Genomic DNA, 288,358 nt, shown 5'->3' on the forward strand with positions numbered 1-288,358 from the left:
TATTTTTTTGTTTGTTTTGTTTTTATCTATCAGGCTGAAGCTACAGCCAGGAGTTAGCTTAGACCAGCTTCAAAAGAGTAAAAGGATAGGTTCCTTTATCAGTAATTATTACACGGCTTTATTTAATGCTGCACTCTGATTGGTCAGTCAATTCTATGGTCTGTTATTCTGTATACAGACCATTGCCAAGTATAACACACCATTGCTAAGGATGCGTTCTGATCAGAGGAGAATAACTATGCAGGATATTTACCTTTTGTTTCATTTTTACCTTCATTAAACAGCTTCGGACTAATTGTGATGTTACATAAATGACTTGTAACTTCTCACAGGGAAAGTGGAGGCTCCTTGCACATTGTGGCTGAAAACCAAACCTGCATGATCAGAGCCTCTGACCAGTGTTACAGCTCTCGTCTCGGTGGCCCTGCGAGTCCGCGACACAAACGTGCCCCGCAAATCGTAATCTGTTGTTTATGACAGATAAGACTACACAAATACACACATGTAGCTAACATGTATGATAATCCATTCATCCACTGATTGATTATCAAAGGCTTTGTTGAAAGTGCACATGACCAGGAGGAGGGTTAGCAAAACAGCGGAGAAGTGACCGACCGGACTTGCAGATGCGCTAAATGATTTACAATTTATAAACGATAAAAGTCATATTTTGATCAACATTATGTTTTAAATTAATTATTTAACTCGCAGGCCATGTAATAAGCGGGATAATGTAGAGTTAGTTGGTTGTTATGGAGAAATGAACCCCTTCAGGATGTATGAATCCATACATCCTGTTCTCCGCACTCTACATTATCCCTTAGCACTGCTACTGTGTAATTGTTTATTGTGCACAAAAACTGAAGCGCATCAGTGACATTTTTTTGTTTGTTTGTTTATTTTTCCCGGTTTGGCTCACAACTGACTGCAACTTTTATGTTTGCCTAGGCTAAACCAGGCTGAAACTTGTGCACACCGGCACGGACGGACAGGTGCGTAGGAGAAGACCAGGTGGTCGAGTAACATGAGAAAAAGCTCCCGCACACTGTCATCACTTGCAGAGGTTTTATTGAACAACGTTTCGGTCCTGAGACCTTCGTCAGGTTCTAAAGGTGTGTGTGAGGGAGGAGGCGGTATAAATAACCTCGGCACCAATCAGCGTCCTCACGTGACAACACCCCAGAGAAAAAAAGTTACACACAGTGTCAACAAAATATACACATTATATCAAAATACACATTACATTACAGAATCTCATACATAGGGAAAAAATCGAATAATTAAGAATTTTTTTTAAGGTTTTTTAAGATTTTTTAAGACCCTGAGGGGCACTCGGGGAGACACAGAATATAGAAAAAATCTCTAGAAAAACATCTTTGATAACGATTTAAGTAGCCTACAAATCTGAAATAGGCCTGCATGTGAGGAGACCGAACAAGACATCACCCACATCGAAAATCACATCATATCATATCGAAAGTATCGAAAATACAAACATAATTAATTTACTATAAACATTAGACATTTCTACAAATTTCTTCACATTTCTTAACAATTTTTAAGCCAAAGAGGGGAGTTAGGAAGAAACATGTCAAAATTATTACAAACACACATGAAGAGGCAACTCATCATTCAGACCTCTAGGTGACAGAGTCTGTAAGTTGTAAATCCAGAATGCTTCACGACGTTTTAGCAGCAAGTCATGATCCCCCCCCCGCGTGGTGGGACTACTTTTTCGATACCACAGAAGCGCAGGGAGGAGATGTCATGTCTGGCGTCATTGAAATGGACTGCTACCGGGTATTCCCTATCATTCCGGCGTATAGAGCTTTTGTGCTCACTAATGCGCTGTTTTAATTTTCTTATGGTTTTACCCACATACACTAGACCACACGGACAAGAAAGAATATACACAACATGCGTGGCATCGCATGTGATAATGCTGTTGATGGGGAACTGCTTGTTTGTGTGAGGATGGCTGAAGTGGTGGGTTTTGTATGTGTTGTTACATTGGGCACAGTGGCCACAGCGATAGTTGCCAGTGGGAAGGGGGTGTATGAGACGCTGTTGTAGCTGCGTGGGTTGCTGGTTAGTGACGTCGGCGTGAACCAGTAAATCTCTCAAGTTTTTACCCCTCTTGTACACAAATAACGGCAGATCTTTAAACGAAGAAGACAGTTCTGGGTCTGACTGTAGAATGTGCCAATGTTTTTTAAAAACAGGTTTTATGACATGTGACAGGGGAGAAAACGAGGTAATACAGGTGACAGAAAAACTTTTCTTTTTTCTGACTTTTTTTCAATAAGTCAGAGCAAGTTTTTTTCAGGACGGTTTCATAAGCTTTCTGAATCCATTCCTCAGGATACCCACGCTGGACAAATCTAGCTCTCATGTCCATCGCTTTCTCTGTAAAATCTTCGGTGGTCTGACAGATCCTCCTAAGTCTACAAAACTGACTTTTAGGGAGACCCCTCTTCAATGGGGTAGGATGAAAGCTGTTTGCCAGAAGGAGTGTGTTTCTGTCAGTATCCTTACGATATAAGGTAGTTGTGAGAGTACCATTTGTCTTGCTGACCCACATGTCCAAAAAATGTACTCTCTCCTGGCTATGGTCCACAGTGAATTGAAGATTACTATTAAAACAGTTCAATAATGCAACAAAGTCGCGTAATTCATTCAGATTGCCTTGATATAAACAAAATACATCGTCAATATACCTGTACCATTTGAGAATTCTGGGCAAATGTGTGTTTTGTTCAGGATTCAAAACAAAGTCTCTCTCAAAAAAGCCCACATAAAGGTTTGCATAGTTGGGCGCACAAATAGAACCCATACTAGTGCCGGACACTTGTAAATAAAAATCACCATTAAAGCAAAAATAGTTCTTTTTCATAACTAGACTGGCCAGGTCAACAATAAACTGATTAGGCGGGACCGATGTATTGTCCCGGTCTTGAAGATAAAATCTTAAAGCATCCAGACCACCGTCATGTGGTATATTAGTATACCACATGACGGTGGCCTAGGCTAACATCTCCTGTTTTACCTGGGGCAGACAGATACTATAGGCGATTCTGAGCAAAATGACCAAGTGTAGTTTCCCAACATGTCAAGGTTTTATAAGAAGCAATGATCGCTTTTCAAATTCATTTCACATTTACTTTGAGAGAGTGTGATATAGATTTCATCCCAACTGTGCAAGGTTCTTTCTTCCTGAGCTTTCCACCAGCCTGTCTGGGCAAAGCCCTTTGAAATAATGAGCTTCAGAAGCAGTGGTGTTTTGATTCTTTTCAGTTATTTATTCATTCATTCGCTGTTGGACAGAGCTGTTTGTCTACACAAACAAACTCTAAGAAAGCTAACAATTTCCTGGTTTTAGTTTTATATCTAGCAGACAGACATGATGGTGCTATCCTCTCATTTAACTTTTAGAGGACAGAAATAAGAAATAAGCAAACACATCAATGTATTTCTGTGGAAGACACAATATGCCTTGAAGCTACAGTAGATATTGTATTATCTTTAGTATACAGTGATTGAGTCTAGTAATGTTGATTATTAACAATTTATGGGATGATGCCACACAACTTCTTAAATAATTTGTCTCACGCAGATCAGTCAACACAGACTGTTGTGCTTTTAGAACCTTTAAGAATATTTATACAAAAAAGAAGAGAGAGAGAAAAAAAAACACAGCTCTCCTTTTAGGTTATGACTCTGCAGCGTGCACTCCAGTCTTTATTCTCTTCTGCTCTGTGGAGATATTCTTGGAAGGGAGGATGTTACTGAATCACAAGCCAAGCTTGAGCATTTTGACAGCTTCTTAAAGCTTTTCTTAGATTTTAAGCCTCTTTTTCATTGCAAGTGCCGATGTCAATGCAGCATAGCATGACACAAGTTCAGATGAACACATGATTAGCTGAAAAAGGAGTGTTCTGAATTTTCGGCTTTCAAACAGGAGGGCACAAGTCAAGCTGAGACAGAAACAAAAACATGCAGTGGGAGGATCAGAGAAATGATGCAAAATACAGACTTGGAGAGAAGTGGAAATTCAATAGTCAGTCATCTCACACTGCATTTCAAGTCCACCAGACTCTGTCCACGAGCTGTCTTCATCATGTTTCAAGGCCTGCTCTTTTCTCTTCAAATGGAAAGGGAATTTGCCTTAGAATAATGCATGAGCGCATCGTGGGCGACGGACAGGAGGCTCCTGCCTCAGAAGTCTGCCTGCCTTATAGACGGCAAGGCGATTGATAGGAACCACCCAAGAGGGAACCTCAGGTGGCGAGGTGTTTGGCGAGCCTTTAAAGCCTTCGCCTGTAATAATGAGTCCATCTCCCACAGTCACATTAGCTTAGGCCAAGACACAAGCGCAGAGAAAATTCATTCTTTTTAGATGTGAGATATGAAAAGAAGGCTTAAATTGTCACTGGTTTGCTCTGGTAGATATCAATAATGCACCGCTATATTCGATGACATATAACACATGCCTACTTTTCTATAGAGCCACGGTGAAGCCTGGAGTGCGACTAATGTGGAGGCACCCGTACGCCCACATGACTCACAGTCGTCTTCGGCTTTGAACCGTTCTGACTGATTCAAATTCAGTCTCCTGAGGGGAGGAAAGGCTGATCGGTTTCTCTGACAATCACCCCTGAATTTCCTTTAAGACAACAATGCCCTTTCGCTTTTCTTGTCAATAGGAAAATTAAATCGTGAGGTGACGTTAGAAAAGACAGCGGGGGGAACGGCTGTGATGTGTTTCACGGGAAAAAAAGCTGTCATGCCTCCAACTCATTTCCCCTAACCTACGTTTTTCAGCACGAGTCGACGCACAGAATCCGTCCCTCCCTGTCATTTCTCTTTCGACTCAATAATTTCACTGTCTTCTCTGCTGTCAGTGTTTATCAGCCACTTACAGCCAGTAGATGTACCCTGCCTGGACACCTCTGGACGCGGGACACAAAAACATGTGGAGGGGCTGACAGATAGAAAACTGATTCTTTACAAGTGAGGTCAGAGGACTGTATCCAAACCGTCTGGCAGAGTACACTAATATCCCCATGCTGAGCAGCGTGGTGCTATTGAGCGCGACCATGCGCATCCGTCTCGCTCCAGTGCACTCAATGAGCCAAACCCATGGAATTGATGGGCAATGGGAGGGAAAGGAGGGGAGAGAGGGAGACAGAGAGAAGGAGGAGAGCGAATGATTGCACCGCTCTCGCTAATGCACATTATTCCATCACATAAACATCAAGATTCTTTGAAATAGAAGGGGCTGAGAGATTCAGCTTTGTCGGACAATTCGCAATCCGTGATGGGAAATGTGAAAAGTGTTGCTGTCGGGGCGAAAAGAAAACTCCTCTTCCTTCTGTCAGCTGGAGCTCTGTCTACCTGCTAGAACTTGTTCATTATAACAACAGCCCGACCACTGCATTACAACACACTCCTCTCTCCCTGGCCATATAAGCCATCCCCCTTTTTTTTTTTAAATGTTATTGTCTGCTCCCTCTTCTCGCTTTGAAATCTGTAAAAGTCTGGCGTGTTGTATCATCAGCCTCCAGTGACATTTGATGGACTGTTGGATGAAAGCGGCTGCAAGAGTCTGGAGGGAGGAAACAGCAACAGCAGGAGTAGGAAGAAGTCAGTGTACCCAGTCCTGATGCGATGTTCTCTTTCCTGCCACATTATCCAGTCTAGCCTGACTGCCATGCAAGTGAAAATGCAGCGCTGCAGCTTTCATTAGTGCACGAAGCAAAGATTATGGCTCAATGCAGAGTTATGAATTATGCATGGCCTACGCACCGTGCGGACCCCCTCCCCACACCCCAATATCCCCTGTTCATCCTAACATGAGGAACACACCCACAGCGTATTGCTCAAACACATGCACATTGAATGCATAAACATTCAAATTAGCAAAAAAACACGTTGGCCCACACATGGAGGCACATTTAAGGTCGGAAAAGTGCAATCAAAGCAGCCGCAGGTTCACTCTTCATGTTGGTGTGAGAACAGCTCAGTCACACTGTGAGTTCTCTCACTTACTTTACCTCCTGCACCTTTTTTTTGATGACGTAAGCCCTCATTCTTCCTGGAGTCATCTTTGTACTTTACTTTTCTCAGGTAGAAGAATCCACAGAGGTGCTGTCACTTGGACTGTAAACTGCACATCCTCAGTTGAGCTCACTTGCTGCACAGTTTCATCACCGATACTGCACTGATTAGCTGATAAATGTATAAGTTATATAATGCGAGTCAATGGGGGAACACACTGTAAGGGGAAACCAAGATTTGTTTCCCTATTCAGGAGGCAACACAGATAATTATATTTAGCCCTTTAGCTCATGTAAATAAGGGAATAAGAGCTGCTTAAGAATCTCACCACCCATCACAAAATATTTTAAAATAAAGTTTGTTAAAACATATTTTCAACACTGCAAGGATTATGTGTGGAGGAGGTAGGATTAAAAGGAGAAGGATCACGGATGATTTGCTTTGAACGTTTGCTTTCCATTTGATTCCCATCTTAAGTTTTACGTCTCGCACATTTTAATATTGTGTTTAACCGTGACTGACGAAAGCCTTTCCCTGAACTTCAAGGTTGCTGCTGTGCAAAGTTCCTCTTTTGGCATCACAAGAATCTCAAAGGCAGTCCGACTGAAAACAGCACTGTGAGCATGTAGCAGGATATTTACTGTGGCTGGAGGTCTGTTCATGTTAATGACATTTAAATCTCCACAGCAGATGGTGGACATGACAGAAGCAGCAATAAATACTGTTAGTAAAGTCCAAAATAAAGACCCTAACATCAATAACCGTGATGAAGTTGCAAAACCCAGAAATAAATGAGGGAGAAAATGGTTCAGAACTGGCTCTGGACAACAATAAACTACAACAACAACAATAATAATGATAATAAAAAGAGCACAATTGATAGAATGTCTGTCCCTTAAACCAAGGAGATTGGATTGACCTTTGTATTTAACATTCCCAATACACCATAATCCACCGTTTAGAGACAAATTTTAATCAAGCCATAATCCTTAAAAAGGTGCATAAACACTTGCATTAATGTGTGAACCTATCATGTTATTAGGAGCAAGGATTCATCAGCAGTATGTTTGGAAACTCTGGTGACTAAACCTAAATCCTGACCAGGTATTGCACATCCTAAACCAATCAGAGATGACCCATTGCAGAGAAATATTATGTCAAGTCAAGCATAGAGAAAACTGCAGTTATAGCGCATTGACAGATTGTTAGTTCCTGCACCAAAGCTGCTGCTTCTTTAATAGCAAAAACTAATGGCCCTCTTGTTTTACTGTGGTAGTAACTCCATGATAAAAAGTGAAAGCAACAATGACTGATTTCTCCTAACCCCCATCCCCTCCTGGTGTATGGCATCTGTAGAAGGAGGTGGTGCAGCAGTGATACAGAAGGTGGGTGTGCTTGACCCGCATAATGCACTGCTGCTGGAGTGGTCGATGAAGATCAGGGAAGCCAAGATGTGCAGGGGAGGATGAAGAGGAGACGGTTGGAGCATAGCTCGGAGCCATGTGTGGTGGCCATGGTGATGTTCTGGCATCTACATAAAAACACACGGCCTGTAGTGGTTACAGGTGAAGCTGAGCTACACATGAAAACTTTCCACTCTGAAATCCACATGAAATAAAAAACAAAAACAAGAAATAGAAGAACACAGAAAGTCATGTGTTAAAAGTCATGAAACTCAAACACTTTATTCTTTAAAATGGAAAAAATCTATATTTATTTAAGTGTTCATGTCTAGTGATAAAGTTACAGAGGATTGTTGTATCACTGGACTTTCAGACCCTTTCAGCTCTTTCGTTTTTGTTCTCAAGCTGACAACTTTGTATTGAGTCAGTCTCAATACTTTCATACCATCCTTTTTAGCAAAATCACCACCACAAAACAGCAAACATTGTTACTAGCTTGTGAATAGGGTTGCCAGATATCCTTTATCACTTTCTATTTTAAAATAAAACATAGCTTCCTGTATTGAATCAATAGGGGATGCAATTGTTGGTATTTTGTTTCACATAATGTAGGTGTGAATAACATAATATCAAGTAAACCCAAATCAATAAGCAATAGACTGACAGTAGTACAGTGCCCTGAAGATCACTTAGTAGAGCACATGCCATAAAGGCTTGATTCACATTCCCAAATTTTTACTATATTCTGTTATGTTCACATTATGTCCTATTACGTATTGAAGAGAGGACCCTTCACAAAGACGTTGGAAACCTTATATACAGTACTAACATATTCAACCATGTGTTTCTGCATAGTGGAGACCAAAAATAGCTAAAAGAAGAATTAATGTCTACATTTGTCCATTGGACATGAACTTGTAGCTTTTTTACACTTCACCCAAGAGGCCACAAAGGTTGTCCTCACAAGATACCAAAGCCAGTGTGTCCTCCATTATGTGACCAGCACAAATTCATGGTCTTCATTTTGATGGATACAGTTTGACCAAGGTGGTAGAGATGTGCATATAAAGCTCAGGATTTATTTAAAAAAAAGCACCCATAAAGATCCAAGGTCCACCACTGCATTGCTGTACAGCTGTAAGAGAGTTGTAATGAAAAGAGGAGAGAAAATGTGGAAATCACTGCAAATTCACATAAAATTGTGGCTTTAAAGAAAGCTATCATTTTAGAATTGCACCCTCTATTACCTCGCTCTTGATTCTTCCTGTGCAAACATTGTTTATGTAAGCAGGCATGGTTTTGAATGATAAGTGCTTCCTTTAATCAGTCTCTCCGTAAACCATCAGCGAGTTGTTTACCCTGCCTGTTAAGCCCTTGATACTAAATCAAAAGCTGGTTGTATTTTTTTTCCTTGTGACTCTTGCAAGCGCTTGCTCTTTGTCCATCAGTCTTTCCTTGCACCTTCCTCTCTAGCTGTAACACACATGTAAACACACACACACACAACCCGCAAGAGTCTGCTAAGATAACTTCAGGCTGCTCGAAATATTGCTGCCACCATTGCTTTCCCATCACATATCAACCTGATCTCCAGAAAGCCCTGACAGCCTCCTGCAAATTTATTACTCAGTCTGTTTACATTGCAGTTTTCTCATTTTCAGCAAATTTCACTGTGTTTTATGCCCGCAGTTATGATGTGGCGATAAAGAATAAAGTGAAGGGAAAGTGCGGTAGAGGAGAGTGAAGAAGCAACATTTACTTCAAGTTGTACCCCCACCCCCCACCAACCCATTTCCTCTGTAGTGTCCCGTTGACCCCTAGGCTTTTGGCAGACTGGCAGTGTTGATTTTAGCTCACAATCAATTCATTTTAATCACAATGGGCGGCGGAGGGAGCTGGGGTAGCAGCGTGCTAATTGATTGGCAGGTATTTGCATATACAGTATGCAACAAAATGTCACGACCGGCCTTGGTGGTGACCTGTGTGGGCTCTTGGCAAAACAAACTGATGAGGGTAATTTATCATGCGGCTCGTGCTCTGCTGAGCAGGGCGCCGGCCGCACCCACTATTGTTAGCGTCGTCAGTCACCTGTCACGCTGCGGTGGGCACGAGGAGAGGGAAGACGGGAGGAGACAACGGGATGGGGGAGAGAGGAGGAGGAGGAGCTAAATATGAAGATATAAAGAGAGAGGAGGGAAGGATGATGGTACTTTTGGATGAAATGTCAGATGTTTACTACTGATACAGAGGGCCCCCCCCAAAAAAATTGCACTATGATGATGATTCCATCTTGGGTTTTTTGAAATTCAGTATCCTCTATGGGCGACAAGCCAAGGAATTCCAGTGGGTTGCTGAGGTAGGAATGTAAGTCACCTGTCGAGGAGCATTGGTGAAGCGCCAACTTGCATGTGAACTACCTGGCTGTGTGAATTAATAGCCTAGTTAGGAAAGTGGGTAACTCGCCAAGAAGAGTGATAAGGAGGAGATCCTGCCAGTCCCTCATTTACCACCGCTGTTCCTTCACTGACTAAATTGATTGCAGCCTTCAACGTACACAGACTCCTCCAGCTTCTCAGTGGTCACATAAAACACATCATATATCATATTTAACATGGTTGTCGCATAAAACATTCTATACATGTGATCCTTGTAATTCCTATTGGCTGTGGAGCTCTTTATTCTCTAGAAATGTACCTGCGTATCGGGCACTCTAGCTCATTATGTACTTACGAGGCTTTGTGTTCTGTACCAGCATGTCCAGCCTATACTAAACACTAGTTACCCCACTGACCAATGGAATGGAGTAAGGGAATTCACCCCCTTGATTCTTTTTATATCTCCATAGGTACGGGTGAGTGTGGATCAATAAAAGTGTTAGATTTTCTGCTGTGAAATATCCAAGCAGCTGAGGCTGTGTGGCTGCATCATTACTCTCACTGTTATTACAACTGTATGGAGTCTGCAGAAATCCTCCTGTGTACAGACTCTGCTTATAAGGTAAACATTTGGTCATCATCACCATAATTATGCCCAAGTACAAGTCCCCATGCACAGCCTGTGCAGAAATATAGTTAGGGGGGCTAAAGGGGGCCAATGCAACTCATTAATAGTGTGCCAGACTCACCGTGATAACATTGGATCCAATTCCTGAGAGAGGTTTTATTTTTTGACCAATTAGCTGCCTGAACAACCTATTGGCCATGAAGTGATCTCTGCAGGGACTTTATCAGACCATGCTCTATTAAATCAGCTCTCTGGCTGAGCAGTTATGTACCATCACAGTCCTTAGAATGGCTGCCTCTGATTGATGTCACTGCCAAATACCAAGTAATAACGGCTGTTATTGTACATCTCAATGCTGCCGTTTCCTTGCGGACGCATTCATCGCTTTAAATGTGCGTGTGTGCGTGTGTGCATATATGTGCACTTTGGATCCAGACATATAATGGGTGTTTCTTTTTCTTTTCTTTTTTTTTCTTTTTTTGTGTGTGCGTGTGATAGACCATTTTCAGCGATATGGCTGGTTGGAGAGATTATCATAATGCTCAAGGCTGGAAGCTGTTCTGAATCTGAAATACAGTGTTAGCGTATTCACAGTATGTCTTCAGGTGGGTCAAAAGGCCTGGCAATAGGTGCTGTATAATTTAGGCTTGTGGGAAGTAATAGTAATGACTTTGTAAACTCTCATCCACCGGCATGTGTGAGTAACTCGGGGTTTAGGGAATTACTTTAAGGAGCATGATGATCGTTGAGAACATGTAAATGCTTCACATTAGGGTTTAATAATGTGATTTATTTTTCCAAGTTTGCATAGCTCTTATAGTGGCAGGCCAGCGGCATCACTGGTGGGAGTTCAGAACAACCAACCTACAGTACAGCTCTGTGATGAGACTGATGATACGAACCTAATACACTAGGACAGTTAAAGGGACAATGAGGAGTTTTGGAAAGCAAAGTGTTTTCATACTACATTTACCATGAGCCTCCGCGCACGGTGAAATTCTTGGACACGCCGGGCAGCATCCACAAAACCGAAAGTAAGGAAACGGCTCGCCCAGCATTTCCACCATTAATTAAAATTACAAAATAACTATAGAGACAAAACGATATATCGAAAATGGAGCTATTAACAAGTGTGGGTAGCGTAGATTCATCCAGATTAATGTGATACTTTTTTATAACCAAATAAAAACTACTCGTTGTCCCTTTAAACTCTTGAATGCACCTTTTTATGCCTCAGTGCCATCATGCAACACCCAAAGCAACTTCTTGAATTGGTCTCAAGGATGCACTTCTTAGAGTTTGTTTGTCAAGAGTCAAAGGTCACTGTAATCTCACGAAACACGTTTTTGGCAACAAATCATATCACAGTTAACACAGTTAAGTCAATTATCTAATTGCATGAAATTAAGTCATGGCATTTTACATCCAAAAATTGTCAAAGGTCAACAATGATGAGAAATATCCAAAGTGCTTATTTTAACTCAAACTATGAACTTCGTTTCGTAGGAAATGCTGCTATGGGTCATGTCAGATAAGGACAAACCACCTGTGATTTTTCAGGCTGGATCTGATTTGTGATGTTTTGGTGTAGCTCCGGTAGTTTCAGGCTGCAATGCTTTCAGCCTCAAACATAACTAGTATGGAGGACTAGATCCTGCCACTTCAAGCACCTTAATTGGGCCTATGCACCTCACAACTCTGACCAGCGTTATTGTCGGTCAGAGCCTTAATGCAGCATTCCTTTTACTCCGTGTACCTTTGGCTATATTCTGGTCATCCACTTCCTGTGTTGCATTTCTGGTTTTCTCCTTCTGTCTGAATCGCCAGTGCTCCTTTGTCATAATCCAAAAGCAAAGACCAAAGCGAGCCCTCCTGGCTGTATAGACAACAAGCCAGCCTTGATCCTTTCACATGAAACATGATGCAAGGTAGCTGGCAATACTGAGGTTGGATAGGGTGAAGATTTTAACCCTCAAACACAAATAACACTGTGGAAAAGGCAATATCCCTGTAGCACACCTCATTACCTGCACCCTTTCTGTGGCAGCTGGATTTGGCACTTATAAGGGCAGGCAGTTCGAAAGTGCTATCATTGTTGTGTTGGCAGTGTGAAGGCACACTGATCCCTCTGAGCTGGATGATAAAAATCTGTCACAGTCCCCTGCATGGAGGAGCCCATTGTTTTGGGGATTAAGGAGGATTAAGGGCGGATGCCGGTGACCAAAGGCCTTGAGCAGTGTGACCCTTTCACTAATCATTATGAGACAGATACACAGCACTCAAACTCTAAAAGCCCGAGATCGCTTTGGATTATCAATTATTCATGGCTGACAGGAGAAGAGTCAGTATGAAAACGAGGGAGAGCGGATGGCAATGTGGCGACAATTGGAAAAGGTCCCTGAACGAAGTGCAGCGAGCATCCAGAAATGTCTTGCATAAAATTTATGAATGACTCATAAATAGGGCTCTGAGTTGCCTCATATTAGTATCCAGTGTGCGTGTCATCACTTTAAGCTTTTAATCTCATCAACATGCTGAGTTTGAAATAAAAACACTCATTGCAACAACCCTCCTGAAGGGTCAGCAGGCTTTCAGCTGTGAGCTGTGAGCTGTGCAGTCCAATAGTCTCTTTGTGTGAGTTGAGGAAGGAACCTAACCAAGCCTTAAAGCTTCCATAATCAATATTTTTAGATTAACAATAGAGTGCAACCACTCATACTCCCAGGCACCAGTCCTAGCTTGCACTGAGCTTCGGGGCCACTGTACAATGGAGCATTTTAGCATCTTTTAGCTCATTGTTTTGGTTTTACAGCACACACCTTTACCACAAATGTCAACCTCACCGTGGGGATATACTGTCTGTAGAAAACATCAATGGATCACCAAACACTGACAGACAGATCATTCCTCCTACCCATAAAACAACACCTGTATGTTACACTTAAGTGACAAACTGGTACACACTCATTTCCTTCCTTCAGGGAGCCTTAGTTATATGTGACTTCCATATATATTATATATTTCTTAACCTCAAATGATTGGATGGAATAAACACATCTCTCATGTAATAAAGGAGAGTCAACAGCACATAACATGTCCCTGTAGCACTACGATATGTTATCATAACTGAGACAAATGCTGTTTTCCGTATCTATAAGCGACATGGGGCTGACAATGGGTCTAGATCACAATCAGAACACATCTATCTATTTTTTGCAGTTATAGCTTTTTTTGTATCATAAATGAGGAACCATGACTTTGATGGCTGGAAGACTTTTGAATATCTCGCTACCATCTCCTCCCTTGTCAATATTGTTTTTTGTTCCATCCCTAAAGGCAGAGCAGGCAAAGGAAGACAAGGCATGACTGCTGGATAGTGTGGCATATTAAGAGCTAGCTAACAGTGTCAGGGGAGAACCATCTCAGAGGTTAGCCGCCTTTGAGCTCCAGCGTGGTGTTTTCTGTCAGCAGGGCCTCAGTGGATCATAGACACACGGCTAATCAAAAGATACACCCAGCTGTTCCAGTCAAAGAATGAAGTTAGTAACGACTAGCTTTAGTGCACCTCTCAACGCTCACCCAAAGTCTCTGTTCAGTTTAACATTTTTCTTATGCTCCTGAGAGGACCCTTTTACCACCAGTTTCACTGTTTTATTCTACCTCGGTAACAGGGTTATATAACTAGGGCTGAATACACAGAGGAGATCGAGCATTTCCATGAGGAGACGCTTCACATTAAAAGTTTTATTTAATCTTGGAGGTCATCGGGAGCACAACCAGAAGTGTAGTGTAGTTAAACATCTGCGCTGAAAAGTTTCTTCTCACAAAAGTGACTGGTCACAGCTCTTATCCACTCTCATCTCGTTGTTTTTTAAATACTATATCAACATCAAAAATATGAAAGTATACCTTTCTGTCGTCCACCTCTTGCCTGTTGGATGTATGAAGGCCTTTCGTGATGGCTGATTAAAGGTGGATCCTCAGGAAAAAAGAAAACATCCTTTAAACACATGCACAATCGTACATTTTTATTCATAATATATCAAGCTGTTTCTCCTCAGCCCCACCCAACCCACATCTGTATTCCCTTCTGTGTATCCACCTGTGAATACTTTGTCACGGGGCTAAACTGCACCATATCCATCTTGGAGATGTGATGTTATGTGATGTATTAGCAAAAGCGAGATAGTGGGTTCACTGGGTTAGCTCACTGAATGCAAAATGAATAATCAAATTTAAGCAAAACAAATGAAAGACAACAAACAAACCAACGTGACTTCCAACTTTCATTGTTCTCATTTTTATTAATCTACAGCAATAACAATGGCAAAACAAAACCCCCCACATTATTAGAAGTGGAAAACATGACTGGAATTGAAAAGTCACATTAACCTGAATTTATGGTGCCATAAATATATGTGTCATTTACACCTCCTGGTTAGCGTTGTTATTTTCTCTTCATTTGCAGAACCATTTTCATCATGCGTCACTGGATATGAGGTATCAGATGAGTAATGCGATCGACTAAAGGAGATAATGCGAACCCATGTCTTTTTATTTCATTTTTCTAACCAGTGCGTTGGACGTACGTCACAGATAATAGCCTCCTGGATGCAGCGGGTGCTCTCATTGTAGCGATTAAAATAGCTCCCGCTGCTCTCACACACAAAAAAAAGTTCAGACTCTTTAGATTCGCCGTCACCTCCAGTTCGAGGGCACTGAGTCCTTCAAGAGGTGTCAGAGTGCCGTGGCACCCACCGGCAGCCGTGCTGTGAATTGTGCTGGTGGGGGCGGGGTGTGTTGGGGGAGGTGGGGTGGGGGTCACGTCCTCCGCCTTTCAGTCTTACGGTTTGTCTGTCTCCCGTCGTCCTCCCTAAGAGAACCCCCCCTCACCCCTGCTTGCGTGAAGCTGTTAGTGTGCTAATCGCTTCAGCCCCACTCCATTAACAAGGTGCGGTGTGCCTGGAGTGAGTGCACCTCCTCACTTCTCACCTGGCCTTCTGGGGACAGTTTGAATAAGTTGATGGAGGCTGAATCATCCATGCTGTGCATATAAACAACAGTCATTTTAACAAGAATAATCATTTTTGCTCGGTCTCAGCGGAAGAAAGATAGTGTCACAGCAGTTTGTTAAAGTATGGCTTCACATTTTTTCCAGCCTGGCCAGGTGCCCATATGCACACAGCAACGGTTTTTGCTCGCTGTAATCATTCCTGCTGTTCATACCGGCCCCGAAGGCATCCCTGTCTAACATGTTTCCAATTTAAGTGAAGGAGGACAAAGTCCCACAGTCCTTATGCTGAGTGAAAATCCATCCCAAAGTTCAGCAGTCTGAGTTTGACAAATCTAGTGAGTATCTTCCAAACTTCCAAAATGACTGTCCCTTGAGCCAGGCTGGCAGCAGGTTATCTCTAGTTTTGAGTGAAATAACTTGACAGCTATTGGACGGATTGTCTTGACATTCATGTCCCCCTCAGGATGAACTGTTTCTGATCTATTAATGTTTCAGGTAGCACCATCATCAGGTTCAAAATACTAAAAGACTTCTTTCTTTGACTATACACCTGCAAAAATAATGACAATCTTGAACATTTCATGTGCATACTGTTTTATAATCAGTTTTGAGTAAACTCCCCTTTTTCTTCTATTTGTACCATATTGCATGTCAGGAAAGATTAATTTAAAAAGCAAGGAGGGGGCTGTTAAATGTAGACTCTAATTCAGCATCAAGATGAAAAAGCCCTGCTGACCTGCACACTGGTCCTTCCTCTGACTGCGTTATATGAAAATACCATTAATGACATTTAAAGAACACGCAGGCCCAGATCCACTCTGCTTTATGATTTTGCTCAAATGGAATTACAGTCATATAACCATTAAATCAAGGAGCAATCAGAAGTCAAAGTGATTGAAAAGTACTGTACACTTTGGGATAGGAAGGAAAATTGTTTTACATAGCCCATGTTTCCCTACATGGCTGCCACTCCCCAGGTGGGAGTTAGATGATTATAATATTAATATTGATCTCTGTGATTTGTTATTTTGACTAATGGATACTCAGAATTCTCCATCATATGAGGCTGTACAACATATATCTCTTTGGAAGCCGTTAACTCCGTAACATCCAGACAGCAAAGAGCCTGTGGCTCTGCACAAACCATCATAACGACTGAGTGCATTAAACTCAGATATGAAATTTACAAGGAAACATAAGATGGAGGAACATGTATGCCATTACTAAGATCACAGAGGCACCAGAAGAGCACAGACTGTCTGTCAGACAGGAAACAGCCATTTACCGTCAATCGGACTGAGAGGCGGTTCGTTTTCCGTAAACCCTGACAAAGACAAAATGCAGAGATTCTCTTCAGCGACATGAGACTTCTGTGACGCCTTGGAAATGACGAGATGATGCGAGGATGTGCTTTTGAAGTAATTATAGTGGTTTGACAATGCTGAAATAGAGTTGTCAAGGCCCTGACCCCATTATGGCTTCACATTTCTTAACAAACTTTAATCCCCCTGAATGACAATGTGAATTAAAATGCCTTGCCCTTGCTCGTGGGGACTTGCAGACTTCAACTGCAGTGAAGCGCTCGCACTGTAGCTCCAGGTCCGCTTTCATTGAGCTACTCCTTCCATTTTCACATTCATGCCGCTCTCTTGTGTAAAGATACATCAGGTCATAACATTTTGTGCAGGCCTGCAAATGTGTGTGTGATGCGCAACCAAAGACTTGTGCAGCCATGTGTGTGATCCTCAGAGTGCCTGTACTTGTAAATATCTAAATATGTCATCTCTACACCGTGCACACTCCCACCTTAAAGAGAAACCAGTTTGACAAAAAGAAAAATACATGTAATAGTGTTGCAGTTTTTCTTTTTTACTGAAGAAACAGCAGTCAGTCACAGAAGTTGTGCATCAGGGAGGAATTGCAGTTTCTAATGAGATGCAGTAAGAACAATGGCTAATCAGGTCACCTATTAAAATAACTGTCTGTTATTAGATGGGTGTGAGATGCTTGAATTGTGACTTGATTGAGGGTGTCAGAAGATGTTAGCTTTCCTTAGCATATATCTTTTATGACCCTAAAAATCACCATGTTTTAAAGGAAATAATAGTTCAATGTGGTTTCTCTTCAGAAGCAGGTGCTATGTCTTCAGGGGCCGTATTCACAAAGAATCTAAAGGTTAAAAGTAGCTCCTAGTAATTCAAAAATTCAATTCATTCAAGTATTTTATCCCTAAAAGTAGCTCCTAAGTCTGAGAGAGCTTAAAAGTCCTCGTGAGGACTCCTAACTCAGTAAGACCTATTCACAAAGAATCGGAAATGGCTGCAGCCAGGCAAATGTATGGAGGACTGCGAATAGCTGCAGAGGGGGGAGCTGGAGCACCTGCCCCTTTGCCCATTGATGCCCAAAGTGCCTATTTGTCAGCGTTTTTTTTTTTTTTGTTGTTGTTATCTACAACATTTTCGCTATAAAACGGGAGTAGTGACGGTGACGGACTGTCCAATATAGGCGTCACAACGGTCGGACCGAGGTAACTGCAACCGCTGCGATGCAGTCATGCTGATGTGAGCCAAAAATATTTTTTTTAAGTTGGTGGGTGCGCTAGACGCATACATCTATTAGTAGTAATAGTTCACGTGATAGGGCAGCTCCTCCAGTAAACTAAACTTGTTGTCAGTCTGGGTTCGAATCCTGCTATAGGCCACAAATATGGGTAATGCATTTTCTTTTCTCATCATTATTATGATCACCATATGGGCTGTCAACGAATGTGAAAATTAATATTCAAATGTGGAAAGAAAAAAAAACCTGCGGCTGCTTTGCGAGTGGACGCACTGACCCTCATTGCATTTGCACAGCGTCACTCACTGCTGAAAGTGAAAGTGAGACGCAACAAAAACTGTAGCAGAAAGATGCAGATGGCAGAGAGAAAGACAGAAAGTTCAGAGCCCAACTTGGCAGCAGAGAGAGTGGTTTGGACTCGAAGCAATCTAAAAAGCCCCATCACACCTGACGGCAAAAAAAAAAAAAAAAAAAGTGGAGCGGAGCAGCGGCGGCGAGGGGGGGGGTTTTAAGAAAAAACTCCTACGTAAAAACTTTTAGCGCGAGTTAGGAGCACTCCTAGCGGTAAGATAAAATGCTTTGTGAATACGGCCCCAGGGCAGATAGTAGGCTACAGTGACTCGCTATCGGAAAATGGTGTGACTGACTAACTCTTTACTGAGTGTGTTAAACTCAGATATGAAATCATACCGTAGAAAGATGTCATAGAAAAAACATGAACATTACATCATAACGCGTAAAGAAAATGATAAACACAGACAAAAGTACTAACAGCAATAATAACAATGAAATGAATAAGAGTGGCAACAGCACAAGTGGAACTGAACCTCTATATGTAGGGGGCGAGGGGTGCAGCTGAATTGTCCTCCATCTGTAGTTCCTCCAGGCTCCATGGTGGAATAGTTGATGGCCAGGCAGGGCAGCAGTTATTCTCACTTCTGTTGGCCAATTCCATTTCACATCAAGAAAAGTGAGTTTTAGCTGTAATTCTCATGAAAGATGTGTTTGGAGGGAAAATGATGCAAGAGCAAGATGTGAGAGCTTACTTGTGTATTACTCCACCCTTTCTGAGCTTTTGCCCCTTTTGCTTCTCTGACTCTAGTGAGATGCTGGGCCCAGGCCTCTCTTCACTGACAGTCTCTAATGCCGGCTTTCTTTTTTTCCATGCCTTTTTGTTTTTCCTAAAGTTCAAATGTTAAATCCTCTGAGTCTTAAAAGCTAACAATTAAAGGTCAATTAACGGAAGTGATTGAACACATATTCTACCTCATGTCTGTGTATGAGGAAACATCGTCCCATGGTCTTTTTTGTTGTTTTTCCGAAGCACAAGTGAACATCTCACTGACACCATCGGGGAGCTGGGGCAGGGTGGCTTTCATGGTGTTTTGGGGATCCATCCTTCGAACTGCATGTACAGGACTCTTTCTCTCTATGGACAGTCTGGCCATGGCAGTTGAAAATTCTTCAATAGGATCCTGGTTGCAGTCCTAAAAGAAGAGAAAGTTTGGATGTCTGTTTGTCATTTTACCTTATATAAGATAAAGTGTGAATATTAAAAAGAAAAAATAAATAAATAAATAAGAAATAAAACAAACAAAAGCAAATATTAACCAAACTCAACTAATAACCTTTTTCAAATAAATAAATTGAATGAAACAGCTCACCTCAGATGAATCAGGTAAATTCATGTTTGTGAGGTTTGTATTGATCCAGCATTGAGAAGCGATGAACAAACAATCTCAGGGTCAAACAAACACACTCAGACACAACAGTTGAATTCTAGAACTGTTTTGATGTCATTAGAACATCGGAGTCACTGCAGAGGTCACGTGAAAACTATGATAAATGAATTAACAGATGACTCATACAGCTGTTTGTAATATGACTTCCTATCTCCCTGACATAAGAATACGTTCACACTTGTTACTTTTTTTCTGTAGGAATAGTCTCAGCTTGTGAGCTTGTTATAACATAGGACACCTTTATACAACTTGTTCATTTTTTTTCTGATGTTACAGCTATACTCCAGTCGATTGGCCCCTGTGCTGGAGAGCAACACGGCTCAGCATGCAACCACACTGCTCACTCACAGATAGACTCACAGTATTGTGTCATTTCAGACTACTGCAGCGAGGTGGAAACCAGCTTTTCCTGTTCAAACTCTGACTCTGAAATAAATGTTCTTTTCTGTTTTTATGAGGTGAGGAGCTTTTACATTTACCATTAGCCAAAGACTCAGTGGATATGAGGTTTCAATGATGAAAGAATGTGGAGGAATCTCTGTCCGCCCTTCGATTTTCTCTACAACCGCTCATCAGATTGACTTCATATTTTGCCGTCTGTTTCTGCACCCATTGGATGTGCAGTGTTTTGGATGAGCAGTTCTTGAGAGAGCATCAAACATTGCTGTTTTGACGTGAAGAAAATGGTGTAACTACACTATAAGGGCAGTGCAGCACCTAGAGACCACTGGGCACATGGGGAAAACGATGATTTCTTATCTTGCGAAAATTCTGCCGACAGAGAGGAGGTGCAGCTAACATCATATCAATAACACTGATGTTATGTCCTTGATATCTGATATTGTGGCTGATATTTTGACCTAATATGCCCTATACTGCTTTCCAACCCTAAGAGCTTAATGTTTAGTAGCTCAGCACAGCAGAGTGATCACCTTGGCTAAGAACATCTCAGGGCCTGATTTAGAGTATTTACCAGTAATAGCAGCACATGCAGATGTACATTGTGGAACAAATGAAGCAAATTTCCACATTTGGCAAGTAAGGGAAATTGTGTATAATGTATAACATTGGCCACAATCACACCAGGGACCATTTAAACAGCCTGATGGTAGGTTTGTTTCTCACACTAGACCTTATCTCAGCTGAAAGCATTTGCAATGAGGGAGGTGATGAGCTGCACTAATAGAAAGCTCAAATAAAAAGCAGCCAGCAGCTTCAGTGAAGATAGTATCTACACTAACAGTGTGCATCAGTGAGTGAAGTCAGCAGTGCTGCTTTGGGTTAAATTAAATGCTCAGTGCCTCCTTTTCAGCTCTATTTTAGCTCAGCAGTGCTGCTCAGTTACACTGAAATGCACATTAGATGATCGGCTGCTTTGTCCTGACTTCAAGTTTGGGCTGTAAGTTATCCATATTTTTTTTATTGTTTTGATTCTCCCATATTCTCTTGGATTGTTTTATCTATTGGATAAAATTTAAATGTCATTACAGCGGTAGGTTTTCAGCTACCTTTGTCCATTCATGAGCGCTGCATCTCTTTTTTAGATCAATATATATTGCAGCAGCAATTGATTACAACTGAAAGACCAAATGCAGAAGCAGCACTCACCCTGAAATTTAATATTGTACATATTGAAAAACTATAGGTGGTTTTACTGAGTTTAGAGCGGTGATAAATCCTGAGCTGGTGCCACTGACAAATGTTGTCTGGAGCCTACAAAATAATACAAATTTGATTATATCAATGGCGTTGAGTAATATGGTTTATACTGTTGCAGTTCTGCAGTAATCAGTAACACAACCCAAGTATTAGAAGTTTTAGAACAAATGTGTTCTAGGGGAGCAGACACCATGACATAATTTACAGAGACACACTGCACCGGGCCATGCTAGATGTTTTAAATAACCGGACAACTGAATGACTCTAATAACCAAATAAAAAGCAGATTGTTATCTTGAGTTATGTTAAAGGATGGGGCTCGTGCACCTCCACTATTATGCCTGAGCGCCATGTCATCAATCCTGCCTATAGCACTAAATCCTGGCCAGGATCTATGAACCCCTATTGGTATTGGATTTCAGGACAGCCATGAAACCCTCAGTCAAAGCTTTAAAACATCATCTTTGTCTTAATCCACTGATCGATAGGGCTGACAGGTTGAAATAACACAATAAAGTAGATTTAGTGGTCTAGCTATGTGGGGACATTTCATACTTCAGATTAAAGGCTGGTGCTTTGTGCTCCTGAAAGAAGGAGTAAAACACTTTCTGTGCTCGCTAGAACATCCTGTGTAAGTCCACGTTTTACACAACTACTCAGACCAAATACAATGTGTTACAAGTCATTAATATTGGTATATGTTAAAATAAGTGTATACAAAAATGTACAAAAATGTTGCTTTTCATCACAAAGCAATTAACCACGTTGTTAGTCCTGCAAAACCATTATGTGACACAGTGAAGATGGGATAATGGGATCCCACACTATCTCTTTTTTTTCAATAATGTTTCCCCATTCGTCGTGAGCAGTTGACTGTAAATACATTTGCAAAATAGGTATTCCATCACGTCTTGCTACATGGTACATTTACATTACAAATGAGTTTCGGTGGGTCATTATTAAAGGGAACAATGCTAATGAATAAATCCATGTAAGGCTTCTTTTATGTAATTTATAATTTAGTACTTATGCTGATTAATGTCAGAATATTTCTATTTAGTAGAAGATGCATTTGGGATACTTTGGTGCAGGAATCGGTCAAATGACAAGCATGTTAAAAATATTGCACAACAAATTATAAACAGAAGATATGATCATGCAAAAGGGCTGCCTCTTTTAGTTGGAAGGCTAAAGTGAATGTGTATTTCAAGGGTCAGGGTTGCACAAAACTCGCACTTGGGCTTATGAGACTGAAAATTGGAACAACTGCAAGGGTATCTGGGTCGCCACCGTGCCCATCTGGTGTGACATTCCCAAAAAAGAAAAAAAAAATGCTACTTTGGCACTCACAGTGGCAAGCAGTGGTGTGCTCTTCTTGTACAAATCACTGCTGTAAATGCAAGCGATCAGTGTTGTTGAAAATGGACTGATTTGTCCTGTTTTTTGTCCAGTTGGCGCTGATGAAGTTAATGTCACCCTGCAGTCACAAAGGTCCACCAAAGCCAAGCAGTCCTGGACTAGCAACAAAACATGAAAAAATAATTGAAAACAGCTCCATTATATTAAAAACATGTCACCATTGCTAATTACTACATGACATCGAAATCACTGTTGACCATGTATTTATTTAACTTTGTATCTGCAATAGAGTGCCCTCAAAAATGACACAATGGAACAAAATAAGTAGCGCAATAAGCATCTTAGTTACTAGCATGCTGAGAGTTGCTCATTAGTGCATTTACATTATATTTACTCATTTACGAGTGAGGAACTACACTGAAGCTTCAGTGCAGAGGAGACCTTGAACTGAATATAACATCAATTCAGTAAGTGCGACACAAAACACAAAAAGCTGAGATGCCATTGGTCTAAGTAGTATAAACTAGATTAAATTATTTAAGTTTGATCTAATGATGGTGGAGTATTAGTGAGAGAAGAAAAATGGATATCTGCGTCAAATTCAACAAATTGTGGTAACGCTTATATATCAATCACTACAAAATGTCTATAGAAGCCAATAATGGCTATACAAGCCATAGGCTATGGTTATAATGCAGATATGTGAAGATCTCAAGTTAATTATTTAATAATCTTGAGATTACAAAACTGGTTTTCTTGAGATAATGAGTTAATCTATCTGCTATCGCACAAGAAAACAAAAGTTTTCTTCCTCTTGCTACTTATGCTAATCACCGTGCAGAGATGGCATCTGAGCAGCTGTAACTTTATTTAAGATGACAATATCAGATGAAGACTCCCTCATCAAGGGTAAACTCCACGTTTATGTCTTGACTTGCTGTTCTGTTATGAAAACTCCCATGACAGTGATCTTGAAGGCTGAGATCAAATGTTCTCTTGAGAGAGAAAAAAAAAAACCTTTTGTTTTCTGGAGATAACAAGATAAATGAACCTATTATCATTGGGAAACAAGCCTTGCAATCTCCAGATAATGAAATAATTAACTCATTATCTCAAGATAACGGCCATTCTTGGCTTCCATGAGTGTCGACCTACTGGTGGTGCTTGAGGGAAAGTCAGGGATTCCCTAAAGTCTTTAACAGTCTTTGTATGGGAATCATGGCAGTCTATAAAATTTAATCAGATATTTTAAAGTTTGGACCAAAATGGTGGATTCATTGACAAACCAACTAACATGCCACTTCGCTACATTGTTAGTGTGGCAAAAAAGGGTTTTAGCTCAAAATATAAAGCCTACAGTATATGCTGTTTATGTTACAAATAATAAAATGAAGGGAAAAAAGGGAAAACTACAGGTTCTTGTGATATTGTTGCACATTTAAGAAGTTGAGCAGCAACAGTAGATGGGGGTAAAAAGATTTTGAGACATAAACTGATATTCTGGTTTAATCCACACAATCCCACAAACAATATTCTGTCAAGTGTCACACTCAAAAGAGGCTTTACTGTGTGACAGAGAACCAAAGAGATTATCTGAAGAGGTAGTCAGCTGTGATTGGTAACACGATGTCTGTCATCTCTGTCTACTTGATCAATTCAACATACAGTATACATTCAGGGTGACATTAGTTGACACATAATCTCACATAGATGTAAGCGACGGCAGATTGAAGCTGGAACCACGAGACATTTTTTTCATATGAATCAAGCTGCATGACAAGCTGCCACCACTGATAAAGGCCCATTTAAATGTATAGACGTGCCTCATGTTGGAATCTGTCGCCGGGTGGTTGGGGAACTTACTCTATCAGGAGGGTTCCCCCGGGGGCAATAAGAAGCTAAACCGCTGAGGGCTCGCCCCATGAAGCCTATTGTTAGTCTAATGAACAGACAGGATTTGATTAAAACATTTCAAACATCATTTGGCCCACGATGCGGTGCCGAGAGGATCCCCCGCTGAGCACACATAACACCCCGATGATCTGAGGCAGGAGGCCTCTCACTCCCCGCTCAAAGGTGAGCCCACAAATCACTGTAATGCATTCAGCGGGGGTCTCCCTCGCCCGCCTCTGTTTCCCCCCGCTCTCCTTCTCTTCGCCACTTGCGACGCTCGTCGTTAAAAATTCATTAGCCGCTGTTTGTATCGTCTCCTCAAGGATGTCACCCTTGACGGCCGACTGTGTAGGGAAAGGCAGCTTCCGCCAAGCTGGAGGGGATTGATGGAGCTCCTAGTGTGTGCTGAGATGCTCTCCGCCGCTTTGATGTATGCGTCACATCGCAGCGTTACAGACATGTTCGGAGTTTGAATGGGACACGCAAGTGGCTTAGTGCACGACCGCGGACTAACTGCTGTTAATGCTCTTACACTCGAAGTGCCCTTGTTCAATGTTTGAATTGCTGCATTTTTCTTTCTTTTCTTTTTTTTTTTTTGAATTACTGACTTGCTATTGTTGCGTCGTGCTGTGTCTGTATTGTTAATATCTGCACATGGCAAATAAATGTCACATCTGCAGGGACAGTGGTGAATGTGGGGTATGAGCAGTGATAGGAAAAGTAAATACATGTTTTTTTTTTTATAAGAACAGCACTAAATGCAACAGTTTGGGAATTTGAATGAATGAATAAGTTCATATCGAGGTCCACTTACTGGCTTTCAGCTGCATCTCATGTGCTTCCTTGATATCCCATACACCACTTATTAATGACTTCCTTACTAACCTATGTTTTAAATGAATAGACTTTTACAATAAAACATGCAGTATATATTCTCCTTATATATTATTAATATAATTTCATACCAGGGAATTAGTATATACAGTATTAGTGTATTAGTTTGGCAAATATGAATTAATATGATATAAACATCTGTTAACGAAAATTACAGATTTTTTGATACAGATATTGAAAAAAGTAAAAGAAAACATCTCTACACAAATTCAACTACTTCCTCTGGAGCTTTCTATCAAGTTATACACAGTCTTCCTTGGCAGGTGGGGTGAACTATGGATGTACAAACTGTTTTACTAAACATTTTAGGGATTATTCATCCATTGTGCTTTAAAAACTGAGATTAATCTAAATCTAACATTGGGTTTGAGTGTGAATATCAGTCTGTGAGACCACTGAGAGCTTCCAGAGCAGCAATTAAGTGGAGTGTGGTTTCAAAGGTCAAGACTGAACTTCAGTCTCAATATCTATTGATTTAAAACCAAAAAGGTTAATAACAATAGATTTGAATGTTGAAGTTTCATTCAAAATCTACAGAAATTTCACAGACTGTATTTTAAGCCTTCTGGACATGCTGTATATGCTGTGATGTTAACTTTAGGGTCCTCACAATCTGAAGCACATATTCCACTATATGTTTCTTAGCACCATACACAGTATAATTATAATGATGGTTTTAAAATACACAAACAATTCAGAAGAGTGCGGAGGTGAAAACATGGCCGTGCTAATCGACAAACTAATTGGCGTCAATTGAAGTGTAATTTTAATGTACAATATTTTTTATTTTGTGAAGCTCAATCCACTTGCTTCTCACTTTCCCTGCTTCATCCTGCTTTCTTGTAATGCCACCCCCCCCACCCCACCCCCCACCCTGTGTATAATTTATTCAAGGCTCAGCATTTAGCAGGCTTAATCCTCTCTGCTGATGCTTTTAGGTGCACATACTGTACAGTAATTGTGTAAAAGAATAAAAGTGGGGTTTCAGGCACTCTGATAATCACCTACTCTTTGCCAAGAGCACAGCAAAGCTAGTGTGGGGAAATGGACGGGGGAGAAAAAAGGAGGAGAGAAGCCAAAAAACCTTGACACAGGAGAATCAGCTGTCTACTGGACCGGTGAGCCAGGTCAGGCTGATAGGAGCTTGGACGGCACGGTCAGTGCACCCAGGCTCAGTCCTGTCCTGCAGCTCTGGTGCAGGTCCCCGACCATAATGGAATCTGACAGGATGTAAATGAGCTTTTAAAAGAGCTGGTGAAAGCTGGTCGTTTTTCTCATTTAGTGGTCCAGCGTGTTGGCCGGGTCCCCAGCTGTCACCCTGCATCCCTGCACCTTCCACGGACACGGAGGGGGCACTCGGCGGCGTACAGTAGCAAACCTTGATTACTAATACCATGGAGCTTTGGAGGATGCATTTCACAATCTTTATGTCTTTTTCCTTTCAGCCATTCATGATTTATTTACTGTCTCTTTCTTCTTTATTGAGCAGAGAGGAACATAGCAGTGGTTCCAACAACACTCAAATAATTGTTTTCTTTGAATGGATTATGACTGATGCTTTAATGATTCAAAGTATCCGCCCCTTTTGTTGACTAACATTAGCTTTTTCACACCTCTAATTGAAATCTATCTGGACGCCTGTCTTCCCTTGGCCTCTAAGAGGCCATAGGAGTGTGTGGGGACTGACTGGCTTTTGTGGGCCAGCCTCAAGTGGTCATTTGAATAACTGCAGTTTTTCATTCTTTGTGTTGGCAGTCAGTGGATCCACCCAACCCCAACCTTATTGCTCTTTTACTGCACTTTCCCCTTTGTCACTATGTCCACTATGTTGCCTAACAACAACCTTTAACTATCGGGAACTTGTTGGCTCATTTTTCAAAGCAAAGTCTCATTTTACTTCTTAGTACAAATGTTTTTTTAATGAAATAACATTTTATACTTTTAACTGGGTTTGTTGATTTTAGTTAACTAGTTGAACTTTCCATGCACATGCTGGAAATTACAGGAGAAGCCCCTGGGGAGCAAATACCCCTGGTGCAGAGAACTTTGTTGTGAGGCTTCAAAGATTGGTTCCTGTTCCATTTAGAGAAAAATAAAAATGAGCTCTTAAGATAATTACAGGTGTTTGCGTTTTAATGAAGGTTTATGTCAATAAATAACCTCAATGTAGCACACTATTAGGATTATGTTTATGCTATTAACTGTTACAATGAAAGTATCTAAAGCTAATACACTCTCTGTGTGGTCTGAAGTGTTGTAGACAGTGCAGTCACCTCACCGAGACACTCTCTGGGCTGCTCAGCAGCACCAGTGCAGCATTAATGAGCAGCAGTAATGACTAAAGGCAGTTAGTTAGAGTTAAATGGAGCTTGAACACCCAGCTGACAATGAACCATCCACCACAGAGAGGTTGATCAGGAGGAGTAAAGACGAAGCTCAGGCCTGGAGCTCTGGAGTTTAACCTCAGACTTCACGTGTCAAACTCCACACAGCGGCAAGGTGCTCAATGGAGCACAAGGTGAGGACAGCACTACTGCTGGATATATACACTAATTAGGGTTGTGAAGCCAAGTGTGTCAGGCCTGGGTTTAAGTGTTAGTAAACTATCTAATTACATTGTATTCTTTTCATGTTTGGTGACAGGTTTTAAGCTACATGTAGTGTTCAGGATTTCCAGGATTCACACTGTTCTTGCTGTGTCTCAACCTTAGAATAAAGTTTGATGTAACTTTTTATTCCTTTTTTTTCTTACTAAATAAAAAAACAATGTCCATTTATATGCAGCGTGCAATTCTAAATGAGTACAACTAATTAAAATGTAATTAAGAACTATATAATATATGTAAAGAGCTTGTTATTTTCTCCAATTAAAGACACCCTCACTGCCTGTAAACTCTGCTGTTTTTGATGTGAAAACTTTAACCTCATGAGCTGGTCACATTTGAAGGATTACTTTATAGTCGTTATCTTGCATACATTAAAAAACAACCTCTTGATAATTGCAAAAATTGATATTTTTGGCCACTTGGGGGCAGAGATGTCAGGCATTTGGCTGATATGGTGAAAGAGGACTTGTAAATCTGGCCATCACCAGATTCATCTAATTACACATTAGAACTATTTGTATTTTTGACCATTGCACCATTGTGTTCTTGTTTGGATTTTACATAAACTGTTTTAGTGTTTGATCTCCTATTCTAATAAATATAGGAACAATATTCAGTCTTCTTTTAACTCAGTTTTGGTCTCCACCAGTTAATGAGAGCAATATCTGTTAAAATATCTGTTTAAAAATTATTATTATTGTTGTATTTATTCATTTTTTACTTAAACTTACCTACTGTGGCCAAAATTACCACAAATAAGCACAGACACAGACCAAAACCATGAGCTACCTGATGGGAACTGTAGTGGACTGTCACAATTCATATCACAAGTTTGGTCCATTGCTATTATGAAAGAAAAATAAAACAGCTGTGAAGCATAAAATGTTTCTTTAATTGGCATCCATTCTCAAATCATAGGACAAAAATAAAAAGCGAAAAAGCAGACATAAACTGTGAAACCTCTATTAACCGCTATTAAAAGGAAAAGAGATGATTGATAAACTCGGTTGTAAAATGACATGACTCTGGTTTAGCCAGTGTGTCACCCGCTGAGGTAATGTTTTGTTTCTCGTTGCCCTAACCTTGACAGATTATTGGCCCCGCTGAGAAAACCCAAACCGTTTTATGGGTTGAAAATATTGGCAGGAGAAGGCATCCTTGTGAGGTAAGCAGCTGAGCTGGCCATATTGTGTATCGATCCACCTTGTGCTGTGATGGCTGCACTTAATTAGATTTATATTGTAAACAAAGACTCGCAGTATGAAATTTGAATTAGCAGGTAAGTGTTATCCATCAAAGCAAATAATAATATTTTGTGCAGTGTGATGCAGTATTGGTATTTCTGAGATTTATCTGGAGGGAGAATCTTCTACCCTCAGGGTTTACTACGGGCTGTGGAGCAGCGTGACACCTGCGCACTCCTCTGCTTGTTTATGCAGCCGTCGCTCTGACTGACCGACGTGCAGGAAACACAAACGCAATACGCGTGCTCCCATCTTTCCCTAGAAAACACACAAATACACATAAATGAAGCGTTTGGGGCTTACTCACCTAAGGCACCAGACTACTCACTCTGTAATAGTTGACTTAATCTGACACCCAAGCTGCATCATCATATTCTGCAGACTCCTCTCCGACTCCTCCTTATATCTTTTCTTCAGGAAACCCACGCTGTCTGCTCCTAATCAAATTAAAAACCTGTTGACTCCAAATGCTGTCAAAAAAATGTCAAGGATATGAAGCAGATTATTGGAATTTGATCTGATGCAATTAACCCCCACATCCACCCGACAATCAATCTCCCATGGAGAGAGGGAGAGAGGGGTGATTAGAAAAAATCCCTCACTGCTTCGAGGTCTCATTTCCAGCTCTGTGCTCTGAGTCACAGAGGGTGGTGCACAGGATGATCCAGCCAGATCGCTGTGTTAGCGCTCAGACTAAAAGTCAAGTATGGGTGAGCATAATGGTTCAAACCAGGATTTAGTGAGAGGAGCTGGGGTTAAAACCTTTTGGCTCTCTGTGTTTATCTTGGAATCAAAAGACTTTGTTTCCTGCATGAAGTCAGAAGGGATTCAGGTGGATTTCTGCTGCTTGTTCCAGAAGGTTCATACATATTCCCTTTGGTGTGATGCAGGATATAACAAATACCTGGAAGAAATACTTGTATATACCTTGGAAGCACCTATAGTTTTTCTTTCAGTGTGCAGTGTATACTGAACCACAGATATACATAGTAGATTCAGCATCAAATCAGAATAGAGATACAAACTAGTGTTGATGAGGTCATGCATAGAAAATACTGTAACTGAGACATCGCCTGCTACAGTTTGATTGACTCAATTTAAACCATATGTTGTTATATGTTTCCATTGTTTCAAGAGACACCACAATTTGCAGAATTTGTGTGTTTATATGTACTGTATGTTTTTTTTAGCATATTTTGTGGTTGATATAGTGTTTTGAGACAACACAATTTCTTCATGTTACGAAAGCTCACTGAACATAAAGCCACATCTTGAACTCAGATTCAAGGTGATTACAGCCTTGTAGTGTAAAAATCTTGACATTCATTATTATGTACATTACTAATGCTGTATATGATATATTAAGTGTTTAATAGCTGTTTTAAGCCAGACTGAAAACAGAGCTCTAATGAACCCTACTCACCATGGCGCCCATAGTGATACAGTCATTATTATCTTGTGTCATTCAGTGAAGTCAACTCAATAACCCTCGGAAAATGTATCGGGAAACCACATGACAGCATTAATCATTGTACAAAAGATTTCTGTGGAATGTATAATTGCATGGTTACATGCATTTATGCCTCCAACTGCCATTTCCTTTGATTACCATGACATATATATCACTATTATGTTGCTGCATAGAAACTCCTCTCACCCCATGAGAGATGATATTCTTTGCATTGTTTAATCCCTGATTAGAACCAATGGAAACTGTATATTAGATAACTGTTACAGACCCATGTCTTTTTGAATTTCTTCTCCAGTGTTTCCTTTGTGCTGCGAGTGTTTTCCAATAATTTCTTCAGCTTCTTCAGAATCCACTGCTGATGCAGGAGTATAAAGTACAGTGACTCATTTTATGTGGCATTGGACTTAACTTACCTTCTCTCTTGTATTTTCTTGGTCTCCTGTTTGTCATATTTTGTAAACATTCATTTTATACTCATATTTCACATTTCGTCTGCATCTTTGAGTAGCCTGACTTTCACAAAGTCTTTGCAGGGACTGAATTAAGGCCAGCACCCACAAGAAGACACAGTGAGAGGCTTCACCCTACGATCTTCTTCTCTGACAGAGAATTTTAAAACTCTGTTTTCTGTACCCTTGGCTGTGTTTAACCGAACTGAGCCAGCTCTACCATGTAGCTGAAGCATGTTATACTGCACCACAGTTTTCAGGAACAGACTTTATGAAGTGACTGATGACATTTTACCTGTTTATGATGTTGTTGGTGTGGTTTAATTACTGTAGGTGCACAGAAACCCCTCAAATATTTTCAAATTGTTTGAGATGTCGATTCATGTAAAAGGGAACATTACCACAAATTTGCCTTTTTTTGACCACAAACTGTTGTCAGTGCCTTGAATAGCTACACAGAAATTAAGGTGCTGGACAACATCGGTATCGGATATCGGCAAATTTCCGATATTGGACAGTAGTAGTATGTACTAGTACAAATATAAAAGTTCAGGGAATTCATTTTTGAAAAAATGGATAAGTGGATGGATTACACACTTAGGCACTAGGCTCCAAACTGACTTATATAAACGTATAAGGGGGAAAAACGACTCAGCTTCGATTTTATTCTGAAAGACACGCGGATCCGCGCCCCCGAAGCCTGTATCGCATTCATGTGATCGCTTTTCGAGGGTGAGCGCTGGTATTTAAAAAATCTGATGGAGGGAGAATAGCGCTGTTTGGTCGACCCATCTGCAGCTTCTTACTGGGTGCTTCGGGTGGAGGGCTGCAACTGTTTTGGACTACAGTAGTCAGACCAACAGGTCCGCTCAGACCGTGATTGGCTCCTAGATTTCCTATTTTTCAAGGGGGGCGAACAGAACGGTAGCGGAAACACTGAGTCAAATATATTCATGAGGTTGAATAAAACCTTTTTGCTTTAAATCTTAAATCTCAAATATTTGATTTAAAATTTAAAAAATCTGCATGATAACCAATAAGTTTTGCTGTTGATGTCTGAAAGAACTAAAGAATTAAAAAGCCAAAGTCCGGTTTCTCTTTCCTGGGTCAGGGAGGTAGTAAGGTGTTTTTTAAAAAATTGCTTGATGTATTATTCTGTTCAAGCCACCTCCAGCTTCAAGGTTATGCACTTAGTAACACCTGGCGTCTGCCTGGTACAACCACCTGTTCATCACTGGTGCAGCTAAAGAATGACCTTGACGAGATGGATCTCAGTACTGGTTGATTGCAGGGGCCTTGTCGCCCCACCCTCCCTCCACACACACACACACACACACACGTCCCCACTGAGCTTTATAGGACTTGAGGCCAGAAAGTATCTGGTCATAAACCGGGCCGATCACCTGAGAAAGAAAAGGAAACTTTCACTTTATAGTCATTTTTCTCCCGACAGAGCACATACACACAGTACAATCATCAAAAGAGAGACTTAGTGTAAGATTAATTTCCCTTTGATGACCTTGAACACCAAGACCATCTAAATTTGCAGAGGACGTTTCTTTTCATGTATTTAATTTATTCTTAAAATATTTCATGATAAAAAAAATGTATGTAAATGACTCTATTATTTCTGCAATGCTTTCTCTTTCTCTCTCTCTCTCCTCGTTGTGTTCCTCGCTGTCGGAGAGAGGCCGCATTTGTGCGAACAAACACAAGCACAAAAATAAATTAAGAGATCAAAAGCCAAAGAGAGGAAATGAGTCAGTATTCCACACTGTGTACAATACAATATCATAGCAAATTAGCAGATTTCAATGGCTTCCACTGACTACCATAGATTTACAATGTTCAGTTGGCTGCAGATCAGTCCTCAATAAATTGTGTCACTTTCCTTTTTTTTCCATGAATGGTTGTGATAGACAGTGACTTGTTGATGACCATGAAAAGAAAGCGGCTACTGAGGTGTGAACGGAAAACCTGGGACTACGAGCCAGCAGTTATGAGAACAACAGCATTTGTTCACATCCTACTAAACTGCCATTGTGACCACATTTTTAAGTCCAATAAGCTTCTCTACAAAGGTACAACATATAAAACTGTTAAATATATAACTTTTTAGGGCCTTTCAAAATACATTTAATGACGTTTCTTTACCCCTTCTTTTCATACTCGACAGCATTTATACTCTCTGTAGATATTATCATCTCTTTGATATGATTTGCACTCGTCCTCCTTGACCAACCTGACAATTCTTCCTGCAAACTGTCCCGACCGTAGCTACTGAAAAATGCAAATCAGATTTTTTTTTTCTTTTTCTTTTTTTGATACACAGTTATACGTATGTAGTACCTATATCTCCAGTTCCAAAATACAGTGGTGGGCTTAGTCTGAGAAAAAAATGTCTTGGAAGGTTTTAAAAGTACTCCTTTGATTGTGCACGGTACACCTGCAACTGGATTGCAGGGTCTGTCCTGTGGTGCACCATGTCTCTGTGGGGGGCAGTCATTGGTCGGTGACGACGCAAAGCCGCCAGTTCATAAAGTCTCTGTGTCTTTGCCAGATGGTCCACTCTGTAACAATGATCATATTTGTTGTTTTGCTCTTTGGTCTATAAAAATATGGGCGGTTTACTCCAGCAGAAGGCCTATTCACAGCAGAGAGCGCTCAGTTTGGTTTTTAAGCCTCGTGAGGTGGTCCGAGAAGCAACGAGGGGGGGTCTGGTCTGTAATGATCCCGTCTATGCCCTGGAAACGAAATGTGGGAAATCCTTTTTTTTAAATTCAAAGCAAGTTAGAAGCTCCAAACAGAGGACTTCCAATGAGGCAAAAAAACCATTCATGAGATTTTAAGGTGTCCGATCCTCCGTGGCACGAGTCGGTGCTGCTGATGTCACAGAGCAGGCAGATAGAGAGGAGAGGAGGTGGATGCAACATGTTGACCCAACGACAGATAGCGAGAGGGAGCAGTCACAAACCCGGAGGAGCCGGTCACAGGAAATAGGAAGTGTTTTACAGTGAGTAGTTTGTCCAGTGTCCAGGGGGAGAGCTCACTCCCTCAGACGGTCGCTCCCTGGTTTTCCCGCCTCCGGCTGTGTTATGAGACCTGTGAATCAACGAGAACAGAGCAAACATGAGATGATTGTTTTAGCACACAGTCACCATCTCTGCCAGAAGCTCCAGAGAGAAGATACTGATACAAAGCTACATTTTCTCTGCCTGGATTTTGAGAACATGATATTGTAGTTTTACATTCACCACACACTTTGACATTTAAGCCTTATGAATCCAAGTTTGTCTTTCTAGCATGTTGCTGTGTCCATAGCTTATAGCATTTTTTTTTTTTTTTAACAACTGTTCCCAATGAGGAAAGAGCAGAGAGCATTTTTCATTTGACCACTCGGAGCACTTCTGAACTTTTCATAAAGGCTGTGCCATTTTCACTGCAGCTCCTTTTCAGGCAACCAATCAGACAGGGCAGGACTTGTCACCCTGGTAACCAAGAAAATGTAATCCATCTTAGAAAAACAATTGCAAACGAGGGGAAACAGCTACCATCATCAGCTAACATATTAACACATTATACACAGTTTTTTTTATGCTAACAAAACATTTTGTAAATCCATAAGTGTTATATAAAACATTGGTTATCTTAGGTCAAGTGGAAACTTAGCTTAGTTCTAGCTCTAACGTAATGAAAACTACATACAAATAAGTCTATCAAACTCACCATAGTAATTTCTATAGAAAAAACAAAGTGTAGCCTCTATTTCAATGTGTTTCTAGCTTTATAGCTTCATGGAGCAAACATCTTGTCTAAACTCAGCAAAAAAAGAAACAAAGTAGTCTATTTTCCAAAAATGTCAAACTTAATTTTAAAGAAAGAAAAAAAAAACTTTTAAGAGATTTATTACAGTAGTTTTGCAGTGCTGAAACAGCTGTGTTTCACCATAGCCTGTGTAGCAAATTGAGGTGCTAATTGAAGCGCTCTGCTAGCACTGGAAGAGAGAGAAAAAAAGGAAAAAGTAATTTCAACAGCTTCCTCTCTGTCAAATCAAGTGTTTTGCGAGTCAAATATTTAGAATTCTTCAGCGGGTGCAACCCAATAACAAAGTGAGTCTCATAGTGCAGAGACTGAGAAACAATTAATCTAGCACAGAAAGACAAATCTGGAAGCCTCTTCACCATCTGGTCCCCGCCAGTCACACAGCCAACTTGATAGAGACGCCGATGCCTTCCAAGACTGCTACGCTGCTGCTGAAGCTTAATTCATAGTAATGAACTCTTGATGATTTCACAGGGTGCAAATTGCCATGAAAGGGGCAGGTGTTGGATGGAGTACTATCATGTTTCACAGATGATGTCAGATGCTGTGGGAATAATAAACATCTCTATGAACTCGGGGTTTAATAGAGATAATGTCATGGTTTTGTTGGTGTTGAGCATGAAATGACCCAGAGGTATAACTGCTTAAAACAGAAGCATGACTGTGCAAACAGCTTGACTGTGACCGCTGCCCAAACAGGTGTTTTAATCCCACTGTGAGCACAGCTTTTTCCTCTCCCGGTGCCTCCTAGCGGGCACGCTCAGACTGAACGTTGATAAAATGGAAGCAGGGGCAGAATCACTGCAGAGAAACATCGTTGACAAAACCTCAAGAGAAATAGGATGCAAATGGATTTAAATAGATGCCAGGCAGGCGTAGAGACGGGTCTTGTTTTATGTAAGCTGCCACACAGTCTGGGTCTACCATGGCAATTTTCTTATACCCTCACTATGTTCCTCTCGGTTTTTCTCACGCCCACACTGTGGCAAAAATGCTTCCCCATAAATCGCACACACAGATCTCATCTCAGGCAAGCTTCTATTAAAGAGAGGAACGAATGTCAGATGAATGTGAAATGAATTTGGCCCGTGAATAAAATTCACAGCCCCTAGGTGATTATTACGTTGGGTTTATCAGGAAACGACCATATTACTCTATTTTACATCTTATAACAGTGAGGGAATATTTTTACATTCTTGGGCTGGAGGAATGCAGAGTCAAGGGAAATGTGACGCAGTGGCTATGAACACACTTGACAAACTTATAGTCCACTGGCTCTGGTTGTCTAAACAGAACTGGAACGAGAATTAGACTTTGGACTGAGACTGATGGTGATAAGAGCTGGAGGTGTCATAGTAACAGAAGGCAACGCCATGGACAGAATCCATCTGTGTTAATGTCTCATTTTTGCAGGCTTCTCTTGTTATGAAGCAAGCAGGAAATCCACTCGATATATCAATATGCGCCCAGCAGCATTCGATGGAGGACAAGGAAAACATTTGATTTCAGGGGTGTTACACAGAGCTTCCTGTCTCTGGGCACTTTCATGTATAAATGAGAAAAGCGCATGGATTCGCGCTGGCTGTCACATGCATTTTGTATGTGCATTCGACTGGAGGTGCATGCAGCCACATACTGGAGCAAGAGAGAAAAAAAAACAAAACAACAATATTCACAGTGCATATGGAGTCTCTCTCCAGCTGGGAGTTGGGAGGATCGAAAGCAAATGCACCCCCGAACATATGGGCCAGGCTTGACATTTCCTCTCTGTGTGAACTTGAGCTGACTCCCTTCAAAATGTCAGAGCGTGGTAACCCATGGCGAACGTGTGAATGGGCACGCATGACAGAAAATTGATTTACTTTGCTTTCCCAAACTCTTCTCCGAGACACTGATAGATGTGAGTAACGAAAAAAAAAGAATTCTCAAGGGTATACGCAGTCGACTAATTGATGTAGGATTGAATCATTCCTTATATCTGGATTGTCCTGATGCTTTTTTACAGTTACGCACCGAGGAAGATAAAGCGCTGCCAAAACATCAGCTAATGGATGAAAGCCTTTTCTGCTAATCTGTCATTCTAAGTGCTCCTGCTATAAAAAAAAGAAAGAAATTGCATCAAAATACTAAACTCGTCTCTAGCGCTCGTGCCTGCCTTCGCTTGTTTAAGTCTTTTGCAGGCAAGCACACTTCCTCTTTGGATCGCAGTGCGTGAGCTACACAATACCCTGCTGCATGAATATTCATAAGTGAACTTGTGGGTTAGGAATGATCCACAGGTTAATAAGGGAAGGGAAATCGCTCATTACATGCTGTGAAGTTGAATAATGCCTGAAGCGGATGCTGAGATCAAAATACATGAACATGTATGCGCGGGCCTCCAGACACTAGGTCCCATTCCACATTAAGAGAAAGTTCAAAGCCATACGGAGTTATGTCATTATCAGCCCTTTCATACTATATTTCCTCAGAACATCAAAGCAAACACTGTTCACAATCTGGATTCTACAATATGATCAGAACTTTAAAGCTCAAGAGGAAACATTAGAACAGATTTAACCACAGCAGGATGAGGGAGGAATATGAAAAAAAAGGAGTTTATTTGTTTTAGATCCAAACAGCTTCCCCGAAATGTTTCCCTTAATACACTGTAATGTACAGATTATATCCGATCATGCAGTGTAAATTACTATGCTTGCCACTGTTTGAGATCAAATGATTGGAGGTGAAATGCTTCTGTCATCCTTCATACTATATACGAAGGGATCAAATGTTTAAATCCAATCTTAAATAGCTTCCTCTGTGAGTAAATAGACAATAATCCTCTATATGATTCACTGAGAGGATGTGAGTTCACCACATGCAATCACCCCCCCACCCCACCCCCATATTGGTTTATAATATCATATCTACTGAAGACTTGCTGTCTGGGCTGAAAAGCATAGGATCAGATTTATTCTGGAAAGTGAATGATAACATGGGCCATGAATGCTAACAATATTGACCGGCAGAAGAGCCTGGTTTTCAGAAACTCTATGAGACTGGGCATTTTTATGACTTTGGCCTCATCTCTTTTATTGCACTGTACGTTAAATTTACTGCATGGCCACTCTCCATTTCCCAATCACATGCATTAATATCAGCCTGTCTGGCGCCTTGTTTTATTCTAGCGCGCAGACTCCATCTGACACAGTAGTTTAAAGACAATATACAAGGCATGCCAATACAGCGCGGCGAAAACAAGCTGAGAATAAACCTGATGGGTTTTTACTGGTATTGCTGCACACATGGATTTTCTGTGGTTAAACACACACTTGGGAACCAGTGAGCTCATGGAAAAATGAGTAAGCCAAATAAAGAAATCAAACAGGCAGGCAGTGGTTTAAATTGTATCTGGATTTATGGTATGTGTGTGCCCCTGCATTTTTATTTCCATTTGTCTACATTCTAATGAAACCATCCTGTGGCGATTAAGATGACCATGGACATTTTTCTTATAGACATTTAATTATCAGTATATGCAAAAAAGACAACTTCAGTATCAAAGAATTTGCTGAGGGAAAAGAAATCTACATTCGGGGGCTTTGTGCTGTACCTTGCTGCCTCCAAGAGGCCCCTGGTGCTCTTGTGTTGCTTCCTGCCTTTGCGGGACCAGGGTTTGGGTGGAGTTGTTGTGATGTCGATGGTGGTGGTTGTGTTGGTGGTAGATGGTGTTTTGCTGTCTGTCAAGGGGTCATCAATGCTCTCCATAGTGCAAGAGTGTCGAGGGGGACTCTTGTCGCGTCATAGAGCCTGAGGGGAGAGAGGGAGTGGGAGGAGGAAGCGGGAGAGGGAGGGACGGAGGGGAGGAGAGGAGAGGAAGGGGGGAGGCGGTATGGTTATCAAGCTCAAAATGAGGATGCAGTGTTTCATTTTTATTTTTTTTGTTCTCCAAGCTTTAGACACAGTCACAGCATCCCCACCACCACCATCATCGATTTGTCTGCCTGAGGTGTCTTGAAAATGTGCCTGTTTGGCTTTGTATGAACCTGGAGAACTGTTGAGTATTAAATGTGTTAAATATGGAAGAGTGGGAGTAAAACAGGGTCTGATTCAGCTTTACAGCAGCACAGATGGAGACAGAATACACAGAGGCCTTGTGCTTTTCCAGTGATCTTTTTTTTTTTACTATCACCGAGTTGTTAAGTAATAAAATGAGATAAAATGGCAATAAAATAAATCATTAATTCATCCATAATTCATTATTTTGAAGTCACTCATTTTATTATGCTACTAATAGATGACCATGGAACCGTGTATAAGTGTGCTTTAATCAAGTGGAAGTGCTCCCCTACCATCTTTTTAATGGTTTGTGGCATGCTAGTGGCCTGGTGCTGAGACTGGTAATATCTGGTGCCGACTGAGATATCTCCACATCTACTGGATGGATCGCCACATGATTGGATTAACTTGCTGTCGCGTGACATCATCAATCATTTTCACAGTTTTCCACTTAAAATTACTGACACTGTAGATTTCCTTAAAGGAGAGCAGCGGTGCAATACAACAAACAAAACACAGTAGAGCTGTAATGAGCTGGATTTTCGAAAGGATTAAGAGAATAAAAGACTTTTATAAACAATATAAAAAAAAAACACTGGATTGTATGAAAAATTCAGCTCTGACCTGTTGTTTTATGTGGTTTCTAAACAGATGGCCATTTGAAGATACATGTTTTTCACAGGACGGCATCAATACACACTTGTTACCGAGCACACGTTTTGTCCTTCAGCGTGTGCATATGTTACCTGCTTGGTGGAATAAACCTGCTGCTCATTCTAACTGGCAGGACACACAGAGCAGCCAGTGACAACTGCTGCTTTATGAAATCAATTACCGGCCACATGGAAACAACGGAAACTCTGAAACTGTGCAGTGCTGACATTTGGGATTTAATAAAGGTAAGGGATGCGTTCATCGGCTACCGGAGGCCTTGGGTTTGAGCAACGCTGCTAAATTAGCAGATCAATCCCCCAAGCTCTTGTAGGCTGTGGATAAGACCCTCAAAAGGACCGGCTCTTTTAATTCTCGTCCTCTCAATTGTCCCAAACTCTCTCCACGCTCCCCAAAATGGAGGACTTGTTTTTTTTTTCCCTACGCTGAGGTGATGTGCTGACTTGGCTCCCTCAAGAAGAAAGCTGGCAGACAGAGCTAATGGTTAGCAGCAACAGGGTCTCTTTCCCTCGGCCTGTCTAGGGGTGGCCAAGCAGCTGTCTTCTTAGTGGTGATTCTGTTCAACCCACTGTTGGATATGCCTAGAGGGCCCAGAGGGATCAATTACCAAGGCCGGTACCGACCCACAACCACAGGGGGAAGGGGGGGAGGTGCTTGGTGAGGGTTGTTGGTGGTGGTGAGGGGGGGGATCCCATCAGGCCCAGACTGAGCTGGTTCCACAGAGAGATGGAGAGGAAGAAATGGAGAGAATGTGATGGAAGAGGGGGAGCGGGCTGAGGGATGGAGGAGGAGGGGGAGGGCCCTTAGCACTTGCTTACAAACCCCAATCGAAAGAGCTTTTTCATACTCGGCCGAACACATGCTGTCACTGGCAGATGTATAAATGCGTAAATACTCCAGAAGCTTACAGGGAGACACAAACTGGCCTGGGGATTGTCTTGTGTAAACTGTACCCTTTGTAGAAAAAGGGCTGTTTGTGTGTGGATGAAAACAGCCTTTATCCCCATGCATACATACATATGAAGACGCACAGCAGTATGTGGAATGGCACAATATCACACATGCAGATACCTAACACATGCGTATGAACAATGTTATCAAAGATTATAGATGATCAAACATGTCTTTTTTTCCTCTCCCCCTCTCCTCTCCACTCCTTCTCTCTCCTCTCCTCTCTGAAAAAGTCTTGATTACAGTAATCATAGTCTTTCTCTCAGTAGGTGCCACTTGTGCTCATGGCACTCTGCTCACAGTCTAAATACCAACCTAATGGAACATATGATTAAGACCTAGTTATAATTTTCGGTCGTTTCAGCTGTTTCGCTATAGCGTACCGCCGCTGTTTCCTGCGATCTCTGAAAATAATAGTCTGCAAGACAAGTAGATACGTGTGGCTGGATTTAAGGATCACTCTGACTTTCTGTGTAATAATCACTTGAAAACACTGGCGAAAGCGTGTGTACTCTATTGGGTGCTATGTAAACAGCATGGCAGCTGTCAAAAAAATTCACACAATTTCAACAGTTCCTGTCGTTGGATCTTGTGCTGTTATAACTTGGCGGGAGAAAAAAAACAAAAAAACTTCCTATTTCTGTCCTTCTCTATGAACTTAACAGACACTAAAAGACTTAACAAGAGCCACTGCCTGATGGGCACCAACTGAAAATGACTTAATGTTTTACGATGCTGTACGTCTGACTGGCTCAAATCTCTCTCTCTGTCTTTCACTCACAGCGCTCCTTTCATCTCTCTCGCTGCTTCTCTGTCTCTGTTTTGAATTGTTCGTCTTATCGGGCTGTCACAAAAGCCGTCAGATAACCCGAGGTGATTTTGCTTTTCTCCTCTAATGGCGCACGCACTCTGCCTCTTTCTCGGCGAGCTCCCCGCGTCGGCACATGCAGGGAAAGATAGCTCCTTGCGACGTTTCATCTGCCAGTCTAAAATGGTGGAGGGCACAACGCGGAGCATCCCCCTCTCTGGAGAGAGACAGCAGTAAGCCTTTCACTGAGAGAAGGAGGTATAGGAGATGACTGCTGAGACTACATATCGCTTTGCCAAAAAGAGTGCTTTGGAAAGGCAGCAAAGACAGCGTTTGACTGTGGCAACTGTGAGATAAAATGTATATTCAAATTATTTAGCATCACGGAGTGTGGAAAGTATTTTAAGAGTGGGAACTGAACTAAGTGCACCACATGAAAAGAGTTTCTCGATTCAGTGATATTTTTCCATATAATCTGTCCAGAAACCAAATTTTTGTTGTCAATACCTAAGCACTAACACATTTGAGTTGTTTTTTTCAATAATATTTTTTTAGACACAAATTATTTTGCTTTTCTGGCACAATAGGAAACTGGAAGTCTTCAAGTTTTGGGAGCAATTTACACAATACTGTCAGGCTAGCATTACATAACCAAAATATGGCGAAGTATTTAGCTGACTTCTTTTATTGTTTCCAGCTGACTTCTTTTAAAACTAGACTTTTGTAAAGGTTATTCACTTCACACCTAAACTGGTATATTACAGTACATTGTAGCTGCTCTACTGTTATTCTGAATAATAAAAAAAAGAACGAAGAAAAAGCCATTAATCTAACTTGTAACCCCACCAAACAATGTAGCCTAGGTATAATGACAAACTACTCTGCCTTTGGAAGTAATGCTGTAGTACGCAAGGCACGCATGCTAACATTTGCTTCTTACATTAGACCAGATACAATGCAACCTGCACCTTAGACTTTTGATAATAATATAAGCTCAAAGCACGGCCCTGAACCACTTACTGAATACAACTTCAAGATGAACAGAAACCCAGCTCTTGATCATTGTGTCTGCTCTACTTATGTAACCTATATGACAATTGTTATTCAGAGATTCAGAGATGGGGTTTTTCCACAGTACCGTTGCCAGAACAACTTGGACATTTGGTAACATCAGACACATTTAGGCACTTCTCTCCAGCCAATATTTCTGTGGTGATTATCATTTTTATGTCCATATGAGTTGCCACAAGTCACACACTTTGGCAGGTTTTATATACTCAGGTAAAACAGACAAGAAAATAAAGTAGTGACTGATGGGCGTGCAACTGAGTGTCCATGTGCATTTTATTGATGCAGTTAAGTGAACCCAAGGAACTCATTTGCAGTCTTATGGCTTGATATGGTTCTTCAGAGGAATTCCATTTTCTCTTAGGTCAGTCCTTTAGAGGAGAAACTTGTCACTGTATCAGCGAGACTCCTGATACTGAGAGAAATATGTGCTGGAGCTTCGCAAGTGCACCTCTACTTGATATGTGTCCTTTTCAGCTGAGGTTGTTTTGCGCCGCTAATAAAAGTAACCTCGCTCAAAACGTCACTGTCAGCCATAAGCAATGCACATATCAATCTTCATATGTTTCTCCTGGAGTCGGCCTTAGAAAAAAAATCCATATCGTGTTTTTATTGACAGGAACGGCATGTACTCTTCAAAGCGGGGTCAGACGATGATAAATGCGTGGAGACGGGGATGGAGAAGACGTGAAAGACAGACATGGAGGGAAAGTGAAAAGAGAAAAATAAAGTTGGAGGAAGAGGTCAAGCAGAAAGAGGAAAAAAAGTATATGAGGAAGTTATTTTTAAGCATAAAACTGAGCTGAGTGACAGCCTGTAGGTTGAATGAGGACATGTACCATCTCATCCACCTTGCAACTCATAGTGAGCCGTGTTGCTGACTAAAGGTAGAGAGGAGGTCAGGGGTGTTATCCTGAACAACAATCTCCGTCTGTTTGACAGAGAAAACACAAACTCTCAAACATTTGACCAATACACGCAAACCACCTCTTGACATTTGTCCAAAATAGCCCTTTATTGGGCTATGGGGGCTGAGTCAGATTGACTTGGCTTAGTCAAATGCCCCCGAGGGACATGTCTGTTTGTCCGCATTGATGTTTTCGCACAAACACCTGACAGACAGGTCGGACATGCTCACTGGACTGTGCACTGCCAACAGTCATCCCTAGGCAACACCAGGGTGGCTGCAGTTTGGGTTTAACCTTGATAGGCCTCGGGGAAGGGGCCATTTGCTCAAAGTTAACCGGAGGGAAGCTGAGGAGTAAATTGTTTGTTTTGTTTTTTTTACCCAAGATTCTCCCTTGGGTTCGCAGATAACAAGAGGTTTACGTAATTTTTGTTTTGGAGAATCAGCGTTAACCTTTAATGCATTTTAGGCAATTTCAGGTTGGATGCATGGTTGTGGAGTGATGTCCTAAATCTTTCTGACTTCCTGCAACTTGAGATTAAAGGGAGCGGTCGCGTTAGGTCAGTCCATCCATCACATAGGTGAATATTTTTAGAAAGATTTTAAACAATGACCCTGAGTCTGCTTGTTGCCAGTGATTAGACTCCTTGACAGTGAAAGCTGCTTACAACACATACACACAGACACACATACACACACATGGACTGGCACAGATGAGTGCACATAGCTGTCCAGCCATTTGACTAGCTGTCACCAAGCCTAAAGTAGCCAATGAAGCAAGCAAGAAATACCTGTCACATCCTGCATATTGTCAGCGTAAGCCGATGAGAGGCAAGTTGACTGACATCCTAAGAAGGATATGGAGTGTGTATGTAGGCCAAGCAGGGACATATTCAAAATTATGAATATGCAAACAGCTGAAAACACACACCACTAGACGTCAGTGAGAGCATGTTAACATGCAGTTAAAAACCCACCCACACTGGATCTATTGGCCTCCGAACACACAGTGGCCACCGTATTTGCATACTCGAGCTCTTCCAACAGACGCACACTGGCTCTTAAATCTGTCAAACATAATAAATGAATCCAGCTACATGTTACCTATGAGCGAGTGTGTGTCTGCGTGTGTGGGCTATCTGCCTGCCCAGATAACAAATTACATTGTAGGTGGGACATGTAACAGCTGTCATCTCAGTCTCCACGTCGACCAGGTATATTCGGGGCGGTGTCGGGGCGCTGACAGACGTGTACAACTCGCGGCACAGAAAGAGCACAGGGGTTAGCAGCTGAGTGATAACAAAACATATCATCTGGGTTGAGCATGTGTGTATATGTGTGTTGTTGTCTTTCAGCAGGAAGGCATAAACAAGTTAGTCAGCTGATGACTAAATCATGACAGATGCATTAATGATGCCCCACCGGTCCTCAGTGTTCACCCATTGACATTCAGAGATAGGGCAGCTGTGTTGAGTGTGTGTGTTGCGTAACATGTTTCCCATCTGAGACCTCTAATTGCTACAGTATAGACTTGGCAGGACAGCAACAGTGTTTGTGTCTCTCGTAGAGCAGGCGGAGGGGTGGAAGGAGTGGGAGGTTGTAAGGAGGTAGGCAAGTGTGTGCCTTTATGTGCATGTTTGTGTGTTTTGGAGTTGGGGCTGAAGTGGAGAGGAGGAGGCTTGAAGAGCTGGAGACAGGGTGTGGAGGACGAGCGGGTGAATGAATGGGCGGCATCTTAGCGAATACAAGCGGCGGCTCCCCATCTGCTGCCATCATTAACATTAAGAGCGTCCCTAATGCAAGCTAATTGCTGGTGATGAGGAAGTAAACAAACCGCATGCAGTTTGTAGAGATGAGCCGAAGACAAGGAGGGCGGGAGAGAAACATTTTCAGGGGATTGTGAAGTGAATGCTTAACTGAGTTTTCTGCAGTTCTCTGTGTTCTTGTTGATGACAATGTTGTACAAGCAACATACAGTAATATACGGAGTAGGAAATGATGTTTACAAGTGCAATCATTAACATACATTGGTAGAATAGCATTAGATTTCTTGCTCTACCCAAGATTTACCTGATAAGGCGTTCAAAACTGCACCAAATTCATATTTTTTTGTTATAATTTTGTCTATGATGAAGTGTAAAATGAAAGAGTGTTAATTATCAACCACCTGTCAGTTCCCAGCTCTTCGTTGCATTTTACTGTCTTTGAGATCAGTGTTTTGGTTTAGTGTGAGCGCTCTCATCAGCGTCGTTTTCAGCCGCAGCAGTGAAAAAACGATCAACTGTTGTATGCAGACAGACAAAGTTAGCATCTAGCTGGTGAACATAATGGAGCATTAAGCAGCTAAAGAGGCCCATTGAGTCAATATTGGACTGGATTCATTCGGGCGTCTAGAAACAAGACTCCAAATGAATGCTAATGTTGCTTTGTGTTCGCTCTGCTGTGGGGAAAGAGGCAACTGTTTGCTTACATAGTCACTACGTTAGCTTTACAGTGTGGCAGCTTGGGAGCTTTGTGTTTACATTATTATATAGATGAACTGACTGGGAGTGGGTGGAATAGGGCTCCAAATGGGATACAACAAATGTCTCATGGTAAGGTGGGAGGAGAGGATGTTTCCCTGCCAGGGAAGTTGAGAGGAGTCATAAAGTCACTACAGCAATATCTATTTTGAGTTTGCAAGCATTAGCTAACAATTAGCCACCATGAGCTGGTGGTCATTCCAGCTTTTGTAAGGTTGTGATAACCCGTGATTATATTGATTTTTAACAAAGGTGCACTTTATTACTTTAAGTAACAACATACTTTTGAAAGGCACGTTGTGTTTCTTCCATGTTTCAAAAGCATCAAGGTCTCACTTAATAGTTTTGACAAAATATTGGACTATTTGTGACTTGATAAACAATTCATCTGTATTTGTGTGTACACAATATTTCAATTAGAAATCTTTCATTTTACAAGGTTGACAAGGACACTCTGTCAAATTTAAGACACTATTGAAACAAATACTTCAGAAGCTGGAAACAGCGCTTTAAATTTGGCTTCCATGCTGTGTATGCCCACAGATCATAGGTTTTAATAGGAGGCAATACAAAACAATGTCTTGTTATACTGTGCAATAACTCAGTTTATTGAAATGGGCACTTAAAAGTCATGTTTGGCAAGAAAAGCAGTTAAATCATTTATATCTATACAAAAAATTCATAAAATGTGCCATTAGTCTGGATTTACACCACAATTGATTTTCTGTGCGAATGCTTCACTTCCAGCTCTCTCAGTCATGTTGCTTTCAGTGGCACTGTTGCAGTTAGTTATGCGTATTTTTCCACACACATACTAGCTTGTGAGTGGTTTATGTTACTTAGGGGGCTAAAAGAGAACCTGAACTCACCGTGGTGGTTTTGACTCGGCCTCCGGGCTGTGTACAAGTCCAGCCAGATTTATTGACTAACAGGTCACAGCCTTCGTCCTCCAAACATGGCACCATCTCACACCACTGCTTTTTCCGAACAATACCAGCTGCAGAGGACAAAGAGAAAGAGAGAAAGACAGAAACGTCAGAAAGGCACGGGGGAAAAAAATGGGAGAAATAAACGGATGAGGAGAAACGATAGAGGGAGGTGGATGCAGAGATGTAACGATTAAAATAGAGAGAGTGGGTTGGGGGATGACAGATGGAGGCAAATAGATGTAGGCAAAGATATACGGTAAAGCAATGGGAAAATGATGGAAAAGGTGAAAAATGGGAGAAAAGTAAGAATTTTTATAAATGGAATGAAAAAAGATGAAGGGAAAAGATGGAGAAATGCAGAGGGGGCTGGATTGGAAGAGAGATGAACAAATAGATGGAGAGCAATGAAGTAAAGAGACAAGTGAGAGATATGCAAGCAGGGGATGACAGTAAGAGATGAGGGAAAGATGGAGAGAATCAGACAGATGGAGTCAGATGGAGGGAGCTGTGATCAGTCAGGTAAACAAAATAAAACAACACAAATGATATTTAACAGGTTTACAGTTGGTCTGGCAACATTTCAAACAGAAATACTTTGTAAGTCCTGTGTATGTGCTAACACCAGTGACAAAAAAAAGAAAAGAAAAAAAATCATTTACAGGTTTAACAATCTGTGACAGTTAATGCATTGCAAAGATTTTGTCATGACAGAATGACGAATTTGAATTTTTTTGAGCTCCAACTGCGTCTCAACCTGTTATGTTTTATTTAAGTTTTAGACTACAGTCGGAGAGATTCATTTCCCAGAAAAGCCTGAGGCATGAGCCTATTACATTCACTTTTACAGTAGAATTCACTTAAACACTAAGCATGATATATGTTGTGACAATTAAATATGATATTGGAGAGAAAGACACTGAGCTGCAATGCAGTCTCTCTGCACTTGTATTTCATATTTTTGTGCATTTCTCTCACACAGCTTGGCCAAAGAAGTGCCATTACTATTACTGCATGTTTCTGTTCTTGTTGCCTCCCCTAGCAGTTGGTGCACACTATCATGTCATTTGTGTATTGAGCTGAGGAAGTATTCAAACCAATTATAAGGACGAAGCCATTGCCTCTCGCTGCCACTTATGAATCCTACAGTCGTGTTTGTTGGACCATGTTAGATAACTGGCTTTTATACATTTCTTCTTAATGTGCAAAATGGTATCTCCAGAAAAGAAGCCTCTATTCTTGGTTTCATACATGTCATGAAGAAAATCTGACTCTTTTAATCCTAAGAACTGTTTTTGAAATCCGCAAATTATGTGGATGACATGGAAATGTTAATGTGATCTTCATAATTGCAGTGTCAAAGTTTGGCCAACAATTCCCAAGCATCAGAGAGAGAGGTTGGACTATCAAATAAAATGGGTCAAGGCTTGTCGGTCTCATCGTGTGTTTTTTTTAGAAACTTAAATGGTTTCATGCATTTTTCATATAATAAAAACACGAGATAAAAGCTAGTTTTCATTCTTTTTTATCTGCTCAGATTTTACCATCTTGTCTCAGTCACTCACTGCCCTCTACACCGGTCATCCAAGACCAGGCATACTAATAACCCAGGTCATCTGCAGCTGCCACATGGGCTTTGTAGAGAGGTTGCACAGCTAATTCTAAGTGACAGGAATTGTGATTTGGTAAAAATATTGTACACACATATCCCTATCTTTGTGTTTAAGACTCTAACAACACTAATAGGATTTAACATATGAATGTGATGTTGAGTATAGTATTTCTTTTGTGTTTGCTATATTGGGACACAGCTCCCACCAGTCTGACTCAGCTGTAACACCTTAACGCAAGGCGGTTAAGAATGCATGGAAATGTTTTAGCACATAAGCAGGGAATGCTAAATGTCATTGTGTGTAAAAATTAATTTAAATGAACACATTTGGATTACGACAGGTGGCAGTGACGGGGGTGAGGTGTGGGGGTATTGAGATCATCTGGCAGGGTTGTGTCACTTTTGAAATAGTGTTGCTATAATTACATATCACCGGCAGAAGATAAAATAACCACTAGAAAGAGGATGCAAGTCAAAAAGTTGCAGCTTAGGCCTTAAAAGACAAGATACTCTGAGAGAATATCACCGTTAGTAAACATTACGTTTCCAAACAAATATTTTATTTATCAAAATGATGGCTGTTGGTTGAAAAACTACGGACAAAGAAGATTTAAGGGTCATTTTGTAATAGGTGCAATAAGGTGCTTTTTGTGTTTGATAAGACACCTGTCTAAAGATAAAGTGTCTAATCACAGCCCTTTGTGTCTCAGCTTTGCTCACAATCTTCATAAATCTAACACTACATGAAAGAGGGATTCAACAATAAAAACTAAGGGACCACATGACTATGTAAATCTGTGACAGAAAAGACTAAGAGATGAACTGAAATAGAAAGAGAGAGGATGGAGACAAAGTAAAGGATAAGGATATCTAGATAAAACTCTTGACCGGTACAGGATGGGCAAGATAAAGGGGGAATTTATGCTCATATTGGTATGCATTTATGGATGGAAGATAGCATTCTTTAATGGATAACAATGAAACCTAGAATGAATTATAAGGCAAGCATACATCATATTCTTCCACTATGGCATCCATTGCACACTGGCTCTCTTATAAAACATGTGGGAATTGTGCTCTCTTCCATATCCATAAATTTGCTCTAAGGGCACCTTCAGTAGCTGTCATAACCTCATATGTTGATCATCAGCGAGTGCTGTACACAATGCTAATATCTGTTCAACACAAACAAGACCTATATATCAATCAATCCATGAAATATGTGTACCTTCTCGAGCACTACATGGCCAAATAATAAAAGTACTATGAACTCTGTCAGCACAGTAAACAATGAGATGGAAATTGACACCAATGGAAAGAATTATTATTGTTGCGTGCATTTTGCTGACATGCTACTTGAAGTTGAATTACTTGGCGCTACAGTGGGTTGCCCCAAGGCTAGCTGCACCATACAATCTAAAATATGTGTGACTTGTATATTTTATAAGTTATATATGGGCAACGATGCACTTTCAAATATCTCAAACATCTAAAAACAATTCAGTGTTGTTAGGAATGGCTTCTGCAAGAGCAGCCTTGCCCCACGAGGCACAGTGCTATGCTAAGCATAAATAACTCAATTCCCCAGCCAGTTCCTGACAGATACATTTCAAAAGTTTCTGCTGTAGGCTGTTAATGCTATTCATTTCTGGATATCACAAATGTTAAGCACTTGTCTGTCCTGAATGTTTGGCCCCCATAAGGTCCTTTTGGATCTGATAAGAAGTTCAGTATACACAGTGCTTGAATCCCTGCCTGCCTCACCGGTTTAACATCTAAATGAGACAATGTTTGTAATTTCCAAAACCAACAACCTTTCAAGCGGTCTTTTCTCATTCTTTACAGAACGTGGTCAGACGTGGATAGAAGAAATGGCCTTAACACCTTCTGTCTCTACAGGTGTTCCTCAGGGATGTGTTCTAGTTCCCCTTCTGTTCTAAAAATACGTACATTATGTCCATTGTACTGACAGTGGTCTCTCTCCCTCATTACATATGCTGATGATATTATTCTGATTTTAATGTAGCACAAAAACCCTGTTCACTGACAGTCTTACCATCTGGCTGCTTCCTGGGCCCCAAACCAGACTCTCTTATTCGTGAGTTAAATTAAATGGTTGTTCTTAGAGGCTTCATATGAACAGTGCTGTTCCTTTACCTCTTTAATACACTCCTTGATCATGGCATATGGATAATTTACTAAGCAGTGTTTCCCTGCCATTGCCTTGGGGAGATGGGGTTTTTTCCAACAAATGTTACAAAAAAAATCCCCTCTAAAACCAAAAATTCACAGAAACAGGCCAAAATATCACTACTTTGTTTAAAATGCACAAAATCTGTTGAGAGGCACACAAAAGACCTGGTTAACCGATGCAAGCTAACCACACCAACAGCTCCAACTTCAGTATCAATTCACAATCCAGTTTATCAGTGTTCCCATCCATCCTCTGAATTACCATAACAGATGCTGCCTTCAGCCATACACCTTAAATCTTACTTCAAGAATTCCAAAGACATGATTTAATTCACTCACAATTCTCACGTGTCATTTAAGGATTCCCCCATCACACAATGAGACATAGTCCTTGTAATTTTCTTTTTAAAGGACTTATTTTAGATTTGTAACATTTCACAAGATGTTTCATTATTATTTGTATTAGAAAGTTTGCAAGTGCCAAGGATAAATTATTATTTTATGTAAATCGAAAGGACAATCTGCACCATCTAAAACCAACACTACCTCTCTAGAGGTAGGAGAGAGAGGCTTTGTAAGTGGAAATCTCTACCCAGCCAAGGCCTGGCAGTGTTTTCAAGACTTTTTTCTCTTTCTTTTGTTATTTAATCCATTACTGTGGATTTATCTAATTAAAACTGTCACCAAGGTCACTTACATAACTCACTAACAGGCTTTGTTTCGCTTGTGAATTACCATCCACTGGGGTGACCCTCAGCTGATGAAGATATATAACACCATCTGGCAAATAATAGTAATGAGTGACTGAATGCTGTACGCGTGTGCAGAAGTGGCCTTCTCTGCACGTGTTTTTCAGATGTCATCTTTTTGACAGTGAGAAATATAAAACAGCTCTATCAGTGATGACAGTTAAGGCTTAAGTTATCAGTTGTGTCAGATGAATGACATATAATTTAATAAAGGATTCACACAGATGTCTCAGTTTGACATAACAGATTTCCAGTTGATTCAAGGGATTATTAATGGTCTTTTGCATTACCGACTTTAAGTCATGACAGTTGCCAACCACAACTTAAGGCTACTCTGATCAACATTTTAACATTTAACCATGGCTCAACCTGCTTGTGGAAAAAACGTTGGTGTCTTTCAGCTAATTGTTTTCATTTTGCAACTTCTGTTTACTCTCACTGCTCTTCACTGTGTTGTTTCCAGCTACAGCAGGCAGCTGTTATCAGCAACAAAGCCTGGATAAAGCCACTATACAGAGTCAGCACCAAAGTTTGCGACTAGTGGAGCATTTAGAAGCTAAATATTTTTCCCTCAGGGAATACAGAGCTGGAAACGAAAGTGAATGCTGGACTTTCACACATCCAGTGGACAGAAACACAACTCAAAATGAATACTAATGCTGCTTTTTACGAAAATCAGAAAATGTCAGTGCTTTATTTAATGTTACTTCTTCCAAGTGGCAAAAAAAAATAAATGAATGCAGGTTTAAATAATGTGGTCCATTGTTATAATAAATAATTAAAGCTGCTATCAGCATTCAAGCTTGATTTGGTCATTGTGAAGCAGAACACTTGATTACAATGATTTTAATAGGAATTGTTCTTTAAAACATTGGTATTTTGCTTCTTTGTGGAGCTGTCATGTAGTTAGTTTGGATTCACAATAGTTACAGAGCTTTCCAGCAGTGACCCAGTTTCACATCCATAACATAAAAAAAACACACAATCCAAAGAAACTTCTGAAACTAGTCCTGCAGTATAATGCACATCTTTCAGTCCACCTGTACTCAAACTCGTTTTCTCCAAATTGCGGCTATTGAAATTATGAAGTTAATCCTAGTTAAAGCAACCATACCACATGTCGAACAGTTTCTTTAACTATTTTTTGTGGCCTTAACATTCAGCCATGACGGATTTTGAATCAAATCAAAACCCAGTTTTGCACAAGATAGTTGAAAAAAGTCTGAATTGGGACAATCTCAGCCACAGTGTGAAAATTGCTTATTAGACTTGATTCACCATATAATAAAGCCACAGTTTGTTTAATTTCTACACAGTTTCTGCCAACCAAATAAGTCACACCACTTGAATCCCATCATTTTTTATTTTTTTTGGCATTTGTTCATATTACATTGATGTTGTAGCCAGATACCGTGAATGAAAATGCAGCAGTCTATATGCTGAATCTCATAGAGGCAGGAAACAAAAAATGTGGACTTAATCCGACTAGTCCAATCACTGTGACCAATCACAAACCGTAAAGTCACAAAGTTACGACACAGTCACATTTGGATTCGCGTCACTAACTAAACTCATCTCCTAGCTGCATCTTGGTTGATAGTGACAGTATCTGTTACCATTCGACCATATCATGGCCGTGCTGGTTTGAGGGCAATGGCTTATGTTGAAACGTATAAGACTCAGGGGTGATATGAAAAATAATAATAAAGAAACATGTCCACACACCCACATATCCAGACATCCAGGCACAAACACACCAGTGGGCACATGCAGGCAGGCAGGCAAGGACAGAAATACACACAGACACACACAGGTTTGATGATATGTAAGGGAAGGTATCAGCAATGGTTTCATCAGCAGGAGATAAGGTGTAGAGAAGGAGAGAACATTATTACACCCTCCAAGGGACACTTATCTTCCCACCAAATGGTAGATCACACTCATGTCAACAGCCAGCATCTTGGCCTAATAAATTCTGTCTAATGCCACGCCAAGCCTGACATGGCAGGAGAAAGATGGGCTTGTGTGTGTGTGTACGTGAGTGTTCGCGCGTGTGTGTTTGAGAGAGACAGTGCACAGGGGAGAGAGACAGCAAGACAGATAGTAAGAAAACAGACAAGAAAGAAAGAAAGTAGACCAACAGACAGATCAGATCTGGTGTAATAAATGCAGCGCAGCATTTGCCAAGAGATGCTGCTAAGATAAGACGATGTGCTAAGATAATTACACACTGTACAGATCAGATATGACCCGGGCATGTAGCAGAATCAGCAGTGTGTCACAGGCTGCTGATGTTGGACACTAGATATGGATGGACTGCACATTTACCTGAAAAAAATGCAGCACTTTCAGAACATTGCAACACATGGATAAAAATATGCATCAACTTACAGTTATCTTACCCCACGGCATAGCACAAACAATCTGGACTCAGTGGGCCAACACCCCCTCTAATACATCCCACAGACACTTCACTCCACAAATAAACACAAGCATCTGAAGTTATTAATATAATTACTGTAGCGGAAATCTGCCGTAACATGAAGCATAGCCCCGGATTTCCACTGGATCAGATCTGTGATGCGCACTGTTGCAGCTCTGCCGGACAGCGGGAATCGTGAGGACTCACGAGATCTTGCGAATTCACGCATAATCTCGCGATATATCTGGTAGCTCCAGAGGAGCAGAAGGATATCGACTCGGTCCTGACCTGTTGATCTGCCTATTTTCTCGTCCAACGGGGTGAAATGACGTCTGAAAAGCTTTGACCTATTGACTTCAGATCTGCCCCCATCAGTATTTTATTTTGAAAATAAACCGGATGTTTAATTTTGTGTCTGTGCACAACTTCCTGTCCCGCACAATCTGCTCTGTGTTGAATCAATGCGGCATATCCAAACAAACTCAGTATAAGTATTTAACAATAGTAAAACTGAGCATAATGATAGAGTAAAGAAATTAGTTATTGACAGAGAAATGTTGCACATTTCATTTATATTCATCTAAAAATGGCTGATAATGAAACTGAGCAAGATAAATATGATAAGATTGCTTGCTAAATAGGCACATTAAATGTCAAGTGTAAATTTAAGATAAAAATAAACTTTTAATTTGTAGCTTTTTGGTTCCCTGGGCACCTAGTTCTAGCCTCGTAAACCAGCCTCTCGCGGAAGTACATTTCATTTCATTCCGAGGGAGAGTCTGGCCTCATCCCCATTTTAAGCGTTTGGACTGAAACCCTCAGAAGGCCGAGCCAATCAGCGTCGCCCGCTGTGATTGACACAGCACGTTGGCCAATCAGGGACCGACTGGTGCAAAGCCCCGTCACTACACCAACTTGCTGATTGGCTGAATGGGGTTGTCTGTCAACGCTACTACCAAAGATTTTAAACCGTCTTTGCTACTACTCCCGCCCAGCTCCCGCCCACCCCAAACGCTTGCAGGGGGGATGAGGCCAGACTCTCCCGAGAAATGAAATGAAATGCATTTCCACGAGAGGCTGGTTTACGAGGCTAACCTAGTTCCTGTATTTGCTACATTACAAAGCACCTGAATGTACCGAAATACAACAAATACTATTTGTGTATTCTAACTACACACACAATCATTGCAGAGTTGTGTCTTTTGTCACATTTTCACATTAGTCAGGTGTAATTCTGCAGCTTTCACACGCACGTACAAAACCCACATGTTGACACCGGTATTCATGTGCTGTTCATCTCTGGTCTCTCTCAGTGTGCTGCCATTTTTGCCGACACTCGCCTCTGTAAAGCATCACTGTGCTGCTCAGACCCAGTAACGACGAGTCAAATAACCATTTGTACAAATTCACTGTGTCTCCATTTCACACAGGAGTGCTCTGAGTCTGTCCGAATTTTCTCCCAGCACATGAAAGTACTGCATGCAGATGTACGGACACGCTGAAAGCATGCTTTTACTGTTGGTGATCTGGCAATTTAAGTGCAATCACTCTGCACTGCAGTTCCATTGGTACGAACAAGAGAGCCAGTTACATGATGTCAGAGGTACAACACACACAAGAGCAGCACTGTAAAGCCAGCATTTGCACTGTACATACTCCTCAGAGGGAGACACACACACACGTACACATAGAGTAATCTCTTTACTGACATGTAAGGCAACAAATTCAAACAGAAGGCAGCTTGAAAAGCCCAGATGAGCACCATTAAGACGCCAAGACTTGCTTTCATCGTGGAAATCCCCTCCTATGTCTCCCCCTTTAACGGTGGATCTACAATGCGGATAATTAACTGTACTATCTGACCTGCCGTGGTCAGCAGACGTTGCTTAAACCTGAATGGAGTCTAGCAGGAATTAAGAGGAAGGGCAGCGGAATGTGAGAGGAAAACCCAACGCAAAGAAATAAATCCCCTCGCTTTGTAATTAGCCACCAGCTCTATCCCCTCTCGTCCGCTCGCAGCCTGTCTCCTCTCGGTTAATTTTCTCTTGTCTTGTTTTCCTCTCATCTCTTCCCTTCCTTACACATACTATATTTCTCTTTCTGTGCTTTTATGTCTGCCCTCTATTTCTACTCTCTCTTCATCTCATCTGTTTTTTTCCCACTCTCTGTCTCTGCCTCTTTTTTTCCTTCATGCTTGTTCCTTTCCAGTCTATTGCCTTGCCTGATTTTCATAAGATTATTCCACCCGTTTGGCGGCCTTGATGAGTATCTGCGCACTAAAAGCTGTCGAGCCCTTTTTAAAAAGCCTGAGGTTTTTTGGTGAAGTGAATTTGTGTCCCAAATAGCTCCTCTGCACTCATGAAACTTCAAGAGGCAGAAATAATGAGATAGCATGCTGACTGACATTTCCAGACCTCAGCCCCTGTGTCTGTGTGCATGCATGTATGCCTGTGTGGGTGTATTGACTTTTGTGAGTATGTATATGCCTGAGAGAGAGTCACCTATGCATGTAACACCTACTGTAAGCTCTTGAATATGAGCTATGTAGCATTATAGAAGCCTTAAATCCTGAAACTACAAACCTAACACAGTGTTTAAAGAATAACAACAAGGAAAAGAACGAACAACCTCACTACTTTACATCCGGGTTCACTTTAATAAACAGGACTGCTCTGAAATGTAAGATGCCTGTTTTCAAATTAAACTTTTCTGCAACTGATTGCTGCTTTCTATTTATCTCTCTTTGTTTCATCTTGGCTTAAAATAAATTAATATCAACAAGATAATGCTTCTGTATAGGACTTCTGTATAATGACAAATGGAAATGAGCTCATGATCTAGCTGTGATGAGCTTAGTTTTGCATGAATACTAGACACAAGGGGAAACAGCTAGCTTGGCTCTGTGCAAACACAAAAACATCTTTAGAGATTGCTTGGCAACCAGAGGAGAGTCAAGGAGGTCACTGCACCCAGCCAGGAAATAGTTGCCTACATCCTCAATATAAAACCTAGGCTACGTGCTCTTGTTGTTTTTGTGTTCATAAAACAAAGAAACAAACAAAACAGACTTGAGGCCCCCACATACTCGGGCGTACTGGACTCCGCGGATGTCCGCGCGTACTTGAGGCAGACTCAATGCGGACCCAAAGCGGCCGTCCGCCGGACCCATCCGCACAAAGCTCAATTTTTACGACCGCGCAGATTCCGCATATGCGTACTTGGTGTCACATAACAGACTGCTCGGCGGGAAATCTTCTCATCGACCTGTTTCAAATGTGACACCGTACGCTCAAATATGAAACCTCAAACGTCCGTGGACACTAGTGCGCGCGGCTCACAGTACGCCTGACTCTGTGGGGCCTTTACTTTCAGACAAAACAAAGCAACTCTTTCCCAAATTTCCCTTTGTCAATGCTAAGCTAGGCTAACTGGCTAGCGGTTCTATCTTGAGATCAGTGTAGACATGAGTGGTACCAATCATCTTTCTTTTAGTAAAAAGGTCAATTCAATTTGTGATTTTTCTTTTTTAAAGCGACTTGTGCAACATGTTTGGAGCAATATTCATCAAAATGGTGTCTGTGACTGTAAATGTAGCTAGAACTGAATTCTACAATCATCAGAAATTTAAATCATGATGTTTTTGAATTTAGTAGTCTTTGTTTTATATTTGTATGCCCATTGTTCTCTATTGTATTTCACATTATAAAATTGATAAAGAACCAAGAAAATCACAGTATAGTCTTTCCCTCATGGTTAAATTTCTCCACTGACGTCCAGTTGCCACATTGCTGCTTCCAGCTACATCCTCCTTTCTCCGCACACTATTTATGCTTGTTCCCATTGTGGTGCATAACTGGTAGGTTCAGGTTGTATGGCATGCCATTGCTCTGGGCTTGTTTTTTTTTTTTGGGTGCGTATGTATGTGTGTTTGTGAGTGTGTGTGTGTGTACGCTGGCCACCAGGTACTGCTGATATCGTTCATTCACAGATGTGCTCTGACATTTCCTCACAGCTCAGCGCCAACAGCAATCCCACGTTTGTGGATGTACACACAAGGCATGCATGTGCATCCACCAGATACACATGCACAAAAACAGGAGAGCCCAAAGGTACTGTGAGCCAGAAGAGGAAATGTCAGTGTGGGCAGGAGTGTATGGGAAAGAGATCATTTAACACTAGTGTCTGCAGAGACACGGGTGAATGGTACAACCTGACACACATACACCTGGAGGCAGCTGCTGAACACAAACACCCAGATTCACAGAATAAAAAGCATTTTAGTTCATATTTAACCAAACTACTGATTAAATGAATGTGCAGTCAAAGTTATGTCTGCTGAAGCTTTGCTAAGCTAAGCTAGGAGTTGCTGATTTGTGGTTTAAAAACACAGGCGTGGGTGTCAATGAAGGTGGAGACTGAAGTCACTGTTATGTAACTACGGTTCTATGAATTCTGCATGACTGTCAGAAAAATAGCTGAAATGTGTCTCAGTTTGAACACATTGTTTGAATTAGTGTGGGAGGTATAGGCCTATGTTCATGCTAAAATGCTTTTTTTATTGCTTTTTAATACTTGAGATAAACTTGAGCTATTTTAACATGATGAAGGAAATTAACAAAATGAACTGCTTAACTCCAGAAAACACTTAAGCCGACTTATAAATCTTTACCATCATTACTTTAATGTTTCCTCTTTGTCATTCCTCTTGATGTTTGATTTGGAGAGGTGGTGATGTGTGATGTGCTGAGACTGAAGCGCTGTCTGACACAGGCAAATAATAATAAGTAAAGAAGAAGGGAGAAGAAAAAAAAAGGTTGTTTGCTTACACTGCCATTATCAGCAGCTGAGTGAACAAGTCGTAAACAATGCAAAAGGGCAAGGGAATGTGACAAATGGACACGCACGGCAGCAGGGTAGTATAGTGCTGGAATGATGGGTTATGATGACAGTTGCGATCGCGATGTGGCCGACGGTAATGAAGGTGACTACGTTGAAGTTGATGATGAATGACATAGTGACATACTTAGACTAAAGTAGAACAATGCCTCTAGGCTGCAAACAGAAATAAACACACTGATATAATTAGCTTTGCACACGTATATTCCTTCCGTTAGCTGCTCATGTGTGTGCTGATGTATGAGCATTTGAGCAAGGTGGTGTGTGTGTGTGTGAGTGTGTTAATGCGAGCTGATGCATGTGAGCACGCTTCAGTGTATGTTCATACAAAATAAAATAAAAAAGTATGTAGAGCTGGTACAGGCCCAGATCCTCAAGACACCCCTTCTCCTTCCTGTATGTTGATGATTCTTGTCTATTTAGCCTTATTGACCTCTACATCCAAACTAATCCGCCTTAAATTATGCATAACCTTTTACTTGGCAGAGCTCCCCATAAATCTGTTTATTCCCTGTTTGCTCCCTTACAAAGCCCGCTAAACAAATTCCAATTAAGCAAAACAGCAATACAGCATGAATGATAATTCAACTCAGTACAGTCCCCAAAGCAGATAAGAGCATAATCATTGCTGTTATGTGTAAGGCAGCTTATAAAAGACTGTTCGGTTTCCCTTGAATCTGGTTAGTGCTTATTATTTTCAGGTCATTTGGTCTTTACGAGTACTTAGCAGAGAGTGTGTGTGTTCTCCCTGTTTATGCTTCCATGTGCATGTATGAGTGTTTTTTTTTGTGCTCATGGTCACATGGGTACAAGAGTCCATGTTTCTATTTTGTCTGCTGGTTTCCACTACTACTGCTATTACATTATTAATACCCCTGCTATGGTTATTTTGAGATTTTACACACAAAGCACATGAGCTGTTTATAGAGTATTATATATTTCACAGTTTAAATATAATATAAACAATTGTTTAATATAATTCAACACAAAAGATAAATTAACTAAAAGTAAAATCCACTCTTTCTGTCACTGGTTGAATAATTTCACTGGGAAACAGCTCTGATTCAGTGTTAGGAAACTAAACAGGTAATAGTCAGGTGAGACCAAATTCAGAGTAATAACACTAGATTACATGTATGCATCCCTCGTGGCAAGGTAGACAATCTAAATTCAGCCCAGGACTGTGTGCCAGTCACAGTGAAGACTATTACACAGAGAGGATAAAGATGTTGCCAGATATTTTATTTTTTATTTTTTTTTATGTATGATCAATATTCCATTTGAATCCTCCTCTCCAGAGAGACAAAAAGCACCACACTCTAATAATAATAATAAACAAAACTCTAATATCCCCAAATAAGGCACAGAGTTGGTACGATTTGTTTTACCATCAACAACTAAAAGAAGCAATGCACTATGAATTGTTATGTTAATAGAAAATTAATTTTCATAATAGTCATGAAAGCACACACTGGAAACACAATCTGCAGTTTTGCAAAAACAGATTTGTGGCAAACAAAGTGATGAGTAATCCCACAATGCATCTTGTCTTTAATTCTGTTATGACAAATACTGTAATTAAGTGAGGAAGGGGGCAACTTTTGGTGTAGAGCTAATATGCATAATGATTCTGTAGCTGACTATGAGTGGAAAAATGACTTCCTGAGTCACAACTGTTGTTTTGTTCATGTGGCAAAGCAGAACTTAATGAATAACTGTGCACACACAATCTGCAACTGTTTTATCCGTTTATTAATTAATGACGCATTGGGAGGCTGAAATAGTCATTTGGAAAGAAGCTCTAACTACTCTCCCTTCAGGAAAAAGAAAAAATACACAACCATCCACTTTTACTCATCTCCCTCCCCTCTGTAATTTAGCCACAGTCCCTTAAGGGCTTCAACTTGAGAGACTTCTGATCACCGCTTAGTCTGCAGAAAATCTGTCTTCGACCACACGCTTCACTGACTGCAAATAACTCTCATTAAAACGTCTCAGCTTAATGTCTGAAATGACATGTAAAGAACGAGACAATAACAGAACATTATAATCCAAGACACAAATTCAAAGATCTGCCTGAAGTCTGGTGTCATTTCCACCCCGGCTAGAGCAGCTCTGTAAAGTTCTCTGCCTTCAGGTTTCTGTCTTATTTTTCTTTTTTCTTTTCTTTTTTTTGCCACCAGCTATGAACTCATTGACTATTCAGTTGCTACAGTGTATGATAATTTAATAATTAGAGCAAGGCAACAAAATGAAACAGTAATGGAATATGTGATGTTTCAAGCCAAAACTCTTGCTTCAGATAATTACCAAAAAAAAAGCAGCAGCTGACAATGTTCCAGGCACATAATGATATTTAGCATTGATTTGGGGAAATAACAGCAACAGCAATTAATATAAATTGTATCAGGAAAATATGAGGATGGGTGAACAGAAGCTCATCATGCAACAGGTAATACAGCGGGTAATATAAAAAGTTACTCTGTTGCTGTATCAATATTAGTTTGTTCATTTCTCAAACTTTTGTTTTCAGTTTAAATCATCTTCAAAGCACATACCCAGCGTTTGGGAATTGAGATGAGAAATCTACGCTCATCCTATCGCAGGTCGAAGTCAGAGATTGCAGTTTATATTCTCTTTTCTATTTTCAAAAGGATAAATTACCTCTCATTTCCCCAAACTCACTGTATTTAAGAAAAGCACTTTTCCTCTGCATTTCCCAGGACTCTTGCTGTTGTTATTGTTATTCAATGTACTTAATGCTTGTCTCCAAGTGTACTTTACCATATTGTCTGTTTCTGATGATTCATTACATTTTTTAAAGATATCTTTTCCTCCTCGTAATAACAAAGAATAATCAGGCTTCGTTATCCCTGTCACCTTTCTGCTCCTTCTCTTTGTTTAGAAGAGGTTTTCACTCGATATAACTCTATCATTAATTTCCTTTGACAGATGTTACCATGGTAAAGAAAAAAGAAAAGAAATAGAGAAAAAAGCAACATTTCATTGCCATACAACAAACACAAACTGCTTTTTCATAAAATGTCGCTTTTGAATATAAAATGAACCAAAGCAGCCGTTGTAACAGTTCCCATCATGCAATACAGTCTCCCAAATGGAGGCTACTGACTCCAGCACATCCAGCGTGCACCAGGTGTCCTTCACTCGGCCACATGTGTGCATTTCAAAGGATAAACGCTCCAAATATATCTGTCCTGCTACTCTGAATTTCCAGGACCTCTCTCCATTAAGTGTGAGTGATAACAGGGCCCCAGCTGTGCTTTCTGCCACCACCACTGCTCTAAAGACAGAGAGGGTGAGGGAAAGTGGGAGAGAGGTTGAACTGATCCCCCCCCACCCCCGCTCTACCCACTCTACCCCCTCTACCCCCACCCCAGCGGTCTTGACCCAGTTAAGACGGTTCTGTGACTGATAACCGATGCAGAGGCCGTCAGACAAGCTTTATTGAGACAATAAATGAGCCGGGACTCTAGTTGCACCGCAAGGAACATTAGTTATGTATTTAGAGTACTGCTTGGCTGGGCTCTGTATCCATCCTCCACCTCTCTCCTCCCTCGGCCTGTTTGCTCCTCTCCTCTTTCTCTTCTTCCCTCCTCTCTCTCTCGCTCTCTCTCTGATGTCTGATGTCATTTCCTCCCAACCTGGTATGGCAGCTGCATGAGGAAGCAATCTAGTTCTCACTCCCACACAATCCCTCCACTCCCGCACCCTCACCCTCACTCCTTGCCAGAAAAGTGCTGAGTTACAGATCAAAATCTGGCCAATCTGCCTCTGCTCTTGATTCTATCTTTTTTCTTTCTATATCAAACTGCCAAGGTTAGATTAATGCCAGAACTTTTCCCCAGTCCAATTTTGATACATTTTTACCTCACACACCCCCCCGTCATTGTCTTTGTGCTGCAGGTATAGGCCGAGGAAGTGAGGTGAGGTGATAAGTGGACTGGTGCTGGAGGTCTCAGTTGAAAGAGACAGGACATCATTGCAACGGTGGTGGGCTTTTTTTATGTATATGCTACTTCTTTTACATTTAAGAAAGATACTTTTTTTTTCTCGAGCAATTGTATGTTCAAATTTTTTGTAACTTTTCAGATTAAGAGTTTTAATTAAAAGGAGAGAAATCAAGTAAAACGAGTATTTCCCAAAGTTTTGGGGTTATGACCCTTTACAAAAAAAAGCTCCCCTTGTTTTCATACACACTTTTAATTGACATTTATGCAAATGATGCAGTCAAAATACTTAAAAACATTTTTCACACTTGACTGAGGTGGAAAATTTGTTTAATCAATGACAGCAAAAAGTGACAAAGTGCATTCTTGATGATAAACATGAGGCATGTAACTGAAGCATCTGCTCATCCGATGAGACTAAAAATAGAAACAGATGAAAAAAAAGACATTAATATGGAGGCAAATGGAGCCTTCTTCAAATTAATGTATGAAAAACATATTTCCATAGTGTTTACTCATCTTTTTCCTTTATTTGAGATTTGACACTTTTTATCTAACTGCGACACCCCCTCCCTGCAAAGCTTTCATGTCACCATACAAGAGAATTAGTGACTATCATAAGAATACTAATAATTCCTAATATTAACTTAACAGTTAAACAGTTGAATATTTACTTTTTCTTTGCTTTGCAGATCTGGCATACATTCTTGTAATATATTTTGATGTAAAGTCTCCACTGATAACACTGTGCCTCTGAGCAAGGCACAAAACACCACTCCGTGCAGTGCCCTGTTTAGAACAGCATATGCAAATGAGGCAGTGTTGTATGTGTATGTGTATGTGTATGTGTATGTGTATGTGTATGTGTGTGTGTAGGAGGAAATAACAAGACTGTTTTACTATTCTTGTGTAAAACGGCCAGTAACGTAATCTCCTTTGCAAAAGCCCATTGATGGTAATGAACAGTGTTACGAAGACACAGAAGAATAGACTGATGATTACGAGGCTTGTGCATTATTTCACACCCGCAGACATCATGCACAACACCAATAACTATCATAATTAGACGTACTTGGCACACAATAATGTCTTATAATTACATTTCACAATGAAATTAGGTTGGAGAAAATAACCCTCTTGTTCCAGCTGTGTGTGCTTGTGTGTGAGTGTGTGCTTGTATGTGTGTGTGTGGGGGGGTACTGTATTTAGTAAGTGTGGCTGAGGCTTGAGGAGTTTTTAACTTGACATTTCCAAGGATCTGCGAGGATCAATAGCAAAGGTCAGGGAAACAATAACCTCCAGCTTGTTGTGACGCTCCGCACTAGAAGTCTGTCCGTGCCGCGGCCGCGCTGTCGATCGCCCCGACCCCCTTCGCAGTATATTCTCCGTCCGTGCTGTCGATCAAGGACCGGGCTGTGTTTGTTTGGTGGCGGTGGCAGGAAGACGTGCGTCAGGCTCGTTTTGAACCTGACAACTTCCTTGCGCTCAAAAACATTTTGCAGAATCGAAGCCGAGTCTGTTTGTGCCGCTTCCTTCCACTTTGTACGCCTGTTCTTTTCTTAGCCCGGGTAGAGAGCTCCTGTCAGAACGGCCTTTGTTTTGTCATTTTTACGTGGAGCAGAGCAGAGCGGAGCGTCTGCAGCTCTTGACATAACATCGGGGGTTGAACATGCGGTGGTACCTGCGGTGGGCGTCCCGCGGCCCGGAGCGCTGTCAGTTAACGGTGAGCTACGATGCTAAACCTCAGAGACCCGGCCATTATGAGGTCCATCATGCACGCTGAGGGGGGCATTGTGCACTCGGGATTGTAAACAACAAATCGATAGCTCATTTGTCATTTGGTTTGGAAGGAAACAAGTTTTTTTGGGGGGGAGAGATCCACTTTTCCAATCCAAATGAACCGATCAATCTCGGCTCTCTCCTGGGGCCTTCCTCGCCAGCGAGCAGGGTGGGGAAGGAGCGGAAACAACGTTCCGTCTCCCTTTACTCACTCATTTCTTTTTCCCTGTGTCTTATCTCCTTTCGTTGCTCATCTCTTTCCCACTCTGGCTAATACCCGCTCTGCCTCTAAAGCATCCGTCTGTCTGTTTGTCTGTCTCTTTCTCCCGACTTTCTACAACGCCACCCACATCACTTTCCTGTGGTGCATGTGTAATCCAGAGAAGAGGAGGAGGAGGAGGAGAAAGACTGGAGAGGAGAATGGGTTCTACTGTTCCGCACTGATGGTATTTTGTGTTTAAGTGGGGGGCAGAATGTTCCTGCCAGAGTGCCGCTGATGCTGAACGGGACTGGCAGGTGGATTATACCTTGTGCCGCTTTGTCCCTGGACAAATTTAAAGGCAGCCCAACAACTAGTCACCATGGGAGAATGTAGGTACAAGAGAGGCTTGGTCTCTCTTTCACTTCACTCCGTCTTCTCTTTCCCCTCTTTCCGTAACACCCTGCAACTTTTATCACAGGTTCTGTGGCGGATATCTTCTCTTTGTCGTTCTCCTCCTCCTCCTCTTCTCTGCTGCGACTTGCGCTCGCCTGCCCACGCACAGACACACAGACGGCAAAATAACCTTTTTGGGTTTCACTTCCTCTCATTCCAGGTACAAAACATTAACCTGTGCTTAGTTTGTAGAACTAAACGAGACTCCTCTCTCTGCTCCGTGCTGAGCATCTGCTTGGCTATCCACACAAGTGCGTGTGGGGGCTGAGATCAAGTAGCAATGCATGAACATGATAGTGACGAGCAAAGATAAGCTGAAACACTTTTAGTGCTCTTCAGACACAACAAGTGCTATGCATCGAGTGTGAACCATCATCGGCAGCCAAAGACACTCAGAAACTCAGGCCATGTGGAGAGACCAAACAATTCAAGCCATTTAAGTGATTTCTGTGATTCATTCTGTGATATTTCAACAAAGAGGCTGTTCGATTGAAGTTATAATCGTCATTTTTCTTTTTTATTAAACCCTCACACCCCATTTTTCATACTCTTTATTGTGTTTATTTTCCTGCATTATCTTCTCAATGTATTTATATTCTGTAATTGCTTTTCTATATGGTGTTTTTTTCAATTTGTCTGTGGCGTCACCTCCCATTCCCAGCACCATTTGCCAAGATCAGCCTCACTATTTACTTTTTCCATCATAATTGGCTGATTTCTTTATTAAAGCCATGTGAGTTTGTTTGGCTGCACTGTTAACAAGCTGCGCCTCTGTTGAAGCAGTCATTCCAGGATCGTTGGCTGTAGTCTGAAACCACACTTGCTGTTACCACAGTAACAACAGATGTCTCAATATCAACCAGGACTGAAATATCTTATGTATTACAACCTTAATCATCCTGTACTGTTAGAATACATACATTACACCACTTATTTGGCTCTGTTAAAATGCCATACTAATGTCTGTAATATATTTGAGCTATTTAAAACATAACTTTTGTTATATTTTGTAATATTGTGTTATAATATGGAATTGTTTTGGGGGGGGTTGAAATAGGCTTGAAATCAAAACAAAGGGATTCTGTGATGCAGTCAGGTTGTAATACAGACATATTCCCAGTCTGCCTATTTTAACCAATCAGAGAAAGCCAAAGTCAGGGCACAAATTATACACATCTCACTTAAGAAAACATTACTCCGTCTCCGTGCTTCACTTGTTGGATAATGCGACCTCTGTTTTTTTAAATATGAAAAGTCCCATTAAGACAAAATGTACCTATGCCACGTAAGGACAGCAAATAGAGTTTATTTTAGCATTGTAGATGAATCACAGATAATGGGCCACTCAGAGTGAATCACCTGAACAAGAGGCTTTTAAGTGAAAAGCAGTGAGTGGTTATAGGAACAACACAACTGCACAACACATGTTACATCAAAACACACTGTCAGCCAGACCTGAGCGATTGACATATTGCCATACAAATACATAGATGAAAAGATGGAGTTTTAATTGAAAAGTATGAAAATAAATGACAATAATGAAAAGAAAAATCTTTTCCAGCTTTTGCAATGAAAAACTTTTTGAACTAAAACTATAAACTATAATATTTGAACATAATAATTAAACTCTGGTAAAATAAATTTATGAGGACAAGGAATCTGATGTTTCAAAAAGATGTTAAAAAATGAATAGACGCAATTAAAGAATAAAGGGTCCATTATTGGAGATGATTATTATTACTATTAAATAGTCAAACATAAATGGGTTACAGTCCTGCTCTTCTTAATCAACTAGAAAGAGGTTGCTTTTAGTGCATGTAAATCATGAGATGAATGAATAAATGAAACATCTAACAGATTTGAATACATTTATTAATTCAAAAGCCCATCTTTTAAATAGCTCTTTGTCTATTACAACTGCTAATGTAGCCTTTGAAGTACTATTTATGACTACAGTTTGTTAATAGGACATTCATGACTTATAACTGACATTTTCTGTTGTCAAAGTTCTGGTAGGCCCATTAAAAAAATTAGTTATGGAGCACACATACAATACTACACACATATTGTATTGATATCTTTTCAGTTCCCAATGGGTAGCAGAGGTTTTTGGGAAAATAAAAAGTTTCAAATGACATGACAACCTAAAACCAAAGGAGCATTCATCACTTCCTTACCTGTGGATGCGCTGGGTTTAAACAAACCAATAGCAACAGTAACCAAAGCTATTTCTACCCTGCTCTCCATTACGCTTCTCTCTCTTTCTGTTTGCCCTTGCTTTCGCTATCTAACTCTCACACACATACACTTACACACACACACAACACACATACACACACATCTTTATCCGTCGGTATAAGTCCGGCCTCTGGTGGCCTGCTCCCTGTGGGCTCTGTAACTCTCCATATTGACTTTGTCCTGTCTCAGGAGATGATCTTGTCTCCCTCGGGAATCCCACTTTTTATGCACATGCACCCATGCACATATCAGACACAACACACACACACACACTCTTACATGTACACTAAGAGCACTGTAGATTCCTGGTGGAAACCCTTGCTTTGTGGGAGTATTACAGTATTTGCTTTGCCTAGCATGCAGTACTGTAGTTGCCCATCATAAAACCATAACTTATACTTTCCCCATAATATGACATGATCACTGGACTTGGAAATAAGATTTGAAGTCAACAGAGCCAAACACTTGTGCGCTGAATGTTGGGAAGTTTCTATTTATTAGAAAACAAATTGGAGCCTGACTGATTCATGTGCATGGATGATATTGGCTGGTTTTGTCTTGTCAATGATGTATTGCTTGGTTGGCATAACCAAATATACAACTTTAAGATAAAAACAGATATAAACTCAAATCAAATGTAGGCTACAGTCATACAAAGGTGTGTGTTGTCGAACATCAGAGTAAGTCCACTTAGGTGGGGCTAAGTATGGATGGTGATGTGTAGTTACATTATTGCAGACTCAAAGCAGCTTATAAAGCTCATAGTGACAAATGTAGAAACTTTTCAGGCCGAGTTTAACTCCTTTCCCTAAAGGACAGTCACTATTTCTCAGTGGAAGTGCTCCCATGTGGCTGTGGCTCTGTGGACTGACTAGTTCAGTAGGCTGGGGAGGGCAGCACCATGTACAGTCCACCAATCAGTAGCCAGAAGAAGCACAAAGCACTGAGCCCAATCATTAAATGCTAAATTACTATTCCTTTGTGTTTGTTTAATTTCAAGGTTAAATATAAGGTCTAATTTATATTTTATAAATTATTATAATATATATAATATATTACTATTTTCCATTGAAAGACTAGCCTACTAGTACATTTAAATTCAAAAAGCTCTACACTTCTTTGTTGTTTGCACTATTATTGCATTGTATTATAATTATTTTAACCATTGTAAAGCACATTGAGTTTGCCTTGTGCATGAAATGTGCTTTATAAATAAAAATTGATTGATTGAATGTATTCCTGGCAGGCTACCAGTTAACTTGGTATAGTTGTGGTTAACTTGGCTAGTATTTTGCTCATCATGGAGGAAAGTTATTAAAGAGGGAAAGAAAAAGCTCTTGTGCTTGGGCTTTCCTATGGTCATTTAGCAAATTTGCTACTGTAGCTCAGCAAGATTTATGCAGTTTGTTTCCGAATAAAAGTAACTGGTGCAACCTTACAGGTAATAAGCTAGGGCTTCCTCTCCCCTTATACGTAGGTCAGTACTTTAAAAATAGCTTTCTATTGGTCAGTGCTGCTAATTCTAAAGTTTAACACTGGCACATAAATTAAATTGGTCTCTCCAAGCATATCATCTAAGTGTAGCTATTCCATTGGAATAGGAATTGCCTTTTAAAATCCTGGTGTGAAGTTGCTTTCTCTCTCTGTTTTCCTTATTGCAAATGAATTCAATGGAGGATAGTATAAAATTTCATGAATTAAATAACAGTATAATTACTTGACGAAAACAAAAAATGAGAGTCTATTCCAGGAAAAAGAAACATAATGAGCACAATCTTGATTATTTCATAATACAAAACAAAGAAATGCTGGATAATGTGAGTCAATGTAATGTGTTTAAATACTCCTTCCTCTCCTTTCCACCACCTCCAACATAGACAGCTCACAAACAGCATACATTCTGTCGCCATGCAAATGAGCTCGTTAATATTAATGCATGTAGTTAGTGCCAATGATGACGGGGTTGGGCCATTGGCACTCATTAGCTCGATGCTGCACAGTGTGACTCCATATGATAATGTAAGACCTGTCTACTGATACACCTTGTATGTGTGTGACTGTATTCCTGCACTCTATCAGTTACATGCTATAAAAGCTATAGGCTGAATGATAATTAGTAACATTTTTTAGCCATTCATGACTGTGATTAGGTATTTGTTTGACCAAACAAGTTAGTTATTGAAAGTTTTTAAATGGTTTGGTGCTAAATTTAAGTTAAATCATTCTGTCTGTAGATACACATTTGTACATTCAAAATATTTTAATATTATGGGCAAAAACCGTACCGACATAAAATATACAAATATTAAATGAGGTCATGTCAGAAGGATTACAGCAAGGACATAAAATAAAATGTATATTGTCAATTGAGGTTCCCAGACATACATACGTATATGAGTCTTTGCTTTACCTTATGTGTGTTGTACTTTTAACTGTGGAATGGGAAGTCTATAAGTGGAGATACAAGAGTTATTGATCTGTTTTCTAATTGCATGGGGCTCAGTGAATACTTTGTCTCTGCTGTCTCGGAGCTGTTGAAATTGAAAGCTGATGTGCAGAGTGTGATTCACTTCCTCACCATTTACAGACTGAAGACCCATTCAGGCAATGCTCTTTTTTTAAGAGCCTATTAGAATGCTGGTGCGATTATCCCCTCATGTCGAAAAAGAAAACTACAAAGAGCAGAGGAGACTTTTCAACAACTAGAAAGTTAATTGTCACCTTGGCATATTTGCTCAACAAATCACTTTCGGCCTTGTTCACAATCTGGCGACAGGAATCCATTATCTCCGATGATTGCTTCTGTTAATCTATATTTTTAGCAATTGACATCAATAAATCATCAGCAAATAAAATTTTAGCAACTGTTATAATTACAAAGGCTGTTGCCAAAACAATTGGCAGCCTCTCGGTTTGCTTTTTTTTCCTTCTTTTTGTCTAATTCAGTGGCCCCAGCTGGAATTTCAAGGGGGAATCTGTTCACTTTGTGCCAATTACAGCTTTCAATCCCAGCCTTGACGACGCAGAGTGCTGCTGTAATGGTTAACTGCATTCACCTGACATCCCAGGTGTAAGACAGTCCCCGACAGGGCAGCCAGAATTAAAACCAGCCAGTCTCCTGTAGCCGGTATTTTTTGGATGACTGCACCTCTGCAGGTTGGTTTTATACCAGGAAATACAAGAAGGCAAATATTTCACAGTGGATGCAGTGAAAGAAGATCATTTTAAACATGTTGGTTGCTTTGGGTACAGAATATCATAAATCCATAGACAATAAAATATTATTGTTTAAAAATGCAATACAAGCACATTTATGCTCTAGTAGTATCTAACTGCTCTTCTAAGGGACACATAAGTGGACAACCTGACAATATAATTAGTTTCTCAATAGTGATCTGTCAAATGGAAGTATTTGGCAAAAACCCATTTTGGAACACAACACATTTCAACAGTCTCGGCCTTTAAAGTGGTATATCCCCGGTAAGTGCTCATACAAAGTGTTGTTCCCCTCGGGACCAAACCTCTGGCCTCGGTTTAGACTTCGAGAGATTTGCAGGGAGCAAGGTTTGCTTGCCTTCGGGTGTACACGCAACACACAATCATCCGATATGAGGCTTTACCTCTTCCTCTTCCATCTATCAATCGGGACGTGCCCTCTGCTCCCTTAAATCAGTCTAGCCTGGTCCCATTACACCACAGTTTATCCATTTTTCAAGGAGGAAAAAAAAGGTAGCAGCTGTACCGTGTTTATGTGTTCCGAGAAGAAATGTTTCTAAAGTTTGGCTCACGATCAGTGGCCCTGGATGTGATGAACATTTTCGTGTCATTAAAGTTTAATCGTAGAGCATCTGTGCTTAAATCCATCTCACCTCCTCTTGTGAGGATTTTATACTGTTGCTTCTTTCATACATTTATAAAGCTGGTAATGTCTGTTTAAGCTACAGTAAATATGGCTTGAATCAGGGTAATAACATCGGCCTGGGTCTAACATTATACATTTCATGAAAGGATTAAATTTATATAGATGACTAAATGTCACCAAATGAATATCCACATTTTTGCACAAATAACTATTTTCTTCATTGTAACATGCTGTAAAATACTAAGAAACATTTAACCAAGTGCAGTAACCTTGGTTTGAGTGAATACTTCACTGTTAAAATGTTAAATCAGTGAAAGGTTGCATACATCCAGCCATCACTCTATATGTAAGTCGACACATCACTATGGGCTTAGGAGCATAAAAGCTCTTATTTAGCGAACAATCTCCCAGTCATTATGAGCCTTAACATTACTGCAATCCAGGCAATTTCCATGACGCATAGATGCCCTGTCTTATGAGTCACTCATTCATGAAATGTCACAGAAGACTGCTTCAGTTTCCTCTTCTTTATAGTAATAGTAGCCTATCCTCTTCCTGTCAGGGGGGGCGCAGATTGTCCAGACTGTCCTTGGGTGACATCTCAGCTGTCAGTGTTCCAGTCTGCATGTGTTGGCTTCATTTTGTGTTTGCGTGTTCAAAGAGGTGTTGGGAGATTTTAAATCCACACTAATATCAAGATGGACAAGTGAATGGATTTCATGGTATTAATGGAATTAATCAAACACCCGCAGATGGACATGGGGAATCATGTGGATTACTGCATGGATTAGTGGTGCCAAACTGGGACCATGGAGCCAGCGTGCTAACCTGTGGCGCAAAGTTGTGTTGTAAATACTGTAGAGGACAGTAATTACATAAGTGCTCCACTCTGGGAGTCAAAAGACAATCTAGTCACTTGTCAGGTCAAGAAGACCCCTGTTGTGATCATTTTTGTATTTTAAAAAGCACTGTAACAACAAGTACAGTCCTACAAACACCACTACAACCAACAGCACTTCTACATAGAGATTTACTCGTATAATGAAGCGTTATTTGGCTACCAGTGGACCATACGGTGAGTAAACATAAGGGGAAAGAGATGTATAGAAAATGTAGAACACACATCACATCATCACCTAACATAAGTGAGATGTAAAGGTCTGCTGTATTTCTCCACAGTGACGCCCTGACACCTACAGTACATACAGTAAATTCCCCCGCTCTCCAGCTCACCTCTCTGAGCGGCTTATGAATGCAGAAGGACACTTTCCTGCTAACTTAATCAGATGAAGTGTGTCGGAGAATGAAAAGCAACCAAAGAGAGGGAGGGAGGGAGAGAGAGAGAGGTAGTGTGATGGCGAAAGAGCGACAAAGAGAGAGGGAGAGCGAACACACCACATTAGCCCACATATGATTTATTCCCCCCTCTAGGTGAAGGAGATGCCATTTGTATTCATTTGCCTTTATTTTTATCCGAGATTCATCTTGCCTTCACATGCCTGTCACCACCATACTAATATTATTTTGGCCATGTGATGTCCCATAACTGGCTCTTATAAAAATTGCCCCAGCGCGACAGCAGAGGATGATGCACTGGGCGCTGGGGGAGGGGCTCCGTTTTAATGCATTCATATGATTTTATTCAATTTTTTTTTTACAGGGAGATTAAAAGGTTCCCCTGGACAGGATGGTGTGAAGGGTGGGGATAATGATGTCTGTCCTCCCACTGAAGGCCACACTAACATCCACACATGTGCGTGCACATACCCTTTTTTTATTTTTATGTGCCCGTACACTTAACAGAAGGCTTGGCTTTTTTTTCTTTCTTTCTTTCATTTTTTTTTTTTATTACTGGCAAGGTGAGCCAGTGGTGCTCAAACCCAAGGACAAAGACAACTGTGACCACAATCCTCCTCACGGGGCTTTGCAGAACAATTAGATGAGAACGGAGGGTGACTGCAGTTGTGTTTTAGGACAGTACTCACACACATATGCGCATACAAACACAGCACAAATAAGGACACAGGGGATATGTACGCCCAGTCATCAACACACAGGTAGCTATACATAAAACCTACATTAAAGACACAGTTCAGCAGTTTGGGCCCTTTTCACGTAATGCTACAGTAAAGTTAGCATAAAGACAGAAAACAGCAAGCTTTGCTATGTTTTATTCAAGCTAACAAACATTTTAATGCCAGCACAAAAAGCAACCAGTAGTAAGTAAAACATTAAAAAAAACATAATGAGCTTCAAATGTGCCAGTAGAGATATTTTGATTTTTTTCCTGTCTTCGTGCTATGCTAAGCTAACACTTTTCGCCCAACTTTTCTCAATCTGTCCCACCTAACACACTAAGCAACAGCCAAAGCTAGTTACGTAGCAAACCACCTGGTGTAGCGTGACAAAGGACTCACAACCGTCCTATAAAACAACATATCACAACATATGGTGCTTTGACAAATCAAGAGATAAGCCAGTTATTATGTTTGAAATAAAGATCTTTCACAGATTGTGCAGAAACAAACATTTGATGTAATCCTGTAAATTTTGATATGTTACCCAGCCCATCTTTAAACATCTTTAGCTCAACCACCAAGGTTTATTTTTCTCTAGACCAGTGAACACAAAATCATCTCCTCCTCTCGTTTCATTCTCTTTCTCCTCCTCATTCCCCCCCGTCTTCCGCACCGAGTCCACGCATTCAGCTGGTGCATCTATCCAGCCGAGTGCACCCAGCTGCACGGCAATTACAGGTGGGGCTTGGAACAGTACACAACAACGAGACGCATACATTATTAAATGAACCCATGTTCAGATGAAATTGCTAAGCCAGCCAATAAAGGTAAATTACCAACGACAAAACGCGGCAGCAAGGAAGAGAGAGAGAGGTCTGCCTGAAATTGCATTGCATTAATGAACAACATCATTTCTGAAAATGGAGAGGAAACACAGAGGAAACACAGAGTTGCACCTATCAGCACAAGACAGAGTGAGGGCTAGCAAAGGAAGAGAGAGGGGCGGCGGGGGGATGGGGCGGGGGGGTGGAAGACAACATTGACTACCTAATTATGCATTTTATCATTTCAGTCACAATAGAGTGCCTCCCTTCTTTGGTTGCCCAGTGTGTACTCGTGCAGCTGTTCCTCCGCTGCTTTAATGAGGAAGATCATCACAACCGTGTTATATTTACATCCACCGACCTCCAAATTACTTCTGCAGCATCACACACATACACACACACCCCATTTCCCAAACATGTCAAGGCCACTCTGCCTTCTAATGTTAAAGCAACTGCATGTGTGGAGAGTGTCGCAAAAAAACCAAAGGAGCTGAGGCCGCTTTTGTCTTTCATAATTAGCCAACATGAGCTTAATAGCACGGTACAAAGGGAACGGGTCACTGCTTCCACTGTGTTGCTGTGCTTGTGTTTTGACACTGTAGAAATTAAGACTATAGTGCACATCACTTCGCCGTTACCCTCTTCTAGTTAACTTTACCCCAAGCCCATGAAGTCAAAGCCAGCACAGACCCTTGACTCCCAGCAGAGCTGTCCATCACACTGTGGCCCCTGCGAATCCATTTTTCAGGAAAAAAACTGGGGCCCCTAAACATCTGATTGCCTTGGGCTCTTACAAAAGAATAGAAAAATAAAGGAACTGTAATCACAGAAGAGATGAAAGGAAGATAAGTGTGAGCTGAGGAGCGGAGGAGATGTACACTGCAGGGCTGCGACACCCATCATATGGAATCAGCACCTCGTGAGTAATGGGGGTTAAAAAGGGAAAGCGCTTCCTCTCGTGGTGCCAGATGGGCTCGTGTGTGTTGGATCGGAGCTGAGACTGAGTGAGTGAGTGAGCGAATGAACGAGTGAGTGAACACTTTCAACTTTTCCTGCCCCCCCCTCGGCTCCATCCCCCTTTTCCGTTGACAGCAGGACTCAAATGGCATGAGGACTCGGGAGATGATTGGCCCACCTCATCTAAGCTTCCATCAAGAACTGGCAATAAAACCTGCTTCACAATCCAACATGTTTCAAGCGAGGTTGTCACAGACTGACATTTAGACAAATACGGGGAATTACTGCAGAACAAGCTGTCTTTTTACATATCGCATCTTGATGTTTGCCAGGAGGAAAATTTATCTGTGTATGGTGCTAAGAGATTGTAGCATTTTGTTGTTGATTTCTCAAATGCCTGATTTAGTTTTTCTCCTGAGGTGGTTTCAAGGACATGATTGCAAATTGGCATCATATAGACTCAAGTTTGCACTTAAGTGTCTGAAGGAATACTGCACATATAGAAACAGTGCATGTTTGTGGAAATGTCTTTGTGTTGCTTAGTTTGTGCTGTGAATTAGCCTTAGACAGTGAGGTAATTATCATACAGTATATGCCACTTTTTATCATTTTATTTTCAAGATAACGTCCAGAAATATACGGATAAAGTCAATACTTTTGAAAAGAATTCCTGCTCTACTGCTTAGGTTTGTTTTTATTCATTAAACCAAAAAAATATGGTTTTTGTCAAGTGCCAGCCACAGTGAGTAGCTGGAATAAAAAAAAAGCCACTGGATCATTATATAGAAACAACAGACAGCACGACAAAAGAAAGGAGTCCCACCTAAAGACACACTCTCCATTAATAGGACAGGCGAAGAGACGCATGGCTGAATTAACAAGCAGGGCAAAGAGAACCTCAGCAATTGGTCACCATGAATAAAAAAGGGAAAATTTCACAGATGCTATGCTACAATCTCCGGTTATGCAACCACACGAGACTACAGAGTGACCTGACACCTTAAATCGTGGCCTGAGCCCTGAGGGCCTCCTTAGGAGCTGTAATTTATTAATTAATTGTTCATAGCCCATAGCCTCGAGAATAGACTCAGCCCCGTGGACATGCGTTTACGGCAAGAGGAACTTTTCTCTTCCAATTAGGCCAGTGAGGTGGAGAGGGTGAGAGCACGGACCATCAAACACGCCTGTGTCGGTGAACAGTCTTGTGGGGAACAGGCGTTCGCAGACTGCGCGCTGCCTCCGCGTCCTCGCCGCCCTCGGCTGCTGACGGCGGTTTCACCACCAACCGGCGTGATGAAGATATAAACAGACTACAGAGAATGAGAGGGAAATGGGGAGAAGCTGCCTTTTTTATTTATTCATATGAGCTGATTTATTTCATCTGTGTGCTTTTATGTGCATGCTGTATATGTAATGTCTCAATTTATAGGAGCACTTACGTTTTTTTCCCCACACACATGTTATTACGTCCATGTGTCTGCTCTTCGGGGATGTTAAAAGACAAGGGGGCAGTGAGTGACAGTTGAGCTGAGACACATAAGCTCTTGAAGATTTATAAGGCCGAGATGTGAGGACGACTCTGGTGGGTTTACCAAGTGATTGGTGTGCCGGCCCTGCTAACAATCCTGCTCTATGAAGAGCTCTGCAATGCTTCAGCACAAGGGTCTGATGGCTCATTTGAAAGCCAGACGCAGCCCATGAAGTCAGTCTACCGAGCTAACATCCCTCTTCACGAACACTTACCGCGGAGTCGATTTTCTGATGAATGATTTGACATTCAATCAGCGCAGAATTCTGCAAGAATTACACAAAAAAAATATTATTAGTATTTCTTTTCCACCCGCAGAACTCAATTACCGGTGACTCACAGCATCTCAGGTTAAAAAAAAAAAAAAAAAAAAAAAAAACTTTCAGCATCAGAAGAAGAGAACAAAAGCAAGGGAACATTTTTAAATGTGACTGCTTTTCAGTGTATCCATATAGGCTATGCTTATCAGGCACTTCTCCAGATAACTTTCGCGGCCTCTTTCTCATTCGACCCGGATTAATTATAATAAAACACTGAGAGCAAGATGCTCAACAATAGGACATCAATAAGCTCTGACGTTATCAACAACTCAGAACCTTGGAACACCTGGGTCCACTTCATCACCTTGTGCCTGTAGATTTATGAAGGAGTGCAACGGGCTCCGGGCAGAAGGGATATGTGGGTAATGCAGCTTCATTAAGAGAGAGCGTAACGGCTTGCCTCAACGCATTATGGCATCTGTATGAGCTCTATCATCTGGGATATTAAATATTTACAGTCAATGTATGCATATGGAATTACTCCTGCACACACACACATACACACACATATACAGTGGGGCTACTTACTCATCTTTGGCTGCATTAACATCCATCATTTCAGGGAGTGAAAAAAAGAAATGGCAGCAATCTGTTCTTGCAAAAATGATCGCGGGCGTCAAAGTGCAACATGATGAAATGCTTTAGCTCGGGTTGTCAGCCATTTCATCTCTGCGCTGGCAACTGGCAACAATTTTAGAGATTACACTCTTAATAATTCTATCTGTGCATGTTGACGTATATGAGAAGGGAATTTCAGAATAAATGCAGCCTCAGTGTGTTGCAGCGTCCGTGAAAATGGATTTTCCTTATTGATAAGTCCAGCAGGGAGGAAGCAAAGAAAAAGCAACATAATGCAGGGTTAATGGATGGAAAACTTACTGTAACTCTGGCACATAATGAAAGCCAGACCATGACACTTTGCATTATTTTTATGCTAATGTGCACCACTCGTCAGCTTTTTCACCCTACGGGGAAAATACAAGCATTCTTTGTGTTATATTCCAGCTTGTCATTCTGCAAAACACAAACCAGCTCTGTATTTCTCTGTGTGTGTGTATAAACCCACAAAGAAGCTGTTTTGATATCAGTCAGTCTGGAGGGAGAGAGCTCTGCATTCATATTTCCAAAAATTTCAGTGTCCAAAAAAAGAAAGCCAAAAAAACAGAGAGAGAAAATAATAATACACAAAAACACAGACACTCCTACTTTGGGACTTTGGTTTTCATTCTGTATCGGAGTCTGTGAAAACTCTGGCTGGATAGTTTGAGCTGCCTCAGTAATATTCAGGAAGCGTTTGAGAGGATGGAGCAGAGAGCTGAGAGAGTCGCTGGGTTAGTTCAGTTATTTGATATGGGGCTGTGTGAGGTAGTCATGTATAGTCAGCGTCTTACCTACAGTATGTTCGGATCAGTACACAGAGTCAGAGTGATGTGCTGCTTTACACAGGATGACAAGAAAATCTCTTTCATACACTTTTAAAAGAGACCTACCAAAACAATCTAATACCTGTTTAAACATAGGCGTCATTTGGTGTATTGCAACATTTTTAGCATTTCATCTTCTCATTGAAATGAAGTGAAGTTTAGTTCTTTCAAATTCACTCAGCTGACCTGTGGCTGCAGAGTAACACAGTGTGTGCTGCAGGCAGGGCCGTTGTATAGGAGAGAAAGATGATGATAATTCTAGGGGCCCAACGCCCAGTAGGGCCCACAAAAAACCCCAGTCTAGTCTAATCTTTGTATGACTGAATTATTCTGCATAAGATCCTGACTAATACTCATAGTAATGCCGCATTAGCATCAAAATAAAGTAGGTTAAATAAAAAATGATACGTAGTCTAAGAAGTCTAAGAAAAAAAGTGGAAAAGTCAGGGGCCCACTTTAGTGTCCTTTCAGGGGGCCCAGAATTCCTAGCAACGGCCCTGGCTGCAGGTTCACTTGTGCATAGTGCTCCTAATGCTTGAGAAAAATGTAGTAGCAATGGAAAGTGCTGTTTTGAAAATAATGTGAGATAATGTGCTGAAAATATTCTACATTTCAATTGATATTGGATTATTTTAGTGCACGTTTTTTAACAGTGTCTAACGTGTTTGTTTTTTTCTGCTGGCCCCCGTGCATAGCGACGTATCGCTCCGCTGGTGTACCGTGCTCTCTGCTGCCTCTCTTCACTGGCAGTGTGTTGATGTGAACCTGCTGCAGGTAACACACACACAAGCCCACGTCAAATAACCTGAATTATATCCTAAACTCTCACTCCACCCTTTTAGTTATGAATTCTGAAAGTTGACAAACTATTTATTGATGTGAAAAATATTCATGTCGCTCTCCACCAAAAAACGAACAAACGGTAACGCCGCTGTTATTTTGGTATTTCTTCTATAAATATTATTGAATATTCCTCCCACTGTGTTTTTTTTGCCACTTTTGAAAATGCACAACAAATGGCCAAAAACCTACTCACACAAAGCAGCTGATTATCGAAAAAGTTCAACAAATGAAGGATTTTAAATGTTGCAAAACAATTTAAGTAGTAAAAGTTAAAATGTAGTCTTTAAATATCACTAACTGGGAGCTCAGCCAGACCTCTCTTCTTACTGCTGCACTGTAGTCAAACATAAATCACATTGGGAATATGAAACACATTTCTTTTTTATTTTGGACTGTTACCGTGATGCCAGTCCCATCATCAGAACTCAGCAGATGTAAGTGATGTTTTTCTTTTGCCTACATTGTAACCCTGGAATCAGTCTGTTGCAGCCATCGGAAATTATTTGTTATTTGTCATTTCACCGACTACATCATACATTGTCTTGCCTTTTCTTTGTTTTCTGTTATTTTCTCTGTTATTTCTCTTCTATCATCAAAATAACTGCAGTTATTTCAATAGAAGTTGTTTGAGAATTGCATTTCCCTCAAATCACAGGCAACGGGAAGCTGATGGATGATTTACACCTCAGACACAAATACTGGCTCAATTTACAACAGACACACGCCAAAATGGAAAATCTACTATCTGGACCCAGCTTTATACAAAATGATTTCTGATATAGGGAAACACAAACAACAAGATTTTTAGCGAGAAAAACTGTCATACATATGATACTGAGATTATGAGGAGAAAAAAGAGGAAAAACAATCAAAGTGCAACTGAAAAATCTATTAGTGTTCCATTTTGGATATTTAAGCAATACTGAATTATAAATTGGAGATTTCTGGGATGGAAAAATGGGATATTGTCAACAGCAGCATGTGAATTAGAAAAGACAGGACGCAAAAAAAGACTGGGAGGGCCGCGTATCTTTGGTGCGGTCGCTATATAAAAAGCACAATGTGATTTGTGTCCCGCTCCAGTTTAGAGGCTACAGCCTCCAAACCAGCACACCCAAGGAGAAGCAACCCACCTCAGGCTGCGGTCCCCATCTGCCTGCCCTCTCCCCCACCCCTCCCTCCGACAAGGCCACAGCCCGTGGTCATCTGTCTTCAGTGTGCATGTGTGTACGTGAACCAAAGAAGACAAGAGAAACAAAAGGGGCCAAGAGAAGGAGAAAAGCAGAGAGAAGGAGCAAGATTATAGATTCACCACCGGACCATCTTTTGCACGGCTGGTCCCACCGGACGGAGCTGCAGTAGCGGCTAGGTTGCTAACTGGCTGCTGGAGCTGACATGACATGTTTCCCCAACAGTCCGCCGCCCGCCTCCTCCTTTTCCTCCCTGGATCAAATCAAACCAGTGGGCTGATGCAGTATGATTGGAGCACTGGAACTGTTTAATAGCCCAGAGACTGAGTCTGACGCATACTGTTGTCTCTATCACTCCCTGATTCACCAAAACAATTCCTCATTTGCAATCTACCCAGGCATGTGCATCCAGTGGGATGAGAGGAAATTTCATAGCTTTATGGATATGACAATGCAAAGTTGTGTTAGCAGTGGTGGAAAAGTAATCACAAGCTTAACTAAAAAAAATAAATAAAAAAAACTCCTTCACAAGTAAACATCCTCCATTCTGAAGCTTAAAAAACACTGACGGCAAGTTTTCAAAACAAAAGTACTGAGAAAAAAGCCTCCTTCTGTAGATGATGCACTACACATACACATACAAAACAATATTTTCCCTTTTCATTCAACCTGCTTTTACTTTTAAGTATTAATTTTTTTTTAAAATCTGGCATTCTGGAAAACAAAAGATTGTGGCAGGAAGGTGCATACAAAAATGAAGCTGTTTTAGAAAATAAAAGAGTTACTGTAGAGAAGAAGAGGTTAGAAGAGGTCAGGCAATAATGAAAATAGGTTAGAAAATATGAGAATCCTAGAGAAAATAAGACTATAAAGCAGCTGTAATTGATATTTTGCAATAGCAATGCATAAAATAATCATATTATCACCTGAAAATCCAGTTTCCTGAGCTTTAGCATCATTCAGCTTTTTGTTTTTGTTTTACCAGCCACAGTTTTACTGTTTTGGTTTATTCTCACAGCTTCCATTTTAGGAGCAGTGTGGAAAAATCTGAAAAAAGCAAAAAAGAAGTGACTAAGGCCCAGGAAATACACTAATAAACTATTAATTCCTCTGCTGAGTCAATGTACCTACCTACACCATCTGTCCAGACATAAGCTTCTCTAAACTGGTCACCTATGAGTCTTTCATCAATATCAGCATCCCGGCAACAGTAGACCAAACACACACACATTCACCTCAGGCAGGGACTCCCCCACTGAGCTGTCACAGGCATCGCCACATCCACAGTCGCCCTCAGCTCCTCTATGTCTCTGGAGTTTCCCTCCCTTTCTGCAGCTCTGTCACTCTTCCCTGCAGCCAGCGAGAGAAAGTAAGTCTCTGTTCCCTCTAATAGTCGCTCTCTGTCTCTCCCCCTCCTAATAAGAATCAATATCAGCTCTCTTAAAAGTCATCAAGCACAGAGGTAAAAAGGCTCAAGAGCATGAAATTGCAGATGGGCGAGGGTGTACTTATGCAGTCCTAGGCTGTGATATGGGCCTCAAATGGTGGAGCCAATCAAAGACATACAGTAGAGAGAGAGAGAGGGAAAGGCTATAAGAGTGAGAGTGTGTGAGAGAGTAGGGAAAAAAAAGCAAAGAGCAGAGGTGGAGAGGAAAAAAGGAGAGAGATGGTGAAAGAGAAAAGGTCAGAGGGAGTGTTTCAAGCTGCAGAGATGTGATTCTTTAAGGTTTTGTTTTCCTTTTTTTTTCCAGCTCTAGTCTCCTTACGGACTCCGGCGTCAAACAGCGTGGCCGCAGAAAGCTTATCATGTCCGTGGCTTATCTCCCATTTTCACCTCCTCAAAGCAATAAACACACACAGGGACACTGAAAGATGGGAAACGCGCAACAACAAAGAGCGGCTCTCCGGGATCAACGGCACTACAGCACTCGCTCTGTTTTCATTAGCACACACTGCCCTGGAAGCCGAGTGAGACCGCTGATGGAGCTATGGATTATCCTGCATGCACGGGATGACCGATGTGAATAGAGACTGAGGCATGAAGGACACAGATCGTGTCAGCCAAGGCAAAGGCATTTTACAACAGAGAGCAGACCTCAAGGACTCAAGTAGATTAAAACTGATTGAAATCCCATTTGTGGCGTTTGGGGTCTTTCATGTTGTCTCTCTCTCTCTCTCTGTGTCTGTAGGTGTCCCCAAAGTGAGCAGAGCCTGAGTCTGAATAAACAAATAAGACTGCATTCGTGAAGACAACATCTTAAATTTGCATGGCAATAACATCAAGCTCTGGGAATAAAGGTGTGTGTGTGTGTGTGTGATTGGAAGTGACATTATGCGAGGAAAATGGTAAATTTACAGTTTGACATAAATATTAAAGTCTCAAAACCAAAACAATCCCCACCCCTCCACCTTAGAGTACCTCAATAATAGCTTTTACTTGGGTAAAAGGCTGAGAGTTGTATTATTGACAACAGTATTACCACATATCATTGAATTAATATGCTGCGTTTTAAAGCTGTGGCTGGTCAGTGTGGAGCTTAGTGCTGTTGGGTAGATTAACCTGCATTATATTATATAAGAGGTTCATTTTCTTAAATGCAAAACCTTTACCTGTAACGAGTAGCCATAAATTGAGTAAAAAGTTATATAATGAGCAAAAAATGGAAAGTCTAAGAATAGGTACCTTTGCATTGTAACAGACTTAGTGGTTTTGCACTAGTGGGGGCGCTTCATGAAGTGTGTGGGATATGAGATGACAGACTCAGCCTTCAAGACAAAGGTCAGGGACCAAAACTCTCCCTCAGGCCTTAGATTACATGACAGACTGGAACATGACTGTCTGCTGCTGCCGTCTGCCAGATGGACAGTGATATGAACGTCTGGCTGATGTCTGCCCACCACTACACCTCTGATTATGCAATAACCAAGCATACAGTTTAATGTTAAAGTACTGTATGTGGAAAAGAGAGAAATAATCTACCATGCTGGCTCCCACTGACCTGTATGAGCTGTGTTTACTGTACAGCAGCACCACTTTTACCTGATACTTGTATTGTAGAATAAAAACAGTTATTGTTATATATAAAGCAAAAAAAGCATTTGAATCTTACTCATTTGTCGATGACTATTTCAAAAAGGAAATAATATTGCATAATCTGTGCAAAGTTAGTGAGCTCCTGTTTACAGTACAAACTGATTTTAATAAGGTTAATGAATAAAGGAAATTCAAATGAGAAAATAACATTTTTAAAAAATTTAATCAATAACATAGAATTTGCGATTTAAATACTTTAAAAACAGTTTAAAAGCTTTTTATGTTTACCCTTACACTCAATATACAACATACTGTATCAAGTCCTTTAGATCGCATTTGTGTATGAAATGTGCTCCACAAAACAAGCGTCTTTCTTTGCCTCCAGCCACAGAAATATCAACTATGTAGTGATTTCAGTATTCTTTTCAAGGCTTTTATTTTCTTCCTCTGCCCAGTAGTTTGGTGCTCTGTGAACCTCTGCAGCTGGCGTCCACAGGAACAGGTCTCTGAAAGGCTAGCTGATAAGCCTAAGCTCTCTTGAGAAAAAAAAGAGAGGAGTATCTAGCCTACACAAAATGCCACAGTGCTCCACAGAGCCCACATTGTGACAAATACCCCCCGATAATATCTGGATACTGTGGATTTATGCAACATCTGTATGACTTATTCACCAGCGAAGGAGTGGCGAGCAGCGACGGCAAAGTGAGTGGAGCACTCGTGGCCGTGTCTACCAGATCAGATCTCTCTTAACAGGACTGAGGCAGTGAACACAAATCTCAGCGTGAAGCAGTTTGGGTAAAGAGGAAAAAAAAAGAAAAGAAGAAGCTGGATAAAAGGTCAAATCTGTAATGTTCAGCTTCGTCTGCCATACAAACTGGCACAACCTCACTGTGTCCGCTCACACGTGGTGCGAAGCCTTCACCTCATATGATCAGCAGGTAAAACCAGTCAAACGGAGCAGTGAGGACGGGCACCGCCTCCAATCAGGGATACAACTGTGAAGGCACAGTTGCATCACAGGAGGAAAAAAAAAAACAAGACATCCAAGTCTACAGGTCCAGTTCGCTGCAGGTCTTTTCTAACAAACAGAGCTGTTTATTCTGCCTTCACCTGCCGCACATAACCTCCTCCCTCCCTCCCTCCCTCCCCAGGCTAGAGGCCACATCATGTGAGAGAGACTCGGTGACAGGCTCCCTAAGAGGCAGCGGGGCCGCTATGAAGATGTCAGGAAAAGGATAAGAAATTCTTAGAGCTGTCATGAGGGTAGAGTGGTGACCAGAGAAACGTCTCAGAGGCTGAAGAAAAAAAAAAAAAAAAAAAGTTCAATCTTCTTCCTGTTTCACAGATATATGTGAGGATGTCATAGCAACAACTAATGAGCCTCTTCCTCGCCACTGTATACAAGTCTTACTTCTCTGCTGGATAATTAGTCATTGCCCGGTGAAAGCCACAAATCTACACATTTTCTAATCTTTTCTCTTTTTTTTTTCTTTATGGCTTGAAAAATATCCTCCACCAATTTAAAACCTCATTAACACACATGGAAAATGCCTGGTAACGCTGGAAATACTGTGTTTCTATGATCATGAAGAAACTGGCATTTTTCACAGCACAGTGACACTATTTACATTTTACACAGTCAAACCAATCCAGGCACACCTACTGTACTGGATTCAGGTGTGTAGAGGAATAAATAACACATCTAAATAACAAAAACTTACTTATTATGTTTCACTAATTACTGCCTACTCAATCAAAATTTGAATAAAATGTAAATCTATTCTAATTAACTACTGGCGGCATGCTGGGGCTGATATTTATTTGCTTCTTACAAAGACTCAAAGAAATTAATTCAAATATTTGAAAAATAATGTAATCTTTGAATTTTTTTGTAAAAAAAAAAAGACTTGACAAATTGTCAATCAAGCTGAAGTAAATTCTCTGATTACTCTACTAATTGATTTAGCTCTAACAATGACAGTAATAATAAAAGCAGACTGGAGTAGACACTGTTCTACAAACAGTGTCTACCCCATGAAATATAAGCCCATCTGTTGGTGGGGGACTTAGACCCCCACCCATCCAACTCCACCCCACCCCACCCCAGCCCGACAGCCACTTTTTAAAATGATTCAACTATAAATTGGTTTGGTGCAGGCTTTATGAACATCACAAAGACAGCCCTGTGATCCACTTTGCTCCACACTGTAGGTTTATCCACCTTAAGCCTCTACTTAAAAACAGCCAAACCCTAACCGCCCTGAGACCCATGATGTGATGCAGCATTTTGATTTGGCAGAAATCACTCCGTTTTGCTTCGCGTGCTTCAGCAGCAACATGATTCGATGTAAGTCACACATGCCTTAGGAAAAAAACATGCTTACATTAGAGTAAGAGCGAGCTTTTGCTCAAACATAAGCAGGGATCTCCCTGCCCCCCTCCTCCTCTTACCGTCCACACAGGCGGGCCTGGCTCTTGTAGTTCCAGCGATCTGGCCCTTCTTACAGGCGCAGCGGGCCGTCTGCCTGGCGATGGTCCGCCGTGGTTGGCTGCTGTCCCTGTCCAGCGTCACAATCTCACATGTTCCCGCTGCCAGCTGGCCTGGAAATGACATTGCACCACAGGATGCGAGGTCAGAGAGATGAAATCATAAACAGGGCAAAATAAACTAGTCTGTCTCTTCAGTGAAATTTGTATTCTGTAACATGTTGATCTGTCCTTTTTTTCTAAATCTTTTGTAGCTCAATTGGCACAGCACTCACATTACCGAGTTCAAACGAGCGGGTCTCGCTGCAGCACCTGACACTAGAGCATGTGCTGGATTTGTGCATATTTATCTACAGCAAGACTTAGTACTTAAAACATCCATGCCAAGAACAATGATTCTTACTTTCACAGCCTGAGTGATTAAAGTAGATTTAAATACACACTAACAATATATCAACTGGTTGTAAATTTTCATCTTAATATGGACTCCTGACATTTGTTATTCTAAATAATTGTGACCAACACACATATCATAACGTTCTGATGACAAAAAAAAACAAGAAAAAACACAAGCAACATGAAAATCATAAAATATATAGCATAGTACATAGAAGTTCGTTTTTTTAAGAGCTGTTTAATCATATAATAATTTTCCAAAATCTGTGAATAGTTTTGAATAATAGTAGTGAATATAAATGTATTTCATTTCAGAAAGACTCAGAATTCTTTCAACAGTCAAACTTACATAATTTTGCATATACAAAAAATCAAACCCTGTATCTACAGTATCTTTAAACTTCGAGAGTGTGACCATGTCCCATTGTCAAGAACTGGAGATTGTCAGGTTGTCCTTGACTCAGCAGAACAGTTAACTATAGGTAATTAGAGGTTTGCAGTATGTGCACAATGCAATCCAAGCTGTGAGGACGGATGCACTGACCCTTTTGAAAGCAACATTGAGATTTCAACAGCATTTTGGGCAGAAAGACCATGGTGGCAGTGGGGAATACAATTATTTTCAGAGTAGCCTATCATGGCCAGAGGGAGGCGCAGGGATGGCAATGGCCACAATTAAATTCTTCCCCTGCACATAACCTACAATGCATGACAGTTCACATTGTCACAATCAGCTTGTCAGTTTGACACTGTTTCTAAATGGTATCAAACTGAGCTTAGCATTTCTCTTCTGCAATTATTTGTTAGTTGTCACCCAACATACTGATAACAATGAATCTGTATTGGTTCATATAATGACTCAGCAACTTTATCAACCTTATTGACAAAGTAAACTTAGGTAACAAACAAGCTAGCAACAATACCTCTCTGACAATAACAAGCTAGTTAACCAACATCAGAGAGAGTGAAGCAGTAACTGCAAAAGCACTGTACTGAATGTACTGAACTGAGTGGAGTGGAGTGAAGTCAGCTTCAGTGGCTACATGGTGTGACTTTAATGACCAGGCTAAAGTTATTAAAGTCACAAAGTTCAACAATAACTGTACTTTTTGTGTGTGTTTTTCTTTCACCGATTTCAACCAACATCAAACTTGCAGCAAGGAACCTTTTTTTCAGTTTTTTCTTTTATGTCAGGAGCCGTGTGGATTCCTTCAGGTATAACAAACCCAGGATCTTTCACCCTGAACAGCTCCGGTGGAGGTGCTCAGGAAGTGGAGGCAGGAACGCCGCAGTGCACTGAGCAGCTCACAGATGTGACTGCATGTGTGAAGTGCCTTTAAAAGACAATGGTGGAAAAATTACTTTTAGATTCCAGCTACCTAAAGACTACCCACAAGCCATTTCCCATTAAGGGCCACATCCTATCAGCCCACCTCTTTGAAGGTAATGTACCCATTAGCCACAAATGAAACGCATGAATACTGATGAACTTTGTAATTGCTGCCAAGTCCCCCCCACCCCACCACCCATCTTACACACACCCATCCTCCATGTATTCAATCTGGTGACCTTTGGCCTTGTAGCTGGGCCCTTGCTGCTTGCAAATTAACCTTTGTCTGTGTGTGGAGGCCCTCGGGTGCCATCCTGGAGAGGCTTATCAGGATCTAATTGTGATTGGCAAGAGGATGGAAGTTGTGATTAAATCTGGACTTGAGTCCCGAACACTTGGGCGGCTGGCTTAATGAACTGAGCTGTGAGGGGTCACACCTGGGGTAATAGGGATCTATCAGGATTCATCCACACACTGGTACCTGTGGTGGCAATGGCCAAGGATGGAGAAAATGCCCGGGTGATTACAGCATGTAGCTGTATTAATGGCATGCCTGCATATATTATAGGAACCTTTCTTTCTTTCTTTTTTACCATAATGAGTGTTTTAGGGCAAACACTAATAGTTCATTTGACTTACATTTTCCATTCATACAGGATTATATAGTCAAACAGGGGCACATTCAGTAGCTCATGAACATTCATAACAATAGTATGATGTCAACTACAAATTCAGTGGAAAGATAAATGTTGACACCACTGGGTCAAAGACATCACAGAGTTGGTTTTGCCTCATTCCACTGCAGATTCCTAACGTCGAACAGAAACTATGCTTTCCATACCAAGAAATATTTAAACATTTCATAACAAGCTGAGTTGTGAATCTTCAAGCTGAAGACAATCTTTCTTAACAGCCTTATTAAACATCCAGCACGGAAACACAAAAAGAAATGTCATCTCATTCTGCTGCTGCAGTTACAATAACGAGTAAACTCCAGTTTGAACTTGTTCTCTTAACAACAGTAACATTACTCTTTGTTTTATGCTTCTGGTCCACCCCCCATTACTTTGCCACACAATGATTTACTGCCAGGCGCACACACTCGGACACTTATTGCACTTACATAAAAATGCACACACATCATTAGAACACCAACTGCAAACTAGGCGGCCTGAGAAAACCTAAGTATTAATGAGCAAAGAAGATCAGCCCTGTTTTCAACATACTGTCAATGTGTTTTCGGCTAAAGTGTAAGATATTTTTTAATTCATTAAAAGAAAAATAACTTGCTTCTTCAATTTATCATATCCTGTAAAGGAAAACACAAAATTGTGAGATTTAGTCATCTTTTAGTGTGTTTTTTTTATTATTTTACTTTTGTAACATCTTGTAATTGTACTGTAATTTAATGTTCCTTGTGAAGTGAAGTCATTTTTTAAAGGTCTGACAAAGTAAAAATAATGAAATGACTTTAAGTGGCCAATTGATTGAACCTACGTGGGTTCCCAATGTTGAAGTGAGTGGGATGTTTTCTCTTTATCCACCAGGAAGTGCAGAACACAGCTTGTGTCTATGAACATTTCTATTCTATTTCTAATCTATTTCAATTGACAGCGATGGGAGGAGTGACTGCAGATCTGCAGCACTAGATGCCTTTGCTCAAAACACATGCCAACGAAATCCAGTCAGTCTCTTGCACTTCAGAGATCAAGACTGAACCCCCACCTCCGCCACCCCCCTTTTCCTGCTCTCCTCCTCTTCCTCTGCCCTCCTTTCTTCCTTTATATTGCAGGCTCTTTTCTCCTTCATGCCTTCTCACTTAACTTCCTCCTCCTTCTTGCAACTCCTCTGTCTTCTCTGGGTGATGCCGGATAATGACTTGTCATGTTAGCCCCTGTGTGTGTGTGTGTGTGTGTGTATCTGAATGTGTTCATGTATGTGTGTGTGCGTTTACTTCCTGCATCCTACCCCACCTCCCATCTCTCTCTGCAGATCTTCTACTGAGTGCCTGCTTCCTGCTTCCTCTCTTTGTCAGCCCCCTCTTCTTTGGAGCTCTTCCATTGCGAGAAGCTGAAAAGACTGTTTGGATGTCTCAGGTAATCGCTCACATGGCTGTGGCGCTGACGTACTGTACCATGTGTGAAGTCAACATGCTCAAAGACTTTGGCTGATTTGACGCCGCAGTTCTTGAGTCGATGGAGCTCATTAATTGCCGATGTTTCATCAGACGCCGGCGTTGTTGTTTTTTACTGTCACAGCTTTAGCTGCTGGGAAACAGAATCATTTTTATGTTATTGTCTTGCAATGTATATTCTCAAAGCCAAGGCGGCTGCACTGTCTTCATGGTGTTGAAAAAGAATCTTCTAATTTTAAACTGAGTATAAAAATAAAACTGCTCTACCCTGCCTCATAAAATATTTCAGCTTTACTTATATACTGGCTTTGGGTATATAGGTTAACATTAAGGACACAGTTATGAAAGATTTAAATCAAAAGTACTTCAGCATCCATGCTAATGAGGACCATATGGACTTTTTTAATTTTTTGTTTTAGTTAACACATAGCTAACTGTATTTATTTAATTTATTAATAGAGTGGGGAAAATAGGCATTTGATTCCCTGCTGATTTTGTAAGTTTGCTTCTCCTTAAAGAAATGGATGGTTTATAGTTTTTAGGGTAAGTTGATTTTAACAGAGAGACATCCAGATATAATATCATCATATAAAGGTTAAAAAATAATTCACATTTGATCAAGTGAAATAAGGGCAAATTCAGCAGGGGATCAAATACTTATTTTCCCCACTGTGGAGTAGAGTGAACTTCATTCATCCCTGAAAGGAAATTCCAATGTCAGGTAGCTCATCATGAAAAGAGAGAACAACCAATACAGAGCATAGACAACACGGAGACATACTATAAAAAAAAGTTCAAATGCAATAAGTGCAAATACTGTACTTACAGTACCAAGACTGGATACATTCTACTTTCATATTCAAGCTCAGAGAACGTTTTGTTTGTGTATAAAGTGTACTTCACCATGTGTGGTCCAAGTCATGGACCTTCAATAAGAGCTGAGGAATCATGGCGCTTTGAGCTTAATGTGAATGTGCACATGCTAGCCTGCTCACAATGACAGTGCTAAAATATTTAGCAGGTATAATTTTTTTTGTTGTTTTGGGGGGAATTTGGTCACAGAGTTATACTGGAAAATATTTTGACCCATTTGTTGTGGTGATTGATAAGAAGGAGATAGAAAATTAGAAGAAAACAAATCCTCAGTAGAAATGCATGTCAGTACCAAATTTTGTGGCAATCTCTCAATAGTTTTGCTCAAAACCACAAATATCAAGCCCAAGCCTTGGGATACCAGAAACGCTGGTGCAAAGGATTGGTTCCAGTTCATCCAGTATGTGTTCAGATATTTTACTGGTTGAGTGTAAACATTGACCTGCTGATTGGACAAAATCAGGAGATCAGGGTACAAATTTCATTGCGATCTATCCAACATAAAAAATGTCTTTCACATAGTTCAGGACAGAAAACATCAACTTATCACGACAGTGTTTACGATCATTCCTTGGGAACGATACGTAAAAAAAATAATCTACCCTGAGTGTTATGAACTGACAAAGCCAACACTTCACACTGTAGCTACATGTATCTGCTATGACCCAGGGGAATACATTTGTTTAGTCTTGACTTGATGCTCAAGTTTCCTGCACAAGACTTTTGTGTTGAATATTTGTGGTATGAATTTCAAATGCAGGGCTCGACAGTGCGACAGTTTTGCTCGCATTTGCGAGTTGATAATAGCCCGTGCGAATAAAAAATTGCATTCAGTCGCATCAGTGCGACTCAGACAGAAACTGCATGCACCGCTTTGCATGCTGTTTAACGTGAGCAGTATCCCCCCCGCCCCGCCCCCCCCTGCCTGTTTGGTGATTTTGGCCGCCGCATTGATTAAAGCTTGTGTACATCGGGGCCGTTCAGATGTAACGTCTTTTCCGCACATTACTTTCAAGGTAGACGCGCGTCATGCACGCCAAGGCGACACCGTAGCAGCGCACATTCGGTGCGAAGCGCTTTTTTTCCGTGCACGTTCGACCTGCTTCTTCCTCCGGTACACGGTCTCGGGCTGTGTCTCTCCTACTGTTTCACACGGAGCTCTGCCCCAGGTGAAGGAAGCCCTTAGGTGGACGTGGCCTCCGAGGCTACCGCGGAGCTATCAAAAAAAAAAAAACGCTTGTCGCGGTGAGAACAGCTGACATGTGGTCACAGTCTCACAGTGCAACATTCATATAAACTTCAACCTCAAAGCTGTCTGACCTGTCCCTGAACATCACACAGGGGCAACATGGAGCCGTTTGTGTGACAGGTTGTTGAGGAAAAATGTTTGGTGTTTTTACTGTTCTCAAATGTAAAAATGGGTCATGTTGGACCCTCAGCATTATTTAAGGCTTAAACAGCCTGCTACAACATTTTTCATTGTGCTCCTAAAAAATCTTAGTGTAGAGCCCTGTATGTAATGTTCAGCTTTTTATACTGAGGGAAATATAGGTTCACTGCTCATCAATACCCCCACCCCCGGGCCACATGCACACACATACAGCGCAAAACTAAAAACTAATATTGGTTGTAATAAATATTCTATTTTCTCACACATATTTGCATTGTTTGTCTTTCCTGATTTTTGTTAAGGCAAAGAGCCAGTTAAAACATTAAAAATTAGTCTACAGGGTTAGAATTATAGGCTAAATCTACTTTATTTGTTTGAAAATGATATTTTCACCAAAACTACAAAATTTTTATTGTGCTACTAAAAAATGTTGTGTGCTACTAAATTTTTCAGCATGGTAGCACAGTGCTACTTGGAAAAAAGCTTAGCGTCAAGCCCTGAAATGTTTGTGCTGTTAGAGACACCGGTCTGTAGAGAATTGCAAAACAGAATTTGATTCTTAGTTGGTTTCAGCTGCAAGCGCTCTAGGTGTTTGCAATCTCTCCAAATAACGTGCGAGAGAACTTGAGGACAAGCTGGTCTCAGTCCTCCAGTAAAGCAGCAGAAGACTTCATTCCTTCTTTTCTAAAACAAACTGCTCCAAGCGTCCCTGTGGCTCAGCCGCCAGAGCGCAATACCATGACTATACCACATACGTTGCCACTGTTAAACACAAGTCTAGGAGAGAAAAAATACCAAGAACTGAAACAAAACCTCCCCAACACAAGAAAGTATTCCTCTTTCTACTGGCCTGCAGGGATCCGCAGAAAAGGTTAGAAAATATTACAGGATTCACAGCTCCGACAAGGCGGTTTCCAGAAAGTACAACCACACATTTTGGTCCAGAACAAAAAGGAGGGGAGAGTTCTGTATTTTTTCCGAAGTGTCTTTCATTAAAAACTTGCAAACACATGCAAAGATGCAAGATGCATCACAAAACAGTCATCCCGTGGAAAAAATTGGACAGTGAAGAAAGGAATCACTAATCCTGTTCTCTGGAATAGCCTTGTGAGTAGTGGGAAAAATCTAAAACTGGCGAGTGCACTCAGAAACTAACCCAAAGCTGGTACCAGTAGTGCTATGATTTATCACCACCCTTATCAGCTTCTGTTGCTGAGCAGTTGTCAGCTTGGCCAGCCAAATGGCTGATTAAAATGTATGTGTGGCCACCCTAGAGTGAAATGAAAGCTCAGACTGTGGCAGAAGATGGATTCATATGGCAGAGCGTATGGCTTAATACAACGTAATGTTATTGACATGCTCCTTTGCTTTATTATTTCTCCTCCCGCTCCTCGGCACATTACAACTGCTCTGCCATACACGGCTCTTTGACAAATGTCCAGGAGAGCTACAACACAGGGAAACATGACACATTTCCCTCTTTTCCCTCCTTCTACCAGATGTCGAAAACCATGTTTTTTTTTCTAAGAGACTCTTTTGCATTCATATTTTAAAATTATTCTTGTTTTTTTGTTTTTTTTGCTGCTCTAGAGATCCACGTACAACTAAAAAGCTGCTTCTTTGAGCTTCAATCTGCTGAATCAAATACTTACGATATTTATAAAATGTGTGGTTTTGGCTTAGTAGGAGGGGTAGGTATAGTTCTTTTTTGTCCTTTGAAAATCTGCAGTGTGCCGGAGTCTTGCTGGGATTCCATAGCGTGCGGCACAAGAAAACAGCAGTATTTCCGAGTGTCCTTCTGAATCTGACACAAAAATGCAGTCTGCCATGAAATCTACCGAAGATGCTCAAGTGCAGTCCAACAGAATGAGTTTATAATTAGTCCTCATACTTGTGCCGGCGTGCATATGAAAGCTAAGGGCTCCCATCCAAAAAGAAACGTTTGTTAATGGTAAATCAACACCACATCTCACAGGTCCTGAGCAATAAATTACGTGTATTTTACTCTGAGTGAGAGCAATCTATTTGCTTTCAGTTGATACTGGCTATGTAATTACCACGCCATCACACAATATGATAAATAGGGGATGTAACACAAAACTCATATCTGAATCTGCTAGTGTCACAATTAATATCTGTGCCCAAACTGGATGTAACTTACACCTGAAGTTTCTGTTTTAAATTGTTCTCTCTGACATTTCCTCACTAATAAGATGTATAACACACATGAATAAAACATAATTTGAATAGAATAAATAATTAATTGATGATAAATCATTTCTAGATAAAGAGTCTGTTATCAAATTTTGGTATCTGTTGACTCAAATCTGAAAAGCTCTCCCAGCCATTTCACATGTGCTTTTGAGACGGTCTCTGACTTCACCTTATCGTCATTCAATATCTACTGTATCCGATCATGAGACAAAATAACAGCAGTGGTCCATGAGTCAGGCTTTTTATCCTGCAATGCACACGAATCTTGGAGGGTGTCCGAGTATTGACATTAAAACTGCCGGCATCCTTTTTGTTTCTGCCAGTGTTTGTTTTTCGAATTTTTTGCACTCTGCATGATATTTGGCTACCAGAGAAATGTTTCCTGTCCGCTGCATACAGACAACGATCACCTGGGTGACACTGAGCAGAACTGCCAGACTTTACAGACAAAAGAAATTAAATAAATAAAAGTAAACTAATCATTATTAACACTTTTAAAGCTTGTTGTTTGGGGTTTTAAAGTAGGATTTGCAAACTTTTGGAATATAGCCTACATTTTCATAGGTGGCAACTCCCCTTAATGGCACAAAAAGCATCACAAATCATGACAACCTGCCAAAATACATCTTTACCAGCCCAATTAATGGAAGTAGGGGTGGAAAACCACACCCAGTCTGGAAACACTGCCTATACGAGAAGTGGTGATGTGGCAAATTATGGGGGAGATACTGCAGGTCACAACAGAGTGCACACTGCAAAAAAAATTGGATGCTTCTCATACCTGGATGCACAGTTTGTACTGTACTGATGAGAGCGTCCAGGTGGAGGTGAACTTTTTTTATTGCTCATGTTATGTTTTTATTACTCTATTATGTTCACTTCATTTCAAAGAATTTCTCAGGGAGCTGGCGGTGGACAAACAAGCCTGTAGGAGCCAGTTTTGTTCCTTGCACTCAGACAGAATATTGTGGTTTGAGCCATTGAAGCGACTGATTCCGGCGGCCTCGAGACGCTGTGATCTTGCAAGCAGGGCTAAAAATATGCTGTGTAAGGTGAGGAACCTTAAGTGCTGAAAAATAACGTATTGATTTGTGTATTAAGCAAACATTGTTGTCATGGTGTCTCTGAGGAACTGAGTGACTTGTGTGTTTGTGAGTGTGTTTGGCTTTGAGGCAATATGAATTATAAGGATGCCAACACATGGACATGCTCTTTTCTAAACATCAAAACGATGCGTGTAATGGACAAAGCTTTGCTAACAAAAAAAATTCTTTACCACATATTCTCCACTTAACCCAGAAACACTACATGGCAGCTTGATGTAGCTGGAAACTAGCATCACATCTGTTCTGCTGGAGAGGACAGAGTGTGTGTGTAGTCTACAAGTTAGACATTGCCAGACTAAAATGCTATATCACTCCAGCATGCTACAGCTGTTCAAAATGAGAGAGGAGAGTCCGGCGCCAAGACTGCAAGTCTGAAATCCCATTTTGGATCCAAACGCTGCATTAGTCGAACCTTGATGTCATCCCTCTACCCTGAGGCCTGGTGGGCTAGTTTTTAAATGAATCCTTTTAACAGGCCTAATCAGAGGCTGGAAGAGCCAACTGAACAGCATGTGGTGTAACGGGAAGGAGACAAAATGACTGCTTTAGGGAAAAGAGCTGTCTGATGATGTAGGGTCTAAATGAAATCTCCGCAACGACCTGCTCTTGACTGTCAGGTACAGAAACAATGAAGCAGCCACCTGGATTTCAATTCATTTGGAGTCTGTACCTTGAAATTCACAGAAAAGTAATTTTCAAACGTGTAAAAAATAAAATAAAAAAATCTTCCAGTGTGGCTGGATGAGCAGAAATGATTTGAAGGAACTCCGACCAGCATAAAGTTGATGAATGATAGCTACCAGTGGGCACGGTTTATTGATTTACACCGAGGAGCAAGAGGGCTAAATGTTTCCTGCAACATCCATTTCTATCTTTGAGAGAGAGTTCAATATTTTTGGGAAGTATTTTCCCTCCTCCTTTGTTTTTCATTTCTTTTGTTTGCTTTTTTCAAGTAATGGGCTATGAGAAGATTGATACCATTCATGTAGCCTACCTGTTCATGCTAAAGCTAGCATAAGCATAACATAACAATTTCCTGTTGGGCTACTTGGAGGCCGCAAAAGTGGCCTATCTTTACTCCTTGACTCACTGGGGCCTAAATTTAAACAAAGCCAATATCTAGACTTGGGGGGTAAATGATTAAAGCTACAGCTAATGTCCTACCATTTTGTCAGAAGAAGTAGATTGCTGTTAGAAAGAACTGAACTCTCTTCAAACTGCCTCGACTTACATTCATTTTCAGCCCCAACACTGATAGAGTGACCAAAAACTCATCATGAATCTGGGCTTGAAATTATTAATACCCTGCCTATACGTCCATGAGTCAGAGAAAGTTCTGGAGACAATTCTCATTGGGAGCACTCTCTCATCATGACGAGCTGGAGCGAGAGAACTGTGGTCTGGCCGATCTATTTTGGGTGAAGCAAGCTTGTCTGAGCGCTTCGCTTGCTTTGTGGAGTCACTTTGAAAAGTGATTTGATTTTCCTTTTCTGCCCCCTTTTTCCCCCCCCTCCGCTAAAATGCTTGGGCAAGCAGAAGACACACAGAAGCACTGACACACGCTGAAACATAAACACATGCACTTATGGAGGAATATTTAAGCAAAAATGGAGAATATAAATGCCAAATATAACCACAAGGAAGCTCTGCATCGCTACCTCTGTCTCATATGGACACACACACACATATTAGCTCAATGTTGCCATGCTACTAACTAAATTGAAAGCTGCTTCCTGCGTGTTTAATTAGAAGACCTTTGCTCCTAGCATGCTCTCACAGGTTCAATTTTAAACTACAAGTACAGAGGACAGCCTTTGCTTTGAGTTGTTCAGTAATTACCAAATATTAGTATGCTAACACTTTAAACGAAGATGGTTAACATAATAAACACGAAACCTGCTAAACATCCTCATGTTAGCATGCTGACATTAGCAATAAGAGGTGGCCCACTAAATACACAAAATGTTAATAGTAATTGGCGAATATGGTTGATAATACCTACTGACTGACTTTAAAACACTCATTACGTATTAAGGATATAATGAGTCCACTAATATGGTACAAAGGGTGTAATGCAGGACAATAACACCAACAGATGAACAGCAATCATCAAGCAAATAATTCAAGTTTGTTCATCAAAGCCTCTCAAATGCATGAGAATGAGTATGGTCCCATAATTCTCATGACTGACATGAATTTTCAGACTCACAGAAGATGCTCACTTCTAACTATATTTTCAAGTTTGATCCTACTGTACATTAAATATATGTTTTTCCCATGGAAAAAACAGAACAGAAAACCAGGCCAATTAATTAATATGCCTTTAGAGTTTCAGTCTTTGTGAGGATTTGCAATATACATGTTTGATAAATGTTTCTTAAGTATTAAATTGTTTCTTAAAGCAGAAGTAAGTGGTCCGGTCATTTTCGCTAATGCTGCGTTCCAGGCAGGCTTTTGAAATCGTAAATTACAGCTTCAAGTCACAACTTACGACTTTGTAGCGTTTCAGGCAACCCACTCGTGTTTTTCCGACCTGTTTTACCGGTGAAAGTCACTATAACGGCCACTCATAACTTCCGACCGGTGAACTCGTACCAGATCGAACTGGTACCACTTCACGGTCGGAAAAATACGAGTTTCCTTGAACGCACCATAAGAGTCCTCGTCGCTACGTCACCACATTCACGGCGTTCCTTGGCTGCACACACAGCCCTGCATGCCGTTCTCTCTCCTCATTGGATAAAAACTGTAGGATACGATAAATGTTTTCTCTTCGGCTCAGAGCAGAGCAGAGTGACTGACAGACCCGTGTTTCAGTCCAAACACTCTATGTAAGTGATTGCTGTCGGAAGATATAACTATTTAAGACTTATATTAACACAAATATATCACTTACTTCTGCTTTAAGACATTAATTGATACCTAAATCCTTAAATGAGCTGTTTCAGAATACGCAGGCTTCGAGATACATTCTTATTTAAGTAATGCATGTTTTTGTGTTGCATTGACTTGTGATTAAATAAATTCAGCTCACTTCCTGTGTAGCTCAGTGGGGTTTTCATTATGAAGCTAGGGCCTTTTTCCTGCTGTGACCTTGTGTAAAGCACGTAAAGAATGGCGTTTTCCCATGAGATGCCCTCTTTTCCCCCTGCGTTTGTATTTTAGAATAATGAACTCTGCTTAATAACAGGGTGCTGGCATGAAACAATGAATGATCATCAATTAAAACGGTGGGTGAAAAGGGAAAACAAATGACCCCAGTAACCCTTGGTAACACAGGAAAGCTTATGTGTGCGTACATCCTCACACACCACTGCCACTTCACTACTGCAATTAAGCACATTTTCCACCCCAAGAGAATACATCACTGCAGGGCAATGATGATAAGGTAAAGTCCCTTAAATGTTACTATGATTTTGCAGATTAAAGACCTTTGGATGAATGTTTGAAAGTCCAATCATTTCTCTATTGCAGCACCCTCGGGGGACTGATTCAAGGTATGTTAGACAGTGTTTGGCCCACTAAGGGCCTGATCAGGAGCCCATGTCTGAAAATCAATAATAATGCATATGAATGAGTGTGTGAGTATGTCTCTGTGTGTGAACGTACAAGTGTGTGCTACATGCATGGATTCTTTCATGTACATGCATTTAACTGCAGTTGTGTTTTATTTTGAGAACTTACTTTTCTCTGTATCTGTGCTTGATTTTTGCTTTCTCTTCATCTCCTATTCATTTCCTCGCTGACACTCAGTCTCTCAGCAGGGGGTGGGACATTCACGATTTACAATCTGTCCTTTTTTTTCTTTTTAAAGTCTTTATTCCTACCTCAAAAAGATTCATTCATTGTAGTAGGGGATCTTTTGGATTCTGCAAGGACGACTGACGTGTTTTCGAACGTGACCTGAAGAAAAATGTGGAGCGGCATTGATGGCCACGAGGAAATACTAACTCCACTAACCTTTTGAGTCAAAGTCCTAGTCACCAACATAGAGAGTAACTGATTCATGTTTCTACATTTGGGTGTCACAGAAGCTCTGTAGCTCTGCTGGAGGCTCTGTCAGAGCGGGGCAACCCTTCAGAATTGTAACAGCAGCTTGGGGCTGCGAAAGCACAATATGGAAAACACAGGAAGTGTGACTGGTCAACTTGAGCGACTTGTAATATGCTGGCACAGAGTGTAGGTGGCGAAGATAAAATGCAACAATTTGTGGAAAGGCTTGGTAATTTATATTGCGTATTCTTGCAAAGACTGTGCCTCTCAGCAATCATCACTCAATTGTTAAGTGAAAGTAATGTTAACACAATTATCTCAGGTATGTAATGAATGCATGACATGGTTTATGGTATATAATACCAGATCTGAAATTGGGGGCATCATAAAAAATATAGATATGCTTTCATGGTTGTCAATGTGTTTTCCACCTTAAAGAATACTGAATAATTAAAAAGAAAAAAGAATTAACTAGAATTTTGTTTGTGAGCTCAAACCTCATGTGCAGAGAAATTCGAGAAAAAGAAATGAATACATAAAAAAACATAAACTGGAAGTAGCCTTTTGAAAATCAAGGCAAACCTTCATGCACACATGAATCATCCATCTAGAAATACTCCAGCATTCAACAGGTGAGACTTTACAGTGAACACCACTCCTACGCAACAAGCATCTATATTTGCAGCACAAGGACACCTCCACCTCCACAGAGATGCATAAATCCAGCTGAAGCAGAGGTTTGATAAGTAACTGTGACATTAACCAGGCTGGTCACATACACACGAATGCACCAGCCCAGATGTCACCCCTCCCTATCTACCACCTCTACTAACCCATCCACCTACTGTAGAGGGCTCAATAATCTTGATCATCTGAAGCTGTCAAAAGGTTGATTTAGTATTAAAAACCATGTTATTCTCAAAGATATTTTGCACATTTTGTACCATCAATGCATGTTTTTCAGGGAGGCTGTTAAGGCTAATACTGGATTACTGCTAATTGCTGTGATATCTGCATGACTTTGCGATGTGTTCATCACTCTGATGCGTTTTGATAATCATACGGTAAAAATCTGGTAAGTGTATAGTCTTTGCATGTGTGTATGGGAGTGGCAGGGTGCACGGCTCCTTTCACTGCAGCTTGATCAGCATGCAGGCTGAGGTGTGGGGGAGAGTGGTGATTGAATACAGAGGCTGCAGGCCCCGGCACTGCCTTTAATCTCCCCTTCCCATTTAACTTGGCCTCTGTGCTGCTGCTCTGCCGAGGCTCAGCTGGGGCATAAAGACACACACACATACACATTGCTCCGTCTGCCAACCTCTCCCAGTCCTATCTGTCTTCTGAACTGTCTGTCTTTCTGTTAGTGTGTCCCCCTATCGCTATGTCTCTGTTTTTCATCCTCATTTCGCTGCGTTAAGTCTCTGAGCTCCGTCTTCTGTTTGTCTTGAAAGCCCCATTAATAAACTGGAATATACAAGAAAATAAACAGCTTAACTAGCTCCGCTTACAAGGAAACTACACAGCCAGGTGTCCTTCCTGCAATGATGGGGGTTACCTTCAGGATATTATGTCACTTTACTGCATGTCAATGCCAATTTCAGTGGATGATCCATTTTATTTTATTAGCTAAAGGGGAGCATTGCAGGCTGCATATAATGAGATCAGTGGTGAGTTTTGGGGTCGGGTTGTAGTTACAGTTATCTTTGGCAATAAAGTGCTCTTTTATAGGATTTTGTGAACATCTTCTTGCTGCATCCACGCTCCAAAATCTGATCATTTTGTACGCCTTTAAAATGAACTCCTCTCCCAACACAACATCTGTGGCCCACTGGTAAGTTCCACTGTAGAAATTTGGGGTGACATAGAGAAGAGTGAAATACCTGAAATATTTCAGTTGGATGACTTTTGTCTTCTTTCAAATTGAGGATCTTAAAAAAGGAATTAAAATCAACAGGAGACAGCTGCTTTTTGCAGGTTCTTACTCTCGTCATTGTATTTTGCAGGGAGTAGAGAAAAGGAAATATTATCTTTTCTGTATCTGTAGCCCAACACCACCATTTAATTTCTGTTGGTTTGATGATAACCCTTTATTTTTGCAGTTTTTTAATGTAGAATTTGGTAAACCCCATTAACTTTTGAACCACATTCATTGCAGTGACTTCTTAATAACCGTATTCAGCTCTGTATTTGTGCTTGAGATGAAACAGCAAGCAAAGTGGTTCTCCAAAATGGAACAACATAGATTTCCTCAGCACAAGGTTGTTTTTAATACATGATGGACACATGTGTGAGGTTTTAGAATAGGGAACTGTCAAGCTAAAGAAAACTGGTTTAACAGGTCTTGGCATTAGTGTAAAAACCCAGTTTGCTGAAGATGGTGACCCAAGCAGCAGAGGGAAAGGATAGCAGTTCTTAAGCGTTTAATTATTTAAAAGCAGAGAGTCAATATATGAAGAGGCATCCTGTACTTCTTGCCCACAAAAAAAGAAAGAAAACAGCTCCAGCAGGCAATGTAGATGCAAGGAGCTCTTTAATTTACTACTCTCTAAATGCAGTCACAGAGAGTGGGGTAGTAGAGGTCTACAGTAAAGTGCAATCACACAGTGCCCCCATTTTAGAAGGAAAAAAAAACATAGGAAATTATAGAGATTCAGTGTAACACATTTCAAATAGTCTATTAAGTGTCTCCAAAAACACTGTTATAGCAACTCCATGCTTTGGCTTTATGCTGCCAGAACCAATGAGATGCCAGTCTAACACAGCCCCCATGATGGACACAATGCGCCGTTAGTCGCAGGAAGTTGGCAGCCACACCACGCTGAAAGTTAATATCTTTGTGTCCCGGGGGAGAAAAGAGGCTGTAAGCACAACTCGGGATACAGGAGATGAAAACAGAGAGACGCAACCCATCAGAACCGCCACTTTCGCTGATAGGTCTCGGCTTTTGGCTGCTTTTCAGGTGCACCATTCCAGGAGTGGGCGTGCATCAATATGAAACTGGGGATGAAGTAGATTACAGTTTCTAAATGCTTTGTAGCCTAGCCTATGCTGTGTAGCTGTGTGGCCTATGTATGAAACACACAACATCAAACCAGGTCTGTTGTCGGAGGGTGGGTTTTTGTAGTCTTACAAAAAACAAACAAAAATCACAGGAGCAAAATTAAAAGGCACGGATGAAATGCTGTATTTACATTTTTCCTAATCATTAACATGTGTGGCTAACCTAGCGTTCAGGGGCACATCATTAATGTTCATTTAAGCAGGTCCCAAGAAACACTTCATTCAACGTGACTTGCACAGAGGCTAGCAGCTAGCAGAGCACTTTAGGCTTGCGTTAACCATTCTGCCCTGCTCATACCACTGAATGTAAAATACATGGAACAAGCAATGTTTTTTTAATCATACTTATAATACCAGGACTTACTTACTCGACAATGTATAGTACAAGAGCAGCACAGCCAATTAGCTGTTGACTTTTGGCCTCCATTTGCCTAAGCCTTTTAGCACAGTCTCATACAGTATGTGGCCATCAACTGTAGGAGTGCTTTTACAAGATTCTCCTTTTAAAACAACTCAGCTGGAAACTTAAAAAAGTCGAGGCAGGGCAATCAACCTTCTCATCTTAGTTTAATTAGCTTACTATAACTAGCTACAGTCATGTGCCAACAACAACAGCCATCTTCAGCAAGCAGAAGGGATGGCTGCCGGCCAGAAAAATTAAAAGTCTGCTTCTGGTCACCTCTATTTGAAGTCAAGGAGCCTTTGTTTCTGAATTTACATCTGCCACTGTTATCACTGTATCCTGTATACGCTGCATGAGAACAGAAAGCTTAACAGGCGTAGAAACAGAAACTAAGGGGGGTGGGGTTTAGCACACGGTCAATTACCATATGCCTTCAGCTATTTCATGCTGGAGAGCAGTCGTAGTACATAGTAAAAAAAAAAAGAAAAAAACAAAACCCTCTATGCTGCGCCTGATTAGCAGCTCACCCAATTACCATCGCACAACATTAGGGCGCCAATAAAAGCCAGGCAGACAGTGAGGAAGCATGAAGCTGTCACTTCAGCGAGACTTCAAAGTTTGCAATTTATGTTTCTGTGTGTGGATGTCACCATGTCTGGGAGTAAGAGGACGGGTGAGAAGGGAAATGATGGACACAGAGAGAGAGAAGGCAAGGGAGAGATAGAGGGGAAAATGTAGCAGAGGAAAATGAGGGAGAAATTGAACAAAAAGACAAAAGAGGGACAGAAAAGCCGTAAAAATAACTTGAGTGGTGTGTGCCGTGACCCTAAGTTATTCAGTGGGATTTATCAGTCTCCTCTCCTCTCCTTTCCCTCTCCTCTCCTCTCCTCCAAATAAGCTGAAAAGAGATGACTCTCTGGTCTGAACAAAAGGCCTTTTCCTAATCATTGCAATAATGCTGCTGACAGCTGAGTGACTGACAATGAGACAACTACGCGGAGCATGAAGCACACAGCTCATCTCATGTCGGACCATTGTTAACGGTGGCTTTCATTCATGTACACACACAGACACGCTCTTGTGAATTATGCACCCACAGAGCCATGTCTCACTCACTGCGACAGATTTTGTCTCACTGCAAAAACCCATGGATGGAAATACCCCATGCACAGGAATGTCACCTGACTGAAGGATATAACAGACAGGAGGAAGGACATTTGTTCCTCTGTTTTTTTTGTCTTTCTTTCAGATTAATAATTTTGATGTCTGTGTGATGCCTGCAGGGGGCAGTGGGATGCGAGGGACGTTAGGCTGTCAAACACAGTGACATGCTGTCATTGTGTCGTAGTAACAAAACACCTCCATATCTCAATTTTGGGAGAGGAGGTAGCCTACATGTTTTCTGGTGAAATAACCAATCAAGAGCATGTGGACCCACAGTTAGAGTAGCTGTCAACTATCTATAAAGACCACGTTTCATCCTGGCAACAGCTTCCATATTTGCTGATCTCATGCCACTCACAAAAACCTATCATGAAAACAAACAAGACTGATGCAGTCAAACTCAATACAGCATAATAAGCCATAACCAGAAGCACTGTTGCTTTACATGTGCTTATTCGTGTTTTTTTTAATTTGGCATAATGGAATATATTATAACGGAGGTCAAAATGTAAAGGGACATGCTTTTTTTTTAATGAAAGCTGCTAAATGGATTACGGTTCTCCTCAAAACATAGAAAAAATTACTGCAGTTTCATCTTTGCAAGAACAATAAATTATTATATCACTTTAAAATTCCATCATTCCATTACGCCCTAAGGTCAAATGTCAAAGGTCAAAAGGTTACTTTATTTGTACCCTCAGGTAAATTTTGTTTGCAGTGAATCACATGACATTAAAAGACAAACAAACAGCACTGTACATGCGACAGGACATACAAAGGAGAGGGAGAAACAGATGTCAGTCAGAGGACAGAATTAAAACCATTTGAATTTCCTTTGCACTTTATAGATGTTGATATATTTTATATAATATAAAAAATATATATACATAATACGGTACTTCCTCCATACAGAAGGTAAGGTTTTAAAGATCCCCTCCAGATATGTCTGCATACTTGATAATTTGTGTGTGTGTGTGTGTTTCTCCACAAAAAACTTCAATTACCATTAAAAAAATTCTTCAAATTATATTCTATATCTTCCTTCTCCCTCTATAAAATATCTATGAGTATGCAAATATTGTTCCATTTCAAAAGTTGAACTGCCGGGCACAAAATATCTCCCACCTAACTGAAAAGTCCCTTTTCAGTGTAGCAATTTCAACATCACATTTTTCTTAGCTACATACTGGAGCCTAGCTGGTTTTCAAAGTTTGTGATGTCACAAAATCCTGCTCAGGCATATACGTCTCCAATGCAGATTGAAGTTGGTCACAGAGAAACTTGTCATTTTCTGCAGCTAAGACAGACTTCATACAAATATCAACATACATTATTCTACACAGCGATGGTAAGACATCCAAGTAAAGGAACAATGAGCACAACATATGTTTGAGTGGAGGGGACCTTTAAGTTTGGCACATGTCTACTTGGAATAATGACACTTCCGACAGTGTCAATGGGCTCTAGGTTATTGTGATGCTCCATTGCTCCAGTAGATTCTTGGAACACTGATCGATCACAGTAGACCTTTAATGTGTCATATGTTACTAACCAACACTGCAGTACAGTATGTACAGCAAGATCAATAGCCTGCAATCCGACTCAGAGACTGCAGGTAGGCAGGAAGGACGAGGCTGCTATCTGTGACGCACTTTCTCAGGCTCGTGGGTTTACATTCCCTTGTGTGAAAGGCATAATACTAATATATGGACGTTTTCATGCATTTCTTACATGGTGCAACAGGGATGTAATTATACCCAGAGAATCATAAACATGGAAAATTAGCATGTAGTTTACAATATTTTCTATGTAAGAGGCTACAGTAAAATGAGTGCACAGAATAGAAAGCTCACAGCGTATTAAACATCAGTGGGGAAGAGGCCATTAATAGAGGAATTCCCTCAAGGCACCTTTTTTTTTTCAAAGCATATATAATTGGGTTACTTAGTAGTTACCCCACTCTTCCAAGCCCAGCCATTTTGTTCAGCTAAGCTTGAATCATCAAGTTTGCTAAAAGGTGCTCATTTATCAATATCCAGGATGTTCTGTCTCCAGTGAAAGAGCTGAAGCTGAATTAGATGTTAAAAAACAGAAGGTGACCAGTGGGTTATTAATGTAGTTTCGATGTCTGCCAGAACACAACACTGTGAGGCTGGAGCCTGAGCTGCTCTGACTCGCTCCCTTGGCAACACAGGGAGTGCTGCAAAACTTTACACCTTGTACTGATCATTATTCCTAATGTTAAAGACACAGACATAAAGGTTAGAAAGTGTCGTTTTGCTTAAAGTTATGTTTTAAATGTCGTGGTGGGGCTCATGTTTAAATGTCATTTAAATGTCTATGTGCTATGACTGACTTGTGCGAATTTACTGCAGTAAACACTTGAAACTAATAAAAAAAAGACAGGATTCTGACAACCTCTTCTTATACATGACAGCCCAGCAGCATCCCTCACCTCCTATGCACTACTGTCAAGTTATTCACACAGAATAACTGAAGTGGATGAATGAAAGACAAAAACACCCCCTGTCTTGTCATTTTGAGATCTTCTATTGTCTCACTGTCTACATAAGGATCAGCAGGGTCAATACACTGTTTGCAATTGGACTTTGCAGGAGTGGTAACGGAAAGCATCAGTAATCTCCTATGAAGAAAGTAGATTTGATTTACAGCCAACAAAACACTGTTCAATAAAAAACACTTTCACCTGATAAAATACATTAAGTTTACTGTTTTGTTTTGGTTGTAAAAAAAAATGGTAGTGATGCATCTCTAATTTGCATGGTAATATGTCATTTATTGTTGTAACCGTGATGTATGTGCGCCATCTCAGGAAAATAAACCTTTCAGAAGTTGTTACTCTGCTCATTTTTCACCTTCAACTACCAGCCCCTGGACAATTTTGGGGAAAAAAATAGAAAGACAGAAAAAAAAAAAACTCAAGTGGGAACTACCGCACTGAAGTCGTCTGCATAGTTGGAGGGAAACTTCTGTGCCCATAATTCTCCTTGAGACATGCAAATACATCATCTCCTCCAAAACGCCCCACCCATTGCCACAAACAGCAGTGAAAACAAGCACATAAAAAGGCAAACTGTGCCTTATATTTCACTGTTGTGGTGGTGAGGGGAAGCTGTTTGGCCAGACATTTGCTCATGAATATTTAGGTGGTGGCGTTATGAATATGCATTAAGACGCCGGAGCAGGGCTATCAACACACAGATTTATGAGCTAGCGTAGGAGATAATGATAAAGGAGGAGATAACCTGGCTACTGGTGTGATGAACAGAATGCACAGAACAAAACGGAAAGGAGCCGATGCATGTGAAGTGGCTATACCACGTCTAACTCAGGTTTTTGTTAACGTTAAATCCACCGTCTGGTCTGAAACTTGGTAAAACTAAAGAAAAAGACTGAGCAACACTTTAAATGAGAAACCAAACTGAAGCAAACTGAACTCAACTGTCTATGGGAAATAACAATAAAGTGGCATTTCTGTCATTTTCAGTGTGCGACTCTGTGGTTTGTTTCTCCTCTGCCCCTGAGGTACACTGAGAAGGAGAGTGTCACAATCTTTTTTATCTGTGCAATGCAGTACCTGTACGTCTGTGTGTGTGTGTGTGTGTCATTGGTGCATGTGTGGCGCCTCTTAAAAGTGTGCCAACAGCGATAACGCACCTTACTGCCCGCCCCGTGGTTGCAGAGATATCGCAATCTTGTGCCTCAGGTGCAGGAAAGCCAGGAAGAGGTAGACGAAGGGACGCATACCGAAAAATACTGAGATGATTGGGAATATTCCCTGCAGGAAGGAAGGAGGTGCAGATTGGCATGGACACCATGCCAGAACCTCCAGGTTACAATTTCAGTTTAAAGAGATGGTTTTGTTGTGTACAGTTATAATTTTCTGGGTAGTCAAAAATGCTACTGGCAAATACAGTATATTCAATGCATTAAAACTGAGCAGGATGGCTTGAAAATAAACAAAATGCTAATTTTACACTTATTTGTATGAGGATGATTTTTTGGCAATATTACTAGCAGCATGATACATATGCACTTGCGTCAACATTAACCTTAATATTAACTTCCACCATGCTAAATGTTAAGGTTATGCATTTGGATTTGCTCCATAGGGCCCCAATAAAAATCACTGCAAAATATGTGACAGAGCTAATTAAACTCCTACCATTGCTGGCTAGGAAAAAAAAACTGCTCAACTTCATTTCTCATGCATGTGAGTCACTGTGAAATTATTTTACTTAGCTTATGCAACCTTGTTAGAGGGAGCTGATGTGACCCCCCCTCCAAAAATGTCAGAGGAATTAAAATTTGACTTTCAAAAAGCCCCAATCTTTTTAAAGAGTGCTGATCAAACATGGCAGCTCTGCAAAATAGCGTCTGCTGGTGGAAGTACAACTAGGAATTATAGGGCCGTTCTACCCCAGTCCGGTCTGGTCTGGCTTTTCAGATGTCCTTTCATTATCATAGGCTGCCTCGTCTCAGGGGTGTTTTGACTCAGATTTGTCTCAGCCTTGGCCCCCAGTCTCAGCGTTCCACTGAGTCCTGTTGCATCTCTCTCTCTGTTCTCCTGTGCCTCTTCGCTATGTGTGTGTGTGTGTGTGTGTGTTTATGTGTGTGTGCAACTCACCCCTCCTCCCCTGTGAGCTTCCCTGGTACAAGAACTGGTGGATTCTACCATGTCTGATGTTGCCTGAATTGCACCACATTTGCATTTGCACTCATTAAAATGTGCCCGTGGTGCCGCAAATGCACAGCTCTTTAATCAGGAATATACCTGTGCAGGAGCGTTTTACCTGATGCAACAACGCTAACAATAACAGCTAACGCTATACTTCCAAAGCTCACTTACCCCTCTACACTCCACAACCATAAGCTGATTTACTGACCATGTAGCGCTGTTGTTGCAAGGTTTTTGCAAGCAATTTTCCCTTTTTTTTTTTTTTACACATGCCGTGTTCAAGGACAGCATAACAGTTCTGACTGTTGACAGTGCTCAGAGCCCTATACACAACCTTTACAGGTAAACTCGTAATCGTATGCCGTGTTTACACAAATGTAGCACAAGTAAAAGGCAAGCTGTTGCAGACAGCTGGACTGACTGAATCAACAGAGTATCTTTTCTGTCAAATGGATGCAACATAATACAAACAACTGAGGCCCAAAGCTGAAACATTTTCCATGCAGGCATAAATGGCTGATTTGAGTCGCCTTCGTTTTGCCTCCTATCTGATGGGTAAATGTAATTAGGAGTGTGCAGGCTGAAAATAATATAATATTTGTGTTTATAGTGTATTTTCCATTAAAAAGAACTTAACATCAGCAAAGACACAAAATGCTGCACAGTGAGAGTAATACGTTAACAACATAGTGCTTCTGAGATCACTACTTTTTATACTACCATTTTTATAATGATAGCACTTTTAATGTAAAATGTTATTTCATATGAATTTTAAATGTATGTTTGGCAAACATATTATTATCTATTTCACATAACAAAAGTCTAAATAAAAATGAGTTATTATGAACATGACTTAAGCATCAGTTTTCATAATCATCCATCCGTTATGTACTGCTTATGCATGCAGGGATGGGGGGCTGGAGCCAGTGCCAGCTGACATAAGGCGAGTGCAGGTACAGTCTATCACAGGATCAACATATAGAGACAACAAGCACACACACACTGACATTCATGCACTACAGGCAACCTACGGTGCATGTTTTTGGACTGTGGGAGGAACTCATGCAGACACTCCACCCAGAAAAGCCCCAGGCCCGGGAATCGAACACAGAACCTTCTTCACTGCACCACAGTGCCGCCAGCATTTTATAACCAACAGTGCAATGTGTGTGTTAGATTCTGAGTGTGGAGACTGCTCAGACTTGGATGGAGGTTTTGACTGTTACATATTTTTTTTAATAAGAATCCAGTCCAAAAAAGTTAAACTATGTTACTGTCGATTAAGGAGTATTATGAGTGGCTTAAGTTTGCACAATAAATATTTTACAACCAATTAAGGATCACACTGGTTTCTACAGCCACAGATGAGTAGGCCAAGAAACTCCACAGGGATCTTTAAAAAGTCTGAGTACAGAGTGATGGTAAAATCCTTTAGCTCAACAGAACAAACTGCTCAACTTAATCCCACATGTTGACACCACGTCACTGCGTAAACCTGCTTACTGCAGACAAAAAATACATCATTTCATCCAACAAAACACCGAGTGCTAAGTATGCAGTCAAATACACAAGAGGAGAATAGCTCCCAATACATTGCTGAACCATGTTCTCCCACACACGGCGTCTCACAATAACTGGATGACTGGAGCTGATGGCTCAACACAGTTACTTATTCTGGAAGCAAACAAAGTCTTTGTGCCAGTCACAAAGGTAGCGCCTGGCAATTGACTTTTTGCAATAAAATAAATAAAAAAAACAGTTGAGAGAAGGAAAGAAGCAGCGTGGGAGAGAGAGAGAGAGCAGGGAAGGAAAAAAAAATGTTGTACATCACAGCGAGTGGTGACACAATGTTAGTGCTTTGGGAGTTAAAGAGTGAACCGCCTCCTTCATTGTAGCTCTCCTCAGAGGAGTTGAGAATGTCCACGTCCGTTTTTTTTCTCCCCCCCCAGAGTTCATCACAAACCTGAATTCTCATAACGCGCCTTGCTCTCGGCAACACAGTCTGCTCCTACAGAGGAAACAGCCCTGTCTACTGTAGTGACAGCGTTTTGCATAACAAAAGAGAAGGAAATATGGAAGCAGGAAAAAAGGAAGGAGGGGACAGCAGCATGTAGAGAAAGTTCACCATTTGTGAATATGTGTGAAAATGCATACAAATGTGTCTTCGACGTGTGTGTGAATGTATGTCCACGCGTCCGCCGTGTGTGTGTGTGTGTGTGAGCATTTGTAATAAAGCCAGAGGCTAGAGCTGAAGCACAGACAGTCAATGTGCTTTAATGGAGACTATGTGCTCACTGCGGCGCAGCATAAATGATAAATTATTCATTGGCTTCAACACCAGAGCTATCATCAGGCCTCTGCTATTATTACCAGCCGATGGGCAGCCGTCACATTAAGGCGCAAAGGCGGGAAAAAAAAGCTTTAACTTCACAGGAAATGGTCATCGACATGACGGTACAGGACGAGGTGGACTCCGTGTTACGCTCCTTTGATCACCTTCGAGAATAGAGACGTCGCCTGTTGATGGAGTTAAGTGCCAGTTGTTGACAGCTCCCCAAACTCTCACACACTCCCCGTTTCTCTTCTCACTCGTTCCCTCACACATGCTGTTTTCACCGTCCTCCCTTTCTCTTTCTCTCTCTCCCTCCCACTCCCATTTGTTGTCATTTTAAATGGTCAGCTGAATCCACTCCGTGTCCCCCTGTCCTTGCATTCATCTCTTCCTCCGTCCCCCCCACCCCACCCCTCCCCACATCGTCGCTCTTTCTTGCTCCCACAACCCCTATTTCTGTCTCTATCTCTAGTGGAGGAGGTGCCAGGGCAGCGTAATTGGTATTCAGGCGCTGTCGGAGCCAATGCAGAGCCCTGTTAGCAGAATAAGAGAGGAAACATCCTTATCTGGATTTCCACGGTAACCAGGGGGTGGGTGTGGGGATTGGGTGGGGGAATCAGCTGCGCTTGCTGCTCTTATTATTTTTTATTTTTCCATCTTTTTTTTTTGTGTCTTGTTTTCCCTCTTGTTTTCTCTCATCGTCCTCCCCCTGCTGTCTGTGCTAATTATTGACTGGCTGTGGGCAGGCAAGCAAGCACACACACACACACACACACAGGACTGCACACATTGACTAGAGTCTGTACTTGCACACCAACTGCATATAGGCAAGTGCACACATATAGACAGTGAGGCATGGAAGAACACCTGCTTGCGCGTACACACACACACGCACGCGGATGCAGAGCCCCCTGCCGAGACTTTCACTGGCGCAGCTTCCCCACATCTGCATCTACCACTACAAACACACTCTCTTGCTCTTTCGCTGTGTCCTCTCAGTTCCAGAGGGCAACACTACAAGACACATGTAGTCACACACACACACAGCATCTTAACATGGCTACTTTTTGAAGATGTTGACTGAGTTGCGGCTGCGGCTCCCGACTCAAATGGCTGCATCCTTACGCAATGTGAAATCTGACAAGAGCTTGAGTGAGAATAACTTAAAGCGACTATTTATATACACGCTATTAAAGCAGAGCGAGTAATGGCAAAGGGAAAGGCTTAATCACAGAAGCAGGAAGTGTCAACACAAAACAACAAAAAGTTGTTTCATGCTAATTATCATACAAACAAAAAAAAGGGCCACAAGTGCTTTCAAAATAATGTTATATATAGTTGAAATCAAACCAGTTCTCTCTTTGGAGATCTTTTCAGACTATGAAGCCGACATAGGGGCTGCACACTGACAGCAGGAGCAATGCATCATTAATGTATTTCACCTTTGACCCCAGGGGAGTGAATGGTTTTCCACTATTAGTGCAAAGACATTCAACAGCGGGAAACAATGAACAATGGGCACTATGTCTGATTTATCACACAGAGAAGATCATTTGAAGATAAAACTCAAGATTGATCATAATTATCTGATAATAATTATCTGCACGGTTTTATTTAGAAATTCGACATAATTATAATTAGTTTTTAATTAGATAATAATTGTGTTGTTGTACAGATTTCTAAATTATGCTGCTTGTTATTTGTCAACTTTGATTTATTAATTATGGTATGATTAATTCACCACCTATATATCAGATATAAGCTATTAATAGGAACAACTTATGGGCTGCCAGCTTAGTGAAAGTTGCTCTCCCCTGTGACACTTCTCACAGGCTTTTGCAGTATCTGAAACACTTCCACTAGCACAGTTTGATGGTGAAAAACACCGGAAATGTTTTTTTCTATTTTTAGTCAGAGGCTCCAGCTGAAGTTTGAAATGATAAAACCTCCTCTTCAGACATTCTGGGTCACAGCGTTTGACTCCGTCTGTCGACACGGAGCGCATTACCTTCACACGCAGACGCCACCTCTGACCCCCATGCCCTGTCACTCTCTTGAGTTATGACAGCGATAAGCATCTTAAGAAGCAGATTAGCCATTAGCATAACCAGTAATATTAGCTTCTTTCTCAGGGAGGGGATACCGACAGAAATGTGACGAGTAATCTGGCCGCTCATCTCTCCAGTCAAGTGCGGCGCTGGATAATCCTACGCGGAGTAGTTGAACCAAATCTTACAAGAATAGAAGTAGTGCTCGGAATTTTGGACGATTTCCTCCCCACTCTCTCTCTCTCTCTCTCTGCACTGGTGCAGGTTACTAGCACAACCAATCCCCGTCTGCCGTTACCTGGGTTGCCATGGTAACCCTCCCCCAAAAAGAATTTATTTCAGGAAGCAACCCATTGGCAACAACCTGTTACTCTCTCTCTCCTTTTCTCTGTTTCATTCTATCTCTCTCCCCCTTTTTCCCTGGCTTTGTCAGCACTCCACTCTTTTACTCTTTACAAACACACATAAACACACATAAACACACACATACATACATATATATATATATATACACATATACGCACACAGACACACATGTATTATATGTCTTCATTTCCCTTGTCTTTCCCCATTTCTACATTTTATCCGTCTGTTCCTTTCCACCTCATTTGCTGTCACAGTCTGTCCATATTCAGCCACTGGGTTAGTTCATTTGTAGCTACAACCAGAGGAAATGGTGCATCAGGCTCCTTCACTAGGCTGTTATCTGTACTCATGGTTGGATATCCGTGTGTGTGTGTGTGTGTGTGGGAGAGAGTTCAAATCTATGAGAAGTCTACGCCTGTGCACACGTCTGTATTTCATGCGCAATAGAAAGTGCAATTGTGTGCATGTATCTGTGTGTGTGTGTGTGTGTGTGTGTGTGTGTGTGTGTGTGTGTGTGTGTGTGTTTACAGGGGCCCGCATCTGTAACCGTTTGTGCCAATTATTTCATTACCGGCTGACAGATTTCTCTTTCCACTATTACTGCTTCCCTAGCCATAGGCACCAGCAGAAAAGCGAGCGCACACACAGACACAGACACACACAATCTCGCACACAGCAACCAGTTCAAGTCCATCAATTAAGGAGGCAATTTGCTGAAGTGGTTCCACCTGGGCCAAAAGGCAGGTGGGTGGCTATGCTCTGTTTACCTATCAGACACTATTAGGGGCCGAGATGTCACTGGTTTTACTTGTGCCCTGCCTCCGTAATGTCAGCTGGGTGGGTTGGGTATTATATGCATGTGTATGTATGTGTGTGTGTGTGTTCTTGTACATGCTACGTTGTGAGGACTGGAATGAGTTTTTAAACCAATAGTGAGGACATTTTTGGGAAGTGAGGACATTTTGGCCGGTCCTCACTTTTTCCAAGGGCTGTTTGAGGGTTAAGACTTGGGTTAAGACGTTATAATTAGGTTTAAATTAGGTTTGGAGTAATGGTTAAGTTTAGGCATTTGTTTTGGATGGTTAAGGTTAGGGTAAGGGGCTAGGGAATACATCATGTCAATGACATGTCCTCACAAAGATAGCTTTACAAGGATGTGTGTGTGCGTGTGTGTGTGTGTGTGTGTGTTAGAGATGCATCGATCCATCAGCTCCGATATTGACTAATTAGCTGGATGAATGAGGCCGATCCAGCATTCCGATCCAGTCATTTCTTTTTTATTAATATCATACACAGCAATATAGTTACAACGATCTAGTGTTATTTATTTCTTTTTGCTGCTAATGTACACTTTGTTATTTGTTAATAAATAATATTAAGTACATTTATATCTGTGTTAATTTGTTAACTTTTTTTTAACAAGGCTAAATGTTTATGTCAAGCCTGATGCTTTCACTCACATGGCAAGGTATATGGTTCAGTCATTCAACAGTAGTATCGGATCGGTATCGGTATGGATCGGAAAAAAACTGGATCGGTGCTTCTCTAGTGTGTGTGTGTGTGTGTGTGTGTTAGAAAGCGAGAGATTATGTCAAGGCCTCAGATGATAACTGGGATGCAGTGTATCTGTCAGTGTGTGGCAACCAAATGACAGATGACGTTAACGTTTCCTGGATGCATGTTATGTGTCAGGTTATCAAGCCGCTGAAATGTAAAAAGATGCAGCAGATGCCTCGTCTGTTCACACACATCTCCATCTTTGACAAGATTGCTTCACTGATCCACTCCATGTGTGTGTTTTCTTATTTGTGTATGTGTGGGATGTGGCCTGTGTGCATGTGTGTGGCCTCTGCAGCAATATTTCATCCTCTCCAGGGTCCCATAAGAACCTGCCGCACACTGTGTTAGGTGTGTGTGTGTGTGTGTGCAGGCAAGTGACCCTTTATGTCTATGGATGCATATGTATACACGTTGCCTCTGTGCCTGTGTGTGCACATCAACAGTTGCTTGCAGCATTTATTCACTATCTAGAAGTAGAGTGTGTATTCAGAATGTATGATGAGACACACACACACATGCATGCAACACACTTGCGCAGTCTGTTTGATAAATTAGACTTGGAGCTGCAGGAATTTGCTTTGCAATGTACTAAAGCAAACACAAGATAGCGCATGCAGTCTGTCAGGCTCTGGTGTATATTTGCGAGACTGTGCGAGTGTGTCCACATATGTGTGTATGCAGATGTCGACATTTGTATTTGTCACAACACCTCTACGCGTTAACTTGACGTGCTCAGACGTCCGTGGCGGCGGCGGCGGCGGCGGCGTTATCTGCGGAAAGTCTGTGTTTACATGCCCGGCCCCCATCGTATAGATGTGACTCGGAGGCGCGGCCGGAAAAACACATGCAGGAGGTAAATCGCACCAACAGGACCTACATGTCAATGTTTCCTCTCCCCGCCGTTTGATTTAAGCAAGGGCGTTCTGTTTCCTGCATCCCATAAGCCCTATTTCCTTTCAACTCATTGGATGTGGTATTATCCTTGGGCTTATGTGCTGGTGTGCAAGGTATAATTTATTGTCTGTTCAGCAAGGCAAATGTGCAAGCGTGGCATATTTCATTTGCTGAATACATATCATTATAAAAATATGATTTTGCCTTTTTTTTTTTTTTGCAACCTTTTTTTTTGTGTTTCACACTGTGCGGTGAAATGCTATCTAGGGTACATCTGATTCATGCCTTTACTGTGCATCTTGGTGATAATAACCTCTGAAATATTATGGGCACACTCTGAGGAGGAGAGGCTAGCTAAGTCAGTGTTATGAAAGGCGGACACATCAGCGCACATCAATGCATACCAAATAGAAAAATGTGCATTACTTCCCAGGTGATGAAACACCAGGTAGGGAAAAAGCAGTGACCCACCTGCCCTCTTGTATATAAACTTATATTTGAACTCAGACAGACAGCTGGAGAACCAGTGCTACTTTAGCACCCACAGCAGGGAATATACAGCATGACTTGTAAATTACTGTGTACACAGTGCATATTCTGTATGTATTACCTATAAGTGAAGAATGTGGCTTGAAAAAAAAGGTAAAAAAAAAAATAAAAACCCTAACAGCGGCACCGTAAAGAAACAACACACCACGGACCAAAGCTTTCTGTATTCATGAGTCTGGTTTTAACAGTCCCTGCAGGTACAATAATGAAGTTTCTCTCCCCCATGTGGAATGGACCGTGATGATTATGATGAAGCAGAATCGCTGGCTGTTTTTCTTTTTTTCTCTGCGGCCCCCCTCCTGCTGTTGTATTGACAGAGCTGTAAACATAAGCATAAAACTATATGTAGCAACGATGTAACTGTAAAAAAGGCTATTAACAGTTGCAGAGAGAGAGAGAGAGAGAGAGAAAGAGAGAGAGAGAGGAGGAGGAGGGATAAAAGGAGAGAGGGAGAGGGAGGGTTTAAGCCTCTTGCTGCAAGACAGGAGATCCCACTCAATCTGGAGATGTAGACCCTGAGCAGACACGCAGACAGCTGAGGTTTGCTCAGCATTATTCAAAAGTTTCGCCTTAGTTTGTGGACTACAAAACCCATCAATCAGCTGGGAGTCATACAAGGTTCATGATCTGTGTTTTTTAAAATGTATACGCATAGATTCTGCATAAAAAATTACCAAACAACTTCATGAGACAAGGCGTTTTCTATAAGTAAACAAGATGGGGGTAAAAAAAACACACACATTTGAATAATGTTATTCAAGCAACCTGTTGGATCACAGTGTGACGCTTGCCGGCGACGTCGATTATGTCGGTGATGATCACCATAAGTGCAGCGAACGTATTGAGTTATCTCGCTTTGTTGCATGACTAACACCCATGTCAGCACCTTTACCTCCGCACGCTATAATGGCATTATGAGATAAATGAGTGGCGCCGCTTGTTATGACCCATAATGTTATGGCTTGTCCTTTACAGTGAGCTAAACCCATTTTCTCCTACTGCGCTGGATCGAGAACAGGAATTGGAACCCCACAAGCAATCTATTCAAGGGTGCAACAAGCTAAGGGGATGTGACGTGCCAATGTTTTTTAGTGATTTTCATTATGTGTCATTCTATTCTAATTCATTTTCAATTGGACCATAAGAGCTGCCGCCGTAAGCAGTACAAAAGGCAGGAACGAATGAAGGAGGATCTTGTTTGGCTGCAAGACATCCCGAGAAAGAAAATAATGATCTTTATGAAATTGCTTTAGACACAATCTGACAGCCGGGACCAAGCAAGTGGCTGGGCTTGTTCGAATCGATAAAGCCTCCATTAGTTTTCTAAAGAGTAACATGCAATTTGTTTCGGTGGAGCGGCCTAGCATCGGTAATATTCTGCCCCTTTGACACAAAAAGCTAATGCACTATAGCCAACCTAATGTCAGATTAAACCTACATTTCTGTCAGATGGAAATGGAGAAACGCTCCGAACGCACTGGATCCATAAAGCATGACCAAGCCTGTTATCACAGACACCACATTTGTGTCACAGTGGCCTCCAGGGCCGAGTTTTTTGTGAAGACAGAAAGAAGGGAGGGGAAGAAGAAAAAAAAAAAACTCCATTTGAATCCATTCAAATGACTGTGATCTCATGCACAAAGAAGATCAAACTTCTTAAGTAGCTATTGATCAGATAGATGAACAGAGACACGGTGATTGATCGGACGGTGGGAACAACCTCATCTCTACCTCTGACACGGCAGGAAGGCACAAATTGAAACCGCGGAAGGGTAAGCACACTTCTCACCCGTCATTTCCTCAAGAACGCGCAGATGCATCACACTCGAGCGGCCCGGTGGTCACGGGAATCGATAGTCTGGGAGAGTCATCTTATGAATAAGATGGACGGAGGGTCCGGCTCAATTCCCTTAAATCAGCGTTCTTTCAGCTTGCGTATCCAGATGAATACATGATAAGCTCGGGTTGGATCATCTGAGGGGAGGGACTGTCTCCTCTTAAGAGATGCTCATGATGGACATGTTGCCAGTGTTGCAAGAACGGGGCCGGGAGGAATCCGCCCTTCCTCGGAGGAAAACGCTGATCTGAGAGGATCTTCTCCCGCCAGCTGACAAGCCGATAGACAAATGGCCCTGCTACTCTCTAACCTCTCAGACTACTGGCCCTCCTTCCTCTTGTTCTACTCAGTGTGTGTGTGTCTTCTGTCACTCCCTCTTCCTCCATTCAATCTTGCATATCTGTGTGTGTGTGTGCAGGCACTCACATGACTAATTCATACAGCGCATCGCAGTGACCAGAACACATTCCCCGGCTTACAGCGTGAGGTTTTAATTAAAGATACAGCTGTGGTTATTAAAATCACTCAGTCCTTGATGCAGCTTTCCACCCCGCATCTTCCACCCAGGAGGAGCACAATCTAGCAATCTGCGCTATAGCTTTGCTGATCCGTGCCACAATTTACTGCATGTGGTACACATTTTATCACCGGCATCTGTATTACGTTAATGCTGCCCGGGGATGTGAGACGTTAGCGCCGCGCTGTCCTTGCTGATTCAAGGTTTTAGAGAGTAGCTCAATTCCGCGTCTTCAAGCTCAGTTTGGTAGGGCCTCGGGGAGTTTAGAGACGGCACTTCATGGGTGCAAGGGCGGGAATGAAGTGTGTTAGGTCGATGTCTCCCTGACATCGCTATTTCCAAAGGCCATTGAGTCTCTCTAGTAAAAACTGGAACCTACAGAGGAGCTTCACAGCCAGCTTTTCATTAGAGTCTAACTCCAACCACTGCCTTTTTATTGTCCCACCGCACTGCCAAAACGCAATCAATAGGGCTTTAGGAAAACTGGGTGCAATAGTGCACACTTTTTACTGTCCCTCGATCAATAGGAACTGTGAAAAACAGTGCCATGAGTAAATATTGAACATTTCACACACACACACACACACACATACACACACAGATTAAAAGCGCCCCAGGACACAGGACACAGGGGGGTCGTTAGGAACTGGCTTAGATTACCTCGAAAAACCGACCACAGGTTCCTGCTGCAACAGTGATTGATTCATCGAAGTGAATTAATTAACAAACCCTTTAACTAATGAATCAATTAAGCAATTGATTAATGGGCATTACCCCTGCGGGCTATAGCTGATACTGACCATTAAAGATAAACTGCGCTCAATTGAAATCGCTTAACAGCAGATTACATGCAGACGAACGCTCGGCTTACCTATGTGCATCACTGCTGTGAGGGATTTTGACAGCAGTGAGGATTTGCTGAATAAAACACGGTGATTGTGACATTGCTTCTGTATGCTAAAGGAGTATTACTGCGGCATTAAATACACGCATATTATCTTTATGTCACTTGAGCCTAAAGCTGTGCTTCAGGGCTGAGTTCCCTAAAATCCCTCCTTTCTGTAGATTAATAATAGATGCTTAAAAAGGAAGAAATACTTAATGACTACACCTCTGCTGCTGTACCTCTAAGTCATATCCAAGTCAGAGCTCATACTGCAGTTCACTCTGCTCTCCATTGTAATTAAACAGTCAACATCTTTTAGATGCAGGTTGGGAAACAACAACAGCTTTTCACAATAAAAGTGCAATCGGTGTTCTGCTTCTTTAGCATAAACTGAATTTATATTCTGAAGGAGAACGAAATGAAACAGCAGAATGGGAAATGTCTGCAATAAGGGAAAACAAAAACAAAACAGTAAGAGGAAAAACACTCAGAACTGAGATTATGAACAACACTTATGTAGCAGTCCTTCAATATCTTACATAACCATCCACTGTTTAACATGGCTGGTGCATAAAGACAACAACCGTCCTTGAAATCAGCAGTTGCACAAGTGTTGTGTTTCCTGTACGAGGGGGTTAATCAGTCTGCTGGTTGTTGGCGAGCAGTGAATGCAGATCTTGAAGGCCGCGATGGAGGGGCATGTCGCTTTCAAGACATTGCATTGCAGTGCTGTGGCCTTTTTGTTGCAGTGGCCTGGGCTTTGAGTCGAGGGCTTTGTAAAGGTGACCTGATTAGGCATTGTTCCACCAGGGGCCTCTTAAAGGAAAAGTGCACCTGATGACCTCTCCTGTGAATGGCATGTGGCAATGTCTCCAAACAGGAAGCGGTTCTGTCAAACTGTGCAACCTGTGACTATCACTTATCTCATTCATTATCATTGTTTTGTATTATTCATTCATGTATGTATTTGTCCTTACTTCCTTATATTTACTATTTAATCACTTACTTTTCTACTTATTTTTCGTTATTGTTTAATTATTCCCTATGTTTTTGTTTTTAACTTGTAACAAATTTGGTTTTTGAATACAGTATGTGGGTGAGGTTTTCATATAAGCTCTTTTGGGTCTCATTCCTCCCCCTTTGCACATCCCAGTCATGATGATTGTTCATGCTGTTTTAAATGATATGTTCGTGCAAATAAATAAATAAAAGAAAATAAAAAGTTTCCATACGGACAACAAACAACAGTAAGAAACAGAAGCATTGCGCAGACAGGAAGTGCTTCTCTCTCCAAAACTCATGTCTTGACAGAGGCTTCCCTGTCTCCACGGGCAACGTACGTGCATGACACCGAGCGTTTGCCACTGCTTGACCCAAATCTGCCTGAGGCTGCCCCGAGCAGAGCTGCCACGCCACTAAACTGCCATTGGAATCCATATCCTCCCACAGAGCATCCCTACGAGTCGACTGCGTGTCTCGCTCTACATGAAACCTGATCTTGGTCGCCCCCAATGTCAGACGCCGTGTATGAATACACACATCTCTGTCACTTTGGCCCATTATGGTCGACCCTGTGGTTTCACCTGAGGATCAATAACTGCAGTCGTCAGGCAGACTAGCGGTATAGAGGACGCTAAGAGGCCACTGAGGTCTGCAGACGCTGGGTTTTGTGAATAAATACGCAAAAAAAACATGCTCAAGTACTCCAATTCAGCCTCTTGTCATTGTCAACACATTTCCTTTGAAGTCTACAATAGCGATGTTGTCTGGGAACAGGTAATAATGCCACACAAGGTCTAAGAGCGCTTGTTTACTTGAAATGCACTTGAGCCCTGTTTTCTCACACACAACAGATACCAAAACCCTGATCATTCCATTGTAGATAAATATTATTACTTTAGCCATGACTCTTCACCCACTCATTTAGGCTTATTCAATTCATCTCTAATGTAGCTGAGGGCCTTAAAATTATTATTTTTTTAACTCCTCAAAAATAGTGTAATATTTCAATATTAAAACAATGAATCTCCACAATCTCCCCCTGATGCTAATTCTTCATGTAACTCCAAAACTTTATGGCTGTATTTAGAAAGAACTACAGGCCATCAAGGTTTTTTAAGAAGCTGCTGTTCGTAGCTTTAATTGTAACCCACAGGGGGCCTCAATTTCACGCTACAAATGATTTTATACCGGTGAGTAGCGTGGTTATCTCTTCATTATTTTAACCTAGATTGCCCAGGGTTCACCAGTGGATTCCCCTTTCAAAAAAAAAAGAAAAACTGCTCCATGAACCTGTCAGGTTCTCTATTGCCATGTGACAAATATCTCGGCCAATGAAGAGCAAAATGGGATTTGCTCCATTGCCTGAATTATTGAAGTGGACAGTGTGAGAAATTTATGGTGCAAAATTCATCCACATTCCCATTGCATAATGTTTTAATATGTTTCCATTTCCCCAACACACCCCCCCCTTTCCCCTCCTTCCCTCCACATCCTCATTTCTCAATGCACAAGATCCCATGTCACATTATGCAAGGCGAGCTGACGCAATGAGGTGTACAACTCCCAAAAATACACTCGCTGGCATGTTGGGCTATCTAACAGGCTGGCAGAGGGGTGACATTTTGTTTCTTTGTGAGCATTAAGGAGAAAAAAAAATTGAAAATCCCATTCCCTGGATATGTGGCTAACTGCTAGCACTCCCACATTCACCAGGGTGGTAATAAGTCAAGGTGCTGGCTGTCAACAGTCAGATAACATGCCAGCTGTGTGCACATCTGCACCCACGTGAATGCGAAGAGGGAGAAGGTGAAGAGCCTGTGGTATGATGTGGGTCTCTCCTCTTCGTTTCTGCTGGAATTCACATTGAGGAACACTGTGTTGTACAACCCATAAAGGAATATGTGAGAAAAGATTTTTCTTTTTCAGGCCCCTCGTGCATGTCTTTCATTATCCTCACCCCCACCGCCCCCAAAAGACTCTCACTAATGCAGTGCTTGGAATTCATTTTATCAGTTGGTGTTATTAGCCCCTACAGCTGGCTTTGACCTTGGCCACTCTGGTAGCCTAAACTGAGCATATTCTCAGCCCTCCTTTGTGTGCCACCCTCCCTCCAGCTCCCTCTAGTAGCTTTAAAATGGGACCTCCGTAACTGCATCTTCTATCCACCGAGCCACCAGCAGGTTTTTTTTTTTTTTTTTTTGCCCCCCCTCTGAAAGTTAAAAGCTATTTGGTGTCAAGTTTTTTGAAAGCAAAAGAAAATGCAGGCTTAGGGGGAAAAAAAATACAGGACCTCGGTGTAAAAGCACAACATGATACAGACAAACAACGCTGCGGTGAAGGTCAAAAATATTGCCTTGCCAGTCAACAAGCTCGACAGTGCTGACGGCCTGAATCTAATGAGAGTCCCTCGCATTAACACAGCCATGAGCAGCACTTTTTTGCGTACTGTTGGTTGGCCGCACAATCCTCTTTTTGACCTCTGTGGAAAAAGGCTAGCATGCCACAGTAAATTAAAAATCCAAAGGAAAGCTTCAGGACATGTGCCAGTACAAAATCCTGAACTCCCCTTTGTCTCCCATTTTTGGCTGACAGGCAAGGTTTTTTTTTTTCTTCTTCTTTTTTTTTCTTTCTATTACCCCCCTACCCTAACCTCCCCTTCTTCCCTCTTGCCCCCCATCCTTTTCAGTATGGCTGGACATTCTTCTACCCCACAGTAGCCATGGACCCACCACGGTAAGGAGAGAGTGTTTGCCACTGCTTGACCTGAATATTTGCCCAGGGCCGGAGGCGGGGAGGGGATGGCAGGCCATTCCAAGCCACGCTTCTCCAAAAGAGAAAAAAAAAGAAAAAGAAAAAGCAGCACAAAGGAAACCCATGACTATTCCTAAGTGCCAAACAGACTCTGCTTGCCCCGGGGCATACACGCATAAAGGGAATATTAAGTGCTGTTTTTTTTGTCCTAGGTTCATACAGAACAGTAATTCCCTGGGTTGCACCATTTGACTTTCATAAGGAGTTTGAGCAGTAAGTGTACTCAACCTCTGCGTGAAGATCTCCCCGCAGACAGGTATGATTTGTATTTATTATGTTCCACTGTAGGTGGAATTAAATGACAAGGAATAATCTGCCTTGCACTGACACATCAGCTCGGTTGCCGGACCGGATATGGTGTGTGATGATTGCCACACTCATTAAACCACATGTCATTCATTCAGCTGGATGTCAGCAAATGAAACTCAATTAATTACCCCACCACAAAAAAAATAAAATAAAAATCTGGACCACTTGGCACAGTGCAAGCCACGTCCACAGGCTGTGAACCTCCATTCAGCATGGCAGTGATGACAGCAACATTGTGGACAGTGTATTAAAGCAGTGAGCCTGGCTGGGAGGCGTGTGAGTGATGATCGGGATTGAAATGTATCCATAAAAAAAAGGGGCAGAAAACGCAACAGAAGGTAAATGGAACGACATTAGAACCGCTTGACCTCAATGTTACCCTAAAGCTAGACTCTAGTGCCATCTATTGAAAACGTTTACACCAAATCAGTATTCTATACAAACAGAGAGCTGATTATCTCAGTGCCGCTGTTCTCCCTGAACAGCTTGAACTTATATCTTCGATTATACAAAATTGATCAATCGACTATCCTCAGCTGGAGGCGATGTTGGTGAGGAGAGGGAAAAAAGGCGCATGCAGGCTGTGGGAATCAAAGCAGAGACAGACAATCTGTCCATCATGCAAATGACTGTGCTTTTTGGTTCAGAGTGGATTTTTTTCTATCAGCAGAAGTAGATTCAAGCTCTACCATACAGGGAAAAAGTCCAAATTTGATTGCGATTGCGTCGAAGCAGCGGACACACACTCCGCACTGGGGTTTACTGTAGCGGAAAACTTCATTAAACTACAGGAAAGCGTGGTGGCGCATTAAAGGCGGCATGAAAGTGTGAGGTGAATCGGAGGAGTTGTGAGTGATTACCTTCTTTTAGCAGGCGGGAGTGAATAAGGAGAAGGAGAAAGCAGCAGATCGCCGCTCCGGTCAGTGCCCACGCAACTCTGAGCAGCTGCATCCTGCCGTAGGAGGGTTACAGTGGCGGACCGAGACAGCCGAGCAGCGGGAGAGAGACACTCCACCTCAGCTCACAGACACGCACCGGCTCCTGTTCTGCTGGCCATGTAACTCAGCATTCATCCCCCTTCATGTAAAAGAAATCCTCACTTGATAGTCCGGGTTAGATGTGGTGATGGAGAGGGGCTGGGATCCTTAAAAGAACAACAACAACAGCAAAAAATAAAAAATAAAAAAAATAAAAATGCGCGCTTGCTTCGCCGCCGGTGCGTCAGAGTGGCTCCAAAACACAGGGGCGATTAACCCCCAATCACCGACTGAGGGGCTGACATCCTTCCTCACACCACTTCTCCCCTCTTCTCTTCTCTTCTCCTCTCTCCCCTCCCCTCCTCCCTCCTTCAAGAGTCTCTCGTCGGCTTCGCCACAGGTTCAGCGGCAGAGCGGGCTGCGCCCCTCGGTGCGGCTCCGTCTTCGAGTGCGCACGGCGGATCCACGGCGATGCGGCGCGCAGATGATGATGATCACCACCACCGCTCCCCGCTGCATGTTACGCACATCGCTCCCATTGCTGGAGAGGCAGAGGCAAACACTGCCAGCCAAGTCGCCTTGTAGCTCTCGTTTTCCCTCCCTCTCTCTGTCACTCTCTCGCTCCCTCTCTCTCCCCCGTACTTCACTATATTGCTCCGTCGTTCCGTCACTTTCTCTCTCTCTCTCCGTGTCGCCCCCCTCTCTCTACTTCTCCCTCCTCTCTCTCTCTGTGTCTCTCTCTCTCTCTCTCTCTCTCCTGATTCACTCTAATGCAACTCTTGCCATTTACGCACAGGCACAGCCAGTTTCATAAACTATGCATCTCCTGGATGATTCCCGGTTCGTCTCGTTCATCTGCGCGTCGCGCCTCTTGGAAACATTTTTCCTCCCTCAAATCAGAGGCAGTGCGGGCTGACACATTCCTCTGACTTTTCTTTGAAGGCAAATGAAACGTCACGCCGAGCAAAGACCTGGCTGCGCAGGTTCTGTCTACTTTGTCCTCCCATCAGATAATCTATAAACATCAAACAGTTGCAAGCAGGAGTGTCTGCGCCTCTCTGTCTCTGCATCCCTGCGTGTGCATGTGTGTGTTCCTCATACGAAGTCGACCCCCCCCCCATGCACACACACACATATACACACCCACCCCCTCTGCTTAGCTCCAGGTTACGTCACAACTCCCCCAAATAATCTCCTCCAGCTACAAAGCATGAGACAGTGCTGCCATAACAGGATGTTTCCACTGATAAATAAAAGTGAGCATAGCTGGGCCTGTGGGTGATCATCATATGGCACACCAAATTAAAAATGGCTCTATCTTATGTCCCAGTGCAACATTAAGGTTGTGTTATCCAGACTTATTTTCTGGCTTAAGAACCAAAAAAAAGTGATGATTTTTTTTGTTTGTTTATTTTTGGGTGGATTTCCTGTAATGAGAAGATTCTGCACATTAGCCAAGCCTCCCAGTTATTGAGACAAGCAATAGGCTGTGGATAGCCTAGCCCGAGGCTCATTTTCCAAGAATATATCATCAACACCCCCATGAAAGCTATTACACATGTAGCCTAAAATTTCATCATATTACAAACATAAGGAACTGATGCCGTTGCAAATTCTCAAATAGCCTCCTCTGCTCGGTGCACAGTGTGATGTGTGTAAAAAAAAAGAAGAAAAAAAATAGAAGGGATGTTAGGATCCTGTGAATGAAAGCTATCTGGTTGGAGAAGGACCAATACTCAATATCAAAACAATAGCTTGTGTAATCCCCCCCTTCTCTCCACCCCAGGCTTCTGAGTGCCAACACAACCATTGTTCCTCTTTTTATGCACATTTCGATCCCGTTTAACTCTCACATGACTTTGGGATGCGTGGTGTGGGATCGCTCGCCTGGTGGGTCCATCAGTCAGTTGGAAGCCACTGGTCACTTCGCGCACAATAACCCATAAGGCCGCTGGAGCGATCCCAAGCAATCCGAGTGCACAGAATTTCCTCCTTGGGGGTGCTTGTGAGTTGCATCCCAGCAGTCTGTGTATTTATAATTGAATCAGAATGACACGGTTGGACGAGTGACGGTGCCACTCAAACCAGAAAACTGTCATTGCAGTGTCAATAAGGTTGGCCCCTGCAGCTACTAGCACTAATTAGCTGATAACAGTCTCTGCTGGCTGGCATGCATGCCAGACTGTGTGTGTGTGTGCTTGTGTGCCTGCTTTGAAAGTCTATGCTGTTTGTTTGCAAGCCACTATGTGTGTGTGTGTATGTTTTTTGAATGAATGCATGTGTGTGTGTTAGACAGCCCCCTTTTTTCAGCCCTGACACCTCCCTGCCTCCTCTCCAATGCTGTGATCCATCCATCTACTGCACCGAAAGCAATTAACAGTGACTTGACCTCTGCAAGGATTTGAGGTGGGAAGACTGTATGTGTGCTTGTGACTGTGTGGGTGTGTGTGCTTGTCTAACATTATCATCTGCTGCGCCTATACCCTTCTATACTCTCCTGGAAGAGCAGCAAACTAAATATAACTTGTGCATGTGCATTCAGCCTAATTAAGGACTGTTTGGAAACGCAGAGACAGAACGATTAATTTTGATTTGCTGTACAGGAGGAACCAGTTATAACTATTCGAGAGGGTTGCTATCTTTACCCGACATCCCATCTTATGAACTTGAACCTGTAAAATACTCCCCAAATCCCCCCATCCCCAACCCCCTCCAACCTTTAGAGAGTGTTATATTGACACCAATTTAAGGTGGCAATAATTTGTGCAACTGTGAGGAAATATTTATAACCTAAAAAGAAGAACTCAGCTTTGTTGCTTCTTCACATACTGGTAATTAGATTTTCCTGTTATTTATAAAGTAGAAAGGTGCGAATGTAAATCAGCTCCACACATTAAATTGAGCAACTTATGATACACTAGGCCTACTCATAAAAAGTTGGGGATATTCAACATTTTGTGTGGAAAATGTAAAAAGTTAATGTTGCAGTGATATAATATCATGAAAGTAGGACATTTAAGTAGAAGTATGGAATGGTAATTTCTTCATCTCAATCAATGTATTGAAAGAAAAGCATGTGAAAAACAGTGGTGGGTAGGCCTATACTACCAAAACAAAAAATTTCAATTATGTGGCCAAAGGACGTCTACTTCTGTGACTCTTCTGGTCTCTGTTCAACCTGCTGATGACACTCTGTGACACTCTAAGCTCAGTGGCAACCTCCCTCTGGATGGAGCTGATGGATTGTTAGGTGTCGTCTTGGTCTCATGATGTCAAAAAGTGGACAGCATGATGAAGAGGACTGTTTCAATATGTAATTGAACCAGAACAATTCCTGGAGGATTCATGGATCAGACATTTGTTGTGATTTTTGCGGTTAATCACCTTGTTAAAGAACAGCATGTTGTGTTATTGGTACTGAAACAAGTTGACATGTCCATTTAGAGAAGGCCAAATCAAGTTCACCTGTAAAAGTTTTAGTGCATTTCTGAAATTTCATCCGAATTTTGTGAGTAGTTTATGCTGATGTAAATTTTAGTGTGGACAGAAAACTGGGTGAATGTTGCTGGAATCCTGCTCCCATGTTATCTATGCTTTTACAGGTCAGGCGTCAACGTGAGCCAAAGTAAAGCCACAAAAGAGGCAAGGAAGGATTTTTATAGCAAGGCATAAAGAACCGTGAAGAAAATTATAAACTGTCCCATTATTCTATTTAATTAGGCTATTTAAAGTGGCTGTGATCAATATTTTTGTAATATTTTTGTGAAGTGTGAAAGTGGTCGTTTATATGTATCTACGGAGAATCATTATCAGAGACTGCAGTTAAAGATGGGGGTGGGGGGAATCGGTTAATGCATAGTTTCACTCACCAGACCTCTAGGGATAAATGGCGTAAACTTACTCTTTGAATATCTTTACAGTCATATCGAAATATCCGTGGTTCCTATTGATGTTTCCTTTCTCCGAGGGGACTGTGAAAACTACAACAGAAAGGCAGGACTTCCACCAGGTGGCTTGTTCTGACCAATGAGAGGCTAATCGCAGCAGCAAACTTCTCAGCTCAGACTAGTTAATGCATGACTCGCCCTTAAGCTTAGCTTTGTGCTTACAGTGTGCTGTGATGTAACTTGTGTTTTCAGTCAGTCGCACCTCAGAAAGGAGCCAATAACATCTAAATAGACTAATGTTTATGAAGTACTGTCCGTATTGACTGAGCAGTCTCACCGAGTGGCACCCGTTCATCTTTATGTAATTAGAAAACTCTTACAGTAAGGTGCTAGATCAATGTTAGTCTTTTCAACTTTTTAATCTCATGCTAAATGTGTACTTATCTGACAGGCTGAAATATAAATATCATTGTCTCAGCATTTCATATCTCATCTTCATCTCTGAACTTTATTTTATCAGAGTACACATGGGTTCATTTCCGTTGCCTTGGGGACCAACTATTCTGTCTAGACACCATTATAAATCCCTGTACGATGTCTGCTTGCATTTTTCCTAACCCTTCTTTTATATTACAAGGGGATAACAAAAAAATATTGTGGAATTCTTTTCTTTTTCTATTTTCTTTTTTTTTTTGTAAATTATTAAACCATTTCCTTCCCCTCTATCCTCACACCACCCACCTACACTGCTGCCATGTCTCCTCTCTCACTTTCTCCTCCTCTATACTGCCACCCACTCACAGCTATGCTTTTTCTTGCCAGGAGCCAGGAGAGGCGTTACTTGCTTTGTCCTCTGTGCAGGTCACTGGCTGTGTGCCAGACAGAGCCCATGCCAATAAAAGCCATGAGTAATGGGCTAAAACTTCTACATTCGCTGTGTTTCCCATTATTTCCCATGGTCAATAAATCTGAAGGAGGGCTTAATCAGAGGGAAAAGCTGGAACATACGGCCTATGTCCAGTAGGGTGTCCAACACAAAGATTCTTACTGTTTAATCAGAGATAAAAGTTAAGGTGGCAGCGACCAGAATGGCTTTCCCTGTGACCCACTTTGTCTTCTGACAGGTAGGGCCATTATTGTTTGGACAGATGAACACTTGGCCACTGTCAAAACAATGGCCGCTCCAGGGCCTCCAAGACAAGGTACGACTCTGAATAAAGTCCTATAAGAACCTAATAGAAAGATAATTAAATAAACGGTTTGAAATCCATAAATGACTCAGTGAGGAATACGACTTTCGCAGCATGACTGGATAGATCTATATATCTGTCAGAGTTTTACACAATAATCCACAGCTAGAGGAATCATCAGCACTATTATCAGTCTCCTTATCCTTTAAAGGAAGGTGTCCCATTGTGTTCCTAGACACTTTGTACCTGTTTTTTTGCTGATATTTGACCAATTTTACAATCAAACGCGTATCTTCAAGGACGTGCTCAGTTTTCTACAGCAGTGTTACAAACATGAAGAGTTGCAGTGGTGCTAATTTGAACCAGTTGCTGATGTTTGCCATGTTGTCATCAGTCATTTAAACCAAAGAATAATATGCATCATTGAACATGATATTCTTGATAAAGCATAGAATTAAGATTGGCATTTATTTGATGTTGTGTTTCCGGCCACTTATGAAATACAAGTCCAATATTCACTGTTTTTTCACTCACATTTTTGGTATCCACCACCTCATGTTTTGTCAAGGTATGTTTTGGTCTTTAGATGCTAAAACCTATATTCACAAGCTAGCTTGATCTTAGGGCGTTAGCGATAACTCTTCAGCACTGGTTCACCAGGAGCCATCCCAGTTTATGTAACACTTAGTTCATTTGATCTATTCTTATTGTGTGAATATGGATAGCTGCTGCTTTTGGTCTTTATGTTTTTTCATATAAAAAAGCTACTGCACAACACAAACAAAGTAAGCTAGCTGAAGTTAGCAACAGAGTAACCACACCAAAGATTTGTGACCTGATATAGGTAGCGTATGGTGGTGTCATGTCACAGGGTAGGACCTCACTTAGATAGTCGAAGTGAGAAACATATATGTGAGAAAATGGTGTGAACCATTCAGAATTCAGACATTTGACTCGTGTTTCCTGATAGAGATAGGCACTGGCAGTCAAGACAAAAGTAGAAATGGAAAAAATCCCAAATACAAAAGAAGAGCAAATTGCATACGCTTAAAAGGCTATCCAACAAAACTGCAACATGATGGTTCATTCCTGTGGCTGAGATGGATTATTCTGACAGAAATCCACATTTCCGCTCCCCTTTATATCATCCCATCCTTAGCACTATCTGCACAAAGCCAGCATACTCGGAGACACCACGGATCAATCTCAGTCAGGATAGGCCTTTTTGCTGCAACCGTGGCTGCTCTGTATCAAACGCAACTTCAACACAGATGTAAAGATCACCTGAAAGAAACGATCCATCACAGTAAACACAAGGCGCCAATTTGGCTTCTTTTGCAAAACTTTCTCTTTAATTACAACTTCCCCCCTGTGCTCAAGTTGAGTGTTTTCATATCAGTGCAGGCATTGCCTTTCTCTTTGCTTACTGTCAATCACCTGACGCCCACAGGAAACAAACAAAGTATCTGCCAGCAAATAATCCATCAAAAACACATCACATTAGACGTCTGTCACATTCACGTCTTTGGGTTTAGGAAACATTTGTTAGTTGGGACATCAATGCAGTTTTCTACAGTATAAAGTTTTGTGTTTCCAGTGACTGTGTCTCATTTCACAGGTTATGCAATGCAAAGCAACAGGAGGGAAACTAAAGATAGAAATATATGATCTATAAAGAACATAGGCTACCAGTGTCATTTATAGCCCATTTATTTCTAGGAAGGGCTTATTATTAGCCTAAAAGAAAAGACAAATTACTTTTATTACTTTTAATTCTGCTCTGTTCTATTCTCGGGGGACACGATGTCTTTACTGTACCAAATCTAAAATATGTGTCGAAAGTTCATAGAGCAGGAACATTTTTTGGAGGTTTCTATCAAGGTTTTCAGACCAGTTCTCATTACTGTCGTCAAAGGAGTGCTGGGTCAGACGTGCACGAGATTCAGCTGCATATTTGTAGTTTTTACGTGTGTTGCATCTGCAAGAATTTCATCTCATCTGCAGCTTTTACAAAGACACTGCGTCCGGTATCTATGTGAAATATCTTGCAGGGGGAAATGTTACACAACAGTCTGATGTGATTTCACTTTTGCCTATGACTGGATGTACTGTCCACAAAGAAATAGTTATTTTTAACTAAGACAAATGTTGATACATCCTGCTCCTTTTAATTGGAAGCAGTGTCACTCACACTGTCTTAATCCACAAAGTTATTGTGTCACTCATTATGAGCTGCATGCACATTTAATCAAGTCTTATTATAGGAAATGCAATATACTGAGCTGACAAACACCACTGATAGACCCATCCTCTGGAGGCTTCCACTAAGCTCCTTACATTTCCTGTAGTCGCGGCAAAGCAAACAAGCACAAACATGCACACGGGCGGGAGCTTCCTCTCCGCTCCGGCTCCATATTCCCGACCTTCATTCATCCATCATCCCTCGGCACTGAAGCCTCACCTGGCCTGATTCCATAAGTTACCAACTAAGTGCTACACGACCAGGCAAAGTGATTGGTGTCACAAGCTTTATTGAGTTTACTTGATTAATTATTAATTTCCTCTTCATCAGCTTTCACCAGGCAAGTGTCGCATAAAGTATGGGAACAACTGCTCCCGCTGAAGATGAGATTTCCTGATGCTGCAGACAACAAAGCTAATAATAACTAAGATGACTGACACGCTCTGTAAAAATGTCACCTTACATTCTGAGGCAAAGATGAGAGTTACAAGCGCAGAATTATGAATTATGAGCGGCAATTAAAGTAAACAAACCAAGCCAGTCCCTCGCTTCAAGGCAACAACTTCAGACTCTGACACTTTGTCCCATTCTGCTTCACAGATAAGCAAACTTTATATAGGATACAATAAACATATAAAATGAGGACATAAATGAATAACTAATAAAGAAATCATGTCTTGCTGTGCAGTGCCCTCTTGCTGCACGTTTATCTTCAATCTCAATGGACGAAAGACAAACACAAGCAAAGGCTCTGACAATTAAATATTTAGCAAGAAAGTCTCTATGACAGCAAAACGCAACTTTATAGTGCTTTCTTCGTCTCCTGGGAGAGTTGTTGGTAACGATACCCAGCGGACAAACGTGCAAAAAAGACAAGAGACAGACCACAAGAAAAATGAGAAAACAAAACAACTGAAATCTGTCAAAGAACATGTAATATGCCTCTAATCCCTGCTTTTACCAGGGGTTTGTAAAGATTCTTTTCTTTAATATGGTGCATAAAGATCATAAACACAGCCTTTGAGACTGCAATCTTTGCAAAACAAGTTTGTTAAATGAAAAAATGCTTCGTAAATCCATTTTATACATTATAGCCTGAACTGGCCGGAAAATCTGATGTAAAATCTGTAAGCATCAGATGTCTAAAATGTACTATTATAGACCTTAAATCATTTACTTTCTAACCACAGTTTGGAAAGCCATTTTCTTCCTAACCACATGACATAATCTTACTGAGATCAACTATATTTAAAAAGTGGTATATACAGTACAGTGTTGGCCTCCTGTGGCTCGAAAATCCACAATGTCAAAGCAGAAATGACAGAGATCTCAGGATCTACTCATCAGGCGCTAGCTCCTCTGTCACTACAGTGTCAAAACCCGACATCATCACACCTCTGGGTGACACACAACTGTCCACCTTCACAGACATGTCAACTGATGGTCATGACCAGAAGAAAAGGAAAAGTGGAGCAGTGAAGGAGCAAAAGAGAAAAAAAAGAAAGCACATAGATCTCAAGTGTATGTTTCATGACTGAGTCACCCTGTCACCCATTCAGCTGGTCAGGTGCACACAGGGCCGTTGTATAGGGGAGAAAGGTGATGATAATTCTAGTGGCCCAGCGCCCAGTAGGGCCCACAAAAAAACCCAGTAGTCTAATCTTTGCATGACTGATTTATTCTGCATAAGACCCTGACTAATACTCATAGTAATGCTGCATTAGCATCAAAACAAAGTAGGCTAAATAAAAAATGATAATACATACGTAGTCTAAGAAAAAAAGTGGAAAGGTCAGGGGCCCACTTTAGTATTCTTTCAGGGGCCCCAGAATTCCTAGCAACGGCCCTGGGTGCACATTTATGTATTTTGGATAACTTTCTTCCACGATCGATGATCCTATTGTGGCCAAGTCTGGTAGCCGTTACACTGGGATGGATTCCAACCTTGAGCTGTCTCACTCCACTCCTGGTGCAGCACATATCAACAACGCCTTAAATACCAATGAAATTATAGTGTTTTTTCCAATTACCGTCAAGTCAAATTGCAACACAAACATTGTTATTAACTATTTTGCTCTTGTTGTCCCTTAAAGACGGGTTTGTTGCCAAAAAAGTGCCATCGCTGATAAACTGCCTTGATTATAGAGTCCAGAAGAAGCATCTCACATCAGTGTCGACACTGACGCCTCTCCAGGGCTGACTTCAGCTCACTTTCAATACAAGCAATTCTGGACGAGAGCTGACTTCATCATTTAAATATTGATCAACTTTTGTAATGAGGATGTCATATTCAATCTGTTAAGGAGTAATTAAAAAATCAATATCCTATCAACATTAAACGAACCACAGTTTCTGTTTTATTCGGGATCGACCGAAAGAGCGTTAATTGACTCTGGTCTCAATTTTCATAGCAATCTTCTGTGCATGGAACATCCTGACTGCTGGTTAAATGTGGTCTTCTCATACTGGCACATTTAGCTCCCCATCACTGAGCCTGACAGAGAAGTGGGAGGAAGAGATACAAAGAACAGAAGAAAAAGCTTTGAAGACGAATATTTGGCCTTTGGTAACTACTGCGAGAGCTCTCAGCAGGTAGAGGAGCTCATCAGAGAGCAAACAGGTGAACATGGCAGGAGTGCATGCATACACGCAGGCGGGGAATATATGGGCTATGAGTGTATGGAAATGAGGAATGAAAGGAGGCAGGGAGAAGAAAGAGGCAAAGGAGCGAGACACCGATCCAGGCGATAACATGTCTTTTTGCCCCAATGAAAGCAATGAAAATAGGTCAGGACACAGCACAGTCATGTAACACTGAACTCAGTGCTCGCCCTGTGCAAACACACAACATGCTCGGGTCTGCTGCTGCTGCTGCAAAGACGCCTTGACGGTGCAAGTGCAGTTTAGAGGCGGTAGCAGGCAGGTTTTTGTTACCTTTGTTGCTTTATTTGACGCTAAGCTAACTGCTAACCAGCTCTAGAATCATATTCATACAGTATGAGAGTGGCTACTTAAGTGTTGTTGTTGTTTCTATTATAAATGAATGTCTGATTTATACTCTATATGACAGAAAATGTCATTAGACAAAAAAGCAGACAAGCTGAATCTCTATCATGTGACGTAGCCTCAGTGTGTCCGCTCTCAACAACTGTTCCTTTAAGAAGCCAGTTCATAATGTCTATGAGCACTTTGCTTTCAGTGCCTCCCTCCTCATTTTTCTTGCATACTGATGCATTGATTAAAATGTAACTTTATTAATAACAATGCAACATTTGCATATGCACTGCAGCGTATATTAATCCACTTGTTCTACTTTGTGACAGGCAAAATCAGAACTTTAAACAGATACGCCAGACACTTTGTATTTTTTATACCTTGTGGGTCACTTACTGCACACTTTGCATTTATTTCAGTGTAGCCTTTAAGCCCATTCTGAATAAATGATGCACAGCGGGTTTTCTGTGTGGTGTACCTGCTACAAGATGAAAAGCAATACAGCGGAAATTGAAAAGAAGCAATAGCATTAAGGCAGTGGAGGCTGTGGTCTCCGTGGCCGAAACAAAATTCAATTGTGAAAATCGAGTAGATGATGATAATATTTGGTAGCAGCATTGTCTGGCACAAGGTAAAGAAAAAAAAGAAAGAAAGAAAGAAAAAAAGAAAAGAGCAGTCTCCTCTCTAGATTGCTGTAACCTTGACTCACCCTGTCATTTCTGCATTCATCAGGGAGAGAAAAAAAGAGGAAAGGCAATTGAAAAGAAATGTGATTATTAGATGAGAGGATGTAGTGAGTGAGGAAAAAAAGAGAAAAACATAGAGAGGAGGAAAAGAAGAAGGAGGGGGAGGAGGAAGAGGAGGGGGGGGGGGTCAAAAATGGAAAAACTAATTTTTGTCTTTCGGGGCATAAGGACGACAGCCAGGAGAGCGTACCGAGTGACACGGAGGGCGAAATGATTCACAATTTTGCAGCAACGCTTCAGCAGAGACTCAGACACTAACACAGTCTGTCTGTCACCACAGGCTGCTGATGGACACACATTATTGGATCCATATACCGCCTCTCTGCTCAGTTGCAGTTCCCCACTGTAGACACGTGGCCTTCAGTTAAGCAGTCAGAGAGAGCGAGGCAGAGCGAGCTCAATATTAAATGGTGACAAGAAAATCTAAGATGCATGTGTGTGTGTGTGTGTGTCTGTGTGTGTATGTGTGTGTGTGTGTGTGTGTGTGTGTTTATGCTCACTCTTGTGCATGTTGGAGATAGTTTCCTATTGGTTTATTATTTGAAATGTGACACTTACTAGAAATGAGCTTCTGCAGTGCAGGAATTTTAAAACCATCAAATTCATTTCAAATCCTAACTGAACAAGCAGTCGTTTCATTTCATGTGTGTTTAAGCTCCATCAATTTCAAACATTCACCACAAATAACCATATGATTTCTATTCATGCCCATATGATTCGGATCAATTATTCATCTTCATTCATACAGCAACTGTTTGCAGCAGCTTATCAACAAGTTACGTCAACAAATACACACCGAAAGGGACACAGTTTCGCTTCAGTCAAGGTCAGAGACACATCCAAAAATCTCAAACTGCACACACAGGGGCGTGACCAGCGAAGTGGTAAATTATACATGATTTAGTGTAAGCTCCTTTTAATAGTAATATTAATGTTATGGATAATTTAAAAGGGGAAAAAAAGACAGAAAGCAGTGGTTTGAGACTAGAAATCTTATTTCAGAATCATTCCAGTAAAACCAAAAATAAATGAATAATAAACAAGCAAAAGCAAATGTACTCTTATTTAATTCTCCTATACCCAATTGCAGAGCACTCTCATTATGGACATAACTGCTGCTCCCATCAGTGATCTCATATCTGGGTGACACATCTCCATAGAGACAAATGTTCCAGTCATTGTCAGTCCCTGATCACTTCTATTAAGAATCTGACTTCCCTTTTCCACGCAGCGATACCTGGGTGAGATGATTACTACATGAGTGACATGACAATGAAGAGCCCACAACAGCCTGATTTACATTCCAATGACACATACGTACATGTACTGTATATAATCAGCCGCCCTCTCCCTATTTGTCTCTCTTTCCTATTGTACAGTATCTCATTCTTTATGGTTATTGCAGGCTGATTTTATGTTTGTGTTATTATCGTTGGTACAGTCAGTACTGTTGGTACTTGGATTAGGAGCTCAACTGAAGTGCAGCGGTGGGTGTGAAGGGTGGAGGTGGTAGAGGGAGGTCAAGCGGCTGGAAATAAGAGGACGGAACGCTTCATGTACTGTTTTGTGGCGATTCTTAAAATGATTATAAAACATGTTCACAAATAAAATAAAATAATAAAAAAAGGGCGTGGGGAAAAAAAAGCCATGACAGAGATGCAGTAGACAAAGTGGACAAAGACAAGTCATTGCCAGAGCAGATGAGGACAAAACAAAGTAAAGACAGAGCACCATCCTCTGGCCTCTGCAGGACTAAAGCTCCCTCTGAGAGCACTAGAAAGACAAGGGATCAACCCTGATTCCAGCCGGGCTTTGTCTCTTTACACCGTGAAAATATGGCCTGGAATCCCATTATCGCTGCCTATAGAGATGTGAGGGCTCCATCTTCATCTCATATTCCTCCGCACAAGGGGGTATGACACCACCTGCACTGTATATTGAAGCTCCAGCCTTAAAGATATATATATATATATATATCTTGTATATATATATCTTAAATATATATATATATAAAATGCTCTCACCCATTCTCATAGGCTCGAGAGGCTATTTATTTGAAGGGCAAATAGAACAAGAGCGGAGAATGGATGTCATTCATTTGGAGCAGAAGCCGGCGCCACAATCTTCTGCAACTTTGGCATACCAATGAAAACCTTAAACTCCATTTTCTCAAGAGTAATGCGCAAGTGTTGGAATAGGATCGCACACATGCATGTTCATTCCCACGTGCACTTCATGTCACCCACACACACACAAACACATGCACACACACAGATCACTAGGAAAATTGAGTTGGTGACAAGAGCTAGATTTGATTTTATCCCCTCTCTGCCTCCTCGGCTCTCCTTAGGGCCGTCACACGAACAATCTCCCAGCAGCAAAAGTAGATATGAGATTAGTTTTGCAGGGTGCTGGCAAGTGCCACATGTTTGCATGCCCGGGCCTGCCTCCCATGCAACCTGTATCTCTCTCTCTCTCTCTGTGTGTGAATGTGTGTATGTGAGTGTGAGAAAAAAAAAAACGATCACATGCAAGAATTTATAGATCGCTGCTCCCGCCCAGATGTACAGACGCAGCGGCACACAAGGTTGCATCCTGCACGAGTCAAAGGCAGCCTCTAACATATTCATCATCACATCTCTCCTTCACACACACACACACACACACACACACACACACACACACACACACACACACACACACACACAGACACAAACCCATCACCTCGATCCCCGATAATCATCTCCCTTTGTAGCCGCCAAGGGCACAAATGTCTGTTCTTGCTTTCACTGCAGGTGCTGATCCATGAAGCAGTCAAGGTGGAGTCAAAACAGAGTCAAATGTTTCCTTGGATATGGCACAGACACACACACACACACACACACACACACACACACACACAGAATTTCTCTCTCTGTGCAGGGAGGCGCAAGTTTGGAGGAGCGATGACAGCAACATACTGTTAGTGTGACTGGAATCTGCAGGCCTCGAACAAGAAAAAAAATAGGTTTGTTAATTGATTGTATGAAAGAGGTAAACAGATTGAAGGAGAGAAAGGGAAAAAGAAAGAAAGAGAGAGGTTGATTAATTGAAAGCGAGAGGGCCGAACTGATTAAGAAGAGAGAGAGAGGTGGGGAAGAAAGAGAGTTCATGACATAAAAGCTTCCTGGAGAGGAGCGCTATCAAGCAAGGCTCTGACTCTGATCACTCATGTGTTTGCATCTAAAGTAGGCCCAAAATGCTTGGAGGGCATTGCCGATGTTTCACAGCAGAACTGAGCATTTACATATTTATCCACCGACAATTTTCTGCCCACAAATGCGCGTTTTTCTTTTTTTTTCGTCTTCGTCTTCTTCCCTCCACCACGTTTGCTTTATTTATTGATTGATTCAAGCACAGTAAGCGTAAAAAAAAAATAAAAATGCATAAAAATGAGCTGAGGCCTTAGTTTTTTGCTTTCGGAAGTGCATTTGCATTCCAACTAGCCGCCGCCGCTGCCGCCCCGCCACCCTCTCCATCCCACTGTACCATGCAAATAACTCCTCCCTGTGTCTCAGCAAATCCTGCACACCCAAACACTGAGACGCTCCGAGCTAAAAAAAAAAATCCAATATTCACTTAGACAATTCCGAACGCACACACACTTAGAAAAAAAAAAAGAAAAAAAAAATTCCCAACACATATATCTTTCACACATATTTCTGGCCAGTGTTGGGAGAAGGAGGTGGAAAAGAAGGAGGAGGAGGAGGAGGAGGAGGAGGAAGCTCCATCTGTGCAGGGAAGTTGGGTTCCTGGCAGCCTCCTCGGACCGCTCAGCCATCCATCCGCTCCCATCCATCCCTCCCTGCTTCAAACCGGCCGATGTGTACCCCGTCTTCTCCTCCTCCTCCTCCCTCTCTCTTTCCCTCTCCCTCTCCCTCCCTAGACCACGACCATTTCCATCCATCCTGCCTCCTTTCATGTGAGGAGCGGAAGTGTGCCTGGCATCCACTGCTGTTGTTTGATACAGTGGCCGCATGATGCCCGACTGCCTGCTTGGCTAACACACACACACACACACACACACACACACACACACACACACACACACACACACATAGACACACATACATAAACATACACATGCACATGGGCAGCTTGCACTGGCTTCAGTTGTTACCACCTATTGAGCGGGAAGCTCTTCTGAGAGGAGGAAAACACTGGCTGCTTCAAGGCTCTCATGATAAACACAGAGAGACGGGTTTGAAAAATGTATGACAATCTAAACTGTATACATCATACACACAGGTGTTGTAAAAATGTATGACAATGTATAAGCATGTGTTGCTTGGGGGTGCTCACCCCATAGAGCGCATACAGCATGGGCTCAGCAGCCTGAGTCCAAATCCTTCCTTCCTCTCCCCTGGTTCCCTGTCTCTCTCTCACATTATATCTTTCTAATAAAGACTGAAAAATCGGAGAAAATATCTTTTAAAAAGCATGTGTTGCTTTGCTTAGTCTGCATTAACCAATCTAATTTACAATTTAGGGTTAAAAAACGATAAAAAAAATGGTTCTGCATCTGAAAAACTAAACATTTTGTAATTGAACCTCTGCTGCGAGACACATGCAAATGAATCCATGATCTGTAAATTAACAGACCATCACCATGTTGTGTTTTGGTCTATTCACTTCACAACACTCAACCCCCCTTTGCACAAACACAGCGTTGCCCAGGTTATGTTTTTTTTTCCCCCTTCCAGTCGCCCATCCATTGTCTATCTATACCACTAATCTGTGCAGGGTCACTGGAGCTAATCCCAGCTGACACAGTGTGAGGGCAGGGTACACCACGGACAGGTCACCGGTCCATCACAGGGCCGACGTACAGAGACGAACAACCTCACACACTCACATTAACACCTCCAGGCAATTTAGAGCCACCGATGAATCTAGCGTGCATGTCGTTGGACCGTGGGAGGAAGCGTGGCACCCTGAGGAGAAGCCACACAGGCGCAGCGAGAACATGCAAACTCCACACAGACAGGGAATTGAGCCTTTACCACTATACCACTGTGCTGCCGACTGTTTTCTTCTCCTTTGAAAAAAAAAACAGCAACTGTCAACACAGAGTATGTATTTAGACAACTTCACACACTTGGTTAAGGTTAGAAAATATTGTGGTATGGATGAAGTATAAATATTGAAAAAGCCTCCTGGCGGCCAAACAGTTCAGGCGTGAGTCTAACCTTTGCTGCAGGTCATACCTCTGTCTCCCTTTCCACGCTTAACAGTGTTGACTGGCAAATAAAGTCGGAAATGCCAATTTAAAATGATATTGAAAAAGTCAAGTCATTTTTAACGGCATAAATTTCAGCTGAAGTCAGTGTCACAGTCTCCTGAGCTTTCTTTAACCTCCAACCATCCGTCTCCACTGCAGAGGCCATGATAAGTAAACGAATAAGAAAAAAAAAAGTATCTGTATCTTTCACAACTTCACTGTGATGCATGTATTTCTTGAAGCAAAATACCTTCACAGTTCCCTTGGACGGCCATCGAGGAGCAGTGTTATTTATAATTCATGCCACAAGCCTGCCTTAAAGCCTGTCAAGCTATTTCTCTCAGGGACCGACCAGGGTCCATAATCAAAGTAACTAACCTGTGATTTACTGAGCCCTGGGGTAAACATCTGCTGCCTGTCATCTGGACTGCTTACAAGACACGACTATTTACACGCGTTTAACGGTGGAGGTGCTTCAAAAAAAAAAGAATGAAAAAGAAAAAGGAGGGGGTAAAAAAAAGTGTAAGGATTAGATTTGTGAGTCCTCAGCAGTTCTTGCTACAACCCTGCCAACCATGTCACCACACCCTTTTGTGCCTGGAGCAGGAGTGAGAGGAAGGGAGAGAGGAGGAGAGATGAGGGTTTTTTTTGCCGTCTGGTCCCTGATTCATCTTTGGGTTTATTACCCCCCCTCTCCCTACACCTTCCACCAACCCCCACCCCTCCTCCGTTCCTTCTTTCGCATCATGCCTCTCAATCACCTGACAAGGCAAGGGGAAGAGAGAGAATAGAGGCAAGCTGCTGAGAGCCAGAAGAAGAGAGGAAGAGGAGAGAGTATAGGGGGAAAATAACATTTTTAGTGGGAGTGGGAGTGAAAGGAAGTGTGAGTTTGAGGAACCAGAAAGCTAAAAATGACAGAAAAAAGAAAGAAATAAAGAAACCAAAAGAAAACTGCTTGAACAATAGAAGGCAAAATGACACTATGATTGAAAATTGCAAGAGACGGAGGGTCAGAGAAGTGAAAAGGTATTGTAAATTTCATTTTTACTGAAGGAGAAGTCTTTTTCTCACCACTTTTTCATATTTTATTTGCTTCCCTGGTGAGAGTTATTGTAAAAAGAGAGACTGAATGGGCCTCTTACATCAAAAATCGATGACTTTCATGTGCACCAGGGATTGTTGCACAGGTACGTCTGGCCAAATAAGGGACAACAATCATGTGTCAGTATGGGAACTTATTTCTCAGCTCAGTCAGCTTGTTTGGAAACAATATATCACATTTTGGCTCCCAGCACTGTGCTCTACTCCTTGTTACACGGCATTTACAAAAATAGTTCTTCCTGTTCTTTAATGTATTTTTTTCTTCCTTCCCTGCCTTGGTTTCTTCTAATAACTGAAAAAGCAGCAGGAACCCGTGAGTATTTTTAATTCTACCTGATTCATTCTGTATGACTAAATTACACTTTAAATTTTAGGCAGCATAATGCATTGTTAAGTAACACTCTCCAGCAAAGAGAGCAATCGCTTTTTCACAGCCAACAGTTGCTCCTTTATTTTATAGGCTGGCAATAAATAAAAGCATTATACTGGCAAACTTATGAGCATAACGCTGTCCATTTCCAGCAGACATGCTGCAACACTATCACTTGTTGTCTTTCTGGCCGTCTGACAAACACAAGCTCAATTTTCACTTCAGCTTTTACCTCAGTTTTTGGGCTCCACCAGCTGCTGAGAAACACATCTGGCTCCAATGTTCCACCAGCTTGTTGCCAACTTTGTCTACACACCAGTTTGTAATACCAACTTTCCGCTACCTGTGTGCAGTACACTACAAACGTAAAGGCTGATGAAAGGGAACCAAAAAGCAAAGTAAGAAATCTCAAACAGTGAGTCCAAAGATGCTAAATATGCTGTGGGGCACTTCACCACAATTAAGTTAAATGTGACAAACATATTTGCAAGTTTGAGCTACTAATGATAATTTTGTGGAATTTGGCCATATGAAAAATAATATTCTCTTAATATTAATATTTGTCTTAATTGAGTTATATCATCCTAATATATAATCAGGTGATTGGTTAAAAGAGACTTTTACAAATGCAACCCCCACCCCCATCACAGAAGAGTATCAGGGCCACTTGTGAAAAAAACAAAAAAAATGAGAGGAGGAAAAATTCTTTTCAGTATGTACTTGGCGAATAAATTCGAAATACAATTACTTGTGTACATATTGGGTTGGCAACAACAAGGTTAAAAACACTTACGATTGAAAAACATCAAAAAATCAATTTTATGCAGTTGCATAACTTCAGAAACCTACTCTTGCCAAGGATGCGTGCAACTGTCAGTTGCACTCCACTTTTAATTTGATGGACTAGAGAGGAAATTTTGACCTCACTCTCAACATTGTATTTCAACTTTATTCTCTGCATTTCGATTTTATTCTTGAAGTACATGAAGGAAAAAAAAATTGCCTTCCTCTCTTTCCTTTTTTTCATAAGTGGCCCTAATACTCTTTCACTTTTCTAATGCTAGTTTCATATATGCTTTTATCCTCTCCTTTTTCTCCCGATGGCCGCGACCTCTACTATCCCGGCCCTGCCTCCCCTTCATACACCCCCTCCCCCATGTACCCATACTCTTGATGGTTAGAATTAAAGGAGAGCTGCCATGAGGTAACTGATAATAGGCAACTCCTGTGACAATATTACCGTCTCTACCTCCAAACTCCTGGCTGATGGAGCACGCCACCAGCCAACAGGAGGAGGAGGAGGAGGAGGAGTGCTGGCTGAGAGAAGAGGATGGGGGGCAGTTTTGATGAAGTTCCTTTCAAAGCTCGCCGCTAAGTTGAAAGCTTTTGATAGTCTCCCTCTCTCCTCATTGATTCTCTCTTGATTTCTGGCCTCTCTTACCCCCCTCCTCTCTCTTTCCCTTTATCTTTCCATTTAACTCTCTTGCACTTTTCAATTGTATTCCACACCAAGCTCTGTCTTTATTTATGTCTCTGTCTTCCCCCTCGCTCTTAATCTTTTCAACCATTCGCAGGTGTAATCAATCTCAGTGTCCACCATTGATGTGTACAACAAACACCTATCAGTTTGTGGACAGATGAGTAATGCAACACATTTAGATGAAGTGTGTAGTCTAATAACACAACCAAAGCCCCAGCAGCATGACATAATCCACATTGCCATGGGCAAAGTGACTCGCACACTTAGATAGATTAAAGCTAATCAATTAGTACACACAATCTTCAAAATATAAATTAAATTAATCCCAATAAAATGAGCTCAAATCATTAGCTTTCTCCCCTCCAGGCAAAATCCAATAATTATAATTGTCAATTTGCAAATTCTGAGTCCAAGAAGTATTTAAATGTAGGAAAAAATGTAGGAAAACACTTGACAGAGAGAGCTAATTAATTAAACTATTTTAACAACTTGTTTGCCACATTATTGAGAAGATTGTTTGCACGTGGTACTCAAGTACGAGCTCAGATCGACTCGTGGATGTGTGAGGGTGAGCCTTGCAACAACCTCTCCTCCTAGAAATTCTGCTCATACAATAGAAAATGGGTTTTGACAAGTGCATTTCAGATGAAATGTAATTGCTTTCTGTTTTTTTTCTCTTGGTAATCCCATAAGTGTGAAGTGAACACAGGTCATGTGGAAGAGTTCAGGGTGGATGGTTTTACAAAGAGCTGACTCCTGGACCCTGCTGCTGAAACGCTTTAAATAAGGTTAGATAAAGATGGTGGCAACACCATCGCATGTGTATTAGTGTTTCCAATAATTGACCTTAAACCTGCAGCAAATGTTTATCTTTTTTATTTATTTTTGCTTGGTTTCCTATTGCATTGGTTAGCACTGTCGCCTGGGGACACTTCCTCTGTAGATGCATGTTCTCCCTGTGCCTGTGTGGCTTCTCTCTGGGTTCTCTGACTTCCTCCCACAGACCAAACACATGTACATTTAGCTTAACCTGTGACTCTACAAAGAAAGTGTTCATATGTGTCAGTACAGTACAAGCAGAATTGTTGTTTGTCTCTACATGTCAGTGATGGACTAATGAGTTGCCCACGGGTGTTCCCTGTGTTAGCTTGGCTTGGCTCCAGTCCCTGTCCATGAACTTAAAAGGATAAGCAGTAGCCTATGGAAGGATGGATAGATGCCTTTTACACAGCCAGCAGCTACAAAGCTAACCGCATAATATCATTTCCAGTCATCATTTTGGCCACCAAAGCCCAAAACATAGAGTTATCTGCTTTTACCTCTGTTTTTGGTCTCCACCAGTCCCTAACAGGAAACTCTACCACTCCACCGGGTATAGCAAGTGCCAACTTTGACTGTATGTTATGTATGTATGTCCCTACAATGGGCTTATTTACAGTGTCTAATAACTAAGACATGAATTAAAAAAACAAAACAAAACAATATATATACACATGAGGTAAAATCATAACTAAAATACATAATGAATAAGATAAAGCAGTCCTTCTATCTACTCTCATCCCCTTTCTCCCTCTGTCAATCAACCTCATCCTTCTTTTCCTGGCCCATCCATGGATTCATGCTGGGACACACGACATGCTCCTTTATCAACACAGAGCCAGGTGCACTCTGGGATCTTCCTGCTTGCCCTTTATCAGCACTGGCTACAGAGATGTATGTGTGGTTTGTGTGTGAGTGTCTGTCTGCTTGTGTGCGTTTGCTGGACACGGAGGTAGATCATATTTTTTTGGGTGCTTGACTGAGCGAGAGCAGATTATGCGTCTGTGCATGCGGATGTTCCTGCATCAACGTGAATATGTGAATATGTGTGTGTTTTGCGTCCTGGCAAGTGTGTTTGTGAGCAGAAGGATCAGATCCCAAGCCTCTCCCGGGGGACTCAGGGGGCCTGTCACTTCAAAGGGCCGCTGGGGCCCGCTATGCCAGCCCTGCCCGCCAAGGGGGAAATCCTGTTTATGTGGCGGGGCCTCGCTTGGCAGGACCAGCGGCTAACACCACAGCCTGGCGCTCGCACATGCTGCCACCACCCATGCAGGTTTAAATCCTGAACCACGCTGTGATGCCACAATCCAGCCTCTTCCCTCTTCACAGGGAGATATATCTGAATTAGAGAGGATAATATTTCAGAAGGGACTCTGGGCTTTGATTCGAGACCCCAACCTTGTAAACAAAGGGAACAAATCCTGGAGAGGGTTTCTTTTTTGCGTGATTAAAAAAATGAAAACAACAGATATAGCATGGGTTCCTGTGTCCGATCCAATGAGTGAGTGTTAGGTATGATATTTTACATGGTGGCCTCTTGCTGTTTCATGCTGTTCTTGCAAAATGAGACGCCCACTTTAACACCCTCAGTGTAATCAACAAAAGGGGGAAAGAAGCCCTGAGCCTTCAAAGTGGCTGACTGGGGAGATAGAAAAGGAAACAGCTTTGCCTTTAAAACGCTTTGAAACACTTTTATCTCATCAAGCCCGGCTGATCACAAGAAAATTGATCTGTACTAGGGGAGAGGTTCTTCAATGCACTTTGTACTCCTCAGTGATTTGCCTGACAGGTTCCTGCTGAGGAACTTAGTTTGAAGCAGCCGGGAAATGATGTTGATGTGACATTACTGTGTCACACTGTTTTTGCTTCATTTTCTTTCTTTCTTTTTTAAAATGAAGCTTGAATAGCTTTCGGGATTTTAGCTCCAGGACCCTCTGTTGTCAAATACCACTCTGATACAATAAAACAAACCATATCTACTGCCGCTTCTGGATTTTTACTCAAAAATAAATAAAAAAACACGAGCAGTCGAACATGACTCTCCTCCATTAGGCGAGTGAGTGTCTTTTTTGATTCCGGTCACTGACAAACACAGCTTTCGGCACCTCGGCTAAAAATATCATTTGTTGAATTATAGTAATATTAAAAAAAAAAAAAGTAGTATAAAAAAGATGCAATGAAGCCCCCCCGTGGTGTATATTAATAGTATGACCCAGTAATGTCATGTAAGGGGCTCGGAGCTGGAGGTGTGGTGGAGAGAGCAGCAGCATATGACTGGGAAGCAAAATCAGCTGGAAGCTTCAAATAAAATAAGAAAGACATTTTTCCATTCTGCCACTTTAGGCAAAAGTGATGCAGCGGCTCAGTCACTCAGGCAGATATAGTCAGTCATTGAGAAGAGACAGTGAACCCACTAAGTTAATATACCTTTGAATATCAGATGGCTTCTGGATTATTACTATTATTTTACTGCCAGGGGGGTCAACTGGGAATTATTCTAAATCCTGTCCTCTGATTTTCTACCTGTCCCTTCGCCGTCATAAATATGCAAAGCGCACAAGGACACTCTCAAGGCAAAAACCATAAAATGAAGGCTTTTCTATTTCCTTGTCCTCCGCCCGGCCCATCCTCCCTCTGTCCTGCGCTGCCCTTCCCTGTCCCGCCCCGTCCTGCGCCTCAGCTCCTGCATTATCCGTGGGACACTGACATCAGCCTTACGGGTCTTAGTTTTTTGGCAGGGTTTTGTTAAACTGGGCCACTCGGAGGCCAACAGGATTTCAGGCCCAGGATTGATTTGCATTGTGTCTCTGCCAGGACACCTTAGAATATTTAGGCAGAGGAGCACCTGCTCTGTCTGACTGTGACAGATTGAAGTTTTTTGACAGCTCTATTAACAGCTCCCGTTCAGTGCAAGCAGGAACTGTCTGTAGCAAGAGTGATGTTTGTCATGATATCAGGTTTGAGAAAATGTAAACAAACAGGTGTAGAGGGTCTAAATTTAATATCCAAACCTGTGTTATTTTTATGTATTGATCCAGTATTTTAAACACTGTGGGGGGCAACTGCCATTCCGACATCCCACCAGTCCGACATAGGCCTCTAATTGTCTAAATGGCAACACTTCATTTTCTATCAAATGTCCCTTCATTCCGACAATTCTTGCCTCCTATCGGTCAGAATGACGGTATGTTTTTCTTTTTTTAAGCATCCTACCTTTCCGACAATTCCTTTAATAGCGTATTTTTTCCCCAAAAGATTTTGCACTGGTTGGGCTTAGGCAATGATGAAAGGAGTTGGTTAAGTTTAGTAAAAAGACCAAGTAGAGGCTAGACAGGTCAGATAGAGAGAGTCCAGAAGTAGAGAGTCCAGATAAGTGGGAGGGAGTCACCTGTTGAGTAACGCACATTTCCTTATATTGAAAGGAATGGTGGGACGATGGCATGTCGGAATAGCCGTATGTCGGAATGGTGGTATGTCAGAGTGTTGGGATGTCAGAATGACAGCATGTAACCGAACACTGAACTCTGTGTCACTAAATAGGAGTATAGGAAAACAAATGATCAACCAACTAACAATTATCAACTAATCCAAATAAAGTCACCTGTTGAGAGTGATAGAGAGAGCATTCCTCCCAGTTTGCAGCGGTACGCCTATCTAGGTCTTTCTCTACGGTATATATAGGTACATAATAAACACATGACAAGGTTCATTGAAATTTCTTCATGTGGGGCAAACCGACAGCCAAGTGGTTAGTGTGCAAACGCTCTGAGCCATTTTGACTCTTTACTGCATGTCATTGTCCCATTTCCTGTCCTTCTTCACTGTCCTATTAATAATAATGTAATACAAGACCTTTAAATTCTATCACATCAGTTAATATTATCATTTAGACACACATCACACCCACATAGCTTAGCTAAACTTGGTTAAACAGTCTAATATCCTGTCTGTGCAGACAGCAGCTGGGCCCGCCACTTGATTCAAGTTGTGTGTTGCCAGGTTGTTGCAACAGATGGGTTTGAGATTGAACAAGTGAATGTGTGTGGATTTGTGTATCTACCTTTTGGTTTATAGACAATCCAGCAACTTTGTTAAGATGCTGGGAGATTCCCTTGAAATAAGGTGAGACACCCGGGAAAAGCAGGAGCCATGCCAGGTAGGCTCCAGTAGACGTTGAGTCAATGGGAGAGAGAGTGAATTAAGGTGAATTCTTGAAAACACTCGACAAATAATCAGAACCGACACCGTCTTGAAGGAGGTGTGGATGGGCTCGGTACAAAGTCATAAGAAGCCCTAACAGAGTTGAATGGGCTCCTGCTGATCCTTCTAAGCATGCATATTTAGTGTAAAGCTTTTAATGGAGCTTACAAGTGGAATAGACAAGAAAGCGCTATGAAATTCACCCTTTGAGGTAATGTCCTGAGTTCAACTCCCGCTCCTTTTTTTCTCCCTTCTGTAATCCACCGTCTCTCCTTGGCTTCCTTTTCTTTCCAAATTTCAAATATGCTTCAATCATGATCTCAGATCCTTTACTTCCCCTCTCCTCCCCTCCCCTGTCTCTCCACTCCTCTCTTCCTCCTCCCTTCACTGATTTGGATGGAAGGATAAACAGAGAAAGAGTATCTGGCGAGAGTCAGCCTCAGGTTCTTGCATAAGGAAAAAAAAAAAACACGCACAGCAGTAAAGTGGCCTTTGTACACATTTCCTCTCCATTTAAATCACATCAGAATAGCCGCCTGTGACAGCAACTGATGTTTTGGACGGTAATTGTGACACAGATTTTAACTGCATGACTAGGCAAAATTGTCTAAGAGTTGTCTGGGGCCAGAAGCCTTACCGTAAAATACGGCACTTTATGGCTCTGCTGTTGCTGATAGCGCCAGTTAAGCAGCGGGAGAGAAGATGACACGAGGAAGTGGAAGGCGAGGAGGAAGTGGAGAAATGACAGCAGCCTGCTTGAGAGACGAGAGCAGAAAATGAAACTATGAGACATACAAGGGAGCCGATGGGGGAGGGGAGGTATAAGAGAGTAGAAAAGGGAGAAAAAAATAAGACCAATATAAAATGAATAAAAAGTAACTGACAAATATAATAAAACAAGGTATAGTTTCCTCCAGCTATCAATATCAAAGATATCGCCTCTAGCAAAACAGTCTCTGTTATTTACTCTCACACATACCAAGCACCTAAAATGACAGCATTTATTTCACAAAGTCTGCAGGTTTATTCCCACACCAAACTATCTTGGGTGCTATAAGCAAATTTGTTTTTCATCGTAACCCTTTTTATTTATTTATTTCCCCCCCCACACACCTCACACCCACTGATTTTCAGGCAAAGCCTATTAGCAGCCTGTTGCCATTGAGAGCAGCGCCCTGGGCTTTGGAAATACCCCTATATATTCCACCTACACTCTCCCGTGGGACCCACTCATGTGTTTTTCTTTAATACAATGATGCATGTTGCATGTGGCTGTGTGTTTGCGTGTGTTTGCTTCTTGAAGGGAACAAAGAGTCGTACGTGTACCGCAGTGGGACCTCGTAGGTGTTGCGAGCTGAAAGACGGTGTTTGCGTTGAGGGCGCTGTGTCGCGTCTTGGGTGTTTGTCTCTCTGCAAGTGTTTCTATTTCTTCTATTGAGCTTGTTGAGTATAGGTCGTGGCCGTGCGCCAGGATGCTGTCAATCAAGGTAACCAGATACAAGCATGCATGTATGGACTGTGTGTGAATTGTGAGGCTTAAACATCGACAGAGCTCTCTAACATGTGGCTCCCTGGCACGTGTCCAGCCACCAAACACCAGGTCTCCTGCTGTAGCTCAAAGGGTTCTTCATAGCTGTGGTGTATATACTCTAAATCAGACTTTATTCTATTTCTTTTTGTTTATGATGCAACTGTTAAAAGCTTCTGCCTCACATTTTAGCAACATAACATAAGCCACATCTGTCTGAGGCACTTTGCAGTTACATTCAGGAGGATATACTGTAGCTGCTTTCAAGTGAACCCAAGCATCAATTTTGCAAGTAACAGCGATGAAAAAATAATAACAAGACTTCCAAGAAGGTCGGTCCAAACACACGATGCAACTCAAAACTGAGGCATTGTATTCAAAAGTAGCTTACATTTTTTTAAACCAACGCATTGTCGTAGTTCTCCGTAGTGGATTCACGGAGCCTAATGACTCTGGAGCTGCCGACTGAATGCACTGACTTATTTGTAAAACCTGTACAAAAAGCTTGTAGACTCTGCTCTGAAGCCTGAAGTAATGGCCTTAAAAACACAACCGAATCAACAAAAGAAGTCATTGTCATTTTCTTTTCTATTTTTAAAGCAGAGAGGAGGTTGGGTCGTGGTAAACACAGAATATATTTGAAACTAGAGGAATCTTACTTAATTTCTACAACAGCAAACACCAACTTAAGGAGGAGACTATGACACTCTGGTGGAAAATCTTCTGTCTCATCTCTATCTTACAGTATGTGTCCATCGTTAGCACTCTGCTAAGTTCAAATGAAGCTGCTCAAGCACAACACGACTGACAAGTGTAGGCGTTGGCTGTGATTGGTTTTCCGCTGACTAACAGCTCCACTAACAAGTACAGAACTGTTGTGGAGTCAAAAGTGTTTTTTAAGTGAAGTGGAGCAAAAGTCAGAAGTTTCTACTCAAAGAAAACACAGAAGCTTAAACAAAAAAAAAGGAGTTTAAATACAATACGCACGTTATTTATTATTGTGCACAACTGCTGAGGCTGGGTGACAGCAATCATGCAGGTATGTTCCCTTAGATGTGTTGAAACATCTGTCACCAGCACATTTCTTCACTTTTTGTAATTTAGCTGACAAATAAGATCAATAAAAGTTTGTTTTCATCATAAAACAGATGGATGTTAATGAAAATTGTTCACATAGTGTGAAAATATGACTAAAGAAGAGTTTTAAAAGGACTGAGTCATGAGCCGAGACAGAGAAATAATCAGCATGAGCTCCATCCACTGATCTCACTGAACCCACAGGTACAAATGGCAAATAATACATGTCGTGTGACCAAAGGGAGGGGGCAGGGAGAAGAAAGCTCTTTTGTTTTGTGCATACAATATAAGGCATCCGCACACACTCCAGCACTTAAAGCACGCACACACTGTCAGGCAGCCATGCTTCATCATGCAACCACTGTTGCACTTATTTGGCTATAGCACTGGTGGTCCCTTCCCACTTTTCCTCTCTACAACATCTAGAACTATTCAATATGGAAGCTTTCGTGGAGCCGATACAGAAAAGCAGAGTGAGCATTCAGTTCTGCCTGAGTTATCCCAGCGTTTGTGTGCTTACCCGGCTAAGAACACAGAAGGAATCTATGGCTTATTTAAAGGGCTGCTGCATCACGCTCAAAACCGTCTTTCACCAAACGGGACCTAAATTTTGCATGCCCATGAGGGAACAGCTTCTCTGCTTCACAGACGAGCACAGTACATCGTTAAGTGTGACACCGCGTGTTGGGACGTCTTGTCGAGTAGTGCGGCCTGTGTGCTCGTACTGGAGCGAGGGACAGTGTCTGACTGAAGTGCAGCAGTGGTTGGTGGGAGAGCGCGTCCTCATGCAAAGGTCACAGCTCTCTCTCAGCAGTCATTACTAGTTTTTGTTTTCCAGACAAAGAAGTGCAATTTAAGTTTGTTTTGTTTGTTTGTTTTCGTGCACAGACTGGTAACAGTGTCGAACAACAGATTTCAGTGGTTTTAATGGAATTAAGGAATAATGTTCTCTTGTGGTGAGGGAGAGATTACAGATGCAGTGGGAATGAGCCACAGAAGGAGCCAACTGGCCTCTTTTTATTGTGAAAATCTGGCAAGCGGGGGGGGCAAATTTTCGGCATAATTTGGGCACAGTGGCTTCTGGAGATGGCGGAGTCAGGAGGAGGAGGAGGAGGGATAAAATGTTGCAGATCAGCTCTCAGCTATTAAGAGAGGCAAAAGCGGCTCCACTTCCTCACAGTTTACATTAAGTGGTCTGTGCATAAGGAAAAAACAAAAAAAAGAAAACAGTGATGTATATACCAGTGGACCTTGCATTTAATTAAGAAGGTCTCCTCAGCCTCCTCTTTTTTTTTTTTTTTTTTTTATCCAGGAGCCAGCATAATCATTTCATATACGCCGTGATATCATCTGCTTAATGCGCTATTTTACCATACAGTTAAACCTGGGCGATAAATCTGGCTGTGCTCTCCATTAATAGATGCAGGGGCCTCGCTGAATAATGTGTGCATTAGATTAGCAGCACTACAGAAGTGAACCACCGTGGAGAGAGAAATACTTCACGTTAATCTCTCTTGGTGGTTCCCAAAGGATGAGAACTTAGTGCCCCTTCCCGTGGCTGTAGGTGGAGGGGTGGAGGAAGTGTGTGTGTGTGTGTGTGTGTGTGTGTGTGTGTGTGTGTGTGTGTGTGTGTGTGTGTGTGTGTGTGTGTGTGTGTGTGTGTGTGTGTGCAAATGGGACAGGGAGAAAGATTAAAAGATGGAAGGGAAGCCAAGGCAAGTGTATTTCAAGGCGCATCCACTCGTAAGCTTCTGATAATTCATTTCAGTCACACAATGCGTCCGCATGCTCACCAGCGAGCCTTAACAAAACTGCTTTCATACACACACACACACACACACACACACACACACACACACACACACACACACACTCCAGCTGGACATTCAAATGAGTAGCACAATTCGCATTCACCGCGAGGACACAGAACTTGTCTTTTCAAAAGGCGTCAACATTCGCCACCGAGTCTACACACTTAAGATTGGCCCTGAAGGCCCCCTACATTTCTGACATTACAGTCTCTCCTCATTTCTCTCTTAACGTACTCCTGTTCCCTGATTTCCAGTGGGTGAGGAGCGATTTGAGGTGACCTCGTTACAGAGGATGACAATACGACAAAAGAACGGGGTTATGAAATCGAGAAATTCTATTTCCACCCTCCTGGCCATTCATCTCCCTGAAATAGTGGGAAGAGGATTCATTATTTGGTACCCTCTCTCCACTATCTTATGAATTTGCATACTCTGCGTATATCGAGTGTGTGTGTGTGTATGTGTGTGTGTAGGTACGGGTGTGTATCCTTGTGGTTTTGCTGCACCTGCGAGGACAAGGATTAAGATTGCAGCTGGGTTTTATAGTGGGGTTAGGCTCAGGTTGAGGTAACCCCACCCAAAAAAATGAATAAAATGAAATGTATGTAAGTTAAAAAAGTGGATTGACAAGAATAGGCTGTTGTGTGGAGGACTGAGTGTGTGGAGGTGAGAAAAAAAAGAGCAACGTAAAGAGAGAGTAAGAGCAAGTGGGCGACAGAGAATGCATCTTGCGTAAGAGATCAAGTGTATGATTGTAAATGTGTGTGTGTGTGTGTGTTCAAGAGGAAGGCCTTGTGCCCCGCGAGCCGTCACCCCAGGCAATTAGCGACCCATTAAGGCTTTACCTTCTCTTTAGCCACTGTCATGATAAGGGCAGCTCCAGTTTGCAGTGAGGGTGAGCAGACGTTCAGCCCTCTGCTCTGACGCTCAAAGCTGAGTCAACTACAGCAGCGCAGCTTTAAAACTGAGAGTTAACCCAGAGGGCACCGCCAGCCAAGTCATCAGCACACAGAGAGAGAGAGAGGTTTGTTATTTAAATGTTAAAATTAACTATTCATGAACATATGTGTGTTACAGCTCTGTAGCTTAAGTGGATAATGAATGATATACACTATACTGAATGTGCTGTGTGTTACATGTGGGCAGGTGTTACTACATAGCTATAAGATTCATAGCTTACGCTGCATAAAGGTGTAGATGAACTGTATTTTTCCTCTATTTTGTTATGAAACTCATTACCAACTTTTAGCCAATAGGAATAAATACTGTACTGGTTTCAAGATGCATTTAGAGGACACAATAAAACAGCTATAAAAGAAACAGGAGCACTTAAAAACAACACAAAGCAGTGAGACAAGTGGCCACTCCAGCAATTCAGTGCTATTTCAGCAAAGATGGGAGGACAGTAATAGACACATTGTCAAAATCAAAAATGGCAGAAGCTGAGATGATGCTGATTTTCAGACTTTGGTCTTAAAACTCCTGAATGACTCAGTTTGTACAGTACCAGAGGCCGCCCATTAAAAGATTTGTATTCTCTCCAGGTGCATATACAATAATAAGCCTGGTGACACCATCAGGGTATATTTATCTCTGACTTCCGAAAATCAGCACTCAGGCCCACAGCAGACGTCATTACATGTGCTTTCACTGCCAGAACAGCTCCCTCCATTACAACAGGTTTACTATAAACCACTGTGACTCATTCTGATGGTAACAACTCCAGCCCCAGTTTCCCGTCTTTACTTGCAGCTCCACTTTGATGAACCACAAAGGAGCACATTTCTACTGAGAAAAAAAGAGACACAGTTGGACCAGAGCACCAGGCTCTTGCTCTGGCTTCAGTGTCCATTTCTTGTTAACAACAGCTCCTGAATCAGGTCTCCTTCATGGGTCAGCTCTGGTGTTATGTGGTCAGGCGACGGGTGTTAAAGGAGCTCAACATAGTTTTTTTTTTTTGGTTTTTTTTTACCTGCTGTTTATTTTTATGTTCAAAAGTTCTGTCTTTTATCAGCCATCATGCTGGGGGTAGAGAGACTTGAGTCCAATAATAAACTCTCTGCGAAAGAACCCAAATATCCTGTCCAGTAAAACTAAATTGAATATTAAACATTGTAAATAACATTAAATTTAATCATTTGATTATTTTGCAGCTATTTACACCAAAAATAAAATTTGTAAACGTGCAAAAACATGGATTACAACACTGTGTCCAAAATTGCTATATTTAGTACTAATTTGATGATTTCCATGGTGATAATGTTTTCCATGGGCTGTTTTTGGCCACAATAATTGCATGCGATTGTGACAAATACTGTAAAATGAGCTTTAAAAAACTGGTGAAATTGCCTGTAATGAATCATCAAAAACACATATAACATAACAAATATGTAATAACAACATGGCAAATAGAGGTGATCAATGCAGTTAACAAAAATGCTTCATCTGTAATTATGCTCCAATTAAAATGTATAAATACATCTGCTGAGAAAACTGATTCATGTTTATTACATGCCCTCCTGATGCAGAAATGCTGAAATATTCAGTATTTACTTTTATCTGATGTATCAAAGCAATAATATGATGCCTCTGTCTCGTCGCGCACAAAATAGCAACAGCTGATGACACAGTGTGTCAGCAGGAAATGGAAAACGAGTCACCCCACCTCCTCTCCGCTTTGTGTCTCTCACTTGGGTTTCACTTGCACTCAGAATCATGTGTCACTCCAAAAGCAGAGCGATAAAGGAGGAGGTGGGTTGGAGTGCAGGGAGATAGTGAATGTTACCGCTTGCACACACACACAAACACGCGCGCGCACTAGTAGTATGTGTGCAAGTGTGTATTGAGATGCTGACTGTGTATGATCCAACAAAACATCGCCCTCCCCTCCTGGAGCCTCTGAATGCGAAGACATACTTCGACATCGCCCAAGGATTTGTTAATTAGCTTGCCAACATCTGTCCTCTCAATGCAAGATGGGATTAGAATACACAAATATGACGCCCATCATCTGATCACCACCTTTCTGCAACAGCACCCGTAACAACAGATGTCGACCAACCCCCACCTACGTCGATCAGAGGTTAAGAAAACAAAACAAAAAGAAGATTTTTTTTTTTCATGCAGTGCGTCTTTAATTGATGTTAGCATGTTGTTGAATAATGCATGCCCTTCTTCAGCAGAGGGCTGCACAGCAATAATTCTGTGCGTGCGTGTGTGTAGGTGTGGGTGAAAGGGGGTGGTGTCTACTTTGATGTGAAACTCATATCCAGCTTGTAATGTCCTCTGAGGGCCAAAGGGAATTGATGAAATGATAACTTCTGCTCTTATGGAATGATTATAGCTGTGATTAAGTTGCATGGGACGGACCCTGCAGGAGATAAAGAGGAGGGCAAAATGGCGAGGAGTTCTCTCTATTCATTTCTCTGCTGGAAGCTGGCTGTGCAGGGACTGGATGTGGTGTCCCCCGGACGTTGACAAATGAAGTAATTATATTTATGTGGGTGTGTAGGACGGTTTCATCAACCAACACTCGCTACTAAGAGCTTCTGATTTAATTGGGGAGCTGGTGACACATGCATCTTCTTGTGATAATAGATCATTTTTTATCAAAATGAAATCACGCTCTCGATATTATGTACTGAATTCAATGCGGCCCCTGAGTCGACGATTCTGCAATTCCAAACTCTATCTGTGACAATTATTCTTAATTTGAGAGTTACCAGAAACATGTTGTAATTTGTTAATTGTTGTGTATGGCGTGATGCAAAGAGTGTAGAAACGGCTCATCATCGATATTTCGGCTGTTAATATAAAACGTGCATGTTGATAAATGAAGCATTTAGGAGATGTGCTGCAGTGCAAATGTTTCCAAGGATGAATTCACACAAATTATGGATAAAATAACTCATTTTCTCACTAGTCCCCATGTAACCCATTCTCCTTTTAGAGGCATGTATTATGTGCAGAATAATGATTTTCTTTTCTTTTTAATCAAGATCATAAGCAAATAAACATACCTGCAAAGTCACAAAATATTCATATTGTACATCTGCCAAACCTTGGCTGACTAGGCATTTTAATATATGCTGGAAACTAGAGCATGCAATGTAAAGGTTAAGGTCAGTGGTGCAGCAAATATTCAGGTCCTTTACACTGTTAAAACACTCCATTGCAAGTAAAACTCAGGTGTTACAAAGGTCGCATTGATTATCATGATAAAAATACAGCTCACACACTAAAAGTAAAATTAATTCACGCATCAATAAACTGCATTTTTCTGTTGGGGCTGGTTGAGACGGCACAAAGTGACAGTTGTTTCCTTGCGGATTCATCTGCTGTTACGTAACTTGCAATTAATGTTTTTGATTTTAAGTCAAATGTGGCATCTTCTAATAGCTTTTTTTCCCAGTTGATAAAGACAAACATAACAAACACAAATGACAATACAACACAACGACAATGGCAGCTGACCATTAACAAGCTGCAGAAAACTATCAATAGCATCTGTCCGAGCAAGATGAAAATATAACCATTTTTGATTTTCGGGAGTAGGGATCTTCTGGAAAATATACAACTACTGTACAGTACAGTTACTTCAAGATTTATCTAAATAGATATTTAGCAACGGTACTTTCACTTTCCTGAACTGCTTGAGTTAAAGGTCTTGGTCTAGCCATGCAGCCATGTAGCTTGGAGCTCATTTAGCACATGGTATAGAGATTGCTGTCTCCACCTGAACAGAACTGAGGTAAATTAATTTTGCTTGTGATGCTGCATTAATAATGTAACAAAAATCAACAGTGACAAATCTGTATAGAAAGTGTCATGCCACCAATCATCTGCATAGTGCCAATGTCAATAAATAACAGAGAAATACGATGGGAAAATAATGGCTTGACAGCCCTAGGAGAGGTGGTTTGTTGATGTGACCCTTTAAACTTTCTGTTTTTGCTCAGAACAACCACTGGTGGGTTATTGTACAGCTCTTTACTGTCAGATTCAGTCAGTCCATTTTGGAAGAGAAGCAATACTAAAAACTGTGTAGATTGTATCTTTTTTAGACAGTAATGACAGATGATGCTGTGTTTTTACGCCTGAGGTGGATAGTGTTTTTCTTCAAAGCTATAGTACATGTTCAATATCAGATCAAATTATCGGAGTGAAAATGTGTCATTTTCACAAATGGCACCGAGCTCCCATAACCAGCCATTTATACCATTTGAATACATTTCAAGATATTATCATGCATGGATGGAGAGGCATGAAATCACAAGAAACCATGTTTTTCTTTTTATCTGAAAACAGTGCTTGCATCGAAATTGTGTGAATGCGGGTCTCCACATGAAATACGGGGTTTGCCAGGAATAATGTAAGTTGTGTTACATAGCACAAAGGATAATATCCACCAGTTTAATTCATAACAGAGCGCATTTGCATGAATTCCACTGATTGTGTCACATTCGCATCACATATATTGTTGCCTATAGGGTCCCCGCTGAGAAGTCGTAATGAGCTCCTCAACCCTGAAGAGGCAGGCGCAGCTCACATGTTCTGCTGTCACAGTGACAATGGAGGAGTTTATCACCGCCAGAGGCTTGAGGGGGAGAGGGGGGGAGCGCTGGGGAGATTGGGGTGAGAGGAAATACTGTATACAAAGAAAGACTGAGATAGCAAGAGCGCGTAAGAGAAATAACAATACATCCTCCAGCCTGCCATGCATGCATAACCGAGGCGTGTTTCATCATGTAGAGGAGTATCAGCTGGAATTACAGTGCTGCAGCTCGCTGAGCACTTTCAGGCGACATTTCCTACTGTGTCCCTTGCAGCGGTGCTAACCTTCTGTCCCACCCCTCTGCTTCTCTCTTGCATCTCCGCCTCTATTCCTGCATGTTGCTCTTCTCTCCCCCAGACTGTGTCACAAGGGTAAAGAGAAAAAGAGTGGACACCGAGCAGCTTCGCCCCCTCAAGAGCTCCAGAGGTGACGACTTACAAAAGGCTAAAACATGTGCAAATCAACACACGAACCTCACTGGAGGTCCACGGGTCTGAGCATGTTGATTGAAGTCAAAGCAAAGTATTTAACTCTAGCTTTGGCAAAAAAAAAAAGACTGTTTGGAACCAGTTTGGACCATCGCTGTAAAAATGTCTAAAAAGGATCTGCAATTCATACTTCACTGCTCCTCTAAAAACTATAATTGTTGTAGGCAATGTTTAGCTGATGAGCTATTGCTTAACATTACATACAGTGGTAATTTTGTTGATTCCACTTGTGAATAAATTTCTAATAAATAAACAACTAAGCATCCAGCAGCCAAGCTAGCAGCTTTGTGAGGCTGTAGACACAGCAGGGCTTTGAGCAAAATGCTAATGACTATGCTAATGTGCTGGTGTTTAGCGGCTATATGTTTACCTTTTCCACTGTCATAGTGCATTAGCTTTCTAACCTTTGCTCATTAGCATGACATGCAAAATAAATCAGAGTCTGATGGGAATGTCATTAGTTTGTAAGTATTTATTCATAAATGAAAGTGTTGAACAAATGAAAATATTGATAGCAGAGTTGGATGAAAAGACAGGGAAATGCAAAGTTATGAAGATTCATTACTATCTGGGCAGCAGCATGTCTGGACAAAATTTTATGTCAGTCCAATAGTTGTGCTGATATTTCAGTCTGGACCAAAGTGGTGGACTGAGTGATGGACTGGCAAGCTGACCCTGCCATCTGGCTTAAAATCAGCAGTGGTGAATCTAGTCAAACTCCACAAGCTGCCAGAAGCAGGGGAACAAGCTACTGAGCTACCGTCTGATAGGCTACTACTGGTACACACACAGCTCTACCAAGCCCCAAGGGATGTCCTCTGTACACATTCCTCTTCTGTACTCATGCTTTGACATACAGCAAGTAGTTTGAAATGTATGTGAGGTGTCAAGGGGAGCAAATGTGTACCAGCAGAGTCAAGTTAGGTAAACTTCATAGTAGGGCTGCACGATTATGGCCAAAATGATAATCACGATTATTTTTGTCGATATTGAAATCACGATTATTAATCACGATTATACATTATGTTAGATAAAACATGTTTTTATTGCACTTTCTATTTGAAACAAACAATAGGCTATGTGAGCAAGGCTTTCAGTTCAAAATAAAACGTAAAATAAAAATAAATAATAGCCTAAAATAAAATTTACCCAAGACAAACGGCTAGCGAAAAATAAATGCCATTGCAGAGTGCAGAGGTGTCATTCTGTACAGTAGCGTACAGATACTTGTGTAAAAAACAAAAAATAAAAAATAAATCTGGTAGAAGTAGCTGCTGATTCAACTCCTTTACTCAAATAAAAGTAAGAAAGTACAGGCTCTGAAATGTAATTTCAAAGTAGGCTATAGGTAAAAATTAATTTTTGCCATCAATGATACACAGAGATGTGTGGGCAAGAGTCTGTCTAGCATGGACCAAAGCACAGCACGGGTGGTTCAGCAGCAATTTGGAACGAATTAAAAACATTTAATGAACAGACCAAGTGTTTTCACACAGGCAGCGTCCAGCAGGTCGGCCTGGCTCAACTGTGCTGCCACCAAAACGGCCATAGATCGCCGTTACCGGCCGTTATGATCACGGTCCGAACGTTTTATTTACACAACGTAACATGTAATTAAAACCAAAACGGCCGCGTGGGGTGACGGGGTCTCGGTCCAGCTTCGAGACCACCCCGCAGCCCGACCTCCATCCGATCCAGAGAGAGACGGCGACAGTAGACAGCCTGAGGTGCTGACTGACCAGACACAGACACACGTCATGTCTACTGTCACCGTCTGCTGCCGACATCGTCTCACTCTCACTGCAGAGTGAGATCCATACAGTCTATGAGTGAGACGTAACACCGGGCGCAGAAGGTGACACAGTACAGCAGCATAGGTGATAGTAGGCTACGGCAGCATTTGAAGGCGCAGACCGGCTGGGACACACACTCTGGACTGTAAACAACATGTAAAGGGAGGATGCGCTGGCTTGTTAGTTAGGCAGCTTCATGGAGCCCTGACCTCTCGTTCGCCCCCTGGTGGTTGGCGGACTATTGGTTGAGAAAGCGCTTGATTTGATATGCAGCACAGCCCGTTTTTTTACATGTCAATAATCGTGACGATCATCTTAATTTAATCGTGGCAGCCAAAATCGTGATCGTGATTAAAATTTGATTAATTGTGCAGCCCTACTTCATAGCAGTACTGTTTAAAAGGAAGCTAAACACGGTCATACAGTGACCTGCATGTAAGATTGTCAGTGATCACTGTTGTAATACTTTCATCTCTATCACTTACAGTAGTCTGGGAACACAAAGAAGAGTAAAAGTGAGGGCAGCAGCACTAGAACTGAGCCTACTTACACAAACTATTGCTTCCCCCAGCCTGGTATGCAGTAAGCATCCACCAGCTGAGAATGTTAAAGCAGAAGTAGGCCTAAGTGGAATGTTTGTGTTAATAAGTCTTAAATAGTTATATCTTCCGACGGCAATCACTTACATAGAGTGTTTGGTCTGAAACAAGGGTCTGTCAGTCACTCTGCTCTGCTGTAAGCCCAGGAGAAAACCTTCCTTGTATCCTACAACCTTTATCCAATGAGGAGAGAGAATGGCATAAAGGGGCGGCCCTCTCTGTATGTGCAGCCAAGGGATGCGTGTGAATGTGGTGACGTAGGGACGAGGGCGGGGACTGCTAACTCCATCGGCTGACAAGAAGTTAGCCAAAACGACCGGATCACTTACTTCTGCTTTAACTCCTACTACACACAGTAAATGTGTTGCATTTACTTCACATAATTTGAATGAAGAAAAGTGAACACAATGTCATTTATAAAATTGAGATAATCTTGTAGCGAGACTGCGTTAAAGCACCGAAAAAACTGAAATTCTTACAGCTAAATTTCATCTGTTTGTCCCTTTCCAGGCATCAGGATGCTCCGGTACTCTCTGCCACTGCAGCTTGCCTTTCTGCTGCTGTAGTGAGAGATCACGCTTATCCCACTTCACAGATTTTTTCATCTTAACTTCTCCTAAATCATCCTCATCGCAAAAGAGACTTCCACAAGCGAATGAGTTTTTAAGCCTTGATGCCACACTTTACTTGCCTGCCCTGCCATTACCTCATAATCTTCTCCATTTATGCTGCATCAATATTTGTTGGATTAGGTAAGGTTGGGAATGTAAATGACCAACATCACACAAAATAGTACAACATGTTTATCAAAAGGAGAATTTGTGACATGACTGTAAAAATACTGAGCAGTGATCTTCTACAGGTGTAATGTACTTTATATAACATATTTAAACTATAGAAGCAAGCATGCCTCCCAGCAAGGGGAAATTGGTTCCTCAGGGAGCACTAGCTCAACGGGATTCATTATTCCAATTTTTAATAGCTGAGTGTTCTGTATTATACAAAAGAGAGGTTGTTCTTTTCATATCTTTACATGTTTTTGACAGATTGCAATCTTGCAGTCCACTTTCATAGTCACAAATGAATATGAAACACCTGATTACTATAATTGATTGTACTGTATAGTTTGCTTAAAGTCTTACAGCCTGTATGACTCCACATTAGGTGTACTGCACATTTGTATAGCCTTCATGCACATATGCATTTATACGTGCACAGACCTTTTCATCAGGATGGCATTATTACAGCACTTAGCACACCAGCACCTTCTTGGCCAAAGGCCTCCTGGAGCTCTTTAGAAAAGACCAACTTTTTAATTACAGCTAACCATTAGCATACTGACAGGCTCTGTCAGAAAGAGCCGACAGGGTCATAACCTATGACACTTGCTTGAGACTCATAAACTAGCAACAGCCTTGACAATGACACAATGATTAATTGATACATTATACATAAAGACCATTCAGTATTGGAATCAGACGCATGGTGCATTGTTTTAAAAGAAAGATAATAAACATCTATGATAATAATTATGATTTGGATTGTGGTGAAAATCAGGATGGTTTGGTAGTGAATGCTAAAAACTGCGATATTTTACAGTAAGTGTTAGGACACCTGATACGGTGCCTGGTCACCACAGTTTAGCAAAAAGTCACCTGTTTGAAAAGTAAGCTGAAAGTCCTCTGTTTTTAAAGTTAGCTTTTTGAAAGGTGAGCTAAAAAAAAAACAAAAAAAAACCCACCTGTGTAAATAGTTAGCTAAATGTCACCTGTTTAAAAGCAATCTGTTTACAAGCTAGGCAACAAAAAAAAGATAAAAGGTTGAAACAGTTGACTAAATGTAATGAAACAGTTTAAATCACTAGCCAAAAGAGACTGATAAACATCTAGATGTTAAATGTACCGGATAAATGGTGATCACAGGTACTAGATGGTTTGAAAGCCTCCAGCCACTCCCAGTAATAGCCTGTATGTCATTCTATACAAGACAGAAAATTAGAGGCAAAACAATAAACATGTGCTGTGATCCACAAAACAGTAAAAGTGGGAGATGAATTGTGAAAATTATAGTCATGGGTGAATGGAAGGTAAATGGAAAGATTTTATAGTTATACATACATACATCTAAATTATTCAGTGGCAGTTCAGAAGCAGAAGCATCATTTATTTATGTCTTCAGTGACACATGTTGACTCATCCAATTAGTGACATCTGTCGCTTCTGGGACTCCGTACTACAGGCTATGTGCCTCCGGAAATATTGAGGTTACTGCTTTGTGCATGGGCATAGTGGTTGTTTTTTCCATTAAAAAATGTGAAACTGTCCTCATCCTCTGGGCTATGCAGGGTCTCAAATCAAATCTTTACAGTATATCCCTTTTGCTCTCTGCAACAGCAACTGCAAATCAGTTCATCGTTTCTGCATCCCAGAATGGTTGTTGGACCAGCAACAAGGAACAGTGCAAGATAAATGAGGGCAAGCGCATTGTAATTTCCATATCAATCACGGAGAGTGTCAGCAGCTTAAGTTGGAGAGAGGCAGACAGAGCAGGAGAAAGACAGAGAGAGAAAATAAGAAAACAGATGCTTTTGTTATTATGAACATACTCCAGCTATTATTTAATGAAGCCATTTCAAATTGGGGGCCAGGTAATGCACCTTGTGGCACCGAGCCAAAAGAAGACCGACTGTTTGTCTATCCTTTTGCCTTTTTGTGCGTCTGTCTGCAACAATCCTTGAAACGGTGTCAGAATCTCAACCGTCTCTAACATCTGGGTGCAGACAGAGTGCAGCTGTCATTTAGGCCATAAACGTCCAGCGAATTTATCATCCAGAAACATTAACATTGAATCGTGGCTGTCAGCATCTATGTCAACCGAGCCTTGATGTGGAGGTGGTGCGGCTGACAAGCTGGTGGGAAAGGGAAGGATGGGAGGATTAAAGGAGGGCGGAAAGGACTGAGAGAAGGAATGAGGGGAGGCCCTCAAGGCCCCATAACAAGTTCTCGAGAGTTGGGCCGGCGAAACTTTGTGCTGCTGTTATCTTGTTAAGTGCGGGAGTCATTGAAGGACACCAGACAACTGATTGAACGGAGTTGACTTCAGCACAATTTCCTCCTCATGGCGACATGTATCAAGCAGGGTATGGGTCCCTATATTCTGCAGCTTAACTACCTCTCAGGCCTCCCACTGTGACAAATGGCTTCTGTCTCTTCTAATGTAATATTTGTTTCTACTTCTGAGAGCCTCTCGGCTACTCCGCGGCGAGTCTGTCTGCCGACTGCTTCATTGTGTTAGCTGACTTTATTCCCCAACTGGCTGTCAATTGGTGGACCGTCTGAGTGTTCTCGTCTGTCTGTCTTTTTGTCTCATTGCCTGCACACTCCTTTTTTCTCTCCCAAGTTTCTTTCTACTGCTCCCTCGTCAACCCCTTGCTCCGTCTGTCTCGCACTCGCCATTTCTCTGCCTCCCTGGTGCACTCCCTCTGTCTCTCCTCCCTCACCTACTCTCTCTCCTTCTCATTGCCTCTCTGCCATCCCACTCCCTCTTTTCCTTTCTCCACCTCTCTCCTTACCCTCCCTCCCTCCTTCCCTCTCTTTTCTCTCTCCACTTTACCACCATGTCTTTGCTCCAGATGCTAGCTGTCTCAGCTCCGTGGGCTGCGTCTCAGTGATGGGCCCCTCCAGGAATTCAAAGCACCATTCTGGCATTTTCTTCCAAGCAATTGCTTTTTGCAGTAATAAAGGGGGGGAGCAGCTTTAGCATCTCTCTCTGAATGGGCTTACTGGCCCTAGGCAAAACAAGCACAAGTGCACATCCATGAATCCTCTCGAGGCAGGAGCACACCGCAAGACTCTGTCCAGATTCTGACCCAATTAAGCCGCATCTCGCAAATTTACAGGACCCGGTCTGAAAAAACTTACCATTAATCACTTTTTTCTTCGACAAATACTCGGATCTCAACATTTTTCGCAGTCCAAATGTCCCTGCTCTGACTCAGCCTTCCACTGCTCTGGATGTTATCGTCAAACGAACCCAAAGAACTGTTATATCACACGACATGCGCACAATCTTCACCAGGGTTCCCAAGAAATGCAGCGTGGCGTGGGTGTTTTGGTGCTGAGCAGGTTGTCAGTGATTTACATAAGTAGTGCGCACATGAAACTGTAAGTGTTACCTTATGTATCACTACAGGTTAGTGATGTTTATTTCACGCGCTGGTTATAATGTAGCTTACAAATATGTATGGTACATTAATATTTACAGCAGCTTTAGTGCTCTGTTATAAACTTGACCTCGGGTTTAATAACAGCTGTAATATTTTGTTATTCTGTAGATTTTTTTTTTTTTGCAAGTGGGTTATGTAAATATCCAGCAATGTAAACGTTAGCAACTATATACCACACGTGCTGTGGATCCCTTGTTGTGGTTTGAGTTTAACGCTGTGTAGCTGCCTGTTTCCACCAGAAGCATATGTTCATCCATGTAACCACAACTTTACAGATCGATAATTGCCCATGTGCATGTACTAGAATCTGGAGTTGTCGTACATGTCTGCCTTCCCCCTGTGGGATGTTATTAAAGATGGCTTGACTTTCATTTTAATGAGAAAAACAATGTTTTTCTCCAAGCTATGTTGCCAGCATAGAGCTGGACGAGCAGTAATCACAAGATATTTGCATACTACAATGGAGACCGAGTAGTAACACACAAACAGCCCCTTTATTTGACTGTGACCTGTTGAGCCCCCTCAGCCACACACCACTTACAATATGATATGTAAATATTATACATGCAGTTTTAATGGTAATTAAAGTCACATTGACATCAAATTAATTCACGTTGGGACACGGAGCATTTAAGGTGCAATTAGCCATGGTGGCAGATGCGACGATACTTTGCCTAACTGCAAACTCCAAACACTTTGCAATTTGTTTTCACATTAAGTAAATGTCACAGCATATTAGCATGCTATTATGGCATTCATGTTTGTCACGCAGTGGTTACAAAGGTGTAGGTAGAGAGGACAGACGAACACAGACAGGCAAAAAAAATAAACAGAGGAGGAGAAGGTGTCGCAGATGAAACGTCGAGAAGAGTAGAATCGACGAGACAGAAAAGTGAAACTTTTACTTCATCTTAGCACAAACAAGTTCACCAACTGTTGTGGATGTTGCCAGTTCTGAGACCATGGAGCAGCTGTGGAGAAACAGGCAGCGTGCTGTTTCACCACAGATGTAGCTGTGATTAAAAAAACAAAAAAACACAGGCACAAAGATGCGTCCCAGGATTTACTATAGCTACAGCAAAAAGCCTGCTGTTCTAATGAGACACATACGTGCTATTGCCCCTTTACCCCGGACAGGTCATAGATTGGATGATCAGTCACTACACGAGTGCACATACTGTATTGCATGTAGACATGTTTGTTACAGCAGTAAATGGCACTACATCCTTCTTTTTGCTAAGCCGTTTCCTCATGAGCTTCTCTTCAATCGATACTCATAACAATAAGCAGACACACACACATGCACACATGCATAATGAAAGCAAAGGCGCGGAGCCTGTAATTGATTGCACACTTGCATTTTTAAGTGTTGTGTGTCAAATAAAGCTAGTCAACTAAAAGGTCAACTTTTATTGATCAGGTGCGAGGCAGCACAGAACATTGCACCTGTGATTGCTAAATATGTCTATTTGACTTCTGTGTTTCTGTTGTAAATCTCTTTTATTTTATTTTTTTTAGAGGGCAGAGGTTAGCAGCTGCTTAACTTCCACAAGCCTGTGCTCAAGTAACAGCTCTGTGAGGTGTATATTGTATTTGTATTGTTTAACATGTGTACATCTTTAGCGGCCTAGCATCCTAGCATAGGCTAATTTGCAGAGGTGTTAAGTACATATGTGTGAGCAACCTTTAACATGGACTTAAATTGACTCTACTAACTCACCATTGTCATTGACTGAACAGTAGCTTTTAAAAACTGAGCTCCCTTCACTTGTGATTGAGAGCACAGCTCAGACGTAATTCACTCTATATTACCTCTGCATAAAAAGTTTTGTAAAAGACTCTAAAAAGCTCAGAAACGATAAAAGGAGTGATTTGTGATTTCAGCACCAAAAAGGACGGTTGTTACAATTCATCCTGACAGGTGAAGAAGAACAACTAATTCCATTGGAATCAATCTAGAAATGGATGAAAAACATTATGAGAAAAAGAAATCCACATTGGAAGCAATTGGTGATGTTTGAGGAAAAGGGCAAAGATTGAGTGATCACAAAAGTCAGTAGGGTACATCCTCTGGAAACCATGAATGTCTGTGCAAACCCATCCAGAACTATTGAGATACTTCAGCATGGACAAATGCCGTTAACTGGGAACTAGTTTGTGAAAATTTTACAAACTCCTAAGGCAATAAAACAGATGTTCGTCTGAAAAAGGAGAGATATATTGTTCAGAAAAGAAGCAATCTGCTTGTCAGCTTTAGCAGTCTGTCACAGGAGAAAAAAACACAACATGACAATACTGCCTTCCCCCGCAGTCCAGGTCTCCAAACTTCAACACATTCTTAAAGCTTACGGGATGATAGATGCCCTGTTGCCTCACCAAGAACAATATGCCTGAAGACCACAATCAAAAAAAAAGAAAGAAAGAAAGAATTCCCTTAATTGTGAAATGCTGTATTCGCTAAGTGTCAGACAACACAGCAGCACAATGCAAACAGCAGCTTGTCACACGAGTGCATGCTGCACAGAAAAGCCATACCGCCTGTGGCCACGCTGCCATCTCCCATTTAATGTCAATGGGCTCGTGCGCACGGTGAAAATGATCCCATTGCTGCTTAATATTTCAAACCGTAAGTCACAATATGCTTAATATTCCTTTCTTGCCCCATGAAACTTGATGCTTTCCATCTGTGGCATGCTCATTACACAGTAACAGCAAACCATCCACCCCACCCCCTCGTGCCGCCCTTCTAACTTCGAATGACACTCATCATGGTGTTTAAATTTTGCAAAGCTGCCTTCTAAAAAGCTGTTCAAATATGCATACAGTCTCTGGCCCCATTTCCGGGGGTCCATAATGTGGCTCTTGGCTTTCTCGGTGGAAAACTCAACAAGTTGACTCCCTTTATGAATTTACATCCCCAGGCCATCGCCAGCCCTTTCTGCTGCTTCCTGACAGTGGCTCCTCTCTCCGTCTCCCTCCCTGCAGAGGAAGAAGCTCGGGGCTATGCTGAAAATAGGATAAGATATTCAAATATGTGCATGCGTTCACCTACAAGTTCTTGCGTTTTTCGAGGTCAGCCGAGTCCCGGTTTTTTCCTCGGCTGGTGAATCAGATCAGCTTCGCAAGGTTCTCAGACATCCCTGACAGAAATGTGTGTACGTGTATGTGTGTGTGTGTGTGTGTGTGTGTGTGTGTGTGTGTGTGTGTGTGTGTGTGCTATTAGATATGAGCCTGCCTGGGTCACCACCTATGTGAGTCTATGTGCTTTTCAGCTCTTCGGGTGACGAGGTGAGACGCCTGGGTGGGTCCAAACATTTCTTTTCTCCTCCAACGCTCCCAACAGTCAACAATCCATCGATTTCAGCCGCAAAACAACAGCGAGTCATAAACAAACAGGCAGAGAGGAGACACAGGGGACCACGCTGAGAGACAGAGTGATCTGATGGGGAAAAGGTTTTAAGCAGCGATGGAAAGCTTTGGCGTCTGACAGCAGGGAAACATGTGCTCATGAACGTGTGTCCGACCTTTATTTTTTGGCGTTCTTTAAACCTCACATGGTGACGTTCATGTACGAGCAAATGGGTCATGAGTATTTGCATTTTTCTGTATGACCCCAAATAATTGCTTTGATGCAGCCGTGCTTGTGTGTGTGTGTGTGTGTGTGTGTGTGTGTGCACTGGTGTAACCTATTCGTCTGCTTTGATGTTCCGTTCATTAATATCTCTAATGTGTGTTTGCCCTTGAGTGCTTATATCTGTCTGTGCATGTAGGTATGTGGATTACACTGAAGGCTGGCCTGAATCAGCTATTTCAAAATCAGCAATTTTGTTGTGACTCTGCTACAAGAAAGGAGTTGCACATGACCTCTCCTGCTTTTCTTTTCCTCCTTCTCATCCCCCTCCTCACTGCTCGTTACTCCATCTTCCCCCTCATCTCTTCCTCCGTCTTCTCTGCTCGCAGTTCAAACCAGGACCGCGGCCGTGCTACATTCTTTAGCCATCCAAAGCTAAGATTAGCATACTGATTAGCTAGCCTTGTGGGATCTATCTTTCGCCTTCCTCCGAGCTCACATGCAGAGCTACAGCCTCATGAATACATAATAGCACTGTCAGCAAACAAATGCATGGCTGAGAGCTTCCAGAGGAGGGAGCTAGTGCACAGAACACAATGCATTAATTTATTTATTTCTTCTTTTTGTAATGTAACCACGGGCTATTGGAGCATTCTGGTGTGATTAGAGTTTCTAACAGCAGCTTACAGTAGGAGCAGTTTAACTGTTGAGCACTTGTCATCTATCTTGCGGGTGCCTCTCTTTCTCTCTCTTCCCTCCTTTATTCTGATCCTTTCCACTTTTTTCTCCCCCTCTCCACCGTGCCCTCCTTTTCACCCTCAGCAGGGTTTCTTTTTACTTATCTCCTCTCTCTGCCTCTTTCTGTCTTTCTGCAAATCTCCCTTTCCCTTTCATTTCTCCTCCTGTCATCCCTCTTCTCTCTCCCCGCAGCTCTCCCTCTCCTTATCAACATATTAGTGAGGATACGCAGCCACCACCTGCCTTCACCTCCGTAAGTGCCTCCCTCTTCTCTTCCTCCCTCCATCTCTCTCCTCTTCAATCTTTCTCCCTCAGAAGGGCCTGAGTGAGGACGGCAGATCGTGTGAAGTTGGATGTTGATTCTAGGTGACAGGCACCATATGAGTCATAGCCATAATCACAGAGCTACCCTCAATCCCCCTCTCTTCATGCCCACCCATCCAACCCCCCTCCTCCTCTTCCTCCTCCTCCTCCCCACCTTTGGCTGCAACAACACAGCCGCACTGTGAAGTTAAAATTGTCCTTGCTACAAACAATGGCTGTACAGTGCACACCATGCATGTAAATTTCTACAGTGTGCACACGCCGTCTTTATTCTCTCCAACACATCAGGATATTGAGTCATTCAGACGAGTGGAAAGTGCATATTACCCCCATGAAATAAGAAAAGAAAGGAGAAAAAAAGCCACATGCTTCAGTTGAAATATGCAACTTAGGAAGATTAGTTTGAAGCCCTATATATATATGCAGACTGCTTTCCTGGCCATATGCAGTAAATGCAATATATACTGTATGTATATAGCCGGTTCAGGATATGAATTTTGTCCCTATAAATTTACCATGGTAGAAATTAAAATATAGAAATACAGACAACAGATTAAATCATTCAGTGATCAACAGAAAATCAATTAGCAACTTTTTCTTTTTTCTTTTAGAAGCCAAAACCTCTAAAATGGGAATATCTAGGCATTTTAGTTGGGCAAAGGAAATTATCTAATGACATAATTTGGAGAATTTTACACAGAGGAGAAGAGAAGCAGGTGGACATGAGAAAACGATGATGTAAGGGCAAGAAAAAAAACTGCTAACATGCAACAGTCATCTCAGCTCAGACTTGCACAAGAAAAGACTAAAATGACGTCACTGTTGAAGAAATGGAAAAGAGACGAGGGAGAATTAAAGAAGTGCAACAAAGAGGGAGGGGGTGGTGTATGAGGAAAACGGAGTGCTACATGGAGATAAAGACTGACCGCAGCTGACCAGAACATCAAAGGACGCAAGAACAAAGTGGAGGAGAGGGTAAGATAAATATGAAATAAGGACAAAACAGAAGGACAGCACAGGCGAGGAAGGTCAAACAAAATGGAAATGGATGAGAAGAAACACAAAGCTAAAAGAAGCAGTGAAATCTTCAGAGCTGCGAGTTCAAATGATAGGAGATTAATCAGCCACAAGACTAAAAGGGAGAGAGCTAAAAGGAAAGAACTGACAGGAAGGAGGCCTTAGGAGTTTTGTCTAATAGACAAATAGTGGTTGAAACAAAAAAGGATGTACATGGGTTTTGTTATTTTACTCGACTGGTCCAAGAGTTAGAAACCAAACGAGGCAAAAATAGGAGTTATGTCAGCCTCAGTGATGGACAAACAGCTTTTCACACCAAACAGTTCTCAGCAATATGAGGTGCAGAGGTTATGAAAGAGAGAAATCAAAGTAATCAAAGAATCACTGCCGACTGGATTATTAAGTTCCAGAGGAGGTGAGGGTACTGCTGGGGAGGAGGTTGAGCCCCTTAGAGGTGCAGGGTGCGGGGCGGAGGAGGTTTAAGAGACTGCTGACTGAAACAAACATCCAAGCACCATTGATTGGACACAAGCAGGAGATCAATCAACATGGCCAAAGGCACCATCAAAGAAAAAAAGACCCTCGTCTCCCCTCCACTCCCTTATCCAGAAGCTTTTACTCTCATAAACCAAGCCCCCCCCCCCCCACTTCTCTCCTATTGATTAACCTGGGGTCTGTGTGATTACAAAGCAAACTCAATCTTCTGTCCATTGTTGACGGAAAGAGACGGCAAAGGAAGGGGCCATGGGTCCGGTGTGGATGCTGCATGGAAAACTCCTGAGACTGATCATGTAACGAATCTGATTATCCCTCCTCAACACCAGCACAGTTAAAGTGCTCAAAGGCAAGATGATTATATTAATCATTAGCTCGGCGGCTAATGAAATACCTCAGCTTTTTTTCCCCTTTTTTTCGTGCATGTTTTTTTTTAATGGGTTTATCATGGCTGTTGCACATAGCCTCGGTTTTTCACACGTAGCAGACTGGAGCACGGTGTGCCAGCTGGATTCCTCCTCGTAAGTGAGTCAGATGCACTTTGAGACAGAGAAGGGAAGAGAGAGGGAGAGAAGGTGTGAGGGTGCCAGGGAACAAGAAATCAAAAGACACACTCGGCCCAGAGAAGTAGCCTCATAGAGAGCAGAGGAGGAGGGGGGAAAGAGAGAGATTGTTTGACCATGTGTGTGTGTTTGCATACATTTACCTAATAAGGTTATCCTCCGGCAGTCGTTGAATTCCTGCCTGGAGGGCTGTATGTGCAACTAAACAGGAATTATTCATGGCTAAACGTCTGTTTCTTATATGCTCTATGAAATCTTGATATATGTTCAATCTGCTGCAACCGGTGTTAAGTCAAACCAGAAGCACAACTGTCTGACCTCAGTGAGTCAGTCTGACAGTAACAAAGCCCTCAGGAGAGAGAGGTGTGTGTGTGTTCCTTAGAGGGAGAATTAAAGGGAGTCACAAGAGATTTAATTAGGCCTCTGGCACACTTAGGTTCATCCTGCAATCCAAGGAAAAGTGTGTTCCACCAGACAATAAAGACACATTTCCCTCTTATCTAAGCCCTCTCCCCTGCGTAAGTGCCTGCTCATGCCTCTGCGTGTGTTTCCATGAGTGAGAGGAAGATAAAGATTAAGGGGGCAGGTGGGTTTTAGTGTGTGTGTGTGTGAGTGTCTCTCTCTGTGTGTGTGTGTGTGTTGTCCAATAACTGTTGAGAAAAAAGAAGCAAATGACACGTCGACAACTCTCATCCTGGATCAATACGCAAAGAGCGATTGCTTATACAAGTGGCACGATTTTTGGTGTAAAAGCATCTCCACATGACACGGTCACCCACTGCGCACGAGCATCTGCGTGTCCGACGCTTCCAAATGCCGATATGAGTGGTGGAAGGAGGGGAAGAAGAAGAAAAAAGAGAGAAGGAGGAGAAGAGCGACCGGACTTACCGCAGTAGAGAACGAGCAGCGCTGTCAGAAGCACCACAGCCCAGAAAGTTGACGACATCCTCGGCCAGCGACTGGCATCCTTGCGCCTTGCCAACCTTGACACTGAAGCCATTGAACGTACAGAGCGCTACTTCCTCTTTGAAGAGACAAATAAAAAAGAAAAACAAAAAGGTAGTAACCTCACAATCCAGCTCGGCCTCTTACAGTGCTCATATCTCCGCGTGTAATCCCACAAAAAGACATGTCAAGATCGAGCAACTGATAGAAAAGCAGTGATTTGCTCATTAGGTAGTCGGATTGCCGGTGCGCAAAAGAAAAGGTCACATCTTCCTTAGGAATCCCAGCTGGGAGATAAAAGCAGTGTTTTATAGCCTATTCGGTCAGAGACATAAGTTGGAAAACGTCCCTTTAGTTGTCCCAAAGTGTGTTAACCTCTATCTCCGTCCTATTTCTCAGGAAAAAGGAGCGCGGTGTGTTGGTGCCTGAAGATTGCGTTGAGTTTAATGCTCAGTGTTCAATCATTTGTACCGCAGCGTCGTAAAACCTGCTTACACCTGTGGTAGGTTTTCACGATCCTCTCCAGCTTCAGCAGCCCCGACGGCACAGCCCCAAAGACCGGGCTGAAAAACAGACCAGGTCCGAGTAAAATCCGCCTGAATGGATGGATAGGTGGTGGGGATGGATGGAGGAGGGCTGGTCGTGCAAGAAGGAAGAAAAAAAAAGTCCCTTAATCTCACGGTTTTGGGCTCGAAGTATAGATGAAGATCACAGCATGCTTACAGGAGGAAACGGAGGATGGATGTGTAGAGACGGAGAGACTGTGGGAGAAAGGAGCGGGAGGAAAAGTGCGCACTGTGCGACTCCAAGTGATTTTGTCCAAAGTGAAACATTCAGATAATCGATATTACGTCAGCAATAAGCCACTTGAGGTCGCGGTTTACAGTGATATCACAACAGCTTGTCGCCGTTACAGAAAGAAGAAATAATCATTTTACGTCATAAAAATCACCGCGTGAATGACGACTTACAGCGTTTTCATCGATTTTATATTTTGGTGTATGTTTGGTTGATTTTTGAATCAATACATATTGAGTGATCTCTTCTCACAAGTAATATCTTCTTTTATAAGAGGCACATAATTCCCACCTACACATAAATCATGTAATCAAGGATTTTCTTTATTTATTTATGAATTATGGATGGGGTGTGTTTTTGGCAGGTATAGCACGACGATGAACGGTTTTAAAGGTGCATGTATCCCCAAATGGTACAGTTACACATGCTGTATGTCACTGGACTGTTACAGCCATGGAGGACAGTTCTTACATCAAGTTTAAATGGACTTTATTGTCCTTTTTTATGTATATACCCATCCTTGAAACCAATTCATTATTCATATATAGTTTTACAAGGCAAATAACGGGCTGTTTTGTTGCTAATTCTGTTGGTAAGAGATGGAAGCTATACTCTGTCAAGAGCGTCACTGAGAAACATGCCTCATTAAAACTTCACAGCAGTGATAGGGTTGTAACTTTATATTTTAAAGAGATACACCTATGTCATCACCTTTATCTGTTTTATTTTCTTTTGTAGAAGTTTTTTTTAAAATCCCCACTATTAATTAAAGTATACACATTTTAATCCCGCTAATTGTAATAAAGTAAATATCAGAACACTTCTCTCTATAACAATAGAGTCAGTTAACAGACTTGTACTGGCTATCAGCCCTAGTGGAAGTGCAGTGGAGCGCATGCAGGAGCTTCAATGGAGCTTCAGTGGAGCTTCAGCACCACGGATAGCGCCAGGTAACATCCCTGCGGCAGCTCTTCCATGGACAGCGCCACGGTCCTGACGCTCGGCCCTTAACGGCCAACACAGAGGCGCTTCAGCACCACGGACAGCGCCAGTGCCAGCTTTGTGTACAACAGAACGCGGCGCTAGCACCATGGACAGCTCCACTGAGCGGTTCCACACTCTGGCTGCACCCATCAAACCGGAGCTGGCTCTGCCCTGCCTGCTGCTGGCAGTGTGGGTCTGGGGTGGGGGGACTCTGTGCATTCACCTCAACAAACCCTGTCGGACATACTGTGCCCACATCATCCTGTGGTCTTCAGGGAACAAATATGCCTCTCTTATTAGTCAAGCCAAAAAATATTGCGCTTCTATTTTGGAGTTAATAGAGATGGTCTGTCAGCTGGGCTATCAATGCCAGCAAGTTCCTTTATAGAGATTCCAAGTTATCCCGGCTTAGCCTTGCTGTAGTAATGTGCACTAGACTGGGCTCTTGTAAAAACCAGATTGTAAACCACACTGGCTGTAATAAAATAGTTAATTGCTGTATGTGTCCCTATCAGTCCTTGTAAAGCTCTAAATCTGTATGTAATTGCTCTATTCTGTAACCTATGTTGGTAACAATGTGAAAAGTGGACTTTTTTTTTCTCCAGAAACATCTCCCCTTTCATCACCTCTCTGGCTCGCTCTCTGTATGCTATTCGCAGGCCTGATTTTAAAGGCAGTGGACAGTCAGTCAATTACAGGCCAGGTTTGAAAGCACTGGCATGTTGCCTCCCGCATGGTGTTATGTCAGTGACTGTGGCACTGACTGTACAGCAAGGCCAGAGCCTGCTTGGCACACGCGCAAAATGAACAGCATGAACCCACACATGTACACATTAACTAAGATGCACACGCTTTCAATGCAAATCAAGCAATTAAGCACATATACACTGTTTTCCCAATCAATGTTTATCCTACACAGAAACAGCCATTTACTGCAGCCTGGATACAAGCTGTGCCCTACATATATGTTATGACTGCCTCACATTTGTTTTGGTTGTGAACTGTAAAATATCTTCTTCTGGTCACATGACCACCCATCCACCTATTTATGCTACCTGTTTGCTTTGCTTGCCACACCCTAAAGAAGACTTGTTTGTCGAAACACGTTGGTCCCCGTTTCCAATAAAGGATTTTTATATTTATTTACATCAGAGTGCCTTGACTGCTTCCTTGACTGTTTTCCCACCAGTCATTTGTGCTTCTCCTATAAATATTATTCTCTCTCAACATGAAACAACAGTGTAGCACTGGTCTGGTTCTGTTGACTCTTTGTGTTCATTGGTGCTTAGCACTGGAGTCTGCCTACTGTTGGAGTTCAAATGGATTCGGCAACTATCTGTGGAGTGTAAATGGTGGAGATGGGGAGTTGCAGAAGAATCATCTGCAAGCTGCTGCCAACATAACATAATGCACTCCTTTGATAAACACAACCACAACCAAAATCTTAGCATCAAATCTCTGTAGCTAAGACTAGCAAAACACTCAGCTGTGGAGAGAGCAGTGAATGATACCTGTAACTAATGGAGCAAGCAATAAAGGCAGCTCTGCCATTCCGTTTTGTTTACTTGATGCTTAATGGTGTTTTTGAAGAGATGGTTTTCAAAGCTAATACTCAAGCTTGAATGAAGTGTCACCTCCTTTTACCAAAGGTGTAATTACAGAATATTAAATCAACAGATGGTATTTCATAACACACGGCGAGAGAGAGAAACTGAACCATGGTCAGTATTTCACAAAGTTTCAGATGGTCAACCTTGGGCGCTGGAAGATTGTGTAGCATTTATGAAAAAGTGAACAAGCACAATAAAACATCTACCTCCCCTGGCATAGATTGCAGAATTTAGATATTTAGGACACATTTAGGAAAGTGAAAAAGGTAGAATTTACTCCTGGATCAGGAAGCTTTTTTTAAAAGTATATTTTTGGGGCTTTTTGCCTTTAATCTACCACCGGAGCTAAACAAGGCCCCTGGATCAGGAAACTTGTTGAACTTCAAGTGACACACCGAAACAATCTCGACCGGCAAAAGAAAAAATGCACAGGTGAAGATGAATAAAAGTAACAATTAACTGCTGCAGCCAAAGCAACAGAAAAATAAATCAAGTTGTTGCCATTAAAGCTTTTTGTTCCAAGACTGTGGAATTTAGACCGGCTACCGCTGACTTGTTTTTCAAATAGAGCTCCTTAAAACGCACTTAGTGCTTTTATGGAATGACCTTTAATTTTTTTGCTATAAGGACCTCTCTTTTATAGTTTCTTTTAATGTTCTTGCTTTACTTTTGTGCCCTGCCCATGACCTTTTGCAGTGTAGTGCATTTTTGTTTTTAGTCACTTAATTATACTTGCTACACATTGCTTTAAGTAGCAGCGATATAACATGTTGATTAGAGAAATGTAGAGGTGCTGGCAGTGTTATATTTTCGTCTTTGGACAGAAAGCTCTTTCCCATAGCTCTGTAGCAATATCCCCAGATACTGGTGCCCAATGTGTGGATATACGTAAGTACAGTCCTTATGTTCTGGGATGTATTTCATCTATTACTCATTTCTGGAACTGAGTTTTCATGGCTTCTCATTTACAGGAGAAAACCTCTACGCTGTGGCAACCCCTGCTCCCAGGAGAATAAAGCCTAACGATTTTGTTGACCTCCTGACCTTTCCTCTACTACCACATTAAGTAAACACAGCAAGGCTCTAAGAATAGCTAAGTCATCAGCGATTATTCTGACCAACACTCTCACTGTGTCTGCTGCCTCTCGAGGACATCAGCAGGAAGTAAAAACTGTTGGTCCGGTTACTAAGGAACAAAGAAAGTCATGTTCTAGTTCACTCTCACCATCTGTGAGTCCAACAAACTATTAAAATCAATATTCGAGTATAAATTTAGTGCAGAATAAAGATAAAGTACTTCATAAAAACCCAGTCCACATCCAATTAAAACCAGTTTATGAATGCATGAATGCTTTACGGCCGGTGCTACTGCATCACATTTAACCTAACCTGCATGTGTGGAGGACGTGCTGAAGAACTCAATGTCTCTCAGCCCTTTCAAATCAGCACAGGCTGACTTGACAGTGTCATCCACTGAATTATTTCTTCCACAGTAAGTTCTTATTTTTTTCCCGGTTAAATCCTCCCACCCGTGTTTCTTCTGTACAACCAAGATCTAAACCTTTTCTGTTTCTGAATCCTCCTCTCTGCCGCGGCATCTCGTCCCGTGAGAAAGGATGTCATGGCAGCAACAGCTCCCGCCAAAATCTTCTTTGCTCCTCTGTTGTCTGACACCTGGCAGCTGGCAACAGCAGTGATGCTGGAGGATTCTCCATCCATGAAATAAAAAGTGCCATGAAATAAACATAACATCATGAGAAGCAGCAATATGAAATAGATTTTTATACAAAATAAATCTGTTAGTTTCAAAACTAACAGACGAAAGGGGGTGGTTTTAAATAAACATTTCTATCATCAGAAAATAAAACTATGTTAATGGAAAAATATGCTATTGCGGTTGTCCAAAAGACTGAGACCACTTTCTCATTCACTTGACTTACATTCATATAATTACTTAATTCATTATGACTTAATTATATACTCAGCGCCGAACCCTTTGGGGCTCCATATCTAAACGTTGTGCTTCAATTTTACACCTCCATTTCCAAGCCTCTCCCGTTGATAAACCTCCTGCTAATGCAGCTCTCTGACTGATTGCTGGTATTAATCAACACCATCTTTCATTGATTTTACAAGAATCTGGCAAGTAGGTGAAAGTTTCATCACGCAAAAGAACTGAATAGTTGCATGAAGTTAAAATCCTACCATGTAGCAACCAAAAACGTAATAACAGCCAATAACGTAATAACAGCCAATAACGTAATAATTTTGGCCATTTTAAATGTAATAAAGCCAATAATGTAGTAACGTGCCAATAATGTAATAACATTTTTGAGCCAGTAACGTAATAACTTTTTGCCAATAATGTAACAAGTTATTACATTATTGGCTGGTTATTACGTTATTGGCCTAGTATTAAAAAAACCTTTGAAAATGTAATAATTGGTGCCAATAATGTAATAATACATAAATATGACTGCAGTTCTTGGAAATAAAAGGCTTTTTTGCAGTTTTGTGCAGTTTGCTAATCAAAAATAGGTATAGTCGGGGCGGTGCGTGGCGCAGTGGGTAGAGCGGCCGCCCCATGTAGAGGCTACAGTCCTCGCTGCAGGCGTCCCCGGTTCGAATCCCGCGTCGGGCAGACCTTTCCTGCGTGTCATTCCCCCTCTCTCTGCCTCCCCATTTCCTGTCTATCTCTACTGTCATCACTATCAAATAAAGGCAAAAAGCCGAAAAATATACTTTAAAAAAAAAAAAAAAAAATAGGTATAGTGGATGACATAGTCATCATATTTATTCATCCAAGATATGTACTATCTTTCACCTCTCTCTCTCTCTCTCTCTTCTACCGTGCTTAATGATATGTTTGCAGTAAGTAAGCATTGTAGGCTATCAACAACCTCCAAAACATAACCAAACTTGTGTATTGAATGGTGTCTGCCAGCCAGTTTATGTTTCAGTCATGTATAACTTCCTGCCTCAGACAAACCATTGGAAATAGGCAATGTGAAATGTGATAATCCCAGCATGGCTCGGAGGAGCAATGGCGTTGATTTGGTTTTATCATTGATTTTTTTTTTTTTAATTAACATTTAGCCATCATTTTTCCAACTTGATGGTTAGCGTTATCTCCAGAACACCCAACTGAAGTTCGGTAGTGTTTTCATTCACAAATGTAAAATAAAAAAAATAAAAAAAACTACCTTTATACTGTATGGAGCAATATAAATCTACCTTTAGACTTTCAAAGTATTAATATAGAACCTATGCTGCTTTATCATCACTGTAAAAAAAAAAAAAAAAAAAAAACATTGAAATGTCACTTTATCCAACATGGGACATACACTGGCTGGCAGACACCATTCAATACACAAGTTTGGTTATGTTTTGGAGGTTGTTGATAGCCTACAATGCTTACTTCTTCCGTTTGCGAACATACAGTATCACTAAGCATGGTAGAAGTGAGTGAGTGAGTGAGTGAGTGAGTGAGTGAGTGAGTGAGTGAGTGAGTGAGTGAGTGAGTGAGTGAGTGAGTGAGTGAGTGAGAGAGAGAGAGAGAGGAAAGATAGTACATATCTTGGATGAATAAATATGACGACTATGTCATCCACACCTATTTTTAATTAGTAAAAAAACCCTTTTATTTCCAAGAACTGCAGTCATATTTATGTATTATTACATTATCGGCACCAGTTATTACCAGCCAATAATGTAATAACTTATTACATTATTGGCAAAAATGTCATTACGTTATTGGCTCAAACGTTTTATTACATTATTGGCACATTATTACATTATTGGCTTTATTACATTTAAAATGGCCAAACCTATTACGTTATTGGCTGTTATTACATTTTTGGTTGCTACATACCATTATTGCATTTCTAAAGTGTTAGCATGGTGAACCTCCTAATTAAAATGGTGTATGAACAGCAGCATGGCTCAGCAGACGGGGTGTCCAGGATCCACAAGGTCGCATGTTCAAACACGGTGAATCCACGCGTTCTTAATTAACAGGAAGCTCTCTCCACCGAGGCACCATTTGGTTTTGAGGCTGATGAAACTTGCATATTATGACGTGAAAATGTAAAAGAAATGGAGAATGAAGAGGCAATTAGGAACCAGGAAAAAGCAGGTAAGTATGCTATTTTCTTTCTATTTGAACAATAATGAACATGTAGAATAACGTATCACCTATATGAGCCTATAGCAGCAGCCATTGTGTCTGTAATAGAAATCGTGGTGGGGAGCTTCTACTCTCAGCGCTGCACTGAGCTTCTTAGTGTGGGAGCATCTGAGACCTGACCTTTCTCTGTGCTTCTTCCCTTTGATCCGTCCAGACACAAGCTACTTCCTCTTTATTGGGCCACCGAAGAGGGCTTTGAACTTAGCTTGCCACTCAGTGATTTAAGCGTACAAAGTCTTCTTCTTGGTAACACAGCAGGCTCTCTCTTACAGTCGTGGATTAAGAGAAAGAGGGAAAACCGAGCAGCGTTTTCAGCTCTCTGAATATCTGGGAGACAGTTGGATCACCACGCAGAGCGACGGAGAAAGAGACTTTATACTGAAGCTATACAGCTTCATAAAGTCAGCCAGTTAATTGCTGTGCTGATAACGCGTCAGCATGATGGTAACATTTCTCATTTTGGCCTTCAGCGATGACAATATCTTCTCATTTTAGCTTTCAATGAAAACAATATCGGTGTGGCATAAAAGCTTATGAATGCAATATGTCAGTGGCTTTCCCAACAACTAGCTGATGTGTTTATTTTACTGAAAAGTGTGAAATTAATTAAATTATTATTCATTATAAACAAGTCAAGTAAGACAATACAGAGTGTTGCCTCAATGGATATTAGTCTCAGTAAAGATGACAAATTTCTTTCAGGATTTACTATTCAAAACAGCATTTATGAACGTGTGTGATGACTAGAAAAATGTGATGTGTGATCTGTAGACAAATACTGAAAAGTTTTAAGTCATGGGAAAAATACAAATAAATACATTATTTTAGATTATGTTATGTATATATTCAAGTTCAAATTCATAGATCTGTGACAATTTACTTTTTATATACATTATGTTTTATAGTTGTTCAAGGTTAGATATAAATTTGATTAGAGTGAGGCGCTTTGAGATTCATGGTCTCAGATCAACAAATCTATGTTGCATTTAAGTGTTGATGGAAAACTCAGATATTGGGCTTTTTAGCACACTTTTGAGTGAGAAGAGCTTCTTCCTGATTAGACAGCAATCAACCAAGACTTTTACATGAGAGATTCAGGTATCTGGCTTTTTTTTCTTTTTCTTTTTACCTCTACAGTATGCACTGCGAATAAATATAGGCTATGTGAATGGTAGTAGACATTGAGTTAATAATGTGAATTCATAACGTATATCATGCACATTTTGACTGTCCAACTTTCACTGCAGAAGACAATCTACCGCCATGTCCCAGAAGAGGAAGTGTTTCTTTAGTCATTATTACTATTATTATCATACATAACATTACATGTTGGACCTTCCCGCTGCTCTCGTGTCTTTTGTCTCTCACCCAAACTGTCGAGGCAGATGCCCAGTGCCCACCCACCCCGAGTCTGTTCCTGCTTGAGGTTTCTTCCTCTCTTTTGCTTACCACTGTCACCAATGTTAGATTTTTGTAATTTCTGTTGTAATTTGGCACCATTTAGATGAAAAATTTACTGACTCAAAACTTGCATGCAAATGTTGATAATTTATGCTGCAAGATATAAAACTGGGATTTCCAAAGTTCTTAAAAGTCAGCTTGTGAACATAAATGTCACTTTATCTTGGAATTTGGAATTGTGTGATTTTCACTGCACATACTGTAGGCGATTAACACAACAGCGGTAACAATAACAGCCGCTGACATCCAACTAATCATTTCACTCAATTTCTGAAGTCTCTCATGCTGTGGGAGATGTCAATATCAGGCAGAAAAATCTTTTTATTGCCTGATCCATCTCTGTGTTGACATAAAAAATGAGAATACATTAAACCATTGATCAGCTCTCCCATTACAACTCAGTATTTCACATTAGTCTCCTCATTTGATAAACTACTCATATTGTATGTGTGAAAAATAACCCATATGTCATATATTTGTGCAATTTATTACCGTGTTGCCGTGTGATGCATCGAGATGGTTCATGGGGCCAAAGTCATCATTTACCTTTTCAATCCACCGCTCAATATCCTGCTTCAATCTGTGTCAAATAAAATGTTTTTTATTTCCGTCAGGTAATGTGTCACTGTGTTTACGATGTGGAATTGACACATAATTTCTCCACACTTCAATGTGGTGCTAACGCTTTTTGTCAGCTGGCCAGAGCGGCGGTGACGGAACATCCAGCTTTGAGATGATATGATGATACAGTGTAATTATCCTCTCTTCTAATGGAGATGTGTGGTTACAATCATAGTACGTTCCACCCCAGGATCTTCCGCTGACATCTCTGATTACCTGAGATCCCACAGGGAACAGGCACAGACGATAAATGCGTGCCCACATGTGATGCTGCACATGTATCTTCTCCCGGCACGTAGGAAATAATCCAATTCTGACATGACGGATGATGATGCTGATAGGCATGATTATGTGCATGAGATAAATGCCTTGACCTCTCATCGTCGCCCCATCTTATATCCAATGTGTCGAGTTGACCTGAGTGCGGTAACTGGTGAACTCTTCGCAGCCTGAGCTCTCCTCTCCTGGCAAATTAACATTTCAGCACAGCCTTGTGACTAATGGAGACAGAGCTAAGGGATAATATGGCTTCCAGCAGCAGGGAGGAGTGTTGATCCCAGGTAAACAACATGGTGGGAACAGAGTGACCCACCTGTTCCACGTACCCATGTCTCTGTTGTCATTTACAAATGGATAACAGGTGCATCTGGTTGTGTTACCTCCTGGCTTGGCAACTTGCCAACAGCTAAAAAGAAAATGTAATAGAAAGAAGGAAAACAAAATGTCACACCTGTAACTGAAAAAAGGGTAAATAAGTAACAAAATCTGATCCATAATTCCAATTTTGTTACCTACTGTACCATCAATTCAAAGCTGTCCAGCCCAGAATCATTTCTTTTTTCTTTTATGGGCAATGGGTATGTGGAGAGCTGAGTTTAACCTTAAAAACCACGCTAGACACATAAATCACAAGAATATTGGCTATTCTCAAACATATAAGATGAATATCTCTTAAGCATTGAAACAACCAATTTTTGACACACAATCAAAAATCAAAATTTGCATTGTGGCGCAGTGGGTTGAGCAGGCGCTCCATATGCAGAGGCTATAAGTCTTCGCCGCAGTTGACCCCAGTTTGAATCCTGCATCGGGAGGCCCTTTACTGCATGTCATTCCCCTGCTCTCTGCCTCCCCATTTCCTGTCTCTCTCGGCTGTGCTGTCAAATTAAGAAAAAAAATGCCCAAAAAATACACTTAAAAAAACTCCAACTACATTTAGATGAGAGGATTGATACCGCTCCACTGTCCATTCCAATTAAAGCAGTCATGAGATGATTAGCCTAGCTCAATTCTAGCTTATCTTAACTCTAGGGATGCTCCGATCAGCATTTTTGGGTGCCGATCCGATCACCGATCACAGGAATCACAAATCTGCCGATACCGATACCGATCACCGATCACAGAATGGATGGGACAATAATAATAATAATAATAATCAATGTCCTGTGGCGGTGCGTGGCGCAGTGGGTAGAGCGGCCGCCCCATGTAGAGGCTACAGTCCTCGCCGCAGGCGTCCCCGGTTCGAATCCCGCGTCGGGCAGACCTTTCCTGCGTGTCATTCCCCCTCTCTCTGCCTCCCCATTTCCTGTCTATCTCTACTGTCATCACTATCAAATAAAGGCAAAAAAGCTGAAAAATATACTAAAAAAAAAAAAAAAAAAATCAATGTCCTGTATTTGTGCACCACTTAAAGTGGTAAAACCATTTGTACTAAAATAAATAATACAATCAAGATCTTTACACAAATTTTTATTTGTGTAAACATTACATGCCCTGTCAAGAGCAATAGATGAAATAAAATAATAAATAAATAAAATTTACTTAATTTACTTGCCTTACTCCCCAAGTGAGGCAAAAAAGGCTTCCAAATCATTTTAAACAAAAAGAGGCATGCAGTTTACTGCCACTGCATCGCTAAATAGCCCTTAGAAGTTCACAGATTATGGATAAATAACCTTAGCACAAACTAAACTCCTAGTCGACTGGCCTTTATTGGGACAGGCTTTTATCTGAGGGGGACTCTTATTTCTAAATCCCTCCTCATCGTTCAATAGCTCATCTTCATCTTCCTCACGTGTTGTTCTCCTTGCTGCGTTGTCGGACCTGGCTCTCTCTGTTGCGCTGTAGCGCGTCACTCGCATTCAAGTCAACAGCATATTCACAGCGTGTGCTGCAGTCCATCTCTCGTCCCGACCGGGACCCGGACACGGAGCAGAGACCTGCTGTCCGACAGTGCGAGGCTGTCCCTCTCTGAAGCAGAGGCGAGGTCAGCTTCACTCCCGTCAGTCTACAGACAGTCCACACACAAGTTGAAAGAGTTTCTGATCATATAAGCTATCGTCAGTGTTCCAGGCGACGGAGTTTTTTTTTTTTTTTGACCCGCCCTGCCTTCGCTCGTTTATACAAAGCCCCGGCTATTAATTGAATACCGGTGTCCCGGCTTTTATTTGAGGAAATACGGCGAGCTTGTTTATTTGAGGTAATAGGCAGTCAATTCGTGTCTCAGCCCCCCCCCCACTCCCCCACATGCAGTTGTCCATGGTGCTGAACCTGGTGACATTGTTTACACTCTGCATTGTGGCTTGTCTGTGAAACGCGCTGCAGATCTGTCCCTCTTGCTTTCTCCCCCACTCCCACCGGCTGAACCCGGTCTTTTCAGTTCGGAGTGGGGCCTCCACATGCACAGAGCGAAATGATAACGTCTAAAAAAAAATAATAATAAAAAAAAAAAAAAAAAAAAAAAAAAAAAATTAAAAATTAATATGCGATCGGCTTTTCTGATCGGCACTTTGAGAGCCCACCGATCATCCCGTTTAGGGTCAATATCGGCCGATAACGATCGGCGGCCGATCGATCGGAGCATCCCTACTTAACTCCATGCTATTAGAAATAGGGGAAACTGTTTTCTGGGTCTGCTCAAAGGTAGTAAATCCACTCATAGATCCTCTTTTTCTTTTATACATATAAAGTTTATAGGTTGTTTTTTTTTTTTTTTTTTTACCTTTGGATGGAGCTAAGCTATCCCCCATCTCCTCTCTTAATGCTAAGCTAAGATGGCTGTAGCTTCTTATTTGTCTTTGTGCTTTGTTTAACGTTTTTAATATATCAGAGGTCGTCTAGTGTTTGTTGCGACTGGAAGCTGTTATACAACAAAATAATGAGCTGAAAGACTTGGGTGTCATTTCTCTGTATGTTTACTCCTAGAGTACGATGAGTTAAATTAACTGAAAGTAAAACTATATCACAACTTATGTGCTGTTTGCCCTCCACGGCATAGATTTGCTGTGCTACAGTATACACAACACGCATCCAATAACTCTATCTGTATTTGCTCTGGGCTATTTGTCTGTCACCTGCCTCTGACCCCATCATCCCGGATCATAGATTATCACCATAGTGATGAACCAGTGGCTCCAGATTTAAACATTTCTTTCTCTGTTTCTCCTCCTTAGGATTTGACATTGTTGCTTCTCTTATAACACAGAAACAAGCTGGGTTTTCTTTTAAAGCAACAGTGCCTCTTCTTTTCCAGTGATCTGCACTTGAATACAACAGCATTTGAATCCTTCTATTTGCATTCCTTCTGCACACATCTTTTCATGTCCCTATCCCACCTCAATATTTCTCCTCCCCAATCCCCGCTAAGTAGGATTTCACACGGCATCTGACGCAGCTGGGCGCTGCAGGTAGCCTATTTGCATAGATTGTTCAAGAATGGTAATTGAAAGGGGTGCGCTCAGAAATCATGTCGGAAATCATTTTGTGTTGCATTGTTGTGAGTATCGCTCTAGTCATGGCAGATGAAAGACGTTTTATTATCCCATTATAAGGCCTATGTCGCAGTTACGTGATGGCTACCACTTCGTCTCAATGCTATGTTTTACTGGGGGGAGAAACTTTTTAATAGGATCCTGACAATGACAATTATCTGCAGGCAATTCTCTTTCTTCTGAACAAGGTCCCATTAATTGCATTTACAGACTCTGAAATGAAGTATGGCGAATGCTTTAAGTCAACGACTCCCAAACTAATTTGCATGGTAATGAATATATTTCTCTGGGAATCTGAAATGATCCCATATGAGCTTTTTGGAAGCAATGTTATGAGATACTTGGAAATAGAAGTCTGGGAATAGGAGGTGAGCATGAAGCAGGGCTCTAATCAAAGCCATTGTGTGTAAATTTCCCGTTGGTTTAAATCTGCCAGGCCCAGTCTAAAGCTTGTAAAAGGGCCATTTATAGAAGGGAAACGGTGGCTCCTTACAGAAGCTTAACTGACGGGTATTGTTTTGCTGTAATAAGATTGTGTCCCAGTGAAAACAAATCCCTTTTTGAAAAAATGATTGATTTCTAAATGGGTTAAGAACTTTCAGAATTAGATCATAAACAAATGCAAGTCCAAAGATTTACATGTGGAGTAGAGGAAGTTCTTTTCTATTTCATCTTTCATCATGCTTGAGGCTGCGTGGCAATCTGCTGGCTAATCACCTATATTCGATCAGGAACAGCCACCTTGTGGTGTATTAGATCAATCCCAGACAGGCGGGCAGCTGAGTAATCTCTCTCTAAGCCCTTCCTGCAGTCATAGCCCTGCTTTAGCCTTTGCCCGCTTTCTCTTTTGCTCCTGTCTTCAGCTCCAATCTCAACTAACTTTGCAACGTCCCAGACCACAGTCCTCGGCCGTTCCCTCACTCACTACCCATACTTCGTTTGCCAACTCTGATGCCTCTTCTCTCCATCTCAACACTCTGCCCCACACTCACACCGTTTCCATTCTGTTGCCTCCAGCTTTCACCACCCGAATTCTAATATCCTCACTCCAGTCTCCACTCCCAGCCTCCTGGCCTGTACTTTTTTTTCCTTTTTTGTCAAACCCCAGGTCCCATCTCTTGGCCAGACTCTCCCCAAGTCTCTCTGGGGGTCTGTACAACTCGTCGACTCCGGACTCTGGTTTCCGGTCTCCTTGGCCCTGCTCACTCTTTTGCACATTCCTGTCTCTGTCTTTTTATCTCTTTTTCCTCAACCTTATGAGTGAGGAATAGAGGAGAAGCATGAAGGGCAGGAATCAGTATTCTCGGAAAAAAAAAAGAAAAACATTTGCACACACACAATTGACAGGGCCGAATCCTCAGGGCGACTTTATGGATTGTCAGCGCAGCGTTGAAAAAGAGGCTCGTGCAGCCATGCGAGACCAGCCACTAGAAGGCTAAATATAAAATAACCCCAAAAGAGATCCAGGGATATGGGATATATGTCTGCACTATCTTACAATCTCAGTTGGCTAGAATAGCAATATTCTGTAAACTCAAGGAATCAAAGCACGCAGGAGGAATCGGTAGTTTGGTGGACATTTCTTGTTTATGTGTGTACATGCGGGGCAACAGTTGGAAAGCATGCAGGTGGGAGCATTTACTTGTGATTTCCTATTGGAGAGCAATAAAACCTAACCATGCCAAGTCCAAACCATCGTATGAAAATTGGCTGACAGGCAAGCAAATGCACGGAAAAGGAGCCTGGGCAGCCATATTGTTGAGTGTGGCATGAATTGGCTGGCTCCCAGCAGACTAAATAAAAATCTGGTTTGATCCATGGGACGAGCAATGTCACGGAGCCCATGTGTGTATTAGCTGTGTAATGTGAAGAGGCGGGGGAGAGCACAAGGGAATCGCCCCATAATCTTATCCACCATTCACAATACCTTTCTCACTCAGTCAATAATACCCCCAAATAGGTTTTTTTTTGCCCAGGCTCAAAGCTAGCCAGTGAGCTCTGGAGAGAAAAAAAAAGCCCCATTCCAATGGAAAATGCCCAACTGGTAGACAATGTGGTTGTAATGCACACAAGAATACACATTCACACACACAAATACACAAGCAAAAGAGTGTCTAGTGTGTCTGTCTGGGAAATAATTAGAGAGTTGGGTTGGTGAGCAGTTCTGCTCACATTTCAGTCCACAGAGTAAAAGAATGAAAGAGCAAGAAAGTATCTGGAGATCATGGTTAAAGCAAGAAGGTCACACAAAGTCAAAACTTGTGTACGTGATATTCAAAGGAATGGCAAAAGATTAAGTGAATAGCTGAAAGAAAAAGAGAGTAAAAGAGCCACACATCCCTGCTGTTTATTTTCTGTCTTGTAATTACTAGAATGATTAATGACCGCGATCGAGAGTTTTCATAGCATGAGAGATGATCTTACGGGAGTTAGGAGCTGTGAAGTTTTGTTGGAGATGCTGTTAAGTTTTGTCATGCCTGAATTATTGACATTCATGTTGTTTCACTCGAGAATTCACAAGCCTCTCATTAAATGTAAGGACCTTATACGACTTTGGACCGGGGGATATGCTCTGCATAATAGCTCAGTGTTTCAGAGGTCCAAAGTGAAGTAGGTTGTCAAATGGGCTAATTTTAGTGTGAGAACAGTCTGATGTTACTGGCTCTCTCTGCAATGCCAACAGTCTGTTTGCTTCCTGCAAAATTGGTTGAATAGAATGTTGTGGTGACTCACCAAGCTAAAATCATTGTATGTTTTTCTAAAGTTTTGTAATAAAAGTTTGTATGGCCACAATTTAACCATGTTAGCTTAAATAGGCTACTGTCAGGCACACAACCAAAACTTGACGCTTCCACTACCTAGATTTTATTAATAGTTAAAACATGTTAGTTTGTGAGCATTTATTAACTTTGTGTTTGGTTACTTTAATCACCAACAGCCAACACTATCAACAACAACACAACATGTTAAGCTAGCACCATTTGAGCCTCGAAAAAGAAATCTTGTTCATCATCTACCTCACCTTCAAAAAACATAAACTTCCATAACATCACCAGCTAACACATGAGCTGACAACATGCTAGTGAACAACAACTAACCACATGTTAACAGCATTGGGCCAAATCGGCAAAACCATTTTATCAGTATTCATAATAGCACCAGCCTCGTAACGCCAGACCATAACAGTAAACACTTTTTCAGTACATGGACTCTGTCTTTTTTTGCTCTGTAATAGGCTATACCATTTATAGTAACAACACTGGAGATACAGTTCCACTATTATTAGTTTCCCCTTAAAGTCTTGTGACCACTAAGCAGGTCTATCTGTTAACTCACTGCCAAGCTGACAAAAGAGCCTGTCACACTTAGCGGTACTGTGTTTCATTTGTTTCTACCTGCCCATTACCTTGCTCCCTGTTTTTAATTTAATTATTTTCTTATCTCCCTGAATACCTCATTCTTCTAATTTGTCAGTCTGTAATCTCCCTGTTTCATTTTTTTCCCATCTGCAAGGTGTCAGAATGGACAGCACAGAAAAGCAGACAGCCAGCCATGCTGTAAAAAATGATTTCACATTTGTATAATTTCAGTATCCTGACATAAATTTGATCCGAGGGGGATAATACACAAAATCATAACCTGCGCATGAGAGGAGATAATTGCATTAATAACACCTTCTGAGTCACACAGTTTGGCTGAACTCTAAAACATATTGTTATTCATTAAGCCAAGAGTTCATTATTTATTTTCAGAGACCTCCAGAGTGGGCTTATTTAAGCACAGTCACAAAAACGTGGTTTCTGGTAATTTAAGGTTTTCATTAGGTGACGGCTGAAAAGCGCAAGATGCCCTTAGATTAATTTCAGTTTAAGACATTTCTTTTGGTTACAGGCAGTTCACTCAGCATCTTATTTTTAGACTACACTTGCATGGATGGATTATGGGCCTACTGGGCACAGCTTCACCTGCAAAGTGTCTCTCAGAGAGATGCACAACGAGCAGAAAAAACACCTACAAAGAAATAAGTGGAAAACAACTTCAAATGTGTGATGCGGTAGTCACTCAGTCTGGGCATCTTAGTTCCAGTTAGGAGTAGGGAGGGGGCTCTATCATGTCTGTGGCCAGGGGCCCATGACTCCGTTCGCTATGGGGACTCCTTCCGCTCGTGGCTCAGTTAACAGCATCTTTTATATTTTAATTTTAAGATGAAAAAAGCAGTCCCTCTGTGGCACTAAATTGAAATTTCAAGCTGGCAGGCAGTGCCAAATTTAGTCAGAAACTACAGTGAAAATATGATTGATTTGATCATTCAGCAGTGTAGTCGTTCATTTAATGAACCAACTATTTCAATCATGAAGCAGGTAGCTGAAATTGCCGCTGGCTAAACAACATTTGTAGAAAAAAATCTGTCTTTCTGACAATTAGTTCAAAGTGTTTTTTTTTTCTCCGTTTCCTCTCTTCTAGTTGATGCAATGCAATACTGATTCTCATAGCCTGGATTTGTCTTGGCTGACTGTAATGCAAAACTGTCACTGTCTTCACCTCACTTGTTTGTTTATAAACTGATGCAGAGAACTTGAGGTGAAGACTGTCACATTTCACAATCAGATGCAACCTTCAACAGGTTAACACAGTTAAAGTGACAACATTGTATGTATGTGTGTGTGTGTGTGTGTGTGTGTGTGTGTGTGTGTGTGTGTGTGTGTGTGTGTGTGTGTGTGTATGCCCGCAGGTGAGGCTCCAGCCTCTCTCAATCTGGAGGAGGACAGCTGATAGGGTTCTTCCTCCACCTGACTTGGCCTCATGAGTGTGTCTGCATGGATTTTCCTGTATGTGCACCCATCAGGGGATGTGTGCATATGCCTGACATGCGTACCCGTGTACTGTTTTTTTTTTTTTTTTGTGGCACTGTATGTCTATGTGTGTGTTACTTTGGCTTTATGCATGCCTGTCATATTGCAGATAGCTTCTGGGTGTGAGGAGGGACAGTCTCGAGGCTGACAGCCCACGGAGGCAGCTGTTGGGAGGGCAAATATTGCAGAGGTGTAAAGCTTCACACTGGCAAAGTGGGGCGAAAAGCTGGAGCTGTCAGGTATTTCTCTTTTTGCCTATCTATCTTTTTTTTCTGCCCTTCACTGCTCCCTCTCTAATTTTGTTTCCACATTTCGTTCTTTTTCTGCATGTCACCTTACTTGTCTAAAATCAGCAATGAGCACTGCCTCTCCAAACCTGTCTCTTCTCCCAGAAGAATTTTTTTGACAAGTGAAAAAGGAGACCTGATAATTCATTGCAATACCATTCGTTTGAAATTCTTTTAAACAGAGTAATAAGGGACAATGTTAAAATACGGATTCTAGCTCTGCTCTTCAACCGAAGTGTTAAGAAAAATATCCTGAAATTAAAGTGGGCAGTCAGCAGCAACGCTGTCATTTCACATCCAAAATAATAAGAAAGTGTGTCACTGTCCAAATACTTGAGGAGCTTACTCTGTAAAGCCTTTCCTGAGCCAGGAACCCACAGTGGGTAAGAGGAAAAAAAAAAGACTATAATGCCATAACTCTCCTGGGCAGAGCTCACGAGTAACAAAAGCTTATTTTTTCAACTTGTCCCCTTCTGTGAACTGATATTTGGATTCTTCTCTCTTCCAACTGTAAGAAAATATTATAACACTACTGTAGCTATTGTGCCTATTTGTTCCATGTATTTCAAGAGGTTTTTCTTAAAGGGATAATTCAACGATTTGGCAAATTCGCCTATTGCCACAATCACTATAGTCATAGCAGTAGGTCCATTACCTTTAATTATCGGTGCATGTTGTTTTGAGATCTGCGGGGAAAAGACGTGAGCTGCTCAGCGAACACAGTGGAGGTGAACGGTACAGGTCCCCTGTCCCTCAACACTCATCAAATAAACAATCTAACAACTCCAAAACACATGCACCGATAATTAAAGGTAATGAACCTACGTCTATGACTATAGGGATTATGGCGATAAATGAATTTGCCAAAATGTTGAACTATCCTTTCAAGTTAACCAGCAAATGTTGGCTACCATACGTTTGTCAAGAAAGTCAAGGTCGTGTTCTCACAGGGGGAACTTAGCATTGATCTTTGACAAAAATCTCACCTTTTTTCAGGAAGAGCACACAGAAGTGATGCACTTTATGTTTGTGTTCCTAAAGGAACTTATTAAGGTCACATCAGAGGACCTATGTCTGTAAGGAACTGGAGTCTCTGGATATGAAGTCTGGAGTTATGCTGCCTTCATGTGCTATGGTAATTATGGTAAATACCAAAAGACGACTTGAAAAGTGCACATGAACACCATCTCATGTGGTATTTTCCACTGGGCAACTCGTAGAATTTTTTGATGCCCGAGTTGCCGAGATGAGAATAACCTTTGACCTTTTCAACATGGCGGCGAGCATCGCAAGATTCGTTAATGGTAAGCAAGGCAAGCGTTTAGAAAACAGTTAGCAGCTATTCACTTTATGTATGCCTGCATGTACAGTAAAAAACGCTTTTAAAAAGCTAGCCAAATAGCCAGTGCTAAATCTCCATGAATATTAATATTTACTGTTTGAGTTTTGAAAATTCATCTTCTTGCTGTAAGAGATGAACTAGGCAATCCAAGATTGTTTTACCCCATACATGTAGATGTCGCACGTGTACATCTATGATTTTACCCAAGTAACAAGTCTGAATCTGTGTGTCCACCATCTTTATTTTCTCTGTACAACAACAAAAGCACATGAACACAACGCACTGGTAAATACCAGGTCACAAGTGGAAAATACCATCTGTACCATAGCACATGAAGGCAGCATTAGACACTAGAAGTCGGGGCTATGTGTTGGCTATAAAGGTAGATCGCCCAGCTGTTGCACTGGTCAGTCATTGGAGCTGAATCATCCATCAAATGACCAGAACGTACACAATATAGTCACATAGTGCTATCACTGTGAAAAATACTAAATACTAAAATACTTGAATAATACATTTTCTCCTTCTTATTCCAATTAAAATTGTGATCAAATGAGCACAGAAGTTTGTATATATTCCTTGTTAAAAATGAATTTTACTTTCAACCTTAAAAGAACCATTTGCCAATTTGCACCCTTATTGTCATGCATTAGTCACAGTGGTAGAATGTTTATAATCCCCACTATGACTAATTTTAGCAGCTTAGTTTTCTTCAAACATCCAGTGATGTCTGATTTGTATTCAAATTTGTATTTAAAATGGAGGGCATGAGAATGACAGGGATTGTAGCTGAGATAAGTTTTTTCATTTGCTTTTCTCTCTCTCTCTCTCTGTGTCTGCCTCTGGGCAGCACACCGCAGCTGAGTCAGCTACAATAGCTCAGAGAAAACATTTCAAGCAGTCAGAATTACCAGCAGATATGCAGTTTATGCATAAAAAAGCACTGATGATTAAATGTAGATTTGATATTTTGCATCAAGACCTTTCCACTAAACTTTTCAGGGAACCAGATTTATGACAGTAACACCGTGATTTGGGGTTGGAGGCATTTCAACTACAGGCCAGACCACCATGACGCACACAAGTGGCTGTATTTTCATCAACAACAGTGGGGGTGAATGGCGATAATGGTGCAATTTTCCTAAATAAGAATTAACAGACTTTATAGCATTAAGAAAGACCGAGCAGCAGGTTTACAAAGAGATTGATGCCAGTTCCCCAGGAGATTCACTAACCATCTCTACACAAATGATAGAGCACAGCACACAGCACTTAAAAGCAACTGCGATAATATGGCAGAGGCAGGAAGAACAGGCGGTGTTTGGATCAGCGTCAGGAGCTGGAAGTGATGTTCTACAGGTGTGGCTAATTGGATTGATGAACAGGACGGTGATTAGTGATTGGTTCCTGTGTGCGTAAGTGGAAGGAGTAGTAGCTTTAGGCGTCCTCCATTAGATGAAACTAATCAGGAAGGCGTGTTCCTCTTAGATTCAAGCTGATAGGATAATAAAAGGAAGCAGGGAAATATCTGAATAGACAGGAGCCAGGAGGCTGAGCGGTTTGATGAATGAAGGTTGAATGAAGTATATCAGGCTCCGCATCAGGTTATTATGGATTATCTCACATTCATAACATGTTGTCAGAGCTGAAGTGTTCTTGTAGGAGCCTAATGTGATTTGAGAAGGGCCAGCAAAGAAAGAAATAAGCAGCCCGGCCTCGGAGGCTGAGGCTGCTTATGAAGGACCAAAACTACACCAACCACCAGTCTGAGTCAGAACGAGCTGCCAGGAAATAACTGGTTTCATTTCTGCTCCAGCGAAGTGCCGATTCTAATAGACAACAACTCACTGTGCTGCTATGGGTTTTTGTCTGTGTCCTGCTTCATCTTCTCCCGTGCATGTCGGACCGCATGGCGCCTGAAATAGAGGTGGAGTGGGTTATAGCTGCAGAACCCGCAGGTTCTTTGTCACAGGCTGTGCAGGTGGGCGGGTGGGGGTACGTACGTTGTAATGCACAGCGGTACGGTGACGACAAAAGCTGAAAAATAACGGCCGAGGTGTTTGTCAGACTCTCACAGCATGTATAGGGGTGCCTCTCGGAGCTTTTCGATGAGTGCTCCAAACTAATTCGGTGATGGGGATTGTTGCAGGATACAAACTGGTGGGAGGACTCGGAACATAAAGAACTGTGCAGGCAGGTGGGCTGCGGTGAACATCCTATAAGTGTAGTGAAAAAAACCCACAGAGAGGGGATGTGTACAGTCTTTAGAAAAGAAAGGAACAAAGGCTTGCTCTGTGTTTGCAAATGTCTAACTATCTGTGCTGGATACCATCTATACCACGCTAACGATCACTTATTAGCGCCACTATAGCTGAAATACTTGAGTACTGCACACGCCGGCAAATTCAGACAGGATGTAATCTCTCTGTCGATGTTAGCTCTGCCAAAGTGTTAATGAATTTAATGGATCACAAGTAGACTCAGGTTAGCCTCTTATCCTATGGAGTTAACAACTCTAGAGTGCACACACACCATCATGGAGTGTATTTTCAAGTATGCATACAGTACTGTACATCCGCTTGTATTTTCAAGTATGCATACATTCGCTTACAGAATGTATGTTCAAACACACATCCACACACACCTGCTGTATCTATACTTGCGCTGCCATTCACTTTAATCTTATTCTCTGCACTTTGTTAACCTCTACCTTTATTGAAGCTTAATCACAGCTCAAACCCAAATTTGAACTTACATTAACCTTACCTTAACCTTTTTCAATCAATGTTCAAAATCAAAGAATCAAATGACTATAGGGTTAAGTGAAAGTGGTTGCTTGTGGTGACAGACTCACAGAGAATTACCGCCCAGCTCCGGGTCCCCTCGGCTCTACATGGAGCTTTTTAGTCTATTTCAGGTCATTGTTTTTGATTGTTCAGCCTGTAAATTGGGCTCTCATATGGTTCATCTCAGGCCACAGCAGGCAGATGTTTGCAGCACAAAAGCTTTCATATATCCACTGTGCACTACCCCGCCGAGCACCAAACAACAGATGGAGGGTGTGAACACAGTATTTAGCATCTGAAGAGGCAGATGATGTATAGAGTTTCCGGTGGAGACCAAACTAGATCTAAAACCTTAACAAATATTGGATTTTGCTTTTTTCTGGCAGCCAGAAATACAAACCAGAAACACATGTGAGTGCTACTATTGTAAAATGTTATAAAATAATATGTTAAAATTGTATTTACAGCTTGTGCAGTATAGCCCCCTAGAGGTCATAAAATATTGCTACTTTAATCCAAGTCTTAAACAAATCCTAAACTAATTTTCCTAATGTTGTTTTGCCTGTGAAGACATTTGGACCTCATAAGTGTAGGGGTTTTTAAAAAAAAGTGCCCACATACACAGATGAACACTCCACAATCCACTCAAACACACTGTGGTAGACCACAGGCAAACAGCAGGGAAGTCACAGAGTAATGGGACAATCCATCACCAGCGGCTGCATGCTGCTGCATGGTCTTAGTCAAAGAGACCCACCCATGGAGACACTGAGGCAGCAGGCTGGAAGGAAGCATCCAGAAGATACTGATTTAGAGACCAGAGGTGATAACTGGTGAGTGGGAGGAGGAGGAGGAGGAGGAGGAGGAGGAGGAGGAGGAGGAGGAGGAGGAGGCGGCAGGAAATATTTGCCAAAATTGTTGCCTGCAATCATTGAGGTCATGTGTGTGTTTGTGTGTCCATGTGTACTAAATCTGCTTTCAGTTACACAATATGGGGCATGTCAAGAGTTCATGTTTTTTTCAACATTTTTTTCTTACTCTACTTATTTTAAAAATCACCATTTTGGATTTTTCTATTGTTACTTGCACCAACACAATCCAGGCATTTTCCTGAATATCACCGCTTACTGCATAATGGCTTTAATGAATGAATGAAAATCAGCTACAAAGGACACAAGTGAAATAATGAACCCTTTCTTCAACAATAAATGAAAAGACATGCCACAATAACTCGTAATAATTCATTCTGCTTCAGCAGCCCAAGAGGATTCAGTTCTGTTTTTGTTCTTCCTTTTTTTTTTTACTTTTAAAATGCCAATTTGATTTAGACTGATTTCATCTAGAATTTAAAATTTAAATGCGACCACTGAGTCTGACCCGTTTTCCCTGAACACCTTATGAGACAGAGCATGAAATCTTAATAAAGGCACTCAGAGACGAGTGTTAGAACAGCAGAAAGTGGAAACACAAAAATAAATGGATTTGCAAAAATGTTGGGTCAGCTATACAATTAGGTGGACTGCTGGTTTACTTTCAGTATGACTAATCTTTAAAAATAAATCTATTTTTTTCTACAATCTTTTATCATTTTTCCCCAATTCTCTGCATTTATTGTTTTTTCGGATTCCAAATCTGTTTTAGCGGCTGATCAAAAAAAGAGGCAAATGATAGTGTATAAAACAAAAACTATTGGTTTTTGGGTTATCACAACATATAGATCCTCGTACCACAATCAAATCATACACACACACACACGCTCTCATGGAAAGGTAAGTCTGATCTCTTCAGGAGCTGATATGCCTTGATGCAATTCAATCTAAAGCTCACCGAGACCTGTGTGATGGAGACATGTGGTCAAATCACCAGAGAAAATGAAATTAGACTAGATTTAATAGAGCTGTATCAGGCAATGAAGAAACCTATCATGGAATCAGCCCTCCATCCATGTCCAAATGGAGACAGGTGATCAGCAATGACATGGCCCACAGACACAATTAACAAGAATCTGCACGCACACACACATGCACACAAAAAACAAAGAGGAAAATCAGTGCATTTCAAAAAGCAAACTGGAAAAACCACATATTGAAAATGATGTACTACACATGGATCAAAACAGAGCATGTATAAAGGTCATGACCATTTAGAGCAACACACTGTATTACCACATAGGCTACAGTACATGCGCACACATACGGTACATGCAGACACAAGCAGGCACTCACACACATATAAAAAAAACAGAAAAAAAATAGAACACAATCGGTCCCCACCTCTTTACACATTCATGCCACGAACGGACAGATCGATTCCTAACCCGGGGATTCAATAGTAACCACATTAATCCACCACTGGGCACAGTCGGCATGTCTACCAGACAGGCACTCAGTCAGCCACTCTGCTGCTTGGGATCAGTATTGGTTTACAGAGGGAGTCAGAGGGAGAGCGAGTGAGAAATGGGGATGAATGAATGACTGCAAGGCTCCCTAAAATGTCACTATGTTCCCTCTGCCTGCCCTTTGCGAAGATGCCTGGTAGTGTGCACAGAATCAAACTACTGTGGAAAGGCAAAGTTCAGGCAGCTGCACACTGTGTGTTTTCTATGTGTTGTCTCACAAAGGGAAAACAGCAGAGTCAGTCATTTCAAAAGGGGGTGAAGGGGATTTGCTCTGTGGTCGGGTGGTTGAGAGAGCGTCCCATGGTGGCAATGCCCAATGCAGTGATCGGCAGATTGATTTCCCTACTGTGCCGATCTGTACTCCGAGTCTCTCCCCATACTTTCCTGTCTCTCTCCACTATCCTGTCAATTAAAGGCAGAATTGCCACAAAAATATATTTTTTAGAAAATAGCTTGCCTAAGGATGGAGCAATTATGACAGAGCTCAGATATGAGACAAAGTTTATCTGCCAACAGTCAACTTTAGTTTATCTCAACCACAGTCACAATGGTTTCCCAACGATGACGGAGTTGTTTTGTTCCTGGACACAGCCAAACATGATTTGTAGGTGCTGTCAGATCAGAAAGGAGTTTCATTTGTGAAACTTTGTCCTGTTCAACTTGGGGGACTTATTTCTGCCTGGAAATATGAAAGAGAAAACCTGAATAACTCCCCACACTGATGGAAAAAGGGTTCCTACAAAAGGAGTTTAAAGCGTAAACATGAAACTGATACTTTTGCTAAACAAAAATTCACCCAAATGCCCACACTGCACAGTGTGCATCTGAGCGCTTTGATACTCCCAAAGTATTTTTATAGAACCTGCTTTATCTCACTTTTTGCAATATGGAACCTTTAACTCAGTGGCTCTAGGAGCTCAGGCAACATAACAATGTGAAAGAACAGGATGGCAATAGAGTCTTGGTCAGAAAAAATGGGTTGACATTTGGACCTATTGCAAATATAATGCCGCCAAAGGGGAAAAGGTGAGGGTGTTGTATTGTCAGGAGATTAGGATGAAATTGCTGAGAAGAAAGGAGGCGCATCACCCAGAGATAATGTTAAGATGCTGAATAACTTTACTTGTGGTGCACGGTTCTTTTTAATTTTTTGGGCACATCCTGTTTCTGGATACTCTTTTTTTGTATAATTAAACAGAAGGTTAAGATCATAGGAGTGACGGACTGACATTGGATTGCATTGGATTTGCTAATGTTACGTTTATCCAGGATTCATTGTTTTATTCTCTTTCATGTCTGGAGGTTAGGAGTTACATCAGTAGTTATTAGTAACATCAGACCAACCACGATCTCTGCAACACTTCAGTCTGAATCATACATGTCATTTTGTTTTGGATTGTTCATTTATTTCCTTTAACTTGAAATCAATTTGATCAAATCTTGATGAATCGTAATGAATAAAATGCTCACTCCTTAGTCTGGATTAAAACTAGACTCTGATGACTCAAGAAAAACTAAAATGTGAAGTCTTTTTAATGGGTTGAAGACTTCTACAAAGTCTAGAGTTCTTGTTGACTACAGATTGACTAAAATGAAAAAGGACGAGGCCAGCTAAACATGGCTTTCTTACCTGAGGACATAGACAGAGACTAAATCTAGTTTCTAAACCATCTGAAAGTTCACACTCTTAAAAAAGTTCTTGGTTCCCTAGATGAGTTGCTGACTGCATATATTTTTACTCAAAATGTTAATAGCATTACTTGGCTCAACTTGACACAACTCTGTTTTTTAAATTTCCCTAGGGATAGTACCTGGTACTTCCAAGCAAGCCGAGACGATACTAAAACATGACTTCAATCAACTGCTGGCCACTGATTGGCCAGAGCGTCATTACAGGAGGAGTCGCCAGCAAGACGTCTGACACGAGACTCAAACCTACATTTTTACATTTTCAACGGCCACTGCTCTGTACTGCGACTGCTGTTATTCTCTCATGCAAGTTAAATGGCTGCTGTGCACAAAACCACACCATGATCTGTCGACCAGGTGCAGACGACTGTGTTTGGTGGCTGACGAGAGTTAGATGGAGCAACTGTAGCAGCCGGTACAGAAGTACTCAGCTGTAATGGAAAATGACCTAAACCGAGTCGAGTCGAGCTGTAACTGTGTAGTGGAAAAGGCCCACGAGTAACAAAGAATTCAACGTGGATTACGCACTTTTCTTTTTCAGTCCCACAGGCCTTTTTCATGTATTCTTCCATTTGAATTCAATCATGCAGCTACTTCTTTGCATGCCTTTTCTGTCTCTGCTTGTCCCTGCACCTGGTCGTCTTCTCAGACTCACTAAAGTGTTACCACCTCCCTCCACAATGAAAAAGCAAATCTCTGGAACTCACTGAAAGAAGGACAGTTTCAGCAACCAGGCTAGAGCACCGGCTGCTGGCAAACTCCTTAATGAAGTCATTACAGCCAACACTCATTGGATTCAAAGAAAGACCACTTTCCTGGAGACTCCAATCCTCCCTCTCTTTCAGCACTCATTGAGATCAAGTGTGTTTTCTCTGCTTCGGCTCTGTGGAAGTCTGCTATAAACAAGGAGAAGGTGTGAGGCTGACACACGAACCTGACTCCAAACAACAAGACCCAGCACTTTGGGTTAGACTGTAGTTTTTACTTAACTGCTTTGGCTGAGATTTTGTCTTCAAATACACAGCGATTCCTACTTACTATAGGATTACACATTATGCACTGACTGGGGGAAATATGGATGTCTTTTACTATTTCTCCTCAGTTTAATTGAATAAGATGAAAGAAAGTGTCTCTGATATTCAGATAAATGTGCTAGAGCCTGAATTTGTGAATGAGGTTTGATCACTTTGTTTGGTCACTTGTTTTTCCCATGTCTGCAGAATTCCCTCTGCTCTCCTCAATCTTTATTTTTTCTCAATCACTCCCCGTCTAAAATTGCCTAAGGAGATTTTGCAAGCTTTTTTTGGTTATTGATTTGAATTAAGGAGCTTCAAAACACAGATAAATGGATTTTGATCCCAGCATAAATTTAAGACAACCACATGCTTCTTTTAAATGGGTTTGAAGACCATGCAAAGCTGCTGTTTGGGATGGATTACACTCTAAGATCATCAGATTTACTGATATGCATGAGTGGACTTCCACTAAGTGGCCGTTGAGTGTATATGATTTAGTTTGTGTGTGCGCGCCTGGAAGGATTTGTTGGTGTGTGAATACCCTGCTTCTCGTGTCCTCCTTGCAGCATAGCCACTGTCCCTGCGCCCTATGGCTTTCCAAGAAAACCGAAGTCGCGTCGCATGCAGATGCACAGGCACACGCATACACATCTCTGTTAATACCGTACCCCCCCTTAGTGTTCAATAGCATTTCTTCCTCCCACCATGCACCTGCCAGCCTTTTGCTTTTCCTTGGGGATCTTCACATTCTTAATTCATGTCCTATATGAAACATTTAGCAGCACAACTGCTCGGTGCAGTTTCCATCCTTAATCGAAGCGAGGAAGTAAAGTAAACAAAGCATGATTCATGAACCACTTCCTTAACCAAAGCACATCCAGAGACACATATCCAAAGCCACGGTCACGACAACCACGATAATGTAGAATAATGTAGAACTTCCTTGAAGCCAAGTAGCAGCTTTGCAGGGGTTTATTGAGATTATGGGTCAGCTTTTATACTTTTGATGCCTTCCAACCACTTTGAAATTGGAGTGAGTAATAAGCCTGCTGTGTTTCATATTTGCACTGCTGTGTTTTTATTAATTAGAAAAACTAAGTAATAAACAAAGGCTGTGGACAGATTTGAGCGAGTTAATTTGGTATTTCAGAAGTGTTAAAGTTACCATCACAGGCGGCACATTTTTGGCAAAAATATGTATATCTGTAGTATATCTGGTAAGTATTTGACAGTAACCAATGACACAAGTGATTTGATGAAATTTGGTCATCTGTGTAAGGAGCAGGGGCCAAAATATGGATGCTTATCAGTTGTGCAATTCGGGAAAAAAATCTGTCCAGCCACCTGGGATGGTAACTTTAAAGGGACAACGAGGAGTTTCTATTCGGTTATAAAAAAGTCTCACGTTAATGTGGATGAATCTCCGCTACCCAAACTTGTTAATAGGCTCATTTTCGATAAATATATCGTTCTGTCTCTATCGTTATTTTGTTATTATTAGTGGTGGCGGAAATGCTGGTCGAGCCGACCAGCGTTTCCTTAATGAGAATAAGGCAGCTGAATGGCCGTTTATGGTGGGAACTACGACGGTAACTGAACATCTTTGAACCTCTGACTTTAATTATTGATGAATGAAAACATGAGTCCGTCTTGCGCCGGTCAAAGAATTTTACGGTGCGCGCGGAGGCTCAAATGTAGTGTGAAAACACTTCGCTTTTCCAAAACTCCTCATTGTCCCTTTAATGAATAGTGAACATTAGGCCACATGGTGACATGGACATCAGTTTGCTGGTTGTGTTGATCCAAATAGGTTGAGTCCTAGTGACGTTGACAATGCCTGCCATGAATTTTCTCTAGTGCCGCCAGCAAGCCAATGTATCTTATTTAGAAAGTTTGTTGGATTAAAACAAAATTAAATGATAATGGTTTTCAGCCGTTGAATCCTAATGATGGCAAACCAGCTCCAAGAATCAAGGCAGAACAATGACCTCCACACACTTGTGCACTTTTTACAGAGTGAACAGTGAAGCGGACTAAAGATGCCACATCCTAACCTTGAATAGAGTTTTAGTTATACGGTTGTTGAGAAGCCTGGAAATGACAAAAAAAAAAAAAAAAAAAAGTGGGGGTAGTGTTGTACAAAGAAGACTACATAGAAAAGACGGAGACAATATCTCTGTGTTACTGCAGCAATTTTGCTCCTTACTCTTCATTTCAATTTCATGTCTATTTTACAAATAACCAGTAGGGCAAACTGCTCATGTCATCATATTATCGCTGACTGCAGGTGATATTTCACATTAAAACACCATTTTCAGCAATCAAAGACAGTGTTTTACTTGATTTGTTCTGGGTTGTTGTCATGATTTAAATTTTAAGTGGTGGAACCATTTTGGAAGAAGTAATGTTAAGTTAGCAATTTTGAAAATGCAGAACTATGGATAGCATAGGCACTGGCTGTGTGGATGGGGGTACAAGTGAAAAAATAAATGATTTGTGATTACTACTTTTTCTGCTACAGTGCGTATGCAGGTGGTGTCCTTCTGTTTGACAATTTGATGACCACTTCTATCTTAAACGGTCATATTTGGCTGATTCATGTGCATATAAAGTAAGAAAAAGCCACATTTGAGATGGAAAAGTGAAGGAATTTACTTGATGCTGTCCCCTAGGATTCCTATCATAGCAGGTTAGTGTGATTGGTTCCAGCCCAGCGCTGCCTGGGCCCATTTAGATAATAAAATGGCCCGCAGTCTCGGGACTCATACATACAGATGCAAATGCAGTGTATGCACACTTGCACGCACAAACAGACACATGCAGATAGGAGGGAGGACAATATTTTCACAGACACTGAAACACAGTCCAACAGGCACAAACCTGCTCCTCTGTGGATGTGAATCAATCGCAGTGGATGAAGGAAGCCACCGGTGGCTGCTTCCATCTATTTTAAAACTGCTCCACATGGTGAATGCACTCTACAATAAGCTCTTTCTCAAGATCAACTTGCCAGGCAATCAGGCCACTGCTTCACCTTTATAATAGTTTAGTGTAAGGAAAGTTTAAAAATATATATTTTCTCCTCCCCCTCCGCTGGGGAAGGAAGGAAGTATCCTCTGTAGGAGGGCGAAAAGCATCACTGAGGTCTCATGAATCATTTTTAATCTTGTTAGGAGCTGTATACAGTGACCTTTCTCGGGGCGTCTGTGTTTACCTGCCAGCCGCTGGGTCTATTGTGCAGTTTATAGGGCATGCAGCTCCTACACACTGTCATTCGAGACTAAGGTCAGACTGAGTCATTTTCTAAACCACTGGGTGCAGAACCGGCCTCATGTGAGCACACATACTGTACTGTACGGCAGCATGAAGTCACGCTCACATACACCTGGCCAGTAAAGATGCGGGGGATGGCTCGGGTTGTTGCACCAGCATCTGTGCCAAGCCCCATTGACTTTGTGTCTGGGAACCCTATGCTATGATCACAGTAGGGTAAAATGGATGGAGCATAAGTCACAGAAAGCATATGAAACCCCTTCTGTTTTTATGCATAATGTTGCGTACATCAAACCAAGTGCAGCTTAGATTTCTACGGTTTTAATTTCTATATAGTAGCCTACACTGATATGACAAATTAGAGGCAAAGCAAAAGGCATCAGAGATGTCACTGCTTCTGGTAACACTTTAACTTTCTGCTATTGATTAATACAATTTCTCTGGGAGAGATCTATTTGGTGAATCTTGAAAGAAGGTTTTATTATTTTAAGTATTTTTATATAAGATATACATTTACATAAAAATCGGACTAGATTATTGTAATTCATTTTAAAGCAGAAGTAAGTGATATATTTGTGTTAATATAGCTAAGTCTTAAATAGTTATATCTTCCGACAGCAATCACTTACATAGAGTGTTTGGTCTGAAACACGGGTCTGTCAGTCACTCTGCTCTGCTCTGAGCCGAAGAGAAAACATTTATCGTATCCTACAGTTTTTATCCAATGAGGAGAGAGAACGGCATGCAGGGCTGTGTGTGCAGCCAAGGGACGCCGTGAATGTGGTGACGTAGCGACGAGGACTGTTATGGTGCGTTCAAGGAAACTCGTATTTTTCCGACCGTGAAGTCGTACCAGTTCGATCTGGTACGAGTTCACCGGTCGGAAGTTACGAGTGGCCGTTATAGTGACTTTCACCGGTAAAACAGGTCGGAAAAACACGAGTGGGTTGCCTGAAACGCTACAAAGTCGTAAGTTGTGACTTGAAGCTGTAATTTACGATTTCAAAAGCCTGTCTGGAACGCAGCATTAGCGAAAACGACCGGACCACTTACTTCTGCTTTAAGTCCAGAACAGAACCTTTACATTTAACATCTTTTTAAGTTTAAAATATACTAGGGAAGCAGCTCTGAACATGTCTGAGAGAGATTTGGAGACACGTGTATACAGTAATATTTCACAACACACAGAGATTGTAACAACTTATGGCAACGGCTGCATCACAGTGTGTTCAAAGTATCTATTACTGCTCATAATGCTACATAGTGTTTCTAGAACACCAACTGCCTCAATACCTAAATCCACTCTTACAAAGTGAACATGACAGATTTTTAATATGGTATAAATCCAGAGTGGCATCAGAATTGGTGCAGGTTGACATTATCTAAAACACAGACCCACAGACAAACACATGCAAACACCACTCGTACAGATAAACACACATGTCCATGCCCCCACACAAAGCACACTGCATGTCAATTACATAAACAAGGATGTGACATTTCAGTGATGCCTGCCTTTGTACATTTGACATTTTGCTAAAAGCCTTACGTTCTGTCCAAATCAGCCACAGAGTAGGTATGTTGTAATCAAAACCACTTTTAGATGGCTCCTGCTCCTGAAAATGTGAGTAATCACTTCAACAAGACATTTTTCAAAGACGTAAGAATAGGCAATCTTCTTGCTATGTGAAAATGGCTTTGAGGTGCGATTCAATGTATTTTAAAAAAGGACCATTTTAGTCAAATTGCCACATGTTTATTTTTCCGTATTGGCACCTGGAGTTATAATCAAACTACTTACCGATGGAATATGGTAGCGGAAAACCCACCAGGGATTTCCGGCACCATATTCCACCCGTTTGATGCCAGAGGATCTTGTTACCCATCTTGACAGGCAGTTTGAAGCATCTGTGACAATAGTGAATGTGTGTGGATGTGGTTAAAGGTGGTTAACACAAGCTGTTTCTTTCTTTATTAAACTATAGCATGGTTTTCTTGAGTGGGTGCTCTGGAATAACTTGCACACATTGCACTAATCCTCCTTAAGATGACACATGTTTCTCAATCACACACACACACGTGAACAATATGGCTCCATGTACTTTACAGATGTAATGAATACCATTACATCCACCTTTGATGTTGTAAATGCGTGCTTCGCAATTACACTAATTCATATGCATTGCCTTAAGATCCATGTCTTAGTAAATTGCTCCTGACCTATACGAAAGGTCCATATCCCACCCCCACACTTAGGCTTGAGCTTTTGCACATCTCATATCATGAGACGTCAACTCCAGATGCTTATTCGCATCCTGAGAACTATTCTACTGAATGCACAATAAAAGAAGCTCTGGTTCAAACCAAGACATGACCCAGTTCATCCCACGGCAGCAGAGCTCTCTTGTCTAAGACTATTATACCTCCTGCTGCCAAAGATTCCCATTTGAACTTCTGTGGAAATGTTTTGTTTTCCTTTTTGAAGATTTGAGTCTACAGCTTTGGTGTTGTTTGTCTTACTGGTCATCTCTTACACTTCTGTCTTGGCACATTTAAAGGTCTTTCTAAAGTCACATTAGCTATGTTTCCATCCACTTGTCAATCGAATTATCGGAAGGTTTTCTAGAAATATTAATGCAAATGAAGCTAGTGTGTTTCCATAGAACTTTCAAATCAGATAAAAACCTGTGTGTAAATGATGCCACACGCTGTTTTTTTAAATTGGTGTGTCGAACGCACACAAGCCAAGGAACCACTGAGCGATACGAACGCCAGCCAAGTTATAGTAATTTGGTATAATTAAGTCACAATTGTGGTTATGTGCCAACTAACTGCGACATACCAAGCTATCATCAGAAGACGGCAGTGTGAAAACTCTCTTTTGATGAAGATGCAGATCCACCTAGTAGTTAAATGCTACCCGACAGCGGGGCGACCTGTAGTTTGGGAATTCCAACGCTCACAAACAATTCTGGGAGGTTGTGGTTGAAAGACTCTTCATAGAAAGCCTGTCTATCTGTCTGTCTACTTGCATCTTTCTTTACTCCACCATATCTTTGAAAAGCCAGAAATACGTAGCGAAACTGACATAAAACATTTACATTTATCCGGCAAAGAACTGTTTCCATCAGCATATATTGATCAAGAGAAAATCCAGTGAGATCGACAGTATAAACGTTTTGTCGATATTCATGACATGTTAAATGTTTAATTTGATATAACTTGGTGCACATCAAAACGTGTGGATGGAAACATACTCGCTGTCATGACGGGAAGAAAACATGTTTCAGTCCTAGGAGTAGAGCGAGAGGAGTAGGCTAGAATCCTGAATGCATCTCCAACTCCAACTCCAAGAAGTTCAAACTTCTTTAGTTAGTTTGGCGTGGGCGTGACTCAGTCGGAGAAATCGCTCATACCTTTGTAGTCATAAAAATAACATAAATGGTTCAGTTGTGGAGCTGTTGGGTTCTGTTGAGATTAATGCACAAATATAGCATGGCTGGATTGAATGTAAGTGCTTATACAGTATGAGGTTTAAGGACGTTTGTCGTCATGGTTACACTAATAAACATGGTTAAGGTTGTGGAACTGTTATTGTGTGGTTTAAGGTCATGGATAAAAATAACCGTCAAAGAAGTTTGACAGAAAAAAACCTAATAGTGCTCTCTGTGAATATGCTGTTTTGTTGATCCATCCTTCTCCTAAAAACTTTGTTGCTGACTTCCTCTCCTGCTCTCATCACTGGTACTAGAGGTGGCCAACAATAAAAGAGAACTATGGGTTGTAATAAGATGCTTGCACAGTCGACCTTTGGGGCCTTTTTACAGGAAGATAGACGCTTTTTTAGAATTTAACTTCTATTAAATACAAATTAAAAAATGTTTTACCCTCAACTTGGAATGCTCTTTTTTTTAAGCATGAATGTTTAATGCTATTGAGAAATACGGATACTTTTAAAACCCAAGTTTGCAGAGGCTTTAAATAAGTCTCCAAGAATTGCCTTTCAGCATGCCTTTTGTTCACCCAGACATTTGTTTAGTGGTAGTAGCTGACAGAGCAGCTTAGAGCCGCCACCTGCCTGATAGTTTCAGAGGGATGAAACTGTCGATTGGTCTGGTTCACAACTCAATACATCATACAAGGAGCAGCCATCTGTCCCGCCTTGCTGTCAAATATATATCTTGTCTACATGAAATCCACAAAACTCCACAGGCCACAGGTAGATGCTGGCTGCTGATATGACACTCTATGCCAAATGAGCCTCGCCGTTACTGCTTGTTTGTGGCAGATGATTCATGCAATGAAAAACTGTACATTAGGTCTGGAAGCGAAGGAATGAAGGGAGGGAGGGTGACAGATTCATCTACTACAGTATAACCGCAAACCAATATATCGGCCTAACCCTAATTAATATCAATATGTAAATCTAATTCATTTTCATGTCCTTTCAGACATCAGCAGATCAATAAAACTGTCAGAGAAATGACAGTATAAGTGTCTGTATTAAAGCTTTAGAAATGAGCCACAATGTTTGAAGTATATCATACAAAAATATCCTATTAATGACACTACATTAAATTCTGAATAATATTATGTGGTGAATTTTGTTTCACTTTGTAATTTGTAGAGTACATGATGGAAACAAGCTGTGGGATACATCTACAATTAACTAAAGTACATTACATTTCTCACTATTAGCGTAGTGGCAGAGCGATGGCTAGTTCATTTGATACTATATGCTGTGGAATCATCAGGAAAAAATGTAAAATGGAAACAGACATATGTCATCTGTCACTTTACCAACAAAAATTACCACTAACGCTATCCATAATTCCAAAAATGCTGCACAATAATTACAGAATAAAATATTTGGATGACATGATCCTACAACAAGCATTATAGTGTAAACACACACATACACACACAACTAAAAGCCTCTCTCGAGCAGTTGTTGTCATTAGAAAATGGTCATTTTCTTAATGGTGGAGGCACTTAGGTCCTGGTAGTTAGGAATGTAGTTTTTCATCATCAATGAAGATGACTTGGAGAGTTTCATTAAAAAATTCTACCTCGCTCTGTCTTTATTTCTCTCTGTTGTTCGCACACACAAACACACATCTGCTTTAAAGGCTGGGCAGGCTGAGTGCCATGTTGATGACTGAGGTAGCAAAGGCAGCCTGACGGCCATACAAATATAGTAGAGGCACTTATTGGCTTGTGTCCCTTTACCTTCTTTGTCTGCTCTGCAAACACACCGAGTCTGCCGCAGCACATCTGATGAATGTGGCCTGAATCAAAAGTAAAGTGTGTGTGTGCGCACGCCTGTGTGTGTGTGTGTGTGTGTGCACGTGTGTGTTCTTTGAGTGGATTAATGCTTTGAGCAGGTCAAAGCCCGCCCTCACATATCTTGTTTACCATGGTCTGAAAAGGATGTTTGGATGGGGCAGTAAAGGTCTGTGTGCAGGTGTGTGTATGTGTGTGTTTCTTACCAGGAAAACACACACACATATGCAAGGGGTCAGAAACATGATAACACACTTGTGGCGCGCACACACACACACACACACACACACACACACACACACACACACACACACACACACACACACACACACACACACACACACACACACACACACACACACACACACACACACACACACACACACACACACACACACACACACACACACACACACACAGAAACACTACAAGGCATCAAAGCTTGACCTACATAGAAATTGCCACATGGACATTTATGCTATAGACAACAATGTAGTGAGGTGATGGTCTAATCACTTCTCAGCACATTATTATCAAAGTTTTTGTCTACAAATGAAGGTGCCAGGTTGCAACTTTGGCAATAAATATGGCAGATAGCTGATGCTTGAGGGCAACCTATTTGTGTCAGTGTGCAATGAAATGTGTTGCCATTCACACCAGAAGTTAGACAAGTGTATCTACAACTGTAGAAAATATCCTATGTTTCAGACATTTCAGATTATTTCAGACAACTTCTCCCACTCTAGCCTGAACATTATGTGCAATACATGTAATACATCTTGAAATTTCTCCCAAAACTAGTTATGGTCATTGAACGGTGATTGGAATACTACATCAATACATAGATTTTTTACATAGACTTTACATAGACTTTTTTTTGGACATTTTAAAGTTTAAATGGAACCTCTTATACTGCCAATAAAAGCAAGATGAAGACATACTGTCAACAGTTTGTAACTGTGCAATATAAATATTGAAGAGAACGATCAGTGACAGCCTTAATTTTTGTTACTTTTGGGCGGCCCCCCAATATTCACTGTTGTTACCCCTTGTGGCCCCCACCAGAAAATACTCTGGACCCGCCCCTGGTTTCATCTGTTAAGACAGGTAAGTTTCCCTTTGTGCAACAACCCTCACATTAGACCACAAATGATCCTACTGCAAGTAGCAATAAGTCGTCTTGACTGTCCTAATGTATTACAGTAGTTGTGTTGCTCAGTCCAGTTCTGTTTTATCACACTGTCAGATATAAACTGCTGCACAAAAGAGGTATGGTTTTGTAGACAGTTATTAGAGATGAGTCAAAGGTAGAAGTACATTCTTCAAACAGACCTATATCAACATTGTTGTATCATTAGTAACCAAGCTTACTGACCAACAGTTACTGTGCTAGCTAAATTGGAGCGTTTCTCACGTTGAAACACCAACTGGCTGAAGAAGCTCTTTGCTCAGCCAAGTCTTAAACCAATAATAAAAAGCTGATAACCCAACAGCAAGTCTATCATCTCAAGTAATTAAAATGTAAAAGACAAAAAAAATAAAGCAATACCATTATTTTTCCACAGGTGACACAAAATTCCATCTCAGGCTCAGCAGCTATTACTTCCCTTACCTGTAGGTGGCAGAGATGACGTCTTCATCAGCAGATCTGTTGAGCTGCTGCTGCTGCTGCAGGTTCATCTGTTGCCAACACATTCTCTCTCAAAGCTGCCACAGTCTCACAGTACCTGCAGTGAACAGAGAGTAGTGATATATTTAATTGTTGCATAAAGCACACACATAGATGTGAGAAAGAATGTAAAGTGTCAAGGATATAAGAGTCAGGGGGCTCTTGACAAATGAACAGGAAGATAAAAGAGAAACGAAATACAAGAAAGACTTGATTCTGAATGACTGAGAGTAGTTATAATCCGAGGACACGGAAGAACAAACAGAAGGGAACATAAATGAAAGAGCTTTAGATGTATGTATGCAGAATGATGAAGATCAAGTCACTGGAAATGTACCACTTGTGAGCTTTAATAACTGAGCTTGGATAAGAAAATGCATTGAATTTATTTCAAATCACATTGCAAATGATTAACATGTGGATTAAATGCCTGTAATGTAATGTATTGTGCCACAGTAGCTACAATTAGCTGAAAATAGATATTAGTTCTCTGCTTTTATTGTCACATTTCAATATTTATAGAATAAACCAGCCACTGCTTACCACAAAATTACACAAGAAGAGAACTGCATTGTGTCTTTGTATTCAAATGATATATTGTAAAATCAACATAATATATCAAAAAGAGCAGGGTAAATACAGTAGAGAAAATGTGCTTCCTCTTCGGATGCCTTAAACTTCACACAATGTGCAGCTGGAGGATAAGGGTGGAGTTGTAAGTCAACACAGGGAGAGTCATGACCACAGAGCCCATATTCAGATGAATGCCATTAAATGTTGCACAACTCTATTGTAAATATCATCTTCTCTGCCTTTCCACTGTTGGTAGGTTTGAATGTGCTTCAGGTGATGGCTCATGGTACTAAAGGTCTTATGGCACTGTAACTAACAATAGGATTCATTATCATTAGTACCATGTGTTCACCGATGCTGTTTAATTAGCTGGACAAAATAACCTTGTAATTTAGCATAGTGCAAAATTATTGTGTAGGGTTGTGTGTGTGTGTGTGTTTGTGCTATATGTTGTTGAATTTTACATGTTCCATCAAGCCTAATGAAGACGCCAGAAATGGAAATGAGCAATCACTGTGAGACGCAAGCACATCATTAACAGACACATTTATGGCCTTATAGTGTTATTAAACACTGATTCGCTTACAAGCTGAATTTGCCTGCTCCCTTCCCCTTTCAGTTTGTGAGACTTCAAGAGGAAACAATTAATTTAGACTGCGGCGCTTTTGGTAAATCAGCGGTGACTTTGTTTAAATGCATTCATTACTGTGTTTTGATTCTTGGGAAAAGAATACCCCATTAATGTTTTCATTTATATGCAGTCATCCATATTATAGTAATTATCTGATTATGTCAAACACAGTCTTCCCAAAAGGCTAACCCACATCAATCATCTCCCTGCTGTCATAAACTGCATTCACATTGGTCCCTTGGTAAATCTGCTGCTGCCACTTAGCTTCCTCATGTGAAACATGCCTTCTATAGCATCTGCTCAGGGGAAGAATGATATGGTAAGTAACACAAACACATTCTTATTTAACTTTAGCAACTACAACTTTCTGTTAAGATTGTGATTTAAGTTGAAAAGGCATAAAAAAAATTCAAAAGCCAAATATTTCAGGTAGTGTACATTGCTGCATGTCTCAGACCTGCACTGGCAATAAAACATGGCACTAGATATAACTTCGGGCACATAGTTGGACCGAACCCTCCTGCTGGCTGAACTAAATCGAAAGTGTTTGTTTGTTTTCAGCAACATACCTTGCAACTATCCGATTTCCTGAGGCTCTCAGGTTTTAGTGCCCTTGCTGGGATATTCACAGCCATGGAGTGAAACTTTCACAGATCACACATCAAAGAAATTTTGCTCAGTTCAAGTTCAGTGATAAAACGTAAAAAAATAAATAAAAAATGGAAAAGTCAATGGAAAAGTTCACACCTGCTGCTACAAACAGATGGGATTTATAGCATTGTGCATTTCAATTAACACAACTATCCATGTACAGCATCAGTGGGCTGTGAGGATGCCATGGAAAACATTATCTGTATTTAAAACTCACATGCCAAACACTGACTTCCTGGAAATATATCTTTCTATAATCAGTCATGACAAAATAGCAGTAAAAGGATGAATACATCCTCCTTATAATCACAATCACTCCAAAAATGTGATTCATTAGGTTGATTTAAAGTTGTCTCGAAGCCATATCAGTAAATATTTCCGTGCCTTTAATGTGTGCCAGGAGACAAAATCAGCTGACTCAGCGAATGGGCCTCAGCAAGCTTTCTCTGTGGGTCCAAAAATATAGGAGCCAGAGGAAGCCTGGAAAACATTTTTGGCTGGGTGAGCAACTTATACTGGAATGAATGAGGCACGGTGTTCAGTTGTCTTAATACATCCATGGTCTTTGCCCACAGGAAATCAGGCAAGGGTTTTTATTCTTGTTGCTGCACTGGCAAGTCTTACTATGAGGGCGGGAGGGGGGAGTAAACCTCCTATGCATCTCACCCATGCCGTAAAGCCCATTACTTGCAGATGAAAAGAAGCAGCTTGCTACAGCATTTGTTACAGAGGCCTGTCTGCGGGCTTCCCCTCCTAGCCAACAGTGGAGTAAGCGGTGATAACGCATGCAGGGCACAGTGAGTGAACTGGGCTTTTCATACTGGGAGACAACAGACAGAAATTGGTATAATGAAAAATGCTCATGCTTCCTTTACAGAGCGCCACTTTTGGTGCTGTCAGTTGTCACCCACTGGCAGAAGAAATATAGTCCACAGCTCCATATCATGGTGAGCCTGTTTCTACTGGAACTGACGGTCAGGTGGAGCATTAATATATATGGCAAGTCCAGTCTACATTTTAGATAAAGCAACTCTGTAGATGATGTCCAGCTAGCTGATCTGCCAGCGTCAGCTAGCCATTAGCGAGGCGGTAGCGCTATCAGCTCCAGCATGGGCATCTAAAATGTGAACATTTTCATAATGTCCAACTGGGAATTTCTTTTTTTGAATTGCAGTTTTCAATTCAGATGGCAGACTGAGCTATGGAGACATTGCCAGTCATGCAAAAGAAGGGACACATCTTGGCCAAAATTACCCTCTAACGTCAGAATACATCAGTGGACAGCAGATGTAAAGGCCTCTAGAAAGGCACAGAAGAATGGGACAGCATCAGACACTGCAATCATAAAGGGTTATTCTGACTATTGAAAACTGACCACCTTATTACTTTTCCGTTGTGTATCAAAGCTTTAATCAGGTTGTTTTTTCTTTGTGGATAAGCAATTTTATATCTTGTGTTATTGAATTTTAACTTATAATAAACTTTTTGAAAAACTAGCACCAGAATAAAATAAGGCACTATTTTACATATCATGAATCTTAATATGCTCAAGTTAAACTTTTCAAACAAGACTATAACATTTCTTGTAAAATATACCCTTGAAGCTGAAAGTATCTATAATAACAGCTATTTTTCACATGTTATTTAGCTATATAAAAAAAATGATAATGGTTTCCTTCTTTTCATGCTGCTGCAACATCCTCCGCCCTTCCCTGTGAAACTGTCACTGTGTCCATATGCATAATGATTAGTTTCAACCATGCATGAAACTACATTGAGGGGGATTGGGGCAGTGGTCACGCTTGTCAGTAGTAGACAAAGGATGGGTCCCATTAAAGAGATGAGCTTTCGCACACACAGGGACAGACACGCACATACACACATGCATGAGCTCACCAAGTCAAGTAGCTACACAATAATAAAAATAAATATATAACAGTAGATACCAGTCAGCCACACTGGGTGGAAGGTGACACAGGAAACCAGTGAGAAAAGCTTTGAGTTTCTGTCTCTTTGATGGAAAGCTCCTGGTTGAGGTCTGACATGTCAGGGCAACCTTTGTGTGGAACTGTGCTTTGAGGTGCAAGGTGAGAGGAAAAGCTGTGGGAGTCAGGGCCCATTCCCATCTGTTGATTTAAATGAAGCATCTGAGCCCATATGTCGCCACCGAAGGCCTTGAGCTGAACATATTGCCACAAGGGAAGTATGTGGGAACATAGAAAATACACATTTTTCTATTCTAAGCTGGAAAGGTGGCAGTGCAGCCCAGAAAAATAGAGCCTTTACTCATTTCTTTTATAATCTAATTCATAGAATTCGAATAATGATAGGGTTAAAGAACAAATATTGAATTAACAAATGTTTTCATTTTACAAGGTGAAAGATTAGAAAAACCAAACTAGTCACTTTAAAATTAAATAGTATGCATTTTGTCCTTGATACAGTACAGATGTTTTTCAGACCATTAAAGCAACTTTTATAAGTTCTAAGAAGAAAAGCTGTAAATTAAACAAATTCTCATGAATTATTGATTAGGAATAGTTTCATATTATGGAAAATGTTCTTACCGAGTTAGATGAAAAGAAAAATCAATATCAATCCAAATGTCAGTGCATTGCATTTGGAGCCAGAAGTACAGTAGGCTTTAGCATTAAACTTACAGCAGATGCGGCCAAAGTTAAAATATTGTAAAAATTGCCAAATCCACATTTGTCATGTTTACAGTATGTTCAAATTTGTAAATGAATGAAAGAAAGAAGACACAATTTTCCAATTAGACACTTTTTTTAAAAGTAAGAATTTCCGGTAACACTTTACTTGAAGGTATCGTCATAAGAGTGACATGACACTGTCATAAGACTGACATGACACAGTCATTAACGTGTCATAAACATTATGTCACTGTCATAACGTTGTCATTAAGTGTCATTCGGTTAACCCTAACCCTGACCCTAACCCTGACCCTAACCCTACAAAAACCGAATGACACTTAATGACAACGTTATGACATTGACATAATGTTTATGACACGTTCATGACTGTGTCATGTCAGTCTTATGACAGTTTCATGTCACTCTTATGACGATACCTTCAAGTTAAGTGTAACCGAATTTCCTAACTTTGGATAGAGCCAGGCAAACTGATTTCCACATAGGCTAGGCTAAGGCTAAGGCTAATCATTTTAGCTCAAACTCTGTTGCAAGTGTCAAAATGAATCTCATTTAGGTGAATTAGCTGTAGGATCTCCCTGGTATCAGGCTATCCATGCTAACATAATACAATAGCCAACTGAGCTAAGAGCCTGTGACTGCGTTATAACTGACAAGCTACGAGTTAGCACCATTATCTTATTCACAGGTATGCCTACTGTGTCCTTGTCACTACTTACCCCCAGTAAATTTCATAGTAAAAGTTTGGTCATGACTACTCACTATAAATCCCGACAAGCACTTTGTTCATCTTATTGTGCTTGTTGAATAGATAGTTGGTACTTAGACCAAGTTCTCCTATAGCAACAAAGGTTTGCTATGTAGGCTTCTGTAAGTCAGTCTAAAAGCATTTACCAAATGACTAAATGTAAATGTAAATCATAATAACTTTACTGTGGACACAGAAGTGAAATGGAAAAAAAATGAATGATCAAATAAGAGTAATTATTATTTCTCTGGAAAGTAGAAACTTAAATAATGATGCAGACAATCCTTGGAAATATGTAATATAATAGGCTTACTGATTGCCACAAATATAGACTTTGTTGATTGTGGGCACTTTGTCACAGTTAGAAATGCACAGGTGTAACTAATAACATTACTGGTGGCTCTTCTCCAACGAGTCATGCCAGTGAGCCAGCACGCTCGGTGCCAGCAGGCCCCCTGAAACTGGACCAACTAAATGGAACCGAGCCATCTTTTATATTAATTACACCTGTGTTTTTCAATGCTGTAAGAGGCCATGAGTGCCTGCCATGAAAAGAACCTGTTATCGGCCTTAAATAAAGCTGCTTTAAATTGGTATAATCCTATCATGTAACAGGTTATTGACCTCATTTCTTTCCATAAAGCTGTAGGTAGGCCCAAGGCCACAGCAGTCGGCACAATTCAACAAAGAAAATGGCAAAAACCAAATCTCAGGCACAGCGCTTACCTCCACAGCACAGTGGTTTCAGCTGCTGCAAAAACAAGACCCCGGCAACGATTTCACTCATGCTTTCCCTCTCCCGTCCCGCCCACTCGTGACTATCACCAAACTGACTGCACACTGCAATCTCAGATTCAGTGTCAACAAACTCAGTTGCTGTGTCAAAGTATAGCTTAGTTGTAGCAGTGTGGGAGTAACATATGTTTTCAGGTGGTGGCTTGCTGTGAACATGGATTAAAAACGCATCCAGTGACTCTGGTGTCAAGGATCTTGGTGCCGCAGGTTCAAAGTCACTTTTTTACATGCAAACTTGCATCAGCCTATATGCTACTGTATGTTTTTTTTCTGCAATATAGACACAAATAGACAAAAATGATTTCTAAACATATCGTTTATGTAATGGTTCTTTTGCTTATTGATGCTTTTTGTTGCAGCATGTGCTTTAGTAATTAATTTTTGCGCTCGTGCCCACGCTCACTTTCACAAATGACAATCTATTAGATGACTGCAGGCTTGCTTAAGTGTTCGTGGGCAGGATGACAAAAAGAAACTCTTCTGCATTTGCGCACTTTATGGCTGACGTGAATGACAAATACATTTTTTGTGAGAGCAAAACAACAACCACTTGAGAAGTTCTGCAATATAAAAAGAGAATTTGATGATGAGTAATATGAAATAACACACACACTAAAAGCCACAGGTGCCAGACAACTCCCATAGCAAGTGGGTGTGAGGGTAAATTGTGTAATGTTTTCTGATCCGACAAACAATCTACCCAACATATTATTCCCAGGGGTGTGTTTTGTTCCCACATACCCCCTCCTGCTACAAGCCTACTTCTCATTTACATTAGAAAACATATCTTGCAAATTAATGAGCAGAAGGTTGCAATTAAAGACGTTATGCAGCATCTGTCCCTTAAGCTCCTAAAGCAGAAATGATTGGAAGTCGGGCCAGTGTGCCAAGTGTTTTTCTACCAGACTGCCTCCCATTTTAAATTGTAAATTTGTAAATGGTGACAGGTGTTGTGTTGATACTGTTTTTTCATACTGTGGACTTGTTTTAAATGGCAGCTGGAGAATTGTGGTGGGAATATGCTGTTTTCTTGATGAAGAAAGCAACTGAATTAGTTTCATGTAGTGAGGGGTTTGGGATACTTGATGAGTAAACCAAAATATGTGGGATGGCAATATGGTGTGTGCATGTGTAATTGTGAGTGTGTGAAGTGTTGGAGAGCTGGTAGCAAGCTTTCTGTTTACCTATTTACCTATTACTCTGTGTTGTGATTCCTTAACACATTTTAACAGATATAGTCTATACTGGCTGTCTGTCTTCGGGAGAGGCAGTGCACTAAGTTGACCAATAATCAGACAGCAATGGCAGCAACCTGTGAATTCATACCAATGGCTGGTCACTGATCCACATTGTTTGACCACGGAGCGCCTCCTCCTTTGCTTTTGCTCTAAGTGGGTCAACATTAGTCATGACAGTTCAGTTCAACAGTCTATCTTAATCATCATTTAACATTGTAGGAATTAGAAGTTAATTGCATTTCCTTGTACATGTTCTCATGGGGTGCCTCAAAGGTCAGGACTGTCCTTTGAGGGGACTCCCAGAGTAATTGGGCGGTTTGCATAGCTGGATCAGATCATCTGGCCATGCCAGGAGCTTAAACTGGTGGCTGTGTGGTAAGCTGCCGGACTGGAGCCTCTATGGTACCACCTTGGGCCTGCTACCCAGCACACACAGCTGGGGTTTAAGGCATCCAGACGTCTTTCCAGATTTGAGAACAGTATCCAAGTCTCTGCAGCATGCAGGAGCACAGATGGGACCAGGCTGTTGTACAGCCTCAGTTTGGTACAAAGGCTCAGCTGTCGGTCCCTCCACACATGGCTGAGACTTGGTGATGTGGTACCAGCACCATCAATTCTGCGTCTCACATGTGTGTTGCTGGGATTGTCCAGGACAGAAGTGGTATGTAGGGTTATGTCCACACTCCTAGAGCTCACATTCACTTCTCCCAGATGCTGCTACTGCTGCTGCTGCTGCTGCTGCTGCTGCTGCTGCTGGCCAGCCCCAAACACTATCCAGAGGCAAAACTGGGAGCAGAGTATATCAGCATCCCCCTGCCAGTACATAGCCTCTACCAGGACTCATGCAGCGCCTTCTTATATAGCAGTAAAAGAGCACCAATCAACCTCAGGCTGTAGTACCAGGGATCTCTGACCAGCAGTCTTGATGTGTAGGCCCATTGCTGCCAAGCCGGCCACTGCCCCAGCTATAGGTCAAATAACTCACAGTGAGACTCTCTTCCCAGGCAGGACACAAACTGTGGAACATGACAGCAACCTGGCAAATAAAACCTGTTTGCAGTAAATGCAACTTGGTAAAGACCCGGGCCGGGACTGAACCAACTTGACAGCGTCATAGTTTATATTTACTCACAAAAAAGGAGACAAATACAAATTTCAGTTTAATAACTTACATTCTTCCTGCTTTGTTCAGTGTATTGGACAGAGCATTGGCCCAGCTCCTCACATACACACCAGAAAGCTGATTCAGGCTTAGAGGTTTTAGAGTGTAGAGTTATAGGATATACATGTACTGTACTGGGTATCTCCCACAGAAATCTTTTCAAAGCCTCCCATTTAAACAGACATGACCTGTTCCACAAGCTCAGATCCAACCTGTGATGAAATGTGTTTGTTGTGATGGCCTTTTTCACAGCTTGGGTTAATGGTACAATATAGTCAAACCAAAGTCTGTTCAACCAGTATCAGGTAAAAAAAAAAAAAAAAGAAAAAAGACTCACTCTTCTTTTATTATCATTACCTATTTATTTCTGTTCTGGATCACAGCATGGACTGGAGCCAAACCCACAGACTTTGTACACAAGACAGGGAAACGCCCTAGGTAGTAGCTAAAACAAAATTAACTTATACTACACACTAGCATGACTCGCCTGGATATAATGTACATGTTATTACCCATTGGTAGAAGGAAACTTTTATAATACAAACATATCTGTCACATTTTGAGAGCACTTCCTTACAGCTTCTGTTTTCTTTGACCTGTGCTTTTGTCATCGTCCCTCTATCATGCTGACTTGCTATTTCACCTTTGACAAATACATTTCTCTCAGCCATTGTGAATCTGCTCATATTTTTTGATCTTGCACAATAATTCCAGGTTTGATACTCTCTTTCGACATCTTTTCCATTTTCCCTCCATCCCGTGATCAACTTTTTTTATTCCTAAACTTGAATGAATGTGAAAAATATTGGTGGCTGGAAATACATTCTATCTCTTTCTCCTCTGCCTCTTCCTCGCTGGATGCACTGACCTTCCCTAAAGGATGAGGAGACTGGTGATCTACTGAAGCAGACAGGGAACAGGGATTTCTTTCTTTTTTGCTAAATATGTCATAAAACATTTTACATCCTAGTTCATTATATTTTAGGGCACCCTGGAGACTAAAAAACAAGAAAAATAAATAAAAACAACACTAAAAAGGTGCACAAATCTGGGGGGGAATGAAGTTGCATGTACTTGAAGAACATTTTAATTTTTCTTGCACCACCCTAATAATTATTTTAGCTATAGACAGTTATAAGCATGAAATTTCAGGTCTATCAAAATGGAGAATGGGTATTTTTGTACTGATGAGTCATGTTCTGTCTGTCTGACTCACTCATGCTGTCTTGACGTCTGATGAAATTTTTAATGGCAAAAAATAGGATTACTGTTGTTCTGGTACATCAATTCTTATGAGATAAAAAAGATGTGCGCGCAACTGTCTTCACCTCCTTGATTAGGAACATTTAATACAACATTTCAGTCAAAGACCTTTTTGACCCACTCCGCCTACGCACCTGTCACAAACAGTGATCCTGAGGACCTGCCATGCACATTCTTGAAATGTAAATCCTCTATTTGCCTCCTTGTGAGATATTTATGTTGATGGAGCCATTTGTAAATTGTGTATTGCTACAAAACCAACATTAGCATTAACAGCTAAAAACAGCAATGGGAAGCAACAGCACCGGTGTGGCTGCTTCTATATCCAACATAACTATATTTACTGTACCATCACTGCAAAATCTCAGTCACAAAAAGAAAGAAAGAAAGAAAGAAAGAAAGAAAGAAAGAAAGAAAGAAAGAAAGAAAGGCACCCTCCCTCTAAAATGAACTACTTATACCAGAGTGTAAAAATACTCCATCACAATGAAGTTCATATCAGGGGGATGTAGCTACTCAATATCAAAAGTAAAAGTAAGCCAATTTATTGCCACAACTTCTCATGCATTCATGCGTGAACACGTTTTCATTGCTGCTGCTGTTTTTTTGTTTTTTTTGCATCTAATGTTATGGATTAATCTGCTAATTATACCTTCTTGATTGAGCTTGTTAATAATGAGACATGCCAATAGCCCAGAGTGACACCTTCAAATGTCTCGTTTTGACACCAATAATTTTGTAACTGTAATTATTAAGATTATTATTTGAATAATTAGGACAAAGCAGAAAACAAATATAAAAGTAAAAGAATAAAAAAGACATAAAAAGAAAATAATTTGAAAGAAGGTACAAGTTGAAGTGTAGCTGCTTTCCACATTCTACATTTCCACATTTGACCTGTGCACAGGTGAGAGAACACACATGTGCATAACGAGCGCTCATTAAGTCAATAGGCTGCAGCTGTGTCGGTGAGTCTGTTTCCACAGATGAACAAGCCGCAGAGCTTTCAATGGCTGGCACCGTTTTAAGTGTTTTCATGTCTGTTCTTTTTCATATTCCTAAACTTAATTAGCTGCATGCTGAAAAATTGGAAAAGGATGGACAAACTTGTGAGTAGGTTTTTATTCATTGAACAGATTCTGTTTTTTTTTCTCTGAATGTTACTATATTTATTTATGCCATTTATCTATACATACATTTATTATCATGAATATTATTATTAGTTTATTGATCCATTTTGAGATATTTTGGCCAGTATGTACTGAAGATTGGTGGTAGCCAAGTACCAAAACCTGCACAGTCATCAAAGGGCCACTATGGCTGGCTCCTGCAGTCAATCCCCATAAACTTGCATGTTAAAATGACGAACTTTACAGCAGATGGTATATGTTTACAGCTTCCTACAAAATACAGTTTTTGTCCCTATAGGTCATTACCTCTCCCATATAGCCGCACAGTCGGTGAATGCAGAATTTTACCGCTTATTGAATTTAAATCAGTCACTTAACTAATTTAAATTCAATTAAGGGGTAACATTCTGCATATTTGAGAGTGTGGCACTTTGAGGGCCGGACAGTTTCTATTCAAGTACCTCCTTTGCATTTTCCCATGTGACACTTGTTTACACTAACTTGCTGACACAACATTAAACTTTGCCAAATGGCAGATTAGTGTGGCACTTGGGTCCTGATGGGGGTGTTTAGATAGGACACATTGAAAACCTGCTGTGTAGAGACAGCTTTGTTGGTCTGTCGTCCCTAGAGTGTAAAGTTATTGTTTGTATTGTAGGCTACTTGCTCTTTCTTTGCCCCTGCCAGGGAATGGGAATCTAAACATGATTAATGTCTTCTCTAACTTCCTTTGGTAATGCATGAAAAAAGAGGTCAAAAAGAAGCCTTCATATAAAGCATGGTAATAAAATGGTCAAGCTTATCATTCAATATCAAACAGCATGACATATATAATGAACATGGCCCATTTGCTGAGCCACAATGTTAAAATAATTTCTGGTCCTTATTTAAAAAATCAATTCATATCAGTGCTGCTCTATTTAGTTACCTGCATTAATGCACTGTATACACCAGACAGCTGTTACGATGACCAGTGTGTGAAATTAAACGCCATTGCAAAAACTAATTAAATGCATTTCGGCATTTAAAATGTTCAGTGGCCATTTTATTCATTAACCTGCATTAATAATACATTTTACAATAAATAATATATAGGCCCATTCTTCTATAGCACAAATCTGAGTTTAATTGAGATTTTTCTTGTGCCGTTGTATCATTTATAAACCATCAAATGACTCATTAGGGTCCAGTGGATTCTCTGATTGGTGTATTTTGTAGATATCCATCTCAGATACAGTAGATATTGATTTCTGTAATGAAGCGCTTGCACGCTTATAGTTGCATGAGAGCCCTCAAGTGTTTGTTAGTCTTCTCCACCCGTTTTCATGCCCCACTGACATGTGCTGCAGCTTTGTGATTGCAGTATCTGGGAACAAATCATCAGCATGGCCACTGAGACAGAACCTCTGCACAGTTTAATGAAGGCTCCTGATTATGGATTGATTCACCTGTTCTTGTGAGATATGTCGTCATCAGTAGGGACATAGGTGAATGCTGATTTAAACCTGAGCTTTATTTTATCTAAGTTTTGCCATAGGTTACTGTCTTTAGGATCACGGGAAATACATCTAAATTAGACGTGTAAAGATATTTTGTATCAGTTTGTATCACCCATTAACTTACTTGGGATCTGTTTCAAAACTCAAAACTTAAGCAGCATTTTGAGTTGTGACAGAAAGGTTTGCAATATGATTGATGCTTAAAAGAAACCTGTGCAGTTTTACACATCAATGTATCTTTAGAGAATTCCTACACTTGAGAAATAAGGTGAATAAAGCTTTTAGGGCACTGGTAGTTGAGTTTAATAGAGGGTAATGTGGCCTCAGACCCACAATTGGATGGAAAATAATAAGAAAACATTTGATCTTTTGAAACCACAATACCAGCCTTGCCCTGACATTACCATAAGAAAGAAGAAAGTCCAAGAGAATTGCATTTTGCTCTCTCACTTTTTCTCAGAAAATAGAGTGACAAAAACATTCATAGTTAAGTTAAAGCTACACTAAATAAAACTGATGTATTTCTTATTACATCTAATAATCACAGCACTCACAATATTCACTCACAGTCAGCAGGGTAGGTGCATAGAGTATGCAGCTGTTAATGGCCTGCAGTTTCTCTCTCTCTGTGTCTCTCTTCACTTCCCTGTTGGGCTGTAAGTTCTGAACAGCAGGCAGAGAAACCAAACCAAGTGACGTCTTCTGTCAATCTATTAATCTCCTCAAGTAAATCATAGCACAACATCTACACACAACAAACAGCACTTAGAGGACAGTCAGCTGAGTGTGTGTGTGTGCCCATCAGTGCTGCAAATCATGGTTGTCTGCAGGGGAATGCCAATGTGTAATTGTGGCAGGCAGGCCAAATTAAATGGCATATTATTTGTATATTACTGCAAATTATGATAATACATCAATTAATTTAACATAAAACAAGCCAAATATGATCATGAAATGACCAGAGGCATCAGCTACAGGCGATCACTCTGATAATCAGCGATCACCACGATCATCATCCGTCAGCACAGCCCTTGTGTGAGTAGGTGTACACCCACATGTTCCATCATAGTACTGGGTTTCTATTAGCAGTGGAAACATGCTCCCACAGTCCAGAAGCCCAGAAGCAAGGGATCAAACACTGGACATCAGTCTCATCACATCACTCTCTCTCTCTCTCTCTCTCACATACACACACTCGCACATACACTGCCCTCTGTGCCCACTTCCCCTCTCTTGACTGAATGCTTAGTCTAGCTGTCTCCATGGGGACTGTCTCCTAGCTACATATACACACACACAGACGACCATACACACACTTGTCCCATCCGATTTCTCCCCTGGCTGATCAAAAGCAAAGCTCTGTCAATCATGCACACGCCCCTCCAATCTGGACTTTGTCCTTGGTTTTAGCAAGCAGTCATCTTGTCTATTTCTTTTTGGTTCCCTCCATCCTCTCCTTCCGTCTCCCCCCTTGTCTGTCTCGGCCTCCCCAGCCTTCTCATATCAAAGCCAGCGAGGACAGCTTTCGGGTCTGTGGATCTAAACAGCGGGCGGCTGTCATGGCAGGAGGTGAATTAATCTGCCCTGGCATTTTACACCCCCAGGCCCCTTCCAAACAGTTACATCTGCACGGCCCCCCGTATCTTCACCAGTTAATGCACGCCAGGCACCGATGTGAACAATGACACAGTTAAAGTAATCTGTCATCGCTCGACAATTAATGATAGATTGTGACAATTCCCTCTTGCTCACTGGCGGGTTTTGGAAGGTAACTGCTGATTGTTTATGATTTAAAGGGAGATCAGAACTGTCACTGTGAAAAAGAGAGGGAGGGATTTTTTTTTTTCCACAGCTCCATATGCTCGTTCTATTGTAGTCCTTGCTTTCTGCCTGAGAAACAGGAGGATGTTCCAAGTCATTGTTCTGGTGGATCCAGCCTGCTTTGAGTCAAAAAACTTCTCACTCTCTCACATTTTGTAACTTCCATGTTAGACAGTAGTTGCAAACCCATTTTCTATAAGTTGCAGTAAATTTAGCCTTGGAATAAAAACAAAACTCAAAAAAGTAACAGAAGAGTGAAAGGAGTTGATGTCACACAGACATGATCTGATAGTTCAATTTAGATCAATTTCTCTCTAAAATGACAGAACATGCATGCATTTTTTAATTTTAAAGAGCTCACTGTGATGTATTCAGATTGTACAGTTTGTCCAACCAACAGCTCGTGCCCCAAAGACGTACAGCTGATTATGATATATGAGAAAAGCACAGGTCTAACCGATAAAACAAGACCAATATGTACTGGCAATAGACATTTAGTCAATAGCAATATGGAAATAGTTCAATAGAAAGTCTGATAGTTTCATGGTTGCATGAACAAACACAAAGCTTGCTTCCCTCTGCCGCGTAAACACGACCTACAGTATCACATCCATTCATAATGCAGCATGGTACAAGTGACACACAGCCAATCATTTTACAGGCAGCAACTGAAGACAGTTAGAAATATTATTGCTAACAAAAAACAAAACAAGTCAGATCACCAGTATGGCAATCCTTTATCATAAAATGCAACGTGTCATCACCAGTCATAATAAACATCTGCAGCATCTCAGGAAAAAGCCCACAGGCAACAACACTATAATCATCTGAATGGTACAAGGACACAACCCACCCAGCAGTGTTTTTTATTAAAGATGATCAATAAATATCAATATTGAGTGATGTGAAAAGCGTAGTGTGGTAACACTTTTTTTTGGCCATATTGCTCAGCACTGGAAAAGCATAAGCTTCTCACATATAAGGAGAATTTTAAAATTCGGCTTGCAAATAAAATGAGATATGATTAATCAGCGAATGAGAGGGAGGCCAGCCTCACTCTGTCAAAAGCACCTCTAAAGCTCACCAATAGACATGTTATGGGATGTGGTAATCATCTGGGGTAATCAGCATAAAGACTGGTGTGTGAAGATAATTTATTTTTCTCATGTTTACAGAATTAAAATTACTGAACAATTAACACAGGAACACAAGATTAGATCTCAGAAAGTGTATTTTCCATTTCACTTAGTCTTTAAATAGTCAGCTGCAAGGAGAGAATTACTGAAGTCTTTGTCATCGGGCCAGTTTGCTGCATCTAAAGTGACACACTGACTGAAAACCTCACAGCAGGTTTACTGCATTTGAGTTGGAGGAACTGGTGTTGCCTGCCAATCAGTGTGCTTTATTGTGACTGCCTGTGAGGACTTGGCTTCAAAATTAATTTAACTAAATCAGTTTAATTCGTAACAAAACCACATTTTGGCCAAAACTCATTAAGGCCATTGTTGTTCTGGCACTTTATAAATCAAATCTTTAAAAACAAAAGCCATAAGACTATATGTAGTCTAAGGATAATCAGTCAAATTAAATTGTATGTAATGTACTGTACATTAAACACGACATTGAGATGTCATTAGATCAAAACAGCCCCTAGTCCCACACAAGTGGGACATCATAATAGAGACGCCTTGTGAGAGTGTTTCTGGTGAGCAGTGGCTGCAGAAAGATACACATTTTTCTTCTGGCTGCAGCTCAGCGACTGAGCAAACGAGTGTGTCTCATTTGGCTGGTCAGATAGATCCCTACAGTATGTGTCTGGCCAGTCTTATCTACATGCAGCTATAGAAGACCATTATTCAAAGTCAGCTCCCTGGCCCGGCGTCCCTGATCCCAGGCATGTTGCTCTATTGGCTGGTTATCTGGCACAGGAATAGATTATGCTCTAAATGAATAGATTATACAATGTGACAAGTGAGACAGAGGAATGGATTTCATGTACTTTTTTTTTTCAATAAAAGAAAATGTGTTCTTTTTAGTGAAGAAGAAAAAATCTGAGACATCACTAGATCATGATGCCCTTTTCCATCAAACTGTCACATTTAGTAACTCAATATTCTATATTCTGCAAATCAGATGCCATTTTATCCCCTATTGACAACATGGTTCATCATGACAGAAGTAAATTTGTCACACCAAGAAGTTTTTCTAGGCAGAGTTATCTGACTCTTTGACTACAGTACGTGATCAGTTTTTGCTGAGGTTATCTCAGTTGGCTTCCAAGGCTGTGCAGATAGACACATCAATGAGGATTTTCAGGAAAGAATCCATGAGAGAGTGTGTGTGGCTGCTGTTTCACTGAGAACTGAGTCATTAGCACTTTCATTGTTAGCCAATAGGTTACATGGCTCAAGATTGATCAGGCCTTATAGACCTCCACTTCATGTGCGTATGTGACGATGGGCCATCGTCAAAGATGGCCGTTTCAGCCAAAGCTCTCGGGGTGAAAGAGGATTAGGACAACTGTCTCCCGATGGGACTGCTGCTGTGGCCTAAATCTACATCTATTGTGCAAACTTGCATTGTAGATTACGCATCCGCATACATCACATTTGTGCGGCCTGCAGTAAGATACATACATATTGCATAAGACAATATATGTGATGTGCATGACATTGCCAACATCCCACAGTCTGTAGGTGCCTGTAAAAGCATCTTGCCAACTGGAAATTACGACTTAGTCTGCTGGTCTTTGTTTCATGCAATCTTTTGTAGCTCTGCCATACATCAAGAACTTAATGTGCATATGGCTCGTTGCTGTTTTGGCAAAGAGAGACATGTGTGACTTTTCCTGGCTGAAATTGTTCGGCAGATAGAGAGCCCTATGGCTTTCTGGCTGGGGACGGTGATTGAGAAAGGCCAGCTGGCTTACTCCAGGTCTGGACGTGAATTGACAGGAGAAATATGGTCTTGGGGACTGCCAGAGGAGAAGGGGGTTCTGGGAGAGATATCTATGGGCCAAGGTTGGCCAACAACACTCAACCATTCATGGCTTAAAACATAGAGAAGGGTTAGAGCACCCAGCTATGGTTGGACACAGTCTGACCCGGCAGAGGCCCAAAACAAAAGGACAATGTCATGAGATATTCTCATGATACAAGCGCTTAATTTCTAAATTTTATATAACAAGTGTGATTTTCAGGCCAGTAGTGTTATTTGCAGCTACAGGCAGCAAAAGCAACATAGTCCACGCTTATTTATTTTCATTCAATACGCTGCTATAAGAAGAAAACTAAATTAAACAAGATGTGCACCTAATGATCACAGGGTAAACTAGGCCAAATAAAAGATACCTGACGACTAATGTTGTTTGTGTACAGTCTCAGATGTAGCTCTGCTTTGTATGTCTTCACTTGGCTTGGAAATAGACAGGTTGGTTATTTCTGTATTAAGTAACTGCAAGAAATAATGACTTACGGTAAATTAGTTCAGTGAAATCTGGCATATGTGTGAATTACAATACACAGATCATAACAACACACAATGGCTGCTTTAGTGCTGCAGTATTTGTACGTTTTTGATTGATTTTTTCTTTTTCACACAGGGCTGCTGTGTTGGTTAGTTCCCTAATTGTCTGATTCTACATACACAGAAAACTGCCAAAGCTGCTCATATCCAAGGAAACACACGGGTGACTGTTACATTTGGAGGGTAAATATTGCACTGAGGTTCTGTCACACTGTATGTGCACGGGCAGCTATTAAAAAACAATTTGTGGTGACGTCCACTTCCCCAAATGTAACTGCCGTGATTGACTGCACTCAAGTTAAATTAAGGTCGCCTAAGGATGATGAATTGGTTTCCCGCATTTAAAAAAATAATGCTCCATCTCTGTGCTAATCATTTATGACTAAGTTAGTCCATTTAACAGCATTTTAGTCACATTTGGTCTCCCTGTTTCCTCAGCTGTCATGTGTGCTCAACATGCACGAGTCGACATCACTTCACACAGTATGACGGTATGCACCACTGGCTTCTGTAATCAAATGGGGTGAAAATGTTCCATAAACCAGCAGAAGCTAGCGTTATACCACACAATCTGGCCACACACACAAAAAAAAAATGACTGTGTGTTACCTCTTTAGAGCAACCCGATGAACCCCACCATGTGCCATCAGTCTTGGAAAAAGTCAGCCAGTGGTCTAGAGCTCTACTGCACCCCTGAGAAGTCATTGACTTAGGTTTTATTTGGCTAGTTCTAATCATTCATTTATTCTATTTACTCTGTCCACTTCATGTAAATTAAACTTGTTCACAAGCAGATCATTTTCTGGTTAATATTTATAAGAAGATGAGGACTCACACCTGCTGCAGTGCTAGCTCCCTCTCACAGCCTGAATCAGTGAATGAAACCCTGAGTTAGAATAAAAAAACAACCTGTATTAACACAACAAAGAAAAACAAGCAACAATTTCTAGTCTGGCACTATGTAGGCCACTTGTTTAGTCCCAGGAGGTGTATAGGAAAGCATAGGTTTACATTTTTTAAGCAATATTTACACACCCATATATACAGTTCCTGTTATTGTTCCTCCTGTTCAAACTGGCTGTATAAAGATTGTTCAGCCAAATCTAATGTTATGCTTCAGCGGCCTGAGTCCAACAAATCAAGTGAGTATCTTCCAAAGTTACACATTTTCAATACAAGACTCCATTTTCTTGTTGAGCAGCAAATAGCCAGTTAAGCTTGTACTAAAGAGACTCCAACATCTGAAGATACCCACTTCAACTTTCCACCACCACCACCAAACACACAAAAGAAAGACTTAATTGGACATAAACTGGGTTGAAGAAAATAAATCAGTCATCAAAAGTAGTCATGTGTATCATTCGACTTGTGTTATACACCAACGTTATATTTGTTTTTACACACAGAGCTCAACAAAATCACAGATCTGAAGCAAACTGGGTGTGAATTTAGTCTATTCGGGAAAAAAAGCACACTATAAGGAATGTAAGACACTATAAAGCACTATAAATGAAACCACAGATCTCACCTGCAGAAGTCTCTGGCCCTCAACATTACAGGTTGAAGGGAAAACTAAAGCAGTACGATGTTTACAGCATTTTCAAGGACGTGAGTGCTGTTTACTGTTTTTTGCGCTGAAAAATCTCAGGTCATTTCTAATACAGCAGCTGAAGGTATGTTTTGTATGTGGCATATTCTTGCATAGATGTATGAATAAAAAACATGTTGTTATTGTTACTGACTTCTATTAAATCTGAACTCAATCAATGCAGACCATGCATCCAAGTATGTATCCCACTATCAAATACATGTGGACTCATGACACCCAGGAGCTCTACTATAAACACAATTTGAAGCATTAATGCAACCCCTTGCATTTTCTGTCTTCCCCTGCTGCTACCCTCTAGTAAAATATAAAATAAAATTCTGGAATAATAAAACTATCTCTGTTTTTCCCCTAAATGTCACAGGAAGAAAAGTCTAGTGTGCCTGGTTTTCTTTACAAAAAGTTCTCCAGCTTTATCTTTTTCATTTCATTCGTCTCCTTTATGAATATGCTCAGGCTGCATGCGATTGTTTTCAGGTCAGGTCCACGGCGGATGTGGATCTTATAGACAGCGATGTACATAATTTACACACATGCCATGCAGCGGTTTACTTCTTTGCTCATCGTTTTTTTTTTTTCACCTCAGTGGCTGCCAAGATTTGTTGTTTAGAGCCAACACAAAAAATATTATAATATACTTACATTATACACACGCTATCATTTCCCCGCCATGATTTTCAGAATCTATATTTCATTCTTGATCTCCTGACAAGTAGAGAGCTTGTCAGTCAGCGCGATTTATCGATTATTGTGGGAATAGTTCACCTGCCGTGACCTTAATACTAACTGCCTTTGGAAGTTATGCAAATGAAATGATCCCAACAGAGCACTCAAAAGGCAAGGGAATATGATAATCAATATTTAAATATCAATCACACTGTGTCTGTCTACACTTGGCAGTGAATGGGATTTAATTTACATCCAATCTCATATGCAGTGTTCAGGGTGCTGCACTACTGTATAGACAATGCACTCGGTGAATTGTTTTCTCATTACAATACTGTACATGGACCTTTCATGTAGGCCTGCATTGTTGCAGCGAAATTTACCGAGCATTGATCAAATGGAGCCACTTCAAGAATCTGTCTTTGTAAAACACACAAATGGTTGGCTGATCAACATCCTTCAACAGGCCGCGCTTTATTGTACAATAATTCACAGAGTCGTGGATAAGAGGGTTTTACATAATGCCGCTTGCTATTCATTCCAAGAACAAAGTGGAGCCCCTCCTCATGTCTCACTCCCAAATCTGCGGGTGAGCTCATGATTAATGTGTAATTGACTTGATGAATGGGTTTCCCATTCCATGAATCCATCAAAATACTGCTTGATTAAGCATCCTCTGCGCCTCTGATTAAAAACCAGCAAGATCAGCTTCATTTAAACACAAGCACGGACCCATCATGTTTCAAAATCTGGTCACGCCCACTGATTATCTCCTTGCAATGTGGGGTAATCAATGCGCGTAGGGGGCTGGCTAACGGGGGGCGACACAGTTGCGGTTGCAGGGGATACTTTGCAGGCAGCGCGGCAGAGAATCGGCCCAGTTTCAGCAATCAGTCATGCCAACAGAAGTAGAATAGGATGGATAGGGGGCGGAGGAGGAGATGGATAGTGGAGGGTGAGAGTTTGAGAGGTGACAATGAGATGGAATGGGATTCAGACAGGGACGGAGAGATGGTTACAGAAAGTAAGACAGTGTGGCGAAGAAAGTTTGATAGGGAAAGCAGGGAGGGGGGTGCTGACAGAGGGAATGATGACGAGACAGATGGAGATATGTAACGCCGCATCACAGATAGAAAGGCAGGGCCAGAAACTGCAAATGACGCTCCCCCACCCCCCCTCCTCACGCCGTCTCTCTGTTTGAATCTATACCTCTTGTGCCATCTCTGCTTGAAGTGTTGAAATGTAATTACAAAATGATGATGACCAGACTCTCACCCTTACAGCTCCCTGTGAAAAATGAAATAGTGGCTTTTACAATGTATCACCTGTATCTGGCTTCTATATGACATTTTACGGTTCTATAATAAGCTACTGCTGCGATTTGAATTACAGGGGATTTTAATGCACAAGAGCAGCAGATGATCGTGGATTGGTAAAATGTTCCTGTTTTCTGAATTACACCGTTCAAACAATAGACCGGCTGTACGGTGTGTGACGGCCTAGGGGTTTCCCAGGGGTTTCTTTTCTCTGACTTGTGATGTGACGCCAGAGCCCACAACAACCCTGTGGGTGTTTTTTTTTTCTTTTCAATATTTGATCTCATTATACTGTGAATATTTTCCAATATGTGACATTGTTGTATTGTTATATGCTATGGAGATCCGGCAAGCACACCATGGTGCATATCTCTAATGTGTCCTCATACTGTAATTCATATCTTCTCAAATCCTGTGACATGAAAACTTTCAAAATAAAAGATGTGTATTGTAGCCATAGTTTGTTGTAATTAAAAAAAGATGACACATTGGAGAGTGTGAGATAGATTTATAAAACTTTGCACCCTGCTGGGTGTGCACTGAAGCCTGACCGGCCCGGCACGGTGCCAGCTGAAACCAGGTAGGCATAGTTTCCACTCATCATGGCATACAACACTCCAACATGGTGCAGTATGCAATACAGAAAATACAGCCTGTTTCAAGTGGCTTTTATTGACTCAGTCCGAATGAAAAAGGTACTATTAGTGTCCGCAGACACTTAAAAGCTATGAAAAGATCAAATTAAAGTTCACCACAGAATCTGAACTTCCTGTTGATGTTTGATAATCAGCTGTCAGACATCTAACAACATACCTTCAGGATTAAATGCCAAGTGAACTACATTTACCTGAAGGATATTTACTGCCCTAGCTGCTAGATAAAATGTGATAAACATCCAGATGTAGCACAGCCAATGACACTGTGGATGAATAGTCCAGAGCATTAGCATTCACCAGGTAGCTTTCATAGATTTTTTTTTTAATAAATTATATTTTTAATGTTATTTAACACAGAACTCAGGACTCTTGTGAATAATCCATCAATCATACAGGTTTATGTCGTGGCCACCAGTGTGAATTATGTCAACTAGGCATTGCAATATCATGCATAGCAAAACCATTCTATTGGCACCATGTGGAATTGCCAAACTAGCAATGTGATCAAAATGAGAGGGGCGCTACATTATCCCACCCAGGTTTGTATCTGAGAAATTGGAGAAATTAATATTTGGTGAGTAATACTTTCACACAGGATGAACCAGTTATTTTATAACACAGTAGATAACCACTAAAAGATGATTGAACCACAGTTTACCACCGATCTGAGCCATAGTTATTAGGATGAAGCTCATCAAGTTACTAACTTAGCTTATTTGCCTATTTTAATAACCTAATAATTTTTCATATTTCTCTGTCGACCTCTTAACACCTATTTTATGATGTGTCATCAAGGGTGATGTGATAAATTTGACTATTATGTGATTTTGCTACATGATTTATACTCCAGGATTACCCCAGTAAGATCTGTCATGCATAAGAACTGACTTGTGATATTATTAAAATTCTATAACAAAATGTTTGTATCTCAGAAGTCAAATCTTTGATTAGAAAAATGTCCTTGACTGCTACTCCAAACAATGTTAATAATGGCCTCCATCTACATCTGGCACAGTCTTGACACAATAAGATGAGACTTTCGACTCTCTCAGATTTTCTATATTTCATTCCCTTTGTGGTCCTCTGAGCCAGTTTAGTTTCCAGAGCTTTGGAGATAATGAGACTTTGGCTTGTCTCTGCATACAAGAACATTCATTAACACTCAGATGAGTATTCGCAGCAGAAAAGCATTTCTCCTCTCTTTTCTCACCTCCCCTTCAGTTAGAGGTCTTATTAGCTTGGCAGCCATTAGTCTAGCTCGCATTTTCTCACCCTGTCTCAAATTGTTGATCTTGTTTTCATCTATATTCCAACCTTTAATCTGCCAATCTTCACACTCTAGCTTTCTTTTATATTTCCTTCTACCCTTTGAATCAAGCTCAGTCTGTCTTCCTGCCTCTTTTTCTGCTAAATTTTCTGTCTTTATATCTCACTGCATGTACACCCATCTCTTTATACCTTCACCCATGCCACCCACCATCACTCCCTCCTACTCGTCCCGAACATCAAACAGAATCCATTTCCCCTAGAGAGCAGGACTAGCCCCCGAGAGCTGCTCTTGATCTCTGTCCGAGCATCTCGGTTTGACAGCTTACAAATGAGTCTGACCCCTTGTAAACAGGACACACACAGATTCCCTACACAACCGCAAGTGAAGTGCAGTTGTAACCTCTGTCATGAGACGGACCTTTGCTGGCCCCTCTGCTTTCAGAGACATCGACCGATTGTGCAGCTCTGCCCACTGATGTCTCATTTCTCACTCACTGACCTCTCACCCTGTGGTGTGACCTTTGACCTCGGAGGTCTGTAAAAACCAGAGAATCCCACATTACACAGCTCTTATACCCTGTAATCTGTGCACCATGCAATACACATATACACACTTAACCAACCCAATACCAATGTTGGGCACGACTTCTCTCCTTAAAGGATAATTTCCGTTTTTTACAACCCTTATTTCTAGCATAAAATACGATCATTTTACTCACCCAGACAATTTTGGTGTCATTTGGAGTTGTTTTGACGAAATTAGCCCCAGTGGAGCGGCGCGTATATCCGTATAATGCGAGAACACGGGGCACGCAATGCAGCCTCTAAATAACACATTATCCGCCGCAAAACTCGTTCATTTCGCCAATATTTTGTTATGATACACTAGTGCTACTCCCCTCCGAGCCCGTGGTGGCAGGTTATCAACATCCGGGGTCTCTAGGTTGACCTACTAACCTCTGATCTGGATGATGTCATCTCCGACCGCTGCCCGGCGCGGCCAACTTGCTACCGCTAATGCTATGGTTAGTTTCTGCGTGTTTCTGACTTGTCAGAACAAAATGAGCAGCTGGATGAAGTTCAGCTTCCACAGGCTTCCTCTCCTCAACCTGGACTCACTAAAGCTCCGGCTAGTTGAGCTAAAAATGGACCCGAATGCCGAAGCGGAATGATGATTGTTTAGAGGCTGCATTGCGTGCCCCGTGCTCTCGCAATACGGATATACGCGCCGCTCCACTGGGGCTAATTTCGTCAAAACAACTCCAAATGACACCAAAGTTGTCTGGGTGAGTAAAATGATCGTATTTTATGCTAGAAATAAGGTCCAGGTTGTAAGAAATGGAAATTATCCTTTAACCATCTTTTTATCTGGAACTTTTTTTTTTTTTTTTTTTAATTTAACCTTTATTTAACCAGGAATAATCCCATTGAGATTCAGAATCTCTTTTGCAAGGGGGTCCTGGCCAAGAAAGCAGCACAGTACATACACATTTAGACAACATCAACAAAACAAACATAAAAACAGCTAAAACAATAACAGCAAATCGCATCAATATATAACCAACTACAACTAACCAACTCACTCAGTATTCCTCCACACAGACATGGCTCCATGAACCAGGGGGTTACTTTAAAAATGTATTCCAGTACAATGTAAGTTATCTGTTAGAAAATGTAATTAGTAACTTATTCTAAGTATCACAAAATTTAAGTAATGTAACGGATTACATTTAGTTACTTTTGGATTACTTTAATACAAAACATGCAAATTCAGTCACGCATCAAACCACGCAGAGGAAACAGGAAATGAAACGCACCGAGCATCTGCTAAATTTCAAAATAAAACACAATGGATAAACTCTGGATTGTAAATCTTCACTTTATCAACATTAGTGACAGCTGGCACAAACCACGAGTTTGGGGGGGGGGTATTTTATCACAGCTTATCACGCAAGAAAGTCACAACAAACAGGTTTTGCACTTGGTTTACACTTTACACAGACAAGTTTATAATGTGTGCACTGCAACACCTTCTCATCACAATCCACGCCATCTACAGTAGGCTACACATCAGCTGTTAAAACCCAACCCATCAATAACAGGATCATTGGACCACCGCTCACATTACACAACAAACCGTTAACAATTTATCCACACTCAAACCAAAGCAACAATAATGTTAACTGTACGCTATTATTACAAGGTTTACAGACAACCTGGGCTGTGTGTGTGTGTGTGTGTGTGTGTGTGTGTGTGTGTGTGTGTGTGTGTGTGTGTGTGTGTGTGTGTGTGTGTGTGTGTGTGTGTGCGTGCGCGCGTGTGTGTGTAAGAAAGAGAGGGAGAGAGAGAGAAAGTCTGTAACCTGTTAGCTGTTAGCTACCGTAGCTCCTCAGGCGTCGGTCTCCCCCCGTCAGGTAAAAGCTGCCGTCTATTCCTCAAATGAAGCTCATGAGTTGTTGAGCGTCTCCGGTAGCTTTTATCCATCACTGCAGTTGAATTAGCCGCTAAACTGCTGGACGCAAAAACCAAGGGGTCCGTCTGTGTTTACAATTCACGAAGGCAACGTGAATTTACGTGCCGCTCAGACTTGGTAGAGTTACGCAATGAGGCAGCTTAGCCTCAGCCACACACACACCGTATGGGCAGAAGAGGCAGAGGAGCTCTGTGCCTCTGAAATACAACTTCTACGGCCGCTTTATAGCCTGTGGTTGATTTTAAAAATGTGAAGTAGCCTAATCAGCCAAGTACCTAATCTCCGTTTTTATCAAATGTACCGGTAATCTGATTGCAGGTTTTTTTTTCTGTACTTGTAACGGACTACAGTTACCCTTTTTTGTATCCTGATTGCGTAACGCCGTTACATGTAGTCCGTTACTCCCCAAGCCTGTCCATGACACATTGTACTGTAGTCTGGGGCCGTTTAAGCAACCAGAACCAGGGTGAAAGAGACAGGCCTTTCCATCAAAATAAAAGCACCAAACTAATAAAAATGCTGTGAAACTTTACAATTTAGAATATAATTTGCAAGAAAATCCCCGAGCCAAACGTTAACCTTTTTCTTTTATTGTATTTAACTATTACAAGTTATTGTCTTTTTTATATGTTTTATTTTGGTGAACACTTTGGTGAATTTGGTGAATTCCGGATCCGCTCTCTAGACCGGAACCAGAATGCAGACACAATTCTGAGTGAAGAGCCTGGCGACGTGAGGCTGATTGTACTGTATCACTCCGTCTGTCAGCTGTTTGGATCATCGCTTGTGGAAGAGGCGGAGTGACACGTAACAGAGCCTGTCTGTGTGGAGGAATCCTGAGTGAGTTGGTTAGTTCCAGATAAACGGCTTTTTTCCGACCAGCTGATGGACTGAAAATAATGCGTACAGTGTATAACGTATACTTAAGTAGATGTATTATTTCCTGGCAGGACTTCTTGAGTCAAGTAACGGCGCATTTTATTGTCAGTAACGGCGTTGTAAGTTTTTTGACTAGGTTACTCGTTACTGAAAAAAAGTAGCGCCGTCAGTAACGCCATTATATCACAACGTTATTACCATCACTGCCCAATACACTCAGAGAGAGTGTTACCCTCTTCACTGTAATGCCCCATGCAATCGTATCATCCAACGCGGGTTTGCCGCCCCAGCAGCACTGCTGCATGAGAATGGCTGGAGTTGTTATCGCTGCACCTGTGACACAGGCCCACTGCACCTCCTGACATTCGGTTCACACAGATGCCTGAACAGCTCCCAACACGCTGCTGCAGTTTTGCCGTGGATGAAAAATTCATAAGTAAAAATCCAGATGCAGCTTGATCCCATAAATATTTATCTGTCAGTTAAGTATTGTATTTCCCACAGAGGGAGAAAAAGAAGTCTGCAGGGGGAGGAAGAGGTCACAGTGCTTTTTCTAGGTGAGTAACCAAAACTGAAAAATAGTGTCGGCATATGCAAAACAGAACAGGTGAAAACTGTTGAACTAAGCTGAACAACATTTTCTCTGTGCTAATGAATACGCTTATTGTTTTAAATATATATATATATCTATTGATCTACAAAGCTATAATTAAAAAAGATAATCTTTTAATGTATCCATGACAAATGCATAAAATCTAATTCAATTATATCAAATCAAACACAATAATTTTCTAGATTATTCTGGCCCAGCTCTTTCAGTGTTACCCTAAAGAGCCTTTAAATAAATAACATTCTTCATATAATTTATACGGTAGAAATTTCTGTATATTTGTAATGGACCAAATCTAAGATGCCATTAGCTTCAGTACTCAGCTCCATTATTTAACAGCACAAGACATGTTTTTTATATAAAACTTTGAGTTAAGTATTAAGAATTTTTTATAACTAAGTATTTTTATTTCATGTATTGGCAGCCCTAAATGGATTTATATTTTATACTACAGGCTCTTACTGTTGTATTTAATATTTTAACAGGTATACCTATAGAATTTATTTATTGACAGATAAAGAAAGTGTGCACTCAGAAACAGGTTGAGGAATATGTCATGTTTGATGAGTCTGATGTTTCAAATGAGGACAACCAAAACAACCCAGATCATTAAAGCTATAGGGAAGTGTTGTGATGCAAAAGCCACAAAATAGTCTCAGGATAGAAGCGAAAAGTGTTAAATAAAAGTGACCATGAAGTAAATAACTGTGTACAATCCAGCATAAAGAAAACAGATTGCTTTTGTCTTGAATGCAAATGTTGCAAAAGAGCCACACTCCATCAACATAAAATTGTTGGAGGTTGAAAAAAAAACAAAAAAACTACAGAAACTATCCAAACTCTTCCCACAACTTCCTGTTTTATCAAGCTGACTAATCAGGTGTGAAGGACCTCGGTCAGGGAGATGACCGGGGAAGGACCAAAAGCAGCAGGCCAAATGCTTGAGAGAAGAAAATCACGTTAAAGCCCCGAGAGCATGACACGAAATATGTGGTCTGATGAAACAAAAATTGACCTTCAGCCGGTGTTATGTCTGACAGAGACCCAGCACAGCACAGTTCATCATTCATCTAACACCATCCTACTGTGATGTATGCAGGTGGAAGAATCAGGCCGGAGGGGGGTGGGAGGGGGATGTGAGACTTGAGATGATTGAGAAGAAATAAACACAGACAGAGTAATGTACTGTAATATAAAGGCGAAATGAATGCTATAAGTATACAAAATAAACAGTGGATGGCATTAGTGCAAGAATGTAAAGATTCATGAGTTTTCCAGTCAGAAATCCAGACTTTAATCTTGTTTTCAGTCTGTAATGCATTAAAATAGGCGCTCACAGATGCTCCCTAAATCTGCACACAGTAATCCGGAAATATATGAAATAATGCAGATCTGTTTGGCAGACACGCAGCTCGTGATCCCTTCCCATCTTATGTTCTTGGATTTGGTTTTCATCGTGCCATCATTAGGGTTTTAGTGCAGACTGACTTATAAATCACAAGACAGGCTGTTAACGCTGTTTACCACGTAATGATAGGGGTTCGTCCGCCAGTAGAGAGTTTGTTATTCCATTCACAATGAGATAGCGTTTTATTTTTAATGAGGGCTGCAACTAATGATTATATTTTCTGATAAGCAATTTACCGGTTATTTTCTTAATCATTTAATCTCTTAGTCCATTAAATGTCAAAACAATTATAAATAAAGAAAGTAAAATCATCATCACATTATCCCAGGACCCACGGTGATCCCTTGAAATTGTTTTGTCCAAAATCAGAGTATTTTACGGTAATGTCAAAGAAAAGGGAAGCGACAAACCACCACAAACTGACACCAGAGAATAAGTGGTTATAAGTGATTATCAGAATTTTTGCCAATTAATTCTGTCTGGATCAACTGGATGACTAATTGTTCCAGCTCTATCATCTTTAATATCTCTGAGACCAATGACGAAGTACACTTCAAGGCTTTAATCTTGAATTTCAGTAATGATATGGTCAGTTAGGTAAATTTGTTGAGTTAACAGTTACAATGGATATTATATTAACAAAAATTAGTTTTTGACTATATGGTCATTCATGCAGTGAAATTCCATACCACTCTAAATACATCCATGGTCAGTCCACCATTTTCCACACTAAAAAAAATCTCTGCAATTTAAAATGATGTGAAATTTAGTAACTAGTAATTGGTGACCCCTCCACTTTTTTCCAGCACCAACATGACCTTCATATTAGGGGGCTTCGAGTGCAAACCCCCAATTGATTGTATTTGAATAGACATAGCCTTATTAGTCCTGTCTGTTTGGAATACATTTTTAATACTGCACTGACACTGCCAATGTCTTCTTTTTTTTTAAAAGTATTTTTAGTTTTTGAAGCTATTAAGCACGGTGCACATGTTGTGGGACTTGGAGTGCCAGAACTGAGAAATAAAATAAATGACAAAAACATTTAGTTCAATTAGCGGAAGTGGCGCAGACAGCAGTCAGAAGGATTCCCCCTCAGCAGCAGCTGTTGGTCGTGCTCGCTAGATACAAAGAATCTGTTTACATTCACCAACACACCAATCTATTCCATGGAGTTGATTTCAGGGCTTCATGCAGATAATGAATGGTGTTATTTACTGAGGGGAGGCCACTGTGGAGCAGAGAGAGAGAGAGAGAGAGAGAGAGAGGAGATGGCTGGGAGGGAGGCAGGTGTGTGTGTGTAGCAGTGTGGCCATGAGCTAAACTAGCCTGTCCTTCTGCTATAGGCTGGCTCTCTCACACACACACACACACAGCGCAAACCTTCGACGTAACACCTCCCAATTGCACACACACACACACACACACACACACATAGAGAATCACTCTCCTACGCAGCATCTGTCCTCTGCTGGCTGCAGCAGCCCATGGGCGGCCGTAGTGATGAGCAGTTCCAGCAGCAATTTGGCTCAGATGACAGCAGCAACAAAGTAAAGTGTATGAGTGTGTGTCTGTGTGTGTGTGTAACTCTGTGTGTACCTGTTCATCCCCACTTACTGTATGTCCAGTATATGTTTGTTCTTGAAGTGTTAAAACCCTTCTGCTGTCCTCCTGGGTCAAGGAAGGAAGGACGAAAGGAAGGAAGCAAGGAAAAAGGGAAAGAAGGAAGGAAGGATAGATGGAAGGAAGGGCGAAGGGAAAGAAGGAAGGAAGGAAGGAAGGAAGGACAAAGGGAACGATGGGAGGAAAGAAGGAAGGAAGGAAGGAAGGAAAAAGGGCACGAAGGTAGGGAAAAGGGAAGGAAGGACGAAGGGAACGATGGGAGGAAAGAAGGAAGGGAAAAGGGAAGGAAAGATAGATGGAGGGAGGGAACAGATTGGGTCAAAAAAGAAGGAAGAAGTAAGGATGAAGGGAAGGAAGGGAGGGAGGCGAAAAGGATTGTGGAAAGAAGGAAAGAAAGATGGAGGGAGGGAACAGACCAGGTCAACTGGATCAAAAGAGGAAGCAAGAAGAAGTAAGGACGAAAGGAAGGAAGGAAGGAAGGAAAGAAGCATAGGAAAAAGGATTGTGGAAAGAAGGAAGGGAGAAAGGAAGGAAAGAAGGATGGATGGAGGAAGTGAACAGAAGGACAACAGGAGGGTTAAAATGTGTTAGGTAGCAGTGTGTGTGCGTGTTTGTGTGTCTTGCGCATATCCACCTTTTTCCGAACGTCAAAACCGGAAGCCAGTTTTGCACTTCCGGCGGAATTGTATGTTTACGTTTCCATGGTCTCAGTCGTTGTCATAGTTGCGGTAAACACGACTATTGAAACCATGGAAACGTAAACATACAATTCCACCGGAAGAGCGAAACCAGCTTACGTTTTTGACGTTCGGAATAAGGTGGATAGTTTTGTAAGTGTTTCTATAAGTCTATGTGTATTTATGTGACTGGACTGTGTTTACATTCACACATGCCATTGTGTACGTGTGTCTATAGTTCCAGCATGTGTCCGTATGTGTGTTGCATGTGTGTTTTGGCCCCGGTGGTAAAGTCGTGCAGCTCTTTCAGCAGCAGTCGTCTGATATTACAACAAAAAATTGGAGAACACAGAGCCGTTCACTAGAGTTCACAGTTTAGCTCCGTTTACACGGTCAACCAGCTTGTCAGTATATGCACATGGATATGCACCATTGCAGCCATAACACAGCACCCAGCCGCACTCACTCTTCTGATGCTGGAGTTTAACTCAGCGTGTTGGTTTATGTGAAGGACACCATGCAGGTTGCTGTAAACATGTGGGTGTGTGCACAGTTCTCTTCCCCTCTCCATATGAAAACACCATCCTTTATTTATTGCATGGATGTTGTTTATATCCTTGAACCATTCACATAGTCTGTATTTTTACTTAATGCTTGCTTTCACCACCACATTCTTTAACTACTGTGTAGCGTGTTTGGTTGTTATTGCTACACATTTCTTAGTTTTGGTGCACTAGTCTCAAGATAATTCCTGGTATCCCTGCTCTTAATTTCCAAAGAGAAAAACCTGATAATTAGCTGTAAATTACCAGAATATTTCCTAAAAGGCCTGTGTAATTTGTTTGCTCATTACGAGGGAAATAGAATATACCAAAGCTATTAAGCACCTGCTCGTTGCTTTTGAGTTTTTAGAATAAAATAAGAAATAATTTATGTATAGGCCCTAAGCCTGATTGGAAAAAAACAAAACAAAAAAAAAACACCTGTCAAAATGACTACGTAGTCCAAGTCTCTGTGACTTTGAGCTACCATACATCATAGATCAGCTGTGTAATCTGAAGTGCAATTCACCCAGTAAACAGCATAAACATGAAATGGATAATATTAATTTCATGTTCATGCTATTTATTGGGCGAATTGCACTTTTACATTAAGTTTCTACATACTGTACAATACAATTACATCCTCCTGTTTTACATGTTCTGATTTTGTTATTTGTTTCATGTTTTAATGTTTCAAAGTTTGTTTTTTATTGCTGTGTCCTTAAGTTTTAATTTATATCTTATATGTTTTGTAAAGCACTGTGATCATCACTTTAGATGCTGTAAAGTGCTATATAAATAAACCTCGATTTGATTTGATGTCTGTGTCAATTGGCTGCCAGGATAAACAGTCTTAATGTGCCACAATGATTGATAGATAGATAGATAGATAGATAGATAGATAGATAGATAGATAGATAGATAGATAGATAGATAGATAGATAGATAGATAGATAGATAGATAGATAGATAGATAGATAGATAGATAGATAGATAGATAGATAGATAGATAGATAGATAGATAGATGACTAATTGTCTTACAAGGAAACTCTTCATCTTTAGCTCAAACTCTCATGTCCGGAAACTGAAGGTCTTTATATATGAATGTAAAACAGACACTTCCTGTTGACCTTCTGAACTGTCCCCTGTAATTGTCATGCCTCACGGTGCTGGTGTCAGTCGTAATAACAGGGAAAAGGTAATGAATGACGAATGATATTTCCGACCGAGCAGCCCAGATGTGAACAGTTCCCATGTAATAACAGTGTGGACACATCAGGTGCTCAGGTATTTTTAGAAGCCTCTCCGCTGACAAGACCTGGCTGATTGCTGCAAAGCTGCCAATTTCCCTCTCTAAATTTCACCCCCTGTGTAAATTATCAGTGATTTCTTCTTCCCCCCTCCTCCCCCTCTTTTTTCTGCCGTCTCATCTGCGTCCGACTTCTTCCGTCATTGTCATTCCTCATGTCTTTAACTCCCTTCCCCTCTGTCATTTTTTTTTACCAAACTGCATCACCTCTGATGCCCCCCCACTCCCGTCCTGCAAATCTCCAACCCTCCCTCCACTCACCTACCCCTCCCTACCTGTTTTGTCTCCCAAAGTCATCCTAATTAGTGTTTAAAGTTCCTGCTCCCCCACGGCGAGGTCGTCTGTGCCCGTAAGCCACCGCTGCCTTGTCTTCACCGTGCCAACTCTAATGAAAGAGCCCTATCTACTGCCATCTGTGTGTGTGTGCGCGAGTGTGTATGTGTGGTGTGTGTGTGTGTCCACGCGTAAGGGGAAAAGGGAGACTACTCACACATCATTAACAGCATTACCTCAATTACACAGTCTGACAATGAGAACGAGCAGAGAGAGATGGGAAGTGAGGGAGCAGAGAGTGCAGGGGGTGGGGAGGGGTGACGGGGGGTGAGGAGGGGGAGAAAGAGGTCTCACTCAGCATAAATGGAGAAACTCAGCAGCAAAATTGTAATCCTTTTACTCACGTGTCAAGAAAATGTAAAACAGTGACTGTACACAAAAACAATTCCTCAACCTCACTGAATTTATTACTCTATTTCTGTTTAAAACACACACATTCATTCATATTCTACGTATTCAGGTTTGACTGAATCCACAATGACACATCACTATGGCAGAGAGATAGCAGCACATGGAAGTGAGTATTCCTGTAAAGGGCCCTGATGCAATCACACCAGCCTCATATTTTCTTTTTTTTTCCTTTTTATTTTATGTCTGTCATCTTTGCATGACAGTGCTTCCCCTCCCCCTGCAACAATGGTAACTAGATTTGACTCTCATCATGATTTTCTGCCCATCCTTTCTCCTCCACGGCTGCTCTTTTTCTTTTTCTTTTTTCTAAACAGGAGAAAACAAAAGAAGAACTGATGCCTGTCTTTTAGTTATCGCAAAATTTCCTCTGGGAACAAGAAACAAAACAACAAAGGTCAGATAAAAAAAGAAGTGAAAGGGGGGGACATGATGGAGGTGGAGAAGACGCTGGCGGAGGGAGAAATGGTTCAAATCAATATCGTGAATCTACAGGGATTTGAAACGGTGCCCAGGGACAGTTTAGGAGCAGCACATCCGCTGCCGATTGTGTGTCTCACCCAAGGGGCAAGGCCAGTCAGGGCTGCTCGACCACAGTGCTCAACAAATCAATAGTGTTAAATTTTTTTTGTGTGTGTGTGTGTGTGTGTGTGCGTGCGTGCGTGCGCGTGCCATCTACCCACAAGCTCAACATCCATTGACAGAGAAGGCCAGGTGAAGTGCTGGGTGAGGAAACTGTCCAAACAAGGAGGTTGTTATTGGAGCGGGGAGGTAAATAAATGCTGTAGTGAAGGTCCTGAGGCTAATGTGAAGTTTATTTAGACATTTTAGGAGACAAGATTTTCTTTCTTCTTTTTTTTTTGGTCTTTTTTCTCTGTTCTTTAAAAATTATTCAGAGAAACAGTGACTAAGCAAAGTCTTGTAAATAAAGAAATAATTTAACTTATATCTCATGTCAGCTCAATTGTAATTAAATGGAATATTAACTAAAACACTAATGAAAAATGACCATGACCAGGTCATACAATACAATTCATTAGTAACTACTCTAAACGATGGTCAATGCACTGCACTCTTATATATACACAAGATCACTCACCCAGTGCTTTCATTTAACGTAAACAGGGTTCTAAATTAACACCCGCCAACCCGCCAAATGCGGGTAAAAAATCATTTTGGCGGGTGTTAATAAAGACTTACTAGCCAGTTTGGCCGGTGATGCACAAGGCAATCATCACGGCCAGAGCCGCTCTACTGTTCTCAGTCATTTGTCCCCCTGGCAGCACTTACTACATTTCCCATGAACACTGCATGCTACGTGATGACGTATCAGACGCCCATTGGCTGCGCGCAGGCCGGTGTTTCACGCTACAGCAGAGAGGAGACTCCAACACGTCGCTCGCGATCGCTCGCGACTCACACCGGCCCGCTTGGGTGAAGCGTGTGTGCGTGCATGGGACCGTTCAGATGCAACGTGTAGACGCGCCACATGCCCGCTCACAACAGGTGAAGCCGTAGCGGCGGCAGACGATGCGTCGCGGTTTGTTTGTTTTTTCGTGCGGTGCACAGATGAAAAAGCTCAACTTTTTGGGAGGCAGCAAGCAAACTGCATGTCATGTGAATCGATCAGCTGCACGGACCTGCCTCACCTGCAGCGCATACTACCTGGCTCTCAGTGCTTGTCGTGTTGTGTCAAATCCTGGTTCCCTGTCCAGCTGGTTCTCCCCTGTTTCCCAGAGCTATGCCCCCAGATGTAGAATGTGTTTTATAGAAGAGAAACACTGAAATATCCCTCATGTCCACCTCTCAGTCTTAGCCCAGTCCTTCATTGACAATAGTTACTGGACTATTTTCTTTTTTTTGTCTAGCTAACAGAATACAGTTGTGTGTAAAACTGAATAAATAAATAAATGATAAAATAAAATAATAAAAACAGGATTTTAGGGTAAGAGTAGCTTATAAGGTTTGACATCACACATTATCTGTACTTAATCATTTGCAAAGATGTACGAAGACATTTAGGCTACAATGTGATGAAATTAATAAGAAATACAATTCTTTTGTGAACATTTGCCAAGTGGTTTGGAGGTTTGTCCATGTTGTTTTGAGAATATGATTTCTGTTTTGAAAAATGAGCCAAACCAATGGAGAAAAACTGTAATAGAGGAGGCACAATACCTGAAAGTAATTATTTCAGTTGTCAGTATGATAGCTAGGCTAAAAACATGCTGTTTTCATGGGAAACACAGTATGAACGTAAAGAATCTCTCTTATTTTCACCGGAAAAAATTTGGCTAGTGGAAATTCTGATTGGCTGGTAACTTTAGAAAGTTACCAGCCAAATTGGCTGGTGATCTAAAAAGTTAATTTAGAACGCTGAACGTAAAGTGCTTATCTACAATGTATCAAATACATTTAGTGCATATTAGTACTTCAGTTTGTAAAATGAGAGGATGCTCATGGCCAGGTAACATGGGCTCCAAGGAAACATCTGTTGCTACGGCTCCTGTTGAACTCCATTTGACATGCTGCTTTTATCATCTCCACTGAACCTATGAAAACAACTGCCCTAAAGGTGAAATGATTAGTTAACTGAAAGACAATTAAGAGTATTTTAATTATTAATTACTCACTATAGTTTATTTTCACTGGATCACTGGTATCAACTTCTGAGTTTCTGAATATTTCCAAGTTCCTAATTCTTCTACAGCTGTACAGTATAATCAATACTTTTGGGTTGAAGACTGTCTATAAATTCATAACAAAATCAATCTGAATATATTAACTGGGGCTTGAGGGAATAACAGTGGGCATTTTCCTGCTTGGTATTGTATATTGGCAATGCGCTGCTCAGAACTCAAACTACAGCTGATTTAAACATCAAAAGGAATGAAATATGAACTCAATATCTTAAAATGGCAAATCAAAAACTTGAGATTGTCCAATACTCTACCAGGAAAAGAAGGATGGAGAAATATGAAATTGCACCCACTATGTTCAGGATTTGTGTAAATAGACGTGTTGATTCAACTTTGATTATGTTTGAGGTCAGAATAGCTGCACCAGAGTGGATCGGATTATATACTGGAAAGCGTGGATGTTATGGGTCAGACCTTAGCACATCATTATTATTTCATCTTACATTTTTAAAGTGAACCACAAGGGTTGGGAACACGCTGCGTGACAAACTTGCTCTGTTGTAACTCCAGCTCGCGAGCCAAGTCAGAGACGGGCTGTAGATTGCAAAGTAGTGGAGCTGCTATACCGTACGCCGCTGCAACACCACTTAACATCTACACACTGCAAACTGCACAGATTCTGACATTTGCCTGCGAGTTAAAGCAGCAAAGCTCCCGCAGCAGACTTGTTAACTAGCTGACACGCCGGTAGGTGGGTGTATCTTTTCTTTTACAGTTTACTGGCTCAATGCACTCGATGGCACATGCTCGATTTCTTGTCACACTATCAGGCTCAAACAGTGTCACCTGCGCACCAGCGATATTAATACGCTGTTTACTAACATTTAAATGCACAAGCTGTTAAATTAAAATGTTAAAATATGGCATTAAAATTTGATCCTGCCAACAGACACCAGACCAAACTATTTCAGAAGTGAAAAAAACAAATCTAAACCTGAATAGATGAGGCAAAAAAACACACATTATGATGTCAGTACGACTATAAATGACGCCTAGAAGTGCATTTTGTGCACAATCTTCACTTCACACTACATTCCACAGGCTGAGGCAATACTGTACGGTCTTCTGCATATCTATTCTTTCAAAACTCTGGTAATTAGCATACTGTACTTCAGGCAACAGCTGGTGCTCCATACTTGAGTGCATTATCTGTAAGCTAGGGATCAAACACATGTACCCTGTTGTTGTTTTGCAAGTCTGAAACATTATTATTGCAAAGCTAAAAAGGAATACAGAATTGAGGCAAGACAGCTGAGGGCGCAACAAGAGAAACCATTTGCATGTGCAGCTATTTGCATCAAGATTATTCTATTATTCTGTTATGTGGAATGGAAACAATCCATTGGTCTAAGAGCATCAACACAGTGGCAGAGGTCACTCTGTAAAGTGGGTAATTATACCGTTATCTATCCTCACGCCACTGTGCGTGATGGATGATGTTTCAGTGCGAGTGTGTGTGTGTGTGTGTTTGGGCACTGTCGTCAGTTATGCGCAGCTGTATGGCATATAATACACATTTAGTTGTTAGTTTATTGGAAACACAAAGGTAAAACTGTCCTTCATGAATGATTGTGTTCACTTTTGTTAAACAGGTAATGATTTATTATCATCATTTTGGAGGCTGCGATATTTGGTGTTACATTTTAGAGGTGTCTGAAGGTCAGCTTATCTTCATTGATTTGAATGCAGTGGAGAAAAGTGAGGAAACTCTTAGAGAAAGATTTGGTTTTGTTCTCGTTTTATTCTCCATATGTGCAGCTCTGTCACTTCTGATGTCTCATTTTCCTTTCAGTGTCACCACTTTTTTTTTTTGAATTGATGTGACCTGTGCATTTTGAGTCTGGTATGTTTTTTTGTTTTTGTTTTTCTGAGCCATGAGGCCGACCTGAGACGCAGAGCAACACAGTGGGCGGAAGATGTCAAAAGCCCAATTGGAGTAAGCAGAGGAACTGATGAGAAAAGTTTATGTAATGAGAAAACTCTGCAGGTGTGCACACCCGACGTAGCAAAGGAAAGTACAAAAAAAAAAAAAATACTGGCGAGATGTGGGAGAGGAGAAACTTTGGGCTCAGTGGAACTGCAGTGGGATGATTGTACACTTCACCCCTCCTTCAGGTGGGTCCTTCCTTTGTGGGTTTCTCATTTATGCTCTCAAAAGCTGCCACAAACACCTCGTACTTGTTTGTACAGCTGTACTGTAGAATGTTTGACACTATGTTCTTACATGGTTTGGGCTTGTTTCAGAGCAACATTGAGTCATTTCTGGGTCACTGATGGCTGTTAAGATGGTGAGTAATACTAAGGAAGAAATATAAAGGTAACAGTAGGGGTGTGAATCACCAGAGGCCCTGTGATACAATATTAACACGATAGCTACTTGTGTCTCGATACGATATTATTGCGATATTCAAAATATTGCAATATGCTGCGATATATTGTGATTTATTAGCTGTTTTTATTGCAGTAGCTAACACTTCTTAGTCTTCTTAGAACGATACAGTACTTGGCGTACGTATATCACAAAATATTGCGATTCTATTCTGCATCGATTTTTGTGCTGACATGTTTGTCTTAGACCTGAACTGCATCATTACATCAGTATGTTTCCTCATCGTGGTTCATTTCACTCAATTTATTTGACCTTCTTGCATAATTGTACAATAAAAAGGATTGATGCAGTTTACTGTAACCCTTAATGTCATTGATTTTAAATAAATACAAAGTGCATTGCTACCAACGCTAAAAAGGGGGAAACAAATCTGTATCACATTATAGGGTGAAATTTTATTGTTCTAATGTGATAACAACATAATTCAATATCATGATTATATTGTGAAATGTTTTGTCATTAAACTCATTCTAACAGGAAACCTTTCACATTTACACTATATAATGTGACATTGTTGTCCCGTGATAGGTTTGGATGTTGTAATAACACAGGAATATCTTGTTACAAAATGTAAAACATTTTTAGAACAATAAAATGTTCACTTTAGCCGTACTTATGAACCTAACAGCTGATGTCTTCTGTGATAATATTTGTCCTTTTTTCAGCTTCACTTTGTCGTCAGTGGAGCCATTTCACATGGATTTACCATCGGTTGACTGACACAAATTGCTGTAGGTAACCGTAAAGTGCTTCATTCATCTGCTGGTTGGTTGAAACAGCGGCAACAAGGCACTTGCATCGCCTGGTGAATTTCCCCATTGGTTCATTTAGCTGAGTAGTAAAGAGCAGCTTCAGGCAGATTTGATGAGTCATCCATTCAAAATGATTTTCTGATGCCTCTCCGCTCTCCTCCACTTAAAGGAATAGCCTCTGTGATATTGACCTAAAACACTGGCTTTCAGGGAAAACTCTTACTGAAGTGAATCTGCATGTTAAGTGATATGATACAGCACATCAGCCAGTTGATCTAATCCACTGTAAGACTTTAGGACATTCTAAAGAGGTTTAATTTTGAGATCTGAGCTAAAATACATTTATTTTTCTTTGGGGGGCTATTAGTTTTAGTGGCGGACTGTCCTTTTTTTCTTTTTGCAGATGTCTGCACCTAAGGGAGTGCACAAATAATTGTCAATGCAGTGCATATTTCCAGCTCATAAGCCCTTGCACTCAGACAGACACCAAATAAAGCTCTGTCTCAATCTTCCTTTGTGTCATAACATTTTCACACAAAGGTGAGATAACACAGCTTTTTACATAACTTTATATCTCTTCCCATCCATCCTCTTTCAGCCCCCGCCTCATTCTTCATCCTCGCATTCTCTGTTCCCTTCTGTTGTATATTTACTTTTACTTTTTGCAGCACTGTTATAATAACTTTGCAAATAAAATCAGCAGTAATGTGATGCTGCAGTGCTTGGAAACCAATGACAAGCTCTGACAAAACCACCCTCTGCAGACCAGTGTATTCACAGTGCCAATGCTAACATACTGGGATAATGCAGAGATAATGTTTACCATGACTGGCACGCAAAAAAAAAAAAATACTAAAAAGAAACAAAACAACAACAACAAAAAACAGGGGATCAATTAAGTCAGCGACCATGAAAGTCTGCATAGAAATTTCTGGCAATCTGTCCAACTTCTTCTTTTGTACATTTACAAATCACTGCTTCTACTTCTTTTACTACTGCTAGTGTTAGCTAACACTCAGACACTTTACTTCTCCTTAAGACATCCTCAGTGACTATACATGCACAGCAATACTTTGATATTCACTCAAATAAGAATACATTACAATAAGACACGCCATGTAAACAGTTTCGGTAACCCCTTTAATTTACAGGCCGCTAATCGCGTGATAATGTCAAGAAAAAAACAAGAAATAACAAGTAATTGCGTCATAATTTCTAGAAAAAGTCATTTTCATAGTTGTCGAAAAATATAGCCAAGAAGAAATAACGATTGATTGTGTAGAAATAGCCTAGAAAAATCAGTCAATTGCAAGGACTTGGTGGAGAAAAATTCTGGCCTTTCCCACAAAGTTCAAAGCATGAAAAGCATGTGTAATCTTTTGCCTTTATGAAAAACATGGCATTACTATGAAATTGACCATTATTTCTAGGCTATTTCTTGACATTACAACACAATTATTTATCACGTAATTAGTGGCCTGTAAATTAAAGGGTTACCACAGTTTCCAGTCAACTCATTTACTGTAGAAGTCCACATTCAGAGTAAGCAATAATTGTTATCAAGACACATTGAGTATTCCAATCTCAGTCACATGACTGAAACAAATATAGCAGTTAAAACAGACAGTGTAAAGTAACTAGCTTGATGTCTTTAGAAATAAATATTAAGAAGTGTTTGATTGGGCGGAAACACTGCAATGGGAACAAAGAACAAGCCTAGGCCATCAAGTCAACATCAGGATGCTGCGACCACCACTGGTGTCCATTGCTGGTTTATTCAGAAGATGCTGATTAACTTGTCGACAAGAATATTCTGCTGCTGCACATATGAACACCTTGCCTTAACCTATGGACTTAAGTCAGACTAGTGTGAATGTAAACATAATCACAGTTAAGTGGAGAACATTGCTGTCTGACATTACTCTGCCTGTTTTTGTGTCCTTGGGTTTAGAGGCCTTGTCATCACTACATTTTTAAGATGACTGCACCAGATATGGGGTTTCCTTCCTCATGTCTCTTGGAGTGATGCATCTGGAGGATCCTTAAACTAGAGATGCACAATAACTCTTTTTTTTCCAACGACACCATTAAACGACAACTTCCTGCTTCTCATAACCGAAACAGATGACCAATAACAATTTTAATAGTTCTTATACACACCTTAGGTTAAGACAGTTATGACATATCTGTGTAATATGGAGGATAATTATTGGCCAATATCGGGCTGATAATCATCTGTACCGATAGTTATTGTGCATCCCTACCTTAAACCATTAACCAATGGGAAGCAGTGGTGAGGACATTACATCTCTTACTCATGGGTGTCCTAAATGTTACACAAAATCATATTAGGCCCTGCTACGTTGTATCATGTGTTGGTAACAGCTTATGTTGTGTTGTGTAATAGCTGGTAATGGCTGCTGAAAGACTGGCCCCTAAAGGTGAAGCCTCAGGGAAAGCACTCAACGCCGTGGGTTGAACAGAGACTATCACTCAATGTTCACTGTCTGTGGCCATGTAATTGACACAGCGCCACACACACATGCACACACGCGTCTGTGCTTACATAAACCATTAACCCTTGCCCTTCCATATACCTCTGTATAATTACATTCTACAGGTAATCTGCCACAACTGCCAGGTTGGTAAATGCAGGAAATAACCCATAGCTGCCCTGATAATCACTCACTGTGCAATAAAATAAAAAAGAGTTCACAAAAAGTGATAAGAGTCTTGATGAGGAAATGACACACAAACACACACACACACACTGGGCTATAGTCACTTCTCCTAAGGTGATGTGTGACAAAGCAACAAGGTCTTGACCTTTTCACCACACACTGATACTTCAATTATTGCACCATAAGGCCTAAGGGAAGACATTCTGAGACAACACTTTATACCCTCATTCATTCCCTTAATTGAGCTCACCAGAAGTTCAATACCGATGATCTGGGGTCAGTTTTTATCTATGTTACCGGCCTGCTACTCTGATAATTCTGATATTATAATTTAAGCCACTAGCTGACACTGCAAGGAGAGACACAGCTATTAACCACACATTTCTTTCACTTGAGCCCTTTCATTTTGAATTAAATCTCCTGCTTTTTGAGAGGAATCCACACAATGATGAGAACAGAGACATAATAATAATAAAAATAAATAAAAAGGCACAGAATAACTGGTGAAAGTTGGATTCAATGGCTCTTAATCCTTTTGTCCTAAAAGAAAAATCTGATTAAAAATACAGCCTCTATCATTATTTTCTTTGTGTTGCTTTGTGTTTCTTTGCTTTGACAAATTATGGCTGAGTGAGGAAAATGATTTGGCGGCCTCGTGCCGATAATCACAGCAGGTGCAAATACCTCAGCAGGAGTTAAAAATCATAAGAAAACAACAGAGAAAAAAATGGATTGACAGAACAATGTAGGAAGGAAACTGGTGGGATGAGCATGCTGGGAATATTATTTTACTTCAACTATTTGAAGTGAGTTCTCATTAAAGAGCTGGTTTATTGGACTTAATATGTTGTGTTTACATGGAAGAAATTGTGTTTCAATGAAAGGAGTATGATACTGCTTTGATTTGCCTCACTGTTCTGTATACAAGGTTTAAATGGGGGCAGGGGTCTTGTTCTGAGACTATGCCGGCAGTGGAGGTCGTCACAGTTTGGGATCGACACACTGAGGTGGCATTATATCGGCTTTGTTTGGCTGAGTGCAAAGGCAGCGGGACAAGGGGTCTTCTTAACAGCAATACAGCACCATCTCTGTTTAAAAAAAGGGTTTTGAGTGTGTGCGTGACAGAAACAAGAGTGGGTGGGGCCTCTGCACCAAGATTGAAATCCACTTGGACAGTTTGACTGTTTGCCTTAGCCTGCCTTACTTGCCAGATGGCCATGGTTTGTGGTCTGGGACTGCTGTGGCACAGTCCATAAGGCAGCCGTCTCTCAAAACCCATGTAAGAATCCCCGAGTGTGGAGTTGTTTTTTGTCTTCTGCAAATTCTCATTGTCTGTTACAGGCTCTGCTCTCTCACTGGCTGAATTATAGAGAAGATACAACGAGGGCAGGATGCTGGTGGTGGGGCGTGGAACTGATTTCAGCAGTGTGGTTACTGTTACAGTAGATTTCTACATCACTCCACCGCAGTGAGGTGGGATAGTACAAGGTCATAGTTGTGCAGGATGTTAAACTGACCAATCACAGGCCTGATCACATTGCCTCGATGCTTCACAACATTGGTGAGTCAGTACAAGGATGATGCTGGAGAATTCTCCTTGAATGTTTGACGCACAACATCAACAAAGATGGGTGAGACTTTAGAGATACAGTTGTTAAAGACGTATCAAGAGCAACAGAACTCAAATCAAAGGCTCAACCAAGCAAGGCAAAACAACCTAACCACATTTTCTGTGAAATCAGTGAATTTTGAATGAAAATGAAAACAGTCTCAAGCTTACAGCAGACAACCAACTGATACAACCAAGGTCTTAAAGGCAGTATCACAAGTTAACAACCAAAACAGAGTCAGAAACTATGGTTGCACCAAGTCGACACTAAGAGGTTGTGTTTCCAGCAAGGCAGCAACAGCAACACCTGGTAGGACTATCTGGAAAAAGGAAACTGATTTTACAGGAATTTCATCAATATTCAGCTCAGTTTTGGGATAAATCTGAGGCAAGAAATATGAGTGTGAAAGATCCACAGCACCTTGTTCAACTGGATGTGAAGAATCAGAGGTTTGAGTCAGCAAGACAATGTTGGAGTAGTTGCCTCAAGGGAAACAGTATGGGAAATATATCCCTTGTTGAAGAAGCATAACAGATACAGAAAAGCTCTGACCTTAGTGAGTCATATGGAGCTCGGTGGGCCAGTAGCTAATCTTATGAACAGTATACATGCAGTGAGGTCAAGTGAAGTCAGATTAGTAAGGTTCTTAAAGATACAGCCTTTCCTTCCACTACCAACATTACCTGCACAGCAGTAAACCCGTTCACATGAATCAGCAATTGTGTTTCTTTTGTCTTCCTGCACAGTAATGAAAAGGAACTGGTAAGTAAAGAACAACAAGCAGGATCAATATGACTGGTTGTATTGATAAAACCTTAGAAACAGCACTGCTGCATAAAACATTTATTTTGAAAACAAAAGAAGAACAATAAATCTACAAGCTAACAATGTAAAATGAAAGAAGTAAAGCAGCAAAATATATTTTTTAAACAAATAATGTTAGTTATTACTAGTACATTTATGCTCAATGACTACGTTTACATGCAGTCAATAACCCTTTCATATGGGGAATACTAGCAATAACCCGGTAACGCACAGCCAATAACCCTTTTGAAGGACCAGAATATACTTATATTCAGGTTTTTAAAAAGCCGGAAATGACCCCTGGGTTACTCCTTTTCTAACCCGAATATTTGGTCATGTATACCCCTATTGGGATATCCCCATTGAAAGGAACATTAATTTGTGTTTTGCACATGTTCTATTCACAAGGAATCTTGGTCTTTTGAGTACAGGGGCCTATTGTTCAAAACCTAGATAAGGGATTAAGATCCTGGCTTAATTTAGCCTCAAATCGGTTGTTCGACAGCAGGTTAAATTAAACCTGGTCAAGTTACTATGGTGATTTATTCTCTGCAGCTACTGCTAGCCTGTTCCAGACCAGGCTAAGGCTAAGTTGATTCTATTGTCTTTATCTGTGAAGTCAATCAATGTGTTTCATACAGTTATTCCATGTTATTATGTACATATTGGCCTGATTTTTAAACAAACTAAATACATTTACAATAATCAAAAAACATGAAGCATTAAAATTTTTATTAGGCTTTTCTTTCATAATCGGGCCTATTCATGTGTTTCTTGATTTCCAGTTTCAACTTTCTCAAGGTTTTTTTTTTAAATTCTTTATCAAGCTCCATATCCTTCAGCTTTCTCTTCTCACACTGAATCTTTGCATCTGCCAGCGCTGCCTGCTTTTTCAGATGCAGGGCATACAGATGTCTGATGGTTTGTGAATTCTGTTAAACACTTATCAATTAGCACAGAATTGTGGACACTGTGGATTTTCTTCAGGCAATACTTGCTATTTTTGCAGGCAGGCTGTCAGGGTGTTCAGCATCTGTACCATCTGTTACATGTGATATTTTCTATGACCACTAGTACTACATCACTGGCAATGGGGCAAAATTGGAGCGAAATCTTTATTTTTTATAAAATATGTTACAAAATATACAGGCTTAAATATTGGTTGAAGTAAGAACATAAGAATAAAATTAAATGTGCAAGCAGGCACCTTCCAAATAATTTATACGCCTCATTTGAACATTGTTATCAGCAATTTATTGAAGCACCAGCCTGCATAATGTTCTTATATTTAATTAATATTTACCTGTTGCACTTTTGGCGAATTGTATTTGTGCTGTATGAACTTTACTTATGAGAAATGTTATGCAATGAATCAACTTCCACTTCTCATCATTAGGGCAAAGTGCACAACTGTTAATTTGTGAAAGGAACTTGAGTCGTTTTGGATTACTCACATTCAGTCAGGCCGCAGTTGTCCATAGTCCGCCATGCTCTCTCTGAACTTTATGACAGCGGTGGTGTTTCTTTTTCTTTTTTTTAAGAATTGTGTCACCTTACGTCAGCATTAAGATCACTGAAGGAAAGTATGCCACACCTGTCCTCTCATCGGTGAATCGGTGCGCCATCTCTGTGGTCTATTGAGGAAAGCCATGGCCGTGCACTTACTCTAATTAGTAACACGTGGCTTAACAAAGCCGCTCTTCTTTAGCCTGTTTCGGTGTTTGAACAACCAATTAAGCCAGGATGGACTTATGAAACTTTATCTAACCTGGCTTTTCCACTTATCCTGGATTTCTTTATTCTACTTTCGAACAACAGGCCCCAGGAACTACTTGTTGTCAACATGGTGAAACGCAAGATAACACCACACTTTTGGAGCTGGTAGCATGAATATGGATGGCTCAGCTCCGGCTCCATTTCCTATGTCTTCACGTTCTCACCTTCCATTAATAAGAAAGTGACAAAGAATAGTGTCAAGTACTGGTGGTGGGTCAGTACCAGCACCAAAGCGCAAATGAAGGCGACTGCTACCGGCCCCGGACTGTTCTTTATCCGCCGTGTTGCTGTTGTTCTTGTTGTTGATGTTGGTTTTGGATACAGGAAGAAGAAGCGGAACGTCTCGATGCGTCACTGTTTTGATCGGGATATCCCAATTGATTACACTTACCATGTATACAGGAATAACCCTGTTTGTTCACGCATGTAAACATGTTATTCCGAATGTTTCAGAAACTGGACTATTAACCTTCACCCGAATATTGACGTGTAAACATATTTCATTGTCTTCTGTATCTAAACATCTTACCGTAGTTTGCCAGGACATAAATTCTAAGATTCTATCACTTGGTATCCCATGAATGTCTTAATGATAGAGAATTGCATTTAAACCCTTTCTATCTCACTGTAATGGAAAAAGATTTTTTCTCTCTCAGCTGCAGCCTTCGAGCTAAAATCAGAACATGAATCAATACTGAGCTTAACTACAGAGCAAAATGACACTCTGTGACCTTTACGCAGAAATTAAGAATTCACTGCTGATTTCTTTACATTGTGAATCAACTGCTGCCAACTTGTATTGGAAAGTTGTGAAAAGGAGAACACAGCAGATAACGTCACACCTCATGAAGCAGGGAGATAATTGTTATCGACTTCCTGGTTAGTCCTCGCTCCCTCTCATTTTGCCTCTTTTACTCGCCTCTTTTCCTTCTTCCCAAGATTCACTTGTGTGTTTATCTTTGTTTTGTATTCTATGCTGAAGCCTTTTTAAGTATCTATGTTTTCTGTATCTTCTCTTCTCTGCCTGACTACCTGCCTTTACCTATTAGATGCATCTCCTGCCTTGTCACATCCTCCCATCCTCTCTCTATCCATCCATCTCTTCCTCCTTTCCCATGTGGACAGGCCTGCTCTAACCTGTATCTGTCTGGCATGGATGAGTCCCAGGTTTGGTTTAAATGCCCCAATTATTCTCCTGAATTATGATGTCTTGCTCTGGGCTGTGTTGCTCTGTCTCTGTGGCTCTCTTATGAAAGCTGGCACGGCACAACGGAACCATTTACAGAGGCCAGATTAAGAGCACGTTCACCTGAGCAGCTCTGCCCATGCAGCAGGCCACGGACAGCTGATGGTTGGTGAGGGAAACTGGCCACATATAAACTCTGAACAGTCCGCCCTTATCCATTTTGTTCCTCCTGTTTCTGTGGAATATTAAAATGTATTTTCCTACAAGGTTAGATACAGTGGCAATGATCTCAAGACTAGTACAAAAATTAAGTACTACTACAGTATTATCTAAATGAACATGTTCTTTCATGTTGGTGTTCTTTGTTTAATTATGGTTTGAAGGTCTGTATATATAATCCAAGATGGTCGGTTTGTATAGTTACATTTTGTTGGTCAGCGGCATTGGCCATAGTAATTATAACAAGAGCAAAGGGTAAAATGCAATGATGCAGTATAAAAAGTGGCAAAGTCCACATAAGGAGGATGGATGGATCAAATATCCAGAAACATGACACATAGGAGATTGTAACCATAGTAACAAAGACCATGGTAAACTGAGGAAGTAATTATCTCAACTCAAATCATGATCTTTTCCAAAACCTGACCAATGGGTCAGGTATGCTCTTGTTCAGGGTGAGGACCTTTTGGTTTAATTGGTCATTATAGAAAAAACAAATATGATCACATACAATTTAACAGTAATCACTTGAGTTATATTGAAAGCCCTGTCTTTAAATTCACAATGTAGATGAATTCAACATGACAGCAGGAACTGGAGCTCAGTAAGAGCACACTGGATTTTGTCATTTGACATTGTTTACTGCCTATGTACTAAGGTAGTGGCTTTGGTACAAAGTCATCCGTGACAACAGTGGTATCATTCTTCTAATGCAACTCTATGCAAGAGCTAAGATGTTGAAGAACTCCTTTAAATTCAGTCCATCTTGCACTGCAGCAGTATCTAACCGCCTGTCTTCGCCAGTCAGTTCTTTGCCTCAAGGAACATTCATGCTTCGTGTTAAAAAAAAAGATATCACAATGAAATCCAAGGCAGGTGAGGTGACATTCCTCCATATTGCAAGTGACTTGATACAGTATCCCAGTTGTACTCACACGTAGTGCACTCGTACTCCCTGTTGGAAACTTCAGAACACATTCAGCTCACACTTGGATGAGCCCAATAAAGCTCAACCATCCCATCTTTTCAAAGCAACTGTGTAATCCAGCCTCCACGGTTATAGTCCTCATTTTTACCACTAGTGTAATCCTACATTACGACTGAACCCACTAAACCTCGGGTGACATATGTTCCACACTCTGAAAGGTAGTCTAATCATCCAGCTCTTTTTCTTCACCCTATAATTGATCATATCGCATGTGGCCTTGATTAAACACCCACTCGCACTTCAGCATTAATCATGCATTGCATGAACTTAGCATTAATCACGGTATAACCCCCGCTCCATCTCCATTCCTCAGTCGGTCTGTAATGGGATATTCATCTCTTCAACAATTAATAACATCGGCATGGGGGCTTCTGCACACTAGCCCCATTCTTTCTGTTCCCACAGTGTTATTTTAAGCTGGTCGCGGGCGATGATTGAGGGGTCGCAACAAGAGCTTAAATGGGATTTATTAGCGTAGATGCCAGAGGTGAAAAGAGGAAAGAAGTGAAGAAGCAGCGGGGTAACTGTGAAACTATGAGAGGCAGAGAGCAAGAAAGAGATAGGACCTAAAGGTGATAGTCATTGGCATGTTTTCACACGTGTGTTTCCAGGAGAGGTATCAATCTTCTTTATCTCTTTTAGATTTTTTTTTATATCTGGGTGTTTTTCTCTCTGTAATAACCCCCTGCCACCTACCAGGTGATTCATCTGAAACACTCCACTGCAGAGCTCCTCTGGGGTTCATAGAAAACCTGCCACTACGGTATAACAGTACATCACAACACACACGCACAAAGGAATAAGAGAGCTGGAAAATAGATTATTATGCTCGTCTAAAAGATTCACTTGACCATAACAAAATGAGAGTAGCCTATCATACACTGGCGCTGCTGTAGAGAATGAAAAGCACCAAAGAGATGATTGACGAGTAGAGCAGCTGCCACCTAGAGCACAGTTCTTCAGTGTTGAGTTGTGGTGCACTGGATAAAGTAATGACAGACAGCCGCAGGACTTTTAAACTTATTATTTTTCACTGACCCTGGAACTACAAATAATGATGAAGCATTCACAGACTCATCCTGTGACCAGAGCCAAACACACCGACCAATACTGGCCAGAAATGAGCAGTTCAAAGACTTCTCTGCTGCAGTATGAGGTGATTTTTTCTAAATAAACCAAAGGAGTCACTGATTATTTTGGGGAAATGCAAATCCTCACTTTAATCTTAAGAGCTAAATACCTATGTGTGATGAATAAGAAGCAATTGCTGAGTCAACAGGCAATTAACCTTGCATAGCTAAAACCCTGTAAGCATTCATGGTTTCAGCTTTGCATTGTGTCATGACACCAGCTTGTTGTTTTTACTTTTTTTTTTTTTTTGACAGACCAACTATAGGCTATAACATGTTGGCTGGGTGTGGAGGTAGGCTGATTTTGTGAGATCTGAACAAGCTATCACCTCCTGCCTCTGCTCATTAGGCAAATAAAGGATAGCCTAAGCTAACTGGCTACTGACTAGCTTCCTGTTTACTGCATCTAACTCTTAGCTAGAAAGCTTATGAGTGCACTTGACAATCAACAAGCCATTTTTCTATGTTGAATTGTAACCAGTCTAGACAATGTAAATAGTTAGATCCTCTTAAAGGAATTGGGAGGTGCAATCCACAAACAATTGATGTATGCAACATCAAAGCAGTGCAAGTGTTGTGCTGCTACAGTTTTACATGGTCAACAATTACAAGGTGGTTCACTGTTGCAAAAAAGTTCAATGTGACAGGAGTAAAACAATAAGGCACTGTACCTTTAGTCCTTGCACCTTGCCAGGTGTTTTCTATCTCCTGTGTGAAGGTGTCTTCAACACTGGGGCAAAAAGTAACCAAGACTCCTCCTTCTTGTTCTTCTTATTGTTCCTCTTACAAGGTTACTCTGTTTTATGGCAGTTGGCAAACCACTTCTAGGTGCAGCCAAGACTAATTTCTTAAGTCGCTCAATGATGACATCTTTGAAGAGACTGAAGAGAATCTTGGGAAATGTAGTTGCATGAAATGCACCAAACACCCTGCAATTACCACTTGGTGCCACAGTGCCTGCTGTTCCACAGCACTCAACTTGTTTTTACCATAGAAAATAATCAGTGAGGAGGCTCAGAATCAATTATGTACATACTGTAGTTTAGCATGAGTATCCTGCAGCCATTCTGTCCAACGTAACGTGTATCTGGAGACAGCAGGGGCCGAATTCCTGTTCAAAATGTGTTGCATAAACAGGCTGACTCACACTCCTTTAGGCCTCCCACACATCGAAGTTTGCATTCATGTCAGAAAAAGTATTTCCAACAAATCAAAATGGGATGAAATATTAAAACAAAGGCAGTCCTCAGCTGAAAACTATTTAAAAAACAATGTCAGTTTCACCATTTAATTTAACATCTTGTTTTTAAAACTGAAGAATCTACAGTACTGTATAAGGGAAGACACAAGCAACACACTATATAGTAGGCTACTGGGAGGATGCAGTTTCACCTTATTCTTAATCTAACACATACAGTCACAACTGTGAATACATTTGATCATTTCAGCCAAAAACCAGTAAGGCATCCCTCTCTTGATTTTTGGAGCATCTCTGTGTTCCCAGCTGTGGATGGATTCTCTGCCGTGTCTCATGTGGCGCCTGATGCCAAAAACAGGATGTTTCTTGGCGGGTGGAGACAATGTGGTTGAGCATCAAAGGATGCCAGGTTCTTTGAAGCTCCTTGGCATTGGTCAGATACTCCAGATGTGCTGCACATCGCCCACAGTGGACATGGAAACCACGTGGACAGATGTTTTCACCTCCTGCTGCAGCATAAGGGTGAAAATTCTAGCTGAGCACATGTGGTTGAAATAAAGCAAGGCATACTGTGAAAATGATATGATAATGATTAGGGGATTATTGATCTCTCAATAAAAGTTCTCTTGCATCTTGTGCAGATTCAGCATCTTGCTCAAGGACAGTTCAGTAATACCTGCTGAATTCAGATTAAAGTGAGGTTTACTTGTAGGTCTTTGTATCCAGTGCTTTGCCTCTTTCAGCAATAGCTACAGCACAGACCTGTGAACACATGAGCTTTGATTTATCCCCTTTGTTGCTAAACTAAACCTCCATGGGCCACATAAACACTCCAGGTACAATCTTCAACTGAACAAGACTGAATGTGAACCGAGGAAAAAATATAAAGATAAATAATTAGACTTGGTAGGAGATTGTGCAACAAAAACTGAATTACTGTACCCCTGAGAGTGAGCTGTTGTACACAGTAAATTGAACAAATCTACATTGTGTGAGAGACATCTTTCTGAACTTGTAGTTGAAGTTATCGAGTTATAAGTTATTTTTTGGTTTTTTTTAAAGGTTTTTGTCCATCAGTGCCACTACACATTACTGCTGCACACGCTCATTTCCTGCCATTTCAATTACAGTAGAAACAACTTCAGTGCTTAAAAGTTGTCCAAGCTTCATAACATGACATTAAACATACTGTAAACCCATCATTTTGTAAAATCAGAATCTGTGTTGACTTTTGGTTTCATTGGCCACATATTCAGAGCTCTCATTATACCTATGATTTGATACTCCTTAGAAATGCCACCTACTGATATTAGTATGAATGGAACATTATAATTTACTTTCAACTTTCACTCCAGGGCTAATGCAACATCATAATATAATAATACTATCAAAAATAACAAAACCTAGTGCAAAAAGGCTGTTACTCACATACCCAAATGCAGATAACACTCCCTATTGACAATGTACTGTAACTGATGACATTTAGTGGTTATTATGTTACTGAATACTAATTCTGTAAAAAAAATAATAACATTGTGCGACTCAAAGGTTCAGTGTGTAATAACTGTCAAGGTTTATAGGCAATATCTGAATATATTTGTAAAAGTGTATAATCGCTATAAAATAACATTTGTTTGGTTTTCGTAGCCTTATAATTGTTCTTTTATATACACATAGCAAAGGTCTCGCCTTAGCGAGTGTCGCCATCTGGCACCGCCATGTTTGTATGGCAGCCTGAATGGAAAATCCAGCCAGCCAGAGAGCACGTTCCGCAAGTTTCATATTACACCCTGGACCTTTAACAGGTGATGGTAATGATGTAAAATGCAAAAACACAATTTACTGCTCAGTATTGAGTGTTCCTTCTGAAGGGAGTGGTGCATATGTGAATGATACGTTTCCTTTGCAGCCATCAATGTCCCACAATCCATTTTGTCTCCCGGCCTGTTACCAGTTAATGGTGCATTTAGGCCATTATTGTCAACTCATAAAGTCCGAAGACATCATATAACCATCAGGACACAAGTAGTATATAAGAAAAGACTGAACTCCACTGTTCTTTACATGGTGTTAAAAATAAACAGCAGTTTTCAGACTTTCAGTCTGGTAAAACAAAACACGCACAATATAAAATACATGAACCAAATGATAATACATGTAAACAAAATATGGGAAAATCAACTTAAACACCATGTAAGTGAGTGGCAGTATGACATAAAAAAGACAGCCCACCATCAATAGCCAACTCAAATGTTATTAGACAGCACATCAACCCCCTACCCCTAATCCACCTTTTCCTTTATGGATGACTCAGCTGCTGACTCATTGTGAGGATTTAACCGTTTTAGGGCATGAAAGATGAAAGAATTTCTCACCATCAAACCTCTCCATTGGTATTTAAAATCTGTGTCTAGAGGAGAGGATATTGAACTCCCCACAAAGACGTTGGAACAGATTTGTGAAGTGACAGGGTCTGTGGAGTCTGTATTCCCATATCAGTTTTCTCTCTTTCTCTATCTCTTTTTTTTAACTTTACATAGAAACAAGGGACTCTGCATAAAGTTTTATTACTTTGTTTCCGAGAACTTGTGTTCTGTCCGCCGTTTTTTGGCGCAGCGTACGAGTCTAAATACTACAGTAGTACCCATGAGCCTGAGGCGCTGCTGCCGTGGAGAAGGAGCCAGTTTGAGGTGTGAATTGGAAACTGTAAAGAATCGGGTTGTTTCTTGCCAAAATGCACCTTGGGAGTCGTGAGTTAAATTCTCCTCTTGAAAAATTTCCACGTGCGCAGGCTTGTGCTTCTGCATAATATCAAAGATATATAGATTCAACCGGTGGAGTTTCATTCTGATTCAAGCTGTAAAACTGTCAGTGGGGAACATGAATGGGGCTTCGCCAGAAGAACATAGTTTAATTAGATTTGGATTTGATCTCATTGGTCAATTTTAATACATGTCTTTCTTTTTTATTCTATTTTATTTTTTTGGCCCTTAACGGGAAATGAACAAACTAAGAAATAATCAATGACTCTTGCTTCAGGTGTCACATGTATCCGTTTAGAATCACTTCTAACTTCACATGCACACTTTGGTGAGTGAAACTTCTTGGTGGTAAATAGTCCCTAGCTGCCAACACCCGGAAGCACTGTGGATGGTTCCTGATTACACAGTGGATCGTCTGCTGTATTAGTCGCTCTGAGCAACAATCATCTACATTCAAGTTTGTTTCCCACACAACGCCAGACCACCTCCACCGTCCCTTCTTCTTACCTGTGCTGCTTGCGCCTTGACTGTATACATTATATATTATTCATAAAGCAGTGGAAAAGCAGCTGAGTCAAAGGTATGATAAACCCACAGATGCCTTTGGTGTTCTCTGTTGGCTGTTTGGCTGTGTGTAAGACAGAGCTCCCACTGCTCTTCCCTGTGTCGGTGGCACTCAGAACAGCATCCTACAGTGATATCACTATGCACTTCTTTTCATGCTCGCTACTCTGCCACGGGGGGAAAAAGACATTCAGTTTCCAAGGACATGTATTCAGCAGTGATTTAAACGGCTTGAGGTATTTAAATTTAACTACATCATTCCTGGCAGAAGAAAAAAAAAAAAAAAAAGGCAGCGCAGCAGTCAGCCTTTTCTGTGCCATAAATCCACACTGCATTTGACTGTGATAGTAGCCTTTCAGCATACATCATCTATTGAGTTGTCATGACTGTGCTTTATCAGTGGAGTAAAATAATACATTTATAATACAACTCTGATTTCAAGACTTCAATACATTATTCTGTCTTCCCACGTCAGTATTATCCCACTGAGTATTATAGCAATTATAAAAGAAAAGATGTTCTTTGCTTTGATTATAGGCACAGCTGTGATATAGCAGTGACAGTGTAGCATATATACGCCCTTGTGCTAAGTGCTGATTATATAACAGTTGTGCAACAGGAGAACGCTGTAGAGATCTCAGCAACCAAGTTATAATGAAGTAACAGGCTTTTACCTCATGGGACGACCAACTGTTTGTTCTCTTCTGTACTGCAGAGGACGATTCAACAATGTTAATCGTACATGTTTTCAACCTTTTCCCTGTTTATCATACATGCAGGTTGTGTATCTGTTCCTCTGGGCTCATTTAATATATTTATACAGTCAATACACACCACACGGTCCACGATCTGAAGTCCTTTTGCATCTTGAGCCACATCCACAATAGTGAATAAACCTTTTAGCAAGAAACAATAAATTTTTTTTCTCTAAAATACTGTAATTTTGTTTCACACAGACACACAAATTGAATTAATTTAAAAATGCATGTTCCAAGTACTAATTATTTACCCCTTTTAACTGTTTTTGTATTGTTATTGTTTTGGGGCATATATAGCTTATCAGCCTCATTATATAAAACCACAGGCGACCATTGGGATAGCTTTTACTTTTCACTCTTTTCCAAACAATGTATCATGTCTCTCTTGCCAAACACCTCTAGATCTAAAAGAGGAATTATGTGACAGTTAAATTAATTCCCTAATAATGTTACTTTGTTCCCCTTAAGACATAATTTGGATCATATCTGTTGTTCCATGTCATTGATGCCAAATTGGTTTTATCAGTTTTCCAGTACATACCAGCTAATAATGGCTCCCCTAAGCTTCACACACCCAGATATGGAAACTGCCCGGTACAACCACAGACTTGCGTTGGTAGCCTCGGAGCAGATCTGCTGGAACAGTAGTTGGGTTAAGTCCATGTTCAAGGGCAATGCAATTTTTGGTTATCGGATCACATGTAATGTTATGAGATTACAGTAATCTTTTATTCCCTCTAACCCTCAAATTACTGGCCATGTTCTGTAGCTCCGTTCCTGGTGTCAGCCCTGTTGTTAGCCAGCTCTCAGTAAGTAGGTCTGATAATGTCGGCCGCAGATAACAGAGGGATTCCCTGAGCTTGTGTGTCCCACGTCTTCCCAGTCCATTAGCCAGCCATACTGCCTGTCTGGCCGACACATGACTGAATTAGATCTGAGTCTCATCCTATGGGGGGGAAACCATCTTGGCTCTCCGACATCCCTGCCACGTGCTCTTTTTCCCTTTAGTGGTTTACTGTATGATGTTTCACTTCTTCTTTCATCCTGACAGTTCATCATCTCTTGTTACACAACACAACAAAAATGAACTGAACTCTGAAAATGAACTCATTTGTTACCCTGGGCCAGTTTAAAAACATGGTCATAAATATGCACGCTTCTTAATGTAACTGCTTCAAAAATAAGCCTAAAATTGTTGATAATGCGTGATCATGCTTTATGTGACTGCTGTTTGATTTGTATTATTATGATTAATCCAACTGTTATGTGATTGTTGTTTTGATTTGATGTGCTCTCGACGTCATTGGAAACGAGGGTTTACCCTGAATGGCCCTCGAGATCTAAAGAAAGAAAGAAAGAAAGAACACCATTAATTCACCTTTTCTTTTCCAGATGGTGCATCACCTGCTTTTACGTCAGTGGAGGCCACCGATGAGGTAAGCTTCTTTCTTCGCCTTCTTGGCTACAATAAGTAGATTTTTTTTTTTTAATGACTGAAGCTTTTCAATCCTTATGTGAAACATCTATGGTCAAAGACTGTTACAGATGTCAGCTGCTGCCAAAGCAAGCAGTATATATAATTATAGAATAAAAATTAAAAAGGCCATTTTACACCTCATATTGTTAATATCTATGTACGTCTGATTAATAATGAAACACAGAAGCTGTGAATTCACCTCCATGTACTAATTACAGCTTGTTAATTACATAGTAGACAAACCATGCATTAGTTCTGACAGGAACAACCGAGTGCACACTCAGACACAACACAAGGTAGGCTGTGATTATAGGCAACAAACAAACTCCTGCAAGATAACAAAGTCTCCTGAACCCAAACCAACACTGACAATTATCAAAAAATATCAATTTACACATGCAAAGATGGGAAATGCTAAATTTAGTCCAGATAATAAGTGCACAGACAGATGCAAACTGCACTGGGCCATTCTAGGCCAGGTTTTGGTCTCATGTTGCATAGGGTCATTTCCCCTCCTGTTATCCAGCGGTGGGATGTGTCCTCAAAGGAATCTGATCTGAGGTCTGCTGTCCAGAACAATCAGACCCCAGACCAAACCAAGCGGGACCGCCACAACTGAGCAAAAATGTCTTTGGAAAATTCCCAACGGAACGACCTTGTGCTAAGGATTTCTGTCAGGTTGCCATGTTCCAAGGTCAGCAGTGATCCTTCAAGGTCGATGTTTAAGCTAATCCTAATGAGAGTAACAGGCAGCAACTGGAACAGAGGACAAACAGACTGGAACAGGCTCAGTCCAGCTTCGTCCAATTAGTGGACACCTATGTCCCCCTGCTTTGCGTTGAGGTGATTCGCATTCATCTCTCACTAGAAACAAAAAAAAGGTATCCACAGAGCCTAAACCCCTTCACTGGCGCAACTCTGTATGTACCCAACTTTTAATTATATTTGACGAGCTGCCATAAAAATCCAATCTCCCCCAGTGTCTGCAGGCCCTTTATTATTGCTCTGTTCCAGTAGACCTCGCTTTCCACATAGACTACAAACATTCACACACACTGCAGCGTGAACTCTCAACATCCCTCCTTTTCGGTGTTTTCTTCTCCGCTCGGCTCTCTTCCCTCTCCCTCTCTTTTGCCGCGCTACACCTCTTTGTTTCAGCGTTTCACACTTTCTACCCGGTGTTTTGTACCCCCTTACGCTTCTGTCAAGTCCTCTTATCTCTGTCTTTCTGCACATCTCCCTCTTCATCCCTCACACCGGTGCGTCTGCGTGCGTCTCCCTCTCTTCTGGCCCAGAAGCAAATATGGTTCATTACATTTTTAATGTTGTTTGTAATTGCTTTGCACTCGCAACATGTCAAGAGTGAATCATTTTTCCAGAGCATTCGTTTATGTTTGGTGTGCAGGGATCTCAATGAACCCCCAGCAAGTGTTGTACTAAAGATGTTGTTTTTTTGTTTTTTTTAATTCACACTGACTCTTCTTCTCATCGCACTTGAGTTGAGGAGCTTTTCACGGGAGATGCAGGATTGCAGCTTCATTCAGATGGAAACAATGCGTTCTATTTGTAGATTATTCATGTGCTGCATTGTGCTTTGCATTTGATTGTCCATCTGAGGGATATGAAAATGTGTATGTGATTTCTGTATGTTCTAAAATGCACTCTATGAGTAATGGTATAGCGATTTTATTCTTGCCTACAGTTTCCACAGCCTCTATCGATTTCTTTCTCCTCTTCCCACACAGCTTGTCATGGTCAGTAGTGCTTTGCATATAATCTCTCGACGTTAGTTGGCTTCAGAGATGTGGCTTGCAAACAGTCACATGGAGTAAAGGTTTGGTTTTTTTTAGTAGATGTGTAGGTGTGCATGTGTGTTTATTGAGCAGAGCATTTTTATTATATATGGGCTGTTGCAAATATTAGACCCACTTTGTCCAGGTTTACACCTGAGATCCTAACTCAATGTATGACACTACATTGAAGATCTTGAACATGTATGAGTCAACTTTAAGAAATAGTCATTTTGGAAAAGTTTTTTTTGGAAATATGCTTACTGTAGCTGAGAGTTAAATGAGAAGATCAGTACTGCTTCTCTGTATATGTGCAATGCATTAAATTTAAAGCTACAGCCAGGAGATGGTTGGTTTAGCTTAGCATAAAGACTGAAAACAAGGCAAACAGTGACAGTCACAGCCAATCATTGTGATGCTAAAGAAACAAGGTGGTGGTGATTGTAGAATAAAAGAAGGAAAGAAAGATAAGAACATATTTTTAGGTTGTTCAATTTGAAATTGTTGATTACAACAAAGATCGAAACTGATGGAGTAAACCATTAAGAGGAAACATGTCAAGTTACACCTTTGCATTTTCATTTTCGTAAAAAGCCTTGTGTTATGTAGTTAATTAAGACTTATTGCAGTTGTTAATTTCATTGAAACACTATAAGAAAACAAAGTTATTATTATCATACAGAGGTGAGAAATGTTCCTGGAGTCAACAAACCAACGATAAATAAAATGACAACTTATCATGTTAACTGTTCTTTTCTATCATTTGCTTTTTAATAAGTGCCTATAGGTTTCTTTTTGTAAGCAGCGTAGCTGCCTTTATGCTAAGCTAAGTCCTTCCCAGCTTAGCTTCATATACTATGAGAGTCAGAGTCAATAGTTTTTTTTTCAAAAAGCAGTGAAAAGGCAAAGAGAGAATGAAATATCTCTGCATGAAGCCAATCTGAAAACAAATCTGTTCTCCCCTATTCTATTCTATTTGTTATTTGATCTTTATTTAATCAGGCAGTCTCATTGAGATCACTTGTCTTTAGTCTCTCCTATCTAACAGCCTGCGTAGTCCGGGCGCCTCAGCAAAACACAGCTCCTCCTACCTGTCAAAACACAAAGCTGCTCAGTAAGCCCACAAGATTTCATACAGGAGCAGGGCGCCCGCTGCTTTGTAGTGGGCAAAATCGGTCTTTCTTCTCACTTCAACAGGAGCTTTGAAAACACCCTGCCCCAAACAAACAGATGAGCTCCACAAAGAGGAGGGAGACAACTGAGGCAGAGCACCAGAGAGAAATATGAAAGGAAAGAGAAACAAATCTGAAATGAGCCGAGAGTCAAACTCATCCTCGTCGCGAGCAAATGGCAGGTGTCATGTCACACTCCTCACACACAGGCACATTTGCATTTATACGCTCACACTGTACCTGTGAGGACCCTCATTGACACTATAATGCCCTCACTCACCATCTACAGTAATTGGCCCTGACAAAGATAGAAAGACGAGAACACACACACCTTGCCTGTGCACTGAGTTATGTAAAAGCTTGCCAATTAAATATTGAAAGGAACACACAGGGATGAGGAAACTCATGAAGAGGAAAGAAAAAGAAAGATGGAGATTTAAAAAAAGAGACAGAATAAGGAGAAAACATGAGTAAAGGGCATGTGAGGTGCAAATGATTTGCAGCTTTTGTGCGAGTTGTAATTACAAAAGTAAGCTTCTCTTCATACCCCCCACCTCCTCACCACCATCCATATTTAAAGCTTCACTCAGAGTCAATACTGACTTTTCTATTTTTTTTGTCAAAGTGATAATTTCTAAAACACCCAACCTTTTTTGGAACACAACAGTTCAACAAGAATAATAGAAGACCTGAAATAAACCTGAAATCATGCACATGTTGAAAGAGGGAGGTTGATCCACACAGGTGATTGTGCAGAATATTTTTCAGCCGCACTCACAGATGCAATCATGATAGACACAGGTAGGTAGCTAACCACCTGGAGTTACAGCACTGCCATAAACTTCAGCATGACAAATATTTAAGAGGCTGTTGTGTACGACCACTAACTGATGTAACCAGCTGTCTACCCATTCATTATCTATTTTCGATTATGATCAAACTTAAAACAAAGATGAGAAGGCCGATTTTCACTTTACATATTCACACTGTGTTCTAAATTATTATGTACATGCTGTTTTTGTTCTTTTAGTCGATAACAGTCAATAGGACTTTTTTGTTCCTCAGCATTAATCTTAACAATCTATATCTGGAGTTTGCCAAACAAAACTACCAATGATTATGAGAACAGTATTTTTGTTTTTTTAAATGACTCACGGTGCTCCAAATTATTATGCACATCAGATTTTTAAAGCAGAAGTAAGTGATATATTTGTGTTAATATAAGTCTTAAATAGTTATATCTTCCGACAGCAATCACTTACATAGTGTTTGGACCGAAACACGGGTCTCTCAGTCCCTCTGCTCTGCTCTGAGCCGAGGAGAAAACATTTATCGTATCCTACAGTTTTTATCCAATGAGGAGAGAGAACGGCATGCAGGGCTGTGTGTGCAGCCAAGGGACGCCGTGAATGTGGTGACGTAGGGACGAGGACTGTTATGGTGCGTTCAAGACAACTCGTAACTCCTGTTTTTCCGACCTGTGAAGTTGTACCAGTTTGATGGTACGAGTTCACGGGTCGGAAGTTACGAGTGGCCGTTATAGTGACTTTCACAGGTAAAACAGGTCGGAAAAACACGAGTGGGTTGCCTGGAACGCTACAAAATCATAAGTTGTGACTTGAAGCTGTAATTTACGATTTCAAAAGCCTGCCTGGAACGCAGCATTAGCGAAAACGACCGGATCGCTTACTTCTGCTTTAATATAAGCAATAGCTTGTAAAGAATTTAAAATGGAAATCTGCTGTATTTTGTTGCATTTGGATATCATTTTACTAAAATCAAATGTTATTTCAGTTAAAAACATCTTTACAAGTTAGATATTAACACAGGAGCCCTTTTTGATATCACCTTGACAACTCAACCATTGAACTTGTAGGTCAGTGTATAGTTTCTGTTTGTATCTCCTCTGAGGTTGCCAGATCTGCCTCTCAGAGGTGCTGGTTTGAGGTGAACTGTGGTGAAAATTTTATTGAAAAACTAAAAATCCTGTGTTTTTTTTAAAAACTGTAATAATTTGGAACGCAGTGTATACTCGATAAGATCTTGTGTACTACAAAGAAGGATTCTGTCAGTTGACGTGAGGTTTTTAAATGCTGGTCTGTAAAGTCTCAGCAGATGGGACAGACGTTTAATTTACCCTGTTTGACAGATGATGTGATGAAAGACATCCACATGCAATCCACTTATGTCTGAGGACAACCCAGGAGCATGTTTGCATGGACACATTCTACATGTAAGCAAGAAAACATGATAGTGGCTCCTTGATAACAAGAGGAAGAGCTCCTTTGTTTGTTGCTGCTGAACATGAAAGAGTCAATAAGGTGTTTGCAGCTGCTCCAGGGGAACAAGATCAAGAACAGGGAGCGTTACCGTTACGTACATACACTGCATGAAACTGGAGCATGTGCAGTTTGGTTGACGGCAGTGCATTTCTTGGCAGGCAGCAGCAAGAGTTTCTAAAATGTCAAACGACTCATTAGTGTGACTGCTGAAGCAGTCACACTATTGTTCTTCTGTTTGGCCATTTTCTTCCGCCTTTTTACGGTCTTCTTCTAGTCCTTCATACTTTGTGCTATTTCAACAATTCATATATCAAAACGTGCAGCTTCTTTTGAACTTTATCGGCATTACTTTTCTCTTTTTAACTATTTATACTTTTTCAAATATTTAACTTTTTCTGATTTTTTTCAGCTTTATAATGTGTGTGTATTGCGTCTAACGAGCAGAGCCAGAGTGGTGTCAGAGTGGAGAGAGGCAAAAAAACATTCTAGAGTTTTTCTGGCTAAACTGTCAGCATGGCCACAAATTAAACTCTAGACAAATTATTTTCTCCAGTTTTGTAGCCACACTTGTCTTCTGGCTAAAATTCTGGTCAAAAAATGCAAAGAGACTTAGATAATAATTTTAAATATTTTTTAAATGCAGCCAGGGAGCTCTCTGCTCTCATTAAGCTCAATGCATTTTTTTTCACATCAGCAGGAGAAGGAGCTCAACTTTGTAACTTGCTTTTAAGTGCTTTTTAATTCATTTTAATTCACCAAAAAATAGTCACAGGTCACAAAAAAGTCCCCTTCTTACTTGGTGTGGCTAATTTATATTAATTTATCTTTGTTTTTAAGCATCATTGAAAAATCTCACATTCATCAAAGTCTCAACCTCTCTTCTTGACAACCTCTCTGTAGTGTAGGGGTTAGGGTAACTGCCTGCCAAACCCTAAGGTCACTGGTTAGAATCCAAGGGAAGAATTCTTGTTATGTTATGTTGAATTCTGCTCTCCTCCCCCGCCTTCAATTGGTTACAGGTGTTTGTTATCTCCTTGATTACTCGTACCAGTTTGCAGCACATCATCACATTACAATGAATGACAACAGTCTTGAAAGCAGTGTGCTCTCTGTAGCCGAGTGGCAGAGTAAAGGTTTAGTGATCATATGTTCTGGGTTCGATTCCTGCCTCAGTCATTTCACATCATTGCTTGACTTTTGATTCCAATTATTCAGCTGTCATTGGACAGTCTTTGATTCCTCATAGTATAAAGCTCATTGTAACTCAGGTTCTCTGTGGCCGTATGGTTAGGTGTGTTAGGTGTTGTGCTATTTCAACAATTCATATATCAAAACGTGCAGCTTTTTTTTTAACTTTTATCGGCGTTTACTTTTCTGTTTTTAACTATTTATACTTTTTAAAATATTTAACTTTTTCTGCAAATTAAACTCTAGACAAATTATTTTCTCCAGTTTTGTAGCCACACTTGTCTTCTGGCTAAAATTCTGGTCAAAAATGCAAAGAGACTTAGATAATAATTTTAAATATTTTTTTAAATGCAGCCAGGAGCTCTCTGCTCTCATTCAGCCCAATGCTGAGAATTTCTCCACAACTCTGTCTGAAACATGCTTATGTCTGTGCTCTCTGTGGCGAAGTGGCAGAGTAAAGGTTTATTGATCATGAGGTCATGGGTTTGATTCCTTACTTTTTTTTTTAAGCAGAAGCCAGTGATCCTCTTATCAAAGGTTTTCTTTACCCCTCACATACTGTCTCTGTCTGTAGCCTAGTGGTTAGCTTGCTGGTCTGGAGACCTGAAGGTTGCTGGTTCAATTCTTGCCTCAACAACAATTATAGTGAATTATTTTCCCAGTTGTCCTCTGTTGACTTCTGATAACTTGCTTCATGTTGAAACTGCTGCTCTCAGCCTGAAATTCACAGAAATTTTCATTCTAAGTCATTCAAGCTTGACTCTCAAGCTTTCTTGATGTTGACAGTGTGCAGATCATTAACAGACAACAGTCTCTGCAACTGTGTGTGCACCGTGGCCTAGAGGCAGAGTGGAAGTCTAATGACCATGAGGTTGTGGGTTCAATTCCGACCTTGGTCAAACATTTGTATGGTGATCACTGCTTACACTATTTGCTAATTCTGCAACAGCGTTCAGTTGCTATCAGCAGTCACACCATTTCCATTCTTGGAAATGCTTTTTCTAGTTTTATTTCAAATAGTTGTTTATGAAGTTTGGTGGTGTTGAGAAACATCAAATAATTTAATCATCCAAACCCCATGCTTTCAATGTACAAATCTAACATCTAACTCTTTTTAGACTTGCCCACACTGCCCACATGTACCAGTGCCCACTCATACCATGGGCAAGACACATGGAGAAGCATTTTTTATGGTAATATTAATCTTATGCAAATATGGCTTGTGTTGAATTTCACCAGGCAGAAACAGTTTGTCCTGATCCCAAACCGCAGAAAATAATGATTTTTTTTTTGTCTAAAATGAACTAAAACTTGAGCAAGTCGTCACACGAAATACCTTCAGGCAGATGAGTCTTTAAAAGTTACATAAAGCATTGTTTGTTAATTTTAGCAACACTTATACTGCCAAATTAATTTTGTTCTTTTTCTAATTGTTCAGTTTGTCCTCAACTTTAAGTTTCTGCTGCTTATCTGGGCCAAAACAAAAATGGATTATGAGCAGATGCAAAAGGCCTAGCAGTACGTGGTAGTCTTTTTAGTCAAAGGACATATTAATGTGCTGACTGTCCTTATTAATATTATGACAGTGGCAAAGTGCAGTGACATTTCCATGTTTAACTTCATTTTTAACCAAACCAAGTCCTGACTATTATTATTATTATTATTATTATATTATATTATGATGATTATGACGGGCGGTGCCGTATAGCGAATCAGCGCGGTGTGTGGGAGGGGTGGAAGAGGGGCGGAAGTGACGATAGTAAACAAACCATGCATAAAACACATGGAGCAGGCAGAGACGAACTACATATTGCTTCATTTTTGCATCATTTTTCAAAATTTACTGGAAGCCATGGCTACGTGGAGTGAAGCACTGGAGGAGCAGCTGGTTTCATTGGTGGAAGACAGACCACCGTTGTATGACATAACGCTATAAATATATATACTGTATAAATAAAAAGGACTGAGATCTTCCTGGTTTCTTCTATGGTTTCTCCGTTAGGTCATTTCCTGTTTTCATGTTTCGGATAACGGGCATGAGACTAGCGCCACCCACTGTTATGGAGAATTATTGCATCTCGCGGAAGCGCAGAACATACAGACTGCTGTGTCGTCGGGGCAGTGTGTTTCACTGCTTCCTCTCTCCCGACTGTCTCCGACGAGAGGCGACAGACCCGTCGGGCAAGCGGGCGTCGGCGTCTGGTCATGTCGGCCCGGTGTGTCAGGGGCTTAAGGGTTATACCACAGGGGTGAAAACACCTCTATAGTTATTGGATTTTGACAGTAGGGATTATTTGAAGCGTATACAGTTGACAGCAGACAAACATATGATAAAAATGGCAGTGAATTTATCTACTAAATGGATAATTCACCACCACAGTCATTAGACAAAATACAGCCGAGTAGGGATTTTATGATAAACATCCCCTTTAACAGTCGTGATGTGAAAAGTGATGTTTTTCCGAATCCTACAAACTGCAGCTAATGGCCGTCATCAGTACATCGAGCACTTAAGCAAGTACAAACTTTCTGTGCCACATCAGAGAAACGGAATCAGATGTCTTTGGCCTCTTCCAAACCTTCCTTATCTCGGGTGTACGAGCCCAGGTCATGTCACTTCCACTGCATTACCCATGCACACGTCCTCAACATGACACTGAAACACACGGCCCAGTGGGAGTGTGGACGCCAGTGCAGCTAGTAATCTGGAAGATTTTTCAGATACAGTGCTTACTGTATATCCACTTAAAACTAGGCTTATAGCTCCACACAAGTTTTATAACAAGTTTATCTACATTTTTTCATTTGTAAAGCTTTGTTTGGTCACAATGCAACAGTAGTCTACAGTCCTCCTGTGTGTGTGTGCATGGGCGTGTGTGTCTGTCAATCACTGAGGAGAGATATGACAGCTTTTGACCCACTCTAGCGTAGCAGCTCATATAACCAGCTTGCTAACAGGGAGATAATAACAGTGAAGCAGCGGGCCTATCTTCTATGTGTTAGTCTGTCTACCAGCGTGAGCGGTCGTGCGACAAAGAGACAGAGAAAGAAGAGAAAGCGGGTCATAAGGCCCCGTATATCCACTTAAGTCACACGAAAATGAAAATTGTTCAAAGCACTAAAAGAACCCACCTCCTGCATCCGTCACTGTTCTGTTTTTTAGCTCTGGCAGTGACTCAGACTTTTTTTTTTTTAACCTCAGCTGAAAAGACTTCTAGACTTCAGAGGCAGTTGCTTGATGATGGCTGACATTGAGAGAGCCCTGCTCAGCGACCCCTACGACCCAGAGCCTTAAATCTCCGAATGAGAAAACGGTAGGGGGGGGTTAGAAAAAAAAAAGAAGAAGTAGAGGAGGAGCAGTTTATGATGTCGCACTTGAGCGAGCACCGGAGAAGAGAAAAATAAGTATCAATTTTACGAGGGGCTCTAAATCAGGATAGGTTTGCAGAGACGACTTTATCGTTCAATCTGGCCGCCTGTTCTGGAGGTGTTAGCGGGGTTAGACAAGCGAGCGGCGAGCACGCCCGCCTCGCCATAACAATAATCATCTAGCTAAGCCCAGAGCTCACGACCTGTAAATTGATTAAGGAGAGGACAGTGACAGAAAGATTCTCTGCGAACTTCTCCGAGGCTCTGTGCGATGAATTTTCAAGCCTTCATTAGATGGACTGTCCGTCCGAGCGCGCCCGATCCAGGGAGGAGATGATGAGAGGGTGTGAGGGGGTAATGGGAAAACTCCAAACTCATTGGCGGTGTTTATACGAGCTGTCTACCATGAAGAGAAGGGCCACGGCCTGCTTTGTCCTGAGATGAATAAAAAAATCATCTTCTCTGCCTGTTTCATTACGGAGAATCATTTCTCTCAAATCAGAGCAGATAAATCATTTAGTGAAAGACGAGGCTGTGTGTGTGTGTGTGTGTGTGTGTGTGTGTGTGTGTGTGTGTGTGTGTGTGTGTGTGTGTGTGTGTGGGACACCCTTTTGTAGATGTTGTTACAAGGCCTGTGTGTTCATTCGCCTTTGTGTGTGTCCACCCTGTGTTTTGTGTGTGTAGCTGTGTTACAACACCCTTGTTTTTGCATGTGTCTGTTTGTGTGACTGTCAACTTGAGAGTCAACAGAAGGCATGAAGCTAGCCGGATGGTTATTTAATGCATCGGAGAGGGTTGGTGGTGGTGGTGGTGGAGGGGGGGGGCTGCCCGAGGAAGCATGATTAAGACGCTGAATCAGACTCCCTGTTCAAACATCACAGCAGAATCATGCAACTTTAACTTCTTCCGACCCGTTGACACAAACAAGTTAGACATGACTCCATCCAACATTAATCAGCCCCTTCAGGAAACTCCAGAATGCGGAGAAATTTTTTTTTTTTTTTTTGTGAGATAAACAGTTTTCATGCAAATATTGCAAGGTCTTGCAGTTTCGGTCAGTCCTTTATAGCACAAGTCATCATTTTCAGAATGACGCAGACCAGAGTACTTTTGGAAATCATCAATTAATTACAGATTTTTTTTTTTTTTTTTGGGGGGGGGGACATATAGTTATACTGTGGCCTCCAAATATTTAATTCACTTCATCCTCTTAAACACAGCTGCAAAAACTGTATGCATTTAACGCAATTCCACATATTGTAGATCACCAGGTTCAAATTTAAGTTAACAAAGAGTTTTTCAATGACTGCGTATGGTGTGGTTGTATTCTTCACATCAACAGCTGTAAATGAAAGAGAAGGCTACAAGGTTCCACTGAAGGTCAGAATTTAATCAAGTGAAACAAATATTTTAATAATTCCACATTTTCATTTACTCGACGGTTGTTAGCGGGGACTAGACATCCCACAGTCTCTATGCTAAATATAGTAAATGTAAAGGCAGGAGAAAGTTCGCTTAGCATGGCTCTGTCCACCTACGAGCATCTCCACCACCGCTCATTAACACATTACGACTAATACGTCTCACAGGAAGTGCACAAAAACCAAGGTGTAAAATGTCACATTGTTGACTCGCAGCGGTTTATGCACCTGACAATGTCTTGGACAGAAACAGCAACTTTCTGGATATATTGTGTTAATTAGCGAGCTGTACAGACGGCTGCCTTTTTTTTTTTCCTATTTAACCATTTGATGAAACCATGTTCTGTCTCTCAACTCTTTGTGCCCCGTTTGCCAGTCTTTATGCTATGCCAAGTTACATATCTCCTGGCTGTAGCTTTATGTTTGACAGACAGATGGACGAATCCTATCATTTAACTCTTGGCAAGAGAGTGAATAAACATTTTCCCAACATGTCCAACTGTTTAAGTTGATACATATGCTACATGCAAATTTGGCAGGCCAGATAGCCAGCTAGATGGCCTGTAGGCTACTAGTTGCCGATCACTGATCTGATCTCCATTGCCAAATGAGAAATGATGTGTGATGTATACCCAGAGATAAATAGTCCACCCCAGCCCCCACTCGCCTATATTTCCAGTCTTTGGGCCTGATCTACTAAAGGTTTGCTTGTATAAAAACACGTACAATCTTGATGTCACCAAAAAATGTGCAAGCTGATCAACTAACCGAGTGTCGGTTGCGTTTCTCAAATGAGCAAAAAAGCATACACTATCCCTTTGTATATAACAATCGATAATGATTTAACAGGCATGATTGCCGCAGTGTCCAAGGGCCCAACATAGCCTGCTGTTGTTGTTGTCTAGCGGTGTGGCTCAGGTTACAGGTTAGAGCGGTGGGGGGAATGACAAAATCATTTCACAAAAGATCCGTTTTGGGTGTCTACATGAAAACACTGGAGCAGCGTTTTGAGATTTTCCCACTGTGGCACCTGTTTCCCAAAGATATTGTTTTTTTCCCCCCAAAACAGCGTTTCTGTCTGGATGGAAACGCCGAAACGAAAATGTATGCAGATTCACTGAAACTAGTATCTTTGTGGACGGGTTGGGCTTTTATGTTAAACAATCATGTGCTCAAAGCTAGAGATACCTTGGTTACCAAATGGGGATTAGGGTAGTAAATGTCAAATTGTCCTTCATTCACTGTTTCCATCTATTTTTTTTCCTGGCAGTTCCTGGCAGTTCAAACTCTCTCATATGACTCTCACGTCATCTCATCTGTTCATTCAACTCACGTAGCAGCCGAGGACTAGTTAGTAGCCTATTCCTCAGCTAACCCGGTTAGCTGATAGCATACTGCTTTCTGCTGCTGACTTGAGCCAACGTCTTTAGCTGTAAAGATCAGCTCTAAGATCATTAAATGCTCATATTCCACTGTGTTAAGAATTCTCTTTTCCGCTCTCTTTTCAGCTACTCTCCTACCATACATATTAACCACCCTCATTCCACCTTTATTAATTACTCTCTCAGCCCACAGCTTTTAAAAGGTGTGCTAACCCAGGCCCTGGATGGAGTTTCCAAACAAAAGTCGTGACATTTTTTTAACCATCTCCCGAGGCTTCCTTACCCTGAGGCGGTAACTGAAAATCCTTAATTTAATCTTTTACCTACAGATGTGTTTGCTTTGATTCCCTCTTATCCCTGCAAGACAAAGAAAGAAGCAACAACAGACACAGCTCGGTTTCTACTGTTTTTTTTTTTTTTTTTTAAATATCCCTGGGGACGTCGGAGCGCGCTGCATCAGTTGATTTCTAGTGACACAGAGTCACAGAGGGTGGCTGAAGAGGAGTGTGTTACCTTTTTACAAATGGAATAGTTCACTTAATTCAAGCAAATCTGCACCAATATCAGTGAAATACGACAGTGAGACAGCATAAGTACTAGAACTTTGCCCCTGTAGTCCCACATCCCTCCCTCCGCTCCTACAGTGTTGAAATTATGGTTTTACTCACAGATAGCTAAGCCCACAGCCCACACATTTTAATGTATTGCCAAAAAACACATTAAAATTTTAATGTATTGCCAAATAACACATTAAAATGTGTCAGATTTCCCTAAACAGCTCGTGCAGCATAATCCAATTGTTTCAGGCCCAGAGTGCACAAATTTTACTTATTACACTGTACAAGCTGGATCAGAAAATTAGCATTTGACATTTAATGCTGTGAAACACTGGTCCCAGATAACTTCATTAGCTCAGGAAATGGCTGACATGAAGCTACAGGGAATAACTCACTTGTTGGTGATCTTAAGACTAGAGATTCAAGCATGGGACTACATGCTGTATAACAAGTAGTGGAAGAGACAATATTATGCAGAAGTAATATCACAGTGTAAAACTACACCACCAGTAAAGGTCCTATATCCATAATTGTATTTAAAAGGTGGAATAGAGGTTTGAAAATAAAGTATAAACATTGGACAATTTCGTATTTTGTAAAGTGAAAATATATTTTGAATAACATACTGGTCTTCGAAGTGACTAATAAGTATCTAATAGTAAATGTGGTAGAGAAAAGTACAATATTTGCATTTGAAATAAGCAGAACTATAAAGCAGAATAAATGAAAATCATAATGGTCACTTAAGCATAAAGCTCCATCAAGGTCAAACAATCCTACACATTTGTCTGAGTATAAAATTGTAGTCTATGGAGTTATATATATATGTATATACGTATACACACACACACCCACCCACTACACCTTGAAATGCTGAAAATGTTGGAAAAAAGTGATAATACTTTTACTTTACTTACTCCTACCAAAACAAACAAAGCAACACAGTTGGTAATAAAACTATAAAAAGCTGTGTGTAGGATTGTTTGGCCTTGGTGGAGGTCTGTGCTCCACATCTATGTGTTTCTTACTATAGTTAATGCCATGATTTCCTCTCTGTCAGTGAAAAACACAGACTCCTCACTGTTTGGATCTCCCTTGGCTTCTCTTTACTGGTTACCACAAGAATTGATTTAAAGAATCTTGTATTGCATGGACTAAATTCCCTATCCCACTTCCAGACTCCTCCGATCTGCTGACCAATCACTGCTCTCTGCTCCACACACATCGACATCCTCCCTCCCTCCCTCCTGAGCTCAGACTCTGTTATCCAATTAAGCTGAACTTCTGCTTATCATCTATTTTTGTGTTTCTTTCTTCCTTTCAGGTGAGTATTGCCCCCACGCACAATTCGATATATTTTCAATCTTTATAATTTCCCACCCACATGTGCACACGATGAGCACTGCCGCAAAACAACACACACACAATACAGCACAAAAATTAGTATAAGTGCAGTGGCCCTGTACATGCCCCCTTCGTCCACCCTTCACACCACATAGGCCAATGAAAGTGCAGAAAACCAAAGCGATGCAGAGCAACTGGCATCTCCTCCACTTAAGGACTATATTAACCTTTCCACAGATGTCAGTATATAATAGGTGGTACTGTGAGCCGCACACTGGCATTTGTCTTGGATAAGGTGCAGGGGTCTTCCTGCTAAATGCCACCATTAATGAAGCGACTCTGTCTGTGCCTGTGCTTCCTCTAATCTGCAGTTAATTTCCCTCTAGAGTATACGAAAAAGTGCACGTGGGCATGTCTTCACTATGCGTGTGCAAAAACAGTAGAAAGACTACAGTGCGAATTTCCTGTCTGTCCTTAGGGACTTCTGATACATATATTACGTTTTTTCACAATTGTTAAAGGGCCCATATTATGCAAAATCCACTTTTTACTGGTTTTGTAGCAGTTAGCCTATATGTGTTGCAGTGGCCTTTCTATGGCATCTGGAGGTGAGATCCTGTGCCCAAATGGGCCAGTTGGAAGTGCAGCTAACTCCACCTCCCGGTACTTCCTTACACTCCCCCTGGGCCAGTCTATAAAAACGTGAGCTCAGCGATAGTAAGAAGCAAGTAGCCCAAGTGCATACAGTAGTTATGAACATTTGTGTTTCCCTTCCTTCATCCAAGCCTCGCAAGAGACAGTGGCTTTCAAACCTCCCCCCCATGTAAAACATGGCCATGAACCCCAGCATAAGAAAAAATATTGGCCATACCACACACATATTAGAAAACCTGGTATTGAAGAAAGTCCTTTAGTTTGTATATACAGCAAAAAAACAATCATGTATGAGTTTTGATTTAGCTGTCGAGACTGATTGTGATGAATCTGCACAGACTTCCGAACAATCAGTTTCATCATAGCCTGTGTTCAGCAGCCATTAGGAAAACTACATCTGACGGCACTCGTGCACTGCCCTCACCACTCAGCCATGGTAGTAGCCGCTTGGGATGAACGTACACTTAATGCATTTTTTATGATTCCAGCTGCGTCAGGCATGCAGAACACCCCAGCAGGTTTGAAGGTTGGAGCCTAAAATCAAAGGCATTTGATTGTGGGGTAATTCTGTACTGGTAATTAAAGTTGTGTAGTTTGATAGAGAACAGATGAAATACTAACTTTATCATAGATTAATATGGTTAACGGTCAGAGGAGCCTCCCATTTTGGTAGGCTGCCAGTTCACTGACCACCATTATGTGTGAAGTATGGATAAATGTTAGCTCATGTGTTTGTCATCGGGACCTTTGGGACACACAAAAGGACAGAAAGAACATCTGGTGAAGGTCTTTTCATTATTAACCACTCTCGTCTCACTGTCCTCCCCCCTAGTTGCTAAGCTCTATTGACCAGCCAGAGCAGGGGAGAGGACCCTGAGGGCCTGACCACACGTCAAGACGCAAGACTGTGCCATGCAAGGAGGATATGCCCCAGAAATACTCCATGAAAGCAAAATACATTGTTACTGTATGCTGTCAAAAGATTTCAAAGAGTTCAGAAGACAAGTCCCAAGTTCCAAGTGTAGAGATTTTATAGAACTGAGCCTTGAAGGAAAAACCTAAAACTTAGAACAGCAAATAGTTCCACTTTAAGGTCTTTCTACTGACAAAAATGTTGGACTTTTTTTTTTCTGTGCTCAAGAGTCCTGTGTTTCACAGAAGAAGCAGCAGTTTGTGGAAAAAGACAGAAGGAGGAAATGATGAATTGTGTAGGGTGAGCAGTCATGGCAACCACAGTTCAACAGAAAAAAAGAGAGGAGCTCTAGCAACAACTCACCACCGCTGTTTAATAAGTTTGTCAACTGCCTGCTTTTGACTTTTTCAAACCGAAATTGCTCCAGCAAAGAGGTTTTTCCTGTGTCTGAAAAACCCTGATCAATAAGGACCATCTAAACATACGGTAAAGCACATACTGAATGACCACATTGAGTCCCTTCACTAGAAATATAGTTTGAGAGCATTGCAACTTAAGATCACACTTCACTTTTTGTTTCTGTGGCTGTTACGGCATTCAACAACCACAGCCTTCTGTCCAACCTGTAATGACACTGCCATGCTGAATGAAATATCTACTTTGTCAGTCTTATTGTGTACGCTGTACATTTTTAATGGGTGCGGGATATTTTTATTTCAAGAGAATGGGTAGTTAGAAGCCAACGGGTGAGGAGGGAGATGATTCAGTGACAGTATAAGGCCTCTTTATGGATGGTCTCTATTGTTTAATTTGATCTATTTTTGTGCTGCTTTGCGTTACCAATTCTTTTGCAACTCTGACCAAATGAATTTCATCATTTGAATAATAAAGTTCAATTTGAATTGAATCAGCAGTAAATTGTGGAACGATAGGAAGCCTCATTTGTGAGGATATGAAAAAGTCATCACAACACTGTGTGATTGCCACATTGTCGTCCCTCTATAAGTTAATATAGTGCAAAGCAGCTCAGTAGTTCACAGATTGACTGTTAACATTCATCATTTGAATGACCTCAATAACACAAGAGAGAAACTATTCTGATATTTCCTGGCAGAGAGCTACTAAAGGCGTAAAACAGTCTGTAGCCACTCACTGCTCTGGAAGTTTAAATGCTAACACTAGTGTTCCAAAATACTCACAATAACAATGCTAATACATGCTGATGCTGAGTGTAGCAAACTATCTAGTCTATAAGCACATGGTGATATTGGCCAATTAACACTAAACACAAAGTGCATTGCATCCACAGAGTGACACATGGGCACAGATAAATAAAGCAAAGAGGTGTCCACTCAACACATTACAAGACACAATACAATTTGTTGAGTGACAACAACTCTTGTATGATTTCTCAATTGGCCATGCAAGAAGATAAGAGCTGAAGGGAACAGCATTGTGCAATTAGAGAGTCTACTTCCAGCCTCATCTGCTACAGCCTATGTACAGTTGGATGAAAAAGAGAAAGAGGGGAATAATGAGATGCAGTGAGAAAAGCAAGAGCACATCCTCCCTCTGTCTCTAAATATACAGTTAAAGACTGCAGAATCATGTTATATTACAGAAGAGTCAGTGTGTTTATGTACAGAAATGTGGCAGATGCAAGAGTTCACTGGCGGGGCAGCACATACTGTCAGTTCAAGAGCGCAGGATGCATGAAGAGGCCATGGTCTAGCTCTATGCCACTGATGTCCACATGGAACAGGCTCTATTCCTTCTCAGGTCAGTAGGTCACTACCACACAGTCAATCCTTATCTGCCTTTTTTCTCTGGAGTAGTGTTTGCTTTACATAACATACTTCTCATAGTAACTGTTCTTTCATTCATACATAATGTTGTTTTTCACTGATGGTGTTATGGCCAGTCTTGTAATAATGTGATTTAAAAAATGAAAAATAATAATAATAATAAAAAAAAAAAAAAAAAAAAAAAAAAAATATATATATATATATATATATATATATATATATATATATATATATATATATATGTGTGTGTGTGTATTAATGAATGGATGAAATTATTGAAAATGATTGACTTTAATTCTTTGAAAAAAAGAAAAAGAGAGCTAATCATAAAAAAGGGCTCATAATTTTGTGCTTAATTCCTGAAAGCACTGATAAGCTGAATGAAATCATTGGATGCTTCAGTTTCGTTTTATTAGAGTAGTCTCACTTAATGAAAAATGAAATGAAATATAAAGAGTTTATTTTTATAAACTGAGCATATGCTCAGCTGATTACTTCGCATACAATCTCGATGCTAGCTAACTGGCTTTTTTTAATAACAGAAAATAAGAGAAATTGGATACAACATGTATTGAACCTTTGAAGCACTGGTAGAAAGCTTTTAACTTTGGAGAGAACAAGACTGGCTATTTGTTTCCATTCATGTATCTAGTTGCTATCTCTTGCCACCAAGCATCATTCTCAAATGATGGACTTCCAACGGATGGAAGATCAATACCACTAAGAAGCAACAGCTAAGTAATAACCTTTTTTCAGATAAAAACTGGAAGCAAAGGGGAACAGCTTGCTTTAACTTTGTTGCCATTAAAAATTATTTTTAGTTTGTAGTTCCTCTTCCATTCTTGCTAATCCGCTGTCCTACATGACATTATGATACTCCTTATCCACCAAAAAGAACCTGGAGCCAAGAGCCCATTACGCCAGGGGCTGGAGTGGGGATATAGCTCTTTCCCTTTATATATTTCACACATGGAAATAAGATTTTAAACGACTGCCATGACTGAATACAATAACATTATGAGCCATTTGACCCTGTCGTCAGTGAACGTTGTCCGGCCATGCCCACCAAAGTCCCAACTTGCCCTTCAGTATAGGCTACACATTGTGGGTATAAAAATAACCCGGGAGTAAAAAGGATCACCAGCTTCAATGCAGTGAAGGCTTGACAGGGAAAGACACGAATAGCATCCTCCCTCCAGTCTCTCAGCAGCTTCTATCAAGGTGAGAAAGGCAACCAACTCCCTCAGCAGCATCAGTGTAGCGGCTCTCTGGCCAGCAGCACAGGGCCAGTGCTACGCAGGGCAGCTCACAGCTGTGCGCGCGTGTAACAACATTTAGCATGGTGCAGCGGAGGAAGAGAAAGTCTGCTCAAACAAACTAATACTAAAGAGGAAGAAGCACAGGAAGAAGTAGCTGATATTCCTCCAACTGCTACGCTGTCCATTATTCCTGTCCTGTGGCAATGGAGGGGAAGCCAGCTGGCTAGAGACCTCAACAATAAACAAACACAACATTGTCTGGCTTGAACAAACAACCTGCAGTTTCCCCAGAGCCAACCTTTCCTCCCCAGTGATGATGAATATTCTCTGTCTCCCACAGTCATATTTTTCTGTTGGCTGTAGCTGGGTTTTTGGCTTCAGGGCCGGATATTGATAAAGCTGGAACAGGATTTTCTGCACTGTATAATGTGACTATCGCTCAGTGGTGTGTGAGGAATGCTCCGTGCCACTGTGGATATAGATATCCAACCTCCAGCTTTGACACACAAGGGTGACTGAGGTTTATGTGTAAACAGTGAAGCAAGAGGAGAGTGTGTGTCACTCAGTAATCGCTAATCTCACGCATGGCTCTGACCCCCGCACCTCTGTCCTGTGTAGACACACACGCATGTTTGGTGTCCGGACACCAGCTCACACTGTTCTATTTGAGCTATTTACCCATTTAATCCCAGTGTGTGTGCTGCACTCCATTTCAACCGGCTGTAATGAGCTGTGGCTAGACCCTGCTGTTTGTGACTGTGTGTGTGTGTGTGTCAAATTGTGTCC

General features: G+C 41.1%; 1 protein-coding gene and 1 long non-coding RNA gene across 7 annotated transcripts; both read right to left on the bottom strand.

Moving 5' to 3' along the window:
• Nucleotides 1-17,342: 17,342 nt before the first annotated feature.
• Nucleotides 17,343-19,521, bottom strand: LOC146962758 (uncharacterized). 2 transcript variants are annotated; one of them, XR_015035110.1, is made up of 4 exons: nucleotides 19,303-19,521; nucleotides 19,083-19,217; nucleotides 18,864-18,974; nucleotides 17,343-17,404 (listed from the first exon to the last, which is right to left on the bottom strand). It is a non-coding gene; the product is annotated as an uncharacterized LOC146962758 (long non-coding RNA). The 2 variants fall into 2 exon arrangements; XR_015035109.1 differs by lacking the exon at nucleotides 17,343-17,404 and having other exon boundaries at nucleotides 18,847-18,974.
• Nucleotides 19,522-33,570: 14,049 nt separating this feature from the next.
• tafa5a (TAFA chemokine like family member 5a) lies at nucleotides 33,571-212,009 on the bottom strand. Of its 5 annotated transcripts, none has more exons than XR_015035047.1 (5): nucleotides 173,880-174,736; nucleotides 86,034-86,183; nucleotides 47,014-47,141; nucleotides 38,771-38,967; nucleotides 33,571-34,455 (listed from the first exon to the last, which is right to left on the bottom strand). XR_015035047.1 is itself a non-coding variant. In XM_085769073.1 (4 exons), exons 1-4 carry the CDS (start codon nucleotides 124,891-124,893, stop codon nucleotides 34,447-34,449), a joined length of 378 nt encoding a protein of 125 aa, XP_085625199.1. In that variant the 5' UTR covers nucleotides 124,894-125,546; the 3' UTR covers nucleotides 33,571-34,446. The 5 variants fall into 5 exon arrangements, 2 of the variants coding, with proteins under 2 accessions (XP_085625199.1, XP_085625198.1); XR_015035046.1 differs by lacking the exon at nucleotides 173,880-174,736 and adding an exon at nucleotides 124,803-125,819; XR_015035048.1 differs by lacking the exon at nucleotides 173,880-174,736 and adding an exon at nucleotides 211,906-212,009 and having other exon boundaries at nucleotides 34,220-34,455.
• Between the last annotated feature and the right edge of the window lie 76,349 nt (nucleotides 212,010-288,358).

This window comes from Trachurus japonicus, chromosome 23 (genome assembly GCF_045865225.1).
Source record: "Trachurus japonicus isolate A0001 chromosome 23, Traja_1.0".
NCBI lineage: Eukaryota > Metazoa > Chordata > Actinopteri > Carangiformes > Carangidae > Trachurus > Trachurus japonicus.

What these genes read in the sequence shown, in the direction of transcription:
- tafa5a (XM_085769072.1), bottom strand. Translation starts at nt 173,991, where the DNA reads ATGGCTTCAGTGTCAAGGTTGGCAAGGCGCAAGGATGCCAGTCGCTGG. An exon ending in GCTGCTCGTTCTCTACTGCG is followed by an intron (nt 86,184 to 173,879) that starts GTAAGTCCGGTC and finishes TGTCATTTCCAG; the next exon opens with GCCAGCTGGCAGCGGGAACA. An exon ending in CAGGCCCGCCTGTGTGGACG is followed by an intron (nt 47,142 to 86,033) that starts GTAAGAGGAGGA and finishes TGTCCTCTGCAG; the next exon opens with CTGGTATTGTTCGGAAAAAG.